Consider the following 288,358-nt stretch of genomic DNA (forward strand, 5'->3'; position numbering starts at 1 on the left):
ATTCATAAATTGAAGAAGAAAACAATTGTGGTCAGAATTTGGCTGCTCCTGTTCGATATAGTGGTGCTGAATGCTACTACTATTTGCACGTAAGAAATAGAAACCAATCTATCACCAAGCTAGAAGGTGGACATGGCATCAGTCACTTGGACTTTAGTCCCTTACAGTTACCCCTGGAGTCAACAGGAGTCAAGCATATATAAATTGTATGCTGGATTGAAGCCAACACATGGCAGTCAATCCCATAGATCTCAACGGAACGTATTTCCACATAGTGTGCTGGGAGTACTCTTTTTTAAACAGAAATATTTGGCTGACCCTTTTGCTACCCCTCTAGAAGAAATTCAGTTTGACCGATGACACAGAAGAACAAAATTCCCCAAAGAAGATGGGAACTTGTTCTTCCTAATCTCTGTGGGCTTCCACTACAATAACTGTAAAGAAACTAGATACCAACTAATCTGCAGCTGAAAACTCTTGACATCTGATATGGGAAAGCAAATGGACAACTCGAGCCTGTGAACACAGTTGTCTCTGAGGTCAGGCTTTTTTCATCTAATTCCATGGTGGGAGATATTTTAAAACCGTGAAAATTAAATTATTAAAGAGAGGGAGTTTGGGACTCTGACCACAACACTGTAAATGTACGACTTAATATACAGCTATTTTCACTGTATGGCGAGAGGAAATAGAGGACTCGGCTAGACGAGTAAAGAAAAAGCAATTTATGTGTGTTGTATGTGCGATTTAACATTGTGCAACCAGATGGCGACGTAGACTCCCGTTTTTCTCAACCTGTTTTCCCTGTCTAAATTTACAACGCTTTAAACTGAAACACTTCTTTGCTGTGTCTAGATCCAGCCCCAGTGTGTAACTGAGGGGTTGTAAAACGCAGAAGTATTTATTAACATCTTCATATTCTCCTCTTCCGACTCCAAAGAAGAACAGGCTATCAACAATAACATGTTCTGAAAGTCAGACAATGCGAGCAAACCAAACAACAAGGCAGATAATCAGCAGCACATTCATCTGCAGCCAATTTCTCAGTCAAACTGTTGAAATAATACCATTTTGGTCTGACATAAGACGCCATGAGGAAGAGGGCCATGAGTATCCTTTTCTTGGGCAAGGTGCTTTCAAGGGTGGTGTGAGGTCAACCATACTGTGAGAGGGTTAACTTTTTATATAATAAAAAAGGTAGCTGTATTTAAAAAGAGATCATTTGACTGTCTCCAGTCAATCTCGGTTTTTGAGAGTATGGGGGCTCAGTCATGTTTGCACAGGAGACCATAAATTGTCCCAGAAGTCCATTTGAGAAAATTCATACTGGTTTGCCCATATGTAAGCTCTGCATCTTGGAACAAACAGGACGTCGCATGTGACTCTGGGGCCACCAAAAGCAGAGAGATGAGTGGCATGGGCAGGGTTTGGCTCACCCAAGGCTGAAGTTAGGTCCCTGCTCTTCCCATTTCCCGTGTTTGTGTGTGTGTGTGTGAAAGTACCATATTTGCTGACAGTCAATCACAACTGCTCTAGGCCTGTTTTTTCAACAAATCATAGGGATTTCTCAATAGGAAAGCATTTGACTGGAATCCTATGATAGCTGAAAAGCCCTCTTGGTTTTTCATTCCGTCACTAGGGCTCATTCATCACACAATTACAGCTCATAGCTTGTTTGATATTTTGATAGCATGGTACAAAACTGACACGTATCCCTAAGAAAGGGAGCTTCTGGCTTCCCCACCTTTCCCTTTCTGCTTATGCTCATTTTACATTTTTGATTTTTTTAAAAAAAATGCTGAACTGCAAATCTCGCCTGCTACCCTGCACTCGCTGCTGATGCTCTGTGTATGTCAGAAATTGTTACTGACATTTCAATTTTGCTTTCTTTCTCCCCTCCTTTTACTTTGACAGTATTATAGAGAAAATTTACATTTGAATAAAAAGCAAATAGCGCATGTCAGAGAAAGCATCGGGGAATGTCAAATTGTTTTTTTCCAATTATGGCTCTATTTCAAATAGTGTAATGCAATTAAAGGATAATTACTTGAAGTGCAAAGCCAAGGTTATGATCAGAATTGGTTGCCCTTTCACTTTAAATTCTGTCGTTCTGTATAACATATTCCAGTGGGACAAGTTAAAGGGTTAGCAAATACAATGCACCCATTCAGAAGGGGGTTCAGATGTTTAGTTCTGGTTGGGGTGCCCTCCCCCCTCCTGCCGCACGAGTTTTATTTTTGAATCGACTGTAGGTAAGCTTACTTCTCTTCAGCTTTATCACTCTGATTAATAATGTGATAAATTAGCTGGAGGACATGATATTAATTAACAGTATATTAGTCACATTTTATTGCTAGTCACATAACAAGCCTTGAAATAGGAACCATACTAAGCCACTGACAGGTTATCTTCCGAATAATAAGCTGCACTTGATCTTTCATTTGATGAAATGAGGTATCGGCAAGAAAATACTGATAGGGATGGGGAATCAGAAACACCCCCCCCCAAAAAAAAACCTACTGAAGCTTCTGCAACACTCCATCCTACTACTGCCACATGTTTCATACAATGACGGCAGGATCAACCGTATGGCTGAATACACTGGAGATGAGAAAGACCAAAGCAAAGTACTCCTATCATACAGTTATTTAATAAAATCATAAAATTGTAGAGTTGGAAGGGACCACGGGGTCATTTAGTCCAGCCCTTGTAATGCAGGCATCTTTTGCCCAACGTGGGGCTTGGGCCCATGACCCTGAAAATAAGAGTCTCATGCTCAACTGTCTAAATGAGGGGTGCCCAAAGAGGGCCAGAATGGATTAAGAGAACATCATGCGTGAGGGCCGACATTAAATTGACCAGCAGAAGGAAAGAAGGAACATTTTATCATATGTGGTGGGAATGTAAAAAAGTAAAGAAATTCTAGAAAAAGATATATAATGAGATGAAAAATGAGATGTTGAAATATACATTTTTAAAAATACCAGAAGCATTTTTACTTGGTATTATAGGTCAGGACATTAATAGGCAAGATGTTAAATTGTTTTTATATGCAACAACTGCGGCAAGAGTATTGTTAGCCCAGAAATGGAAACAAGATGAAATTCCGACGAAAGAAGAATGGCAGACGAAATTAATGGACTATGCAGAATTGGACAAAATGACAGGAAGGATTCGAAACCTGTGGGACCAGAGATTTACAGAAGATTGGAAGAAGTATATGAATTATTTGAAGAGCAACTGTAATCAACAAATTACGCCAGTAGGACTACAAGAAGTTTTGTAAGGAGAAATATACGAAGTGTTACAAAGTAGAAAAAGATAGAGATATTGGTTATGAGTTTGAAATGTAATAGGGAAGATAAAAAATGCATAAAGAGAGATTAGATTGGAAAATTTTCAGACAGGATCGATGGAAGTCAAAAATTTGAATAAGATGTAAAAGTATGTTTAATTACTGTTGAAAATGATATGTTAAAAAAGTAATAAAAAATTATATAGAGAGAATCGACCAGCAGGGCCACATTAGGCCCCCGAAACAGACTTTAGACATGCCTGGTCTGAACTATCTATTCAGACACCATTGCTGTCAACAGTGTATCTATATTGCAACACTCAGAACATGGCCGTCATTCCTTAAGCACTTCTTAAAAAAACCTAGTAGCTACATTTTAAAAGCAGTAGTGTCACCATGTTTTCATTTTCAAGTGCCAATCCTAGCCATTCCCCCTCCCTTCCAACTTGTCTTTTTCACTCAAATGCTCCCCTTCCCCCAGATCTGTCTTGCAACAGCACTGACCTAGAAGAGCTGCGATCACAATGCTGTTTTTTTCGTTGGGGAAATTGACTTACCCAGGCTTATTCCAGGAATTTGTTCAGCCTCACACCCATCAAGCTCAGCATTGTTCAGCAACAGCCCAAGAGCTTTCTTCCACCACTAATGATACCTGGGGGGGGGGGTGTTTGGGGTTGTTCCAGGTCTATTCTTCTGTACCTTAACCCATCAGTGCTATGGTAGCTATTGACAGATCTGTGCTGCTATATAGCACAGATCTGCCAGGAGGATCCAGCACAAGCTTGCCTTCACAACTCTAAAAAAAGTTTAGTTTAGTTCCAGCTTATTGCCACAGTGCTAAAAAATGTACACCTCTCATAAACAACCCGAACACACACACAAATTGAAAATGTCTTGCCGCGTGGCTTTACCCCTGCAGCAAGGCTTTCCCCACCCATCATAGGAACAGCTGCTAATCAGGACTAGAGTAGTGCTTTTCTAAAATATATATTTCCTCCTCCTCATTGGAGCTGCTCTGACTTTGCATATTCTGGTTCAAGATACTGAAGGATTTCTTGAGACATGTTGATATGAACACACGTTCAGCCATTTGGAAGATGAGCTCAGCATGAGCAAACCCTCTGTAAAAAAATAGCTCATGTTCAGGAAAATAGTTATATTAATCAGCCTTCTAAGAGATTTTTAAGTATCATGTAAAAACAGCTGGGATTAGTAACATGTACAGTGACTCTACACATAGCAGCATGAAACAAAACATACCATAGTCTACAAGACAGATATTAGCTTGCCTGTAGCTAAAGTTACGGTTGCCAGCAAAAGCAGACAGAGCTGTACAAGCAACAGGGGCTGGCTTACTGGATCATGGCCCTAGAATGCACTCCTGCACACAGTAAGGCATATGGAAGTCCCATTGATTACACTGTAGGTATGTGCACAGGCATACAGCCAACATTTTCTCATGCAAAAAGATAAAGGCCAGCATGGTGTACCATATGGAAATAATGATCCATCAAGAGTCAAGGCATGAAATGAAGCTTCTGCATTAATTAGCTTATTCCATCAAGTAATGGCCCTTGTCCTATTAAATGGATTATTTTTTTTAAGAAGTGAAAAATATCTCTCACAATCTCATTGCTGGAATCTTTGACCACAGCTACCCCCTCCCCGCCCCCACAAAAAAAAACCCTTCAGGATTGATCAGGAGTAGACAAGCCCCAGGTTCTATTAAAGTGTATTAATGCCAGCCTCTGTGCAATTAGTGAAAAGTCAATTCCCATTACTAGTTAACACTATTGAATATCTGCTTTCTTTAATAAAAAGCCATGTCCAGTATAAAGAGTATAAATCAATAAGCAGCAGCACTTTAAATTTATTCTGCCTTCTAAAACACAGCAATGAACACTGTCCTCTTAAAACCTAAATGTCTTCCAAATGCCTGTGTTCTGCTATGCTCCTGAATAATGCCCTGGTTGCTTCAGCGGCCAAATATTCATTAGCAAATTTATATGATATTCCCATCTAAAACCTGAACATTTGTAATTTGTTTAGTTAAAACAAAGTGTTTGCTCATCAAAGTTGCCGGGCTTGCGTAAACCATTGATAGGATTAAGATAGAAGTAGTTTACTCTAGAAAAGCCCCGTTGCATTCAAAGAGAAATTCATTTAATTATTCAGAAAAGACTGGGGGAAATGCAAACTCCATCATGAAACAATTCAATCCAGATGCAGACTGATGTCATTTGATGACTACTCTGGAACAATGGTCCCAGAAATGCAGTTTTGAAATCCAGCCCACAAACCAGTTAAGCATTTTCCACTTCTTGTCTGGCCAGTTCAAAATTTTAAAATATTCTTTTATCCTTGCACTTCACCCTACTACTTCCCCTAATTCAGAATTCTGGCTTCCTGACATTTTCCAGTTCACATTCAAGCTCCTTATGTTTTATACCATAATGCTTTCTTTTCTATTTTTGACCTTTATCTTCCCTATTTTTCCTTCCTGTTGAAGCTCATCTGCTCTTCTACCCTCTTTCCTTCTCCTATTCTTGACTTGGTGCCTTCTTCTATGCCAGAAGTCACCTTCTGTTCACCTCCATCCATAGGCAGAACTCCAAATCCAATCCTATTGAGTTTTGACAAAATATGCCACCCACGTACCAGTAATTCACAATGGGTGACCTGAGTGGCTACCATCTAGTGGCAAAAGCAGATGTGCATATGTATCCATAGGTAAAGGGACCCCTGACCATTAGGTCCAGTCGTGACCGACTCTGGGGTTGCGACACTCATCTCGCTTTATTGGCCAAGGGAGCCAGTGTACAGCGTCCGGGTCATGTGGCCAGCATGACTAAGCCGCTTCTGGCGAACCAGAGCAGCTCACGGAAACGCCGTTTACCTTCCCCCCGGAGCGGTACCTATTTATCTACTTGCACTTTGATGTGCTTTCGAACTGCTAGGTTGGCAGGAGCTGGGACTGAGCAATGGGAGCTCACCCTGTTGCGGGGATTTGAACCGCCGACCATCTGATCGGCAAGTCCTAGGCTCTGTGGTTTAACCCACAGCGCCATCCGCTTCCCTTCCATAGTCATGTGCAAATAACAGTGGGGGATACCCCAAACTGCTTTGTTATACCAAAGATATCAAAAGTGAAAAGATGGATTCACCTGTCCATCTTCTTGATTATAACATCTGAAGCCAACTTCTATTAGAGTCCTGGTATAACGTCTTAGGAAATACAGAAAGACATGTCAACCTCTCTCCTAACAGCGTAGGAAACTTCAGTTGATCCTAGATGAATTTACAAAGTACACTGCTGTTATGTGGGTTTTTCTCTGGTGATGGTTGATAAGTTCACAAGAAGACTTGTAAGCTTTTAAGGTGGCATGGAGGCTATTAAAAATGGCATTCGAGCCCACAGCTTTAATTCAGCATGTATAGCTGGTAACAAAAAACGTCCCTCTTTTGTTGCCTACTGATGGTCGATGTGCAGCTGCTTTAACTGTGCCTTTTTCACCTGGTCATTCAGAAACAAAGTTTAATGAATTATGTAATCCAACTGCCCACAAATCATACCCAGAGTTTGATCATGTTCCGTGATGATGATTGTACTAGACAGCTCCTATAATGTAGTACTAGGAAAGGAAGCTTTCTCTCCATGCTTCAGAAGGCTTCTGTAATACCCTACCCTGGAGAAGCTTTTATCAATGTGCGAATGTTGCTCTTCTTATTTGAAGTTATGGATTTCCAGCTACAAAACACAGCAGTGTGCTCTGAAATCCCTGCATGGACAGCAGAGCTGCTAAAACAGACTCCAATCCTTCTGATGCAAAGCACTAGCTAGCTATGAGCGATTGTGGATAATCCCAGTAAAAAAACCATAACATACAAAAGTGCCAGAAATTCTGATTAGATGTTTTGGAATTTTTACTGTGGGAAGAAGGAATACTTTTTCACTGGAAATCTCCCCATTACTGAAGGTCAGTTTCAACTGTCAAGATTAAGTAGCTATTAGTGAATTTATCACTAGGGGGTCAAGAGACAATTTATTAGTGTGGTACCAATATACTATAGCAGGGGTGGGAGACACGTGGCCCTCCATATTTTGCTGAACTACAACTCCCATCAACCCTGGATGAAGTTGATGAGAGTTGGAGTTCCACAACATCTGGAGGTCCAAAAGCTAGCCACCCCTGGATCAGAATTTCTGTACTGTGGTACCTCTCATTACAAACTTCTTAACCCGTGATACTACTTCCAGGTTAGCGGAGTCTGTAACCCAAAGTGTTTGTAACCCAAGTTGTTTGTAACCCGAGGTACCACTGTATCTCTATAAGCACCAGGTTTGTTACCATGGGAACAGAAGGTTAGACTAAATGGGTCTTTGACCTGACCCAGCAGGGCTCTTCTTATGCTCTTATGTAAAACAAGCTTATGCCAAAGTCTGGCCTACAGTTTCTTCAATCAGATTTTTCTGATAGCTGACTGGCATTAGTTCAAGGCCACAAAGGAATAAAAGCAGAAGAAGCAAAAACAACCAGGAGTCTTTAGTCACCGTTAAAGACAACCTAGTTGTCTTTAAGGTGCCACAAGCCCAGGGCCGGCCCATACCTGAAGCGAGGATAGGCAGTCGCCTGAGGTGGCAAACCAGAAGAGGCAGCATCAGGTGCTGCCAGAAGAGGCCTCAACCGGCTGCCACCAGCACCACTGACAACCGCCATGGCACCCAAGGGGCAGCAGATGGAGGAGGAGAAGCCATTGCAGCCAGTTTACCAGCAGCACAAACAGCACCCCCCATAAAAGGATTAAAGTTTAAAGAATCAGTGTTTAGTCTGAAGTCAACAGCCAGTGTTTGTTTAAGCTGCTGCTGTTGCATTTCTGTTTCTCCCCCCACCCGTTTTTCTCTAGCTCCCCTGCAAATGCACTGAGGCAGTTGTCGGCCTCCTCCATCCTGACATATTTTAAGGGAGCTTCATTCTCCCCCACCCCCTTTTCATCTCCACATCCTTCTATCCCCTTCCGCCTTAACTTTCTCCCCTCTCCATTTCTCCTTTCCAGATCCTTCTTGTCACATTCTGCCTTTTCTCTTTCCCTCTTCTCTAGTGCCAACACCTACTCCATTCTTTTGCCAAAAGAGGCCCCTTCTATCACCCCCTCAGACCCTCCAAGTGCCCCTATTTTCCAGGGACAGTCCTGGATTTACAGAAGCCAACCCAGTTTCTGATTTGATCCTAGAATGTCCTGCTTTTCCTTAGGACATCCCTACTTTCATCAGATAAATATGGGAGGTATGGTGTTATCTGACCCCCAAGCCATCCAAAGGCAGCCTTGTATAGTGTTTTTTTTAATTTTTTTATGTTTTAATATACATTGGAATCCACCCAGAGTGGCTGGGGCAACCCAGGCAGATGAGTGGGGTATAAAACAACAGCAACAATATGAATATGAATATGAATAGGGTGGCCCTATTTTCATTGGGAAAATGTTGCAGGGTATGCCCCCTTTCTTCCCAGCCTTAATGTAAGAGGATTTCTGTGTGAGAGAAGAGGCAAAGGAAGCAAGTGACTCTTCCCTGTGTTAAGGGTTGTGTGTGTGCATGACTCTTAACAAATTACAGTTCTCAGGGTGCTGCCATTTTTTGTTCCGCCTCAGGTGTGTCTTGACCTGGCCCTGCCTTTCTGCTGAGCAATACATATCAACATGGCTACCCTCCTGGAAAGCAGCAGCAGAAGCTCTGTGCCATCTTCCAACAGCAACTTTGCTCTGACTATGCTTTTGCTTCTCTAAATGTAGCAGCAAGAGTAAAGAGTCCAGGGAGTGGACAAGCAACTATAGAGAAGAGAAAGCAATCAATCATTTTATTTGTATGCCGCCTTTCCAAAGTTATGAAACCACGCTCAAGGCAGCTTACAACATACAAAAAATTACACGATTGCAAACATAAAAAGTAGCCATAAATAATAAATAAAACTCTAAAAAGTACACAACCAAATTGAAAATTTCCACATACAGTGGTGCCCCGCAAAACGAATGCCTCACAAGACGGAAAACTCGCTAGACGAAAGGGTTTTCCGTTTTTGAGCTGCTTCACAAGACGAATTTCCCTATGGGCTTGCTTCGCAAGACGAAAACGTCTTGCAAGTTTGTTTCCTTTTTCTTAACACCGTTAATACAGTTGCAACTTGACTTCGAGGAGCAACTCATAGAACGCAGTGTACATAGTAGCCTTTTTTGAGGTTTTTAAAGACTTTGGTGATTTTTGAAGCTTTTCCAAAACTTCTTTTGCAGCCATTTAGTAAGTTAAGCTTTTAAAACTTTTTTGGGGGGTTTTGGATTTTGGGTTGGGGTGTTTGGAATTCAAGGACTTGGTGTTGGGAAGGGGTTTGCAAGAATCTGGAAGCTTGTGGTTTTTTTTCTGCATTTTTATGATTTTCTGTGACCATTGGGCCACTCTGCTGTTTTTTAAAAAAAATTCTGGATTTGAATTTCTGTGTGCTGGGTGGCTGGGGGAACAGTTGGGGAGGGGTTTGCAAGAATCTGGAAGCTTGTGGTTTTTTTCTGCATTTTTATGATTTTCTGTGACCATTGGGCCACTCTGATGTTTTTTTTAAAAAATTCTGGGTTTGAATTTTGAAATGCTCTTTACAGTATGTGTGACTTTAAAGAGCACTTAATAAACTCTTGTTGTACCAAATTTGGCTTTGTTTGGACTTTTTTTGACCATAGGAACGCATTAATTGATTTTCAATGCATTCCTATGGGAAACCGTGCTTCGCAAGACGAAAAATTCGCTAGACAAAAAAATTCGCGGAACGAATTAATTTCGTCTTGCGAGGCACCACTGTAAATCATAAGATCTGAAATAAAGATACAAAAAAATTAATATTAATAACAGGACCCCCCCCCAACAAAACCCCCTAAGCAATACCCCAGGTCACGAGTCAGTTCAGTAGCCTCAGCTTCTGCAGCCGAAGTCAGTCAGGGCCCCACCTTCCCAGGCCAGGTGGGAAAAGGCCTACAAGGTAGAGAGCAGGTCTTCCAGGACTCACAGCACCTGTAGGCAATGAAAAGCTAAACATTTCCCAGAATGAATTTGTCCACAGCTGAGTTATCTGAGCTCCCCTCCCCCGCCTCCTCCCACTTTTGCTTTAATTTAAAGCCAAGTCTCTTGATCTAAGTTTTGCCTCTGCCACAAGCTCACTAATTGGCTTCAGGTCAGTCTCTCTGTCTCAGCAAAACCACCCTCTCATCAGGATAAGGGCTTATGGATAAGGGCTACAGAACCTATGTATACGAGGTACTTTCAACACCCTAAAGAACTATATAGATCTAATGATACTATATGCTTTTCACATTCTCTGTTGATGCAGGTAAGCAGGGTGCCTGGGAATGAGCTGCAGTACACTAGCAAGCAGGGGAGGCTGAGAGGAGCCTTGTATTATTGCTGCACAGTATTTGTTTGGATCCCAGCAAACTGCTTGGAGCCATCCTGAAATTTGCACGCTAGTTTCATACTTGCAACTTTCCTCTAAGAAAGCACTGGAGGACTGCAATCTTAAGCAGAGCCCCTGTGGCAGGAACGGACTGCTAGATGGTGAGTGCTTTCCCCTTGAGCCAAATAAATGGTGGGTGGGGAGTGAGGGGCAGGGTGCTTAGGCTGGTTTTTTCAGTGATGGGGAAAGGGTTAAGCAGCCAATTCTTTCCACTGGTATTCGACTCAATAGTGCAGCCTCCCACAACTGCTTTTCACCACACATTGCCCCCAAAAGAACACAAAAGAGAGAGAGAAGAAAGGTATTGTGTATTGCAGACTTTGGGCCATAATACAGCAGACTCTAAAGTGACTTGAGCTTTGTGCAAATGTTTTATCCTTTGGGGGCTGCGGTGAACAGTGTTCCTTGCAAAAATTAAATAAAATTCATTTCCTTTAAAAAATATATTTAAAAAGCAAATAAAGGGTTTCCTCATTTATCTAAACAGCCAGGGAGACATCCCAGCCAGTGGTTTGATTGCTGGTTCAGAATGATTCAGCCTGCAGATGAAACACTGATAATCAGTGTCATTAGCAAATAACTACATTCTTGATAACAAAAACTCTCTTTTACAGGACACCAGGCCTGTAAAGAGCTTGTCTGAGGCCGGGGCTGGGGGGCTGGGGAGAGAGTCTTGTTAGAATAAAGTTAGAAACTCAAACAACAATGTAGGTCCAGCCAGCTTAGCCTTCGAAGGCCCAGGGCAAATGTACCTGGCTCCGCGATAGCGACGGCGAAGAAGAATTTCTTCACCGCCTCTATTGCATCTGCAGAAAACAGCAGCAGGAGACTTTTTCAGGTGGTTCACAATTTAGCGGAACCACCTGCAACATCGGGGCCCAGTATGGGCCACATGTTCTCCTGCAATGATTTTGCAAAGTTTTTTGCAGATAAAATCGCTCAGATTCGGGAAGAAGTAGACTCCACCGTGGGAGCAGGGCCGGGGCGGGAGAGTGCAAGAGTTCTGTCTGGTCAAGTTGAGTGGGATCAATTCCAATCTGTTACCTCCGAGGATGTGGACAGGCTGCTTGGACGAGTGAAACCAACCACCTGTCTCCTGGATCCTTGCCCATCCTGGCTAATAAAAGCAAGCCGGGAAGGGCTGGGCGATGGGCTTCGTGGGGTGGTGAATGCTTCCCTCCGTGAGGGAGCCTTCCCAGACCCGCTGAAAGAGGCGGTTATTAAACCGCTTCTTAAAAAACCATCTTTAGATGCGGCCACGATGGCCAACTATCGCCCAGTCTCAAATCTTCCATTCCTGGGCAAGGTGATTGAGCGAGCGGTTGCCGAACAACTCCAGGCACGCCTGGAAGAAGCGGACCATTTGGATCCCTTCCAGTCGGGATTCAGGCCTCATCATGGGACTGAAACTGCCTTGGTCGCACTGGTTGATGATCTCCGGCGGGCTAGGGACAAAGGTGAGAGCTGTTTCCTAGTTCTGCTGGATCTCTCAGCGGCGTTCGATACCATCGACCATAGCATCCTTCTGGACCGTCTTGAGGGGCTGGGAGCTGGGGGCACTGTTATACAGTGGTTCCGCTCCTTCCTCCTGGGCCGTGTTCAGAAAGTGGTGGTGGGGGATGAGTGTTCAAACCCCTGGGCTCTCACTTGTGGGGTGCCTCAGGGTTCTGTCCTCTCCCCCATGCTTTTCAACATCTACATGCGGCCGCTGGGAGAGATCATCAGGAGGTTTGGGCTGGGTGTTCATCAGTATGCGGATGATACCCAGCTCTACCTCTCTTTTAAATCAGAACCAGTGAAGGCGGTGAAGGTCCTGTGTGAGTGTCTGGAGGCGGTTGGAGGATGGATGGCGGCTAACAGATTGAGGTTGAATCCTGACAAGACAGAAGTACTGTTCTTGGGGGACAGAAGGCGGGCAGGTGTGGAGGATTCCCTGGTCCTGAATGGGGTAACTGTGCCCCTGAAGGACCAGGTGCGCAGCCTGGGAGTCATTTTGGACTCACAGCTGTCCATGGAGGCACAGGTCAAATCTGTGTCCAGGGCAGCTGTTTACCAGCTCCATCTGGTACGCCGGCTGAGACCCTATCTGCCTGCGGACTGTCTCGCCAGAGTGGTGCATGCTCTGGTTATCTCCCGCTTGGACTACTGCAATGCACTCTACGTGGGGCTACCTTTGAAGGTGACTCGGAAACTACAACTAATCCAGAATGCGGCAGCTAGACTGGTGACTGGGAGCGGCCGCCGAGACCATATAACACCGGTCTTGAAAGACCTGCATTGGCTCCCAGTACGTTTCCGAGCACAATTCAAAGTGTTGGTGCTGACCTTTAAAGCCCTAAACGGCCTCGGTCCAGTATACCTGAAGGAGCGTCTCCACCCCCATCATTCTGCCCGGACGCTGAGGTCCAGCGCCGAGGGCCTTCTGGCGGTTCCCTCATTGCGAGAAGCAAAGCTACAGGGAACCAGGCAGAGGGCCTTCTCGGTAGTGGCGCCCGCCCTGTGGAACACCCTTCCAGCAGATGTCAAGGCGATAAACAACTACCTGACATTCAGGAGACATCTTAAGGCAGCCCTGTTCAGGGAAGTTTTTAACGTGTGATATTTTATTGTATTTTTGGTTTTTATGGAAGCCGCCCAGAGTGGCTGGGGAGGCCCAGCCAGATGGGCGGGGTATAAATAATAAATTATTATTATTATTATTATTATTCGAAGGCCCAGGGCAAATGTACCTGGCTCCCACCGCCGACTGCACAGACACTTCTGATATTTGTAGGAATTAATTTGGCCTGTGTAAGAGGTGAATGGTATATGCAGTAGTTCATCAGTAGCTATGACAACTGTGGGATGTGTTTGCCACCCTAGCCCTCCACCATAACAGCTGTTCATAGTAATCATGCATTCCAACATCATTAGATTGGCATATAATCTATAAAACTCAGTGATACTATGACTGGACAATAAGAGTTCAATCAAGCATAACAGAGCCATGCCATCCTTTAGTTTGAGTTAGACTAATCATTTAGAGCCCTGTCCACAATCTAGTTAAATTGAAATCCTTGGATTGAAGACAGATTTCCAGTGCTCATTGAGTAAGGCAAAGGCCCCTTAGACCAAGTCCCATATTTACCTGCCCCAGACTTGATGCCATAAATGATATCAGGTGTAGGGCAGGTGGCCATGGCTTTCCTAAAATAGTCTTACAGGACAATTGGGGAGGCCTGGTGGGATGGGTTAGACCCACAGGCTGGAGTTTCCCAATTCTGGCCTACTCGGAGGTTTCCTGGAAAGTTAGTTTCATTGCATTCGGTGGGGCTTGCTCCCAATTAAGTGGGTATTGTGGTGGCCTTGGTCCCACTGATAGTAACTGTCTTAATATGAAGTACTTTGGATTCTTGGTGGTTAGGAACCTTGATGCCAAATGTATTTCACTTTAATGTAAATCACTTGGATAGTGTGTAAGTGGAGTGTATATTCTCTTCATTGTTTCATCTAACAAGTTTTGGCCTTTTATTCATAATAATGGTCATAACTTGGTAATTATCTTTTAAAGGATGTCTTGATGAGCAAAAACAAGTTGTAAAAGGCTGGAGTTGGAATTTTTTATTCCACAATCTGAATGCAAAGTCATGCAAGACATTTATTTTCTTTTTGGGTGGGGAACCACTGGTATTCTAAGTTTTCTACCTTTATTGATATGTCTGTGAGAGATTGCAACCTAAAGTTCAATGGAGGGCATTGCTCACTGAAGGGATGAAAGTGTGCTTCCATTTTTTAAATTCAGTGATATTAACTAAAGTGAGTTATGAAGATTTTATTAAGATCATTGGTGAGAAGTTTGAGATTCAAGCTGAAAATTTGATGAATGTAGTCTGTTACATCAGTCACCTACGAACCTAATTCTGTCTGCTTATGATACGTAAAGAGTTCTGGTAGATTTCATATTAAACTTCATCTCTACCATAAACCCACTGAGTGGCCTTACGGCAGGCAGCTCATTCTCTCCCAGCCTTCAGTGGCTGAAAACTCATGAAAGAGAGAAAAATATTCCATATTAAAAACACATCATAGACCTCTCACCTCTGCACTTTGATGACTTTAAAATGGGATTAACATTAAAAAAGATAAGAAACAAGCCTCTTATAAACAAAACCCCAAAGGCTAATTACAAATATCCAAAAGTAATATATCCGTGAAAAATTCATACAACACTTAATGCAAAATAATGTAGCATACAATATAAAAAAGCAAAATGATAATAGTCATAGAATAGATAAGAGTATGAACATTTTTTGTGTTTTATGTTAATGTTACATATCACACTATTTTGCATTAAGTATATTTATGCTTTTTCATTTATATATTACTTTTGCTTATTTTTAACTAGCATTCATTCATTCATTCATTCATTCATATTTTTAACTAGCCCTTTGGCTTTCTCTTTTGTTTAGGTTTAAAAAGAAATAGATAAATTTATGGAAGATGATAAATCATTAAGTGAGTATTGGTCATAATGACTGTTTGGAGCTTCTAAGGTCAGGGCCAATAGACCACTGAATACCAGGAACAACAAATTGGAGAGGACTGTTGCCTTTGTTTCCTGCTTCTGAGTTTCCCAGAAGCAGCTTACTGGTCATTGTGGGAAACAGAATGCTGAATTAGTTGGACTTTTGGTTTGATCTAGCAGGCCTTGTCTTATGTAGTACCTCAGTTCAGATCAGCAAGGGCAGGGAAGGCAGGGAGTCAGGAAGATTTATTCATGCTGCTAGAAGAAGCAAGTGGAAACAAGCACCATGCAACTGAGCTGAATTGAAGCAGTTATTTATCATTTCTGCTTTGTTCAGTATTTAGCATTTGTTCAATATATTTTTCTAACGTCTATAGACATGTAAAGAAATTGTGATAATCGTATTGACTCTAGGACCTATAGATCATGCCAGTGGTGCAGCGGTTTCTCAACAGAAAATGTTGGTGTGAATCTGTTTCTTAACCATTGACTTCACATATGTTTATATAGTGGGGCATCGCTTCTGTAAACTGTACCATTGCCAACTGACCAGAAGAAACTATCTGTCCTTTGCCTTTAAACTATTTCCTGTGCCTTTAGAGGCAGTTTATTTGCAGGAATCAGCAGGGGAAGCTCTTATTGGCACAAAAACAAATATTAGCACCAGCAGGTGTCTGCATGTCAACCTGCTGTTAAAGGCACAAAAATCAGGGGCTAGTTGTTTTTTTAAAGTTGGCAACCCTAGAAACCCTAACTGCCAGGATGAGTCCAGGGTGTTTTTTTTAACCAACCGTTTTCCCAAGGCCACTGTGGATTCATAGCAGAGAAAGAGGTTGTGGGGTGGATAAGCGAAGAGAAAGAAGATATAGATACCAACGGCTGCTCTTACTGTATATTCCCGGTGTGTCCCTCTGACAGTGTCATGTGGAAAGGAAATTGTTCTATCAGTGACTGTGTTAGATTCATGACCCCACCACAACCTTGAATTGGCCTTTAGTTGTCGCTGATGGGAACTGAAGAACAGCTCCTGTCGACATGATTGCTGCTCTCCAATGAATCAGAACACGCAGGGCACAGAGCAGCACATTAAACTAGCAACAGAAATATATCACTGTACTTTTATATAGATGTATTGCTTTTGCCCAGGCATATAAATGATTGGGCTATCCACTCTCTTTTTTTCCAAGGACTATAAATTAAAAATAAGCTAAGGATTTTGAAATTATGTTCTCTCTCTCTTGGCCTCTCTCTCTTAAAATCCAGATAGCTATTTCAAGTCTGCTGTAAAATATTCCTAGGCTTTCTCCGAGTACATGGATCTGTAGCTCCCCTCTTTTAAGTGAAAATCACCTCCTATAGTTCTTCACCTGCATTTTATGTTGTATTTATAGTATAGTAATATTAATATTAATCCTCAGCAGTGCTTCAGAGTTTTCAAAGCGCCTCACACACATTATCTTGCTTGTCCATGCAATAACTCTGAAAGGCAGGTCACTCTTATCAGCCCCTTATTACGCATAGGTATGGAGGCTCGTTTCCTAAGGCCACCTAGTTAGTGAATAGTGGAGACAATTCTGAAAACTACACACTACACTAAAGTCTTTTAAATATAATATATAGTTATGAGTTGGGGAGGAGCTAAATCTCCCTAAATGTGTTATTAGTTTGAGGGGGCAGGTCCCCCTGAATTACTAGATTTAGTAAAAGTTAGGAATAAATCAGTGCTTGGAGTATTAAAGGAAGTTGCCAGATGATGAATCTAGCAGGGTCAAAAAGACAGGCCAAACCAGTTTTCTGTGCTCAAGGTGTTGCCTGAGAGACGATGGGCCATTAACAAGAAGCAGAAAGAGCAGAGTACTGGGCCATTAACAATGACTGGCAATGAAAACATTGCTGGCCAGCGGAGAGGTGGATCCTTCTCCCTCTCTCCAGCTCTGTTGTTGTTGTTTAGTCGTGTCCGACTCTTCATGACCCCATGGACCAGAGCATGCCAGGCACTCCTGTCTTCCACTGCCTTCCGCAGTTTGGTCAGACTCATGTTTGTAGCTTCAAGAACAGTGTCCAACCATCTCATCCTCTGTCGTCCCCTTCTCCTTGTGCCCTCCATCTTTCCCAACATCAGGGTCTTTTCCAGGGAGTCTTCTCTTCTCATGAGGTGGCCAAAGTATTGGAGCCTCAGCTTCAGGATCTGTCCTTCCAGTGAGCACTCAGGGCTGATTTCCTTCAGAATGGATAGGTCTGATCTTCTTGCAGTCCATGGGACTCTCAAGAGTCTCCTCCAGCACCATAATTCAAAAGCATCAATTCTTCGGCTCTCCAGCTCTGAGTGTGTAGCAAAGGCCAATGGTAGCAGACAAAGGCCAGGTTTAGGGTTTCAACTTTGAATGACATGGGCTGGAGGGAGGTCTTTGGAGTCAGTTAGTAGGGAGAAGAAGGAGAGGCATAACTCCTTTTGAGCTGGGGAAGACAGGCTGGAAATAATAGACACAGAAGATGGCTTTTTGCTGTCCTTTGAATCCAAGGTACCATTCTAAAATGGAAAAAGTTACAGATCCCTCTATTGCACATGTTATCATGTGCTTGAGATATAACACGTCAGAAAATAAAACTTGTCAATGATGTTTCATTTTTTTATAATAGTGTAACAAAGCACTGTGTCATCAACTCAAAGGTTTATTTACAGCAGAATTCCCTATTATCCAAACCTTGGGTATTCAAATCTAGACCTCCTGATTATAGAAATCCATTGTCTCTCCACTGTTACATTAGCATAACATTCTGGAACTGAAATAGAACACAGAAACAGAGTATCCATTTTTATCTCAATTTCTCATTCAGATATACTATATGTCCCTCAAAGCTGCTCAACCGCAAGCGATGTTGATAACATTAGCATAGCTATAGGCTTCTATGTTTAAACATCAAATGTTAAATTGGCTACCATTTAATTTTATTCAATATTTGCAACTTTCTTTGATCCCAGATTACATCATTCATATATATGAAGGAATTTCTGGTGGAACACTGCATTTCATTATGGCTATGTGGCAATTCATCAGTTTCTAAAACAATACTGCATGAGCCTGCCTTTACATCTCTGTTGCTTTGCACGTGACACATCATACTACTTTAGTATTCATCTTTAACTTTTTTTATTTGTGGTATAGAAAATCTCTAGATTTTTCCAGTAGATAAATTGCTTTGGTGAACAGACATTAATTAGCTGTGATTATCGATACTAACAACCATGGGGGAATTAAACCTGATCTTCTAACCAATACAACACAGGCATTAATTTGGACATGCAGCAACCTGTGTTGTCTCTGGCTCTGATACAGAGAAGCATGTGAGCAACAGAAACTGTACATATGCTGTTATGCTTGTGTTTAGAGAGGGTCAACCGCAAAAACGGGTGGTTTTCAAAGTGCCAAGGAGCTATTAGGGAGAATGTGAGCTGGTGAAGGGTTGACAATATTGAATCCAGTCGCCCACTTCCGCACTGTGAGAGGCTTCAGAGCAAAGTCACTGACTTTTGGCTGAGTATGGGTGCCCATAATAGTTAATGAGGACTGGGAGAGTTTTCTTTCACAGTTGGTTTAATTTTGGTGGCCTCAGGGAGGACGAAAATGCATAAAGCGTTCATCTGTATTCAAAGACTTGTTTCAGTCTTCAGACAATGGTCTCTGAAATTTAAGTGTTAAGTGTATTTATTTTTTGTATTATAAAATTTTATATAGTTCTAGATTGTGAAAACAAAACAAAACCCCAGAATGGTCCAAAAGTAAAACTACTAAGAATAAATAAATAAATAAATAGAGAAGAAATAAAAATTGAAACACAAAAACTAAGGGCCAAAGCAGGCGTGATATAGGGGAACTGTAGTCCCATATCATGGCCTTAAAATTAAATAAAACTTTAAAGTAGCCATAGGAATCAGGAAGTCTGATTTTGATCTGAGCTGCAGGAAAGAAAGATTAACCTTCTCTCTCGCTCACTCACTCATACACAAACACACACAGAATGCTAGTACAACAGCTGTGTGGGGAATGAAGACATAAGTATTGTGTATTGCATTCCACCCCAGTCTCCCAAGTAGTGCAAGATTGCAGGGGTTTCAGGTGCTTACTCAGGGTTCATGTTTCCTTTTGGAATGAGGGGCAGCAGGGACTGTGGTGGTGTCTTCATGATATATAGTTTATTTACACTTGTATACAACCTGAACTTATGGTGGAGGGGCTCGCAGCATTAACACCCCAAGAGGGTCTTGCTTCCTCCATAGCCACAGCCTTGGATTCATACAGAAACCAAAAGTCACTCTGGCTCTTTGGCTTCACAATCTGCAGCTTCTGTCTCATACCGCACAACTCTTCACTTCGGCCTTTTGTCTTTATAACTATCAGCCAGTTGAGGAAGGGGGGGGACACCCATTTTCTCTCTGGTACTGAGCCATTTCTTTTGTTCCCTTCATGGCCCATTACCTAGGCCAGGGGTCTGCAACCCGCGGCTCCGGAGCCGCATGTGGCTCTTTTACATCTTTGCTGTGGCTCCGGGGCGGATACTAGCAAGGGGAGGAGGCGCATTGTGCGCCCCGACACTCCTCACTGTGGCGGGCGCTGTACTGGCTGTGACGTCGCATGGGGGCGGTGCGTGCGTTAGTCACGCACCATCCCGACGTCACCTTCCCGCCCGCTGCCAGATCGTGGCTCCGGAGATATATTTGTTTTAAATGTCGCGATGGTTTTGCGGCTCCCAGTTGTTGTTTTTTCTTCGGAAACGGGTCCAAGTGGCTCTTTTTGTCTTAAAGGTTGCAGACCCCTGACCTAGGCTATCACCTCACCAGGAAGCTAGCCTGGCTATTCCAAGAATTAGAAGGGGGCCCAGGCATTAGAAGGGTCTTGGCATACAGCCTATTCCCCCTCCCCCCCAAAAAACCTCAACACTCAGTATTTCTCCCAATGGAGCAAATGGCTTGGGAGAAAAGGCAGCACATGAAACTCTTGCAAGCACCGTAGAAGGAATCAAAACACAGAGCCTTCTATGGCTGTTTTAACGTAAGTGAGACTGATTATAGCTCTCCCATGGGAATTGTCAGGTCTGCTTTTAGTCAACAATTAAGGCCAAGACTGTGCACAGTGGCTCTCCAGAAAGGAGGAGCAGACTGCAGTTTGTTTGTGGTGAAGAGGTAATTTTTTAAAAAAGAAATATTAATTAAAGTTTCCAATTTTTAACAAACAAAAAGAAAAAACAAACATAAAAATATTTAAAACACATTAATTTCACAACTTATTTTCTTGTAACTTGTTCCCCGACCTCCTCATACCTCTCCTTCTTGTATACCCAGTTTGAGTTGTTTATACAGCAAATCCTTATCTCAACATCTTAAATTGTTGTAGCTTTAAATTCTTACTTACAAAAAAAAAGAAAGTCATTTTATCATAATTACAGCTTGTTCAATCCAACATCATTCAACATTCCTTAATTTTACAATATTTTTGTAAATAATCCTTAAATTTTTTCCAGTCTTCTTCTGCCGACTCTTCTCCCTGGTCACGGATTCTGCCAGTCATTTCTGCCAGTCCCATACAGTCAATCAGCTTCAAATGCCATTCTTCCAAAATAGGTAGGTCTTGTGTCTTCCAATACTTTGCAGTAAGTATTCTTGCTGCTGTTGTAATGAGGTAATGTTAAGTATTCTACTATAGGACTAGATTGTGGTTGGCTGTACTGCCATAAATCATCCAAAAGTGAGCAGAACAACAGCGTACTGAACTTGGTGGTGAACCTTCACATAGCTCCTCCATCATAAACTGCAATCCAGGCCAATAGTGTGTGTCATGAACTGGCAGGACAACAGGGAGGAGGAAGAGAAGAGGATCCCAGTGAGGGGTGAAGCTGGGACTGGGACAAGGTGGGGATGGGAAAGGGAAGGTTGGTGTAGGAAGTACTCATGGGGTGATTGAGGATAACAAGGGGATGAGGGTCAGTGTACAGGAACCAGAGCAGCAGGACCCAGAGCCAGAGGGGCCCTGTCTCCATGAACATGGCAGGTGTAGGGAGCAGTTGGTGGGGTGCCCCAGGAGGCTGAGGCGGAGGCAGGCAAGGGCCCACAGCCCAGCTCTCTAGCTGGCCTGGTGGGGCTCACTAGCTCTGGGAGGTGATGTGTGATTCCTAAGCTAGAGTAGGCTTATAACAGGTGAGGGTCACATGCCTCATCAAGCCCAGATGATGAAATCAGCATGCAGAGGAGAACAGAGATGAGGTGCTGTGTCTGCTCAGATGACCTTAGTTGAGGGACCTTGAGATGGATGCTCCTGGATCTTCACAGGTCTGTGCTTTGGGTTTGAATCTGGACTATATCCTGACTGCTAGACTTCAGACTTGGTTACTTGGACTAACCCTGAACCTCGTTTACTGATCTGTGCATTTTGCTTGTGTGGATTGACCCTCAGATTTTGAACTTTGGACGTGGCACACTGACTTGCCTCCAGGAGGCCAGGGGTTCAGGACAGTATGGTTGTCTATCTGTTCAGTGGTTGGCCCTTTTTAGGACAGAAATGCACTTCCTAGGACAGAAATGGTTGTTTGTGACAGTAAACCTCTGAACATGTGCTTAATCTCATGCAACTTCTCTGAAAACAATTACACATCCTGTGAGGAGTAAGAGGTCAGGTTTTTGAGGAAGATTCTTGAGGTATAGCTGCTCAGCTGGGGGAAGTAAGGGATTCTTGGGTAAAGCATCATATGTAAACAAATCCAAAGTCAGAACTTGTATAACTCAATGTACTGGCTACAATCCTTTAGAAATTCAGTGGGCTTCCAAAAACAAACACTTTGCTGTGTGGGCTATGAAGAAATCACAAAAATACAAATGGGAAATGCATTTACATTTGTCAAGCTTGAGCAATTCAAGGAGAGCCATTTAATTTGACCAGCTTTTTACGTAACATTGTTCAAAATGTTTTACACTGAGTCTATTATAATCAAAAAGTCTTGACTTCCAAACTACATGAAGTTCACAAAACTCAGGTGAAGTGAAAACACCAGAATTTGAAGGACACGTGGAAGGCCATTACTGAAAGGTACTAACTTTTCTAGTCGTAAATTAGTTTTCTGAAACCACAAGCAGTTTGTCAGATGAGACAGTAGATTGTTTTATAATGGGAGTCTGGCATGTTCCTGGCTTACTGATATCACAAATGTGTATGTTTTATGTAGGGTTTAGTTTATCAACAGATGTTGAGAGTGAGGGCAAGGGGAGGGCAAGGGCTGTATGTATGTGAAAACGTGGAACGGGTTCGTTGGAGTCACTCAACCATTCATCCAACAGCTCCCAGGAAGAAGGCTGACAAATTTCTGATATCAAAAACAGCTGTCACAACACAGGGTAATAACTGTCCTTGTCAAATCCACCAATTAAATCACCAGACTGTCAATGTGTTCATAATTGATAGATACAACAATCTGAGTTATAAACCACCAAGGGTTGCTAAGACCGGTTCACTTCCTAAACAATTTCAGAAGCTTAACCTTAGCTCTGCATTGCTACAAGAGAAACTGTAAAGGGGTGCAGAGGATGAATGTGTGTGTGTTAATTTCTCTCTGTTTTTCTATCTCATATGTAACACACAAGGACATAATTCAGTATTATCAACTCTTCCTTCTTCCAAAGGTCCGGGGGGCAGGGGCGGGAATCAGACTGGAAACAGGCTATTTCAGGAGGCCAGGTATAAACAGCACCTCCCCTGCACACTTCAAGTTTCAAACTACATGCAATTACTCATCAGCAGCACCTTTATTTTGTGTTCTATACAGTAACTTGGGGGCTGAGCATTTTTCAGCCCAAGGGCAACATTCCTTTCTGTACAATCTTCTAAGGGCCACATGTCAGCATGTGGATTTAGTCAGAGGTGTAAAGGGGCAGACCAACTAATGAAAATGTTAATTTTCTGTGGGATATATATATATATATATATATATATATATATATATTAATAATAATAATATTTATTGCTTTTACAACAATTTGAACACTTACAAAAGAAAAAACGAAAAAACAATACATTATAATACAAAAACTCTACACAAAAATTAACAAAACAAAACAAAAACAATTTAAAAACACATCAAAAGAAAAAAAAGGAAAAAGGAAAAAACTTCCACTATCTTATCTTTCTTTCCCATATTTCCACGGCCTCCTCACACCTCCCTTTTTGTATTCCACTTCTGTTAATTATTTCAGCAATTCCTTACCATCTTCCCCTGTTTTCTATCCTATAATTATCTTAACACCTTTTAACCTTATTTTCCTTTAATACTCTTATTAATCTATTTATACTTAATTCCTTATAACATTTCTACTGAAGCCGTATAATTTCATTCCAACATTCTTCGAACATTCATTAATTTTACAATATTTCTATAAATAATCTTTAAACTTTTTCCAGTCTTCTTCCACCGACTCTTCTCCCTGGTCTCGGATCTTGCCAGTCTTTTCCGCCAATTCCTTCTAGTCCATCAACTTCATCTGCCATTATCAAACACTTCAGTGCTTTGAAGAGACAGCCATTCTCTCAGCCAGCAAAAAGCAGATGATTCACAACAAAGTTTAGGTGTCTGGCAGGGCAGGTCCACTTCCTTCTTTAGCATCCGTCAATATCTTAAGTTTTACTCAAGGCTTCCTGCCCTGCCAAACCAATCCAGAAACATCCCTCTGCCACCTCCTGAAACAATCCCTCCCATCCAAAACTTGCACATTTTGACACAAAAGCGACATCCCCGGCAACACAGCAACCCTCATCCCCACCACAACAGCTCGGCCCAACCATAACAACTTCAGATTTGTCCATATTTCCCAATCCCCCTTCTCTTCAATCCAATGTCCTTCACAGTTACCCTTAAGTAAATTCGCATTTTTGGCGGTCCTCCTGACCCCCAACAATCTCTCTTTCTCAGCCGATGTTGATTCTGTCTCCTCCTGAAGCTCTGTCAAACTTTCCTTTCCCAGTTCTGGTGGGGTTCTGATCCTCAAATTCATCTGTTTTTCGTTAAGCTCCATCATAGCAAATGTCAGCTCATGTGCGTCAATTTGCTTTTGAATGTATGGGGCTCTCTCACACTCCAATTTTTTTGTTTTACATTCAGCAGCAAAGGTTTTCTCCCTGACTACATCTGCAGTTTGCCGTATTAAAGTAGATTCCTGTGTCAATTTCTGTGTGATTTCTGTGTTGGTGTTCACCTTTTGTCCCAGATTATTTAAACTTTCTACAATTAAATCAATTTTATTATTTGCAGCGTCCGCTTTCACATTCATCACTTCTGTTTTCACATTCATCACTTCTATTTTCTTGTGAAGTTGTTCCAGCGAGTCATTTATTTTCAATAATGCGACCACTAAGGCCTCTTCTGTTGACATTTCATCTGTTCTTTCCTTTCCATTTGCCATAACACTTAAGAGATTCAAGGTCAATCCCAGAGTCACACAGTTTTTATCTTGCAGCTGGAAACTCCCTTAGCCCAGCCCAGATCCAGAAATGGGGCAAGCACTCTCCAGTAAGAGAGCCCCAGCAGATATTTGAAATCACAAAACATGCATCAAAGTGTGGAAATATGTCTATTAGATCTTTAAATACCCCTTTCTAAGTCACCTTTCCCATTCTTCCTCTTCAGCATAGCTGATAACAAACAGTTTTGTAAGGTAAAAAAACGATTGTACTTACAAACTCTTCAAAGGTCAGATTCATGTGCTTTTCCATATAGCAGTTAGAAAAACTTAGTTACAAAATGTGATTAAAATGTTCTTAAAGTATTGGTCTAGAAACACAAAAATGGCTAGTATGTCATGCAACCAGGTGAGATCTGTATTACACATGGAGCTCACATGGTAGACTAAGTGTTTCCAAATTATTTGTACAGAAACACAAAGATGGTTTTACTAAAGCCATGTAGCCATCAGGGCATCAACCCCAACATCCTTCACGGTGGGAAAAAAGGGAGAGAAGACAAAAAGGAACTAGACTTCCTTCCTTCCAAGGTAAGGGGGCATGGAAAAGCATTTTTTCTATGGTCTTAACCCTTTCATGCATTTAGAGCAAAACATGCTGGTTATGAGGCTTAATTATCCCACACTTGTGACAGTAGGGTAATCAGACACATGCCTGACACTCCTTTCTGTTCTCCATCCAGATAAGTAAGAGACAATTTAAGGGTTCAAAATCTAGCCAGACAAAAACATTACTGAATGGACAAACAGGACCAGTGAGGGGTCTAGCCTGTGGAGTTGGGATGTGGCCTTGGGAGAGGACCACATACAGAGGCCTAGATGACCGCATTTAGCTCCTGGGCCTGAGATTTACCACCTCTAAACTTTAGTCAACCGAAATATAAATGGTTGACCTCAGGCTCTTGCACCACCCACCATTCTATTCATTCATTAGAACATATATGGAGAGTGCTGATGCATATCCATATGCATGGTGGGGGTGCTCTTTGTGGACAAGTAAATATAAATCATTCGTCCATCCCCCGCCCCCCGAAGATGATTAAGTTGGCTGACAACAGTGTTGTAGTTACTTGAAGGTATAGAAAACCACAAATGCTATTGAAATTCGCTGGTTGCGGTGGCGGGGACGGTGGCAAATTTATCTTGGTTTATCAAGATTTAATGAGCGTTTCATTAAATCTTGCTGTGGCTTGTGACCCTCCTTCTGAATTCTTTTCCTCTCCACCAAGAGAAATCCAAAATGATATATAAGGTTGATCATCCTAAAATTAGAGCTACGGTATGCATGAATTGCAATCATTTTTGCCTCCTCTAAATCGTGAATAGGCTGTGACAGGGCAAGAACAAGGTTAGGAGCTCCTAACCATAAATAAAATGCAGACAGCCTTTGAGGAGGCCACCGCTCACTGCAGATTTTAGTGCAAGTTGTCAGTTCTAAGTACAATGGGAAGGCTGAGAAAAGAATGAACACTCTTATAGGATGATGGAGAAAACAGAGGTCCCCCATGGAAGTGCACAATGTTTTCAGAGGAGGAATGTTTAGTGCTTTTAAGGATTTCATGTTCTCAAGCTTTGTCTTTTCATGCCATCTGGGTGGGCAGAGCAATTGTGCAGATAGATGGGTTAGTATAATATTCAAGGCAGTGCTAAGACGAACATCCTGTCAGTACCATGATTTCTCCTTGTATGAAGGAATTTTCTCTCCTCCTCCTCTCCATGCCCCCTCCCTCCAAATCTGTTCTGTGTTTCCCTCCATAGCACATTGGGAGATGGCATGGGTGGAAATCCCCTTACCCGTGTGCAGTAGTAATTAAACAACACATACCGTATTTTTCGCCCTATAGGACGCACTTTTCCCCCTCCAAAAATGAAGAGGAAATCTGGGTGCGTCCTATGCGGCGAATGCAGGCTTTCGCTGAAGCTTGGAGAGCTTCAGGAAGACACCCGCAGCCTAGGCAGCCCTGCGGAAGTTCCCGCAGAGCTGTCTAGGCTGCGGATAGCAGCCTGCTTCCCGGAGCGTCGAGCGCCCTGAAGCAGAGCGCCCCGCGCGCCAGACAGACATCCGCAGCGTGGGGAGCTCTGCAGGAGTTCCCCGCAGGTCTCCCCATGCTGCGGATAGCAGCCTGCCGCCCGGCGGGCAGGGCGCCCTGAAAGCAGAGCGCCCGGCGCTTCGGGAACACATCCACAGCCTAGGCAGCCCTGCGGGAGGTCCCCGCAGGGCTTCCCACGCTGCAGATAGCAGCCTGCCACCCGGCGGGCAGGGCGCCCTGAAGCAGAGCGCCCCACGCGCCGGACAGACATTCGCAGTGTGGGGAGCCCTGCAGGAGTTCCCCGCAGGTCTCCCCACGCTGTGGATAGCAGCCTGCCGCCCGGTGGGCAGGGCGCCCCTCGCGCCGGGCAGACATCGGCCAGCCCCACAAGCTCGGGGGACAGCAGGGAGGTGCAGCGCCGCCATCCCGCTGTTCCTCGACCTGTTTCGGTTTTCCCGACCTGCTTTTTTGGGGGGGGAAATAAAGGGGGGAAATTTTCCTTAATTTCCCCCCCAAAAAAACTAGGTGCGTCCTATGGGACGAAAAATACGGTATTTCCTTTTTTCCTTTCATTTCCACCCACTTTTCTGCTCTTCACAAGATTTAATGTTACAAGGCGGTTCACAACACATCAGAATACCAAAATATTCTAAAGCAACCAAGGGACCAACAAATTTATTATGCCATCGGTTTTCATGAACTAGAGTCTGCTTCAAAACAAATAATAGCAAAACTGTCATGGATTCTTTTCTTTTTTAAAAAACCTTCCTTTAAAAAAGCAAACAAACTTTGTTTTTAGCTGTGAGTTATTTCTGTGATGCCAGAGTAATAAAACAAGGTTATTTTTGCCTGCATACCCTTGTAGTACATTCCTAAACACAGGGAAAATGATATATGGTGCAAAACAAAGCGGGGTGATTAGCTAGTAAAGTATTGTTAGAATGTAATTCTATGTCATAAATGAATGAAAATGTAAGATGCCTTCACTGTTTGACTCGTGCTTTAAGCGTATTAACCTGTTAACCTGCCATTGTTAATCTAATCCAAAACACACACTTTTTTGCTCCTAGAAAGTAAGGGAAAATGCCTGTGCGTGTTACGGAGCGAATGCACGGATCGGAGCCATGGCTGCCGTCAGTCAAGCAAAGCGGGAGCCACTTACACGCTCTACGAGGCTCTCACTTTGCTTGCTTTAAAGTGACCTGGAGCAGGGGAGGAGGGAGGGAAGGAGAGCCATGGCAGCAAAGCCGGCAGCAGCCGCTTACACGGGAGGAGGGACAGACACTAAGCAAAAGTCCACGCGCTCTCTAAACAGAGCAATAAGGCTGCAGAGGGACTGCAGGAAAGATAAAATTTAAGCAACCAGCAGCAAAATAAAACCAACCTCGAGCTCTGAGCCAGCGCAGTGAAAACCAGGAAGTAAAAAAAAAGGCTGGGGAGGGCATGAGGGAGAGGGGGAAACTTCGCAAATCCCCGCGTCTCAGCTGATCGGGATTTGAGCATTGTCTGGGTCCTAGTGCCCCTACCGCTTTTTTGTGCTCCATTCTATTGCTGCTGGTGGCTGCTTATCGTTCAGGCTGCAAGGAGGAGCACTTTTACACAGCTAATGGCGAATCCCCTGCAATCCAAGTCCTCCTCACTTGCTCAAATCTATTCTGCCTCAAAACAAGGAGTGGAAGGAAAAGGCTGCAAACTGTTAAATGGAGAAAAAACCCAGGCACAGGGCAAATACCTTAAGTATACCTTTAAAGCAACAGTGCTCTTTCCCTCCCTCCTCCCCACTCAGCTCGCGGAAAAGCTCCTTCTCCACACCCCCCACGTGTGCTCCTTGTCCCTTGAGTTCTTTTCCTTCCCTCCCCACTTAAAATGTGGTTACAAAGCACGGATCCACATGGATCCTCAGGATTTTTGCACTGGGTCACCCCAAATTCACCATCAGATCACATAGCATGTCCATGGCTACAGCCTGCACCAAAAAATACACACGCACCCACTGTTTCATGGGGCCACAATGGCGCAAAAACGTGGTTACAAAGCATGGATCCACATGGATCCTCAGGATTTTTGCATTGGGCTACCCCAAACTCACTGTCAGATCACATGTCTGTGGCCACAGCATGAACCATAAAAATCATACATCCACTGTTTCGTTTAGAATATTTTTTCCTTGTTTTCCTCCTCTAAAAACTACGTGCGTGTTATGGTCAGATGCGTGTTATAGAGCGAAAAATACGGTAAATTGAACTTTTGTCCATCTAAATCAGGATAACAAAACATCTGGCTCAAATAAGAATGATACTGCACCTAGAAATTAAAGGAAGGGGCTTTAATTATGACTTAAAGTGAAAAGTCTTGTTTTGAAGTTGAATGCTGGAAATAAATTATTCCAGTATCAGGGAATCTTTTGACAAGACTAAAGACTCTGTTAACTGTCATATATGAGACCATCCGGAATGATATAAATATAAAACGATTTCATCCAGTAAGTTAGAATCTCTCACCAAAACCTCCCTGACTCTTGGGTCAGGAAAGCTCCTTGCTATTACACTATAGGTCAGGCATAGGCAAACTTGGTCCTCCAGATGTTTTGGGACTACAACTCCCATGTTCCCTAGCTAACAGGACCAGTGGTCAGGGATGAGGAGAATTGTAGTCCCAAAAATCTGGAGGGCTGAGTTTGCCTATGCCTGCTATAGATCCTTCTGTTCTCGCTGGGTCATTTTGGGTAAAACTTTTTAAAAGAAAGGCAAAAATCTTAGGAAAGCTTTTGAAATGTTGCTGTGTTTCTGAAAACACTATTGTCGCTTTTAGTCTATGTTCTGTCCTATCATACCATATATCTTTATTATGTGAATATTGTTTGTTATTTTGAGATAAATTTGGTTTTGTGAAGACCTTTTATGAAGTCTTTTTTCTTTATTTTTTTGTAAATGTGATACCTGTTAGGACTCCACAGGGAAGGTACATTTGCTTCAGAGGAGATACTATATTGCTGATAACTTTGGTACAGTACTATCTAAATACTGGGGATATGAGATTCGCCAAGGGAGGTGGAAACTTGACAAAAGATTAATTCAGCTGCAAACACATAAGACTCAGCAGTAAAATCATACTCACTCCCAAAACCTTCTGGGCTAATAATAATAAAAAGTTTTAACTGGGTGCCCCCACGGATTATTGTAGCTCTCAGCCTCAGTTCAGTGCAGTTGCGGATGGCATGGTGAGCTGGAGGCACTAACTTGATCTCCCAGCAGGTAAGTCACTGCTGCTTACTGAGGAGGAGAGGGTAGAGGTGGCAGGGAGGGCAGCACAGTGAAAATGTACTGGCAGGAGCATCAGACTTAGCTCAGCTGATATATTTGCACCATGCCAGCCTCACTACTGCCTCCCCCCCACCCCCGTGAGCAGCAACAAGTCGCCTGCCAGGAAGTTAGGTACACTCCTCCACCCCATCCAGTATATTAGTACAAACATATTGTACACAGTAGTACCTCTGGTTGCGAACGGGATCCGTTCCAGAGGCCTGTTTGCAACATGAAAAGAGGGCAACCCGCAGCGGCGCGTCTGCGCGCGTTGTGATTCGCCGCTTCTGCGCATGCGCATGATGTCATTTTGCGCTTCTGCGCATGCGCGAGTGGCGAAACCTGGAAGTAACCCTTTCCGGTACTTCCGGGTCGCCGTGGGACGTAACCTGAAAGAACGTAACATGAAGCAAACATAACATGAGTTATGACTGTAGTGAACTTTGCAATATGTACAGAGTGACACAGTACAGTGTAATGGTTTGAGGGTTGGACTGTGACCGGAGAGATTCGGGTTTGAATCCCTGCACAGCCATGAAGCTCGCTGGGTGATTGTGGGCCAGTCACTGTCTCTCAGCCTAAACTACCTCACAGGGTTGTTGTGAGATCTTTGGATAGAATGTTGGTATGTTTCTACTTTTTCTTAAGAGATCAGTCTGACAGGCTTCCTATCTCAGTTACTGAATAATTTCATCTGGGAAAATATAAATGTGAGATAGAGGCTAACCATACATGATGTGTGACTAGTCAATATCCTGGTTTGCCTCAGCTATATGGCCAATAATAGTTGAGTGAAAGCCCTTCAAAGGGGACTTGGTTTAAGATTACTCTGAGGAGAAGAGATCCATAAATCCAGGCACTGATGAGTGGTTGGCAGTTTTGCTCATCATGGAAATTAAATACTTTCCCCCAAGGTCACACATCGGTGACAAAAGTGGAAGAGGACACACACATTGCTAACAACACCTCTGTTTTATTTTATTTTATTTTAAGTTGATCTTTCATTAGTTGTTCTAACCTGGTCATTAAAGTTGGATGCTCCCAAGCCCGAGGAAGAAGTGGGAAGGTTACAATTGCAGCAGAAATGTGAGAATAATGCATTGTGCTCTGTTGGGCACAGTGGAAGCTGTTGTGGTCCCAGCTGCAGACTGACAGTAATTTAATAGTCCCAGATGGAGCCTTGGGGATGATTTGATACTCAAGGCTGGCAGCCAAGGCCTGCTTTGGTACATTCCTGCTTTTGCACGGTGCTCTTCTACAGAATGGGAAAGGAGTAGGTATAGTACAATAAAGCAACTGATCTATTAGAAGATAAGCTGGGAGGAAAACAACAAAAACACCCAGAATCCCCTTAATCTAACCCCATGTTGCCACAGGCAATCACTTTGGCAGTGACAACAGTTATCTGAAGTGCAGAATTGTTTCAGCTCATGGGACACCTGCTATATCTGTTCAGTGAAAAGACATGGCTTCAAAAATTGGGCCATTATAAAAAATTCAATCATATTTGTGCAGCATATGAGTAATGTGCTTATTGCTTTAGATTCATATGTGCCGATGTTGTGGCCAATGAGATCTGTGCAATGAGTGGGACAGGCTGGGAAAGAAAAATACAGTTGACTGTATAATCCCCATGTAAATAACCACACTTTAGTTACAAACTTTTCATTATGGAATAAACATTTGAAAAAAAAGGCTTCTGTGACCCTCTTGGCATGCTGTGTGAACATCACTCTTTCTAGTAATTAGGGCCAGGAGATCAATATTCTGAATAGTGTATTTTGCTAATGCTATTGTTCTCTGGCCATTACCAAAAACCTGCTATCACCACAGATAGAATTGTTCAATGGTTATCATGTGTTTTCCATTTTGTACAAGCAAAAACCTTACCCATTGATTTAAAAGTACTTTGTAATTTATTTGTAATGGATTTTGAGAAATGCGGAAGTTAAGTTGGCACCTCCAGCTTGTTATTTATTTGTGTTTAGCATGGTTCACCCTGTTCCTAGGAGCTGAAATAGATGGCATGATTTCATTATAAACACATGATCACTATAATCCATTGAGCAATATCAATAAATTTTCCTACTTGATTGATGGAAAACTTTGGCTGAGTGACTTTAGGTATGCTAAGCAAGGGTGTTCATGTGCCCAGTGCGATAATTTTAAAGCACTGTTAGGAGAGGGTGTACTGGTCTTTTTGCTGACAAACCAGTCCCATAGGATTGTATTTGTGTATTAGGAAGGAATGGGATGAATCCCATATAACTGATTGCTAGCATGGTTTAGAACAATGAAGGTGAATAAAGAAAGATGGATGGTAGGGAACTGTCAACTTTGTTAAGTGTGTTGATTCCTGTGAATGAGTAGAATTGGGGGGGGTGCTATTATTATTATCAGCTGCAGTAGCAGTATTGCAATGGGTTATGTTGTTGGTCTTTTAATCATATATTGAGTGGTGTGCCATTTGTTGTATCACTCTATGCAGTGGTGGCCGGTGTCCATTGGAACTTTTAGAGCATATGCCAGGAGACCAAAACAAGGTAGAGCTAGATGCACCCACAGCCAACAGTAGGCAGAGGCAACTAATTCTAATTCAGGCATAGGCAAACTCGGCCCTCCAGCTATTTTGGGACTACAACCCCCATCATCCCTAGCTAACAGGACTGGTGGTCAGGGATGATGGGAACTGTAGTCCCAAAACATCTGGAGGGTAGAGTTTGCCTATGCCTGTTCTCATTGGTCACCATCTTCCTCCATATTGAGTTCTACAAGGGCAACACTGAGACTGAGGCGGAGGAAGCTCCACCCTCTAGCCCCATTGTAAGTAAGCAGGCAGACAGACAGGCTGCAGCCGACTGAGGGTAGAGTGTGATTGGTGGGGCTGCTAGGCCCTTGGTAGACCAGGCACCACTGAAGATGGACTTTGGCTAAGAAATAAAGATTTGTGCTTGATTATACTTACTTCAAATAGCAAACTCCCTTGGTGTCATAAAGCTCACTCCACTGGATGCAAAAACTAGTCTTGAGTTGCAGTTTTGCACAAGACCACCCACTGAGGTAAAATTAGAACTCAGGCTTCCCAGGTTTAAGAGCCAATTTTCATTTTATGTTTTGGGTATGGATACCTCAAAAGGAATGAGAGACTTCAAATTCCTCTAAATTAAAAATGTCTGGAAGTCCCCTTAGTTGATCGGCTAAAGTTGATCTACGGTTCTGAGCGTGCTGTTGTAAAGATGATCAAATACCATTTTGTAAGGTTCTTGCAGTCTTAAATATGAACAGATGAAGCATCTGAGGTTCTATATCCAATGTTGCCACAGATTTGCCCTGAAGGAAAAGCCAGCATTCCCCCCCCCCCCCCGCAAAAAAAAATATAAAGCCTGACAACTTGTATGACTTCAAATGCTTTGGTACAAAAACAAACAGAGTGAGCAGGAGTAGTTAAATGCTTTTGGCATGTCTCGCTTGTAAGATATAAGGTAAGAATTAAGCCAGAGGGCAGCAATAGGCAAATGCCAAATTCTTGTGGAAAGACATTCTAGGAGCACAGAGAACAAAATAAATGGTATCAGAGATCACAGATGGGGGAAAGCTGACATCACACAAAACTACCCAGATAAGAATAATTAAGAAACAGGAGGAAACCTGAAACAGGAGCTCACTGCTATCACACTGGAACGTAAGAAGAAAGCCCCTTTAAAGTCTTATTAATTTTGGCCTGCTTTGCCTCTAGAGATTTGTCATCTGTTCCTACTCATTTCAGAGCTTCTGATTAACCGGTTTCAATTTAAGCTAGTCTTAGCAGCCGTCCCCCCTCCTTCCCGTACCAGTAAGAGAGCTGCTTGCTTAAGATGATCTCAATCTTTTGAGTAGACCAAAAATAAGTGCCCTTCCTTAGTTGTGGCAGATTGATTTCGTGTGTGTATTTTTCTGTTTCTCTAGGGAATTGGCTGCAGTAAATCAAATTAAGAACAAGCTAAGCTTTTAATAGGGCTTCTTCAATACAATGAACTTTGATTCTTTAAAGTTGAAGTTCATGATCATTATTTATCCTGACAGTGTCTTTGCAAGCAATAAAGGGAGGCAATTCTTTAATGGTACCAATTTTTAGTGGAGAATAAATTGCAGTCTGATGCCTTCTCATACATTCCTAGATGTGAAAGATGCAGGTTGCATGGTGTTACGTGACTAGTTTATTTTGGGCTCTTTTCAAGTACCTTCTTCCATAATTATTAAGATAATTACCAAAGCATCTAGAATAAAATATCTAAAATTATTATGTACAGACCTGCTCCAGGATGCTGTCACAGAGATCTGATTAAAGACTGTTGGTTGAAATAGTATAGGGGCAATTATGCATCAGTATCATCTGATTACACAATGTGATGGCTTATAGCTGAATGTGAGAACTGCCTCTATTGAAAAAGCACTGTGCCTGATGTGAGATGAATGTTCAAGCTGTGGTCTTTTATATGTGCAACATACAAGCCACTGCTTAAAGCTGCAGTTAGCAAATGATGAACATGCATGTATGACCCAGCCTTTAGCTGGTTTATGCAGTGCCATAGCAACCCATCCAAGAACTATGCAACTGTAGGGGGCTTCCACTCCTGCAGTTATTTTGATTGATGCACCCTAAATGTAAGGCAGTTATGGAACACTTGGCACTTGCCATTTATTGCATTCTTAAAGTGCTTCTGCAGATGTAAAGTAAGCAGAGGAGATGCTATACCATGATTCAATGTTATCCCCTTGATAAAAGAGACTGTCTTTTCTGCAGCTACAGGAATGTGGTGCATTCCCTAGTTAAGGCTTGGGGAATGCACTAGATTTTTTAGAAATTGATAGTACATGTCAGGAGCCACCAAAATTCACAAGGGTGGGTGTGAATTCACATCAGATGAATCAGGGCCAGCTCCTGATTTCTTGTGGGACTCATCCCTCCCTTTCCTCCTCAAGTTACACTCCTCCTTCCTCTTCGCCCCAGCCCTTTACAGTAAAATAGACATTGAATGTTACATCAACCTCTTATTGTCAAAGAAAACTAATCTAAACTTTAGAATTTCATTCAGTGATTGCCTTTTTCTTTATTTATTTTCTTGAACAATATGGAGGTATAACTTAATTTGCAGTAATATGCAATATTATACCTGGGATTAACTCTCATGGAAGTTAACTTCCATGTAATTTGTTGGAATTATTCACTTCCACAATGGCAGAAGTAATTTCTCTTATATCTAACCCTTTCACCTGGATTTTAAATTGATACACAACTACTCCCCCCGTTCCCCCCCCCCAGAGTTCTGCTCACATATAAACGAAGGCCAAAGAAAGTTTGAGGATGTCAACTGCACACTCATTTGAACAGTGAAATGTGTGTGTGACAGTGTCATTTATCTACAACGCACAAGGATGAAATCTCTTCAGAGCTATAAATTATTAAATTGATAATCAGGCAGACAGTATACATAAGAGATATACATAACATTTCATGCAGCAAGATTTTCCTTTAAATGATGGTTATTATCCTGGGATGCCAGCAGCAAAACAGAACTCTTCAGAGGGCAAAACAGCATAAGGAACTTCACCTTCCTCAATTCCCCTCCATAGAGGAGGAAATAAAATTTTGATAGTTCTCAAGCTAACCAAAACACACCACTTGGAAGGTAACGCTCCACTGTGCAGGTAGAGACATTCCTGGTCTTGGATCATCAAGAAGGGGTAACTTGGATAGGGAGTCTCTTTAAAGAAGCCTCCATCTTGCTGTATTCTGATTAATTTAACTGGAGAGTCCCACAACTTCTGGCAACATTCCTGAGATTGCTGAGGTGTTCTTTCCATCTCAGAATCAGAGGCTGGGGTGGTTTTGCTGCAGTTCTCAGACTTGTTACTGAGTAAATGACTCAGGTTGTCCAGCCACCACCTACCCCAGCCTGCCAGTTCTGCTCATCTCTTTTGTCTGGCCCACCTTGGCTCCTCAAACACTAACCAGCTTTGTTTTGGTGGTGGTGGGGATTTAGTTTGGGAAACTAGGGCAGGGTGAAAGTTGCTTTTGAGAAAATGTGGGACGATCTGATGACAAATCTTCCATATAATATTCCATAAGAGACAACCTTTGTATGGTAGAGCAGCCCAGGCTCGGCTAAAATTGAAGGAGCTTGTTCCAATGAAGCAGGAAGTTTGGAGTTTTAGTTCTGAGCACTTAAAAAAAAGAAATTAGCCACTGCCTGGAAACCATTAGTAATATCTTTTTATCTACATTTCAGTCTGATCCCACTCCCTTTGAAGTTAATAGAAAACTCTTCATTGTCCCACCATTGTCTCCAGTAAGATCAGGGTCATGCCCCTTAGCTCGTAGTTCCCTAACAGCAGTTCCAAAAGCTTTGGAGTCACTGATATATATATGAAACCTCCCCTCTACAATTTCTTAAATTTATCTTGTAAGTGTGCAACTATGTCACAGGAATTCTCATGTTACAATTCTCTTTGTCTTCATGCATATCCTACACAGGAAGGAAGAAACTTATTTGACACTGGTAAAGTTGCAGGAAAAAGAAACACACGTTCTAGGGTTTTTAAGGTGACACAACATCTTACGCTTTCTTGTTGCTACAGACTCCTGTAACTGCCATCTGCATAGAGAATTTATACAAGAGAAACCCTGGACTTCTGAGCACATTCCACATCAAAGCATGGATGGAGTATTTAGAGGGCAAAAGTATGGGCATGGTTTATGAAAATAAACGTGGGTTAAGGCCCAGATATCTCCAAGTAGGGTTGCTCTGTCTGAAACCCTGGAGAGCTGATGGGTGGATCAGTTATCTGAAGAGCAGGATGGAAGTACTAAATTGTTTCGTCCACCACCACTTTTTCCTTCGCAACATCTTCCTGACGGTCACTTTCCTAACAAATTCATCTTGAAACTCTGTCTGGAAGTAGAAGTTGTCAGTAGGTTATTATTTTATTATTAAATTTATATAGCCACCCAGCAATAAATATTTGCTTTGGTAGTGTGCAACTTAACAAAGTTACAATACCATTATATAATAAATGAAGCACCAGTATAGACTATAAAAAATGTCCCTACAGGAGAGACAACAGTACTTCATCTGGACTGAAACTCAGTTTATTTATCCGCATCCAGTCCTTTGCTACAACCAAGTCCCTATTCAGGACATCCTCAACTTCTGATGAGAAAGGGGGAAAGGGATGGATGTCATCTGAATACCAGGGCCATCTCAGCCAAAATCTCCAGATGACCTCTCCCAACTGTTTAAGTGTAGATATTGTTATGAGTTGGGTGCAGGCGTAGGGTGTATGCCTGGATCCAGCATGGATTCATTTCCTGGAAAAGCCAGGCTAGCTTCCAAGTATGAGCCATTAAGATAACAAAGGATGTAGCTCTGTGCCAGATAACAAATGCGTGAATCCCCCTCCCTCAACTCATTGGTGGTTAGAAAGAAAAAGGCCAGGATTGAATTATCTGAGCTAGATGACGATAATGATGATTATCAATCACCATCATCCACTTATATGCCTAAAGGAAATATGCACAATATAATACACACAATATAATAAAGCAACTTAAAAGCAGAAAATAACAGCAAATGAATTTTTAAAAAGACACAAAGTAGACACCCATGACAGAGACCTATTCATTCAGCTGGGAAAGGTTGTTGGAATCCTGAATCCAGCCAAGTGTTCATTTAGACCCTGTTTACAGACTTGACTGTTTTCCCATCCACTCGTCCACATTCAGTTGCATTCAGCTGCCCCTGAAGATATTTCATTGTTTGTGTTGGGCAGCTCTCTTCCTTTCAGCCGGCCAACCTTGTATTCATCAGAGGATCTGTTTTGTGTAACCCTCACTTCATACTCCATCTTCAAACACCTTAGAGGAGCAACTAATTTCTCACGCTGGGTTAAAGCCAAAATTAAGATGAACTTACTTCGCAATGCGTACTTTCCAAGAATCCTTGCAAGTTGGAAGGGTTGAATATGAAAAATAACGCCGATGGAGCAGCTCAGATCTTTTGTGGCACTCTTCGTATTTGGGACAAGTGTCTAGGGGGAAAATATGGGTGTTCTACATTCTCTCTCTCGTACTTCGGTTGATATTGGTTTGTATTGATTTGTTTTCCCCGTGTACTTTTCTTCTGTGCCTGCCATTGGTTTAAACGATAAATCTGAAAACTCTCAGCTCTCTGCAGCGGAATAATGTTTATGGGCTTAGAACATGGCTGGGCTGGCATGAAATAAATTTGAAGTAGCGGCTATCGCATTATTTATCATTTCTATAGCTCTTCTAACACTATAAAGTGCTCTTCTATTCTTACCTTGCTTGTGCTCTCAAGAAACCTGTAAACTAGGTTGGAGTGAAAGATAAGCCCTTTTTAGGTATTAGAATCTCCTGCACAAGTAACATTATGTGGGAGAGAGTGGAGATGAGCTCTGCTGTCCAATCCCCATCAACCTCTATGAGTTGGAAGCTCAGGGCCATGGTACCTCAAGGACCACCTCTCTCCATACGAACCAAAGGGGACCCTGCGATAATCAGGAGGCCCTTCTTTGTGTGCCTCCTCTACAAGAGGTCCAGAGATTGGAACATGAGAACATGGCTCCTCTTTGTGGAAGGGTGTCGTCAGGGAAGCTCGCCTGGTGCCTTCATGACATATCTTTAGGCGCCAGGAGAAAAAATGCTTCTCTTCAACCAGGTCTTTGGCTGATTAACATTCTGTGGCCTCTTAAACGTGTTTGTGCGAGTAGGCGATTGGTTTGCTTTTGTTTTATTGTGTATTTTGTGTTCTCACTTTGTGTTTTTATGCTGTGAACCACCTTGTGATCTTCAGATAAAAGGCAGTATGCAAATTTATTTTTTAAAAAATAAAAACTTCTCTAGAAGGGAGACTTTTACACTCAGGGAGGCTCCCCACATGATTTAATAGCAGAAGCAGCAACTGCAGGCAGGATGGAGCTAGCATGTTTGTCCTTGCTCTCTGGGGGTAGAAGGGGCTTCTTAAACCAACACAGATGTAGATTGTCCGAATAGGGCTATAGAAACTTGTTCATGGCCACAGTGGTGATTACTGGTTTGAACCTGGTAAACTTAAGTTTGAACAGGAAAACTAACTTTGCTTTTTATAGAGTCCTTTAATGACACACTTGTGCTTGTTTGGCATCGGTTAATTTATTTATGTTGGGATGAGCTGAAGAAACACCCAGCAGCAGGTCATTCTCCACAGATAGTTTGTTTCATTGCTTTGTTTTGATTGCAGCCATTGATGAGAATCCCAGCTCCTTAAGCATGCTGTTGCAATGGGATTAAAATGCCAAGGCTTTGGTTACAATTTGGGGTATTTGTGTCTTTGTGCTATAACATGCATGCATTGTCACGCAGGAATTAACACTGTAGAACCTCCTACCTACCTAGCATGTACAGAGACATTCTGCCCAGCAACTTCCGGCTTCCCAGATATGGGGCAGAGGCAATACTGAGAACATTAGAGCAGTGGTTCACTAGGTTGGCTAGGGTTCCCTGGATACATTTCTTCTGGATTCACTTCCAGAAGGACACTAGTGTCTCTGTTCCTCAGGGCATGCAAAACTGTGAACAGCCTGCTCAGTAGAAACCTGATAGTCAAGTCAGGCAATGTATAAGAAGCAGATTCTTCCAACATTCTTCAGCTTTGGTTCAAGCCCAGTTTCACTGTGTAAATAACCAGTCAATCAAGGACTGGTCCAAGTAGTCATGTTTGTCCCCGCCCCCCCCCCCGTCCCTCCCAGCTATCTCTTTCTACCTCCCTTCCTCCCATCTGAGGTAGAGGCTGGTCTTTTAGGGCAAATGGGGTGCTGCCCCCCCCCACTTCAGACTGCACCCACATGAATTACAACCAGTCGAGGTGGTGGTACTGCCTGTCAGCTTTGTCCTCCAGAGGGCCAATCCACCCTCACCAGCAAAACCCTGAATTGTGCTGTTTGGTGGGTTCATACTTGTGCCCTTTCTATATTTGCCCTGAGAACCTCTTCGGAAAACCCATGTTTCTTTATCCACTATTGGGTTATGCTTAGTCCAATTTTGTGCATCTGCCTTGCTTTGACCTTTGTGCGTGCTGGGGCTCAGAGCGGCTGTTCCTAAGATAAGTTGCTAATGATGCTTTAGCTTCCCAGGGTACAGACAGCTGCCCTGTGGGGCTCTATGGAGAGGCAGGGCCACTGCTGCATCCACAGCCCAGCTGAACGTGCCAACCTGAGCGAAAGGTGGAGGCACGCAGTTTGCTGTGTCAACCTGGAGCTGGCACAGTGATCTGCCCCCTCTGTCTTTGTGTCACTCTGCAGGTAGAGGCAACGACGGCTGGCAGGGCTGCACAGAGGGACATCTCCACCCAGTTCAGCACTCTCCATTCCAGTCTTGAGCAAAGGGGGTTTGGATTGCTCTGCTAGTCAACATTATAAAAAGATACATTTGCAAAATTTCATACCTATTGTTAAATGGAATACCACACCATTTGCATCTGACAGATCACGTTGCATAAAATTGTTAAATTCTCTTTTGGTGACAGCATCGTTCCTCTACAAAGCAATCTACCCCCAAACTATAATGTCATATCTATTGTCTTATTTTTGTTGCTCATAGAGTCTGTTCATGAGAATTTACTTGAAGTTATTCAGGCAAAAATAATCTTAGGTAACCTATCCTCAGATAAACATTAAGCTTAATTCAATAATCCAATGGGTTCAGGGGAGCTTTCCTTCATAATGCCCTTTTCAGCTCTTAATAGAACCACGGTTAGTATTGTGCAGTTCTTAAGAGCCTGCACTGGATATTTTAAAGTTGAACACAGCCTGAGTAGCCTTAGGCAAGCAACTACCTCTCAGCACCCATCTGTAATATGAGGAAACTTAATTTTGTTGATTAAGAGATTTCTAGGCCACCTTTTTGTAAAAATGATCAGGGCAGCTTGCTGCACAAATGACAAAACAGCAACACATAAAAGTGCAATTAAAACCAAACAAAGAACAAATTAAGGCAGTAGTAAAAATATATATCAGAAAAACAGATAAAGCCAATGTTAGAACTATTTCACTCTACATTATGGAAAGCCTGGGTGAACAGAAGTGGTTTCACTTGCTGTCAGAATGATATCACATGTAAGCTGTACTGTAGATGGGCTGCCAAGACTGAAAAAATCCTCACCTAAGGACCACCTCATTACAGGTAGTGGAGAGATCTAGAGGAAAGCCTAAGATGATGAATGCAGTGTCTAAGCAGATGCAAATGATAGAAGGTGGTCCTTAAAGTATCCAGATTTCAGGCTGTTTTAGAGTTCCAAAGGTTATGAGATGTTGGTTCACTGTACAGACCAGTTTTAAAGACTGTCGAGATCATTTATGTGAAGCACTTTGAGCGCATTGTCAAGGCCCAACTTAAAGTGGGTCATATTATGGGGTTCCAGCAACATTTCTCCCCATCCCCATTTCTTTGTAAGAGGAGGAGAACGACAGGGGGAGAAATAAGGAGACACAGGAAAAAAGGCAAGAAATGGACATATACAGTTAGAACATTTAAAGTGGGTTTTGCTTTGAACAAAATGAGCTCTCTTCCTGCACCTGCAAATAGCATAGATAGCAGCATTTAACATCGCTATATTTAAGATGAACATAACAATAAACCAGACTACCTCAGTGGGGTGATGAGATTATTGTAATCTAAGTTAATGAGGGAGACAGTGGGGAAGAGGAGCAAGAAGGCAGCTAAGACTGCAAAGCGGGTAAGAAATAGTAGCCATGTTTTTTTAGCAGCAATGGCTACGTGGAATTAAATTTATAACCAGGATTGAAACCCTCTCATGGAAAAAGCAGAGTTGTGTTGCATGTCCCTTTAAGAGTGACTGTTCTGGCTGCTCAGCAATTCATGCCATTAATACCAAGTACTGTAAGTTTCCAGTAATACTGAACTCTCGGTGACCTTCACAGACAATAATTGCTTTAGCATAGGATGGACAATAACAGCAACAAACTCCCCCAAAATAAGCACAGGCTTAAAATACATTTTAACCCTAGAGACCTAAGCATGTAAAGAATACATTGTCTCTCTGCTGTGTTGCTCCATGATTAATAATATAGGCTGGGACAGTTGGGGAGGGGAGAGAGAAAAGGTTATTTCCCCCCTGAAAAGGATTTTTAGATGTCTCGTGTTCCAGTCTGTCAGCTGGCAAGGAGCCAAGCAACTACTGTGAATAGACTGTCCTGCACAGAGATTCTGTTCTCCATTGTGCTGCTCTCCACTGTGGGTACATCTTAGCAGGAAGTTCTCCTGGGCATCAGAATGAATGGGAGCTGCTCAATTACTCTGTGCTTTTATAGCTCCAGCTCATTTCAGTAGGGTTTGTACAGAAAACACTGGAAAGAATAAACCCACTGAAGTGACATTTGGGGCTCTGAGACGCTTTTTGTGGGGACTATTCTGCCTTCCTCCAAAATGAATCCCCCTAAAGCTATAGGATCAGAACAGGCTCTGTGATGAAGCAGAGTGAGGCAGCTGCCTCAGGTGGCAGATACTGAGGTGCGGGGAGTAGACAGAGCTGTAAATGCCATGTGACCTACCTTGCACCCCCTAAGCTAACCTGCTGCCCTCAGATGCAAGGGAGGATAATGCCCTTTCGCCAGTATTGGAGGAAGATTCAACTACCAGTCCGATTAGCTTCTGTAGGTGCCTTGGGGGCGGCTGCCATCTTGTCCTTCACCTCAGGCAGCAAAATGTCTTGAGTTGGCCCTATATGGGATTTACCCGGAGTTCTCTGACCTGGGTTTTCCCCTACCTCGGGAGATACCATTGCTTTCCCTGTAGACGTGGTTTATGCTTCAGTAGTAGCCATGTTTGATTGCTGAGACAGCTGGTGGAGCCAGCTTTCCAGCCCAAGCACCAGGTCTCCTCATTATAGGATGTTCTTCCCCAGAGCCTTCCTGCATATTTTAAAGCTCACACTATCAACAGTGAAATACACAAAGCCCTTAAATGTTTCCACATCAATACAGCACTTCCATGATGACTCAGACACTCTTCCACAAATGCTAAAACACTTGCATAGGCACAACTAGGGGATCTAGCGCTTGCCTTCGAAAGCAAAGGGACAAAGATAAAATCCGATACAAAAATCTGACATATCAGACCCTGCAGAGATCTCCAAAATGCTTAATACACACACAGCCACAAAACATAACACCCCCTTTCTAAATCCCTGTGGGCATTGCAGTGCCTCAAGTTATTGGGCCTGTATAATTTGCATTTAAAATAACTTTGCTGGATTTGTTTATTAAAAGTGTTTCATAAAGAAGAAAAAGGAATGTAATTTTAAGTAGCCAAAACATTCCAGCTTTCTTAACGCTAGATAAGAAGAGATGCTCTCAAGTGGCTGAGAGGAAACTCACTTTTTCCAATCCAATGAAAGCTACAGTATTTAGAAACTGGGAATAAATGTCGTAGCTTGGCAGCTTTGTCAGACATAATGTGCTATTATAGAACAGCATTTCCTCCAGCTCCAATCGGAAACAGCTAAAGACGAAGAATTCTAAATATGGATAGTGAAGCCTGCAAGAGTGTATGGCTGTTTTTCATTAAAAAACATCTCTAATATCTCTATAAAAATGCAATCGTTATTAGTTTGAAACTTGTCCTCTTTAAATAAATAAGATTTTTTTAACCCTAGAGGACTGATCATTCACATTTCAAAACTTGTGGTTTTGAAAAATGGACACATTCTTGCCTCTTTAACAGCCACTTTGTTTACTCCTTATATCCACATATATGATCACTGCCAAATTAATTGAGTGAAGGTTTTGTAATGATTAATTGGGATTACAAAGCTATTGGCACTGTTAGCCCTGCGTATAGCAGTCTTGAGATTTTTTCCTAAACTAGCCACCTCCACAAGTAGGAAGAAGTAGTGGAATATTTCTACAAGGCCAGATGTAAGCCATATGGGATCTACTGTTATAGGCATTAGCAATATGTCTTGGCTGAATCATGTTGGATAAAGTGCCCCAGTGGAAAGGATATCATTGAGTCATTAGTGTATGACCAGAGGTTTCCAGAGTCTAATCCTTTAGAAGGGGATACTGTGCCTATAAATTTCACCCACTTCTGCCAAAAATGTTATAGCCCCTATTTGTTGATTTTCTGTTTCTAGTTAATGGAGAGACACTAGAAGCTTTGGAAAGCAAAGCAAGTCTCCACTTCATATGCAAAGCAAGGTATGTCTTGTCCGAAGTGAAGTGGCTCCCTACCCGGAATTCAAAGTAGGTGCCAAAGCTTCCCCGCCCTTTAGTTTTCTGTGCACATCTCTGTTGGAAACCTTTATGTTAATGATGTTTCCCATCAGAGAACTGAATATAGTTGTACCTTGGATCCCGAACGCCTTGGTATTCAGACATTTTGGCTCCCGAACGCCACAAACCCAGAAGTGAGTGTTCTGGTTTGCAAATGTTCTTTGGAACCTGTATGTCCGAAGGGGCTTCCGCAGCTTCTGATTGGCTGCAGGAGCTTCTTGCAACCAATCAGAAGCCGTGCTTTGGTTTCCGAATGTTTTGGAAGTCAAACAGACTTCCGGAACGGATTCCATTTGACTTTCACTGTACGACTGTACCTGTTTCCTTCTCTTTTTCTCCTCTTGGGGCACAATGCTTGGTCTGAGATTGAACAAATTAATTAAACACAGAAAAACTGAACATGGAAACAGATTACTAGACCTCATTTCCAATAGATATATCCAAATTATACACATTGTATGGAGTTTTTGTGTTCCTTATAGTTTACGGAACAGGCTTACACCTAACTTTTGGAAGTACACATCTTACTTTATTTATTGTTAATCCAGAAGTAGACAGCATGGTATACTTTGAGGAGGTACTAGGCTGAATACAGACTTTCAGATGAATGGAAGATCGATATTGGTTGTGACCTCCACAGGAAGGAATGCTTCTCTAGCTTCCCTTGCACATATGTAAATATTCATACCAGCAAAAATGTAATATTGCTGAATGCACACAGCTCCAGTTTTGGTTCTCTGCATATTGTTATGGCTGTTGAGATATATAACTCATTCTCCTGGAAAAGTCTGTTTTCATAGTAATCTAGTTACTAAGCAATCTCTCAGGTGCCACTGTGGTGGGAAAGCGAATCCCAGACAGATTGTAATGACTGCTGACATCAGGCCAGCTTTCCCCCTCGTTCCATATAAAAAGCTAGCAAATCCTAAATCATCAGTGAAGCCACGGTGCTTACTTGCCCTCATCATTCAAGCATGTCTTTACATTGGGGACTAAATCCATCATGACACAGTTTAAGCAAGAAATTTATTACATGGTGTCTAAAGGCCGTTCTGAGTGGGTCTGAAAAATTAAAAGTAGGATTAGGCTTTCAGCACAACACATGTGCATCCCAAGAAAATATTGCTGAATAAATAACACTGCTTGCTTTAAATTAAAAAAGATACCACTAGGATAGATATTTATATCCGTCCTACACTTTATGTTTCAAGAGCACATAGTCAAAATGACGCCTTTGTACCATTTGGATGTTAATATCAGAAAAGAGAAATGCATTTGAGTAATGAAAAGTTGACAGGGTATAATCCCAATTTATCAAAATCCATTTAAATATCCCCCATTGTCCTCTATGAGCTCTAGGCAGCATCCTTTGCTTGTAAAATAAATAAATAAATGCCAGGCTATGTTCTGGGAGTTGATATTGGTTTGGTAAAATTGACCTTATTAGCCGATTTGGCTGGACTGTGTTATTTATATGCAGACCAAATGATGAGCTTAACTTTCTCATAACTGTTTTGAAAATGCTCTGAGCATGCATCCTTTTATTTTCAGCAGACAAATCCTTGTGGATGGTTGCAACATTGTTGTGCCAGATGTAGTCCATACAGTGGTGCCTCGCAAGACAAAAAGAATCCGTTCTGTGATTCTCTTCGTCTAGCGGTTTTTTCGTCTTGCGAAGCAAGCCCATTGACGGATTAGCAGATTAGCGCTATTAGTGGCTTTTAGCGGCTTATCTGCTGATCGGATCAGCTGATAAACAGCTTAGCAGCTTAGAAAAGGGGGGGGAGGGGAAAAAACCAGCAGGAACTCGCAAGACATTGTCGTCTTGCGAAGCAAGCCCATAGGAAATTCGTTTTGCGAAGCACCTCCAAAATGGAAAACTCTTTCGTCTAGCGAGTTTTCCGTCTTGCGAGGCAATCGTCTTGCGGGGCACCACTGTATATCCAAGCATAAAAGGTGTGTAGTATATTTGTAACAATTCTACCAACTATGGACAATGGGGGGGGGGGAATCATAGGAGAACCCCAATCCAGCACCATCATATGGCTTCTGCAAAATTAAGTCCCATCTCACTAACCTTTTAGAGGTATGTTTTTAGTGTTCTTATTTTTAATCTTTCAGCTGCCTCGCGTCCTGTAAGGGAAAAGTGAGTTATAATAATAATAACAACAACAGTGAGCATATGGATGGGGTAGACATTATCTACTTAAAACTTAAGGTTTTTTATAAAGTCCCTCACCAAAGATTCCCAAGTATAGCAGACATACAGGTGTGAACACTTTAAGAACAGCTAAGGAAAGGACGAAGGATAAAGGCATAGGCATATCTCATAATCAAATAAAAGGGGAAAGGACATGTAGGTTGCAATGCACTACATCAGACAGCAGAGCAACCCAAAAAGAAATAGTCCATGACAGCAACCAGTAGTAACCTACCAGCTTTTTTTCTAAGATGTATTCCAGGTACCCATAATTCATGCATTGTCTGATTACAGCTGGCTTGCAAGGAATGTGAGAGAAAGCAATGTAGACAAAACATAACTGCAAGTGAATTCTGCTGTTGACAGAAGAAATGGCCAACCTATGGATTGGTCTAAGAGAACAGCTAATGACTCAAGAATTTGTCAAGGTTAAATCATAATGGAATCTTTAATAGGTTTCTAATTGTGTAACGGGTGGACTTAACTACAGAGCAGGGATTGCGCCCAGAAAAGTTGTTGTTATGGATGAAGAGTCCAAATGCTTATTAAGAGAGATTCAAAACAGAAAGGAGCGGATCTTTGTTATGCAGGAATTTTTTGAAACCTTTTCATAGTTAAAATGCCAGGCTGGCCCAAGTGTCTTGGTATTAATAGTTGAAAAATGGCTGTATTTTATGAGAGTGCCTGGAAGGATAAATACATGGGCTATAGTAGAACACACAGTTTGCATGAAAAAATACCCCATGTCCAGTTCCTTGCATCTCCAGATAATGTTGGGAAAGATTCCTGGCAGAAACTGTGGAGTCACTACCAGTCAGTGTAGAAGGTAAAGGACCCATGTATGGTTAAATCCAGTCAAATACTGCACTAGATGAACCAGTATAATATAGTTTCTAATGTTTTTAGGTACTTATTCCAAGTATCCATGTTGGCCATAATAGATACATAATTGTTCAAAGAGATATGGTACATAGAAATGGATTGGGAAGAGTAATGAATGGTGTTGCGCATCATCTAAACTGACGTCAAGGATGTTATTGTAGTTTCATTGTCCATTGCAATGAAACATTGTAAGACTAATAACGACTTGGTAATTAGGTTATACCCAGAAAGGATTTGATGTCCCCTATATAGAATGTCTTCAAGTTGTAACATAGCTGTTATTTACTCAGTGCTTACCTGCATAATATCTATTGTAATAAGGAATCTTCCTTTAGCCCTGGTAACTTAAAAGGTAATGAAATCAGCTACAAGCAGGAGTTAGTTATTTCATCAACTTGTCTTTTAGACACTGTTTTGGCATAATCCTGGTAGAATTTGCCTGGAGTAGAGCAGATTGATCTGAAAGTCTCTTACTCTAATAAATGCTTGACCTCGAGGTCTGCTGAATTCACTAGACACAGAAAACTGGGGAACCAATTGCCTTGGTGGAACATCCTATTCTGCAGCCCTCATTTGATAAAGGCCTTGACTGCTTTCAACCTTTTCAAGATGACTAGATGAAAGCTGCTGTCTCAGAGTGGAAAGGTTAATCGACTACTGTGTTGTTAATCAATCACTTGAAAAGACTGAGCACTGGTAACTCCTTCCAGCCACAGGTTCTTGCATAGTCATATGGGACCTTCTCATTCAGCTTAAAGGGGAAACAGGCAAAAACGTAGCCCATTTAAGACCCTGGATGCTGGTTCCTGACCATGGTGAGGCAGTGGTAACTTTAAGTTAACTTTATATAGGGCTGTAAAGGTTTGAGAGGTGAAGATAGTAACAAATACCTGTCAAAAGATGTACGTGCTTCCCCAAACTTTATTGGACTCAGATTCTTAATCTTTATATTCTTTTTTCATGCACTGTGCAGTTTTACTTATAATACACAGTTTTATTTCATTTTATTTAGTTGTTACAAAGTCTCATTTAACGTTACTGTATTTTTACATGAATCTTTAAGGTCCTTCTTCAGGTTTCCCGGCCTAAAAAATATTAGGTGCGTGGCCAATAAGAATAGGGTCCTTTCAGTGGTGGTTGCCTCCCCAGTGAGAGTCACTTGGAGCTTATGTTAAGGTATTTTCGGCAGCAAATGGTCTTATGCTTACACACCTTCTTGAAACATTTAGACCTTGAAACAAATTATATTTAGCTTGGTTTTATATGCTGTTTTGCAAATTATTTTTAGGCTGCTTGCACAAGTTTTTTTATCTGGATATTGTGCTGAACAAGAAACACAAGAAGCTCTTTATACGGAGTCAGACTATTGGTCCATCTTGTTCAGTGTTTCTCGTCTACACTGACTGGCAGTGGCTTGCCAAGGTTTCAGGCAGGGAACATTCCCAGCTGTACCAAGATGCCAGGGATTGAATCTGGGACCTTCTGCATGCTAAGCATGTGCCAAAGTTTGTTGAATTATTTCTTTACATTTTGTGTAAACCATCCAGAAGACATTGTTAATGGGCAGACAATATGCGCCACAATAAATAAAAAATAAGTGCACTATTCTTAGGTGGAACATGGCCAACTAAGGCTTAAATGTTGTTCATAAATTCAAATATATTTAGATGGGATACAATTTCATGACATTGGAAGGACAATACATTAAATATAAGGAATTAACAAAGTCCGTAAGCTATCCAGAAGAACAACAAAAAAGAGTATCTCAACAGGAAGTATTTAAAAATCTTGCAATTTTATTTGCATATAAAGGCCGCTAGATATATAATATCGCAATAAATTTAAAGAAACAACTGTTTTCCTAAATTCCATTAAGATAACATAAACAGAATAAAGCTCAATAGCATTTACAGTGGTAGAACAGAAATAACTATTTGCAACAATATTTTGTGCTAGCAAGATTGCATTTACACACAGTGCAAAATAAGGGAAAAAGAAATGGAAAGACAATTCAAGAATATTTTAAATATAAAGGACAACAAAGCCTTATTTTAGTTAGGCTTGATTGTATTCATTTGATTCTATACATGCCTGAAACTGCACAAAGATTTTAAACTCAAGCTCTTGAAGGCCTCGAGCGCTTGGAGAGAGAAAAATGTGTCACATCCTTCATAATTTAGATGTGCTGTACAGCATAAATTTGCAGATGCTACACTGGCAACATTAAATGCCTAGCTTAGTTATAATGCACAAAAAATATATATAAAAATCCATATTTAAAAGGAGTCCGCATTTACATGTTTTTACTGCATGGAACACCTGCTCATTGCAGTTTTCATCCCCGTATTTTTAAAGCTAAAATAATTTAAGAAACTCACCCAAACAGTGACAATTTAGATAATCACATACAAGATGCTGCTATCTTATTGTTCATTAAAGCAGGCAGAGACAAACTAATCCTAGAAGGCTATTTTCCTCTCACTGATTGATAGGCAAGAGTTTACAGTATGCATATATATCAGTGGACAAATAGACTATCATGTGATCTCTTGTGAGCTCGGATGGGCTGAGAATTTCCCAATGGATTCTCCATACTCTTCAATGGAGGAACCTGAAACCATACACTTAAAGTGTAGATCAGCAACCCGTTGAAATGAATGGGAACTCAGTCTCCTGTGCAACAGCTCCTTGACGACGATCTAGCACAGCATTAGGCACACTTAAGCCCATTTATCTCAACAGGCACAAGCACATCTTACTCTGTGTTGGATTGTGGTCTATAATTGCAAAGGAGCATTCACAAAACCCGGGTCACAAAACATAGTGTGATAATAAAAACAAAAGAAGAGGAGAGGGTGGCATTTTATCATTAGAAGTGTTTATTTTTTTAAAAAAAATCAAACAATAACAGTTGTGCAAATTTGGGTGTTTTGTTTTAAACACTGCCTTTTACATTTTTATTTAATATTATTAAAATAAGGTGTCTCACTCATTAAAAGAAAGCTTGGCTGTCCTTTTGAGAACACTAACAATTTACAATGGCAAGTTAATTAAGAAAACATAAAACTTCATTTTACAAATTCACAATGATGTATCAATTTCAAATGGATGCTGCATTTTGCTGCACAACTTCTATCTCTTTCTTTTTTCCTTTTGTACCAACAATTTACAAAAAAAAAGCCCCACATCATTTGTAAAGAAACATGTTAAGAGAATGGATGTTTAATTAGAAAAATGGCAGTTTATAGACTTTCCCCCACTCCAGTGGTGCTTCATGATCCTTGCGGGGTTGGAAGGTCAAATATAATTGGTGGGTTGGTTGGTTGAAAGCTGACTGTACATGTTGAGGCATTTATGTACGTTGTGTAACCGTCTGTCATAATGCCGTAACCTGTAGGGAAAATGTGTCACACTTACTGTAATGTAAACAAACAATGCTGACCTAGTACAGTGCCTCAGGCTGGAGAAAAGAAAAAAGCTTCTTGTAAGCAGGCCTTTTGAATTGAGTTCAGCTAAGCCTTTCAAACTGTTCTGAGCATGCCAAAGCCAGCACATCATTTCCATTTTTAAAAATGCAATAGGTTTTAATAAGAGCCACCTGTTTTTGTTTCTTCCAAATGGAGCAAAGAAAAAAGGGGGGAAAGCCTGTTTTACAACAGAACTGAACACAAAAGAGGGTGTTGGTTTATTTTCCATAGCTCCTTGGATCTTTTGTAACCTGGAATTTTTCAAGCGTAATAATGTGAAAAGTGTATTTTCCACTGAGCCCCGTCCCCCTGTTCCTTTCAGACACTCTTTACTGTGAATTCCATTTTGTTGAATGGACCTTATTCTCAAGTAACTGTGCATAAGATTAGATTCTTCCTATTCCGTGACAATAATCCTGCTAAACAATACATTATCCTAAATCTATCTATCATTATTGCTGGTCTTAGGCATTTTTTCTACCTCCAATTCAGCAGTAACACATCCCACTAAGGAGAGCGAAAGTGTACTTTAAAAAATAAAAACAGGAGGAGGTCTTACAGCAGGGGGTCTGCAACCCACGGCCCACGGGAGTCGTTTAAACGGCCCCCGAGCTGCCCCCGAACTGAGTCACCCAATCAGCAAGTCCCTGCGTGCTGTGCTAAATTGGCACAGAGCAGGGACTAGCTTCCGTTGCGCCAGAAATCACGTCTGCGCAGACATGATCCAGCACACGGAGTGAACTGGGCCAGGCAAGGTAAACCTTGCCGACCCCTGTCTTAACGGAAAGCCCCGTGTTGAAATCATGCACCAGGTTATGAGTCGTAAAAACTTTGTGCAGTGGTACCTCTATTTACAGATGTGATCCATTACGGGGTGCTCTTCGCACCCCGAAAAGTCCGTAAGTAGAGCACCGCTTCTATGCATGACGCAATAGAGTGCTTCTGCTCATGCGCAAAGCATGCAGGACGCTTCTGCGTGTGTGGCAAAACCTGGAAGTATATACTTCTGGGTTTGCCGCATTCACAACCCAAAATCCACAACATGAACCTAATGCAACTAGAGGTATGACTGTAATTGTAGTCATCGCCAAATCTGCACGAAGGAAAGACCAGGGACCCATCATTCTCTGAAGAGCTGAGTCATGCATAGGCTGTGGGACGGGATGTGCATTCAATGCACACACCATCTCCTCAAAACGTATGCATGAACCACCAGAGTTCATGTTCACAATAGATCTTGGAGGGAAACCATACATATAAGCCATTATGTCAGAAACTGAGTAGTTTGGATGGAATGCAATGAGTACTACGCTGGCTTAATCTGTGTTGTGCTAGCATCAGGAACTCATGCAAATTCGCACTGTGCAATAGGCTGAGTGAGGATGGAACAACTGCCTCCACTGGTACAGCTTTATATGGCACTGGAAAGAGAAGGGAAACCTGCTGGAATGGAACTGGGGGGCAAATATCTGCACTACACATGAGAACAACCATTTCATAATTGTTGTGTGGCCTCTTTTTGGTGTTTTCTTTCACCTGGGCCTGGCTAGAAACTGTCTATGGGCCCAAGTTAAGGGGGCAGAAGAGTCACATGTGCATTATCTGCTTCTAGCAAGGAACGTGTGTGCAGGAACCTCCTTCTGAATATATTGTGGGCGAGGGCAGAGTGGAATGAGACATTTAAAAATTAAAATACTGAAAAATATTAGGCTCAATTTTATTCCCTTCATTGCAATGAGTCATTTCTTGATGAAGCAACTCATATTAATTGAATTTGTATAATCTAAGTGCTCTTGAACACTCATTAAATTTGCTTAATACTTACAGCATGTATTACCAACCAAGTTGCAGACTTAAAATGGTACAATCCTATGTCTCACAGTGGTATTTCATGAGGCCCACATGAAGAGGGCTTTGCCCAATACCACTGGAAGTTTGATTACTTTCAATTTGCAGTGCAACTAAAAAAGCTGCAGGCACTTTGCATGTTGCAGTTAAGACTTTTTTTTTTTTTGCCTTCTAGTATTCACATAGCATTGATATGCTCGCATTAATATTTACTTTAAAATGGTCAATCATTTCCTAGATGTACAGGAGCACTGCATGGATACTTCTGTGGTTAAGGCTAATCCAGGCATAAAAGCTAATTTGCTTCAAACTCATGTGGACTGGGGTTGGGGTTGGGCGTATAGGCGAAAATAAAGAATATCAAGCAAGTGAGCCATCTTCTCTTCTACAAAGTTGAGAACTTTGTAAGCCTATAGTTAGAGAGAGCAGAGAATCCTAGGGAGTGAATTTAATACAAAGCATTTTAATGTGTAACTTTTAGCTCTATGGTCACAAAGCATTGCTCTCTTTCCCGCAGCACTTTTAGTATTTATCTCACTAGGATGCAACAGCTACTTAGGTTCGTTAAATATTTAAAAACAATGTGTTTTAAGCAATCTCTCAGTACCTTGTGCTCGGTTAAGGAAGCTTTCTGCACCTAGAAATTTGCCTGATTTGAAATTAGCATGGGAGCTCAATGTTTTGAAAAGCTCATCTGAAATATCAACAAGCTATTTATTAAAAATCCTATATGAAATTTAATCCAGAATATTCTTGTTAAAAACTCCTTTTTACTTGAGCTTTTATTTTTCCATCTGCTGTAGTATTTGGGTTATGCTGTTCACATCTTGAATGTTCTATAAGAAACATATGCAGAATGAAGCCACTTGCTGCATATAAAATAATTATAGATGGTCTCTTTTATTTGACTTGCTCTAAATCGTTTAAAGATGTCCTCCACATTGGCAGATCATACAGGATTCTTGGTGGGCAGACAAAAATGAAATAAAATGGATTTCACCCTTATCTGCTAAGCCTTAGGATGCATCAAAATGGTGTTTTGAGGGCCAGGGGTTGCAAAAATATGAAGACACTTTTATTTTGGGAGACAATTTACTCTCTACCAGGAAGATTATACTTTTAGCATTGTGTTTCATCTGCTGTATTTTCTTTGAAAACATTGTTTTATAATGATCTGTGATTTCAAGTGTTGTAAGCCACCCCGAGTAAATAAAGAATGCCTTGGCTGGATGGAAATGTTTATATTTAAAAATTACATAAAAATAAATGGAAGTCCAACAATCCCTTGTTCGTGTGACCTCCAAGTGGCTGAGCAAACAGAGGTGGCACCAGGGACAGTGGAGCCACCACTCTGTGCTCTGCATCACCTTAGTGGTGACACTGGTACACGCTCAGCTGTTCTAAAGTCAACTCCCCCTCTTCCAGTATTGCAGTAAGCAATGGTTCTGAAGTATCAGCGGTCAGGGTGTTAGGTTCAACCCAAAGTTGCCCCTTAAAAAAAGCACCCCAACAGGTTTGCTTTGGCAAAACTTGGTTGATACTGGAAAAGAATTTGTTCAGGTGCTGGCTGACAACAGTATTTAAGCTGAAAAAGAAATAACCCACCAGGTAAACACTCTTCACTGTTTTGGGATTAAACTTTTAAAACTTTTCAAAGACCCCTCCCTCCTTGTCACACTTAGTCCCATTTTAAGCAATACCCAATCCAGCGCTGGCCCAAGGCATTTTGCGACCTGAAGCAGAGCCCAATTGCACTCCTGCTAGGGCCAGCACTATAAGAAGGCTTGACACACCATTCTGTGCCAATTTCTGTCTTCATCTCCTTCCTGCCACCCAAAGGCTGCTCTGCTGTGTGGTGGGGGCCCGGACTCAATCCCTCCTTTGCAGGGCTCCTAGCACCAGCTATGCATGCTTACCCAGAACTAAATCCACTAGGATTTACCCCCAGATAAGCTTGTATAAGATCCCAGTGTAAATTAGCAAAGAAATATGAAGACTATTCATTCCCCTTTTGTGACTGCTGTTACTGACAGCAAACTTTATTCTGGACTATAAGGACCGATATGTGGAGGCTAGATAAATGCATGTCCTTTTACTAGAGAGCACAGCACTTTTGGGGTCTCTTTCCATTCCATTTCAATCCCTGCCCACCATTTTGCCCCAGGTTTACTACTTTTTCCTCTCAAAAATATCATTTGTTGATATGATTATAATGGTTTGTATGGCCACCTGGGAAAAAAAATCTCAAATATATAAAAGCCCTGACTGAGCACCAAACAATTTGCTTTATAATTGAGTCAATTTTATGTTTGTGGGTTGTCTGAAAATCTCCTTCTAATGTAGAATAGTGCACCATTTAACTCTGGTATTATCTTAGTAAACATCCTCATATCTAGCATAATTCTTACCTTCATGGATTCCACCAAAGACATGGAGTTTGGGCCTTACTCGCCTTTGTACTGTGTTTAACAGTTCCACACAGCCAACTCTTTGAAGCTCCTTTGGAACCCAGTCTCGAAAACCTAAAAGCAAAATGTAATCAATGTTCTTAATTTTCTCTATTCAGGTAAGGTTTCATGCAGACTTTCAGGAAGCCATAACTCACTGAAGGTTTATTGCATTATCTGTAACCCTAACATCTCCATTAAAGCATACAATGGCTTTTAAGAAACTTTTCATTGTCACTTTGTCTCTTTTAGGTTCCAAGGGATTCTTTTTTCTTATTTGATGTCTGCCCCCTCCTTCCCAGTTAACATTTTTCTCCACATAATTTGATTTATTAAACTACAGGTATAGATTCTTCTACATAGCGTAAGGCTCTATGACATTTATTCCCGGCAGTGGTGCATCTTCCTGCTCTCTTCCCTGCTCTTTCCATAATGGTCTTTGCCAAAATGGTCAGGTGATGACTGCTTGTCAGACACTGCAATCCTGTGCACAGTTATATAGAAGTAAGCCCCACTAAGTTCAGTGGGACTTGTTCACAGATGAATTTGTAGAAGATTGCAGCTGTAGCTACTTTCTGCACGGGCTGGTCGGTATCAGCTTTAGTACCTTATCTATGCCAACTATTCAAAATACAAGCAGCGCAGCATAAATCTCACAGTATCCCTATGAAAACGAACGTGATCCTGCTCTGTTCCACTCAAGAGTCAGCACATGAAAATGTAACTGTGTGCATAAAGCATTCCCCAAAACTGAAGAGAAAAGGGTAGTTCCTCCTTGTGCAGAGTCCCATGTATATCTTTATTTTGAATATATGGATTGGAAAATGCGCCCTTCAGTGATAATACTTTGCAAATGGGATTTTCTGCTGAAGAGAACTGGGCAGTCCCAAGACAATAACCTTCCATGACTTCGAGAAGAATGAGGTCTGCCAATACCCATTTATTCCCAAGACCTGGCCATGAAGAAGGCAATGCAGGGCAACACGGAAAAGACTCTCAGCAAGTTAGTATTAATTGACTGCTTTAAAAGAAAAAGCCACTAAGTTCTACAGATAATGCAGAAAATCCATAAAGTCTGACATCAATTATTACAAAAGTCTGCGGTCTGAAATAATGCATTCATAAAGATCAGAAGAGTGGAAAGATCCGAGAGGAGCAAGAGCTATATCAAATATGAATGGAGGTTGCACATTCCTCCTTGGTGTTGCTTAATCAACTTGAAAGGTGTTACACCAGGGACAAATTTGGCTAATGCTATTTCAGCACCACAGGACATTCGTTCAGCTGGTTCATTTCTTATGAACATAGGAAGCTGCCTTAATATCAAGACAACTGGAAAGTAGTTATTGAGTCCAGTTGAAGGCATAGTTCTACACCGCAGAACAGAAAGGTGACCAACTTCTCCCCCCTCTCCTTAATGCCCCTTAATGACTTGGCTAAACGGCTCACTGATGAAACTCTTAGCTCAAGATAGCTGTTTGTTGGCTTTTGTGTCACTTACCAAGAGGAGGTCCATGAGTCATTAATATATCAATACCTTCGGGAATAAGATTCCACTTGTCCAACAGTGATTGACCTCTGGGTAGGTTAAAGCCCCATCCATTAAACCATGGTGTCCTTTGAAGGAAAGAAGATACATTGTGTCAATATGGAAGAGTAATGGTTTTGGTTTTTTAATTGTGCATAGAGCAAATTATTTGTAGATAGCGCTTCTTCACGATTACGGGTACCTACAGGCAAAAGGGCTGAGAAGCAGACCTGTATCTCAATATAACAGTGTAAATCCATTGTCACAGTGAACCCACACAACTGGTCACAGTCTCCAAGACAGAAAAAAATGGAATGTTAAAACATCTTTTTCTCACCTAGGTTTGAGACAGAAAAGCTATAATTTGCTACATTAATTATACAAATGATGATTGCAGGATTGATTCTTCGGAATAATTACTTCCTTGTAGGGCACCAGTGGCTACCAAAGGTTATTTTTCAAAAACTGACGTTTCACTAAGCAAAAATAATGTTCTGAAATGCCAATAGAAGGTTTCACAGTTTAATTTACATTCAGGATTTGAGTTTTGCCATGGCGTAGCCATGACCTAACACTGGAACATGTGTGACAATCAATAAAACAAAACAGAATCCCCACATGCAACTATGGCTCAGAGAAACTCTAGTGCTAGAGGAGGCAACGTCATTGGTAAATTGTGTTAATCTCGCAAACACTCCTGAGTGACAGGAGAGAGGATTTTAAGTCACTGCGAGAACCCACTGAGAATAACTAAAAGAAGAAACTTTCCCCATTGTCCACCCCTTTTATAGTATGATTGTTAACTTTCCCCTACAATTGGCAGTTGTGCCCCTTGTACTTCTGTCAGTTAGCAACTACCATGGTATCAACACTGAGATTCTTTTTAGTTCTCCAGTCTATTTTGTTCCACATATGCAAGTTCTAACTTGCTAAACAGCATACATAGCCTCACTATTCACCTAATGATGACCACCCCACATGCTACCATAATTAGCTACAGTGGCTTCAAACAGTAGCACTCAACACTAAATCTAGACACTGAAGACTGTCATCTGGGTCATCAGTTACTAATCATAAGTTATTTACTCTTCTGCTAAACTCTCCTCTCTACCACTACCTTCTTAAGCACCTTGCCCAAAAAAGGGAGTGTTTGCCACAGGATGTTCATTGAAGACAATCTTACTCGGCTATGAGTGATCACCAAAGTAGTAGTAGTAGTTTAACTGGCAGTTTTACAGTTGTTTAACAGGTCCTTCCCTACTGATCCTGTCAGATGTTAACATCAACAGAAGGGGCTCTACTGGTTCAACTACTCTCATAAACTGGGGGGTGGACAGCCTGGAAGAGGGCATTTCTGTGGCAGCCCCTAAGTTATGGCATTCCATGCCCACAGGGGTGCATCTGGCTTTTGGCAAGTTTTAATTGTTGTAAGCTGCCCTGGATCCCTAGAACTAAGGGCAAGTACTTAATAATAATATAAAGGTAAAGGAACCCCTGACCATTAGGTCCAGTCGTGGCCGACTCTGGGGTTGCGACGCTCATCTCGCTTTACTGGCCGAGGGAGCCAGCGTACAGCTTCCAGGTCATGTGGCCAGCATGACTAAGCCTCTTCTGGCAAACCAGAGCAGTGCATGGAAATGCCGTTTACCTTCCCGCCAGAGCGGTACCTATTTATCTACTTGCACTTTGACGTGCTTTCGAACTGCTAGGTTGGCAGGAACTGGGACCGAGCAACAGGAGCTCACCCCGTCACGAGGATTCGAACCGCTGACCTTCCAATCGTCAAGTCCTAGGCTCTGTAGTTTAACCCACAGCGCCACCCGCGTCCCTAATAATAATATAGATGTTTGCTAAAAAGCAGTGTAAAACCAGCAGCAACAACATCACCAAGAATTAGCCCATCCTCAGGGACAAATTTCAGTTTTGAAACCCTATGCATATTCACCTATTTATATGGCTGTAGAAACCTGTTTTTATGTAATGCATATTCCTGTTTTTTAAAACAACAACAAAGCAAACCACAAATGTAGCATATACAGACCTCTGGGTGAAACAGTCTTTTTCCCTTAATACAATAAACAAATAGCTTGGGAACAAAATTTTCAAAAAATATTCTTTTCATAGCCTACATGTACCTCAAAACCATCTCAAAAGGAAACACTCTCAAGTAATAGCAGTAATGAAAGCCTTTTTTATTTCTGCCGGCACTCAAAGTAAAAAGCACAAACACCCATGATTACTAGGGAGGAAGATCATTCCATTTGCAGTACAAAAATTATAGGACAGGGCATTAAATATGCATTCACAGAATTGTTCAATTACAGGACTGCCCTGTAAATATGGCCTGAGAGTATCTATTTCAGTTTTACATTTGGGTTGTAATAATAGAGAATGTCCTGAACTGAATGAACTGAAAAGAGAACAGGTGACCTTTTTGCAAAATAAAGAAGAGCCTTTCAATAAAACATAAGAGTGCACAAATATTTGCATGCATCTGTGCCCTTTCTCCATTTAATGAAGTGAGTGGAAAGGAGCATGTTCGTAACACAGAAAACTATTGCAAAGGCTGAACCTGTAAACACAAAACCATAGAAAGCAAAACATGCATTAAACAGAAACCTTTATTTTATTTTATTTTATTTCAAATAACATTTCTTTCTGTAGATACCCAGGAGGCACTTACAATGTTTAAGTTAAGCAACAGCGGCCCATGCTCTTGTTGCTATTTGGTTCTTTAAGAATTTATAAGAACAGAGACGGGCACCTAATCAGCATTGTGGTATAGCAACCTATGAAGAGTAAAATAAAACTACCGTATTTTTTGCCCTATAGGACGCACTTTTTCCCCTCCAAAAATGAAGGGGAAACGTGTGTGCGTCTTATGGGGCGAATGCAGGCTTTCGCTGAAGCCTGGAGAGCAAGAGGCGTTGGTGCGCACCACCCCCTCTTGTTCTCCAGGCTTCAGGAAGCTATCCACAAGCCTCACGCGTCCGGCGTCCGGCCCCGCCGGGCGCGCAAGGCTTGCAGGCGGCAGCCTGCATCCCGAAGCAGGGGGTGAGCTGCGGAGCCCGCCCCGTGCTTGGGGGAGATGCCGGCAAGCCTCGCGCGCAAGGCTTGGGGCGGCAGCCTGCATCCCGAAGCAGGGGGTGAGCTGCGGAGCCCGCCCCGTGCTTGGGGGAGATGCCGGCAAGCCTCGCGCGCAAGGCTTGGGGCGGCAGCCTGCATCCCGAAGCAGGGGGTGAGCTGCGGAGCCCGCCCCGTGCTTGGGGGAGATGCCGGCAAGCCTCGCGCGCAAGGCTTGGGGCGGCAGCCTGCATCCCAAAGCAGGGGGTGAGCTGCGGAGCCCGCCCCCTGCTTGGGGGAGATGCCGGCAAGCCTCGCACGCAAGGCTTGGGGTGGCAGCCTGTTCTGGGAGCTGGGGTCGGGGGAAGCTTGGGCTTCCCCCGCGCCTGCCCCGCGCCTGGGGGGAAAATAATTTTTTTCTCTTTATTTCCCCCCAAAAAAACCTAGGTGCGTCCTATGGGGCGGTGCGTCCTATGGGGCGAAAAATACGGTACTTTTTCATTATATTTAGGGTAACAGTCATTAGGGTATTCAGGACTCATAGCTTAGTAACATACCTCTTTTATTGCATGTATGAAGTCCTTTGTATCCACAGTTTTTAAAATTTGGACCAAAGGCTTTCCACCTCTAGCTTTTTATCCAGATGAGCCAACAGATAACTGGCTAAGATCATCTACCTCGTTCCACAAAACCAATGGCAAACTTTTGCATTCATTCACCAATCACACTTGTTTCCCACCTGTCCTCCAGAGAGCTAAAAGCAGCACATTGGGATTCATACTTTACTCACACAACAATCCTGTACAGTAGTCTGGCTAAGATTTGAGGCCAAACTACTTTTTATGTCTACACTGAGTACCATGATGGAAGAAAGATGTTATCGATCTAAATGTAGGGATCAAAGAAACAAACAAAACATGTAACATGCAGCCACATCTCTTATTTTTCTTTAGTTGACAATAGCTACCACCACCCCAGTTGTTATAGGGATGTCATAGCCTAGAAAATCCACCCCCCATAGCTATGAAGTCCACTGGTGCCAATGATAAGGTTTTTTTTAAACTAAGCTTCATAGATGTGCAACCGGGCTGACATTTTTGTGAGGTCATGGCTCGGATTCTGTGATTCCAACAACAATTTCCCCACAACTGCAACTAAAGAAAAAAAAAATCAGTAGCTACACACTATTAAATTAAGTGTAATATGTAGTTTTACCCTTAGTTTTTGTTTTACTTTAAGTGGCGTCTGTACTGTTCATTGCCATACCTAAAAATGGTTATTAAATCAATAACATATTAATCAAATGGTAGTGCCTAGAATCACCTTCCATATTTGGTGGCAGCTTTAGTGGGATGAAAGTGGATATTTTATAAATGGTGGCAGCAAGTCAGGATAGTAAGAGATAGTAATAAGTATACACCTTCCCCACCAATAGATGGGATGAAAGACAAACTCTCCTTCACAGCATCTATGGCTTAAAAGGGAATAATAATAATAATAATAATAATAATACAGTCACATGCCCGCAATTGTGATAGGAGATGTATGAAGAGGCCAGGAAAGTCTGCTTTGTATTATAGATTCCTTCTAGGTCTTAAACAAAGAGAATGATCATTGTTTGTTTTCAAAGGAATATTTAGTTATTTTAATTATGGGGGGGGGGGGGAGGAAGGGAATGAAAACCAAAGGGAAGCATCCTGGTCTCCCCACCACAGGAGTGTAGAACAGGGAAAACCCATTCTTCAGTGCTGAATTGGAGCAAAGGTAAATGGGGTTTTCCACAGATTCACATTGGCTTCAATTTAGTGCTAAAGAATGGGTTTTCCCTGAGAAAGTGATGGGACAAGTGGAAAACTACTTGGATGTGTGCTTTCTAGGCATGGGAGAAGCCCAGATAATTTGGATCCATTAAGTTAAAAATATTATATAGCTACTAAATTCAATGGGAACTAAATCCTTTTAAATCCAAGACTTTCAACTTAAGCAGGTGATATATTGGGCTGCTTGTTAGTAGTGACTAGACTCTGTCACGCAAGGTTCATTCCCCCTCATATCCTCTCATAAGGTCATGTGTTGCAGATGTTTTGTTTGCTTGTTTGTTTCCTTTGGTGCAAAGGGATTTTCAGGCTGTTAAGAATTTATATTAGCAAAAGAAAGGTCAAAGAAGGGCACTTTGTACTTGGAACAGAAGGGAACAATGCTCAAGATGGTTTTTCATTTTCACAGAAGTGTGTATGAACTCTTGAACTGGCTACTGAAACAGCTCCTGCCTCTCTCTCTTTCATGCAGCCAATTTACCACTGGAAAGCATTTGTTCCATTGTATTCAAGAATCAACAGTATCCCAAGGTTTAAGGAGGGTTTTTAATTTATATATGGGGAGGAATTCAACATCGCACTAAGGCGATTGTTCTGTCAGGTCAAGCATTTCAGCATTAGAAGACAGCATCTTCAGTGTAAGAAGAATCCGCTGGATCAGGCCAATTCCTCATCTAGGCCAACATCCTGTTCTCATAGTGGCCAACCAGGTGCCTACAGGAAACCCACAAGCAAGAGCTGTGGGCAAGAGCACCCCCAAGGTTGTTTCCAGCAAGTAGTATTCAGAAGCACTTCCCCCTTCAACTGTGGAGGTAAAGCATTGCCATCTCTAACTTTGGTAACTTTTACCAACTTTAAGAGGACTGGACAAATTAATGGCGAATAATTTGTCCAATCCTTTTAAAGTTGGTGGCCATCAGTGTCTCCTGTGGACATGAGTTTCTTAGCTTTACTATGTGCTGCATGAAGTTCTTTCCTCGTACAGTGGTACCTCAGGTTACTTAATTTGTAGTACTTAATTTGTTCCGGAGGTCTGTACTTAACCTGAAACTGTTCTTAACCTGAAGCACCACTTTAGCTAATGAGACCTCCCACTGCTGCTGCGCCGCCAGAGCATAATTTCTGTTCTCATCCTGAAGCAAAGTTCTTAACCTGAAGCACTATTTCTGGGTTAGCAGAGTCTGTAACCTGAAGCGTATGTAACCTGAAGCATATGTAACCCGAGGTACCACTGTATCTGTCCTGAATCACCCAACATTCAGCTTCATTCCAAGAATTCTAGTGTTATGAGGGAGAAACACTTTTCTCTAGCCACTCTTCCCTTGCCACACAAAATTTTTATAAACTTGTTAGAATTCCTGCTCCATGATTGCAGCCATGGGATTGTTGTCTATCACACAACGGTATATGTTTGACTCTACAGAGGGGGAAGTGATGGAGACAGGATGTTTGTGTTGCTGTGTTCCGTGAAGTGGGACTATTGTCCTTTGTTCTTTTTCTCTTTGCTGTCTGATGCTAGAGAGAGAGGGAGCCATGTTGCAGTGCTCCGTGTGTGTTTATATGTAAATAAAGTAGATTAGCCAAAATGCTGAGTTGCTGAGGTCTGTCACGCATGATGCGCAAACTCTGCGGATCCCTAAGTGTGCCAGTGTCGGTTGGCATCGGTCGCTGTGATGTTCGGGCTGAAGATAGGTTATGAAGCTCCCAATCGACCAGGAGGGAGGGAACATGCCAGTCGGGCATGTGTCTCTGCCAGGGTCCTACTCAAGTGTAGGCTGAACTCCTGACACCTCTGTCATGTCGCTTCTTACCTCTCCTATTCTCTAAACTTAAAAAAGTCCAAACCCTGCAATGGTTCCTCATAGGTGAGTCGCTCCACACATTTGAATATTCTGATTGCCCTTTTCTGAACCTTTTATACCATTGCAATATTCTTTTTGAGATGATGCAACTTGAATGATTTTCCCCTCCCCCTGCATGCAGTTCTTGGGGGTGCTCTCAAACCCGTTCCCCAAGCAAATTCTAGGGGGCATGAGGGATGTGTGGTGAGAGGGGGAAAGCCCCATTGATTGAGTGGAAGTCATTATGTAGGGCTTCTGCTGACAGGGCTCATTAGTCCACCGGCACCTGAGTATCATATGAAACTGACTGATATACTGAGATAAGTTCAGATAAACAACAGACGGAACATGATTTAGTTTGTTCTCCAGAGGAAGTACCCTTGCAAGACTGTAGATTCCTCTAAAGCACTTACAAAACCACAGCAAAACTGAAACTAAGAAAAGCTTCTCATATGGCAAAGATGTAAGGGAAGCAGAAAGCACAAATGACTTGCGCTTCCCATTTACGCTATTATTTTCCAAAACAGAATTGCTGTCTCTGGTTGGAAGATGTGCAAGCTTGCATTTCTACGTTTTGTTCCTGTGCAAACATTTCAACAGCTGTCTTTTCACACTATAATTTCTTAACACACCTGATCACTACTTGAAATTCCCACAAAACACTGGAGAAAGGAGGTCTGTAATTCAGTATTGTAAAATATAGAGTATCTGCAATAAAAAATCCAAATTCTGCTATTTGGCTATAGTACACAATTAGGTAAGTGTATGCAAAATACCCAACTTTTCCACCTTCAGCCAACAAACAATATTTCTTAAGAGGTGTTGAAGAAAATGAAGCCCTTTCAAGTTTGGTCTTAAGGTAAACTCTATATAATGATTTTAACTTTCAGTTACTAGTCGGGAAAGAACAAACCCTTCAGCCCTTCTGAAGTATTCCAGACCCTAATTACACTGCAAACTAGTTAATGAGCTATGGGGTGTATTTGAATATTGCAAAATGACAAAAGTAATCTCTGTCTTGACTAGGGCAAATGTCAGCTCACTTAAGAGTAAACACAAAGATGCAGTGTGTTTACGTTTTATGTGCTGACAGATTTGAACTTCCGCAGATCTTTTTATAACCCTCTCATGTGACACAGTACAAACACACTCACATTATGTTATATCTTTCAAAACAATGGAAGGCTTCCACAAAATAACTTCCGATAAGCACTTCTTCCGTTTTGGGAATGGAGACCACCCAGTCAAAACGCAGCAGAGAAATGAAAGGGGGAAAAGGAATGGCGAGTTGCAGGCGACTGTGGCTTAATACAGTGGTGCCTCGCAAGACGAAATTAATTCGTTCCGCAATTCTCTTCGTCTTGCGGGTTTTTCGTCTTGCGATGCACGGTTTCCCATAGGAATGCATTGAAAATCAATTAATGCGTTCCTAGGGAAACCACCTTCAGGCCAGGTCCGGGGACAGTCTGTCCCCGGACCTCTTCTGAAGGCTGGGGGGGGGGACAAGGGCTTTTCTTCCCACCCCCAGCATTTTAAAAAACCCTGGGACAGCGGAGGACTTCTCCGCTGTGCGGGGCTATCTTAAAATGCTGGCGGGCGGCATTTTAAATCGCCCCGGACAGCGGAGGACTTCTCCGCTGTCCGGGGCGATTTAAAAGCCCCTGGGAAGGCAGGCAGGGGGGACAAAGACTTTCGCCCCCTGCCCGCCTTCAGAAGGTGTTCCCGCCCCCCTTCGGAACATCGTTCCGAAGTGGGGCGGCTGGGGCAGCTGTTCCCGCCCCCCGCCCCACTTTGGAACAGCTTTCCGAAGTGGGGTGGATGGGACAGGTGTCCCCGCCCCCCCGCCCCACTTCGGAAAGCTGTTCCGAAGTGGGGCGGATGGGACAGGTGTCCCCGCCCCCCCGCCCCACTTCGGAAAGCTGTTCCGAAGTGGGGCGGCGGCGGCAGGTGTCCCCGCCCCCCCGCCCCACTTCAGAAAGCTGTTCCGAAGTGGGGCGGCGGCGGCAGGTGTCCCCGCCCCCCCGCCCCACTTCGGAACAGCTTTCCGAAGTGGGGCGGCGGCGGCAGCTGTTCCCGCCCCACCTCCCCACTTCGGAACATCGTTCCGAAGTGGGGCGGCTGGGGCAGCTGTTCCCGACCCACCTCCCCCCTTCGGAACATCGTTCCGAAGTGGGGCGGCTGGGGCAGCTGTTCCCGACCCACCTCCCCCCTTCGGAACATCGTTCCGAAGTGGGGCGGCTGGGGCAGCTGTTCCCGACCCACCTCCCCCCTTCGGAACATCGTTCCGAAGTGGGGCGGCTGGGGCAGCTGTTCCCGACCCACCTCCCCCCTTCGGAACATCGTTCCGAAGTGGGGCGGATGGGGCAGCTGTTCCCGACCCACCTCCCCCCTTCGGAACATCGTTCCGAAGTGGGGCGGATGGGGCAGCTGTTCCCGACCCACCTCCCCCCTTCGGAACATCGTTCCGAAGTGGGGCGGATGGGGCAGGTGTCCCCGCCCCCCTCCCCCCTTCGGAACATCGTTCCGAAGTGGGGCGGATGGGGCAGCTGTTCCCGACCCACCTCCCCCCTTCGGAACATCGTTCCGAAGTGGGGCGGATGGGGCAGCTGTTCCCGACCCACCTCCCCCCTTCGGAACATCGTTCCGAAGTGGGGCGGATGGGGCAGCTGTTCCCGACCCACCTCCCCCCTTCGGAACATCGTTCCGAAGTGGGGCGGCTGGGGCAGCTGTTCCCGACCCACCTCCCCCCTTCGGAACATCGTTCCGAAGTGGGGCGGCTGGGGCAGCTGTTCCCGACCCACCTCCCCCCTTCGGAACATCGTTCCGAAGTGGGGCGGATGGGGCAGCTGTCCCCGCCCCCCTCCCCCCTTCGGAACATCGTTCCGAAGTGGGGCGGATGGGGCAGCTGTTCCCGACCCACCTCCCCCCTTCGGAACATCGTTCCGAAGTGGGGCGGATGGGGCAGCTGTTCCCGACCCACCTCCCCCCTTCGGAACATCGTTCCGAAGTGGGGCGGATGGGGCAGCTGTTCCCGACCCACCTCCCCCCTTCGGAACATCGTTCCGAAGTGGGGCGGCTGGGGCAGCTGTCCCCGCCCCCCTCCCCCCCTCGGAACATCGTTCCGAAGTGGGGCGGATGGGGCAGGTGTCCCCGCCCCCCTCCCCCCTTCGGAACATCGTTCCGAAGTGGGGCGGATGGGGCAGCTGTTCCCGACCCACCTCCCCCCTTCGGAACATCGTTCCGAATTGGGGCGGATGGGGCAGCTGTTCCCGACCCACCTCCCCCCTTCGGAACATCGTTCCGAAGTGGGGCGGATGGGGCAGCTGTTCCCGACCCACCTCCCCCCTTCGGAACATCGTTCCGAAGTGGGGCGGCTGGGGCAGCTGTTCCCGACCCACCTCCCCCCTTCGGAACATCGTTCCGAAGTGGGGCGGCTGGGGCAGCTGTTCCCGACCCACCTCCCCCCTTCGGAACATCGTTCCGAAGTGGGGCGGATGGGGCAGCTGTTCCCGACCCACCTCCCCCCTTCGGAACATCGTTCCGAAGTGGGGCGGATGGGGCAGCTGTTCCCGACCCACCTCCCCCCTTCGGAACATCGTTCCGAAGTGGGGCGGCTGGGGCAGCTGTTCCCGCCCCACCTCCCCACTTCGGAACATCGTTCCGAAGTGGGGCGGCTGGGGCAGCTGTTCCCGCCCCCCGCTTCGGAACATCGTTTTAAAATGCTGGGGGTCGGGAGCGAAGCGCTGCCGACCCCCAGCATTTTGAAATCTCCCCGGGACAGAGACTTCTCTGCTGTCCCTTGGAGATTTTAAAATGCTGGGGGTCGGCAGCGAACGCTTCGCTCCCGCCCGCCAGCATTTTAAGATCACCCGGGGCAGGCGGGGGGGAGGCAGGCGGGGGGGAGCAAAGACTTTTGCCCCCCGCCGTCCTTCAGAAGAGGTCCTCTTCTGAAGGCCGGCTGTGGGCGAAAGTCTTTGCTCCCGACCGCCAGCATTTCCCTATGGGCTTTCGTCTTGCGATGCAAGCCCATAGGGAAATTCGTCTTGCGAAGCGCCTCCAAAACAGAAAACCCTTTCGTCTTGCGGGTTTTCCGTCTTGCGAGGCATTCGTCTTGCGGGGTACCACTGTAGCAGGGTCCAAGGCAAAGGCACGCCTGTGATACTGCTGTGAGAGGCACACGAAGCCCTCTCCTTGCATAACTTTCAGTAATTTGTACATGATGCAGGAGTAAACCTGTGTAACAATAGGATGCATACTGACAATAAAATTAATATATATGCTGAGTAAATGTTGTTACGGGAAGGTAAATGTAGCTTTCCACAATCTATTTGAAGGAGTCAATTGGTGTTCCAGTCTAGATTATCCACATCTGTGGATTCCACATCTAGATTATCCAAAAGTGTTATGATGTTGTGTCTTATCAAATGTGCCGTGGGTTCTTTTTATTGTTGTTTTTTAAATTATTTATTCATACCCCGGCTTTTTCCCTGATGGGACTTAAGGCAGCATAGAGAGAAAAACTAATCACTAAAAACAAAGAAAAAACCATCATTTAAAAAGAATTGAGCATTGATAAAATTAAAACAATTAGAAGCAGGTATCTGTGTGTACCTGGATGATGAATCATGTGCGTATGGTACCTAGTTCCTGAGCCCTGCTGCACATACTAATCAGCCAATGAGTGTTTAGAAATGTTTTTCTACCCCTCTGACAGTGCACCCCTATGTTTGGGTGGGTACTGAAACCCAACAATAGCTGTTGTGCCCCCTGCCCCACTTCATCTGCTTCTTCTGCCCCTCTGCTGTTCACTGGCATTTTCAAAACTGTTGCAGCATTTTCAAAGAAGAGGGATCAGTGAGCTACAACAGTATGTGTGAGCCCAGCTAGAATATTAGACCTATCTGCACTGGTCTCGTGAATCAAATTGCATTGCCCATTTGAGGAGACCTGTGGTTGCTTGAGTTAAAGGTAGCATAAATTACATTAACTCACATTTGCTGCTGCTATTCTAATGATAACCAGAGAAAAGATCGAACGTGCCACTTCCTACTTGCTGTATTTACAGTTGTAAGTATTCAGTTATAATTATTCTCTTATCTGCAAAACTGTTCTACCAATTTTGGTAGCTAAAATTGTCAGCAAGATCTTTAATCTTCTGCTGTAAAAGTGGGTGGGAGGAAAAAGGCCTAGGGGGTGGAGGAGAGAAGCTTTTTAGAAAAATGACTTCAAAACAGTATGAAAAATAAGTGCCTTGGGGCAACTCTATTAATGATTAAAATAAATGTACAATTTAAAATTTAAATGTAACTGTCAAAGTATTTTGTTTTAATTATGTCTGTTAGGAATGTGCTTCCCTCTCACTCCAAACTCTAAAAATAGCTACAGCCTTTTGCAAAAGGCTCTAAAGATTCATCTCTGGAATAAGCTGATTGCAGTCAATAGAATGGCAGCAAAGATGCTATTGTCTCGGTGGTTGGATTTTGATAATTGGAAACTATGGTTTCCCACTATGAGAATCCGCTGCAAGCTTTGGGCTTGTGTGGTCCCCCTTCCTTCCCCTTTCACAATCCAGAAGAAGATAGCAAAAGCTTCCACTTTCTGTTTTAAACAAACCACAGTTCCTAGTGGCACCCAGACTTGGTAATGTTGGAAAGTTATAGTCCCAATTTGTACAAATCAATACTGACTTTTAAAACCATGATACGCACAAATGCCATGCACTCATACACATCTTCCACTTTGTTCTTCCTTTTATTTATTTGGGGAAACAGACCAGAAAATCACAGATAGCCACTATTGGGGGAAAACCCTGCTATGGTTAATGGCTTCCAAACAGTCCAAATCCACAAGCCGAAGTTCATTTCCAAATTCTGGCTTGATTGAAAGTTTATACACTTGAACACACTTTACAGCGCTATTAGAACCCAACATTTCTATCTTACAATTTCAAAGTTTATGGACAACTGAATCGGAATTTATATTTTACAGAACCTAACTTATTGGCCATTTTATTTGCATGTGGGTACAGTATGAAGTCCAGAGGCTCACATTATTGTGGATGTATCCTTTCTAAGATATAGTACAATACACACAACACAAACACAACATGTGCGCTAGAATTTACAGCTCACTCTCTATATGTATACAGTGTGTATGTGTGTGTGAAGCAATGCTCCTCCATCAGCATAGCAGCAAAGAAGTAATTAACAGAAGGGGCTGGGCAATGAAGATGTTTAAGATGAGAAACAAACAACTGGGAAGAACAGTTCTGGGCTGCAAAAACACTGAGTTAAGGGGAGGCTTTGTATGGTAATTAGAAAAAAACTCAGTGTAAATGTGGGTCATTCATTTCTTTTGGTTTCAATATTGTTAAATAAAGAGGTCAGCTCACATGAGAATAGGTTTATACAAAATCTAATTTTAAGCCCACCTCTCTTTGTTCTGTTGCCTGAAAGACGGCCCCTTTAACCTTAGTTTCTAGAGGAGAAAAGCACATACTTGACAGAAACGAGTATGAGACCGCTGAGCTTGAACTGAAACATAAACTTTACTGATTAAGAATCACTTATTAAGGGTTTTTGGGGGGGAGGGGGAGGGGGAAGATTCCATGACTTAAATATTCAACAGTTTAATATACACCTGCACTTTCATTGGTGGTTAAACACATACAGAGAGAGAAAATCGAATGACACATCAAATACAGAAAATTGAATTTCTGATTTTTATGTAATAGCATCCAGAGAGAAAAGCTGTGATTAAATAATACTGTTTGGTATTTATTTCTTGATTTTCTACAATATTTATAATCAAAGCAGCTCTCAAAAGAAATAATTATAGTAAGTAAGCAATTTAAGTACTTACTTAAATAAGTATAGAAATAAGCATGTTAAAACACAGTACAATTTTTTTGAAACTAGAACAAAGCAGCATAAAATGATCTGGAATGATTTTCCTTTCTCAGATTGTTAAAAGGCAGAAAAATCTGAAACCCTAGGACTGGGCTGGCAAGGCCAAAAGGTGAGAGAAGGCTTTTTACTCCCTCCACCTTTTTTTAAAAAAAACCACCACACATAGTTTGTTCCAATGAGAGAGAAAAATAACTATTTGAGGTCCAGGGTTGGCATAGTTCCCTCTCCCGTTGGTGTGTGCAGAGAATGAGGGGCATTTGTATTTATATACTACGTTCTTACAAAACATCAGGGCAATTTACAGCAGTAGCAACAACAATAAAAGAATACAAAATGCTCATTAAATACAAAACACTGCTTCTTCAAAAAAATCCCTGCCCTTAAGATCCAAAGCCTCTTGAGATCTACCCTAGAATCTGTTTGCATTTCTTACAACCCTACCAAGCATTGCTATGATACCAAAGCTTTCCAATGTTGGTCTAGTGAGGACCTCTGCAAGAGAGGACCTTTCCCTCTCCACAGTGGACCTCTGCCTCTGTCTGCAGAAGTGGAGATCTGCAGTACCCTATGGCACCCCCAGAGACCACAGAATGGCACCCACCTTCTTTTTTCCTTCTTCACCTCTAATTAACCATTTGCTAATCAAGTTCTATTTAAAAAATCCATTTGTAGTTTGTCAACATTAAAATGCTGAGTGTTTATAATTGCTGTAACTATACCTGCATGCTTTTAAATAATAAATACAGTCGTACCTCGGAAGTTGAACAGAAACCATTCTGGAAGTCCATTCGACTTCCAAAGCGCGGCTTCTGATTGGCTGCAGGAAGCTCCTGCAGCCAATTGGAAGCCATGGAAGCTGTGTCAGATGTTCAACTTCCGAAAGAACATTTGAAAACTGGAACACTCACTTCCGGTTTTTGATTGTTCGGGAGCCGAAACGCTGGACTCCCAAGGCGTTCAGGAGTCAAGGTACGACTGTAAATCAAATTCAAAAAATAGCATCAAAATCAGAAACAGCTATAATTACTTACGGTACAATACTGGTTCCCCACACCCCACTTTTATTCTGCCAAATATCACTAAATAGAACTAAGCATGTTCTGCTTAGTGCTAATAGGTAGTGTTGACTTACATGGCAAATGATTACCAAACTTAATCGATATACAAGCTGTCCACAGTACTGTAATTCACCGCACAATTGCCACATTTTTAATGCTGATTTTTCTTTCCCAAAAAGGGGTGTGTGAACATTATGCAGTATGCTATGGTAAGGTGGCTGGAAGCAAGCTTCACCAATTATCCTTATTTCAATCCTTGTATGGCATAAAATTTACACATTTGTGCCTTAAAATGGTTACATGGGCTAGAAAATGAAGGTCTGTGGACTTTCCATAACAAAATTGAGACTGTAATTTTTTACAGACATCATCTCTTGAGCTACCAACTCTACCTTTCTGTTACAGAGTGACATTTAACTACAGGGATATTTTAAAACAGTGCCTATAGACGACTGCATGCCCACAGAGTTGCATGCTATATTTTTTCCAATTTTTAAAAAATGGAAGCCAAAAGGCAATTTTATCTGGTAATGTAAAAAGGAAATACATTTGTATTGTGAGCTCATGACAGTACAAACAAAGAATATTTTTTATGAAAGAGCACAGCCATGCTGGATATTTGTTTTTCTTTAATAGCTATGTTTTGTTTTTAAGTTCTTGAACCATGTTGTAAAGCTTTGTAGTTCAAAACTCGACAGCTGTGGAGTATAGATTTTATACTCCAGGTTCCCAGCCCCAGACAGTCTGATCTGATAAAACTCTAGAAACTTACAGTAGCCCATTATATGGACAAACTATTCATTTTATATTCACCTCCTTGTCATGTCAGTGCAGAGGTCATCTAAAGAGAGGAGCTAATTAATCAAGCTGTCAGAGCCAATGAGGAGGAGCATGTTAATAGGACTTTTATTTCACCCAGGAAAGCAGCAGTGTGACAGGAACCAGGAAATATAGCCTTGGTGTTGCTGTTTATTAGCAATGCTGAAATCAGTAGTAATAGGAGCCAAGCAGCTTGTGCTTGACAAAGTGCTGGGTGTCAGGAGCCGGCAGCAACTTGAAATTAGACTGACAAGAAGCAAGATTCTTATAATATAGATAGCTGATAAATAGAAGTCAAGGTCTAAATATACATCCAGATCAAAAGCATATTGGAAGCCACAGCTGCTATAAAGGAAAGAAGAGAAAAACAACACAAGGCAACTAAATTTTCCTTCCCAAACACACCTCCAGTTTTTCATTTATTATTTTTTTTAAATCATCCTTTCCAGGGTTGGAGATCTGGAGCTCAGTTGTACGGATCCTGACTTCCTGGGTGTATGTGGGTCACCTTTGTGGAGCACAAAGTTTGGGAATAAAGCACAGGGCATTGCTGCACCTCATAGTACTGGCTGAAGGGGCTAAAGCAGGCTGTGTGGTAGAGAGATAGGAAGCAGCTAGAATACATATTCAAAGGTGGGGGAAAGCAAGACACACACACACACACACACACACAGAGAGAGAGAGAGAAATGGGGGGTGGCAGAGAGAGAGAGAGAGATCTGGGACTGAGTTATATCTACCTGCCTTGCCCCACGTCTCAGGTCCAGGAGCTTTCCATAGGAAGCTGCTTCTAGAAGGTGCTGCAGGAGAAAAGAGACATTCTGACTGCCATCAAACAGATGGCAAAAATGTCGCCCCATTTAGTCATGAATGCCCGTGTGTGGTGGTGGCAGGGTTGGCAACATCACCCCAAGTGACAGAATGGAGAAGGCAGATAACCTGTGTAGGAAAAAGGTTGCTAAAATTGATGGGCAAAGTGGGACAAAGCCCTCCCAAGATTCTGAGCCACAGACCAGTCTTTCTCCTGACACCCAGGGCCATTATTACTACATTGTCCACCGAAAGGCTTCCTATATGCTTCTGCCCATCCCCTTTGCTTTGCCAGCAGGTCCCATGCCTGTCTTCAGCATCTTTCTCCCGCAGAAATGGCTTCAGTAGGACGGTGAATTATTTTGCTTACACCCTTCTCCTTTTTTATCTGCAGGAGTCAAGAGTGGGGGAGAGAAGCTAGGGTTTATAACCAGATGGGGTAGGGGACAGGACACTGGTAAGGTTCGTCCCCCCCCTAGTCAATCAAACCACCCTAAGCCATTCAGAAAAAATCATTATTCCTGTGGTGTCATCCACAGAGTGTGCCAGTGACAGAGAAAAGGAAATTTAGACATGCTGGCCAAATGACCCGGAAGCTGCACACCGGCTTCCTCGGCCAATAAAGCGAGATGAGCGCCACAATCCCAGAGTCGTCCGCAACTGGACCTAACGGTCAGGGGTCCCTTTGCCTAATCTAGATAACAAAGTGTGATGGTGGGTTCTATTCACTTGACTTGCAAAAGTAAATCTGAGTACAGCCAGTGATTTCAAAAGTATACCTAGAACTTTTATAGCAATCCTGAACCAAAGCTTGTAATTTATCTGCAGTTATTTTGTAACTATTTTTGTCTCTGTACCTCAAATGTTCTGGACGCTAAACAGAACAAATTATTTTTGCTATTAAATGTACAGCTATGATTGCAATGAAGTTAGATGAACGGACGATATACCTAAAACAGCAAATTTATCATGCCCTTGTGACTGTGCATTTTATACTTCAAGCCACAGTAGTTTTTTTTAATTATCACTTTCTAGAGCCTTTTAAAGTTATTTTATTAAGCCATAATTTCCAAATGAGTACAGTGAGGTGCCCTCTATTAACTTCCCTCACAACACTGAATCATGCTGATGAATATTGGTGTAGAAAAGAGTCTTCCCTTTGGCATGGGTTAAGTTGGGCAGTGTTTCTTATACTGTTGCTATTATTTATATAGTTCCATCAATTATATGATGCTTTAAAATATTAAGTAAAACAGGACCCTGCTAAAAGCTTTACACCTAAAAGTAGGCAAAATAATGCCAGTGAGAAGTATGAGAGAAGCAGAAGAAAAAGAGGGGAAAAGTGATAAGAAATGTCTTATACACATAATTATTAGGCCCTGAGAATAAAGTGCAGGATGTGAGCAGGGCTTACAGTAGAAGCAGATGCATGTTTAATCAAGATTTTCAGTTGGGCTTACTTCTAAATATGTGTGCATGGGATTGCAGCACAAATGTATAATAATAACAAGTTCTGAGGAAGAAATCAAAATTCCGTGCTATGGAGTATCAAATTCTGCGCTCAGAATACATTATGTCCACTATGATTTCACAAACAGTTCTGCAGTTACAACACATTAAAGTGTTTCACATGCACTGCAACCACAGGCCACTTTAAATCTGACAAACTTTTGAACTTGGCTTACTCTGTCCTTTCAAGACCCAATAATTTCTCATAGAAATATGCCAATAGGTAACATTAGAAAGTCATTTTGTGGCTGGAAAATGATTGTCTGGCCCTTTCACATGCTTGAAAACTTCCAGAAACTGTTGTAACAGACAGAATATATTTAAAAGAAATGCCCTGAAAAAGAACATTTAAGGTTTGTAAGATTAAATCATAGACTAACATTGGCAGAAGGCCATAAGTAAGCGTCAGTGTATTTATGCTGAATTCAAAGACATTCAATGGAAAGCCTTTAAGAGCACACTTGTTTTGTCATCAAAATGATGGGCATGATAAATGCACTTAGCAGAAAGAAACAAAGGGGCTGAGATATAGCAAAGGCAAGCCAGAGAAGTTGATTAGAGTAATCATACTGAGACGGAACAAGATCATCAACCAGGATTTGGGCTGTAAAAGAAGAGAGGAAAGGGAATATTTTAGAAATGTTATGAGGGAGGGGGAATCAAATGGGAGGAAAAGAAAGAGGGATGATCTAAGATCGTTCCAATGGTGCATGCCACCTAGTCAAGCCAAAGTAAAAGGAAACAACACATCCCCATTGCAACATTTTAATTGGCATCATCAACAAGCTATCTATTCTTAACAGAAAAAGAAAATTGAACATGCATGCTGAAATATGAAGACAACTATGAAAAGAAGTAGCTAGGTAGCCGTGTTGGTCTGCCATAGTCAAAATAAAAAAATTCCTTCCAGTAGCACCTTAAAGACCAACTAAGTTAGTTCTTGGTAACTAACTTAGTTGGTCTTTAAGGTGCTACTGGAAGGAATTTTTTTATTTCAACTATGAAAAGAGATCAATATACAGAGGCATTTGTCACCATCGCAAGAATAAAAGGTTTTAGCAGGCAACCCAGAGAAAAGGTTAAAATAAGAAAAACAGGTCTTTGATCAGAAGACATCACAAAAGCTGAGAGAAAGCAGAGGAGGAGTTGAGCAGAAGATATGCATTAAACAATTCAACAAACAGGGGGGGAAACAGTAATGAAGAGACCTCAAATCTCCTAAAGACCTGAAAGAAGCAAGTGCTCAAGGAAGGCATAAAGATTCAGAAAGATAGGACTATGCAAGAGACCATTATTACAGAAAGGTATGTGAAGAGGGCAAACCTTAGCATATGAAAAGAGGCTTTCAAATGATTGAAATAGCTCTAGGTCAGTGAAGGAGGGTCTGTGGTTTATGGTTGTTACAATGCTTTTTAAAATATTCATTCTTCTGATGACCTGTGAATTGTGCTTACCTAGTCTTCCATTTAGTAAGTTATAAAGATTTGAATTCAAACACTCTAAAAATGAATTTCATAGCTATTTATCAGTTTGGTCTGGAGGTCTTTCAACCGAAGAGCCATTTTGTATCAAACACCGATAAACACAGATATCCCCCTCTTTGCACTGAGATGTGCAATAGGCATCAATACACTGAAGTTGTCAACTGGTTTAAAAACTGACATGATGCTGCTGGTCTGAGATAAAATTCTGTTTTGGATGTGTATTATTTTAATATTTAAAAGGACAGCCAAATCTACAACCCCATGCACACTCAAGATTGCACACAGAGCTCATATGTAAACACAATTCGCCATTCACACAAAAGGAATGTGTGCAATGGAGGCCTTATATCCACAAGGGATTTCTAGGCTGATAATTGCCTTATTTTTAAAATTACGGTAAACTGAAATTGTTAAAATTAAATTTTAAATTATTTTGCTCAAATTGCTCCTCCTTTTTTGATACCTGAGAAAATCTCTGGTGATTACCATGCAGTAAAGTTAGCCATTGCAGTGGTACCTTGGATCTCGAACGGCTTAGTTGTCAAGCAAATCGGCTTCCGAACACTGCTAACCTGGAAGTGTTCCAGTTTGCAAACATTTTTTTGAATCCAAACATACAACGTGGCTTATGCAGCTTCCAATTGCATGCAGGAAGCTCCTGCAGCCAATCGGAAGCCGCGCCTTGGTTTTCGGTTTAGCGAGTCGAACAGATGGGAGCAGATGGGCACTGTCCCTACTGAGTTTTTGATTCCATCCAGTTTCTGAGATTCCACAGAAGCAAGGTAACTTGCAGTGTAGACATAGCCCTAAATTCAAGAACCTCTTTCCATCAAGTACTTTTTTCTGAATGTTTTCTGAAATCCTCCCAAATGCAGGACGTAAATAGCTTACTACGTAGCTTCATTGGCAAGTGAAACATATAGCAGACCATATGTCTCATTCAACATTCATTTTGCAGTACTGTCTATGTCTGTGACAAAGCACCGCTCCCTACAAAAAGACTGCCAGAATTGTTTTTCGGAATTGTTTCATGACCTCTGCAAGAGGTGTTGCTATCTTAATTCAGAAGGGAGCCTACACCTTAACCTAATGACATTGCTATAGGAACCTTATTTACAGTATGATAAAAGAAACTCTTTCTTTCTTACAGCCCCATTAAATCTAAGCCTCATTTAACTAGCAGGACATTTTTACAATGGGTTTGCTGACATACTGTGATAAATGGCTGTGTAACATCTTTCAACAATAGCTGTGGCCATAGTCCTCACTATAATGTATATAAACACAGCATCTTTTTAAACAATGCACAGTCCTCAATAGCAGGAAGTGAAGTAACTCTGCACACAAATACTTTTACTAAGATTTTTTTTGAGTGTGTGGAAAAGAAGAAACCTCCACTGAAAACTATGAGAATTAAAAGTTTCTGAATAGCCCAGAGTAGTCTTTGAAATTGTGGTGCAGGCAGAATGATTTCCGGAAACCTGATGCTTTAAAGATAAAAGAGTTGGCAATAGGATGAAAGCTGCCCTCCCCCCCCCCTTTTTTTACATGTCAGAGAAATGAATGGAATGGCTTATGAATACATGCAGCTTGCTCATTCAGGAGCCACACTGGTGCCTATTTGTCCTGAAATATCGGTGTTAGGTTACTGTGGAAATCTAAATAATCATTAGCTAGCATGAACTTGATCTGCAAGAAAAATGTGGGCAGGAGATGGCTTTGCTGAAGAGGCTTAACAAACCTTCAGAACTCCACTGTGATCAAGGCTTCTTTTGAGTGCTTGAGCTTTTACAACGCTAGGCACCTTTTAAAATTTGTTATACATTACAAACGGCAGTGATATGGAGGGGATGCAGGTCTTGCTAAATGGTAGGATAAATGGAAGTTTATTCAACAAGCGCAATGGTCTTCCTGCTCATAGCTAGACTCTGATATAATTTTACATAAAATGATATCATAAAGCTGGACATGGTAAAGCTACAGTATTTACACTGGAGACTAGGGTCTGACATTCTGTCTAAATGAAATTTCCCAGTTGTCCCAAACACTTTTTATCTTGTTTCCATGCTAGCAGTTAGAAATGTCACTACATATTGCCACTGTGACAGATGAGGAAAAGCACAAGAAAGCAACCTCTCTTAACTCTGCAGAATGGCAAATGTGGAAAAGCATTTAGTATTATGTTCCACAGAGGTCCAGGATTTGGGGCTCTCTTATTCTCTGAACTCCAGTTCACTCAGTTAAACATGGATTCACACACACACACAAAAGCAAAACAAGAGTGCGCTAAAAAGGGGGGAAAGGCAGCCACACGGAGGTTAATCTGGGTCAACTCTGCATACAGAACCCAACTGTGCAGGGACATTGCCATTTGATAAACCCTATAAAGCCTGGAAAGTCTGAAACCTCCAAGCAGAATATAACCCACTAAGAGTGATAAACTTCCCGTTTTTATTTCCTGCTAATTTCAATACATGACATATGCCATGTGTTTCACCACTAACTTGTGATCCTCATATAATTACAGCAGATTATTTCTACCCACTAGGCAGACCTAGCATCAGCACATGACATGTTGAAGCAAGTGCCAGGGCCCACGGGGTGTATCAATGAAGGATCCTGCATAATTTTAAAAAGAAACAACAATTTTTAAGGGGCTAGCACTGAGAGGAAAAGCACAAAGGCGGGCAACCACAAAAGTGACCTTATTTCCCTTCCCTAGGAACGCAAACCTTTATACGAAAGCATTGGCTTATAACCAGTAATTTAACTGCAGGATATAGTGGATTCAGGTACATGCCCCCCGCCGCCACCGCCAATATCACATTATGGCTTTTGCAATTATCATACAAAAGCATCTATATAAGTCTATAAAAAATAATGTACTAATAGTGCAATCCTATATATCTACTCACATGTAAGACTCACTGAGTTCAGTGAGACTTACTCAGAGGTAAGTGTGTAAAACACCTGACTACCTAGCTACTTTGGCAAATACGCTCTATGAAGAAAGAACCAAGCTTTTACCTGATTTACGAAGTTTGTCTGCTTGATCACCTCAAGGATATTCTAACTTGCCACACACAACTCAACAAGTGGCTTTTTACAAGTCTGCATAGCAGGAATGTGGGGAAACTTGGCTCTCTGGTGGAATGTAGTGTGCAACTGACTTTGTACCTACTACCCCAGGCATGGCCAAACTTGGCCCTCCAGATGTTTTGGGACTACAACTCCCATCACAAGGAGAAGGGGACGACAGAGGACGAGATGGTTGGACAGTGTTCTTGAAGCTACTAACATGAGTTTGACCAAACTGTGGGAGGCAGTGGAACACAGGAGTGCCTGGCGTGCTCTGGTCCATGGGGTCACAAAGAGTTGGACACGACTAAACAACAACTATGTGAACTCCCACTCTCTGCTAAAGCCTTTGAATGGCTAGTGTTTACATAGGAGAGAGCTCTTAACCCACTTCCCATGGTTTGCACTAAAGAGCAAGAATCCCATACACTTGTGTTGGAAGTTCAGGGCATAATCAAAAGTTCGGTTACTAAAAAATAAAAATAAAAAGATTTGACTATTTACTTGCACCATCTATACTTACAGTGAAATTCTGAAGATAGTGGAGAACAATTAATTTAAGAGATATTACTATTATAATTATCATACAATTCTGAAGATAGTGGAGAACAATTAATTTAAAAGATATTACTATTATAATTATCATACAAAATATGATTACTGGTTTTTTTAATCTCCCTTAGAATACAAATTCTCCAGAATTTTAAGATTATGACTTCTTTGTTTATACTGAAAATGTGCCACGCTTATAAAAAGGAGCTCATGATATTGCTTTTAGGCCACGTTTTATGAAGATTTTTTGACAAGCTTCTCATACAATATTTAATATTGCTACTTTCGAGTTCACAAGGTTTAACTTAAAAAGCTCTCAGATGTCAGTGCAAGTCCATGCTATAGCCTGGGTTAACATAAAGGTTGAATGTGGGTCACATGCAATCTTTCTACTGTGCCATCAAAAAGTGCAAGGAGGTGAGATTTTATCATGTAGAGCTAAATCAAAGTTTTTGTGTTTTTAGGAGTCAACAGTAAAAGTCATTTGGACCACTTTTTAGTAAACACCCTCTTTAACTATTTCAAATGGATATGTTAGGTGCTTCTGAGCCACAGAATAAGAAGCTACCTTCTGTTGAGCTGTTGTCTATTAATAAAAGAGAATGCATGCATTTGAATTTTACAGACTTCTCCATTGTTCTCATTCTATCAATTCAAATTAGTCTAATCAAATAGTTATCACCTTGACCTTTTTATCACTTTCAAGTTGATGGGATTTTCCAGTTCACCTACATTCCTGTCATAGAAAAGCAACATTTAATCTTCAGCTAAAAAAGCTTAATACAAAAGTAAGGTATCAAACAGATGGCAGTTCACCATTACGTGCATATTATAATTTTTTAATTTCTGTGAGTCCTGGAAGACCTGCTCCTTGCCTTGCAGGCCTTTTCCCACCTGCCCTGGGAAGATGGGGCCCTGACTCCAGCTACAGAAGCTGAGGCTGCTAAACAGACTCTCGGCCAGGGGTATTGTTTAGTGGGGGTTGTTTGGAAGTGGGTATGTTGCAGCTATTGATGTTAATTTTTGTATCTTTATTTTAGATCTTATGATTTATGTGGAAATAGTTTAATATGTATGTGTACTTTTTGATGTTTTATTTATTGTTTATGACTACTTTTGATGTTTGCAACATATGTACTTTTTTCATGTGGTAAGCTGCCTTGAGAATGGTTTGAACGATGGAAAAAGTGGCATATGTATTTCATGTAATTTATATACTGCTTGGTTGTTTAAAAACAAACCTCAAAGTGACTTTTAACTACATTAAGTTCATAACTAGAGGTACTACTGTATTTCAAATGGATGTGTATGATACTTTCTCACAAGATTGTGCTCAAGGCTCCTCACAATGATTGTGTTAGGAGTACAGAACATAAGAAAAGATAAGAAAAAAGGAATGCAAAACAATCCAAACCAGTCTACTAATGATTTATAGATTTTTAAAAAGTTTGCAACAGGGAGCATCTACTTCCAGGTTAGCGGAGCTCGTAACCCAAAGCGTTCGCAAGGAGGACGGTACGTAATACGACGTTCCACTGTATACATTACCAGACTATCTCTTGATTTCTATCTTTACATATTCTATTCTGCCTGCTGCATTTTTCAGAGAAGGCAGAACCTGCAAGAGAACAGGAAATTCTCTTCTGCTCTGGTATAGCAATAATATGAATATATCTGGAAAGAATTAAAAAACTGTAATTTGTGGGCTTTCCCCCTTTGCTTTCCTCAAGAGAGTCTACTACACCGTAGGCTGCTGACTTCAAACCTGTATAACTAAGCTCAGCAAACTCACTGCAGTTTCACTGCTTGCTAAGATCCCAAGCTGGGGAATCACAGTCCTTGAAATATAATTTCCATGAAGTTATGCAAGTTTGAACAGCAGATCTTCTATACTGAATAGTTATTCTGAATATATCCTGAGGGAGTCATGGCATAGTAAAATTAGATTTAGTGCTTGAAGCTAAGGTTTTTCAGTTACCCTCAGGGTTATTGTTTTTAAGAATTGCCATGCTCACTGAAGAACATTGTCCTGGGAATGCAAAGCAGGAAATCAAAAATTGCCATAAATTACTAAACTCGCTCCAACAAAGCAAAAGTTATTCAGATGAAATACTGTCAACTGAAGAGGAACTTTTTTTGTAATTACACATTACACCCTGTAACAAGCAGGATAAATAGCATTTATGGCTTCAATCCTATTCCCACTTACCTGGGAGGAATCCCCACTGAATTTGACAGGTCTAAGTATAAGACCATAGCATAAGTTGTACAGAAATGTGTGTATTCATGTAATTAAAAATGAATTCATGTCACTAAAAACAAACAAATAAATGGCTGAAAGAGATGCGGTCAAACTGATCAGGCCAAATAAACAAATTGTTCAACTTGCTGCCTCAGGAATTCCACATATGTTGGATGAAGCTCAGCATTGTATTGAAACCAGGGCCATCTTACCCATAGGTGCTAGGGGTGCAGGGTACCCGGGCGCCAGGCTCTCAGGGGCGCTAGGCCAAGAGTCCACGGAAGAGCCTGTGGGCTCTTCTGCTGTGGGTGGCTTTGCGCCGCGAATTTGGGGGCAAGCGAGTCAGCAAGGTGCTGAGGTGGCCGGCCGGCTCCGCCCTCCTGCACGCCTGGGAGTGGTGTAGGGCTGTGGAGAGGCCCACCCCGCGCACGTTGCTTACACCACGAGGTGCCTGGCTTCGCTCAGTCGCTGACGCCTCAGGCTGGTTGGTTGCGCAGGGCTCCTCTGCTGCTTGTGTTGGTTGCTCCCCTCAACAACTCTGAGGAAGCTTTCCTTAAAAAAGGTCAACAACTTTGTGGTTCCTCTCCCTAAAAAAATGTCAACAACTCTGGGCAGCCCGGGAGGGGGGCCGCTAGGCTGATCTTTCCACCCCAGCACCGCATATGCTAAAGACAGCCCTGATTGAAACTATAGGGTACCCAGTTTTACAGAGCTCACAACTGAATAAAACTACAGTGGTGCCTCGCAAGACGAAAAGAATCCGTTCTGTGATTCTCTTCGTCTAGCGGTTTTTTCGTCTTGCGAAGCAAGCCCATTGACGGATTAGAGGATTAGCACTATTAGCGGCTTTTAGCGGCTTATCAGCTTATCGGATCAGCTGATAAGTGGCTTAGCGGCTTAGAAAAAGGGGGGGGAAGGAAAAAAACCCCGCAGGAACTCGCAAGACATTTTCATCTTGCGAAGCAAGCCCATAGGAGATTCGTTTTGCGAAGCACCTCCAAAACGGAAAACTCTTTCGTCTAGCGAGTTTTCCGTCTTGCGAGGCATTCGTCTTGCAGGGCACCACTGTAACTCCTTTTTCATATCTGCTTTTACTTATTTGTCCTAGATTGAAGTCAATGGGCCTGCCCATAAAATGAAAGTCTACCATGAAGGACTAGGGTGATGTCCTCTGCTTCCAGGAACTCTTCTCATTGTAGGCCTTTTGAGGGTGAGTTTTGAGTTTGTTTGGGCTCTGGCTGAGATCTCAGAGGCTAAGAGTGAGGGTGTGTGAGAAAGAAAATGAACTGATATTGATTTTTTTATATATTAGTAACTTAGTATTAATAACTTCCTATTTATGTAATGTTTTAAAATGTTAACTGTGTATTTTTTGTAATATTTTGTTTAAGCTGCCTGTTGCAGCTTCAGTTTTTTGAACAACGCTTAAGAGATATTTTTAATATATTAAGCAGCATAGAAATTAATAATAAATCAGTCAATAGTCGGTTGCACAGATTTTCCATTTACAGTGTAAAATGTGAAATAGATAAGACAATGTTTAGGGTAGCATTCAAAGGGGCATAAACCCAACACATTTTAGATTTCAGCTTCTTCAGCAGAAAGTACTCCTATTCCTAGCTGAGTGTAGCATGGCAATCCACTTGCAAAATGGAGTTTCCAAAGCAGCTGATGATGGGAGTAGGCTGTGCAAAAAAGGAGTCAGAAATTCTACACAAGCCCTTTGTATGAGACAATGAGTGAAATAAACCTCAACTGAAAGAAAGGTGAAATGCCAAGATACCTCCATCTTATTTTTCACACCATTTTCCGCCCTTCACACATACATACTCCAAACAATACACAGTAGATCTTGTGTGCACAGAGCCACCAGGGCACCCTTTAGGGGACATTCCTGGAGAACTGTGGGGATTAACATGTAGAAAAAAGGACAGCAAAGTTCTGTCTACCCTCCTCCACGGGGATCACCAGAATAGAATCCTAGAATTGTTGAGTTAGAAGGGACAGCAAAGGTCATCTAGTTCAACCCCCTGCAATGCAGGAATCTCAGCTAAAGTATCCATGACAGATGGCCATCCAACCTCTGCTTAAAAACCTCCAAGGAAGGAGAGTCCACCATCTTCCAAGGCAGCCAGTCCCACTGTCAAACAGTTCTTACTGTCAGAGAGTTCTTCCCAATGTTCAGTCGGAATCTCCTTTCTTTCAACTTGAAGCCATTGGTTTGAATCCTACCCTCCAGGGCAAGAGAAAACAAGCTCGCTCCATCTTTAGGTTGTCCTAAATAATGCGATTGCAAAATGCACAGCTGTACTGACCATAAGCAAATGCATTCAGTTTTAAACTACTAAATGAGAATGTTAACATTTATTATGAATTAGCAGTACATTATTTGCTGTCTTCTACGCAGTCTGGCCACTGTATCTATCACTGATATGTGCCACCTATGCCTTGCACTGCATGCCCTCTTTCTACACCTTGCCATTGCTTGTCTCCATTATCAGTTCAGGAAGAAATTTCAACAAAACTCTTCCTCTGGTCACTGATATCTCTGGGAACCGAATCCATCAAGATATTTCTGACCCCTGTTCATGCTACTTTAACTGTCTGGTGAACAGGAAGGAACTGATAAAAATAGAATTACAATGCCCTTACAGATGAACTAGCAAGAGACTTGATTGTGATTGATGCCTGAATAAACATACAATAGCAGGCCATACATCTCAACAAGGCTTTGATAGAAGTAGAAAAAGAGTGTAGGTTTTCATTGCTTAGACTACTGCGTTCTTTTCTCAATGAAACATTTGGGAAAGAAACAATTCACTACAAAACCCCCACAAGGGGATTCTGGCTTGTTTCTTTCATTAAAAGTAAACCAGAGAAACAAATTCTACAAGCTTGCTATTTATATGACTCCGTATGGTAACTGTGAATGCACAAAAATGAATGAGACTATTTTTCTCCAAATAGCTCTGAATTACAAGCCTGAATGGAGGCAAGTTTAGCAATACACTACTGTTGCTGTAGGAAACACTGTTGTTCCCCATAGGAAACATGTAAAATGGACGCACATCTTTAAACAACTGTACATGTGCATCTGGGAAACCTTTTAGCATGTCTAAAGACATGAAGCACCCACGTTTTTCATATTTATATCTTAAACTATTCCTACCAGGGCCAATTTTTGTAAATACTTAATTTTAAAAATTACTTTTCAGAATTTTGCGAATATAGGCCAGTTATCAAGGTATAAAATTTGGCATACTTTTTTTTAACACTGTGGTAGCCTTCTCTCTGTAAGATATTTACTTAACTTTCATCAGCAAAAAGAGCGCATGAAGATTATTAGTCAGAATATGTCAAAATGCTGGGTCAAACTGGGTGGATAATGGGCATGCTTAAATCCCCCTGAAATTGTTGCAGAAAATTTGGTAGCCCAAACTGCTAATGCAGCCTTCACCATCTGCTGCCCTCCAGATGTTTAGAACAACTTCCACCAGCTCCAGCCAATCCAAAGCATCTGGATGGCAGCAGAATAGTGAAGGCTCTGCTAAGGCCTCAAGAACAAGAAAGCAAATGAAAATTAGATCAAACTTTGGGGGGAAAAACCCTGTCTCAACATACATTCACATGTCAGAAGAAGAACCCTGCTGGATCAGGCCAAAGGTCCATCTAGCACAGTATTCTGGTCTCATAGAAGCCAACCAGATGTCTACAGTAAGCCTACAAGATGCCTACAGTAAGCCTACAAACAAGACAAAGTGCAGCAGCAGTCTCCCTAATTTTGTTTCACAGCAGTTGGAATTGAGAGGCATATTGGCGATAATATACAGTCGTCATGACGAGTAGCTGTTACCATTATTAGCCTTATCCTCAGTGAATTTGTCTCATCCCCTTTTAAAGCTGTCCAAGTTGGTAGTCTCATCATTGCATTCTGTGTCTGAGAATTCTACAGTTTAACTATGTGCAGGGTGAAGAAGAACTTCCTTTTAATTTATTCTCTCCTATTTATTTATTCTGCCTCTCTCCTAAATATTTTAAAGGTAGCTTTTTCTAGGGATGCTTGAAGAATGTAATCTTTGTGAATTCCAGTACTAACTGAGCTGTTCCACATTTCTCACAATAACATGTGGAGCAAAATGTAGCTATCTATCTGATTTCACACTTCTCTGAATGGTTTGGCATTTAAAAAAATGTATTTTAAGATGCATATTCTTAGAAAAACATGTTTAAAATATGCATCTAAATTCATATTTAATTACAGTTTTCCTTGTAAATCTTACAAAAAAATCTGTAATTAAAATGAAAACAGGACAGTGTTTCTCATTTGAAAGTTCTAATTTCAGTGAAATAATATTCTACAGTAGTAAGTTTAGTAAGTGTAGTTTGATGTCTACCATGTTCATGAAACCATATATCCAAATTATGTACATCACACACAACTAAAATTAGCCACAATCTCCACTTTGATGTATTTCAGCACTGCTCTTGGCACTCAGTCGGGTGGCCATCATAGATTATGCTATGTTACAGCCAAACTATAGGAAATAGTTCGTTTGGATGCAAAAAACAAAACATTTTTAAGCCAAAACATCCCAAGGCAGCTTTATCTAAGTAATCTTGACACAACTGGCTTGACAAAGCAATTTTTCTGTGAAAATGCTTTTAGTATAATATGCAAAGCCATCGACAAAAGGTATTTGTTAAGAGAATTCAAGATATAAACATATAGTTATTCAGTCCTAATCCAACACGCATAATTTAAGGATGACCTTTTTATGTTACAGTGATTATTCTGACAAACACTTGCTCACGTCTGAAAAAATGGCACATATGGTTAGAAGCAGTATGCATCTGAATACCAGCTGATGGAAATTACAGAGGTGAATGCCCTTACACTCAGGGCCTGCTTGTGGGCTTACTAAGGGCATCTGTTGGCAACTGTGAGAACAGGATGCTGGGCTAGATCGGCAACTGGCCTGATCCAGTGTGTGTGTGTGTGTGTGTGTGTGTGTGTGCACGCGCACGTTATTGTTTTGTTTGTTATTATGTGATATTTTTTGTGCTTTTACATTGTCAACTGCCCTGTGATCCTCAGATGAAGAGTGCTTTTTATTTTTATTTTTAAATATTCTTAAGCTCCTCTTTTCACATGGAGTTTAGTGTGTGAGCCTTTATATTTAGGCCTAGTTACATACCGTATTTTTCGCTCTATAACACGCACCCAACCATAACACGCACGTAGTTTTTAGAGGAGGAAAATCCGTAGGCATGCCACCCGTAGGCATTCCCTCCATAACACGCACAGACATTTCCCCTTACTTTCTAGGAGGAAAAAAGTGAGTGTTATGGTGCAAAAAATACGGTACTTGGCAGTCAGCTTGAATTGGTTTCAACAAAAGCTATTTATAATTTACACTAATATTGGGTCATCATAACAAAATCTTGCCCTCAGGAGTCAGCTTATCTGCATTTAAGTACGTGCTAAAAAGTGATGCAATCGAAGAAACAATTTAAATGGCACTTCCCCACTCGACACATGATTTTTAAAAACTTCAGTGTAGGTGTGCAAGTTTATTTGCAACTCGCTTTGGATAATACCAGTTGTAGTGGCTTGACTAGCCCTGGGTACACAAAATAGTCTCAGCCCTGTTTTCCCCATCTGTGAGAATACTCTAATAGTTGCTGGCTCAGACTGTAACCATTGGCCATGCTTGCTGAAAAAGTGGGACCATGGGTGTGGTGTGTACAACGTGCATGGCCCATGCTTCTGCACATGAGAGGGTTTCCTTTCTAGGCGTAACACTGAGGTCTGATGCAAATCTATTTGAGTCTTCTCCAGGGCAGGCAAATCATTATCAATTAATGTCATGACTCAACTATTGTTTGAAAGCCCTACATCTCCTCAGTCCATATATTAGCTGCTTCATTGGGTTGTGCTTTGTCCATGCTGACCTTTCATGTCTTTTGGAACACAGTTAAATAGCAATCTTATACCAACATCCCTCTGTTTGACACAGTCCAGACATAATTCCTGTGAAGAACGCTGTAATAGGATCTGCTGTTCAATAACTCCTATACAACACATAGTCTTGACTTTGTAGCAACTGGGGTGGCTTCTTCAAAGCTTATTTGGGGAGCCTGGCACACTGAGCCCCCAGTTTCGGGGGGGGGGGTAGCAGGATGGGGAGAACAAGGCATTACTGTTCAGATTCATAATTCATGATATTATTTCTTTCCATTGCACTACTTAAGGAAAAGTCATATATTTCCTCTGCAGCCCATGTTTTTGTTTAGCTTCTTCTGGTGCACTGTAAATCTAAAGTAACCGCAGTAATTGACATGCCAATGGATAGGAAACAGATGAGGGAGTTACATTCTGCAGTTTTTCAGAACTGTATATATGTATGTATATGAAGCAAAATATAAGCTGTACATCGTTAATATATTTCAGCCTACTTAGACTTCTTTTATCATTCTACAGCTTAATGAGCAACTGGAATACAGTTTTCCCACATAATGCTCTTATTTAGAATTTGAGCCCCCCCTCCCCCAGTCATTTCCTTTTGGGTTGCTTTCCTACAGATTCTTCTTTCTATTCTTTCCTTCAGTTATCAGAGAAATCATCCTTCATGTATTGATTCATTTCGACCTATGTCTGGAAGGCAAAGGGAATCAAATTAACTAATATTTTACTTTTGCATGAGATTAATGCTAATGCTTACAAAGAGGGAAATACATTCCCGTGATTTAATTTTCATTCTCTGGTTGATTCTCAGTGATTTAATTTTGCAGAGGGTTGTCTCTCTGCTTATTGTCTTTTGAGCTCATATTGGGGTATTAGAGATAGAAAACTCCTATTATGCTGTCTTCCAAGTGCCGAATTGTTCTCAGTACTATCATCTTGAGTGCTTGTCCATTCTAATTTTAAATAACTCAAGCAATGAGGCTCTGTAATTTCCTCCTGGAGACTGTTGCTCAGTGTAATCAATGTTACTGACAGAAATTTTACATGATGTACAGCCTAGAATTCCTGGCCTTTAATTGGAGCCAGCCTAGAGCCAGCCTTGACCAGGATATGGCCTCCAAACTGCAGTTTATGATGCTCTCTCTTGAAGAATGTGATGGCTATCCAAATCCAGCAGCAACATTTTCATGCCTCAGTCACGAGATCCTCAGAGTGATCTGCGGATGCTTATGGAACTTAGCACCATAAATCCAGAGATGCTCAGCCCCCAATTATCGAGTATTTCACAATGTAATGGTCGCCTCCTCCAGCTACTTCTGCTTGGGTGTGCAGTGGGGCTTCTTGGCCAGGTCCAAGCCAAGGCCAGGACATGCAGGAAGAGCCAATGGAGCCAGTTTAAAACAGGAACCCTGCAGGCCAACCTGTCTCCTTGCCTCTCGACTCTGTGCAGCCCAAGGTGGCGGCAACAGCAACAGCAGCAGCCCGGGCGTGGCTTTGCCTTGCTGCCTCCTCCAGCTACCATATATCCACTCAGGGCTGGCAAGCCAATGAGGGCCCCAACGCCCACCCTCACCATCACAGGAGCCCCCATGCCCGACCCCTAGCTCACCTCAGAATTATCCCTAAGACCGTTATGCAGGGAATGCTCTGGGACTGATTTTAGGGTCCAAAGAAGCAGAGGTGGTGACCAATATGTGGTGAAATTTAACGAAATTCTTTCATTGCTTGCAGTAATTTCTTTTCCTACATGATGCTCATACCCATTTGAGGCTCAACATACCCGTTAGTTGTGCCAGGAATGCTGGCATATTGGTAGTGATGCTTTTTCCTGATCTTTTCTCTGCATTGTATAGAGCCATATTAGATATGTAGAAATCCGGAACTGCTTGGATTGTGTCATCTGGAATATTTTCAGTTCCTTTGCAGGAAGGTTCACTATCCTACATGTCCATATGTTCCATATAGAATAATAGAATTGAAGAGTTAAAAGGGACCCCAAGAATCACCCCCTGCAATGCAGGAATCTCAACTAAAGCATATATGACAAATGGCCATCCAACCTCTGCTTTAAAAACCTCCAATGAGGTAGAGTCCAAACCTCCCAAGGGAGTCTGTTCTTGTTCAGTTCGACTGCTCTTGCTGTCAGAAAGTTCTTCCTGATGTTTAGTTGAAATCTTTTCTAATCTATATTAAAAAAAGGTAAAGGACCCCTGACAGTTAAGTCCAGTCACAGATGACTCTAGGGTTGCAGTGCTCATTTCGCTTTACAGGCTGAGGGAGCTTTGTCCGCAGACAGTTTTTCTGGGTCATGTGGCCAGCATGACTAAGCTGCTTCTGGAGAACCAGAGCAGTGCACAGAAATGCCTTTTACCTTCCCGCTGGAGCAGCACCTTTTTATCTACTTGCACTGGCGTGCTTTTGAACTGCTAGGTTGGCAGGAGCTGGGACCGAGCAATGGGAGCTCACCCCATTGTGGGGATTCGAACCACCGACCTTCTGATTGGCAAGCCCAAGAGGCTCAGTGGTTTAGACCACAGCACAACCCGCACCCCCTGTCTAATCTATAGTCTTGTCTAATCAGTATTGGTTGAAGAATACCTCCTGCCAGAGCCAGACTTCAGTGGGCCTTGGCATGATACCAACAAATGGGTCCCTGCCCATTGCTTCTGAAACAACTACTGAAGTTGGGACCCCTGCCCAATGCTGCTCTTGTCACCACCCCCTGCCATTATGGCTCCTGTCCAGTACTGGCAATGCTTGCTGTTGATGCCAGTCACTCACTCTCCACCTCACCCTGCATCCTGTTGAGCTGGTAATATATTTGAATGGGAGATAGCGAAACTACTACGTGGACCTGCTTTGTGGCAAGTGGCCATGTTTTGATTTCTTGAGATGCAATGCTTGGCAATGGAGGATCTAAGAAAATGCTTGCCCATTGTGGAACAGAGCTAAGTAGCATCTTAGTCACCTCCCATCCTTAACTGTGGCCTGTCAGCTAAAGAACCATGGCAAGAGGGGGTGATTAGTGGCAGCATCAGGTAGGGCCCCTGTTGGAAATAGGCCCTTCTGGTGCCCAGCTATACTTAGATGAACAAAGGTCTTGCCTCCTGAAACATTCCATTACAACTGCACTTCTTGCTCACTCTGCCAGCACATGTATTGATTTGTATATATCTGATTGTTTAACTTTAGATTATTCAATATTTTATTGCAATATATTTTATTTGGAAACCACACACAGGATGGGCAGTTAATAAATAAATAAAATGTGGCTGGGTTAAATGCTAAACATTAAGCCAAACTAATCTTCATTGCAGGCAGGGCAGGTCAGTCTGATAGCTCAGCCCTGTTATGGATTCTCTCTTCCTTACTTTCGCTAAACCAATGCCACTTAAAGGATAAGAAGAGCTTATAGAAGTACTGATAACTGAACAGTAGTATTTAGACAGGAGCTGCTCAAACAATACTATTTCCAAAATGAAATGTAGGCTCAAAATGGAGTACCAGTCCTTGGCCCTAAGCATCTCCTTCCTGATAGATGCATCAGGCTACAGATGCTTTTTTAGGTGATACTAGCTGAGTTTCAGTTAACTCTTTTTTACTATATTTCTCCCCATCTTTTGTTAAATATCTCAATCCTTATAATTCTTAAATATAATTTTAAAAACATTTTTCAATATATGAATATCAAGAACAATGCAGAATATGAATTACAATGACAAGAACAACACACACAAACAGACACCAAGTTTAGGGAAAAAATCCAAAGTACAAAGGAAAAAATGCACACGCACGGAAGTTGATAGGTATGACAGAGTTACATTGTTGCTTTATATGCTATCTTAATATTGTCTTGTTTCCTGGCTAGAGGGAGGGGGGGTGGGATTCTATAAAATCAAGAATTCACCACCGCAAAAGCCAAAAGTGAGAAATGGTCATGAACTGCACAGAAAATCAAACCAAGCAGATTCAATAGTTTAAATTTTTTTTTTTACCTTGGGCTGCTCTAATTTTGGGGCTTAATTTTTCTAATAAAGTAACTTACTATACTTTGAAATACCGTAGCTCTAAATCTACTTCTGTAAAGTCTTTCCGGCTGTAGGCAAGAATGACTCTGGCTGCTGACAACTTTTTCATACAGACTTATAAGTTTTTCACTTGATCAGGGGTGACTCTTTCCCCATATTTTTATGCATGCCCTCTCTGTCTCTCCCTCTCCCCCCCCCCCCCGCCCCACAGAGGATTGTTGACTAGATCCTTTGGCAGAATTGGTGTGTTTTGCTTTTATACCTCTCAGCTTATCCTGTAAAAGTAATGAAGGCTGTATGTAACTCTTTTTCCAGATCACTAAAATAAATCCGGAGGGAATTTAATGATTGTTTACTTAATGATGGCAGCCACAGCAAATGACATTTAGCCATGTATTATTTCATACAGGTCATATGTATGACATGAAACATGACACTGGGGCATGCAGAACCCTGCATCTTGTTAAATAAAGAAAACTTGATCCAATACCAGCTTTCCTGAGAGTACGATGCACACATCCATCCCATTATTTAACTGCATCTCCTGTCTATTCATGTGGCATTTCACCTATCAAGCCAATCTGAGGCAACTATTAGATGGATTTTATTCAAAGTACGACAAAAGAAGCTTCGTTAAAGCAAATACAAAATAAAATCTATTCCACATCCTTTATTCATTGATTTCATAATATGATCTTAAAACTAACTAGATTGTGTTGTCTATAATCATGCATATGTCAAATAAATCTAAATTCCTCTTTGTGTGTGTCTTCTTTATGGATAATTATGCACTAGTTTTGTTGGAGCATAATTACTTTATTCACTGGTGAATAATTCCTTATTTTTTAATTCCCTCCCATGAGAAACTAGACTGGCTCTCTCCTTGTTGTCCTTCCGCAGGCAGGTGAATATTTTCTTTTTCCAACAGGCTTGGAGCTGACTGCTTTTAATGAAAGGGCCAGTGCTGTGCAGCTTTCAGTGTAATTATTTGTATAATGTAAGTAGTTTAAGCAGCTTAGTCATGCTGGCCACATGACCCGGAAGCTGTATGCCGGCTCCCTGGGCCAGTAAAGTGAGATGAGCACCGTAACCCCAGAGTTGTCCGTGACTGGACCTAATGGTCAGGGTCCCTTTCTAGTTTTAATTTTATCTTTTTTTTTTTTTTTAATTTTTTTAAACTTTATTACAAGCACATAAAATTACACATACATAAAATCAGACATATACACCTGGAAAAGAAAGAAAAAAAAACGAACAAAGAAGAAAGAAAAAAGAAAACCAATCACACCCTTACACACATTTGACTTCCAATAACCTCAGCTTTGGATTAATATTCTACATATATCATCTGCAGTTATTTTCATTCATCTTTCCACGTCGTAGGAGTTAAACATCATCTACTGTTAAATTATTAATTCCTAAATTAATCTCAAGGTAACTTAAAAATTTGGACCAATCCTCTGTTTTTTTGGGGTTGTCCCGCCTAATATATTGTGTAAGTTTCGCCAATTCCACATATTGATACAATTTCACCCGCCACTCTCTCATTGTTGGTATTTCGGGGGATTTCCATTTCTTTGCTATTAAAATCCTTGCAGCAGTAGTAGCATACTGAAAGAAGGTCTGATCTGATTTTTTTATTTCCTCCCCAATCATCCCTAAAAGGAAAGCTTCGGGGTTCTTGGGGAAATTATACTTCAAAATTTTCTTTAACTCCTCGTAAATTTGTCCCCAGAAACCTTTCACTTCCCCGCAGGTCCACCAAATATGAATGAAGGTCCCCACCTTATCTTTGCACCTCCAACAAGTATTATCTGCTGTTCTATACATTCTCCCTAATCTGGCCGGAGTCAGGTACCAGCGGTACATCATCTTGTATAAATTCTCCCTTAAATCAGCACATGCCGTAAATCTCATGCCATTCTTCCACAAAGTTTGCCATTTGTCATAACCTAGCTCATATCCAAGGTCTTTATTCCATTTAGTCATTACCTCTTTGATCAGCACTTCCTTATTTTCATTTTCCAGCAGTTGCCTATACATTTTAGATAATAATTTATTGTTACTCTCAATAATCTCTACTTGAAATCTAGATTTATTTTCTCCCATGCCTATTCTCTTATGTTCCCTCCATAGTGCGTTAATTTGGTGTAAATGAAACCAGTCCTTGATTTTCTCTTTTAATTCATCCTGCTGTCTTAATTTCCACCCTTCTTCTGATTTAATTAGGAGATCTTCATACGTCCACCTTCTACCTGTCATGTTTACTTTCTTTATTTTGATGATGTCCACGGGTGAGAGCCACCAAGGGATACTTTGTTCTATCACGCTTTTCTTCCTATTCCAAACTTCTAAGAGTGGCCCTCTAACTGAATGGTTATAAAAACCTCTATGAGTTTTATCTTTCTCCTGCCAGAGGTAGGCATGCCACCCAAATCTTAAATCAAATCCTTCTAGGTCTAGTAGGTCAGTATCTTTCAGTGTAACCCATTCTTTAATCCAAAGTAAACATGCCGCCTCGTAATAGAGCCTTAAATTTGGTACACCAAAGCCCCCTCTTTCCCTAGAATCCATCAAATATTTAAGTTTCACCCTAGGTTTCTTCTCCTGCCAAATATATTTGGTCAAGGTCCTTTGCCAGTTTTTAAAGCAGGCGGTACCTTTTATGACTGGTAAGTTCTGGAACAGAAATAACAGCCTCGGGAGAATACACATCTTAATCGATGCCATCCTCCCCGTCCAGGACAGATTCAATCTACGCCAGGTGTCCATGTCTTTCTTCATTTCTTTCCATAGTTTATTATAATTATCCTCTACTAAGTTAATATTCTTTGGGGATAACCAGATTCCCAAATATTTCACTTTATTTACTACTTTAATGTCCACCTGTTGTTCCAACTGTGATCTCTCCTGTGCTGTTAAGTTCTTTATTAATATTTTGGTTTTCCCCCTATTTAACTTGAATCCGGATAGTTTACCGAACTCTTCCAAGAGTTCTACCGCTCTGCTAATACTTTCAATTGGGTTCTCTAAGAAGAGGACCAGGTCATCAGCGTAGGCCTTTAGTTTGTATTCTTTCTCTCCAATTTTTAATCCCCTAATATTCGGGGTCGCTCTTATTTTGTTCGCGGCTGTTTCTAACACCAAAATAAACAGTAAAGGTGACAGAGGGCAACCCTGCCTTGTCCCTTTCATAATTGGAAAATATTTAGTCAGGTTGTTATTAATAATCAGCCTAGCCTGCTGTTCTGTATAGATCGCCCTAATGGCCTTCAAATAGGGGCCCCCTATTCCCACCTTATCCATATTTTGCAACAGAAATTCCCAGGAGACGCGATCGAAAGCTTTTTCTGCGTCAATAAAGATAAGGGCCGCTGGTACATCTGGTCTTGCCTCCAGGAACTCCATTATATCTAGTACGTGCCGGACATTGTCCCTCAATTGCCTCCCTGGGAGAAATCCCACTTGATCTCTGTGTATATATCTGTTTAGTAGATTTTTGAGTCTACTTGCCATGATGTCAGCGAAAACCTTGTAATCACAATTTAAAAGTGAAATTGGCCTATAATTTTTTAAATCTGTCTTTTCGTTTTCTGTCTTGGGAATCAGCGTAATGTACGCCTCCTTCCAGGAACTAGGAATCCTCCCCTCCTGGAGAGTGTTATTTATTACCTCTGTTAATACCGGCGCTAACAGATCTACTAATTTCTTGTAATATTTTGCTGGCAGGCCGTCCGGACCTGGGGACTTCCCGTTCTTCATCTTATTAATAGCATCCCTGACCTCCTTTACAGACACCGCTTTGTTTAGTTGTATACAGTCCTCTTCTGTAAAAATTTTTTTTTCTTCTTGATCCAGGTAGTTTTTTACTTCTACACTACTCTCTTCTCCTTTTTCATACAACTTTTCAAAGAAAGCAACAAATCTGCGTTCAATTTCACTCGGGTCTTCTATCACCCTTTCATCTACAATAAGTTTATTAATCGTATTTTGTTTCTTTCTTTTCCTGAGCTGCCATGCAAGCAGCTTCCCCATTTTATTAGCCGACTCGAAATATTTCTGTCTTGTAAATTTGATTTTCTGTTCTATCTCCTGGTTCAAAATAGCTGAGTATTGGGACTGCAACACCTTCACCGCTTGGCTGATCGTTTCATCTGTTGGATTTAAGGCCAGTTTTCTTTCACAATCTTTTAATTGGGCCAAAATATTGTCCTTCTTTTTCTCCCTTAACTTCTTTCTATAACTATTTTGCTGTATCAAAAAACCCCTTAGGACTGCCTTACCGGCATCCCATACCAACTCTATTGGGGTATCTCTACTCAGATTTATCGCCAGGTACTCTCTCAGAGTTTTTTTGGCCATATCTAGCACTTCCTCGTTCTCAAATAGATATTCATTCATCCTCCACCTGGGTTGCCCTTTCAATTCATTTTTAATTTCCAAGACCAAAGGGCAGTGATCTGACAGGGTCCTGGGTAGTATCTCACATCTCTTAACTCTCCATACCATCGCCCTAGTCACCCATATCTGATCGATCCTGCCCCAGCTTTTGTGGGGCTCTGAATAGTGAGTGAACTGTTTAGTGGTGGGATTTCGGTGCCTCCAGATATCAATTAGATCTAAATTTTCCACTAACTCATTGAAAGCATTGGGGAGCTTCCCCCTGTTTACGTTCCTCTGGTTCTCACTTCTGTCCATGCTTGGTGTTGATACCCCGTTCCAATCTCCCAATAGAATTAACTTATAAGGATCCAATTCCAGCAGCAAACTTTCAAGTTTTTCAAAGAACTCTACTCTATTTGTGTTCGGTGCATATACCGACACTACATTGATTCTTTCCCCTCGAAAATTTAATTGAATACCTAATATTCTCCCTTCCTCATCTTTACAAATTTGTATTGGTTCCCACCTTTCTTTGGCGTATATTACCACTCCTCTTTTTTTGTTTACATCCGAATTTACAAATTCTACTCCCAACTTTTTGTTCACCAAAATATGTCTATGCCTCTTTGCAATATGAGTTTCCTGAAAACAGATTACGTCACATTTCTTATTTCTCAAAGCTTTTTGGATTTTATTTCTTTTAATTTTCTCATTCAACCCATTCACGTTCCACGTTAAAAATTTTAAAGTGTCCAGTGTTATCTTAGTTCTCCGACTACTCTATCTCAGGTCAAAACTCTAATTAGAATCTAGCGCCTTTGTTTCCTGAGAGCCCCTCCTCCTCAGCCGCCCCTTCTCCCACTGCGGCTTCCTCCTCTTCATCTCCTGAGATTGACCCCCTCTCTCCTTGGTCTTTCGCGCTCTCCTCCCCCTCCTCTTCCTTCTCCCGACCGTTCCCCTTCGTTTCTTCCCTATCTCGCAATCTATACTCTGTCCTTCCCAGCTCTCTTTCATATCTTCTCAGGAACTTCTCTGTTTCCTGTATGTCCGTCAGTTTAAATTTCTTGTCTTTGTAAAAGAAGGTGATCCCCTCGGGGAATTCCCACCTAAATTGTATTCCATTCCTCCTTAAAGCCGCGACCACTTGTCTATAGCCCTCTCTTTTTCGTAATAGTCTAATTGGGATTTCTTTGTAGATAATGATGGGCCTACCTTCAATTCTGAGTTTATTACGATAGCTCGTCCTTAGAATTAGATTTCTCATTTCTAAGGAGTTAAATATCACCAGACAGTCTCCCAAAAATTTATTAGGTTTTAAATGTTGTGGTCTAGACATTCTAAATACGTTATCTATTGTTAGTGCTATCTCTTCTTCTTCCAGACCCAACCATTTAGATAGCTCCTTAATCATTTTCTTCCTGACATCTTCATTTCTTTCTTCTGCCACACCTCTAAATTTTAAATGGAGCTGCTTTTGACGCATGTCCGCCATAGCAAGATTGTCCCAAATCCTGTCCTGTGCTTTATTTAACTCCCCCAACTCTTCCCTCATCCTCCCTGTTTCTTTTTTCTGTTCCCTCATTTCTTTCTGTAATTTCTTATTAGACTCCTCAATTATCTTAGATTTTACTGATTTTAGTTTTAATTTTTTACTGATTTTAGTTTTAATTTTATCAATGTTTAATTGTTTCTTAATTATTGCGTTTCTCATATTTATCTGTGAGCTGCTTTGAGTTCTGTCAGGGGAAAAGGTGGGGAATAATAATACTGAACTTAAATGTTCTGCCAAATGTTGCCAAATTAATAATAGTCAGGATCACCCAATCATCCTGTGTTTGGCTGGGGTGTTGTTTTTTTTGCATTGAATATCCACATAGCACAAGTATCTCACATCTTATGCAGGGGTTATGTTCCAGGGACGGGGTGTATCTGCAAAAACCCATTCCTTTGGAACTGCTGTCAAGGTGAGCAATCTTACCTGCTGGAGCCATCACACTGAATAGGTCTTACCCTGCCCCTCAAGCAAGTTAGAAAGCATTGAAGCTCTCTGCCTTGCTTGCCAGGCTTTGGCAGACTCTCACTCAGGCTCTAGTGAGATCTCGCGCAACTGAGTTCCCACGAGATCTTGTGTGAGCCTCCCAGAGTCTGGTAAGCAAGGAAGACAGCTTAAAAGCTATTCCCAAGCAGGAAAAACCCCACACCAAAAGTGCTTTTAAGCTCTTTGACTTCTGTGCATTTAATTTATGCGATTTCAATCAGCCAGCCTTCAAACGCATGAAGTTGAAAATCACACATGCTTAAAGCATGTCAGTTGTGAGTTACCTGTATTACATTTTTTGTAGCAAAGCCTTTTTCACTTTTATATCTCTAGATCACAGGAATTATTAAGGCCACTCCTGTCTAAAGAAACAAAGGCAAGACTATTGCATGCTCTCTCTTGATTCTTCTGCATACATAATTGTCACAATGAATAGGATATATGCATAAAATATTGCTATGTTATCAGTTCTGTTTCTGTGGAGTTAAATTCTTCGGAAGAAGGCTGATCTGCTGGTGTTAATCACTGTAAGCATACTAGCAATATTTTCTAAGAAATGATTTCTACTGCTATGGGTGGTATTCAGTGCTAGTCCTACCCACGGATAATGTATACAACTTAGTTTATTCATTTAAATGAGTCTGCCCTGTGGGCAGGATTCAGCTGCCCACACAAGGACTTCTGCTTGAGCTATGGGGCTTCTCTCCCTTCTCTGGCCCACCCTCCTTACACCTCCTGAATTTAGCTTGGGTGAGTCAGGAGAACCTGAAAAAAACAACAAATCAGAATGCAGAGGGAGAGGGTGGATCATTCCACCTGGGAAGCCAAAACGCTTGCACTGACAGAACAATCAGAAAAGCACAACATTGAATCCTCCCTATATTTTTCCATGGCAAATTTTATTTTTCTGAAAATGTGGTGTTTCATAAAATTGCTTTGTAGCAACATAAATGGGTACACTAACAGTTAAGTTGGGTTGTTTCAAAGTTGTAATTAACTTCTTTGGATGACCGTCCCAAAAAGGCTATATTTTATAATATCACTTATCACTGGTTAGTGGATGGAGAGAGGAGAATTCAAACCAAGTTAGACATAATTCATGTATGAAAAATATTAAATTTCACTAGACTCTGTTTTTGGAATTATTTTTTGTTTTGTTTTGCTAATTATGTAGTGCTCTAGTAAGGTACAAAGAAATTATTTCATATATGGTAACTGCTGCCAGGATGTTACTGGCAGGGAAATAGAGACTATCAATATAACCCATCTATTAAAGAACAGATAGAGGAAACATGGGACTTTGCCTATATAGCAGAACTGACTCATTAGCTTAGATTTAAAGAAAAAAGATAGCAAGATAAATGTGCAATAATACACTGAAGCCCTTTTATTGAATACGGAAAGAAAAATGTTTTTTTTTTAATCAGATCTAAATAATGGTTTTGCACTGTTTTGAATGCATTCAACTTCAGCATTTTCTTTATTATATATACTATTTTGTTTGACTCACTTCAAATGGCTGCCTCCGAGAGAAGAGCTACACCTTTTTCTGGCAAGGAGAGCATAAGAATTATGTATTCCTATTGTAGGCTTCGCAGTGAGGAACTCCCTTCTGTCTGCGACAGAACACCTCTCAACCACCACCTGACAGCAGGCCAGTTGTCAACACTGTCTGCAACCCGTTATTTATTTTGCATTTATATTTTCATCAGCAAACTTGCAAACCTTCCTACTCACCCCTGACTTTTTATCGTTTACAAACAAGAGAAAAACCACAGGGGCACCACCAGAGGCAAAAACTAGGGCTTGAAGTTACTCTATGCTAAATTAATTTTCATTCCAAAATGATGATCAGTTTATATGTTTTGGGATTGTCAGTCTGTGCTTTGCAGATTTAAAAGGAAGGGAAAACAGTGTGAAATGTCATGACTGTTTGCTTTTTGCTTCAGCCATATTTCTGTTCAACTGGCACCTGCTAAAAAAACCCAATGCATTTCCTGATTGCTGCAGGCATTTCTGAGCTCCACTACTCCTTAGTCATCAGTAATGAGCATATGTGATATAAGTGACCACACATGATTTGTGAAAGTGACAAGTGTGACACCAACTGTGTGGGAGTCTTAACAGAAGAATGAGATTAATGGCATAAGTTACTATAACACAGAAGCACAATTCTGAAACCAGATGCAGTCCTCCTAGGCCAGGGGTCAGCAAACTTTTTGAGCAGGGGGCCAGCCCACTCTCCCTCAGACCTTGTCAGGGGCCAGACTATATTTTGGAAAAAAAGAAGAACCAATTCCTATCCCCCACAAATAACCCCGAGATGCATTTTAAATAAAAGCACACATTCTACTCATGTAAAAACACGCTGATTCCCGGACAGTCTGTGGGCCAGATTTAGAAGGCGATTGGGCCGGATCCGGCCCCCGGGCCTTAGTTTCCCTACCCATGTCCCAGGCTCTTCATTTCAGTTATTAAAACTGCAATCCTATAAGCACTTACCTGCAGTAAGTGCCACTGAACTTAACAGTACTTACTTCTGAGTAGACACATGTACAGGCTTTCACTGTAAAACTGTTCTTCACCAAGATGAAAAGCCAAATGTTTTCGTTTTGCCAAATATGACTATGGTAGAAGACTGGGTGGGAGTCTTATGTTAGGCATCAATAAACTGGAAATGGCAATGAACAGGTAATAAGAAGAATAGCTGAAGGCAACTGGGGAGGGAGTATGATGGGAATGAAAGGCTACCGTCTCTGAACAACAAAGAAGGGAGACAGGAGCTTCCATGCCTTAACTGGTAGCTATTTTCCCGTTGGTGGCTTCTCAGAGAAGGCAGACAGTATCCACTTTCTCAATAGCTATTTTTGGTTGCAGGACATTTGGGTTAGATAAAAATTTGAGGACAATGGAATTCAGGGAAGCAAGATAATTAAAAGCTTGGTAATCGCAACAGAAACGTCAATACAGATTACCAGAAGGGTAGCAATTTAGTCCACTGCAGCAGGTGGGGGGGGGAGATTTGTGGCATTTTATGATTTGTGGCAAATTTATTATAGCAGAAGCTTTTGTGGGCTAAACTTCATCAAATGCATACTGGTATATTATACACATGGGTCGGGAGGTGGGGGAGTTCTAAACAGTGAAATCAGAGAGAAATGAAACGCAGAAAAGTACTAACAGTGATAATGAGGTAATGGATTGCTGCCAGTTTGTTGTATTTTACTGGGAGGAGGTACACACAAAGAAAATAAGAGAGATCCCTCAAAGCAGGTCTGACTCACACCTTGAGAAACAGAATGTTATTCTCATTAAGAGGGGATGCTTGAATTTGGCATGAAATATAATTAACTTCCTAATCACAGTTGGCTTTATTTTGCTCATTCCAAATGGAGAGCGTACAGTACATAAAATGAGCTAATGCGGTGATCTCTGAGGAATGCAGCAGGCCTTGCAACTCTGCAAGCACTGGCATTTCAAATGTATGTATTAGGATGCTAGCCTCAAAATCAGTATGAAAATCAGGGCTGGTTTCATTTGTCTTTTGTTTTAGGCAGTGGTGCAGCTACAGGTTTGTGCTTTTCTCTATAAAACTGACAAATCAAAATATACTTGCCAAGTGTCAAATCCTAAAACCCGAAAAAAGTTTGGGACTTTAAAGTAAAAAGTACAAAGCAAATATTTTTTGTATTTTCATGGTTTTTACAACCAGAAGCATTGCCAAAACCCAGAATACACCTGTACCAGTAGATCCCAAACTCCACCAGTCCCCAACCATGGAACACTTGAAAAATGTGAAGGATCCTGGTGAACGTGATTTTTTCCTGTCTGTTGTATAATGTGCTGACCTTGGTTCTGTATTATTTTTAAACGCATTTTCAAAATGTATCTTTATTTCTTATATATTGCTTTTATGGTATCACAATATAAATTCCATAGAATTCAAATCTGGCTACAGTAAAATACAATAAAAGTAATAAAAAGGCAATAAAAGGCAGAGTGAGTATTTAATGCAATGGATGTCTTCCATCTCCAACAACAAATCCACAGACACACCGTAAACTGCCTGAATGTAGCTCATAGGACCAGTGGTGTGTCTAAAAATATTTGCTCGTAATAAAACAATGCAGGATTCCGTCCTCCCCTGCCCAGTATATGTTGGTTATGCATAACACACACACAATTTCTTCCCCAATAATTGGTACTAGGAATGGATTTTGCTTGTGGATACATTCCCATGCATCATAGTAATAACTTTGCACGACAGAGCCAAAAGAAAGACACAGACACAACACTTTTGAAATCAAACTAGCCACAGTTTTAGTTTGGACTTTACAGGACTTTAAAAGATAGGTAAAGGTAAAGGGACCCCTGACCATTAGATCCAGTTGTGGACGACTCTGGGGTTGCGGCGCTCATCTCGTTTTATTGGCTGAGGGAGCCGCCGTACAACTTCCGGGTCATGTGGCCAGCATGACTAAGCCACTTCTGGCAAACCAGAGCAGCGCACGGAAACGCCATTTACCTTCCCACCGGAGCGATACCTATTTATCTACTTGCACTTCGTGCTTTCGAACTGCTAGGTTGGCAGGAGCAGGGATCGAGCAATGGGAGCTCACCCTGTCACGGGGATTCGAACCGCCGACCTTCTGATCGGCAAGCCCTAGGCTCTGTGGTTTAACCCACAGCGCCACCCACGTCCCTATAAAAGATAGGTAGCTGCAGTTTATAGGATAAAGAGCAGTAACAGTTAAATAGCCAACACATTCCACCCAAATAGCTTTCTAAATACAGTGGAACCTCGGTAGTCGAACGTTTTGGCTTTCGAACGCTGACAACCCAGAAGTGAATGCTTCCGTTTCTGAACGCTCCTTGGAAGTCAAATGGCTTCCGAGGTGCATTTCTCCATTTTTTCAATGGATTTTGCCGACCAGCAATTGCGCCTCGGTTGTTGAATGGTCTTCCGGAACGGATTATGTTCAACAACCGAGGTTCCACTGTATATTAAAACCACGACCAAAAATGTGTTTTTTAGAGAGAACATAGATCATACACCTACCAGCCTATCCTCAACCACCTGTTTTGCAGGGACATGCACACTGACACTAGTGCACAGCAATGCACAGCAGCCCACATCTATTCAGCAGGTACATGTGGAATAAAAGAAATAGGACCACACCCCACCAAAAAGGCATGAAGAGGGATAAACAATTCAAAACCAGAGAAAACCAGGTTTATAGGGGTTTCTGTTGTTGTAAGAATCCAACCTTTTCTTCAGATATATTTTTCTTATATAAGTCAGTATTTATGCTAGTACTGTTCGCAACAATTTTAAAAATACTGTCTCAAGTCATCTTCTGATGGCCATTTCAAGCAGGCATTCCAGTGCTTTTATTTTTTTCCACTCTCTCTGCTGGTAGAGTCCCAACCATACACATGGTTCTCTAACAAAAAAAGTCACCACACAGAGTACCGTACTTACTGACCATCATCTCAATGTGGTAGTTTGCACCAGGCATACAATGCTGCTATTTGCATGGGATTCAACACGCACACCATTATTGCCAATATAAGAAGAAAATGCAGACATGCATTTCTTTCCCCAATGGATCTCTCTTTGAACCTTCAACTGAAATGGAGCAATGCATGTGCTCAGGAAGTCCATGTGTACACTAGAGAGCACAAATAACTCTGGATCAAGGTGAATTACTTTTTTTTTTAAAAGACATCTTTATAATTTCTATTTTCTTTTCATTTTCGAATAAACAGAAGGACTGTTGAATTTCAAGTCAACTGATCTCAGCAAGATTTAAAAGGAGTCAGTGACATTGCCAGAGAGGGAAAAAACGTCAACAAACCCTAGTAATTTTAGACCTGAGGGAATAACATTCTTCAATTTTATAATGAGACGGCTGAAGGACAAATGCCAAGAAAAATGAAATAAGAGCCTGTGCCTTTAAAACATAACTATGTTATGTTATGTAGTGTATGTGTATTTGTTTAACACTGAGACACAAGACCTTATTCTTCCCAATATTTTTTCCCCTAAACTGCTGATTTCTACTAAAGAATGCCAGAGTTCCTGACAGAGTTGCACAGAACCAACATTATTTTCTTCCCCCAGTACTAACTGGCATGTAAAACTTTATTGCTGAACATGGTGGTTTCTGTTCCTTTTTTAAAAGGCCTCAGTTAATTACCAAATAAGACTATGAAAATAAAAGAAATGAGACCCATTCTCTCCATCACTATATCTGAAGCCTATCATGTGAGTTGCCAATTGGTTTTTCTAATTCTACCAACTCAATATCTGCTGTTAATTTGCTTGCTATTTCAAGAACATGAAGACTGTCAGCAAAATCCATGATGCATTACACAACTTATAATTGGAAAAAAATCTGATGGTTTACTGACAGTGTAAAGGGAAAGTATAAAAAGCAATGGAAAGCAGTAACAACTTCATGGCTATTTGTACTAAAATATAATTGTAAATGCAGTAGAAAAAAGCAGAACCTCCATCTCAGCTCCTAGGGCAAGAAACAGTATGCAGAATTATGACAAATGACTGAATGAAATCAACTATTTTAGACCACGTTACAAAGCAGGGATGGAGAACTTGTAGCCCTTCAGTTGTTCCCCATATTTGGGTAAGATTACACTATGTGCATTAGAGGGAGAGAGCACATGCACAAAGTGTGAGTGATTTAATGGATTGTTACAAGATCAGCATACTTCCACTAGATAGATATAGATGATAGATAGATAGATAGATAGATAGATAGATAGATAGATAGATAGATGATAGATAGATAAAAAGGTAACGGTAAAGGACTGCTGACAGTTAAGTCCAGTCGCGAACGACTCTGGGATTGCGAAGCTCATCTCGTTTTACTGGCCGAGGGAGCTGCCATTTGTCTGTAGACAGTTTTTCTGTCTACAGTGCACGGAAACACCATTTACCTTCCCGTGGTAAAAGGTAAAGGTACCCCTGCCCGTACGGGCCAGTCTTGACAGACTCTAGGGTTGTGTGCCCATCTCATTCAAGAGGCCGGGGGCCAGCGCTGTCCGGAGACACTTCTGGGTCACGTGGCCAGCGTGACAAAGTCGCATCTGGCGAGCCAGCACAGCACACGGAAATGCCATTTACCTTCCCGCCAGTAAGTGGTCCCTATTTATGTACTTGCACCCGGGGGTCCTTTCGGACTGCTAGGTTGGCAGGCGCTGGGACCGAGAAACGGGAGCGCACCCCGCCGCGGGGATTCGAACCGCCGACTTTTCGATCGGCAAGCCCAAGGTTCAGTCGTTTAGACCTCAGTGCCACCCGCATCCCTAGATAGATAGATAGATAGATAGATAGATAGATAGATAGATAGATAACCCTCATAGCAAAGAGTGCTTGCATTGTCAAGAGCCACAGAACAGTAAAATGTATACCAGAGGGATCCAACAAGGCCCCAAGGTACCATGTTTGGTCTGCCAAAGGAGCGCATTGCATGTACTTTATGTGAAGAGTCTTGAATCAGCCCCAAGCTGCACCTGAAGACAGCGCAAAAGCTTCTGCTGGTTCAAAATGTGCATTTTGTTCAGCGCCAAAAGGTAAGATTGTATTTCACTAATCACTACTGAGCTACAATGGATACTATTAACTCAGCTACGCTGGTTACCACTTTCTTTCCACGCTCAAGTCAACATGTCCTGGGACCAGACTATATCTCAAGAATTTCCCCTCCCCACACAAGAAGGCTGTTTTCCTTCTGGGGGCCCTCAGGTCATTCAGCTAGGGCCCTTAGCAGATGAGGTGCCTAGGATTTTGAATAATCTCCCGTGAGGTTTTGCTAAAACTAAGAATTTGATGACATCGCAGTTTCCTTCATGCATTACATGCTTTAGGGAAGACCACACATTGAATATGGACATTGGAAGAGGAGTCATGCACGTTAAATTTTGGTGTGCTAAATCTCTTGTTTCCTATTGCTGATATTTGTTTTATTCCTTGATTCTTTTCTGCTGGGTTTGGATTGAGTGTTGAATTGACTGTGATTTGTTGTGTTTATATGCCAAAGAAGTGGCATTTTACTTTGGGGAGATTAAATACTCTTATAGTTTCTTCTGCCCACTCTGCCTGTCTTTGAGACGCGTCCAGCACAGTTAGTGAGCCCTTCTGCCACATTAGGCAGCCCAATTAAACACTGTCAGAGGTTCTAGTATCACTTCTCACTGCAAAACCCCTTAGCACTTCACAGTACAGATAAGTAGCTTAAAATCACATGTAGTCTATCGTAAAGCTATGTTTATGTCTGGGCCAAGATTACACTAATAACGTATGTGCATTTATGGACATAATCACATCAAATTATCACCTCTTGATTCTATAACTGTATTCTTTCTGGTGCCAGGGGAAAAAATATTAATTTACCCAGTCATTTTAAATTATGGTACTTTCAACTAGTTTAATTTCCCCCTCCTCTTAATTTTATAGAATCATAGATGTAGAGTTGAAAGGGACCCTGAGGGTCATCTAGTCCAAACTACGTTGGCTTGTGTTGCAATATTTTGTAATTTAAAAAGTTTCTGTGTACCACTCTGAAATCCATTTTTGGATGAAGGGTGGTTTATAAATTTTAAAAATAAAAAAGTAAACATAATTTAAAGAGGGCAGGGAAAAATCAGGCCATGTATCAACTCTATAGAGATTCTTACTTTTTTTCAGGGGCTATATTTCCATTTGCAGAAATGAAACTCTGCATCTAATGGCTTTAAATACTACCAGGCCCATCAGACAAAGCTCAATTTTTCTACACACTAGAGACTATAAATATGCACCACTGCTCACTCCAATTGCAAACGCACATGAATGCTCCTGTGTTTTGTAAGTTATTTTCCACATACACATTCTATTAAATTGTAAGTTAGGAGGCACTACTTGAATTCTCTTAGGTCTGTAAAAAGCTTTCAGATGTACCGTGAGAAATCACCTGTAATGAATACAGACTGATATTTCTTTGCTATAGCTGCACTGAGTTGGCAATTTACATTTTCTAAATATATGGGTTATATTCAGTTTTCCCAATTTGATGGCAATTACTCTTTAGAAACCTCTTGACAGGCTAAAAACTCTAAGAGCTGCAGCTGTTATTCGTGGTTTGATCCCTCGCATGAAATGAAAACCACTAACTATACCAGTGAATGAGGACCCCTCCCCCAAATTCCAAATGAACTTGTCAGCATGTCTCATTTTAGGGCCCAATAATCTTTTCAGCCACTGCAGCTGCACCACCTCCTCCTCAATAAGATTCAAGATATCCGTAAATAGGTGCAACATAGGTGCACATAAAAAATAAAACTTTAGAAAAAAGATCTGTCATAAACTCTCACACTCAGCATCAGGTTTTGTCTGATCCAGTATGAAATCTGTGCATGTGTATAATATCGTAAGTCTGTTCAATAAGAACTTTTCCTGCAGAATGCCATACATATGCACATCCATCCACATACAATTTTATTTATTTTTAATACTTCTAAGCTTCCTTTCATCCTGGTGATTTCCACAATCAAGCAAGACGCTTAACCAGTATTTCTCAACATGTTAAACCCATGCCCCTTCTTAGCTAACATAAAAATGCCTCTTTCAAACCTAGCTCCCCTAATTATTTCATTTGAATTTCTAAATGTATTTTAATTGTGTGACTTAATTTTTTGTTTACATTGCACACGTTTTTGGACACGCACAAGATCTTCAGATGCTTGAGAAACACTGCTGTTAACAATAATACTGGCAAGTCACAACTTACAAAACTAAAAAGTTAGACAGGCAATATAGCCAGTTTAAAATGTTCGGGCAAATAAAAATATTTTGACCTGGCACCAAAAAGACTGGCCTGTCAGCACCAGTCAAACGTCCTGGGGAGGATATCACCAACTGATGGTACTCAAGAGAAGGGCCTCATCCGAAAATCCTAATACATGAGCACACTGTTATGGGAGGAGCCATTCTTCATTTTATTTGGTTCCAAGTCATTTAGGTCTTTAAAGGTAAACACTAGCACCCTGATTGTATAAGGGGTATAACTGAGCTGAGAGGATGCCCTAGAGAACAGGCTGGATTAAACTTCTTCAGGGTACACAAGTTGTTCATAAAAACAGGTGAATCATGGCCTTTAAGTTTGGTACAATTTCTTCTTTAAAAAAATAATAATAATAATTCATGGTCAAGAATTTAATTCTGACAAACAAAGTTGGGGATCAGTAGTTAGCAATAAGCAGTTGCCTCGTTTCTATTTTTTCTTTTCTTTTTTGCTGTTTTATTTTAATGGATTTTGTATTGTATAATATGTTGGTGTTCGGTGAAATACTTTTTAATATAAAATTAATACATAAAATGTTAAGCCATGTAACCATGTGGTGAGACTATTTTCAGTGGGGGGGTGTGTGCATCTGGGAAGAGATAAAGCTCTCCTTCCTTCCCCACCTTGTGATCCTGTTTCCATCTGAACAATACGTATACTCCCACCCAGCTGTTTCAGAGCTAAAAACTGACATCAAGATGTGTTACATGCCTCCAAACGGAAGGTGAATTGTTAGTTGGAGGGGAGTTCAAAGACATTACATTTTCAGTGTGTCAAGGCAGACAATGAATCCCAGGGTTTTCAACATCGTGGTGAATCGCCAAATCAGCCAAACATCGCAATTTGGTGATAAACCGTGATGTTTGGCTGACGATAAACCGTGATGTTGTAAAAAGCTGCATTGGCCTCAGCTAGTGAGGAGCCGGGTGAAACTGCCACAGCTCTCACCATGGGAGCTAAGGCTCTTTCACCTCGGTGCCTTGCGGGCTGTAACCAATACAGCTGGCCCCAGCCTGCTGCTCAGCTGGTGGGCAGAAAGGCTCCTGCCCCCAGCTGAGTGAGCCCCAAGTTCCCTGCCACTTGCACGCAACCAGCAAGGACCTTGTGGTTCCTTGGCCAGGCTGCCTCCACCTTCGCTGGCATGGGGAGCAGGCGAACTGCCTTGCCTGCTCGCCCCCCACTCTTCAAAGATAGACCAGGCGGCAGCAGCCAAGCACACTGAGCCTGTCAGGTTCCGTGCGATAGACTGCCTTAGCCTGTGCGGGTGTGCTGCCTCTTTCATCCGTGGGTCTTTCACCCCAGGAGAAGATGTGGCCCACCCTTCTGGGCGAAGTCCACAAGGCACGGGGTGCAAGCCACCCTATCCGCGCCTTGTGAAGAGGGGCTGCTGGCAAGTGGTGGGCCTGCCAGCAGCGTCAAAGAGCCCCAACACCACCTGGCTGCCTTCCATTGGGAGGGTGGGCTCCATCTTTCTATGAGGAAAGGCACAGCACACCCTCTTAGACAAAGGTAGCCAGGCAGTAGACAAGCAAGGCTGCAGCCCCGATCGTGCTCCTGCAAGCGGGGTCCGCGTTGGGCTCTCTCAGCAGGAGAGAGGGAGCACAATGGCAGGTCTAGGGCTCCGTAAAACTGCTTTGCTGAGGGAAGGGCAGCAGCACGCTCCTCAGCCAAGCCACTTAAAGCAGCAAGGAGGGAACAAGCTGTATCGGCTTGTTTCTCCTTCTGCCAGGGCAGAGTGCGATGGCAGTTTCACCAGAGAGCCAGTGTGGTGTAGTGGTTAAGAGCGGTGGACTCGTAATCTGGGGAACCGGGTTCGCGTCTCCGCTCCTCCACATGCAGCTGCTGGGTGACCTTGGGCCAGTCACACTTCTCTGAAGTCTCTCAGCCTCACTCACCTCACAGAGTGTTTGTTGTGGGGGAGGAAGGGAAAGGAGAATATTAGCCACTTTGAGACTCTTTCGGGTAGTGATAAAGCGAGATATCAAATCCAAACTCCTCCTCCTCCTCCTCTTCTTCTTCTTCTTCTTCAGTATATCGCTGGTGAAACTCCCTCTGCCTCCAGCTCCCAGCTGGTTTGTTTCTTCCTCAGTGCGCTGGGTGCTGGAGGCAGAGGGACTCAAGAGCAATGACAGTTTCAACAGCAATATACCACTGAGTGAAGCTGTCATCTTGGGCAATATATATTGATATATTGCCCAGTGCTATTCTGCATCTCATGTCATTGTTTCCCTTTTCGTCTTGAGTCATAGAGAGATGGTTTGGATGTTAAATCTGGATTTCATTTTTGCCCTAGAACTGACCTAAAAGAACTGAAAGCTGCCGTGAGAGTGTCAGCGCAAAGCATTTCCCAAACATGCTCACCTGTCTCCTTAACCTATAGGACAAGATGAATTAAAAATCACTTCTTAATTTCCTTACCACCAGTTGCTCTGAACATAAATTTACTGCAAATCATAACAGTTTTACACAAATTAGTTCAACCCAAATTAAGAGCATGGAAGGGAAATCTTCATCCTTTGGGAGAACATGGAGTCTATAAAGAAAATAGAAGACAAGGCTCAACTGGTGTTACTAAATATACATATCTGCTTCCTTTTACTGTTTGTGTACAGTGGTGCCCCGCAATACGAATGCCTCACAAGACGGAAAACTCGCTAGACGAAAGAGTTTTCCGTTTTGGAGGTGCTTCGCAAAACGAATTTCCTATGGGCTTGCTTCGCAAGACGACAATGTCTTGCGAGTTCCTGCTGGTTTTTTCCCCTTCCCCCCCTTTTTCTAAGCCGCTAAGCCGCTTATCAGCTGATCCGATCAGCAGATAAGCCGCTAAAAGCCGCTAATAGCGCTAATCCGCTAATCCTTCAATGGGCTTGCTTCACAAGACGAAAAAACCGCTAAACGAAGAGAATCACAGAACAGATTCTTTTCGTCTTGCGAGGCACCACTGTACACATGAAATTGTGTCGCCACTTCTGGTCTAGCTCCATCTGCTACCATAATGCAATGATGAGCAACTTTCCAGCAGGTCAATACAGCCCCAAAATCACAAAACAGTTGCTTTCTGCAGTGCAATCCCTGCCATTTAGAGGTTCTGCTCTAGGTAATCCAAATATGAATGGGTAGAATCCATTATGAGACAGAGTTAAGAGTTCAACTGCATCTGCTGAAAGAAGAAGGTCATTCTGAGGCCATTTCCAATGCTCACAGTCTCTGGTTAGGAAACATATTTCCCAATTTTCTGTCACTTAAGATTTTATAACTTTAAGATGTTACTTTCATGCATGCAGAATATAAAAGCTTCCGAATACAGGTTTTTAAAAAGTAGGAGCTAAGTCTCAGAAAGCAGAAAGCATTCTATTTACAAATGATTTTTTCTTAAAAAGGAGAAATGTAATATTCAAACAGGTTGCCATCAATTTTTTCACTTGGTTCACTGCCCCAAACAGGAATTATGCAAGAGAATGTGAAACTCCAGACTTGCATTTTAAAACAAATCCCACCTAAATTTAGGTAGGCAATACACACACACACACACACACACACAGTGGTACCTCAGTTTAAGAACAGCCCTGTTTACGAACTATTTGGTTTATGAACTCTGCAAAACTGGAAGTAGTGTCCCGGTTTGTGAACTATACCTTGGTCTAAGAATGGAATCTGAACGGTGCAAGGGCACTGGCGGTGAGAGGCCTCATTAGGGAAAGTGCGCCTCTGTTTAAGAATGGTTTTGGTTTAAGAACAGACTTCTGGAACGGATTAAGTTCATAAACCAAGGTACCACTTTACGTGAGTAGTTGGCAACTAGTACACCCATGGGTTGTATGGCCAGTGGATGACTTTTTCTGGTCCATCACTAGAAGATGGCCTCCTCATAGCCAGTTACAATGAAAGGTTCAGACAATCCATATGACTGATGGGAGGAAGAAATATAAGAACTGTAGAAAATGAGCAAAGGCAACTTGCTTCATTCAAATGCTACCTTCTAACAGGGAAAACTAAATTTAAGCATAGAATATGCTCCACACATAAGTACGTGAGAATACTAAGTTGATGAGTATACTTTCTGCAGGGAAGAGATGACATAGGGAATTGGGTCAGACACAGTACTTGGCCAAGGAAACAAGCTAATAGCAAGAAAAACAGTATATTGTGTTTAAGTCATATCTGAGCCGCTGACAAATGCTAGTCTGGGTTCCCTCTGTATATAATGGTGCCATTAGTCACAGACAGCCCCACTCTGTCCTCTGCAGAGATCTGGACTGCCTCTTATGGCACCCCAACTTCCTACTCTCTGCTCTGCCCAAGGAAGAAAGCATTTGATTTCAGTTCACATTCAGTTAAATGAGGAAGACCTCAGTTACAATCAGCAGAGACATAGATGGTGGAACAAAGAGCTCAAAAACACGCAGTATCTAATCAGCAAATTACCCACAAAAGTGTTGGGAGAACAAGCAGGCATACAATAGCCTTCAATATCAGTCTGTTTCAGAAAGTATCACACTAAACCAGGTGGCCTTGGGGTAGTTTTACAGAAACAATTTGCAGTGTTGGTATAAACAACAGTGCTCCTTTTCTAACTTCATTTACTCAGTGTCAAACAAATGCAGTCTTTACTATAGTCACTAAAATAAGACTGTCCCTGTTTTTATAGTTGCTCATGTTTTGTCTGATTTTACAGTATTTTAGTTTTATATCCCACCATAGCATGCTGGCCTTAAGCTGATTTACAATATTCAACCATTTCCTCCATAATACCAATTTATTACTCTCTCCTAAAAATCTTGGACTATCAATCTAAAGATATATAAAACAAGAATTTTAGGATCCAAAGTCTGAAAATTGTCCGCTAAAAATACTAAAACCAAAATGCAATCATTTTGGTAACTTTCACGTATCAAATACAAATTATTCTAGCATTTATCATGTAAATCTGAGGTTCTAATAATTTATAAAAAAAACAAGAAAGCAAGCCAACAAGCAAATATTGAGAAGATCATAGGAACAACTATTGAAAACCATTTTCAATACTTTTACAGCAGAATCAACAGAATTTGTCAATGTAGGAATTTTTGCATATTGCTGAACGAATCACACACACAAGCAAAGAAAGTTTAAACTGAGACTTACCAAGGAGCACCATATATTCGGAATCCTTTGACTGTTACTTCAGAGTCTTGCAAGTAAATACTGTTTGTCAGAAGTGACTGAACATTGTCAAAGTCCTCTGGTTTCAATTTGGACACAGAGGGAAAGCGGTAGTAATCCTGTTTAACAAGGTCTGCCATGAATTCTTTATCAAATGTCAGTTCATGATTCCCAGCAATCACTATTTTATATTCATATGGCAAATTTCCTGAAACAACAAAAAAGCATTTAATAAGCATACCTGTGCCCAGGTTTTGTATTTTTTTTATGCGCACTTAAGGACACAATGGATATATTTGCATTCCTGTGAGAAACAAAAGCTATTACTGCTATTCTGTGCAATCATATATTATCACTTATGTAAAATATACCAAGAAAACGCATATGTATGTGTGTATAGATGCATGTATTCAAAGTCAAAGAAAATGATCCTCTGGATAACTTGATGTGCCTAATTTACTTAGGCTGCAATGCTATGCATAATTCTCTGGGAGTAGCCACTATTCATAGGACTGACTTCTGAGAAGACATGCATAAAATTCTTCATAGGATTAAGGAGTGGTAAAAGAGAGAATATCTTCCACTCTGTTGCATGTTTTCCCACTAGAGACTGTGGCCATGGCCATACAGAATGGCAAACAGGATGATTAATTAACATGGCCAGTGGGTGGATTGGTGTGTGTGCTATTCTTTCCACTCACTAGGGATCTAGTTGTATGTTCATTTCCACAAGACTGAAAGAAATATAAACATATTTCAGTCACATCTCTCTTGTGAACTTTGTTAGAAACAATGAAACACATTTTACCTATATTATTATTTCTGTTTAAAGGGTCCTCCAACCCTCTTTGACCTGCTTTTCTGGAGAAGCCGTGGCCTCAGGGAGAAGAGGAATTGGCAGTGTTTGTCGCCTTGCCCCCTCCCTCCAGCACCAGCAGAGCTCTGGAACCAACCCACTGTATTTTCCTCCTAATTCTTGATGGATGAACTTCATTCTGCCTATAATAATTCATGGGACTTAGTATGTTCTAAATGCTTAAGTGCTTTCATAATACTGCATGGGCCTGGAAGGAAGAGCTGACTTGACACTCCTAGTTTCACAATTTCTTTTTCTGGTAAAGGAAACAGAAAATAAGTGTTTCTTCTTTATTAAAGAAGAAACAGTCAAACAACCAATATACTTCTTTCCAAAGCCAGCTCTTTTAAAAACTGGAGTGGGGGCTGGGTTTGAAGGAAGGCTTTGTTCATTGAGCCTCACTCCTTTTTCATGCCTCTAGCGCTAGTTACAAGAACAAAGTGCAGGCAATCAAATTACAGAATATATGGATCACATTCATATCAACACCTCCTGAAACTGAAAGAGGTCAGAATAGGGTAAGTTCATTCTCTGATTCATTTACAAAATAAGCTGGTATGCAACCTTGTTGGCACGAATGTGCTTTTACAAGGCTGACTTCGTATTGACAAGGGGTTGCATTCACCAGGTAAAAAACTACCGTATTTTACGTCCTATAGGGCGCACCGGCCCATAGGACGCACCTCGGGGTTTTTTGGGGGGGGGAATGAATTAAAAAGAATTATTCCCCCCCGCGCCACGGCTGCCGCCCCAAGCCTTGCGCACACCTGCCCGAAGCACGGGGCACCCTTCGGAGGGCTCCGCGTGCTTCGGGCTGCAGGCTGCCGCCCCAAGCCTTGCGCGCCCGGCGGGACCTCCTGCCGGGCGCGCAAGGCTTGCGGACACTCGCTGGGGCTGCAGGCTGCTGCCTGCGGGAACTCCCGCCGGGCTTGCAAGGCTTGCGGATAGCTTCCTGAAGCCTGGAGAGCGAGAGGGGTCGGTGCGCACCAACGCCGCTCGCTCTCCAGGCTTCAGCAAAAGCCTGCATTCGCCCCATGGGACGCAAACACATTTCCCCTTCATTTTTGGAGGGGGAAAAGTGCGTCCTATGGGGCGAAAAATACGGTATTTTAACTACCTCTGCGCACTGCATTTAAAACTGGTTTCTTAAGGTACAGTGTTGTTCTTGCACATTTTTAGTGACAATAAATTTAGAGATCAATTAAAGATAGAGCTAATGAAAAGTAAATCAGCTGTGGGAACAATACTAAGGAAGACAATTATCATATAAAATGTGAATATACATAGCTTTTGTTTTGATATATTTACAAGCAAATTGTACTGGAAAATGAATGACATATAGAATCTGATAAAGAAAAGACCCACTGGAAAGCAGGATGATACACCCATGAGTTCCAAGACTCAGTCACAAAGTATGGCACTACGGCAATGTTGCATCCTTTGGAATGATGAACCTTGCTCTGCAGTTTCACCTCTGAACTTATGCATCTGTCTAAATGCCTGCCTCTTCCAGGAGTTCCAATAAACTCATAGGCAAAGAGAAACAAACCTGAGTGCCCCTGAGCATAGGTAGAAGGTATTGGGGCCCTCTGCCACCTCCTAAGATGTTGTTAGAATCAAATAATTGTAGAGTTGGAAGGGACCCCAAGGGTCATCTAGTCCAACCCTCTGCAATGCAGGAATCTCAACACAGAATCAAGTTTTGAGTTGATTTGAAACTAGCTGCAGTGCTCCAACTTGTGCTTATACAGTGGTACCTCTGGATACGAACGGGATCTGTTCCAGAGCCCCGCTCGCATCCTGAAGCGAATGCAACCCACGTCTGCACATGCACGGGTTTATATTTTATTTTATTTTATTTTATTTTATTTTATTTTATTGGGAAAGATGATCTCTAAACCTTGAACTATTTCACCTTGCATGCCCCCCACGTGCCCCTGGCAATAAGATTTATCTTAATATATTTGGAAGAAATGTTTTTAAACCTGCTTCTATAACCACTATGGCAACATAGTGGACATGTTATGAGGATCATTTCCCAGGGCAGTGTTTCCCCAAATTCCTCCCACTCACATGGACCACTTGAGCATTGCTGAGTGACTTTATCTACCACTTGATGTGGTAGATGTTCTGTCTGCTGTAGCATAAGGTCCTGTGATAAATGCTGTATTCAAATTGTGTATTTGCACCATGGACCACATGAATGAAGCTCGTAGACCACTGGTGTTTAGGGACCTTTGCCCTAGAGTGATTTCCAATTAAGTCCTACTCACAGTAGACCCTTGAAACCAGCAGCCTCAAATTGCTTAATAACACTGATTTCAATGGGTTTACTATAAAAAAACACTGTATATTGCCTGTTATGTTTTGAAGATCTTGGTCCCTCTTAGTTATTGGAGGCATCCTTTATTATTGAAATCTTGTACATTATCTTACTATTTCCGGAAAGGTCACAGTGCTGTTACATTCCCTGAGAATGTGAGGCTTTTCAAAAGTTCACTCAAGCTTTTGAGCAAGTAGTTGACAACAGGTAAAAAAAAGATATAAACAGTCCAGGATCAAACCAAAACAGACAGCAATCATGGATAGAGTCCATACTTAAAAATGTATAACCCACACCCACCCCAATTATTTCTGTGAATATCTTTGAGACACCAAAAAAGGTGTTTTGTTATGTTTGTCAGGGACATGTTTTTGTTTTCAGTTATCGGGCACTCAATGTAATATTAAGCATTTTTTTAAAAATAACAAAAAATACATATATAATATTTTTGAGGATAGGGTTTCCTGAATAGCAAGTTCATCCCCCCCACCCCCAGTTCTTAGCTAAAGCATAATAAACTGCTCAGCCTGTCCAAACTATTGCTCAACAGAGTACCTCACTCAGATACCTAAGCTGATTCACACATATGACAATATTGTCAAATTTCCTACTGGTGAACATCCTTGGCTCATGCTTTTGCGTTTTCATAGAAGGAACCACTTCCTCCTTGGAAAAGCAGATAGTGAAAGGTATTAAAACGCAGGAAATTCAGCCACCATCATTGTCTGTAAACTAGGGCTAAGATTTCCAATACCCAAACAAAATTAATTATTCTTTGCAGGTAGAATAAAAAAGCAACAGAAGTGATTATGTTAATACAGGTAACTTAAAAAAAGAAGCAGCAGAAAAGCCTCTAGAAAAAAGATGAGCTCACAGGTTTCCAAGAACCAATTGCCACAGATTCATTTCCATGAAAGAGTCAACCCTCCCTTTGTGCACATTGATATTACTCTCAACAACAGCTCCATATGTGCATTAGAGCAACTGCTAGGAATGGAACATTTAATCTCTTTAACCAAAGTACTATGACTTGCTCCTGCTGCTGTCTTCTCAAGATCTGTAGCTCTTAATATATTTTACGATGAACGCAGTCAACGATTCTAAGATGTAACAAGATCCACCTCTCAAACAACTTTGCCAAATCAACAACTATATTAGCCAAACTGTCCAAATATAATTATCACCTTTCTTTCATAATCCGACAGAAGAATCTTTAGCAGAGCAACAGGGATGAGATGCTAACTTTGTACACACAGAGAGTGGTGCCAGACGACAAGCATTCCTCAAAACTAATGAGCAAATATTTGTGAAGGGGGGGGGATCTCATAAGCACTACATTTTAATCACAAATTTTACCTTTCACAAAATAAAAATCCTTCAAAAGTGGTATTTGAATTAGGCAGAGGCTGAAAGGACATTCAAGAAGCATATGGAAAATCCATCAAGGCAGACAGAAGAGCGAACAGCCAAACTGTTTTGGTTTTATGCAAGGAAAACACCAGGCTACAGCACAGGGAAAAGCAAAGGCCGAGACCTACCGAGTCCTGCGATAAATCTAAGGCTCACACATAAAAGCTCTCCTTTGTTGAAAATGTTGTTAGACACAACAAAACACAAATGTTACGTAAGAGCAAGCTCTGCCTCTGACCTTTCACTCTGTAACCGTCAGGCTTCATTAATTTTCACAAGGCCTGACAGCTCTAGCGTTAATACTCACGCTTGCTGATCGAGCCACACAGCAGGTTCAGACTGCTACCTTCTCCTTTGAAACTCATGCATTAGGGTTCCTTCCATGCTGGCAATGGAAAACCAAGTCTAAGAAACATTAAACACAAAAAACTACGTTACAATAATGCCAGGGTTGAGCCATAAACCCATCAAGCAGGGAGAGTAACGGGAGTCCCACCTAGTCTAAATCCCTGAGTGGGCGAGAGCGCATATGGATCTCGATTAGAGTCCACAGTACTGGGATACATTAAATAAGAGTATTCCCAAACCAACGAGAGTTGAAATCCACTGGTGATCCTCTGCTAGCAAAAGGCATCCTTTGGTGGAAAGGGGTGGAGTACACTTTTTCTGATCCCCTCTCGCTTGCACCCTCTTCCCCCTCATAACGTGTGCTCAGACACACTCCAGATCAATTGAGGGGGTGGGATATGGAGAGCTGCAGGATGCAAAGGAATAGCTAGAAATTATCTACCTTCCTAATGGATCCTTCTGTTACCGCAGGGATGCCACCCTTCGCTATTCCCCAATTAGTTGCTTAAAACAGTACACAGTGGTACCTCAGTTTTTGAACGTAATCCGTTCTGGAAGACCGTTCGACTTCCGAAACGTTCGAAAACCGAGGTGCAAAAAGCAGTCTGCAGAAAACTGAAAAAAATAACATGTACACGCAGCAGAAGCCGTTTGACTTCCAAGGCGAGTTTAAAAATGGAAGCATTTACTTCCGGGTTTTTGGTGTTCGAAAACCGAAACGTTAGGCTTCCGAGACGTTCGAAAACCGAAGTACCACTGTACATGCCTGTCTAATGGCAGGTTCCTTAGAAAACTTCGTATCACCAACTGGAATAGGTGACTTTAAAGGGGGCTATATATGTGGGGGCCAATTAAAAATTTCCACAGCAGTTAATGAAAATACTTGCTTCTACAAATTTATGTCTCAACCATAACATTATTCTAATGTAACTGTTTGTGATTGGTACCCTTTTTAAAATAAACTTCATTAAGCAAAAGGAGGGAGGGGGAAAGAAATGTTCCGTATAAGTTAAACATTATTTTGTTCCAACAATTATTTGGTTTCTGTTTATATCATAGTTCTTTAATAATATATAGCAGTTGCTAAGGCTGCAATCTTAAACACACTTGCTAAAGAGTAAGCCTTGATGAATACAGTAGGATTTACTTTTGAGTGGACATGGATATGATTGCACTGTAGAATGGTTAATATGACTCTTCAATATATTCCAGCAACAAGTTCCCACTAGAATTTACCAACTAGGGCTCATAATTTCTTTGTCTTAAAATTATGGTCCAATTAAGCATTTACATCCCATTTTGGGGCTGGGGCTTGAGCATATCAATGTACAGTACAAAGCACTGTAGCCTTAGATACTTTCTGGAAACAAAAATAGCACTCCAGCAAGTATTTAGGATTTTATTGTCAGTCATTTTGTTTTTATTTAGATTTTGAATTTTATAATGTAAAACAAACAGAAAATACCGAAACAAGCAATATCTCTTACATTACCACTGCAAAATTGCATAAATCTAAATAAATGTGAAGATACAAAAAGGTCTTATCAGTGTATGGATTATCAAAACCATATATTATGATAGACTAGAGGACAGGGTGGCTGTGTTCACGTAAAATAATAACACCAAAGCAGACAGCAAAACAAATTGTCTTAGTGTTTTTTCCTCTGGCTACCTTTAATTTGTGTGATCTTTTTCCCAATTAAGCCAACTGCCAGTTTACTATACCAATAGTCAAGTTTGCTTAAATAAAAAGTTTTGCTTCTTATGATGGCTTGAGCTGCCATCAGAAAGGAAGTGTTTAGTTCTTTATTTTTAATGTTTTGGTCTTTATTTTAAAAGAGATACAAAAACACTCCACACTGTGGAGAGAGTGAAGTAAGTTGGGTGGTAATAAGGGCAGTTTCAGAAAAACCTTAAAGGAATATCATATTGTAGACTCCAAAGTCACTTCTTTTTTGCTATCATTATCCATTATGATAAGAATTGTCTCTCAGCTGGCATGCATCATAATGTAAACAAAGGTTTGGAACCACCAGCCCCCAAGTTACAAGGGTTGGTATAGCAAATCCCTTCTTAAACATGGATGCTTAGATCAAAAGACAAATGCATTTGTTTTTTCTGCCGAAAACTTTACTGTACTGCCTGAATTTCCACTGGTTATGTCTGGAACACAAACCTAAGATATGGCAATGCCATCATTTTAATACCTGTTAATTTGTCCACTGTAGACAAATTAAGCTTGTTCTACATTCTCATGTAATTACTTATCATCTTACATACATTGCCATAGGTGGACTACATATAACCTACTTAAAATGCTCATTGCTTGAATGCCCAGGCATCTGAATTCGTGTGATTTCAAAATGAGTGATAATGTTGAAAATTCTGCTTGAATTTTAGGGGCAGCACTGAAGAAACAGTCATCAATGTTTTGTATTGTTTAGCACCTCATATCTGAAAACATCAAAACAATTATGACTGAGATATGTATATTTTTAAAATGTTTTCTACAGCAAGATAAATATATCACAGATACATTCCTAGCCCAGCCTTTACACAAGAGTGGATTTTGACCTATCTAGCACTGTACAAAAGTTTGTATCTGTTAGAAGTATGCAACATGAGTTAAACTGCTTGTTTTCACTTTTGTAACTGTGGAAAACATTAAAGATTCTCTGATAAAAATATAGCTGATTTTTAAAAAGAAGACACACAACTCAGGTGCTAACTACACTGTATCTCTATTGTACTTTTTGTAAACCATTTTACTGTAACTTTCATACATCTTCATTATTTGACAATAAAGTGAATTCTGAATCTACTGCAATGATAAATTTACATGAAATTGAACTATCCTGAAATAGCCCAATAGTCTGCAGGCAGATGGCAGAAAAAATGTAATATGGAGAATAAATCTAGGTCGAGTTTTGGCACTCATTCCTTATTTGCACAAGAATAATTTAGAATTAGCTGCACAGAACCTAGTCAGAAAGCTATAGGACTTCAGCACTGTTTGCTTCTTCTGTAACCAGTACATTCAAGATCATTTTCTATTTATGATCAGACACTATAAAGACTGATTTATTATGGCAAAAGCTTTCATGGATTATAGTTCACATCATCAGATACACAAAATGTTATTCTCATTGGAGACAGACAGGCAGGCAGACATAAAGGTGACAAACACATAGTGGGCACAAATGTCAATGAAATGCAAAAGGTACATTCTGTGACAATATATAATAAGCACAATCACCATTCACATTAGCAGTAGCCTGGTGATAAAAATCTCTCTAGCTTAACTATGCTACCTAGCAACTACAAATGGAAAATAAAACTGTACATATTTAGGCCTCAACAGGAACCAAGTGGTTGAAAAATTCTAGGTCAGCATTTTTACACTGGAATCTCCCTTTGAAGTACTTTTGATGAAGAATAGTGACTTTCAGGTCAACAGCAGTATGTCCTGGGAGACTCTCATTGGTTTCTGGTTGTTGCCTTTATTAATGTTAGCTTTGTGTTCATTTATACTTTGACAATGCATCTAATCTGATTGCCCTATGTAGACAGCAGAAGGACATTGCTGGCAGGTAGCGGCTTATATTAGTTGGAGAATGATCCAGGGAATGAACCCCAGATGGTTTGGCATCATTAAGTCCTGTAATAGTGCTGTCTGAGCGCCAAACTACATACATGCTGCTATTTGTATCAGGAAGAAGCTTCAATTGGGACCAACGCAAACTTCTCTTCCATTACAAGTAATTGCTCTGGAGGTGTGAAACCTACATGAACAGCAGCAGTGGTGAACGCTTCCTCCTTGTTCACAGCAGTTCCGATCATGATTCAGGACCCAAACATCTGCTTTTCGTGTCTTTAAAAGTTAAATATGATGTTGAACCACATATTTTATGCCTTGTGTAATTTGGTCGTACTGTATGTGTGTATTCTGGCAGAGTTGGCAGCTATATTTGTCGATAATTGAAACTCACTATATGGTGCAACTGTGTGTGTGTCCTCTAAGTTCCACTGCCCACAAAAGCTTCTGCATTAACTTCATTGGGGTGGGAGTGGGGGGCAGAAAAATATGAGTGTACCCAGACACAGCTTCCACATGGGTAAAAAGGAAAGACTAAATGTCCATAATCTTAATATGTACACCATAGCACTCATTACTTGAATTCAAGCTTTGTTTTGTTTTGAACAGAGCCTATCCGTTTTTCTTTTGGAATTTTGTAAATTATAACATACTACGGTTCACAAATTGTACTCCAAGTCTCTTACTGTGATTTTAAACGGTTTTACTATGACTGCACCGTATATACCATGAAAATAATTTTACCCTTCATACTGCCAGTGGGCCTAAACAGAAATGGGTGTCTTGAATTTGATTAAAGGCAAATTGAAAAAGAACATTTTTGGCTAATATTACATTAGGCTAAAATATAGAAATGAATCCTCATACTATCTAAATCTAATAAGAAAATGCCATCTCAATTTCAAAACTTTCAAAGCCTTTTCTAGAAGTGCATCACAGATCAATTTACATGGTACCTTTGCTGCTAAGCAAAACCAAATCACAGGTTTCAATTGGCTTAACTTATATTGGAAAGTGAGAGAGTAAATGCTTGAAAATGCAATTACTGCAAACAAACTCCATTTTCTCCTCTCAGAAGGGAATTTCGGTGGACATTTTATTGCCATCAAATAATATTTCTAAAGGCATCAATACACAAATCTATTTCTTTGTAGAATCTTCATTCACTAGATAACCTAATCTCCAGATTTTGAACAAATTCTTCAGAAGTGGATATTACCTTGTACAAAGACATAAGAGTCAATTTTAATCATTTGTACTGAACCAAAACAAAGAACCTAAAGCAAACATCCCTGGAAATGCTTCTAACATCATCTGCCTTTATTTCTGCAATTTACAATTGTAATTAAGGGGTTCCTTTTTCTTAATAAAAAGGAAGTAGAATACTTGTACAAAGAGGAAAGAAGGTCATCTTGTGAAATACTTTTCTGCCTGTAATTAAACTAATTATCAACTTCATGTTGGTGCTGGAGGATGATCCTGGGTTTTTCCATTTATAAATACTTTTTTCTTTTCAAAGACCACGAGAATGCTGCTATTTAGCATTTTAAAACAGTAAGGCTTAGAAAGAAACACATGAAAGGACTCAGACTGCATATCTTGCTGAAGCAAAATTTGAAAACAATTAGACTTTTGGAGTGGATCAATTGAAAAACAGATGGCATGATCCAGCCAACGGTAAGCACTTCTATGTCCTACTGCTGCTGGTGAGAGCCAAGAATGTGCTTAACTCTTCCACCGAAATCTATGAGAGTTTCAAGTGATTAGCTTGTGCTGGATAAAGGCCAGAAACAGCTCAAACACAATCCTGGCTGTTTTCATAAAAGAAAGACTGGACCAACACTTATAAAGATTTATTGAGCTATTTCAGGAAATTGGATAACAGACTTCCAACCTTTGCCAAAATATTTAAAATAAAAATGAATTGGAAGACACTACCAAATAAATCAACTGATATTTTTCTTCATTTCATTCCGTTTTGATGATTTATAAAACCGAAGAAATACATAATAATAAAACCGTGTTGAAATTGCCTTGTAAGGTAAAACACTTTTGATAAACAAAATCACAAGCTTTGATGGTGAAACAAACTAACAAACCCATCCCCTGAAAACTCAAAAGTTTACTGAACACAGGTGAAATAGTAATGTCTTCTCGCTTACATGTACACCGTTTGGTAAAACAAACTTCTAAAGAGCTTTAGTAAATTACTGCTTGTCTTTATTTGTGTATTGACGATATACATTTATTAAATGTCATTTACTAATTACATTTGGATTGTCTTTGAAACATTTCACCCTGTGCACAATTAAACTATGAAATTCACTGCCTCAAGAGCCATAGCCTCTGCTTAGTTAAAAAAGGGATTGAACAAACTTGTGGATGCCAAGAAGATCAATGGATACTGCTCATGACAGCTATATGCTACTCATTATTGTAAGAGACAGCAGGCCTATGAAGAACAGTTGCTGTGGAGCAACAGCAGCTATTGCCTTCATGTTCTGTTTGAGGGGTTCCCAGAGGCATCTAGCTGACCTCTGCATGCAACACGACACTGGACTAGATATGCCTTAAGTCTGGTCCAAGAGGGCTCTTTATTCTCATGCTTATTATGTTATAGTTATTTGTTCTTTTATGAAGCTTCTTACAAAAGTCTGAAAGCTCAGAGAACTACATCACTATCAGCACATGTTTCCCAAAAGGTAGTTAAATGAATAGCTCAGCTGCCACTTGAGCGAGGGTGAATTAAGAGCACAAGGGGCTTGAAACCTAATGATAACAATTCACCATTACTGATAATTATATATAGAAATATATTGATGTTTTTAAGAACAGCCTAAGCATCGTAATTTCAACATTCTAGTTAGCCTGCCATAACTCAAATCAATCTGCAATTTCTTAAATTGCTCACGTGTGACAGAAGAATTGCTTCAAAACTGTTTTATTACTCCAGTGTTGGATATAATGTTACCCAGAATTTTGGCTTATTGTTCCTAATCATTTAGGAATGTTCAACAAAATCACAAGGCGCTATTCTTCCTAGGTTGTTCTATGTCTGGTTGCAGTTTGGGAGTGTGTGCGGATTTCTAAAACTTGTCCTGTGTTTAAAAGCAACACTTTCAACATGTATAAAATTAACACAGGAGGCAGATGCACACACTAAAACCAATCAACTCAGTGATGATCAACTTCTTCTACAGCCTAATGTGGACATAGTGTTTCAAATTGTTCTTTGGCTTCCCTAGTTTCAAATGCAGTCTTAAATCTGCATCAGCACTGATCACAGTTAGACTGCGCTCCAAACCAGAGGTTGAAATCCGGGTTTGATGGCTAAGAAGAGTGCAATACAGATTCAGTGGGTTCTAGGAGTTGGTTCTACAGTGGTACCTCGGGTTAAGTACTTAATTTGTTCCGGAGGTCTGTTCTTAACCTGAAACTCTTCTTAACCTGAAGCACCACTTTAGCCTGAAGCACGTGCCGCCAGAGCACGATTTCTGTTCTTATCCTGAAGCAAAGTTCTTAACCCGAGGTACTATTTCTGGGTTAGCAGAGTCTGTAACCTGAAGCGTATGTAACCTGAGGTACCACTGTATCAGCTTCTGGCTCTTATGAACGATCCTCCCGGAATCCTCAGCATCCAGCAGTAGCAAGGGGAGTGAGGAAGACCCTCACCAGTGCTGCTGCTGCTGCCGCCGCCACTGCTCCAGCTTTTAATATATAGGTATGAAAGAAAGGGATGAGTGGTAGTGTGTATTGGCACTCACTGAGTCAAAGGTTGCTTGTGATGAATGCCAAGAGGGCATGAAAAATTCTAGGAATATTTTGGAAAGTAAGTTTAGGGCTAGAGGGCAGACAATAATTTGGAGCCAAGTTCTCCAGACTCCCTGAGTACAATTCTAAGCCAGGAAATTGAACCAAGAGGCATAGAAAAATAGTGCACAACTTTGTGGAAGCAGTTATAAAACAGTGGTGCATTAGAAAATACTTCCCCATATAGATAGACAGACAGACAGACAGACAGACAGATAGATAGATAGATAGATAGATATAGATATATATATCACTATCTATGCTAGTGATATAAAACTTGTTTTAACTCCTGTAAGGGACAGTATCCCTATCAGTACCCATGAAATAATATACTACCAAAGACCAGTGTTTTAGGAGAGATTGTAGCTCACCTAACATACTCCCCAGAAAGCATATATACAAGTAATGATGCGAAAATGCCACCACTGCTATTCTTTACCCCTGAAAACATTTGATCATCCACACGTGGCTCTGTGAAGAGTTGCTAAAGCACAAGATTAGGAAAGTAGATTCCATTCTTCTAATACTGGCCTTGCCAGGACTTTTATACTGAGTAATTATATAATTTTTAGTAAATTATAAGATGAAATTATAAGTTGCTTTTGTAAAGGCAAAAGTTGCTGTATCGTGTCAGAAGATTCTTGTATGAAGAGCCTTTGTGCATTCAAATCTTTTGTGAAATATATACTTTGGCAACTATAGCAAGTCAAGAGCAGACAGCCTTCTTCAGAGTTAGACAACAATGTATTCCTTGATTTTCTATCACCTCAAGTTCTAGGATTCTGTTCAAACAAACACACTCAAGTTACAGGGTGTTGTTTGAAAATCTCAAGCACCATGACATAAAAAGACAAGTACACTTCACCAGAACTAGTAATTAGCAGTGAAAGTTAACATAATTCTCACTTCAGTCACTTAAGAAGCTTTAACAATTTGCATCTTATTTACATTCCCCACCAGTAAGGTTTTGCCACCTTCATCTCAAAGTCTGGCATGACTGTTTTTACAGCTGCACTTACGGATGCACTTGTTTATTAATAGCCCTATGCTTCCAATACAGCTGTAATGGTTTGTCTTCACTAGTCAGTCAGATTCTGGAAATCATTTAAACATATCTAGGTGAAGAATACATTTGTCAAAGTAAGGACTCCCCAGATGTACGTTCCTTGTTTCTAGATGTTCTATACTTTTCACAGCTGTTCTCCACTCTTAATCAAAAAGCTTGGGAAGGAAACAATACTCTACTGCTGATAAATCCCCCTCCCAAAAAAACACAATACACAGTACTAATGCTTCCAAATAATTACTTTGCATTCATTTATACAAAGGGTGAAAAATTCCTTTATTCAAAATGTAATTCCAACAAACTTATCCACCAGCACCAGATAGTCTATATAGAGAATGAAAAGTATTTAACATATCCCCCAAGAGAAAAGAGCAACGGATCTTTCTTATACAAATCTGACTGTACAGTAAATATATATATATATATTCTGAAATGCTATCAATTTAGAAGTGTTAATCAGAGTAGGCCCACTGAGTTCATGGTTTCTAATGGGTCTAATCTCATCTGAAGCTGCTGTTTACATTGGAAAGAGATGCCCATTCACACCAGTGGGGATTTCCTCTCACTACAAAGAGCACCCTCAGATGAGAGATTGTTTTCAGGACCACAGCAGGGAAGAATCATAGAACTGTAGAGTTGGAAGGGACACTACGGTCATCTAGTCCAACCCCCTGCAGTGCAGGAATCCTGCCCACAGCCGTCCCTGGGTGACTTGAATCACAAACCTTCTGGTTATCAAGTTGAAACCATCCAAGTTGGTGGCCATCATTGCCTATTATTATTATTATTATTATTATTATTATTATTAATAATTATGCCCCACCCACATTCCATAGTTTAACTACATGCTGTGTGAATAAGTGCTTTTTTTGCCCACATTGTGGATACTGAACCTTTAGTTTGCAAATATAACATGAAACTCCAATTCTAATTCTCATTTTACACGCCCCCCCTTTCAACATGAACCATTCAACTTAAAATTTCCAACTTTTAAATTGAACAGTTGCTATATTTGGGTTTTGCAATTTCACTCAGTGGTCCAGTCAGGTATTTGTAAACCTCAAATTTGTCTGCAGCATGTACTAATGGGGCAGCTGGATTAGTTTCTTGCAGCAAACACAACAAAGAGGTTTGGGGTACTTTAATGGGTAGATCACTGCCAGTTCTTTTATACTGTGAGTAGATCGCAGTCTCTTGAGAATTGGACGTGCCTGATATATACTTTTGTGGACCAGAGTCAAGTGTGTATCTTGCAAGAAGGGTACATATACACAAGGGTACAAGAGGGGAAATGAGGTAAAATGGCAATGAAATGCAAATACTACTGTTGGTAAGAATTCAATTGGTAAGAATTCAATTAAAGCATAAATATACGCTAAATAAGCAGTCACTGCCAATAACATCAGTTAAATTAATGATCATCTATAGTGGGACAGCAAGTCATCGTCTCTATTCATCCCTAAACAAATTAGAATCAAGCCTCTTGATGAGAGGTTTGAATTTATCAGTTTACGGACTGTACTCTCTCTATTTCACTGCCATTTAGCAACACTCCCTTTTTTTGCTCTATGCTCATTTACATATATGCATACCCAATGCCTACTAAGGACACTTTATGCATCTGAAAAGTTTATGTCATTATAAAACCTCTTAAGTCCTTAAGATTCCAATTTGTTGTTTCAGTCTTCTCTGTGAAATGCAGCAGGTATTGTTTCACAGCATTTTACAGTACCTCGGGTTAAGTACTTAATTCGTTCCGGAGGTCCGTTCTTAACCTGAAACTGTTCTTAACCTGAAGCACCACTTTAGCTAATGGGGCCTCCTGCTGCTGTCGCGCCGCCAGAGCATGATTTCTGTTCTCATCCTGAAGCAAAGCTCTTAACCCGAGATAATATTTCTGGGTTAGCGGAGTCTGTAACCTGAAGCATATGTAACCTGAAGCGTATGTAACCTGAGGTACCACTGTACTTTGTTCTGTTATTGAACCAACCCCTCTCTCTCTGTACCTGACCCTACAGGTATTTTCTGTGCTTCACCAATGCAGCGTATGCTTAGCAAAATTTGCTTAAAGTCCATTCTTTCCACAATCTCCAACAATTTTCTAAAACAAGCCTCTAGTCAACACAAGATTTATCTGCATCACTTTTCTGTATCCTTTGGGGGAAAGCAAGCACACTTGATGTAATAAACCAAAGCAAAAAACGCCAGGGCTTAGATGCTGGCTACTGGCCCAGGGAAACAAGAGGATTAATTAGCAAATCAAACTGAACCCTAATACCCAGTAGGAAGCATGGCTCAGAAAACTACCTATTTTTCTTGTAAAGACAGTAATTCTACGAAACTTGATTAACCCCCTGGTATGGGTAATTACAATAAGGTGAGGGTTTGCCACCCTTGTATTAACATAAGTTGCTGCATGTTGGTTTTCAGTGACACAGTAATTCCTCTAATACTGTGAATAAATGCTAACGTGAGAGTTTTAAGACTCAAGCCCTGTTAGTAGCAAATAGTCTTAGAAAACCTTCACTCAGTGGTTGCTTGACCAGAGAAAATTCATTTCCTACCACACAGGGCAAGCCTGGGAGACATTCAGTTGAGCAAGCATTTTCTTAACTCATTCTAACATAATGCTCACATTCACCAACAATTATGGATAAGTCAAAGAAATAGCACGACGACAATGACAGAGCCCTAAATATTGTCTGCCATGCAGCCTGGGCCTTACAGTCGTATACGGCATAAAGCAAAAAGGCTCCGTAATAGAGGGGGCACCGCCGACCAATTTTAAATTGAATTACACAGCCTGCTAATCTTTATGATGAGATAAAATTTCTTTGAACACCAGACATTATGCTAAAATCTGCAGTGCTTTCTCCACACGCCCAAACATTTCTGTTTCAGGCCATAGCACCGAAGAGCTGTGCAGGAAAACAATGCCTGAACAAATGCAAAGGATTCTGTTTTGCCTTTATTATATACATGTATTAAGTGGAGAGAGAGAAGCATATATACAAACAAATGTTGTATTTCTCTGTCTAGAGATTAGAAAGTGTACATAAATAATTCAACAAAACATGGGAAATAAATGAAAATAAATGAAGACACCCCCCCCCCGCATTATTGACATTTATCTTTAACAGGTAAAAACCAAATAGAAATATTCAAGAAATTCTGAGTGAACTCATGACTGTTCACCACACTCATCTAATTTTGCTATTTTTTTATTTTTAAATTGCCTGCCTGTATCTCTCTCTGTGTGTTTACTTTTTTGATACATTGAAACCTGTTGATGTAACTTCAAGTTCCAAGAAATTCAGATGATGAGAAAGATCATGTTCATAATACAGTGGTACCTCTGGATGCGAACGGGATCCGTTCTGGAGCCCCATTCACATCCTGAAGCAAACGCAACCCGCGTCTGCGCATCGTGATTTGCTGTTTCCGTGTGTGATGTCATTTTGAGCATCTGTGCATGCGGCGAAACCCGGAAGTAACGTGTTCCGTTACTTCTAGGTCACCACGGAGTGTAACCTGAAAACGATCAACCTGAAGCATATTTAACCTGAGGTATGACTGTATGTGATGTTTTTACCCAATGGGCCCTCTTCCTTTTGCTTCACTAGTAGTTATCACTAACTATCTGCAGTAGTTATTTTATCCTTTGGGGAAGATCTGGACAGGAAATAATCTAAAGTTGTTACTTCAAAACAAATGCAAACACAGACCTGGGGCTGAGGGTGTGGGAAGAAGATTAGTTAACTGTCCTTAATTCAGCTAACATTTGCTCAAATAATTGCCCTACCAATGTTAATGGAATCACTGAAAAGCATGCTGGATATAGAAGCAACAAGAAACCTCCCATGCGTCTATAACAAAGTTACATTAATTCATGCTGTGATTATGTATTGGGCATATTTGGTAGCCAACAAATATTCACAATATAAAACACATTAAAATGTAATGTTTTAAAAATATGGGGGGAAATATATCTATTTATATATGCATCATAATACCTGCCTCAATTTATTTCACAGTAAGTATAATCAAAAGATACTGCCATTTTTTGTGTGTATAAAACAATTTTGATTTTTTAAAAAGTCAAAAATTGGGGTCATCTTATACAGTTGTACCTTGGTTTTAAAACGAAATCTGCTCTGGAAGTCTGTTCAGCTTCCGAAAATGATTGAAAACCAAGGCACAGCTTCGGATTAGCTGCAGGAGCTTCCTGCACTCAATCAGAAGCTGCGGAAGCCCCAACAGATGTTTGGCTTCCAAAGCACATTCACAAACTGGAACATTTACCTCCAGGTTTGTGGCATTCAGGAGCTAAAATGTTAAAAGTTACAAGGGGTTTGAGAAACAAGGTACGACTGTACGCAGATGGTGAATTCACAGGGGTTCAGGCTCTGGCAGCCTGGGCTTCGGTTTGGGTTCTGGCCTGGGCGGTCCAGGTTCAGCTTTGGACTCTGGCGTGGGTGGTCAGGCTCAGATTTGGGCTCTTGAAATATGGCAACCCTAACTATTTTAAGGGACGCGGGTGGCGCTGTGGGTTAAGCCACAGAGCCTAGGACTTGCCGATCAGAGGGTCAGCGGTTCGAATCCTCGCGACGGGGTGAGCTCCTGTTGCTCGGTCCCTGCTCCTGCCAACCTAGCAGTTCGAAAGCATGTCAAAGTGCAAGTAGATAAATAGGTATCGCTACGGCGGGAAGGTAAACGGTGTTTCTATGTGCTGCTCTGATTCGCCAAAAGTGGCTTAGTCATGTTGGCCACATGACCCGGAAGCTGTACGCTGGCTCCCTCGGCCAATAAAGCGAGATGAGCGCCGCAACCCCAGAGTTGGTCATGACTGGACCTAATGGTCAGGGGTCCCTTTACCTTTTTAACTATTTTAAAATATTAATTTCTTAATTTTGGGTTTAAAAAAAACAGGGGCGCCTTATATGCGGAAAAATATGGTATGTTCCAATTATTCATTCGTTTGTTTAAAGTGTTTCTTGACACCCACCCACACCTACTATCAGAAGATTCCAGGGTGGTGTACCTTTATTAAAGAAGTTTATGAGAGAAGTATCTACAGAAGGTTTTGAGATGCAGAAAGGTTGGTATCTGAGCACCAAGAATCAAGCCTTCAGATTAAGTACTTCAGAAGCTCTTGTTCAAAGTGATACGCCCCCTGTCCATTAATGAAATTAGAGTCCTAAAAAGAGATCGCTTTCTAAAGATATAGTTAAACTTACCAAGTCCCCCAGACTATTTAAATTAGCATTTTTATTAAATCACAGCTATTGGGGGCATGCAAAATTAGTAAGAAGAACTAAGGGTTGAGTGCCACAAAATGACGCTTTACAGTAAATCTTCATTCTGGACATAAGAAAATGAAGCAATACAGAGTAAAGCAAGTTCCAGATGGCAGGCATCAAAATGAGAGAGTAAATCAAACTAAGATTTGATTCATACTGTGAATATTTCACCCAAGAATTCTTCAAAGTTCCCTTTACTTCAAGAAAGCTTATAGCCTTAAAAAAAAAAAGAAAGTCAAAAAACAGAGGATAACTATATGCTGCTAATTTTGAGGGTTGTGCCTTATTTCAAAGGATTTTCATTCATTATATATTAGGAAACCCCAGAGAATTCCAGATACCCCATATTTCGGGGGGGGGGGCAGCTTTCTAATATCCTGCATTTTTTCAAGGCTAGACCTAAGCAAAACATACATGCCAGTACTTTTGAGTATAAGCAAACTTGTGGACTTTCTGCCCCTAAATAAATGCAAGTTTAAAATATTAAAATAAGTAAAGAATATACAATTCGGAATAAAAAATGAATTAAAATTAAATGCATGTGAAGGCTGATTTAAAACCATATTTTTAAAATGAAAGAAATTACTATCAGTTCAGTTTTTCTATACTTACTCAGGCAATATATACCATGAGAAAAGCAGAGCAGGGCCATAAACCCAAATTAATATGCTGTATTGAGGGAAGCAATAACGTGGGGGGGGGCGAAAATGTCGTAGAGGAATAGAAGTCGATTTCTAACTACTTAAAAACCCATGTGCCCCAAGGGCAATGTGTACAAGAAAGCAGAATAGTGTGTGAGAGTGGATCAGGAACTACGTGCACCAACAGGGAATAGGCACTACATATTTGGCCAGGGCCGAATTGCCAGATTGAATATCTGGAACCATATGCATGGTTCCCTTTCCTAGACTGGAAACAAAGTGTACAGTTGCAAACAGGGCCAGCAGCTGTGCTCTTGGATAGCACCAGTGCTTTTTTTCCTGGGGGGACGAAGGGGTACACATACCCCTAAATGTGAATCTAACGAGAGAAGAAACTATTTTTTTAAAAAAATAGTTTATTCTCTAGCACGGTGGATCATCAGTTCCATTGCTACCCCCAATGGCGGCCTTATTTTCTGTCAAGGTGTTTCCTGAGTCTCAAGACAGAAGTGAGCGTTTAATGTGTGAAGCAGTGTGGAATGTGTGGTGTTTTACTGATGAAAGTTTGGCCTCACCGAGAGGCAGTATTTCAATGTGAGTAGGAAAATTACTATTTTTCATCATCAATGCATGTTCTTTGTACTTTTGCCCATTTACTGTATTTGTTTTTCCTGATTTGAACTATAAAATGGTGGTTTTCTTGAGTCAAAATGAGAGCACCCCTAAACATTTTTAAGGGGAGAAAAAAGCACTGGATAGCACTGGTCCCTTATGGGGTGGGCGTAGAAGGCCAAATACACCTCCTTCTTCCCTGCTGAACAAGTGATCTGTGCTTTCAGCATTAATCATCTAGTTCAAGTCTTCATGCCTTTATTATGCATTGTTTTATTGCAAACATTGCTTTACTCTAATGTAGTAAATTATCTTGAGTAAATATTTTAAAGCAGGCAACTCTACTACAACATCAGACTCCCAAATCTGTTTGTCAGATTTCCATGTGAGCTAACAGACACAAATTGGGATTAAAACTGGCTGTCTGCTCATATCCCTGCCCACAGTGAACTGCCACCTTATCTCTGCCCTCCAAGTGTTATCATCTCCTCTACATTAGTCAAAAGGTTAAACCAAACACTTCTATTTTCTCTAATCCCAAGTCACATATCACCATGACTCACAAGCTTTAACACACAGAGGCGCTGCTCCGCCTGAGAGAAGCACTAGCTATATCAATGTCTAAAAATACAAACCAAAAAAGGCAGAAAAACAGTACAGTAGCTGACCAAAACTTCAGCAATATCTTCATTAGAGTCTTATTTCTGTCAATAACACATGAACTCTCTGATTAAAATATTTATTCAGACCAGATTACATCAGTACATTTGCACTGAAACCAATGAGGAAAACCAAAGTTTAGCTAAGAAGATAGAAGCTCAAAACAAAAATTAAATGTAATTATATCTCCTCTCCCAAACAGAAAAAACTGTAATGATATTATAGTGAAAATATACAAGTGAGGAAGAATATTATTCACAATTTACTCAAGAGATGCAAATCAGCATTAAACAACCAAATTGGATAAATACTGCAGCAAGACCATTGACATCTACAAGAATTCACCATGTTGGAAAATGCTGCAGAGATGTAAATTTCTTTGATGCTTCCACAGCAGCTATTTGCATCAGGTTTTTTGCATCAAGAGACAGGCTTAAAGTTTAAAATTTAAACTGACAATCAGCTTGACTCCTCATCAGTATTTGCAGCCCAACTTGAAACTTTCTTCAGACTTTCCTTGCTTTTTTTCTTTGTGCTCCGTTTTGCATGACAAAGGTGAGCGCCATATACGAGCATGCACCAATTTAGCTATTCACACACATTTCTAGCTGGGCTTCCACTTTCACTTTGCATGCTCATTCTGCACTGGAGTGGAGAAGAACATGAGTTTTATTTGAGATGCCTTTCAATAAACATCCCATGTGGCAGTCATAACTTAGAACTGTACAAGCAATGCAAACATTTGCCAGGAGCAGGCATATTTTTAGGGGTGGTAACAAGGCAGTGTGCAATCCAAGAGGTATAGTCCAGAACCCCTTATGATGTTGCAGACATTCCTGGTGCAACTTTTGCATCACACAGCTCAAATGTACTAAAGCTAAGTGCAGCTGCTCAGGGTGGCAAAATATTTTTGGACAGTCCTGAAGAAAATGTGTTAACAAGAGGAAACCACAGCAGCAATACATGATACGACAAAGCTAATAAAATTCTGCTTTATTCAATAGCAACATAAATGATCCTCTTTCTGTTGGGAGTTCTGTATGATAACATGATTTCAGAATTTGATAACAAAAAGATAACCACATAGGAAGCCAACCTAACTGAAAGTAGCAAAGGTACTCTATAACATTGGTAAAGGATTACAATGCTAGGACCATTTAGTCACAACATATTTATACACTTCACCCTACACAGTACAGGTAACTTGTACGGGTAAGTGAGAGAGGAAGGAAGGAAGGAAGGAAGGAAGGAAGGAAGGAAGGAAGGAAGGAATGGAGAGCAGTGGAAACCCATTCTCCATCTATTTATTTCCCCACACACACACTTCTGTACAAAGCTGCAATCATGGGCTAACCCAGCTTTGGAGTGGTAGCACAAGGGCTCTAGCAACATCCCAGAGCCCTCACACCGCCTTCCCAGCCAGGTAGGCTGACCTCCATCTTGCAGGGGTTCCTGGCTTTACTGCTTTGGTCTCCTGAAACCAAACCCTTGCATAAGATGTGAGTTAACCTGTATCATGAGACCGATTTTAATAACCATATTTATTGTAATAAATATTATATCCTGCTTCACAGCCCTACATTTTTTGGCTACTTCCAAGCACACAGCATGTGAAGAAATATTTTGTATTATGCCACAAGTGCTATAATTACATACTTTCCAATGCAAACTGATACAAGCCTAATCAGAAGCAAATCCCATACGTTCAATGGGGTTTACTCCAGGGAAAGGGACTCTTTAAGGTATGCTTGCTCTATATACAGCTACACAGTAAAGGTAGAAATGTGAATTATATTATACATCTGTAGAATGTATGTGGACAAAACATACACTAGCCATCACATAATAATTTTAATTCTTCCCTTAGCCCATAATGCTGTGTTTACTGCAAGGTCAGTTAAGTTACTATAAGGGATTTTTAATGAAAACAATTATAAATTTAAAGTAACTGTGTTTAAAGCATTTAACAGTCACTAGGGTCAAGTGATTACAGCAGTTACAAGACCCCTGGGATATGTTCACACCAAAACAAAGTGAATAAATTACCTCAGCAGGCGTGTGTAATCACTAAGTGACCACAAAGGTCATGCAGTGTACAAGCTAAGACGACTTTCATGCAAAACCAATAATGAAAATTTATCAGTCAAGGAGAAGGAGAAGAAACTTAAGGGCTGCAATGCTAACACACTCACCTGGGTGTATGCCCCCCCCCCTTGAATCCAAAGGGACTTACTTCTGAGTAGACATGTATAGGAAGGATTGTGTGAAGGAAGAATCAAAGTTAGCTGATGGGCTAATGAAAAGCAGAGATGAGAGGTAGAATGACAGGCTTGAATAACAGTATATAGGGATAGTAAAGGAATACATGAGGAGGAAGAGGAAGGGGAAGGAACAAACTTTGATTAGTTACATTGAAGATCAGATTCTAAACTGTTCACTCAGCTAGACTCTTAAGTAGGCTTTTCTACTTAATTGACTATAAATTGGTTTCCAGACTCAATTTAATATGCTGGTTATGACCTTTAGATTTCATGCTCCTTTCCATACAGAGGATGGTTTGTTACCCAGGATAGAGCATTTTTGGCAGTTCTTGGGAAGGTTTGTTCAGCTCATCTCCTGCTCATTCTTTTTGTATCAAGCCAAGTTTATTCTTCTTCTGAAAGTCCTTGCGACCCTCTGATTCTTGCTTATTGTCTGAAGCGGCTGGTTTTTGCTGTTGTTCTCAGTAGTTATCCTTTCTGAGCCTTCTACTGCTAAATATTATTCATGCTTTTATTTATTTTTTGGATGCCTTCTGATTGTTGGGTTTACTTTTAGTGTTATTTTGTAGATTTTAACCGCTTCATAGACCTTTTAAATCAGGGCTCAGCCAACTTTTTGATTCAGAAGACCAAATGCAACTGACTAGGCGGTTGGGGACCATATACCAGTGGACATGGCTGGAGCTGGCATTGCCATATAAATATTACTAATACACTACTAGTTGTTGTTGTAGTAGTAGTAATAGTAGTCATCTGTTCCAAAGCATTTAGATGACGGACAATTTAAAATGAATAAAAACCTTCGATATAGCAAATAACACCATATTTTTCAGAAGTGAACAACAACAAAGCAAAGCAGAGTACAATACAAGCAGAAGACCCCCATCAGATTAAATATTCCCAATAAATTATGTTAAATGCTGTCTGATAAAATATGTTAATACTGTCAAAAAGGCAAACATCTCTTGGGAGAAGTGAAAGGTCTTTACCAGCTGTTGAAAAGATTGTAACGTGGGTGCCAGGTGAATCTCTTTGGGGAGAGTATCCCCAGGTATAGGGCCACTAACAAAAAGGCCACCTCTCTTTATGGCCACCCTCCAAATTTCAGTAGGAGGAGGCACAGAGGAGGGCCTGCAGGGATGATTACCTTATGGCACAGGCAAGTGCATATGGGAAGAGGTGTCCATCAAGTATTGGGTTCCCAAGTTGTGTAAGGCTTTATATAAAAAAAAAAACCAGCACCTTGAATTGGACCCAGAAACACACTGGAAGCAAGTGTGAGTGAGCAAGAACTAGAATAAAATATTCTGATCACTTAATCCCCAATGGCAACCTTGCTGCTAAATTCTGTATCAGTTGAACCTTCTAGACAATTTTCAAGGACAGCACCATGTTTAACACATTGCTGAAATCCAAACATGTGATAACCTAGCACTAAAAATCTAAACTCTGGTAATCAGCATTCAGATAGAGGACCTAGCTGGGCTACCAGACTAAAATGGCATCCACATGTACCCTTCAGTGACAGCAACTGATTGAATACTACCCCTATTCTGCGAACCTGATCCTCCAGAAAGAGCGCTACAGACTTCAACTTTTTGGCTCTCACCCACCCATTCCTGCAGTCAGGCTCTTGTAAAGCACACTGGCTACCACACCTGACTGAAATGAAAAGAAGAGGTAGAGTTAGATGTCATCTGTATACTGAGGCAACACTCTTCAAAACTCCACTCAGTGCTTTCCTGTAGAAGTTAAATGGTATAGGCCTGCAGTGGTGTCAAAACTTTTTTCAAAGAGGGCCAGATTTGATGATGTGAAGGGCTGTGGGGGCCAACCAAAGTTGTTGACCTTTGCTTAGGATTGAAGTTGTTGAGCTTCTTTTAGGATTGAAATTGTTGAGGGTTTTTTTTTATGATTTTACCCCAGGAAATAAACTGCCACAGGGGCCGGATTAAACCGGCCGGCGGGCCGAATTAGGCCCCCAAAACAGACTTTGGACATAGGGGTTAATACTGAGTCCTGAAGACCCCTATTCTGTAGGTTCTACAAGGCCAAGCAAAAAACCTCCAGCACAACTTTCTAGGATTGACCATCCAGGTTAGGAGCAAAATGACGATTGCAAAACAGGAAGATCTCCCTCTTGCCTGGACAAACATCCCAAACATATACCATGACCGATGGTATTGAAAGCCTCTGGGAGATCAAGAAAAGCAAGCAGAGTCACAATCCCAACACAAATTATCCCTCACAGGGCAAACAAGTTACTCATAGTACCAAAATTAGGCCCAATGCCTGATTTAAATGGATAAAAGTTAAGTCAACAAGAGAACTTGGATCTGATCAGTGGCCAAGTATTCTAGAACTTCATCTGGGAAGGAAACATTTGCCATTGGTCTGCAGTTATTGAAATCTTCTGGCCCAAGGAAAAGTTTTTTCAGGTGCATCAAACTACCATCACATTCAGGCAAGTTCAATACCACTTCCTCTTGTACTGGTGAATTTATAACCTGCTTGGCCCAAAAAGGTTTAATTCCCAGATGGATTTTATAAGCACAAAGAGCAAGGATCAAACATGCATGTGGTCAAATAAGCCTAAACAACAACAGCCTGAAACAGCACCAGCTGAAAATCATCCATCAATACTGGACTGGACAGTGTTCTGGACATCTCCATAAACTGACCTGCCAACAATGTGAATGCTAACTCCAGACTACTGCAAACAGTTTATTTAAATAATTAAATAGGAAGGCAATCCTGATACATAACATATAGCTGTCATGTGAATTAATTAGGCAAAGTATATTCCATGATACACTGAGCATGCTTTGGCTTTTCAGATATACTGAGATAGAACAGGACTAGAGAATCTGTGACCCTTCAGTTGTTGTTGTTGTACTCTAACTCCCTGCAGTCCCAGAAAACATGTCCAATGTCAGGGATTATAGGAGTTGCATCTGGAAAGCAAGAGGTTCCCTAGAGTGGCAGAGAAGCTGACCACAGCTCTGCTCTGTGGGTCCTGGAGATTATGGGAAGATTAGTCAACTTTTGAGTCTGCAACCTTCAAGAGAAGCAATTATGAAGACACTCTGTTTTGTGACTATTTTATTTGATTTTTGTAAACTACTCTACAAGCAAATTTTGATGAAGCAGAGTATAAAAACGATATAAACAAATATTTCAAAGTAATTTCCCAAACCAAATTCAATTTAGACCGTTCTCTACACTATATCAGAAGGGAGCTTTATCCTTATGAAGCAATGCTGCAACTCAAAACAGCATGCATAATATTAAGGAAGAGAGGGTTGTCCTTAAATTATTATAGCCATGAACCATTTCAAATATAAGACCAACAGTATTCAGTCCTGGTACCAATAACTGTAGAATGGGAAGGGACACCAAGGGTCATTTAGTCCAACCCCGTCCAATGCCTTCAAAGGCAAAAGAAATGGAGAAACAATGTCCAAAATAAGACAAAGGGTTTAAAAATCAAATTGGAATAGGGAATAAACTGGAAGATGGTCAATATAGACAGAGGAAGGGATAAAGGGTAAAGAAAAGCCAAAATGTGGAAGAACTATTTCTTTTCTTTTCTTGTTAATCCCCACCCCAACAGGAAAAAAATCCTTTTATGAACAAAAATTTCACTTTTCTCATCTCCCCAGGGGCTTTCCAAGGGAATCCAGTGGGATTTAATGATGCCATTAGGGGCCTTTAGCGACACGGTCACTAGACACAAGCCGTAAGAGGGCAGTGTCAAAGCCATGTTTTAAAAGGCTTTTTCTATAATGATGCAGTTTCATTTAGACAAGTAAAACTTTTTAAAAAGGCTAGTTCATTCTTAAGGGTCAACTTGCCATTTTAGTCTTCTTACTACCCTCCTCTCCCTTTTCTAGCTAATCTTCCCAAGTTACCTAGGCACATGCAATTGGCCTCAGGATTTCTCACATGACAAAGATACCCAATACCTCGATTTAGAGCTATCATTGCTGTCTTTCATTTTACTTGTTAAACCATTATGTCAACTTATTAGAGGCTCACTAAGATCAGTGGGCTGTTAGGATATACTTAGCAAAATTCAGCTAGGCAACAGGTGCCTTGCTCCCTGGAGACTTTAATGCATATGAGAAGCCATCAGTCATAAGGAGGTTAATATGCTTGCACCCCTTTATCTGAAACATATGTCCATCTCACAGCATTATGCTGCTATAGAGACCCTTTCGAGGCACATTTTCTACCGCATAACGTAGGAACAGTAGTTATATTTTTGCTAATCATTCATCTTTTGCACAGGGACAGAAACTCAGTTAACCACCAGAACAGGAACAGCAGGGTGGTTACAGCTGCCCCTCCAACTATTCAGCTTTTGTCATCGTGTGATACCAAATAACTGAGCATCAAGTACTGAAAATATAAGAACAAACATATAAATCCATGCTCAATTAACAGAAACATGTTTTGACTAGAAAGAGAACATAGCACAATGACAAGGCTAGGGGTAAATGTTCTTCAAAGCTTTAACACAATTAGGAGGCTGTAAGTGACACTTGGATCGCAAAGGTTAATTGGGGTCACCAAAATGCAGTAATTCCTTACCTAACCAGTCATTAAACTTCTTAACCTCAGAAGGCAGCCCCAACTCTGTGAAATCGCCCGTATGAAGCAAGATGTCCCCATAAGGCATCTGGATTCCATCTGTTCTGGAGTGTGTGTCTGAGATGCAGACAAACCGCGTGTGGCCTGCTGGTTTCGGGGTGTCATATGGAATAGGGTCGACCCTAAAGCAAACATAAAGAGATTCCATCAGAATTAATATTTGCTACACATGTTGAACACATTGGGCACAATTCATTCAAAATATAGGTGCAGCTTATATGCGTTCAGAATTTCCACAGGTTACAGAACCCTGCTTTTAAACTAGTAAGCGCATGCACAAGCCATTGTTGTAGATGGCACAATGGAATGTTATACGGAATGGGATATCCACATATTCTTCACATATGCCCATCCAACTCTCTCAACCCAATCCATGATCCTAGAAGATATAACTGGATGGCAATATAGGGAAGCATGTTCATATTATCAGTTTCGCTACTGTCCCATCATGCTGTCTATGTGCATGACTGGCACACAGATAGATAAGAAGGGAGGAAACAGGCCTATGGAAATCTTCTGCATGAATTTTCTGCACCAACTGTTTGGGGAGATCGTTCCAATTATTTCATAATATAAATGTTAGTCTACAGCATAGATACTGTACCGTACCCAGCATCGTACAACTTTTCTCTTGTTAAACAGTAATATATTAGAGTGAAATCCTATGCAAGTAGAAGTCCCATTAATTCAATAGAACTTACTCCCAGGAAGGCATTTAAAGGATTGTAGCCTTATCCATTTAGTTATGAAGTGCTTTACAGTGTTTACCAGGTAGCAAGCAAATTGTTTATCATATACAGCATTTTGAGTTCAAAAGATATACACAAACTTACCAGCCTTGAAAGTATTAAAAAAAATAATCCAGAATGAAATGTGGACCTTCATAATTTAATTCAGAGGGCCATATTTATGAAAACAACTGACAATACATTATCAAGCAATTAGAAGCATGAGCCATTCACTCATACATGCAATGGGAAAACCTATTTCATCATATAAGGCTTATTAATCCAGCAAAACTTTTATTCACCAGGAAGAGCAATCCTAATGAGGGGTTGGGGAGGGGCAGAGCAGTGAGCGATCCTGCTGGCTAAGATAGAATTCAGGGGCCCTCCCCCATGGTCACCTCAAGACTAGCACGGCTGAAGGACCCAAGGATTGTAGGATTTTGGATCCAGCAGATCTAAAACCTCTCTTGCCCCACTGTGAAATGTTAAGTTTTGGGGGCTTTCCACTGGCTATTGCCCAACAGGATTGGTCCTCTCTTAATGGAAAGGACACTTTGTTGCATCCCAGTTCTCCCATCACCCAGCTATTGATACCAAGGGATAGGGTTGCAGGCTTAATCCAACACAAATAGTTTACAAATAGGTAAGTTATTGCCCTGTTGCCAGAATGCAAGGCATAACCATTAATTCTTAAATAACATCTATATTTTGTGTTGGTTTTGTGCCTCTTTCTCCTTTTAGATGGTAAAGGTATTATCTATAATCACAGATTTTGCTTACTCTTGCATATATTGTTAAGCAGAAAGCCAAAATAATGGGTTGACTGAATAATTATATGGCCTATATAAACGTTTAGCAAATCTGAACAGTAACATACAATTAAATGGATTTCCCCCCACAACGTTCATAAATTAATAAGGCATTTATCACAGACAAAATTCACTTACTGAGACTATTCTGGCAACCTAGGTGTAACTGTGATTATGAACGTAGCATATGTTTATCTAGTGCCTTCTTTCCTGTGTAATAACAGTGGGTAATTTTTTCCCTTTTAATTTTCTAGAAAAAACACCAGAAAGTAAACATCTGGTGCTTTATGGCTACAATCTTATCGACCTCATGTCACTTCAGTAGAAAATGAACTTCTGCTTTCAGTGCTATAGAGTACCTTGTTCAGGTCTGTGTCTCTGTGTTAGATTTGAATAAATACATCAGACCTGTGACACTCCCTTTTGCTTATATTTTTGGTTCCCTATATTTCCCTAGCTTCCTCCAGCTCATTCCCAAACACATTTGCTATTTTCAAATTTCTTTTTCCCTATAAGAATGGCTGAATAATGGGACAGATGGGGAGAGAGACAGAATACGTTAGAGGCAGAAGCTGAGTGCATAATGAACGGACACAGACCCTGCAATCATAATCCGAGGCCCTTTTTGTGTGCCTCCTCCATGAGGATGGCAACAGGAGAACAGGTGTATCCATTTGTGGAGGTTGTCCCGAGGGAGGCTTGCCTGGCCCCTTCAATACGTATTTTTAGGTGCTAGGCGAAAATGTTTCTCCACAACCAGCCCACAATAATGGCTTTTTAAATGTGTTTGTGAGTGGGGGTTACTGGTTTATGTTTCTTTTACTGTGCATTTTGGGTTCTCATTTGGTAATCTCGCCTTGTGATTCCCTATACATTTAAGGGTCTGTAGCTTTTTCCTGCTAAAAATGTATGTGTAAAATATGTGATAGGTTTGCACATTTTTGGCCCCGGCCCCGATTCAGACTGACAACACACAGAGAAGCTTTTCCGGGTATACAAATAAAAGGAAAGGAAAATATCCACCTGGTTAATGTCCCCTGCCATTACACTGAAAAGAGAGGGGGCACCTTAATGAAGAGTTTATATTAAAGATGCATTCCAACCTAAACTAAGAATTCCAGTGATGTTGATATTAACTAGAACCTGCCAAAATTTTGATCAGGGAATAGGTTACAGGAATTGACAGGTTACAGGAATTGACTTCCCCAGTGTATCAGCAGCATAGCTTGAAAGAAAATCCAATAGCAATGACTCTGCTATATAACTAGTAATCCCTTAATGCAGATCAAAGATGTGTTCTGAAATATCCAACCCGTTTACAGGATTCTTCAAGCTACTAAACCTGAAGTCAAAGCCAAGTTCTTCAAACTCTATAAAACAGAAGAACAAGCCCACCCATGGTGTAATTCTATCAATTTGAATTAAGTATCTGAACGTTACAGCAAGAAGATCTTCTTCCAAGAGGAGTAATGCTGACAAGCTCTTAACCCTAACCTTTTTGGCAAGGACCACAGTAATAACAGTGTCTTAATGAGAGAAATAAAATGGCATTGGTTCAGACCTCAGGATAATGAATTGAACTTCATATAGTATGTTATAAGATGGCACTTGTGGATGGCACAGTTCTCAAGAGTTCCAAATGAGCTGATGATACGAAAGAGGGAAAGCAGAAAGGATTCATAATCTTGATGAGGTACTAAGGTCTTGCTCAGGTCATTATTTAAACTGAGGCAGCTAAGAATTAACTCAGAATAGCATCTGCACACTTCATGCAAGAGGACCTGAAGCTGGTACAGATATAATCTCCATTGTGCAGACACTGCTGAAAACACTATCCCTGTGGTAAACAGAAATTGTATATCAGTTCTAACATTTCCTTGTCTTTGGTTATTCAATCATTCCTGTGTAGCTTCCAGTATATGTGAAAAATTCAGGAGATATTCATAAATGACATAAATATGTTCCAACATGAGCCAGAAGAAATGGACTTGAATCAAAGTGGAATGTCTTCTTGATGGTCCTGGGTGGTATTTTTTCTTCTTCTGACAGAAGTTCTATGTATAGGACTAGCATATAGCATAAGAGTCAGAAATTTGATCAGTGCAACTTTCCCCTACCTAAAAGAGTCTGTGATAGGAACAGCTGCACCTGATGAATATCTACCTGACATGCAATTGATGACACAGTGTCTGTCAGGAAAATGCTGGCAATCCCAGGCTTATTGCCAGACTTGTGAAGCTATAACAAGGGCACAATATACAAGGACTGTGTAGTAATGTGTATCTTAAATAGTTATGTATAAATTATTAATAATATCTCTTCACAGTGACAAGGCAACAATATGTGAAGATGATGATTGTTATTTATCATTAACAGGTAACCTTTAATCACAGATACTTGTATCCTGTGATTTTACTGTAGAAATGTGTAATTTGATGTTAGGTCACATGTTTGGTTTCACCATTCCTTTAAAATAAAACAAAGTTTGTATTCCTTAGGAATGCAAAAGATAGGTTTGGAAATGTATGTTAAATCAAAGAATGTAATCCAGTTTATATAAAATAGCAATGCTAATTCAACACTGGACATAATTTAAAACATAAGCTACTAACTCCTAATGGTCAGAGCGTTAAATAGTTTTTCCCCCTACACAGAAAAGCAAAGTTACACAATATAGGTAAATAATGTGCAAGTATTTTCTTAGTGAGACAGTGATTTACATGAGCCTATGGGACACCTATGGGCTACCTAGGGACGCGGGTGGTGCTGTGGGTTAAACCACAGAGCCTAGGACTTGCCGATCAGAAGGTTGGCGGTTCAAATCCCCGTGACGGGGTGAGCTCCCGTTGCTCGGTCCCTGCTCCTGTCCACCTAGCAGTTCGAAAGCACGTCAAAGTGCAAGTAGATAAATAGGTATCACTCTGGCGGGAAGGTAAACGACATTTCCATGTGCTGCTCTGGTTCGCCAGAAGCGGCTTAGTCATGCTGGCCACATGACCTGGAAGCTGTACACCAGCTCCCTTGGCCAATAAAGCGAGATGAGCGCCGCAACCCCAGAGTCGGTCACGACTGGACCTAATGGTCGGGGTCCCTTTACCTTTACCTTATGGGCTACCTACTGTCTATTATTGGACTGGATCTCAAGCTCAAGTCACTGATTCCATTCCAACACTATGTTCAGTTACTAGATCACAAGGGCTCCCGTGACATCATCTTGCAAGCACTGAATCAAAGTTCAAATTTTGGAAATCATACATTCAGGGCTAAGAATCAAGTACATGTAAGTCATTTCATTTCAAATTTGCATTGTATCAAAGAGTTTCTCCAGTCATGAAGTCTATGCATCAAGGTTGGCCAAACAGATGCCTATGGGAAGTCCACAAGTGACAGCTCTACTTGTGGCTCCCAGCAACTGGCATTCAAAAGCATGGATACAGAATGCAGCCATCATGGCTAGTAGCCTTATAAAGCCTTTTCCTCCAAGCATTTGTGTAATCCTCTTGTAAAGGCATTGGTAGCCATGCTATACCTACCTTATGGAAATGATTTCCATAGTTTAACAATGCTGTGGGAAAAACGCACTGCTAAAATGAGCTCCTGCTCTCCACAGAATAACTCTGAAATTGAAGCTAATTTTTACTTCCCCAAATATTTGGTCAGAAGGATGATAACTTTACCACATACTTGTAGTATAAAAAAGCTGCTGTGCTCCCTTTTCATCTAGAAGCAAAATATACAGTGCAATAGAGAGCTTCTGTAGTGTCTTTGCAGAGGTTTCATTTTCTAACCTAAAGGCGTCCCCCTCTCCAGGGATAAGATGCAATTCAATATTCATTCCATCACAGAACGACTTCTCTGCTTCACAGAAGGTACCAGTCATGCCTGCTGCTCTGCTATATGATTAAGCTTTCTTTCCACAAAAGATAGAACCGCAGCCTAAACACCAGTTGAAACTGGAGTGGGTTTTTGCCGGGCAAATTACAATTGCCTCCATCTTTACTTGGCAAACAGTTCAAAGAGATGTGCAAACAGTTTTGGATATTGGATAAATTTCCCCAATAGCCACATGGTATAAGCAACTTTTGGGGAAATGTTTGTGATACAGTTGGGTCAAATAGTTGAAAGAGAAGTCAAAAACCCCACTGAGCACGCATAAGTCTTTGGGCATGCCTAAATAGCTTTTTTTGGATCCTGACTACAGCTCTTCATCAAACTATATTTTGATTGGTTTTAGGCAAAAACATTTAATATACTGTATTCACTTTGAAGCAACAGGCTTAAGGGATAAGGAATCCTAATGAATAGCAGAGCAGCACCTATTATGTAAACTAGTAAACATGTAACTATGATGTAACATTATGCAAGAGCTGGTACTTGAATGTGATTGGTTTCTGCTATTCTTTCCGTTTACTGCTTTGCATGATATATTCTATTCTTTCCCATTACTCCTTTGCATTGCATCTATTATTTTGACCTTCTAGAATGCCTTGGCAGAAATGTATATAAATGTAAAAAGAAGATATAAAACATCTGCGGCGAGGAGAAAATGTTTTTTGTTGATTGGATCAATGACCAAATTTTAAGTCAGGAAAAGAAAAATGATAAGGATAATGAGATATTCTTTCCTTGTGAGCTTCAGGATCACATACTCCTCCCAAAGAACTTTAGGGGGGCAGAAACATTTCTGTTAATCTAAACAAATTTCTTAACTAGTTCCACATTAGTTTGAATTACGTATTCATTTGCATAATAAGAAAGATCTGATGATGGAGTCAGTGAACCCACAATCCAACAGTGGGTTCTGGGTACAAAGTGTTAGCATAGTTAATTTTCCAAAGAGTCCACATCTGAACTAATACCAATACAGTATCTGCATAGCAAGAGCAGCTAAATCTGTTTATCTGCAAAAATGTGACTGTAAGCAATTTTGTGCATGATATTTTTTAAACAACTAACAGTCTTCTTTTATTAAAAAAATAGTAATCAACTTTTGCCCCAACAACAAAAATATTAATTCAAAATAATTTAATAGACAACATTGTCAACAGAGCAACAGCCTGGCATTCTGTTTGAGAAAGCCCTTTATTGCAAACTTCAGAAATAAGGTTCTGAAATACCCTTACTCTGCTTTTAGGATATGTTTATAACCCTTTCTTCATTTGCAGTTCTCAAATAGCTTGGCCTTGAGCACTGATTATTGTTGCTAACCATTCCTTTCAGAACTACCGTGATAATTCCACAGAAATTGTTTCCCCTTAGCATAAAACAAAAATATAGTTGCCCATGAACATTGCTATGCCTTTGTTATGACTCATTCAAAGTGTTTAGTTTAAACAAAACAAATAAAAAGTCAACAGCATTGTAAGAAGGGACTTTGAAGAAAATGGGCCTTCTTTATATAATATATAATGCTTCTATAATGTAATAAGCAGAGGTTTTGTGGCCAACCACACAGAAAGTTATCTATGTACACTGTGTCTATCCTTCCATCTTCAAAAATTAATGAATTAAGACTTTCTCAGAGGGAATACCTGAGACATTCCCATTTATCATCAGTTTTACTGACTTATGTGGTCAACAATTATTCTTCCTGTGTTAAATCATTTATTTTTCAATGAGTTCCAAAAATGAATTATAGTCAAGATAAAAAATTGCCTCAAGGTTAGTTTTAGAAACTCAATTTAAAAATTGTTTTACCTTCAATTTTATACCAGTAAAAGACACACAGAGCGAAACATGGCCATAAAGTTAGCAATTATAACACAAGTCAGTTGGGAGTGAAACATACTGAAATGCTTCATTGTACACATCCACAAATCAAAGTTAAAGCCTTACTACTTATTGAGCAGAAGCTGCCACTAATGAGAAAATAAGATTAGCAAACATTTCATATGCAACAGCACATGAGATTTTTGAATATATGAAAACTGCTTTCTAAATTTGTCTCCACTTTCGGTAGTTGGGTTGCAAGACTGATGGTGCCACGCACTAGAGAATGCCAGTTTCTACGCCTAATAAAGTGAGTATGTATCTGCTTATTCTCAAGTGTAAAAGAAAATTGTCAACATATAAGAAGCTCAAGGCCTGAGAAAGAAACAAGCTGCACAACATAACATTTTATGATGCAGAATTAGATTCAGGAAATGTAATTTCACTTATGTGATTTACTTATGAGCAATGCAAATGCAATCTTGCTGATTGCACTTTAAGACAAAAGACTCCATCTACTTATTTAGAAATGATTATGGAGCAATGGTAAAAACATGACTTGCTGTGGCTATTGGAGAACTTGTGGAACAATGTTGGATCCAATGGAGAAGTCCATTAGTATAGGAGAAGGGAAAGTTACTTTTGCCTATTCTCCCTTCCCACTAAAGCTTCCCCTCAAATCTGTTCCAGAGGGCTGAGGGACACTCCAGAGTAGAGCAGAAGGTGTTGTGTGGGCTGCAGCAGGAAAGGCAGATTGTTAACGTAAGCGAAAGCAAAGCTATTTTTGCCAAAGGAAGGAGAATTCAATCCTGAGTGGAAATGAAGAAGGGAGAGGTAGTATGCATCCCCGATAATGGCTCTCAGCTTGTGAACCCTGGCTTGTAAGAGGCTGTTTTGACCAGGGCTGGATTTAAAAATCAACCAGCTAACAAGGTCCTGGCTTAGGGCCCATGATTTTCATAATAAAGCAATGGCTTTGATGACCATCCATGTAAAGGTTTCTGTGGTCTGCGGGGAAGCACAGTAGTTTCCAAGCGATCCACACACAAAAGTATGACAACCACTGGTCAAGGTGGTAACAGTTAATTATGAGGATGGTTAAGACCACCCTGTTACAACAGGTGTAGAGTACTGGATGATTTGTTCTGCTTGTTAAGTTGGTGTTTGATCTCATATATGTGTGTGTGTTTACACTGGCAAATTCTGTATTTTGATCATTGCTCAATGGTAGTCTACAGTGGTGCCTCGCAAGACGAAAAGAATCCGTTCTGTGATTCTCTTCGTCTAGTGGGTTTTTTTGTCTTGCGAAGCAAGCCCATTGAAGGATTAGCAGATTAGCGCTATTAGCGGCTTTTAGAGGTTTTTAGCGGCTTATCTGCTGATCGGATCAGCTGATAAGCGTCTTAGCGCTATTAGCGGCTTAGAAAAAGGGGGGGAAGGGGGGGGAAACCAGCAGGAACTCGCAAGACATTGTCGTCTTGCGAAGCAAGCCCCTAGGAGATTCGTTTTGCGAAGCACCTCCAAAATGGAAAACTCTTTCGTCTAGCGAGTTTTCCGTCTTGCGAGGCATTCGTCTTGCGGGGCACCACTGTATTCCAAATTATGAAAGTGTATCTTACTTTGATTGGAAAACATGCCATACAGGCCCGCAACTATGCCAAGAAACAGACACCTCTCTCCAATCAAAAAGATTGTGCCCATACGAATGCCGATGGAAACTATATACCGCATTTTTCCGTCTATAAGACGCCCCCATGTATAAGACGGCCCCTATTTTTGGGGACTCCCATTTAAGAAAATGGGGGGAGATCTATCCATGTATAATATGCCCCCAAATTTTGGACATTATTTTTAGTGGGAAAACCTAGTCTTATACATGGGAACATACGGTATGTATGAGCTCTTCCACTCATTTCTGTGGAGTAAACCAGGTCATAAAACCCTTCAAAAGAGATGTGCTGTCTTCATTGAAATGAATAGGGCAAATCTTGTTGGCAACAGACCTTCACTTGAGTTCCTATACAAAATTATTTGAGTTCTATGAGCTTGTTTCCAACCACTAGCAAAAACAATTATTTTACATGTATTTCCCCTTCAATTTATTGTTTTCCTTCTATTTTGCTATATATCATACTTATCAAAATAAATAAAGTGGAACATTGGGGATGAGGGGAACACCTCAAGGCTGTGTCTTATACCCAGATTCAAGAACTTACGTTGTGCAGATTTCTACATGATTTCTAAGCATATAAGCTTAAGAATTTATTGCTGCCTTTTTGTTCATTCTTATTTTATCTATTTTAGTGGCATAATTATTGATTATTCGCCAGGCTCTTTATAAAATCACTAGCCATCCAGCCACAGAGTAGAAACAATATGAGGTGATTTTATAAACTATCACACACTTGGAATGGTCAGAATGAGGATTTTTCTGAATAACCATCGACCAGAATATTTCACACTACTTGGTCAGCAAATATGAATAACAAATGCAACTGGAGAAATCAGAGTTGGTTCAAATGCTCCATTTACAGAACAAAGAGCTAAATTGGCAATGAATAATTCAGCCAACTCCAGAAATCTTTTGAAATTCCTTTCACGCTGAAATATTCAAGAATGTAGTAGCTACAGACATGGGTATGCTAGAAAATTGGGAGCAATATTAAATTTTGGGGGTCTTTAATGGCATGTACACATTTAAAATTTCCTTTAAATGTCCACTAAAGTTGTGGTAAAGTGAACTGTATGTAACAATACTGCAGTAAGAATTACACTTGAAGTTTCTATTACTGCTGCTACCATCTAATATAAAGCTAAGACATTATAGCTGACTGCAAACTCTCCAGTTATTGGAAGGCCCTAATCGCCAAGGTAGATTTCTAAAGTAAGGTGATGAATCTTTGTGATTATTTGTACTGCAAAAAATAATGTGAAGTTCCTAGATCTGTGCATCATGGGCTCATTGAAGCACATAAAACTTCAATTGACGCTAGCACTAAACATAAAATGCCCTTTCCAACTGGCTAACTAAAGGATACCGCCGACTACTGCAAACTATTCTGCCCAACAATCACTCATGCATAGTGTGGTGACAGGAGACATATAAACATGATCCAGTGCATTACTTTCCCCTTGACCTTTGATAAATAAACTATGACCAAGTCATAGCAAGGGTTGCAGACTTTCTGTCTTGTTATTCCTCTGTCTGCTGAGCATGACCATTTGAAGTAACAAGCCAAAGAAATTAAAAGAAGGTAAAGCCTGGATATGCTCACACCAGGGCAACTGTTTGGTAAAAATCTAACACCATAGTAATTTAACATGATAGCGCTGGACATTTTATCTCCCACTCTACCTACCTATCTATCTATCTATCTATCTATCTATCTATCTATCTATCATCTAAAAGACAGTTGTACACAGAGCAAACACTACACAGTGGTACCTCGGGATGCGAACGGGATCCGTTCCGGAGCCCTGTTTGCATCCAGAAGCAAACGTAACTAGTGACGGCACGTCTGCACATGTGCGCATCGCTTTTTGCCACTTCTGCGCATGTGTGTGATGTCATTTTGAGCGCATGCTCATGCGCGAGCGGCGAAACCCGGAAATAACGCGCTCCGTTACTTCCGGGTTGCTGCGGAGCGCAACTAAAACACGCTCAACATGAAGCATATTCAACCAGAGATATGACTGTAATTGCTACAGGAATATTAGCTGTGACAGTGTTTTTGTTGCTGTGTACTGGAGTACAAAGATTAAGGTGATATAAATCATAAGCATGTGTATACTCTAAACAGCTAAACCACGGACTTTTGGTAAAACGTGTAGTTCTTTTTGCTTCTGATACAGGAAATTAAAACTTTTGAAATAAAAAGAGCTGGTGTTAACCTTCTCTCATACTTTACTTCTCACTACGTTATCGGTGTGTTGGAGGGCGAAATGTAATTGAATGTAAAGGGTGCTGTACTTTGCAAACTTCCCTTTCTTATTCTACCGCTCCATGTTGCAGCTCCATGTCGTGCTTTTTGTTCTCCCAGCAAACCACCTAGCCGTTTTTCATTCTTGAGTTTAAAAACAGCTTGAAAAGCACACACTCACATCAAGAATGAAAGGTGGAGCTGTAGAGTGTTAGCTTTGCAGCCTCCGTTCAGCAGAATCACTTCACAATTGCTTGATTTGTTTCCCCAGGGACAGTGTGACATGAATGCCACATGAACTGCCAAACCTGGGAAAGGAACATTTCAATCAGCTGCTACAGTGGAGAATCAGACCTCCAGTGTCCATTGGCCAGATGTTATTTCATGCCCTGTTAGCAACCCTACAGCATGACTATCACTGCTACTTTTTATCTCTTGGCCATTTCAAACATCATCAGCCATGGTCAAATAAAATGAAGGGCTTCAAAAATAAAGTGAATCTTTCTTCCTATGTCAGTCTTTTGCTAAATGAGGTTTGGCTAATGTAATGACACAAAGGATGCCAATGAATTAGAAAGGTAGCAACGATCAAGGAGAAAATATTTATCTGCATACAATCCAAAAGACATTTCAAGATTTAAAAAATCAGCATTTCAAACTATTCTGTCAGTCATCTATCAATCCACTGCTCCATCAAAGAATACTACATACTTGCAACATCCATAATAAATGGTTCCACTTTTGGAAACACATCCTTTTATAAAACTAATTAGGTTGCAATCCTATACAGACGTACTGAGTAGGTCTTACTTCTGAGTAGACATCTGACTGTGCAGTTAATAACATAATGAACAGAATATAAGTCAAACTGAATAACTGGAATAGATTCAGCACTAGTCAAATCTATAATAAGTTGTACTCAACACCTTTTTCATATATATTTATGTTTCATATATATCTGCAAGCACATTAAAATTATTATTTTAACACTTTTTTATCCAGGAAGATTTCTACCTAATCATGTAACAATTATTAACAATAATCAATAAAACTGCTCCAGAAAAGAATACTACAAATCATAATATTCGGCAAGAAAATATGACCAAATAAATTCACCAGGAATTTATACCAGTCCAAAATAGATTGCAATAAATGTGTACACAAGACATAAATTTGGAAGAGGGAGAATCACATAAGTCGTGGACTCTAAATATATGCTTGAAATTATGTTGTGCAAAACAAAGTAAAGACAAATAGCAACTTTGCTCAGTAGACTATGGGTAGGTGTAAAATATGCACATAGAATTACCATAGAAAGGACAGAAATGCAAAAAACCCGAAAGGACAGAGGCTGTCTACTGTGTGTACTAGTACACGCATTAACAAACAAAAGAACTGGAGAAGCACTGTGAAAAAGAATATTAAGGAAAGGCTTTCTGAACAATAAAGCAAAAATAATAGTAGTTTTCTGTCACGAATGTCATGAAACGTCACCACAAATGTGAATCTGTTTGGCTTGAAACTGTAAAAAAAGGGGGGAAGATGCACAAGAAGAACTGCGTACCAACTGAAAAATATCATTAGGATTTAAAAGAAGGGGGAAATAAGTATATTTGGCTAAAATAGCTAAAATATTGTTTTTATAACAAGTTACATAAAACAAAGAGAATAAAAAATATAGAACCAGCTCATATGTTGTACATTGTATATACCCTCCCCTCAATTTAAACAGTAATTTGATGCTTTCTACAGTGGCAGAAAGGTGGAATTTTCTCACTTCAGAAACTTCCATCTTTTAATTAATTAATTTGCTTGGGGTTTCTTCTGGCTATTGTTTGATATGTTGCTTTAAATAGTAAGGCGTTTCCCATATTTTTCTTACCCATTATGATATAGGAAGAGGATTTTTGTTTTTCCAGTTGCACCTGAGGCATGACCATGCACATATCAAGAGGAATGTGACTGGTTGTATATCCAGCTTTTCATAATAATAATAATAATAATAATAATAATAATAATAATAATAAATCTTTAATATTGTTATTTCAACATATATTTGACCAAAAATTATTTACAAAGTCTGTTTTGGCTGCTCTCCAACTTCTTGCATTGGTTTTATAAATTTTGTTTTCCCATAGGGTGTTAGGAAGCCACCACTATATGAATTTTAATTTTCACCTTAAGGTTGACTCTTATTAATAATAGTATTGTACTGAACAACCAAGTTGTTCCATTTCTTTAATGAAGTTAATCTGTTAACAGATCTTTCTCACACTTATTTTCGAATGTTGGGGATAGCTGGTCGAAGCATATGCTATATCCTTTTTTTCATCTGAGTTTTTCAGAAGTTTGCCAAAGGGACTTACTTAATTGAAAATATGGAAATAATGGTGGCCAGATAGAGTCCAACTTTAATATTACTTGTTGAAATGTGATTATGTGCCCATTAATTAACCAATTTGAAAAGTACCACTTTTTTCAGGGACCATACTAAACAAGCAATCCTGCAGATTCGTTTGTTAACAAATGCAGTAGGAGAGACGCCCGTGGCTCATTTTTTATTATATTTACACCAACACCAAACTTTCCAAACAGACCTAGCCATTGACAAGTAAAGGGAGGCAAGGCTGAATGTTCTTGGTGCGTACCATAGCAGATCCCGTAAGTATTCATTACATTTCTTATTTATTATGCAGTTCTTGCTCTGCTGTAATTGTCCTGCCTTGTTAACACGATTTTTGGTAGGATCGCCATTTTAATTGCAAATATTTTTCCTAGTCATGATAACGGGCATGATTTCCATTTTGCTAAATCTCTTTCTACTTTCATTATCATTTTAAAAAAACAAACAAACAAACACCAAAAGAAATAAATATATTTCAAATTTTTAAAATGCTAGGGGGAAATCTTATTGAAAAATACTGAGGCTGCAATCCTATGCCTCCTACAAGAGAGAAAGGCACGCTGAACTCAACAGGACTTGTGTCTGGGAAGATATGTATAGGATTGTGTATATATTGGTTTTACTATGTTTTCGTACATACGAAACAGAAAGGATGAAATAGAAGTACTCCTTTTGCACAGAAGGCTTTTGGTCTAGCAGAAGATGCAATGAGTACCAAGAGTGAGAGGTGCTGTCTTCATATTCTCTCCTCCCCTTGAAGACCTCTTACCTTATTACATAGGATTCCCCAATCTTCTGGGGCAGATTTTGGGTGCAAGGGGCAAATTGAGAAAGCCACTGCCCCACTTTTGGTGGCAGGAATATCCCCTGATCTCACAACCAGTGGCAGAGTTGGCAGTAGCAAAGCTGGGCTCCAAGGCAACAAACTTACTCTCTCATGCATATGTATAGCAAAAAGAACTTTAAATATATTTTAAGTTTTGCAACAGGAAAAAAAGATCATTCCAGACTGATCCGTGTTAATTCAAAGCACTTTTAATTCTAACATATCCTGAGCGTTATTACAGTTCCATGAATAGTGGAAGGAGAACTGTCTGAAGATTAGCTGTGCATTGATAAGTTTCTAGCCTGCTATTTTATTAATTTCATAAATAAACAGTAAGAAATTCAATGAGGTGTCAAGGGAAGCATTTCTAGATTCAGTCTGAATGCAGTCCTGGCAAAGTAGCAATCTTCAAAATGGAATGTGAAAGCAGGTCAAACTGTCAATAAAGCCGAGTGGCCTGTATGAGTTATTGCTTTTTAATAATGTAGCTACTGAAGAGCCGTCCTACTCTTATATAAGCCTGGCTTCAATGTTAACAGCAAGAGCAATAGGAAATAAATAATAAGTCAAATAATATATTATACCAAAATAACACCAATAAAATGCTAAGCTGCAAGGCTTAGCATAAAAATGAAAAACACTAATGGAACATAGTGCAGTTTGCTCATACTATGAGCAGTCTAGAATCATGCATAATGTAACAGTGCAACTGCTAACAGCCGCCTCACACAAGATAATTTACACTTGTTTTTATGGACATGCGGAACTGATCTTTGAAGTTGTCCCTAATGAGATTCTGCTTGGCCCTAACAGCATCCTGAGAGAGCATGCCGGGGTTTCTCCCCTGCATCCGGTGCATATTTAAAGTGGAATATAGGCTCATTTAAACTGCCCATGTGGATTCATTCCTTTCCCCTCCCCATAATGAAGGGGTAAGTTTCACACTAGGGGAAACACCAGCATCTCCTACCTCCCAAGTGTTTAAATAGCCTCTGCCATTTTTGCAAATGACCAATAGAACCTGGAAATGGAACAACTCCTCTGTCTACATTTAACCCACCTGAACTCTTAGCTGGGTCCCGTAAGGTCTTGCAGTGTTGTGGTGCAGTAATTTCAGACCAGAAAGCTCACACTGTGTCTTAAACATTTGATGCTGGCATCTTCTCAGGACTGGAAAATACCTTGGTATGGAAAATACCTTGTACAGTGGTACCTCGGGTTACATACACTTCAGGTTACATACGCTTCAGATTACAGACTCCACTAACCTAGAAATAGTGCCTCAGGTTAAGAACTTTGCTTCAGGATGAGAACAGAAATCGTGCTCCGGCGGCGTGGCGGCAGCAGGAGGCCCCATTAGCTAAAGTGGTGCTTCAGGTTAAGAACAGTCTCAGGTTAAGAACGGACCTCTGGAACAAATTAAGTACTTAACCCGAGGTACCACTGTACATCTCAGGGTGGTAAGAAATGTGGGGAACAGAAAGCACGAGTCACTTGTACTTTCTAATGCCTGGGCATTGCATATTGCACAAGTTGTGCAAACGTAATAAATTTGCGCAGGCACACATGTGTCAGTACGTAGGATAGTCTCTACATATTTGGTTTCCCTGTATAGAAAGGTATTATATTGTAAAATCATAGATATTCCCCCAAATAAGTAAAAATACAAGTATATTTAATTTACTGTTTATCCCCAAACTATAGAGAGGATATGCCATACCATACAGTGGTACCTCGGTTTATGAACAGTCCTGTTTAAGAACGATTCAGTTTACAAACTCCACACAACTGGAAGTAGTGTCCCAGTTTGTGAACTTTACCTCAGTCTAAGAACGGAATCCGAATGGTGGAAGGCCTCATTAGGGAAAGCGCGCCTCAGTTTAAGAACAGTTTCAGTTTAAGAACGGACTTCTGGAATGAAGTTTGTAAATATGTTAATAATCCAAACTATTGCAAGAGATAATTTGATCTTAGGGAGGAGGGAACCTGAGAAACCTGCAGAACATCTCTGTTAGGCAACCCTTATTCTACAAATGATCTTAATGATCTCTATATATCCTCGTGCCAACATAAACCTATGCAAAAACACTCCTAGTTATTTGGCTATCCAGTGACACTCATGGAACATTTAAATATACTCAATTATTGATGTACAGGAAATGACTCTTAGTTCAGCAGTTTAGATAATATTTCCATTCTCTTTTGCTCTCCTTAGTAGGAAAGCCTGGATCATGGGACTACTTTGTAGTTATGAGACCTCTTATTAATTTTGGTCTCATAGTTAGCAATCCATACCAAAATGACTATATTACAGTTGCTTGTTGCCCTGCATAGACTATAGGTCTGTATGAATAGGATAAACCTGAAGTTTTTTAGTTCACCTTGCTGCACTTTTGTGTTCAAAAACAAAAGACAACCTGATTATTTTGATTAGACTGAACATGTAACAGGCAGAGAGGTAAGAACAACTTGATCAGGGACTAAGATATCTTCCTTATTATAGACACAGATATCAGATATCCAGCGTTTGAAATTATCCAGGCGCATTTTGCACCTAGCTATTGGCAACTTGTGACCCAGTGAAGATGCCCGAGCACCTGGCGTCTCCACCATCTGGCAGTGCATGCCTAAGGATCCTTGGATCTTGCCTGTTTTCACACACTAACAACACATCCTTTAGAATTCTATCCATGATATTTTATCTGCACACTCAGAATGCATTTGAGGAACCAAAAAGTTGCATTGAAAAACATGACTTTTGTGCCATCTGGTCCTCAAATGGCAACTGGGCATTCCGTTTTGGCAGTTTAAGGAGCCATTTGGCACAGAGTTTATATATCTGAGTTTCTAATATTTCATATAACCTATTTGAATCAATAACACATACTTAAATAGCCCCCCCCCCATGAGCATGCAAACAAGGTTCATCTCTCAAGTGCCTCCAATGAAAGTTTTGTTAACATTTTAATAAATATATTCCCATGAATATACTCCTAAATACTCCATTTGTAATTTTGGCACTTTATGCTACATTGGCAGACAGGGAAATATTCCAAGAGAAAATTTATTTCCAACCCCAAAGGATTGATAGAATAGTGGTCTGATGTGATATAAGGTAGCTGCTTATGTTCCGTGATGGAACTCAACCTGCTTAGCTTCACAAGAACGTAAGAGTTACTGGATCAGGCCAGTGGTCCATCTGGTCCAGTATCCTGTTCTCAAAGTGGCCAACCAGATGAGCTTCTATAGCAGGCTTCCTCAACCTTAGCCCGCCAGATGTTTTGAGACTACAATTCCCACCATCCCTGACCACTGGTCCTGCTAGCTAGGGATCATGGGAGTTGTAGGCCAAAAACATCTGGAGGGCCAAGGTTGGAAGAAGCCTGTTTTACAGTGTTGCAGATTCACGTGCCTTCTGCACACATTCTGCCTTCAACACAACAGTACCATAACTTACACGTGTAATCAACATTCTGAGACTGCCTTGTGTGTACCTTTATGGCCTATTACTTGAGAGCTGGGGGGGGGGGATTAACAGCTAAAAAGGACTTTTGTTTGTGACATAATAAACATGCATAATCTTGGTCCGTCTCTGATACCAGAACTCGGATAATAGCAAGCAATATTCATTTTCTCAACTGTATTGCAAGATTGCTTTCCAATGCATACACAGACAGACAAGTGCAACTGTAGATGCACGATATGTGCAGAGAGTTATATTCTCTGCCTGTTTTCTTGCAAGTTGCTTTCTGGTTCTTTCAAATCAATTGTTCATCTTTCATCTTCTATTCATTTTGTTTCCAGCCTAATGCTCCCGTTGGCACTGTTCACCTGCAATTTTATTACATTTCTTTAGTGTTTTATTAGACAGGAGGTGTGGCTGCCTCTGCTGCCCTCCACATAGCACCAAATGAAACAGCGTTATTTCTTTCTAATGTGACACAGGGTAAAACCATCTTCCAAGGTGAGGTTAGTTACATTTGCAGGAAAACATGATTTTTTTGTCTCTGCCTACACTGCATACTGAATGGTGAAATTTTATTGACTTCAAAGGCTTTGAGATCAAACTCTTAAATTCTGTCCTTGACAAAATAAACATCTCATAAAATACAGGGAGCTAAAGTCATTTAAAACTGGGGGGGAATTGTCTAACCTCCTTAAAGAAATAAATTGGCTCAAGGCAATAGCTTGGGCAAATACAATGTATATTTATCATTAAAGAAGGCCAGTGTGCTTGTATCTCGTTACAAGTGAATTCTGCATACAAATTGAGGTGCATTTCTCTAATCTTCAACATGCCTAAATTGTAAAGGATCTTTTTAACAAAATCCTCTTGCCATTAATGGGATCTAGCAAACTAAAAGGCGGCAAATGTTCAGAAGAGTTAATTTTCTTAAAACCAACGAAAGCAGAAGTTGTTTTTCCCTTTTGCCTAGAGAAAAAAACGAATGCTCTACTTATGAACACGCATCAAAACAGTCCCCTTTTCCCAAGGCACAGAATTTATAGTAACAGATAATTAACAACAAATTGTGAAAACTCTATGAGTTAAAGGTCTTAGTTTTGTTGCCAAGCTGATGTATCAAATTCAGAGATAAACAAAGCGTATGCTTTTTCGCCATTAACACAGTGGCAGTGTCAAGATGGAGCAATGCAAAGTAGTCTGGCAAAACACAATCAAAGGTCACAGTGCAAAAAAATAATGCCCCTAGAGGATTATTATCCCCCTTTTAATTCTCATAGGATGTCTAAAAACTTGTATTGCTGTATTTGATCCACACTGCCTCATTATAATGATAGCATCCCTAGTAGACAAAATAGTCTAGAAACTTTGCACAAACAAGTAAAACAATCTCCGAAGGATCCGAAAGCTTGGGTTGGCAATCTGATCTCTCATTAATTCCCTGGAAGTGCTTGTTCTAAGAAGTGTTCTGGGATCCCCCCCCACCTCAGTCAATCACAGCAATGTATTTGAAATACAAATTGCTACGTAGTGTTTACAAAACGAGACACAGCTCTTTCTCGAGACGAAAACTCAAGACAAAATGAATGAGTATTTACAGAGAGATGGCCTTTCAAAAGTTTGTTTAGTTTCAAGAGATTTAGCAGTACCACGCGTGGTGGGGCAGAGCCCCCTTTCCTATGCTGCTGCTTACCTAGACAGGGCTGGTGGCAGGGCAGTGCCAAGGCTGGGGCTGCACAATCGTACTGGCAGGACTGCTGCTACCAATGCAGTGTTCCTGCTAGGGTATCTTTGTGGCTTCAACCTCACTTCACCACTGCCCACCCATAGCCCCATCCAAGCAACCAGCAGTGGGGTTTGGAAGGTGGCTTCCGCCACACACGACCAGAGTCGTAGCTAGGTGATCTTGTGCCCCTGGCAGAACCATCCAGATTGCACCCCCTAGCCATTGACTAATAATAATAATAATAATAATAATAATAATAATAATAATAATAATAATAAATTTATAATTTATACCCCGCCCATCTGGCTGGGTTTCCCCAGTCACTCTGGGCGGCTTCCAAAAGAATATTAAAATACTGTGATACATCAAACATTAAAAGCTTCCCTAAACAGGGCTGCCTTCAGATGTCTTCTAAAAGTCTGGTAGTTGTTGTAGTTTCCGGGTCACCTTCAAAGGTAGCCCCACGTAGAGCGCATTGCAGTAGTCCAAGCGGGAGATAACCAGAGCATGCACCACTCTGGCAAGGCAGTCCGCGGGCAGATGGGGTCTCAGCCTACGTACCAGATGGAGCTGGTACACAGCTGCCCTGGACACGGATTTAACCTGTGCCTCCATGGACAGCTGTGAGTCCAAAATGACTCCCAGGCTGCGCACCTGGTCCTTCAGGGGCACAGTTACCCCATTCAGGACCAGGGAATCCTCCACACCTGCCCGCCTCCTGTCCCCCAGAAACAGTACAGTGGTACCCCGCAAGACGAACGCCTCGCAAGACGGAAAACCCGCTAGACGAAAGGGTTTTCCGTTTTGGAGGCGCTTCGCAAAACGAATTTCCCTATGGGCTTGCTTCGCAAGACGACAGCCCATAGGGAAATCTCCGGGACAGCGGGGAAGCGCGTCTTCCCCACTGTCCTCGGACCTCCTCCCGCCGCCAGGCTTCGGAAGGCTGCTCCGAAGCCTGGCAGGGGGGCGGAGAGGTTTTTAAAAAAACCCCGGACAGCGGGGGACTTCTCCGCTGTCCGGGGCGATTTTAAAACGCTGCCGTCCCGGGGGAGCAAAGTCTTTCGCCCCTCGCCCGCCTTCAGAAGAGGTCCTGGACCTCTTCTGAAGGCGGGCGGGGGGCGAAAGACTTTGCTCCCGCCTGCCTGCCTTCCCGGGAGAGCGGAGAACGCTCCGCTCTCCCCGACGGCTTTTGAAGGCAGGCGGGGGGGGGGGAGCAAAGACTTTCGCCCCCCGCCCACCTTCAGAAGAGGTCCTGGACCTCTTCTGAAGGCGGGCGGGGGGCGAAAGACTTTGCTCCCGCCTGCCTGCCTTCCCGGGAGAGCGGAGAACGCTCCGCTCTCCCCGACGGCTTTTGAAGGCAGGGGGGGAGCAAAGACGTTCGCCCCCCGCCCGCCTTCAGAAGAGGTCCTGGACCTCTTCTGAAGGCGGGCGGGGGGCGAAAGACTTTGCTCCCGCCTGCCTGCCTTCCCGGGAGAGCGGACAACGCTCCGCTCTCCCCACGGCTTTTGAAGGCAGGCGGGGGGGGGAGCAAAGACTTTCGCCCCCCGCCCGCCTTCAGAAGAGGTCCAGGACCTCTTCTGAAGGCTGGCGGGGGGCAAAAGTCTTTGTCCCCCCTGCCTGCCTGCCTGCCTTTAAAAGCCCTCCCGGGAGAGCGGCTTTTAAAGGCTTTTAAGTGAGAAAAAAGCCCTGGAGAGGGCTTTTAAAGGCAGGCAGGGGGGGACAAAGATTTTCGCCCCCCGCCAGCCTTCAGAAGAGGTCCAGGACCTCTTCTGAAGGCGGGCGGGGGGCAAAAGTCTTTGTCCCCCCTGCCTGCCTTCCCAGGGGCTTTTAAATCGCCCCGGACAGCGGAGAAGTCCTCCGCTGTCCGGGGCGATTTTAAAATGCTGCCGTGGGGGGGGGGAGCAAAGACTTTCGCCCCCTCCCAGCCTTCAGAAGAGGTCGGGGGACAGATTGTCCCCGGACCTGGTCTGAAGTCGGTTTCCATAGGAACGCATTAATTGATTTTCAATGCATTCCTATGGGAAACCGTGCATCGCAAGACGAAAAACTCGCAAGAAGAAAAAACTTGCGGAACGAATTAATTTCGTCTTGCGAGGCACCACTGTACTTCTGTCTTGTCAGGATTCAATTTTTGCTGCCATCCATCCTCCAACCGCCTCCAGACACTCACCCAGGACCGTCACCGCCTTCACTGGTTCTGATTTGAAAGAGAGGTAGAGCTGGGTATCATCCGCATACTGATGAACACCCAGCCCAAACCCCCTGATGATCTCTCCCAGCAGCTGCATGTAGATGTTGAAAAGCATGGGGGAGAGGACAAAACCCTGAGGCACCCCACAAGTGAGAGCCCAGGGGTCTGAACACTCATCCCCCACCACCACTTTCTGAACACGGCCCAGGAGGAAGGAGCAGAACCACTGTATGACAGTACCCCCAGCTCCCAGCCCCTCAAGACGGTCCAGAAGGATATTATGGTCGATGGTATCAAACGCCACTGAGAGATCCAGCAGAACTAGGAAACAGCTCTCACCTTTGTCCCTAGCCCGCCGGAGATCATCAACCAGTGCGACCAAGGCAGTTTCAGTCCCGTGATGAGGCCTGAATCCCGACTGGAAGGGATCCAAATGGTCCGCTTCTTCCAGGCGTGCCTGGAGTTGTTCAGCAACCACTCGCTCAATCACCTTGCCCAAGAATGGAAGATTTGAGACTGGGCGATAATTGGCCATCGTGGCCGCATCTAAAGATGGTTTTTTAAGAAGCGGTTTAATAACCACCTCTTTCAGTGGGTCTGGGAAGGCTCCCTCACAGAGGGAAGTATTCACCACCCCATGAAGCCCAGGGTGGCCAGGATGGGCAAGGATCAAGGAGACAGGTGGTTGGTTTCACTCGTCCAAGCAGCCTGTCCACATCCTCGGAGGTAACAGATTGGAATTGATCCCACGCAATTTGACTAGATAGGACTCTAGCACTCTCCCGCCCCGGCCCTGCTCCCACGGTGGCGTCTACCTCTTCCCGAATCTGAGCGACTTTATCTGCAAAAATTAGCTCTTCTTTCCACCTCTTATCCACCAATTCAATTCACCCTCTATTAAAAACCATTTCTTATGAGGCAATATTCAATATTTTTTATTTATTGGCCTATTATGGACATATTTTTAGCCAATTTTGTGGGGGTGCCCTTGCCTGCGCTCCTGGCGGGGGCCCACCTCACCACCCCCTAGCCACAGCCCTGCACATAACTACAGAAAGGCTGGTGCCAGTATGAAGGCTCAGTCACAATGTCAGTGCCAAGGCTGTTCCCATAAGAAAACAGAGGGTTAACAAAAACCTCTCTCCTTTCCAGGGGTCTAGAATTGTAGAAACAAGGGAGAGAATGCCAAGGCACAATACATGACTTGGAGTCAGTTTTCAGCTGAAGAGCAGCTTAAACACAGTAAGCTTGGCCTTGTATTCTCTGTATTATAGACTGAAAGCTGATATACAGTAATAATGCTATTACTTCTCCACAAACTTGATATAGTGGTTAACATTTCAGAGTGATGTGCTGACCCTGCTGCTCCCAGTCACTGCGTTCAATTCTTTGCATCACACACACAGCAAATGTGGTAAATACTTTAGCAAGGCCTTCTGTTACAAATACTGCACATAATGTGCTTCCAACACCTTATGCACAAACACTCTCCTCAGCCTTCCCCACACTACTGCCCAACAGGAGGGAAAGCTGTCTACAGTGTGCTGAATGAATATACGTTATTAGTTCTATGTGCTTGCTGATAGAATAGCGATGCTCTGCTTTGAGGGAACTGTCTATTTGTTTCAAAATACACAAACAATACTCTAAATCAGTCAAAATCTTTGAGAACCTTTGTAGCTCTAGTTTCAAGGAATGCCTGGGGAAAGAATGATAAATGCAAAACAGGGACAAAAGTAAGTCTTACGAGATAGGATTGTATGGGCAGATTAAAATGGAACAATAATGTTTTTGCTGGGAAATGATATGGCAATACATCCAAAATTGTAGGTCATTCCCATCAACTGTGAAGGCCGCTCCTGACCTCCTGGGAGGCAGAAGGATTTTTTTCAGCTGTGTTCAGGGTTAACACCTAAAAAAATCGATGCTCGCTAGAAACTTAAAATATAAACCAGTTCCTGAATCCTAATAACTCCAACTGGTTTTCACTTGCATACTTGCTAAACTCCATTTTCCACCCTATTTATATCCATTTTATCCTGCTAAATACCCACCATGCTCTAACCAATGGAGCTATCCAGGCTTGCCCATTTCTCTTAATGTACCTATAGCTCTATCAAATAATCAAACAATTGTAGAACGTAGGATCATCTAATCCAACCCCCTGCAATGCAGGAATATGCAGGCATCCCATAAGGGAATTGAACCTGACACCTTGGGGTTATACAGCGGTACCTTGGGCTAAGTACTTAATTCATTCTGGAGGTCCATTCTTAACCTGAAACTGTTCTTAACCTGAAGCACCACTTTAGCTAATGGGGCCTCCTGCTGCCGCCGCGCCGCCGGAGCATGATTTCTGTTCTTATCCTGAAGCAAAGTTCTTAACCTGAAGCACTATTTCTGAGTTAGCGGAGTCTGTAACCTGAAGCGTCTGTAACCCGAGGTACCACTGTAGTATCATGCTCTAACCAACTGAGTTGTCTCAGCCAGGTGATTCTATTTGTGTATTGTCCATATCAATTCCTATTTTTCTGTCTCTATCTCACATGTTTCAAATACTTATGTACATAGGCCCTCAATCCAGAAACAGCAATTAATGAGCCTACCAGCAGGCCAACGCATCAAACTGTTTTCTTGAGCCCCTGTCCCTAGGATGCCCAGTTTTATATTTGGAGATTTTCCTTTCACCCCTTGCCATACCAAGCGGACAGTACATCATAATAAAATATAAATAATAATATTAATTTACATCCCATTCTATCTTACTATAATAGAAAGCACAAATGCAACAACCAATTTATAACATCAGTTCCAATCACACTGTGACCAGCTTAGACGAGTGACACAGCCACTTTCACCTCCACTGACTTGCTGCTTATTCTGACCAGAGAAGATGGAGAAGGAGGAAAAATCGCTATGCTGCCTCTAGGCTGGTACAGAGAAGAGGCCCTCTTGCAAACATGTGATGAAAGCAGGGACAGCTGAGAATCTGTTTCTGACCTTTCCCAGCATCCAAAACACTGTTTTCCAGTAGCTTCTGCCCATTTGGGCAGGTGTCTTAGAGTACTCTTTGCCAGCAGAGCTCCCTCACTGGTGGCAGAGCAGATCCAGGAAGGGCTGGCTAGCAGGACACCTCTGCAGCACAGGGGGACAGGGGGCTGAATTGCCCTGCGTATAGTAATTGAGAAGATCCTTGAGGAACCTCAAAGTAGAGGAGTCTTCTTTTCAGATGCAGCAACATAATGTGTTTGTTTCAGAAATTAATGTCCTAATAACAGACGACAGCAGTCCAGAAAAAATAATAATGGAACAGTTACCAGAAATGGTTCCTCTATCTATTGAAGTGCACGTAAACAAGAACTATTTCCAAAATTCCAGGTGTCTTGGTCCTTAACCCTTCTACACCATGCCCTGAAAAGAAATGACAGAACTATTATGGCCATTTTACAAGCCCCTTGGAAATGTCATACAAAAGGAGCTTGTCCCACACTCTTCAAAATAACTGTTTTGATGGTCACATTTGATGGTCACCGAGAGGTTGCATTATGAAGAAACTGGAGCTGGGAACTTTGAGTCTCTGTGCTCTGTTTTAAACAATCAGCACTTATCAGTTTTATTCAGTTCTTGCTATTCCTTTTCCAAAGGAGGTTAAAAAATACACATGCTAGCTCTTTTTTATTCCATAAGGGCTTTTCTTGTCATACTTATGCATCTTTGTATTATTAGTTTCTTTATCTCTCTATCCCTTTCTCCCTTGAGAACTATTATATATTTCAAAAGGGATTGAAAAACTAATAAGGTCATTGTATTGGTTTATGATTATGTTTAGTTGCTTCAGATGACACCTTGTAAATGAGGCCTTGTCTACCTCACAGGAAAATGAAAGGTTACTAGGTCAGGCCAAGTGTCCTACTTTGCAGAGGATGGTTCTTTATTTAAAGGGAACCTCTTTCTCTAGAAGTCCTCTATCTGATTCAAGTCTAGTTTAAAGATAAAGGACCTTAAGAACATAGAGCAGGAACTTTGAAGTTGGCTGTCCACAGCACCTGGACAGCAGAATAAGCATACAGGCCATCTGGTCACAGGTCCCCACATTGTGGGATGGGTTGACATGTGGCTTTCCCAGTCCCACTCCTGATCTCATGTTCAGGATTTCTGAGTCAGGGAAGCCTTCACATAAACACCTGCTGAATAATAGCTTCTTCTTACAAGGGAGAGATTGTTACTACTCACAGACGACCTCACAACCTAAAGCAAGTCTGCTATAGAAGCTCATCTGGTTGGCCACTTTGAGAACAGAATACTGGACCAGATGGACCACTGGCCTGAGGTTAAGGAAGCCTGCTATAGACAAATTAACCTCTGCAACAAACCCCAGTCCTAGCTCTATCCTCGTATTTACTCAAGTAACACTATTTATTTATTTATTTATTTATTTATTTATTTATTTATTTAATTTCTATGCCACTTTATATTTTTAATAAAAAACCTCAAAGCAGTGTAGAGCATATTAAATCAATAAAACAATAGCCGTCAATGTTCCTCCGGCCTCATGAGGAGCCTCTTTAGTAGGTCTGGGTGAGTGTGGGCCCTGCCCCCTAGGCCAGCTGGAAAGGGCCTTGCGGGGAGCGGCCTCCACTCCTCACAGACGGGCGATGGTCCTCCAGCCTCATGACTATCACAGGACATTGCAACAACAGCCATACTATCAAAGACTCGTCTACCTGCACATCTTCTAGTGTGAAACATTCCATCATGCACCTGCACAGCCCCAACCTCACTGCTGCTGCACCCCGTCCCAGTAAGCAATAGTGCTGCCAGTGTTGGAAGGGTGACTGTGGCACAGCCCACCATGCCAGCTACTCCTGGATAGTTCACTACAGAAGGCAATGGTCCTTCTTTTCTAGTAAGGTATGATTTACAAGTCAATGAAATCCAAGAGACACTCTATTCCACTGGCGCTATTTCAATTTAATACTTGAAAGCTGCAATCCTGTACTCATTCATTTGGAAGTAGACACCATTGAACTCAGCAAGACTTACTTTTGAGCAGATATGGCATAGATTCATAGAAAGAGTTGGAAGGGACCACAAGGTCCCTTCTAGTCCAACCACCTGCAATGAAGGAATATTTCACCCAAAGTGGGGCTCAAACCCCACTGACCCTGAGATTAAGATGTGGTCTCTCACCACATTCAATTCTATCGATTGAGCTATTCTTCAAAGCATGTGTAGGACTGCACTGTAAATCTACTGCCTTCAAAAACAGGGAGAGAAATTTATTCAAACTAATCCCCCCCACAAAAAAATCTTCCAAGAGAAACTTAATTTCTGCAATCAAGTTGTTTCAAAAAGGATTTGGAAAAGAGGTATCAAATGTAACTATATTTTCACAAGTTGCTGAATGGCTGCTTCACAGCTGGCTCAGCCACGCTCTGTTTATTTTAATCTCCATAAATGCTGGTAGACTGAGAATCTGAACCGCAAATATGATTGTCATTGTCAAAATTATAGACTAAACTGACCTATTCATCAAAAATGTTGACAGTTCTCATACAGACCCGCTCTCCATTGTTATATTAAATAAAACCACAGGTTCAATAACTTTTTCCAGGTCTTCCTTAAAACATCAGAGTTTCGTTTCTTTTGGCACAAGGCTGGAAACTGGACAGAAAAGCTAGATTTGTGAGGATGAAGTAATTTACTGCTATAAAATAAAAAGCGCAAAAGTAGAAAGTGGATAGAAATGTATATGCGTATTCACAAACGTACACAAAGTAGAACACATACAACTATCTGAAGACTTCTTGTTAACTCCATGAACTTTATGTAAACATGGATTATTCTTATTCACTGAACAAAATAAGGAAGGAATTGTGCTGAATATATCATTCTCACTTTACCAATCTTTCTCTTGCACTTCACAGAAATTAACACAAAGATTTGAATCCTTCCACAGAAAGATATCACTCACAAAAGGAGGTCTTCTGTGGGTTCAATTCTTCTTCTGTGAATAGAAATGCTTTCTATGAATGGAGCAAAGAGTTAGGATTCAAGTCATATTTCTCAGAAATCTAATTTCTCTCAGTAAATAATCTTAATTGGGACTGAAATATAAAAATCATTAGCTCCAACAAGTATTAAACTGAAGTGAAGCTTATGTGATCATCCTAACAGCTTCTTTGCCTTTAAGCCACGGAAAATAAACTGGCCTTGTTCCTGTATACTGTTCAAGATGCACTCACAAATTGTGAATAACCTTAATGAAGTTTCAGACAGGCTGTCCATATGGAACAGATTCCAGAAACAGACTGGAACATTAACATTATAATATTGAATCCCTCCATAATGTCATCAACATTTTAATGAAACCCGTTCTCTTCTCAGCAGCCTCTGTGCAAAGATCTATGAGAAAGATTCCCAAGAATGATAAGGGTGTCTGTGCACAGTTTTTTTTTCTGAAACACATTAGTTTTGCTCTTCAACTGAAGGAAGGATGGACCATTTGAGAAGACATGAGTTTTCACAGCTCATGGTTTATAAGCCAGACTTCTTGATATTTCACTAAAATTAAAACTCTAAAAAGTAGTTCCTTTAGATGAAAAAGAAGATGATTTTAAAATAAAATTACCAAAAAAAATCCTGCACAAATGAATATTAGATGAATAAAAAAAGAAAACCAGATATAATCAGAAATGCTGTTTTGGCTAGCTTTATCTGCTGGATTAGGATTTTTTTAAAAAGAAAAAAAGTTATCCAAAATATTTTTCCAAAGCCACGTAACTGCTAGCATTACAGCCAATATTAGAAAGTGCAATTCTTTGCTATAAACAATTAATGATGGAATGTTGAGACATAGGATGCAGAAAGCCATTCAGATAATCATTTAGAACTATGATTTCCCTAGAATGAGATACGATCCACCTGTGGGCTGAGGACTTCGTGAATGAGGTGACAGGCTTCTAGCAGTGTTCGAGTGTCAGGCTGATGCAGTATAGGAGGTTAATGTGAATTCACCAGATCAGGAATTAGACTTGTGGGCCTTGAACAGAGACCAAGTTCCATTAGTTCTTCAGCAAAATACAGCAGTGACTCTCAATTTGAACACACTTACATGCTGGCTGCAACAGCTAATGTGAGACAGGATGGAATAAGGTGACCTCAGAGAAGTAAAAACCCAGCGTTAGATGAAACATATATTTTTCTTTCTAAAGGCACACCTATGCATCTTTTTCCAGTGTTGTAGAACTACTCTACCTCATGGGACAATCTTCTTTCAGCAGAAAATATAGAATGAATTGAAAACTGAACTGGCTGCAAAGCCAAGTAATCAAATCGGACATTTGACCATGAAGCAAGAGGCATCACGTTTTTAAGTTATTTTGGATAAGGGGAACTGGGGACAAACTAAATACAATGCTAAACACAATAATATGTGCTTGACATTCATTTACTAAACAGGAATTGCATAGTAATAATAATAAATAAACTTTTATTTCTATCCCACCCTCCCCGGCTGAAGTCGGGCTCAGGGCGGCTAACATCAGTGTATGTATATATATATATAGAGAGAGAGAGCGCGCGCGCATGGGGGGACCGATTCAGATTGGGGCTGCAGTATGGGGAATTACCCCCCCGCACACGGTCCCAATCAAGTACATGTATGAAGGCACCCCACTGCTGCTATTTCCCCCAGGAGAAAACTATCATTAGCATCAATTGTAGCTTCCTTCCTTGAGAAAATACCAGCCATAGGTGGCTATCCACATTGGGACCATGGCACAGACAAAAGGTTAAATCCCTCCCCTGCTCCCATTTCGGCCCTGCTATGGATGCTGTTCTGTCAACAAAAACAAGCACACAAGAGCCAATCACATAGTACAGTGGTGCCCCACAAGACGAATACCTCGCAAGATGAAAAACTCACTAGACGAAAGGGTTTTTCGGTTTTGCGTTGCTTCGCTAGACGAATTTCCCTATGGGGTTGCTTCGCAAGACGAAAACGTCTTGCGCTTTTTTTTTAAAGCCGCTTGAAGAGGCGCAGTTGCGACGGACCGTGCTTCGCAAGATGAAAAACATCGCAAGACGAAAAGACTCGCGGAACGAATTCTTTTCGTCTTGCGAGGCACCACTGTACAGTTTGGTCCTGTGTCTCACAGATTTCAAAATCCAATTATGATTGGGCTGCAGCCGATTTCCTGACTTTCAGTTTGTATTTCAATATACAAGTAGGAGGTTTGTCCAAGGGAAAACAATGTATAATAAGGTGCAGGCTTTCACTGCACTGAGTGCAGATCACGGCACCAAGCTCAGTCCAGAACTTTTTGTGTCTGCCATGAGATTAGAGCCGTCTGCAGCAAGGCAACTTAAAACTTACAGTTCTTATGAGCTCACTCACTGTAGACTGTGTACTTACAGAAATAAGCATTGTTAATGAAAGCCTGAGCTCTTTACCCCCCCCCAAAAAAACCACAAATTCTGCAAAAACGAGAGAATAATTTGTGCAAAATAAGCATTTCAATTTGCAAAATAAGAATTTTATTCAGTTGATACAGGAGCAGTCATTTTTAGGCTATCAAGGAATGCCTTGATACTGAAGAACCAAACCTAAAATGTATGTAATGTGGACGAATCTTTATCAACTCTGAACTGTGCTATCTCCCAACTTCAGTATAGTCAGGGAACTAAGAAAACATTTTGCAATGTGGTGCTGGACGTAGACATAAAAGCTACACATTACTTGCAAACTCATCTAATAAAGCTCTGACAGTCTTACAAAAAAACAACAACCAGAAACAGCTTTAGAGTGGAATTATTTTGCACAGAAAGCAGGGGGAAATGGATGCTTAACTCTTTCACCACCATCTTTTTTTAACTGAATTCCTCACTCAACTCAACACAGTATCTCCCTCATGGCGTTCCAGTTACACATTTACCTTGCAAAATATGTAATTTATCTTTGTGTGCTTAGCTTTGCAAAGCATTTAACCAGAACTCCACGGAGGAAGGGAGTGCTGTTTAGAAGGGTTAGGAGAGCTGCAGCAGAAAAATATCTAACATGCTTTGAGTTCCAGAAAAACTCAGCCAACACCAACTGACATGGCTATAGTACTGTACATACATCTTCATGAAAGTAAAAAGCATCACTGTACCAAATAGTCAGTGAACACCTCAGGATTGAAGTAGCTGGAAGTTGAAATACGTAAATTGGCAAGGAAAGACACTGGATCAGAACGCAAGGCTAGTGATCCTTCCCAACCACAAGAACCAAAGCATCTGGTTTTGAACCTTTAATGGAAATTGCCTGTATGTTGTGCATTCATTAGCCACTTTTCCTAGAACAGACCCACAGAAATCATAGGACAAACCTGGTGTACTATGTGTCAACTTCATAATACTGTATATGGATTACTTACACTAACTTGAAGCAATGTTCTGTAGTCTAAAATAAATTGCTCAAAATGCTGCATCAAGATAATTTCCAAAACCAGGTGATATATATATTTGGTCAGAGGAAAGGTGATCTCATTCCATTTTATTATTATTATTATTTTGTAGTGAAACAGTAGAATCCTAGACACTCAAACTAGATTGAGCTTCAGCCTTTCAGGATTATAAATTTTCTTTAGAAAATTTCCCAATCCACAGCATTGATCAGGACGTCTTAACTATATATAGAACAGGTGGTGTAGCTGGGTCTTAGAAAGGAATGCAATAATCAATCAACGATGTGAATCTGCATTTCACATAACACCCTGTATCAGAAGGAATTATTAATAATCTCTTAAAGTAAATTATCTTTGTTACAACAGCTAAAGCTTTCCAGTTTCAGAAATGATGGCCTAAAACAGCTGCATGTTCCCAAAATCACAAATACAAAGTCATGGTAAAATATGTTGAATAGCTGTATTGTCCATTTCTGCACAGCAAATGCACCTACGGTCAGATACAACAATCAGCTAAAAGCAGTTTTCAAAACAATGCTCTGGAATTTTTTCCTGGTTATTTCATCATTGCACAAGCCTATTCAATCATGCAGAAGGGAAATGATGAAGAGGGGGTTTGGTTTCTTTTTAAAAACTGTATTCTCTAACCCTCCCATCAAACACATATACCCCACATCAAACGGCTTTTTAAAATTTACACAGCTTTTAGAGTTTATTGCAATACAAAATGAGAAGATTGTCTTCTTTTGGGTGGTGAAAGGGGGAACAAAAGCCCTGCCAGGTTACAATTCTAACTACATGTTTATCTGGTGCATAATCAAGGCTGCTTTTTAAAAGTGATTAATATATTTGCATTGGCATTTAACTTTTGTCCTTTTCTCTATGGTTGAAAAAAAAAGCTCACTTTCCATTCTCATTAACAAAGAGTTCTGCATAACTCAAAGGCTGGCACACCTCACTCAGGGCAACAGGAATTGATGGAATTTAAAAAAACAAAAAACCTTTGCCCCCTTATCAGTTATTGAAGAAACATCTCATCTCTTAGAAGTATCTCTCTTCCAACGCTTTGAATTCTCACTATGCAATGAATAAAAGACCTGACTCACCTTTGGTCAACATGAGGTCAAGAGGTGCCTCTTTTGTTTTATAATTTAACTTGTCCTTCAAACCATTAGGGAAAAAGGAGCTTATGTAAAAATTGCCCCTTTTAAAGATCGGACATCACTAGACAATAGGAAGGAAATCTGGAGTTTTAAGTCTTCACTTAGGTCTTAAAACATGTGAGTGTACACATGTACACACACAAACTGTGCCTACACAAGTCCTTCTGTTGTCAGTGTGATCTCACACGCCACAATACCAAAACATAGCAGGCTGAGCAGGGAACCTTTTGCACTGCCTTTGTTGGTTTAAGCTCAGGCTATAAACATTATTTTAATGCAGTATTTGTATTTCTTGGGACTAATAGTTCAGCAGTCTTGAAATCCTTTGTCTTCCTGGTTGTAAGAGGAATGCAGCATGCGGCACACGTTCCCCTTACAACAAGGAGGACAAAGGATTCAGTGATCAGGAGACAATTAGTCCCAATTAGGCCTATTTCGCAGCTGAGTGCAAAGGGTGGGGGAAGGGTGTTCACATTTTCAAGAAATATGTCCCTCTGGCAAGTTCCAGTGAAATCAATAAAGCTACAAGTCTGTTACTAGGCCTGCAGCTCACATACAAAACTGTGCTGAGTTTTACCAAGCCTCTGACATCTGGAGCTCTTTGAACACTATTCTGTCCAATAAACCATGCAACAAATTTTGGATATTTTTTTTTTGTTCTCACCTAGTTCATAACAGGGATTACCATAACTCTAATAATCCCACACCCGCCATCAGTCCAGGGGTAGGTAACATGAACTTTCAGATCACAATTTATACATCCTACAGGCTAACATTTCAACTCTCCCCTTTTTTGTTTTTTGAAAATGTTATCACAATAAATGTTAGAAGACTAGCAACAAGTAAAAAGAAGCCCAAATTCTTATTTTTCTACTCTCGTGATTACAAAGTCATCACAACTCTGATATGTTGACCTAATTTTCACTACCAGGAATTAGAAAACTGTAAAATGGGTGCAAAATATACGCCAACTTTGATTTGGATTCCAGAAAGTATGCATAATTGCAAGCAAATTACGCAACTCAATTACAGCAAAATATATGGTTGTTTCACACCTTGTTACAGATGGAAAACTTGTTCAGAATTAAGTGCCACCTTGCTGTTATAGCAACAGCAAGGTGGCACTTAATTCTGAACAAGTTTTCCATCTGTAACGTCCACTACATGAAGTTCAAAAATCAATAATAGTACTTACATGTGTACATGGGGAGGCTGGAACCTGCTCTGGTTAATGTTGTAGTGTGTGAACGCCTGGGTTGGATTTGAGCTGTATTCATCCACAGAAATGGTAACTTTCCCTTGTGAAGGAATTCCATGAGCCATCCTTTCTCTTTATAGACATGAGCAACTTACAACTTTCCAGAACAAAAGATGGGAGTGGGCATTGTGTTTCAGCCAACGACAGAAGCCAAATATCTCCTCATGAGCTCTGCAGACTTCTGGAAAAACAGAACAGTACAGAGATATTGATCAATTTGTAATGAGGGTTTTGATTTCAGCCTAGCCTGTGATGGTTTCCTATGGAAATATGTATTGATCCATTCCTAATAACACTAGCGTGTACAACTAAGAGTAAACTCATTCTCTGAGCCTAGCTCTTAATGTACCTGAAATGACACAATCCACATACAAAAGGGAGGTATCAGCCCATCTGGGGAAACTCTTTGGTTAGCCAAAGTAAAGAAAAATCTTAAAGACAAAATCCTAAAGGTGGGAGACCTCCAAAAACAACACCCCCTTAAGGAATGCTGGCTGACTGCTGGGAAGCGGGTATGGAAAGCCGCTGGTGAAGGACAATATAATGGAGTACAGTGGTGCCTCGCAAGACAAAAAACTCGCTAGATGAAAGGGTTTTGCGGTTTTTGAGCTGCTTCGCAAGACGAATTTCCCGATGGGCTTGCTTCGCAAGATGAAAACGTCTTGCGTTTTTTGCAAGTTTGTTTCCTTTTTCTTAACACCGTTAATACAGTTGCGACTTGACTTTGAGGAGCAACTCATATGTGGTAGCCTTTTTTGAGGTTTTTGGTGATTTTTGAAGCTTTTCCAAAACTTTTCCGACACCGTGCTTCACAAGACGAAAAAACCGCAAGACGAAAAACTCGCGGAACGAATTAATTTCCTCTTGCAAGGCACCACTGTATCTTGGGAAAGGGTATGGCTGGCTGCTGGAACCCTGAACAGTAGCAGTCCACAGGGCTACATATTGTTTCAGGTTCAACTTGTTATACCCACATGGTATGCTGTCGTCATGCTTAAAGTACTTTACGACAGTATTTCTATGATGTTTGGAGGACAACACTGGCACCAAGTCTCCCTCTCCAACAAAGAAGACAGAGTTCTGACACCAGATATGGAGATTCAATGCCAATGCCACTGCAGAAGCATCTACAGCCCTGGCCCAATCAATGTTGGCGCTCCAGCTTCAGTAGGAACATGGTAAGCGGTGAGCTGGGGAGGTTCAAGGATGTGCCAGGGAAGGTCTGGGAAATGGCTTAGATCCAAAGTGATTCCACTTCCCTGACATGCAGCCAGGGATTTGGAGACTAACTCAAGAACCTGCAAAACAGACAGATGTGCAAGAGTTCTTCTCCAACCACACATCTGCTCTGCACAGTTAAACCACCCTCAGATTACACTTGCACACAGTAATCTTAGGAATTTTAGAAGGCTCAGAGGACTTTTACTTTAAATTAAAAATATCAACCTTTTCATAAATGCAAAGAAATGTAATTGCAACTGTAAACGTTTTTTATATTTTTCTAAACTCACAAACTTGAACGTCTTTGGTCCAACATTCTCTCATTCCTCCCCCTCCTCCCCTCCCACCCTTCCTCCAAACATGCATACAGTTGTTTTGTTGGTTCTCCTAACCCACCATAAAAGACAGCTCATCTAACATTTCCATGAAACAAAACAAAAAGATTCACCAATTCATTTATAAGTACTGTTTTTCTTAAATTTAAAAATGATATTTTAGCAGCATTGCAACATATCCACGTCCCAAATTTTACAAGGTCAATGCTCAAGCAGCAGGGGATATTTTACTCTCAGTAGGACATGATGGAGCTGGTACAGGCAGTGCTTTTTTTCCTGGGGGGACACAGGGGGACGCATATCCCTAAACATTTTGTGAATTTAAGTTTGGCCTCATTGAGGGGCAGTATTTCAATATGAGTAGGAAAATGAGAGTACCCCTAAACGTTTTTTAGAGAAAAAAAAACTGGATAAAGGTATAGAAAAGGACAACAAAAATGATCAAGTTGTTCAAGCAGTTTCTTGACAAGAAAAGGTTAAAGAGAATAAGAGTTTTCTTGTTTAGGAAAAAGAAACACTATTGATGTTCACAGGAAAGGAGTTTATAATACATAGTTTATAATGTTATGAACAACATAAAAGTAGTTAAGAGGTGTATTACAATACTAGAATCAGGCTCATTCAAAAATATTCACTGGTCCTGGGGTTAAGGCTTGCCAAAATTATGCATTCTAAATGCAGTGAATAACTAATGCATGATAGCTGAGGGTGTATTGTTATTGTTTGTTATTATAGTGTACGTTTTTGGGGTTTTATATTGTAAGCTGCCCTGTGATCGTCAGATGAAGGGCTGTAAAGAAATAAGCAGCACATGTATATTCAGAGGCAGTATAGCTCTAAACGCAGAGACAAACAAACAAGGTATAACGATGGTTATGAGTATCCGTAAGCATCTAGCAACCCATTCATGGTTACAAAATACTGGAAAAGATGGGCCTAGAGATGGTTCATCCATCAGGCCAATCCATATGGTCTAAACTAAAGAATGGGAGCTACAGGAGAAAGATTGCTTTCTACTATTGGGTATACACCCTATCATTCCTAAATTTCCTTTCATTATTTAAGCCAAATAAATGGATAAAAAAGCAGAAATGGACAGTTCTTTATACTCAAAATCAATTATAATTTATTACTGTGAGTTATACACTTCCATTATTTAACATAACCCACATGTTCTAGCCATTTGCTTCATTCCTTCACTAAATATTATTCTGGTCAAAAAATTAGTAAATGTCTGCTAGCCCTTTTGAATGTTTCAGCCATGAAGGGGCAACTCAAGTAGGAAAGAGCTGTGGGTATGCCCCTTGAATGTCGTCGTCCTCACACAGATCCTTTGAGCTTTCCCATGTTCTAGTGTAACTTTTGCATTGGGGGCCTTTTCTACTTGTGAAGGCTAACTAAGAGCTCTGGAAGATCAGGATTCTTTTTTACACTGGAAGTTCCACCAACAGAAAAGTCTCCCCCCCCCCCCACACACACACTTGAAGAATTTATACTAGAACACAGGGAAGCAGACAGGATGCATACAATGATAAAGGGCTAAAGGAATAACCCTACAACGCTTTTCTGCTTGTGTTGCCTCTTCACTGTTGTGGCACCAGAAGAGTTGTGAAGCACTTCTAATCCTTCCATTATGTCAAACTGCTTTCTGCGTTTGAAATCTCTCAAAATAATTCTGATTGGTAAGTCTTAATCCAAAAAACCCCTGCTATTCTAATGCACTCTATGAACACCTTCATTAAGTCACCAATTTCCCTGTTATTCCCTGGTGAGGTTGATGGACTTCCTTCCATTCCCTAACATTGACACAAATGTTTAAATCCAGACTTGCCATTAGAAAAAAGCAGTTACGCAGTCTTCAAGTATGTGCTCATAATAAACTGCAGGCGAACAGACTGAGCACAAACTTGGAAAGCAAAACTTGTAATTCCCACTCTTAACATTTTAATACCAAAAAGATCTGAAATGGTTCAAGATAGGTTCTCCCCCCCCCCCCAGATTTTGGTCATGATCCACCTTCTAGGGTATGTTTAAATCCAAACAGATAAATTGTTCTGCATTCTCAGGAATACCAAAAAAGGTAACACTTACATTCATATACCGGTACTTGCTGTTCCTATAAATTAGGTGCTTCCTAAAATTGATACAGAAGTATAGAAAACCAGTCTTTGTATTTACAATCAGCTATGCTACATAGCTGATTGCTACATAGCGGTGCTGCATTGTTTCTAAATAAAAATAGGACTTGCTAGATGTAAAATCAAATATCTGGAGCCTCTACATTGCACCAGTATTAAGATATGAACTGTAAAACCTGGTTCAGCACAAAATTCCACATAATGCCTTCCAAATAGCAGATGGCCTGCCATAGGCGATTTATTTTATTATTTTACAACCTCAGGCCTACATAGGCTTCCATATGTTAAGCAGGTTACGGAACCACACAACTTCCTTTTTCAAGAATCAGGGTATTTCTTCATTTTGCATATCGGAAAAAGCAAGCAGGGAGAGAGCTAAGACCCCATCAAGTGGATCTTGACCAAAATCTTTAGTATATTTCGCAGAGGGTATTCTTGGTCTTTGTCTCAAATTATGCGCTGGTTATATATATGTATATATAGGCATGGAGGACAAAATCGCTACAATTTGCTACATCAAATCTATGCCCAGTTTGCAGTGTAAGATAACTGCCTACAAATTGTAATGAAGGAGCTTCCATACCAACTTTGCAGCTGTTTCCTTAATTTCCCCCACAATTATATTTTACTGTTATTTTGCATAACAGTAAAACACAACACCTGCTTCCAATTGCAATTCTGTTGTGAAGACTGTAATTCTCTTTTGAGATACTAACTATGAAGACAGTGTGCAGTGTGGAACTGCATAATTGCACTGCACTGAAAAGTAAATACAAATGAAAACATCTTCCTGTTAGAGAAATGACTGTCATTAAAAAGAATGTTAACCCTGAGAGCTTAGGGATTGGGGGGAAAGAACACATTTTGTATTGTTAGAGTTTTAGTCATTAGTTTTAGGTAGCAGTATTGAAATGGCATGGCCCACCACTCCCTCCCCGCAAAAGCAGATTCTATTGAGTATAACTAATAAACACAATATCATTATTTTTCTGTTTTTTTCAAAAAGACAAGCAACTATATTTTAATTAATTTAGTGCAGCCAAAAGGCAGTATTTTATATTCTGTAGCCCACAAAACTCAAGGGGAAAGAAATCAAACTTGCTGAGGAGAATAGTGTATACAGCCCAACCCATGTGTTGTACAATATTCAAAACTTTAGCTATGAGAAAAACATTGAGCTAACTCAAAGTCAAAGCAGAATATTGGTAGGCAAACAGAAATCCTCATTCAGTTTCTCTAAGATTTTTTAAATTAAATATTTCTTTATTTAAATTTTCAAGTATGTATACAAAGAAAACACACACAAGCCAATATAAAAGTGAGCAAAATATTACATTTCTAATTCTGGGGGTCTTCTTGTATTAAAACATGGCAAATTTACACCAATGGCTTTTAAAATGTCAATCAGTGACTATCAAACTAGTAAATAAAGGTCACATATTATGTCTGAGCAGGCTGATCTTAGTTTCATTTCCCTTTCATTCTTTTCCAGTGCAAAACAGCTTTCATATTAGAAGTGTCTGATTGTGATCTGCTTTAATGAGGAGCTCTTTGAAGAAAATGTAAGGCAGGACCCAAGTACTTCAAAACTTTCACTAACAAATTTATTAGCCCCCCTGTGAGGACTATAGTTCTTCCCTCCCATTGACACCAGTCATTAAGAAGATGGTGCATCCACGGTGGAATAATAAGGGGGGGGGTCTACACTGTTAAGCAACTTACAGCTAATTTTAATGCTAGAATTATGCCAACAGAAGAACTAGCAAAGTGCCATCTTATATTATGTAATCCTGAAAAACTCAGGGGGCAGCCTGTGAATAATGTAAGCACTGGTTGTGCAGTTGGTATGCTTCCACAATGGATAAATGTCACAAAGGCATTGAATCTGCTGATTTGATTTGAAGTCCATAAAAGACACAAAAGCAGGGCATTTATATGCACTGTATATAATCATTTTTGTCTCAGAATAATAATAAAAAATGGCAAGTATTTCTGGCATTACCAGGTCACCAGTTTTTATAACATTGCTATAAACATGCACATTAAATGAAAGAAAATTAATAATCACACTCACAATTTGCACAGATGTAAAGAGAACAAATACTATTTGATGAAGAGAGAACCCACTATTTTACTCCATCATTTGGAATATTAATTCCCATTGACTTTAGACTGGCTTTAGTTGAAGCAAGTATGGAAATTCCTTAAGAATTAGAAATAAGGGGGAAGAGTTAAATAAGATACTGATGCTAACACTTCCTTCAAGATTCATTTTCAATCTTTGCTATTCTCGCTTTGATTAAACTACACTCAATGTGCAATCATTTACTCAGAAGTAAGTTCCACTGTTTTCAGTGGAGCTTACTCTCTGGTAAGTAAATTCAAGAATTTAAATCCATAAAGTCTTCAAGAAGTTACTCATGTAGGTGTCTGTTTAATACTTTCCTATAGCTTCTTCTAGCATAAGTTTATCCAATCACTGCAAACTATACACAAGGCATAACAAGATCCCCGTTTATACTCAACATTCCAGCAAACAGTGCATATATTTTTAATTTAACTATAACTCATTATCCATTCTGCTCCTATCTCCAGGTAGGCTTTTTCATTTTCTTTTCCTTTCTGAAGAGGGGTGCATAAAAGTTGTATATCAAATGAATGTTGGAAAGATAAAATCTTATCCCCAACACATGCCTGATAAATGAAACCAAACCTGTTTTCCATTCATAAAAAAACCTGATGCCACACATACAGAAAGATGGAGAAAGAGAGAAAAGAATCCGTGTGGACCCTTTCTTCTTACAGATGAAATCCTTAGAACAAACTCCATCCCTCGGTTGAAATGATCCATTTCCCATGGCACCTTCAGTTCAAAGGTGCACAGCAGCAAACAGGAACAATAAAAAACAACAACAACCAGGTACCAGTTTGCACACACTACCTCCTCGTGGCAGTCAGTCCGTGCCCATCTAAGCGGTGCTGGGCACACTTTCTCCCCCCTTCTCTCTGGGCAACTCTCCCGGAGAGGTGGCAGCACTCCTCTGAATCCACGCTGCGTGTTGGGTCTGCTTCCTCTCTGCCTCTCTCATTCCCTCTTTCCCCAGTGCTCGGAATGATTGATCACAATCAGCGGCCAATAGCTCTGACACCGCACCATCCTGACTCCCCCCCTCCTTTTCCCAACGTCACTCATCCCAACCGATCTCCCCCCTTGCCACTCAAGCTGGCATTATAACCTAGCTCAAATGCATTCAAACTCTCCCTCGGAAAGCTCCACATTTTTACAACTGCTTCATTGTTGTCGTCCGTCCCCCCCCTTCCAGATCCCCCCCCCCTTTTTATGGTCATGGTTAAAGTTTTCATCCTCTTTTCTCTACAATAGCTGTAACACCCCCCCCCCAATACAACATACACCGCTTCTTCTCATTCACATTTCGCACTCAAACTACAATACCTAGCAGGAGGTGGGTTGCTTTTGGCGGGGGGGGGGGGAGAGGGGAAAGTACAAAATCATGCAGCAAGCCGGGTGGGGCGGTAAATTTACAACTCGTGGGTGATTTCATATTTTTCTTCTTTCCAGCCTCCCCCCCTCCTTTTTCACCCCACCCCAATAAAATGTCGAAAGGTTTCCAAGTGCCCTTAGGCCTCGGGGGTCATTGATTTCCAAGCCTGTTGTGAAGCGAGAAGGGGGCGAGAAAGAGAGAAACGGAGCCGCCTTGCATGTGAAAGAGACATGGGGAAACTCCAGCTCTTGAATAGTAAAGAAACCCATTTGCAATCGTTACTTCCCCCCCCCTCCTTTTCTTTTGCCTTGGGAAAGGGGTGGGTAGGTGAGAAAATGCAGAGAATGAGGCAAAGGGGGGTGACAAACACGTTTCTGTCCCCCCCCGTCCTCACTCCTTCCTTCTCCCCGCCAGCCCCACGTTTCAGTTTTTCCACGCTAACTGTACTTTGCATTTCACTCCCTCGATCTGCCGCCTCGCCTCGCTCTCTCTCTCGCGCAGCACAATGCTCCCTTTGGCCTACCCTCCCCCGGTCGTGCTCTTACATTATAACCCCGATCACCCGAGACTCTCTAGTAAACAGCCAGCGAATTAATCTCCGCTGCCAAATCTATTCCCCAGCCACCGCCGCGCTCCCCCCCCCCCACTCCGCAAGACAAGAAATTAACGCAAAAGCGGGGAGGGGGGCAGAAGAAGGAGGAGGAGAAAGGTGGGGAGCACTAGAAGCACCGGGGTTGAGGGGGGGGGGTGGAGAGAGAAAGAGAGGAGGAAGAGAAACAGACAGCCGCGCAGAAATTAGCCTTCCTTCTGAAACAACAATTTATAATAAAATCACAATCATAACAATCCAGCTCTCTGCCCGCGATCGCTTTGGCGAGTGGCAAATCAGCAGCCCGTTTGAATCTGATTATTGTTTGCCCTCTCTGATCCCCTTGTACTTGTACATGACAAGGCACCTCTAACCCATGGCTTTGTGTTTTGTTATTAGGAATTTTCTCCCTCTCGCTCCCCCTTTCTCTCTCTCTTGGTCCTTCTTCTTCTTCCATCTGATCCCTCTCTCCCCTTCTCTCTGCTCGGGGCGGATGATTTACCTTCTCTCCCTCTTTTTTATTTTTCCTGGATGTTGATGTGTGTTCCTAGGGATGCCTTCAGTGCTGGGGAAGGAGCCGATCCATGAGGAGGAGGGGAGGAGGAGGCGGATGGTGCCGCGGAGCTGTGTTGCGAGAGGGCGAAAGAGCGAGGAAAGGCTTTGCTAAAGGTTGACGGCTGGTGCAAGGCAGGGCAGACACCTTCGACCCCCGAGGGTCCCCGGAGTGGAAAGGAGAGAGGCGGACGCAGGCAAAAGGAAGTAAGGAAGGAAAGAAGGAAGGAAGGAGGGAAGGGGAAGGGAGGAAGGAAGGAAGAAAAGGGAGAAGGAGAGCAGCCGCGATCTGGGCTGGAGAGCGAGAAAGAGAAAGAGGGAGAAATGAAGGGGGAGAGAAGGAGGAAGAGAGCGGAGGAGTGCAGTGAGTAAGGACTGCCACTGGGGTCAGGGAGCAGAGCACCAGGAAACAGGGCGGCCAAGGCGCTCGCCTCTCTCTCTCTCTCTCTCTCTCTCTCTCTCTCTCACTCACTCACACACACACACACACAGCCACACACGCATAGGCTGCCAGCTCCTCCTTGCTGCTGCTGCTTACTTCACTCTCTTCTCTCTCCCCCCCCCACCCCGCAACCTCAAGCCAAAAAGGAAGGCTAAGGAGGGAGAGCATCCCCTGCCAAATCGCAGCAAATCTCTTGCCCTCCCCTGAAAGATTAAATTGAAGAGGAATGCTGGGTCACGGGAGACCTAAGGCACTGCATGCTGGAGTGCCCTGCAAATCCTGAGTACTGTATTCCTCAATTTCTTCAAGCCTTGTGTCATCATCATGGTCATTAGTATAGGGGGTTGTTTTCCTCTTTTTTAAGAAAGAAACGAGGCACCCCCCCCAAAAAAGGTTTCACGATAAAGGGGTAAAAAATTAAATTAGGTGATGGGGAAATTAACATACATCAAGCCTAAATAAGTGTATGTAAGAGATTATGGGAGTTCCATCTCACTGACACCATCAATGCATCTATATGAAGATAAGTCCCTTTGACTCTGTATGTCTAGGGTGTACAAATTCAAGGAGGTGTGCACCCCATTTGTTTTATAATAATAATAAAACAAACGAGAGCCGTAGCACTTCCACAAAACCCAAGCAGTTGAATAAAATGGAACAGAAAGGTTATTACTAGGATTAACTACAAAACATCAGGAACCTTTTGAGTGTGCGGAAGGGGGGCGGAACCACCTGTAATAACTATTGTATCTCCCTCTTTTTAAAAAATTGTCTCATTGCTGAAGCAGGAGAAAATTTCCAATGTTTTTTTCTGCAGAACAATATGCAGTACAGTACGATCCTGCTGAGCGTATCAGTCAGAAGTAAGTCCTATGTTCAAAGGGGCTTACATCCAGTTAGGATTGCAACCTAAATCTAATTTGTTGGGGAGCGGGGGACAGAATCAGTCAAATCTGGAAAAGAATGAGGAATATCGAATCATAGAATTGTACAGTTGGAAGAGACTTCTATGGTCACCTAGTCCAACCCCCTGCAACGCAGTGCAGGTCACAATAAGTGAGCAGGGCGAACCAACCCAAAACAATTTAAAAGCAATGAAGGGAAAATAAACATTAGGAAGAACTTCTTGACAGTAAGAGCTGTTCGACAGTGGAATATGCTGCCAAGGAGTGTGGTGGAGTCTCCTGCTTTGGAGGTCTTTAAGCAGAGGCTTGACAACCATATGTCAGGAGTGCTCTGATGGTGTTTCCTGCTTGGCAGGGGGTTGGACTCGATGGCCCTTGTGGTCTCTTCCAACTCTATGATTCTATGATTCTATGAAAATAACATTTAAACTTATTGAACTATGTTAATTGGGTGAGGCATAGTATCACGCCCCCCACCCCAATACAACCAGAAACACTTCGTGCTAACTTTGTATTTCATAAAAATTTCCAGGGGGTGCATATATTTCTGATTGTGAGGATATAATGGGAGAAAGCCTCTGAGAAGGAATGGGGAGGGGAACACTCTCACGTGTGCAAAACTAAATCATATTGTAATATAACGTTCAAACTAGGCCAGCTAATTATTTTTTCCGAAAGAGTCAAACACGGTTTGAACACATTCATTTTTTCCTGTTGCTAACCTAATTTTTCAGTTTTTTGTTGTTTTCAAAACCTATTTGCACAGATGTGATAGTGGTACTAAAAAAGGTGAGTGTGTACTCAGTGATCTAAATGTCTCTAGAGCTACTTTCGATACTCTAAAATCTATTACCTTTCTCTAACTATAATGTGACATCAAAAAGCATTACTCTTTCTCAAACCCCCCCCCCCCACTGATAGTTATTTTAAATTTTCATACATTTGTTCCTCATATATTTTGCAATGATTTAAAAAGGAGGAAACATTGCCCTGCTAAGAACTATGCACAATACTTATGACAAGTAAAGGGAGATTTAAGTTAAGAAAATTTAACTTAACAAATGTAACTTAACAAAATTTATGGATGGTTAAGGTAAAGTGCCAGGTAGTCCACTAAATTAATAAGATATCCGCAAACAATTTCATCTGTAAGCAAAACCAAGCTTTGTTGAAATAATTAGCAGAAATGTCCTGCAGAAAAAGCACTGTAAAATATAAATAAAAAATCTCCTCATTGTGGTTGTTTTAATATAAAAAGCTTTGCATCCAGCTCTTCTTGTAGAAGTGGGATGAACCTCTGCTCTCCTTTAGAGTCCCATGTGCCCTCAAAATTGGCTCTAGGGGTTTGGGGGACTGCCCTATAGTTTTAGTTGTAATTGTGAGCCTTCTTGACCCCATTAGACCCCATTAGGCCGGAAGTGTGGAAGCAATCATCTAGATTTCTTAATCCAGCAGGATGTATGTACACACTCTAACACCACCACCAGTACACACACACACACACACACACGAAATAAATTGTAACAATGCAATCATATTGTTACGGAAAAATCTAGGTGCAAGACTGCTCAGTCACCCAGCTTGTTGGGCAGATCCCTGCGGAATAAAGGAAGGAGTCCAGCCACCAACCAGAGCAAATAGCTGTAGACCAAAGCTTGTTGCGCAACAGGTTCAAAGAGGAATTTTGAACCCCAAGGATGGTGTGACAAGGACTTTTAAAAGTTTCTATCTTATCCCAGCATACAGTTCATTAAGCATCATCACTACATCTTTGCTACATCAGAAAAGGGGAGGGTTATACATGATTAACATAGGAGGAATGTGTTGGGCCAACAGGCCTATACAGGATATGTATTGGGAAGTACATTCTAAGCACCTACTACAAAGGGACAATAGAACTTTGGTTTGCATAGTCTGCCACCTGGGCAAGTCTGGAGGAGTGCCTTTGCCCAGCGATTGACACCTATCAGTACCTTCCTGTGAGTATGTGACCTCCCGCTTGAGGGATTATGGTGGGGACCAAGCGGTTTACAAGTCCTTGGCCAATGAAGCAAATTGGCAGTGGAATGAAGGAAAGTGGCAAAGGAGTTGATTTTATATTATTTTTAAAGCTAGGTAACTTCCCTGAGCTGTCAAGTCGAAAGAATACATTTATGCATATTTGTAACATTTAACAATTTAAAGATGTGCCCCCCCCATAACTTCCGTAACAATATAGTAATTGCCAGGTAAGTGGTATAAGAAACATACTCTGGATCTATCCCATAGAACAGAACATGCACAGTACAATCCTATGTAATCTAACACTCCCAAGTACACATGCAAAGAATGGCACTGTAAGACTCTTAATTTAAAAGTCACCTGTCAGATTGAAAAGGTAAGTATAATATATTCATGGATCTGTTGACATTCAAATAACAACCAGAAGCTCAAATCAGGTTCAAGCTAGACACTGCAGATAAGGGACTATTCTTGTATAAAAGGCTCCCCCTCTCTGTAAGGAAGATAGCCAAAGGAACAGCAGTGAGGAGGCTGGTGAGACACGAGATAATGAGTCAGGATATTTTACTGAATTATATCTTGCTTAAGAAATGTATTGTTTGAAATTTTGTAGCTATATTATGTATGGTTTTATTATATATGTATTTTATTCCCATCTTCTCCCCTTCATTATGTTCTCCCTTTCATTGTAAAAAATAATAATGGGCCAGATCACAATATGCATAGTAGCACAATATTTATAACAGCATAATTTCAACAGCGTAATATTGTCATTCAATGAAAGAATGACAAAAATATGCACATTAGCATCTAAATCCAGTTCAACCAACCCTTCATCACACATTACTTCATTATATATTAATAATTACTATTATTGATTAATATATGAATTACAGTGGTGCCCCACAAGACGAATGCCTCGCAAGACGGAAAACCCGCTAGACGAAAGGGTTTTCCGTTTTTGAGCTGCTTCGCAAGACGATTTTCCCTATGGGCTTGCTTTGCAAGACAAAAACGACTTGCGAGTGTTCCGGTTTTTTTCCGATTCCCCCCCCCCTTTTCTAAGCCGCTAATCCGCTAAGCCTTTAATAGCCACTAAGCCTTTAATAGCTGCTAAACCGCTAATAGCGCTAATCCGCTAATAGGGTTGCTTCGCAAGACGAAAAAACCGCTAGACGAAGAGACTCGCGGAACGGATTAATTTCGTCTTGCGAGGCACCACTGTATTATTAGATTTGTTAGATGTGCTAGTGTTGAATTCGTTGCAGATTCGTATTTTATTATTTTACCTAGCAGCTTACTATTGCTACTACTACTACTACTATTAATAATAATAAATATTACATTTCTACTTCACCATTCTTCCAAGGAACTCAAGATGGCATACAGGATTCAAAACCAGCCTAAACTGAGAGACAGTGATTGGACCAATGCCACCCAGTAAGCTTTATAGCTGAGCAGAGATTTGAACCTTGGTTTCCCAGGTCCAGTTCCAACCCTCTAACCCATGGGTAGGCAAACTAAGACCCAGGAACCGGATCCGGCCCAATCACCTTCTCAATCTGGCCTGCAGACGGTCCGGGAATCAGTGTGTGTTTACATGAGTAGAATGTGTCCTTTTATTTAAAATGCATCGCTGGGTTATGTGTGGGGCCTGCCGGTGTTTTTACATGAGTAGAATGTGTGCTTTTATTTAAAATGCATCGCTGGGTTATGTGTGGGGCCTGCCGGTGTTTTTACATGAGGAGAATGTGTGTTTTTATTTAAAATGCATCTCTGGGTTATTTGTGGGGCCTGCCTGGTGTTTTTACATGAGGAGAATGTGTGCTTTTATTTAAAATGCATCTCTGAGTTATTCCTGGGCATAGGAATTTGTTCATCCCCCCCAAAAAAAATATAGTCTGGCCCCCGCACAGGGTCTGAGGGACAGTGGACTGGCCCCCTGCTGAAAAAGTTTGCTGAGGCCTGCTCTAACCATTATACCACATTTAAAATCATAAAAAATCAACATAACGAACAATATTCTTAAAAACTGATTTTACTCAACAGTTTGGATTATGTAAACTGGGGGGAAATTATTTTCTCTTGGCAGTGACAAGAATTTCTATGTTCTGAGATGCAAACCTGCTGCACCTATCGAAGAAGCAGGAGACCTTATTGGAATTGGAATGTTCTGAACTCTCTCCATCTAGGCTCAGGTTGCCTATACGTGTGTAAATAAACCATATATCATAAAGACACCACATTCTCCACTATGCCTCATTTCCAAAGGAAACGCAAACTCTGGGTAAATGCCTGGATCCCTGGAATCTTGCACTGCGCATGGAGATTGGGTGGGGTGTAACAATATTTTCTTAGGAAGCAGAAGGCAACAGCAGTCAATCTAATAGCCAAAATTGATTATCTGTTCCCTCCTGAGCTGACTAGAAGTTTCAGGTGTAGCAACACTATATCCAGGTCCTGGTTTTTGCCCATTTTATACTTTCCCCAGATATAGTCTGTATCTGAGGGAAGGGGGGGGGGACTTGGTCAACTCTATAAATGAACTGGACACACAAAAGATAAGGTCAAGAAGGAAAAGGGCTCAGAGAAGCCTTGAGAGCGAGAGAGCACTACTTGTGCACCTAGAAGTGCTTTCAATTAAGAAAATAATCAAGGACAGAAATGGTAGCTATTAGAACCCGGGGGGGGGGGAGAGAAACCGCATTTATTGCAGTCTCACATTCTGAAATACCACCCTTTATATCTTCTTTTGAAATATCAGCTGCTGCATCAAGATGGGCATGAGTCCATGAAAGCATATGCCGCAATAAATGTGTTTGATTTAAGGTGCTACAAGACTTTTCTTTCCTTTTTTTGATAAATGTAGGGTGCGGTTTTCTAATGTGTGCAACCCTACTGCCCTCAGATGTGGGGGAAATGGTGTATAAACTACTTCATACTCAAGGAACTTCCGGATTTAAGGAAAGAATCCAAAACCCATTGCTCTTCCTCATATAAGAGTTAAACTCCTTTTAGGATGTGGCTTTTGCTCCCTATCCAGAGAGAGATGCTGATGCTGATGGAACAGTAAGAAGGAACAGTAAACAGCAGCCAGAAGAAAGTCTCCCCAGATATCCTTTGGGCCTTTTCTATTCACTGGGTCAGAGCTCTTTCACAGGATATTGGTCAGCTGCCGCTTTGCTCCTATTAAATTAAATTAGGAACATCCCCATTTGGCCTCCCATAAAGCAACACAAAAGTTGCTTTATAAAGCAGTGAGGAGACAACATTTGGGATTTTCAAACATTTACCTCAGTACTCAGCACATTTAATTAAGCAGCCATCTCTATTAGTTCTACCACTTCAAGATAATTTTCTGCGGTATAATGTGAAAAAACTGCCAGTCAAATCAAACTAATCGATAGATTTTCATTAAATAGTCTAAATAAATATTTAAGCCATAAAACTGAAAAGCTTGACATCTGAATTCCATGCATGAATATACTCCCTATTCAACTGCAATCATGTATTTACACACACACACAAAATATTCATATACCTCGGTGTTGGCGCTCAGTGTCCAGCATCGCTACAATACACATCCTACAAAGTAGGACCAATTCTTCATTTTATCCATATTTAGATGGAAACAATGACATATGGTTTTTAGGTAGAAACTCCAAAATACAGAGTTGGACAATACCTTGATTAGGACCAACCAAAATGTCACAGAGTAATGGCAAGATCTGAGTCCTTCAGAATCAGGCAAGATGTTGCACAAAGCACGGCTGAGCTTTTCATGCAAGTACTGTATTCAGGATTTATTATTATCTTTTAACCAAAGGGTCCCTTTCATTTTTAAGTTATGTCGATAGAAAAGCATTTTCTGCTTCCACATGTGGTTACAACTATTCTAAATTTGTATCCATCAGCAAAATCCTTTTTGTGACAGTTAAATGCTGTTAGACCCAATACACCTTACCAGCATTTAATTATTTGTAACAGGATAACACTGTTGGTGTTACCATTTCTACAGTGTTCCCTGATGAATTTGAAGGGACGCATTTTCTATTATTCCTGCTGCTTTTCCCTTCCCTTGGAAACATCTAAACATACCCCCTTCCCACAAGAATCCAATTTCCCTATACAAAAGGGAGCGGCACAGGTTAATTTCAGTCTTTCCCACCTGCCCACATTGCTCTTTAAATCACTCCACCCCACTGTTTTATAGGAATTTGACTTCTGACCCAGTTTTCACATGGTTTTGACACCATCACATCTAGTTTGGGCCAAAAAGAAACAGGCTGTACCGATATTTTGTACCTTTAATGCTTTTACAACCGGTCACAGACAATGCAAATTGCCTTTGTTTATGGAAGTAAACTTTAATCACTGCTACCACTGGTAACGTCAGCTGATCTTGTAAAACTTTAATGTTTGAACAGTGCAGTAACTCCTGCCAAATCGAGGTAATATAGGAATATTAGGCAACATGATGTAACGACCGGCAAGGGAAGACTTGCCTTGATCAAGGGCTGAGTGAAGTCTAGCTGCTCAGCCCTACACGGTTCCCTCAGAGATCCTCAGTGGAAGCTGTTGCCTGGCAACTGCCATCTGCCAGCAAGGGAAGACTTGCCTCCATCATGGGCTGTGAGACTTCTAGCTGCTTGGCTCCACTTCTTTGCCTCAGGAGGTCCTGAATGGGAGCTGTTGCCTGCCAACTGCCAGCAAAGGAAGACTTAGGCTGTGTGCGCACTATACCTTTAAAGCATATTCAAAGCATATCCCCTCCCCCTCACACTAGTTAAAAGTTGCTGGGAAGAGTAACTTGGGGGAGGGAACTATAATGCCCAGAATTCTTTGAGGGAAAGAATGTGCTTTGAATGTGCTTTAAAGATACTGTGTGTATATAATACAGCCTTAGCTCCACCTGGGCTGACTGAGGTCCTCACCTCAGAGATCCCCAGTGGGCTTGCTGCCCAAAGGTACAAAGGAAAACCAAAAACAAGGTCAAATATACGTCTGAACAAATCTGGCCCAACGTTGTTTCTGATCATATGTGCAAATCTTTTTGAATGCAGTTGTATCCTGCAGATTCTTTACAAGCCTTTTTGAAAACGTCCTAAGGCTATAAAGAGGAATATAATTGTTTCATACCCTCCGACATGTTGAGTCCCCAAACCAGGACACCTGTCTTCCCGACGGTGCTCCTGTGCAAGTCATGTGACCCACACAAGATCACAGAGCCCAAAATACATGGGGGGTTTTTCAGGGCTGTGTTCTCATGGTAGCAAAACACACATGTTTTGGGGTGCTGCACAAGATCACAGCCCCCCAAATGCTTTTTGCGGGGGAGTGAGATCTCAGCACAAAATTGCACCAGATCACAACAACTCGAATGGCTGCCATGCTTTCGTGGGGGGAAAATGGGATGTCCCTGTTTTTCTGAGACACTTGCAGGGTCTGTTGTATTTTCAACTTTTCAATACTCATCTCAGCAGCATGAAGGTATTTCTCAGGTGAGTACTTGTAGGGCTTGCCTGATACAGAGCAGCAAATGGCAGGCCCCCCCCCCAATCCCTCTAGTCAAGGTACATAGTACCAAAGAGTAGTCAATTTATTTTGGTACTTTGCTTCAAGTCCCAATGAAAATACAACAGTAATAAATCTGAACATGCACTGCTTTTTCATGACTCCGAATCAGTTGACTAACGCAGCCACCTCGCTTGGCCTTTGGTAGGGTAGCCCCGAATGCAAAGAATGCTACAATGTTAGTGACCTTCCATTTCTGTGTATGTGCAAAGAGAAATCTTCATTGAAACAACGAGGCAAATTTGTTCAGTCTGAATCTCCGTATTGCATTTCTTCCGTGTGTAAAGTCCCTGGCCTTGTCAGTGAGACTTTCACATGGAAAACATGTCCAGGTTTACATCTGGCAGAAAAGTAATGTCGTAGTAGCCCAGAAGATTATTTTAAGGCATATTCTCGTGGTGAAGGGAGGGAATTTACCCTTGCAGTCAACAATTGTCAACTTAAATCGGTCCCTCTGGACTAGACTTGGAACTGATGTGACTGGGATTTGCAAAAGGCAGGCAGATCACAGTTCAGCTATAATTCATCCGACTCTCTACAATCTTAATTGAAAATGTCAGCCTGAGGCTCATATCCAAAACAGTTACATGGAAATGAGGTCCAATTCTAATATTAATTTCTAATAGGAAGAAGTTATCAAGAGGTGACTTTCTGCTCCTTTGAGCAGTGAGCATTGCTTGTGCTATTTGTATATTTCAGTTCATGTCTGTGGTTACCAGTGCACCCTCAGACACCCCTGTGGCACTCACCAAGGGCCCCTTGTTCCTCCCTATTTTATTTTATTGTTTTTTCCCTTTTTGTTGTTTACAGAAAAGTTGCCTTTTGGTGGTGGTGGAGTGCCTGTTTTCTATGTTTTACATGCTTTGGAGGCCTGTAGGCATGTTACCTGCTGTTTGGATAGAGAGATCTGAACATCACCAGCTTTTATGTGAATTGGGTATTTTGTGGTACCCACAACAGTTAGATTTCCAGATGTACCCCCACACAGGCCGAAGAAAAGTTGGGGAGCTCTGGTTTATTTAGTGACGTCTGATGTTTGACATGTCTTGAAAAAGCAAATTTCAATTTCCTCTAGCCCCCAGCAGTAATAGGAAATGTCACATCAAAAATAAACTTCAGGATGGGGTATGCATTCTGTGTTACCAAAGCCTATGAAATGAAGAGCCTAACATGTTGAGTAGAAGTAAGTTGCACTGAAATCAGTGGGAAGTTGAACCCTGTGGCCAAATCATCTTTTTCTGCACTTGTTAAAGCAGTTCTTTAAACACCCATTTTAAAACTTGGAGGGGGAGGTAGAAACTAATTCAGTAGGGAAAAATGAGTGTGACAAAAAAACACACAACAGCAATAAAGCACACATCACAATGTGCTAGTTCTTGGGCAGGCATTAGTCTCTCTTAAAGCATAGTCAAAATCTTTAGATTTTCATTCCATGTTAGTATGTCTTGAATTGTTTCTATAACTACTGTATGCTGAAAATTTTGTTTCTGAAGCATATGGTTAGACCCACTGAACACAAAAGAAATTTCATGTGATTAAGAATTTACATTAAGTTTAGGAAAATACCTGAATTTGACAGGTTAATATAAACTGAGTAATGATAAAGTGCAAACTAAGAGGACAATGTAACATTTATGCGCACTGAAGTTCCATTTCAGTTTCAATAAAAGAGTTAAGCACACACATAATACTCTCTCTCTGGAATTAGAGGGACATTGGTCACATATGGATGAATAATACTCTACATAAGGGTCTCTGATATTTTACTTTTGCTGGCTAATGATTTGATTCTCTTTTGTCCTTTGGATGATGTTTTGTGAACAATAAAGTATGTTTAGAAAGTATAAATTAGTTTTCCAAAACTAATCTGTATGTCAATATTTAAATCAAGCTGTTTACATCAGAGCAATACTTACATTGATTTATTAAAAGGGTATTCTTATAATTACCTTTTTCATATTGGATTACTTTGCACTTTCTTTTGGTTCTGTACTTAAGCATGTGTTTAGCCTGAATTCTGTTCTAGGCACAGACCTCACAAAAAATGAAATAGTTTGGTAGAACTGAAATGCTCTTTTGATGGTTTCCCACACTGAGCTGAGGATTAAATTTTAAGCAAGGATATACCACTGGCAAAGGATTGCATGTGGCACTTGGCATAAGGAAGTAGACCTGCATACTTCTAGGCTGATTTCAGATGTTAGGTACTGTGGGACAGTGAGAGAGCTATGCTGGTACCCAGGTACTAAGCCATGGGTAGGCAAACTATGGTCCAGGGGCCGGATCCGGTCCAATTGCCCTTTAAATCCAGCCCGCAGACGGTCTGGGAATCAGTGTGTTTTTACATGAGTAGAATGTGTCTTTTTATTTAAAATGTATCGCTGGCTTATTCGTGCGGCCTGCCTGGTGTTTTTACATGGGTAGAATGTGTGCTTTTATTTAAAATACATCTCTGGTTTATTTGTGGGGCATAGGAATTTGTTCATTATTCCCCCCCCCCAAATATAGTCCGCCCCCCCACCCCAGGGACTGAGGGACAGTGGATCGGCCCCTGCTGAAAAAGTTTGCTGACCCCTTTTAACCAAGCTCTCCCTCAGAGACACTTATTGTGTGCCTGCCTGTGAAGTCAATCAAGCTGACAGACACAAGAGATAGGTCCTTTTTTGTGGTAGCTCCTGGAACCTCACACTCTCTTCTCTCAGAGATGTGCATGGCCTCAGAATTTTAGATGAGTTTTAAAAATAAATCTTTTGGAAACTGCCTTTTCCTAATGGCTTTTGCTACAGAGTTTAGATACAAAATAAGCTTCTGTTTACTTGTTGTATTATTCATTGTAAAGGATACTCTGAGGGGAGTGGGTGGCGCTGTGGTCTAAACCACTGAGCCTCTTGGGCTTGCTGCTCTGAAAGTCGGCGGTTCAAAGCCCCACAACAGGGTGAGCTCCCGTTTCTCTGTCCAGCTCCTGCCAGCCTAGCAGTTCGAAAGCACGCCAGTTCAAGTAGATAAATAGGTACCGCTGTGAAGAGAAGATAAACGGCATTTCCATGTGCTCTGGTTTCTGTCACAGTGTTACATTGCGCCAGAAGTGGTTTAGTCATGCTGGCCACATGACCCGGAAAGCTGTCTGTGGACAAACTCCGGCTCCCTTGGCCCGAAAAGCGAGATGAGTGCCGCACCCCATAGTTTCCTCTGACTGGACTTAAACGTCCAAGGGTCCTTTACCTTTTACCTTAGTATTCTTTGTAACCGTTTCAATTGGTCTTTCCAAAAATTGTTAATGCTGCTGCCTTTATTGCTTTTGGTTAGTTTGGAACATTGTATTTATTGCGTTTTTAAGCAATCAAGAAAGGGAAGGTTTCAAGGCCTTTCCACATGTTCCCTCTGAGCACCAAACCAGACTTGATAAATGTGTGTGTGTTTAACATGCTGTTTTCTTTTTTTAAAAAAATGCAAACTGCATCAGCTGGAGGGGGTTATAATTAGCAGGATCAGAGCAGGCAGGTACCAGGTGGATTTAACCTTTTTCTCCCATACAGCAGTCCTGAGAAAAATCCCTTTTCTGAAGCTGGCATTTATTTAGTGAAGAAATTCCCCAATTGTGCCCACAAGTCCCTTTTCAATTACAAAAATATCCCACCTGAATTTATTCAATGGGTGGTGTGAAGGTAAGGCAGAATAGCTGTTTGTCATGTATATTAACCTTTAAGGTACTGTTGTACCTGTCTATCAGCCTACTTGTGGACAAATCTTACAAAAACGGGGAAATATCTTTATCCTTTTATATCGTTTAAGCTCTGGATAGTGTCCCTTTCTATCCTTTGACTTGACACAAAAATGAATGTTTTGTAGCAGCTACCATACCTTGGAAGTCCTCAGCTAAAAGCAATTCTGAGGTTTTAAGTGTGTTGTTTCAGACAGCTCCGTTCTACTTGAAAACCGTTCTCCTCTAGTTATTGTCTAGCCTTTGAATTCAGAGTTGGCAAACTGGTCGCTTTATGTCTTTGAGGCATATGGAAATTGATGATGAAAGTGTCTAGTGTAACTCGAAATATAATTTGATGAAAACTGAAGCAGTGAACTGTGAGAAACTGCTAAATCAGTGTCATCAAACAGTGCTTGAAAAAATAATGAAACAGAAATACTACCAGTACATTTGAAGAATGCCGGGCAAAGACTGTGAAATAACATGGCAAATGCAAAAATTAGGGGAATGTATAACATCTATTTTTAAACAAATTCCAGTCACTCTTCTGCAAAGAAAGCACAACATAAAATTCCATTCCATGTGACATCACAACTTGAGTAAATTATTGAGACCCAAAGCCTGACACCAGTTATTTACAAGGAACTCCATATTTGGCCCTGGCACTGCCTAATGAGAACACATTGTAACTACCGTACTTGTTCACATTCTGGCAATGCATCTAGTCTTTCAGGGAAAATAAAGAAATCAAAACAAACCATGCACTACAGCTTAAGAAAAACAATGCATGCAACAGTGAAACTCCAGCAATTAAAAGATGCCACCTTTCTAGGAGTTAGCAGATCATGAAGCAATTGTGGTAACTTTTTATGCTGAGAAAGAGACCGCAGTAAGTAGCCTGGGAGACTACATTGTTTTTGTTTCTGGATGGTGTCAAGAATGACTGTAACTATCCACAAAACTAAAAGCAAGGAATTATGGCCATTTTGTTGTTGTTCTATACTTGTTTACATTAGTAAAAATCACAAAAGTTACTTGATTTTAAAGATCCTGCTCTGCTGTATCAAGGATCAGTCGGCAACATGCCTCAAGAAAGAATTATAAACCTGTGTTTTCTAAGATATACCACAAAATCTTTTCCAGTAGAGAGACACAGACAGCTGGAAGAATTTGAGCTCTGGTTTTTATGTCAGTGCTACACCTAATGCAAAGAGAATGCTCGGTACAGTGGTATCTCTGGTTCCGAACTTAATTCGTTCCGGAGGTCCGTTCTTAACCTGAAACTGTTCTTAACCTGAGGTTCCACTTTAGCTAATGGGGCCTCCCACTGCTGCCACACGATTTCTGTTCTCATCCTGAGGTAAAGTTCTTAACCTGAGGTACTACTTCCAGGTTAGCGGAGTCTGTAACCCAAAGTGTTTGTAACCCAAGGTGTTTGTAACCTGAGGTACAACTGTATGTTATTTCATTGTTGTTTGTTTCATAATGCATAAATAAAATAAAAAAAACTCTTTCGCACTTAAGAAAGTAGCCCTATTATATAAACAACAGGAAAAACCTTTAGCACTGGTTGAATTACTAAATTACCACCTTTTGTATAAAGTAAAAACCACACAATTATAAGTAACATATAAGTAACAATCCCCTTTTTTCCATTTTCTTTGCTTTCCTTCTCTATTCTTTTCTTTTTTGGTCAAGGAGGGCAGGATGAGATCCAGCCACACCTAAAGCTCTGAGATGGAAATGGCAGGAAAGAGCCCATCTTTGCAGGCTACAGGAGAAGGTAGTGCTGAGAGGCAGCAGCGAGAGGCAAGGAAGGGAAGATAAGCAGGAAGGGAAGCTACTAAATGGCAAGATAAGTGGGGAAAGAAACTAGTGGGTGGCAGGCCAGCAGTAAATTACCGTATTTTTTGCTCTATAAGACACACTTTTCCCCTCCTAAAAAGTAAGGGGAAATGTGTGGGCGTCTTATGGAGCGAATGCAGGCTGCGCAGATATCCCAGAAGACAGAACAGCAAGAGGGATCGCTGCTTTCACTGCGCAGCGATCCCTCTTGCTGTTCTGGCTTCTGAGATTCAGAATATTTCCTCCCCTTGTTTTCCTCCTCCAAAAACTAGGCGCGTCTTGTGGTCTGGTGCGTCTTATAGAGCGAAAAATACGGTAGCTGCAGGATGGTAGCAGCAAATTCAGCAGGGGGCAGTCAGTGGGCTGCAGAGGATATGGGGACGGGCTCCCTGTGGCCTGCAAGCCACAGGTTGGCCGCTTGCTAAGTAAACCATTAAACAACCCTGGTAAGCAAGTTTTTACTGTGTTTTGAAGAAAGCAATTTTAGAGAACATGTTTTGCATCCAACAGCACAGTTGTTTCCGTAGCAGCATTTTGGCAAATCCAATGGCATAAAAAGAAATTAGGTGAAAAAGCAAAGGGAATCCCTGCACCAGACTTAAGCAGATTCATGAATTAGTTCTTCTTCCCTTGGGAATCATGAGAATAGTACTTTATGGCCTGCTGGTTCAGGCCAAAGGCCCATCTAGTCCAACATCCTGTTCTCACAGTGGCCAACCAAGCTCACAAGCAGAACATGAGCACAACAGCACTCTTGCCATTCATGCTCCTTAGCAACTGATATTCAGAGGCATTGCAACCCCTTACACTGGAGGTAGTGCACCGTGCCTAGTAGCCACTGGTAGCCTTGTCCTCCATAAATTTGTCTAACCCCCTTTTAAAGCCATCCAAGTTGGTGACAATTACTTCTTCCCATGGTAGCAAATTTCACAGTTTTAACGTTAATTTATTTAAGGCATTTATATACTGTTTAATTAATATTTCTAACCCCCCCCCCGAGCAATTAGGTGTCATCAGCAAACTTGGCCATCTCACAGCTCACCCTTAATCCTTACCCCCTAGTCATTTATGACCAGGTTTAAAAGCACTAATCCTTGGGGGACCCCACCTTACATCTCTGTCTTGTTGTCCCATGACTTTATCAAAAGCTTTTTTTGAAAGTTCAAGAGCAATCTCTCCTGGAACACCCCTTCCCATATGCTTTTTGAAACTCTAAAAATCAGGATTTACCTTTGAGGAAACTGCGCTGGTTTTCCTTTAGCAAAACTTGTTCTTCTTCTGTTAATTATGTCTTTAATAATGCTTTCAACCAGTTTTCCTGGACCAGATATTGTGCTAACCAGCTTCTAATTTCCCAGTTTTTTCTGATTATCAGCACCCTCACCAAACAAAGACTCATCATGCAAAGTATGGTTGTTACAAAATTAATATATGTAGCATATAGATACTTCCAGAGACTGTGAACAAAGGTTCAGATTGAAAACTGAGCCACATATAAATTAAGAAATGTTTGGATTCACACTGCCAATATGCAAGCTATATAATGTTCAGGTGTGTCACTGGTGGAAAATTTTATCTAAATGTTTCAGGTGGTGTCTCCAAGTATATCCATGTGAGTAAGGTTGTTTAACAAATTTCAGAGCTATGGATCACTTTAAAGCCACAGTATCTATTCTTAAGAGTGCTATAGCATTGCTGCAGTGCTTTCAACAATCTGAACAACCTGTATTCTACAATATTTCTCTTACGTTCTATATACAAAATCTGTGGATGACTTCCATAGTTATGGGCAGTACTGACTTCTACAGATTTTAATTAGTTTTTGGTTTTTAATTAGTGTTATTATTTTTTTAAATACAGCAGCAGCACCTTGTTGCCCCTCTGAGGAGAGGATGGAACTGTATAAAAAGTTATGACAGTTGGTGTTCATGCTCAGCATGGATCAGATAGACTATTCAGAGGTATATTTTTTGTGCTGTGTAAGTGCCAGCTAGATTTCTTCAGTGCCTTGTGGCCCCTTTTGACACTAAGCAAGGTTAAGTAGACACAACTAGAACAAAGAAAGAAAGGAGAAAAATGAACCCAATGTGAATAAGGATTCTAATAAATACTTTTCCTTGATAGCCTAAGCAATACCAAATTCTTTATTTCAAAATAACATATTGAATAATATAATAAATCCATAAAGACGATGAATTATTTTTGTATTCATAAAGCAGCACAGAAACTAGGAAATGCACAAGGAAAGGTTCTAATAAAAATACAGATAACAGACAGGAGAACTTGTGGACCCTAACTCCCATCAGCCCCAGCCAGCATGGTCAGTGGTCAGGGATATTGGGAGTCATAGTCCAACAACATCTAGAGGGCCACCACTTTCCCATCCCCTTTTATTCCAGAATCCTATCTGCGGCAAGATGGGAGGGGGAAGGGGGAGATCCAGCTGAATAAAAATTCAAAGATTTGAAATTCCTGAAGGTCATAAATGTGCTATGGCAGGCAAGTGCCAAAGGGAGCCTTATCCAGTAGCCTGTTTTGGTTGTCACTTATTCATGGATGTATGGGAATAATTTCCATTGAAACATTAAGCAATAGAAAGTTCTATTCTGTATTATTATCTTCCTGCCACTCCTTCCAAAGTCATGAAGAGACTGCTGCTATTATAAATTGGGACCTGGGGGAATGTTTGGGCATCCCTTTATTTAACATTCCTAGATACCTACAACGTCCTGAGTCTTGGTAACACACTTTAAACAAATATGTATAACTTGTAAGACCACAGAGTTGGAAGATATCTAATGGATCAGCTAACCCAATATTCTTCTTTTTTTTTTTTTTTTTTTTGCATTTTAAAATTTTATTGGTTTCCAACCAGTTATACATTTTTATCCATATCATAACATTCTTATCCATTTTGGACTTCCTTCAGCGTTACTGACAATCATTCGTAGTTTTCCCTTTCATACGCATTCCGTTCTTACATATTGCCGTTTTCCCTCCCTTCCTTCATTATTTCTATTCGACAATACTTATTGATTCTTTACAGTGCCTCTTAACCCCACTAGCGTTGTATTTACATCACAGTTGTTTTCCAGATACCCCACAATAATATTATTCATTCATTCATTCGTGCCCCACCCATCTAGCTGGGTCTCCCCAGCCACTCTGGGTGGCTCCCAACAGAACATTAAAACACGACAAAACATTAAACATTAAAAACTTTCCTAAGCAGGGCTGCCTTCAGATATCTTCAGATAAAAGTCAGGTAGTTGTTTATTTCCTTGACATCTGATGGGATATGGTTGTGTCTGTGTGTAGATATATAGCTATATCTGCAGATAGCACTGCAGGGGATCACAAAATATGGCATTTTGCCTACTTTATCAGAATAATCATGTGAGACTAAAACACTTATTTGTAGAATAAAGATTGGGGGGGGGAGCTGCTATAGCCAGTATAGCCCAAACAGATGTGTCTTAAATCATTAGAACCTAAATGAGATATAATGATGGGTTGCTAGATCTTTTGTGTTAAGGTTGGGAAGATATCAACCATAGGTTTTCTAAGCACACAAGGCTCTTTTGCAGCTGTAGCTTGAATATCACTGATTGCACTGGAAAGGGCATACAGTACTATTATGCAGGGGGAGGATTTGATCTACTATCTGCATCTCACAAGAATTTCATAAATACTACCATTAAAGGAGATTTTGCTAAGATAACTGTAGAACAAAAAAAGCGGGCACATTTTGGCATTTTTTTGCAATGAGTTCAGTAGACCAATGGCACGACATACAATAGAATTTTTATCTTTTTGTCTTTGTTTTACCAGGTTTTAGAAAGTGATGCACAACTCAATTGCAATGAAAGTTACCCATGCTGAAATCTTTATTTATCCTATGACTTCAGTTGTTGCAATTTGATTGTTTCATTTCAATAAAAACACATTCGTTTTAGAATTAAAAGAGTGCTATTGATATCATTAAAACTGATGCATTTACCCAGCCGCAATCCAGCTCCACTTACCTGGGAGTAAGCCCTATTGAATTCAGTGGGACTTCCTTTTGAGTTGACATGGTTAGGATTGAACAAAATAGGGATGTGAACAAAGAAACATAGGAAGCTGTCTTATATTGAGTCAGCAGCTCTCCAGCTTTCCAGACAGGGGTTTCTCCAAAACATACCTGAACATGGGACCTTCAGCATGCAAAAATATGCTCTGTCTAAAAACTATATGAAGAAACAGCTCAACAGTATTCTTGCAGTGGCCTGGATTCATTGACCTGGGCAAGTGTTGTTTATTTTTATATTTAAAAAATCTCAAATGCTGGGGAAAAAATCATTTCCAAAGCTTCTGCTAAGTATAATCAGTCAGTATTGGGCCAGAATGATGTTGTTGTTTAGTCGTTTAGTCATGTCCGACTCTTTATGACCCCATGGACCAGAGCACGCCAGGTACTTCTGTCTTCCACTGACTCCCGCAGTTTGGTCAAACTCATGCCAGAATGATAGTCGGGCTCATATTATTAACTCCTCTGCCCATTCCTTCTAAAACCAAAGAAATTTCAGTTTTTGGAAGTATCTGCAGTTCAATGCCAAAAGCCAACTGGAGTCCAGCTATGCAATCAGCAATCGTACAATTCGTTAAACCAAGAAGAGCATGCGGCTGCTGAAAAAGCAAAGCGGCCTTGGGTTCAAAAGAACCTGGGATAACTCAGTCAGTGGAGCATGAGCCTCTTAATCTCACGTTCATGAGTTCGAGCCCCACATTGGACAAAAGATTTCTGCATTGCAGGGGTGGGACTAAATTATTCTCACGGTCCCTTCCAACTCTACAGTTCTATGATTCTAAGAGAGTTTTGTACAGGCTCTGTAGAACAGAAGCCAGGGCTGTAATCTTTAGATGGCTTTATTATCCTCTCCCAATTCATGTATTTGTGTACAGAGGACAATCATGTCACCTAGACACAATCATGTTTTATTAATTAGGCGAGCCTTCATTTTTAATAACCCATTTCTCCATATTCATTATGCTATTATCATGTGGTATTTATTTAACGCAATGGTGTGACAAGTGCTACCTTCTAAATATTCCCTGGTGGTTGTTTTTAATGAATATTAGACCATTTTACATTTGGTTCTACCTGGCAGAGGTCATTACAAAGTTTTTTTCCCTTTTCTTTTTTGAAGTAAAACCCTGAAAGCAATAGATGTAGTTTGCCCAGTAGATTAATACTGAGCTGTGAACTTTTATCCTCTGCAGCAAGATTTCCATCCAACTGACACAGAAGTGACATGCAGCAACACTTACAACCAGGGGGATCCAATTTAGACAGAGTTCAAATGGTTTCAAGCCACTCGTAGGTCACAGAGGTAAAGTATGCATAAGAGAGCTGGCTTTAATCAGTAGGCTTTCAGTAATGTCATACCAGAAATGATGGACCACATTGAAAATGAGCGGGATGTCAGATGGGAGAATTAAACCCCTGACTATAGTTAAATACCCCGAGTCCTAACAGCATTTACATAGAGATTTCCACATGTGCACAGATAAGATTTTATTCTGCAGGACAAAGGAGCTGGGAACAGAATCAAAACCAAAGCAGGTAGATTCCTTATTGAAACTGCCTGAATTTATTTCTGTTAATACTAGTTGTGCTGTACCTATGTGAATAAATCTTGCAAATGGAGAGATTGCACAGCTACATATTCCCGTGCTCTTTTAACCATCTATGGCAGGTTTTGTTTCCGTTTTGGTCAGCCCATGACAAATTTTGAGGAAGTATTCAGGTACTCCACCTGCTCATGTGACCTCCAGTTACTTAAGTTGCTGATGCTTACCCGAATGGGAAAGGGGAGGGCAACACAGTGAGGAGGCTGGTGCCATACAAACAAGCCAGCAGGAGCACCAGATTGACTCTGCTGGTGTGTTTGCACTGCACTGGCCTTGCACCACCTCCTCACCACCGAAAATGGCAGCAGTGCAACCAACCTGAGGTCAGGTGAGCAGCAGCCGCCTATCACTATTGGTTCCATTATGGGCCCAGCTTACAAGTGAGCATGCTACTGAAAATGTTTCAGAAATTAGGAATTGCATCCTTGATATCTATCTGTACATTACTCTTGATACACGGATACCATTAAAAAGGGGGATCCCTGTTGCAAATTACTCACCCAGTTATAACGCAAATCAACTCTGTTACCAATTAGCGCAGCCATTTTAAGTTGGCCTCAGAACGTTGACTCTCGAAAGCCCCATTTTATCTAGGAAAGAGAACTGAGCTGAGGCCTAGGGAGCGAGTACAAGATCATCCTTTAACATGTACAATAGGAGTGGTTCTCATATTAAGCAGAGAAGCGTGAAAACTCTGGAATATGCAGGCATTTTCCTCGGGACCTAGATCCTGATGTAATAAAGCCATTTAAGGCATGCCAATCAACTGATCATCCTAGAGACCTGGTGGAGGAAAGCCTGAGGCACTACAACAACTGGTAAATATTAGCATGCATTAGCATCTATTAAGGTTTGGAACTTCCATCTAAAATATGCATGTGGAACTCCTCTCACACTCCAAACACTTTGCACTCGTCACCCATAGTGAGAAAATTTAGATCCTATGACTGCTCTGGCTGCTCTTCTTCCCCTTTGATCTAGGAAAACTTGTCTCTGACATACGGGAACCTATATTTTTCTATATTTTGTTTTATTATGGTTTTAAAGTATGGTATTTATTTATTTTTGTAAGTCACTTTGGCTTGCATTGGCAAAAAAAGTGAATAATAAGTTTTATATTCATTTTATTTTACTGGGTCAAATTCAATGTAGTGCTAAGTCAGGGTCTTGACAGCACAAGGTTTATTGCTAATGCAATAGAATTCCCCTCCCCTCCCCCACACCTCTTAAATCTGTTTTACGTGTTTCCCAAAACCTCTGGAGTAAATCTGGGGAGCACACATAGGGTGTGTAGGTCCTGTGGTGCTAGCAGTAATCCTTACACTGATGGGACAAGTTAGTCAAATACCTCTCATTATGTTTAATTTTATCATTACAGTGGTACCTCGGGTTAAGTACTTAATTCGTTCTGGAGGTCTGTTCTTAACCTACAACTGTTCTTAACCTGAAGCACCACTTTAGCTAATGGGGGCCTCCTGCTGCCGCTGCACCGCCAGTGTGCGATTTCTGTTCTCATCCTGAAGCAAAGTTCTTAACCCGAGGTACTATTTCTGGGTTAGCAGAGTCTGTAACCTAAAGTGTATGTAACCTGAGGTACCACTGTACTTATGTTGGTGGGAGTAGCAGAGCATAACTCTGAAATCAGTCTATAATCCAGCACAGTTCTTCTGGAGCAAAACTTGCTGAACCCAGTGAATATACATGCATAGGAGTGAACACATACAGAAGCAGGCTGGCAGGCTGCTGCAAGCTCATTTACTTGGAATAATAATAATAATAATAATAATAATAATAATAATAATAATAATAAATTTTATTTATATCCCGCCCTCCCCAGCCGAAGCCGGGCTCAGGGCGGCTAACAACAATCAAATAATCAAACAATCAAATAGTCACATAATCTAAAAATATTTCATTATAAAAATTAATTAAAATCAAATTGATGGCAACCAATTAAGCAAAATTCTGTGCAGGTTGCCAGAGGAGGGAGTCAGGCTGCGCCCTGACCAAAGGCCTGGCGGAACAACTCTGTCTTGCAGGCCCTGCGGAAAGATGTCAGGTCCCGCAGGGCCCTAGTCTCTTGCGACAGAGCATTCCACCAGATTGGAGCCGCAGTTGAGAAGGCCCTGGCTCTAGTTGAGGCCAGCCTAACCTCTCTGAGGCCTGGGACCTTGAGGATGTTATTATTTGCAGAAGCAAATCTTATTGAAACAATTGGAACTTATTTGCAAAAAATATACCTTAGGATGGGGGTGCCAGATACGCTTGCCCAAGCAGTACTTAAAAACCCCATCTGAAGAAGTGTGAATGCACACGAAAGCTTATACCCAGAATTAACTTAGTTGGTCTCTAAGGTGCTACTGGACAATTTTTAAATTTTTAAAAATTTTATTAAAACCCCCAGTTACTTTACTTCCTCTCCTGGTTTGGCCATCACTTTCAATTTGCCTGATCAGTCCCCAACACATAACAGTTTAAAGGTATATTGTGATATGTCACCTAAACCTTGCTTCACTCCAAATAAACCTACATTGTTTTGCTCAACCTCGGTGGCCATGGAAACAATTGATCTCTTTGAATTGAAGGTGGACTTTATCACAAGTGGGGGGAAATTGTGTCCGCTTTCTATTCTCGAGAGCAGAATGCCCCAAAAGCTTGCTGTTCTCTCCAAGTCACCATCTCTGTTCCCTGCATTAGCTACGTTAAACATATCAGGTGTCAATTGTTAATAAACATTCTATAAAGAGATCATCAGCTTTCCATCTGCTTCTTATGACTTCCAGAAAATTAGAAATAACCTGAACTTTAAGAGAGGTGGAGAATATTTCATAGGTCTCAAAAGGGACAGAATATAAAATCTAACCCATAAATGCTAAAGTTGGCATTAGCAAATGCTAAAGTAGATGAAGGTGATGGAATACATGGAATTGGCAGAAATGACTGGCAGAATCCGAGATGAGGGAGAAGAGGCGGTGGAAGAAGACTGGAAGAAATTTAAAGACTACTTGCAGAAATACTGTAAAATTAATGAATGTTAAAGGGATGTTGGATTGAAAATAAGCGGTATTGGCAAAGAGATTAACAAGAATATGTGAATACGGATTGATAATGGTTTAAAATATATAGTTATAATAGGTTAAGATATTGAGTAAAGATAAATGATAGAGGGTAAGGATTTGCTGAATTAACTACGTGAACTGGAATACAAAAAAGGGGGTGTGAGGAGGTCAGGAAACAAGTAAATGAAATATAAGATATGAAAATATTGATTTCTTTTTAAATTTTTTCTTACTTTTTATGTGTTTTGTCTTAGTATTTTTGTATCTCTTCTTTTTTATTATTGTTATTCTTTTTTATTTTTTATTTTTAATCTTGTAACTTTTTATTGTCTGTAAAATTGCAATAAATAGCTTTTTAAAAAAATAAAGTTGGATCCCACACCTAACAGCATATTGTAGCTAGTTCAGAAGTGCACCACAAAGTAGAGGACCCAACAAGGTGGGCTAGACCAGATGACCTGATGTGATTTGCCAGGAAGTGAATGAGGCAGTGTGCAAAAGGGGAAGATGAGAAACACACATGGCCGGTAGTCAATCCTGCACAAGGAAAATTCTTCTGTGATCCTAAATGTGATGATTCAAGAGATTATCTATTAGGGCAAGGCAATGGTCATCCGCTGAATTTTCTCAAATGGAAGTTTTATTGAAGCAGATGTCTTCCTCAACATGTTGGCTCAAGATGAGGTATCCTGTAAGCCTCAATTAAAAATTAACATTAAAAAACACCATATTTAAGAAGTGGAGGAGCACTTCCATCATATTATTCAGAAACTATTCAACAACTTTCCCACAAGGATACTCATTACTCACCTGATAACTGCTGCATGGCTTGCTATTGGAAGGTATTGGAAGACTCAAACACAGTCCTCTTTGAAATCTGGATCTCACAACTCTGGGACTTAATGCTACTGGCCACAATGACAACCATAGCCAAGAGAACAAACAAGAAAATCCCTACCTTTCAAACAACAAAGTAATAAGCTGCACTGCTTCTTTCATGGAACTCTTCTTCAAGCTAAAAGTTAAGAGGTGGAGGGATTGAAGGAAGAAAATAATATTATGTTGAATTAGACCATAGATGAGGCCCTGTCTGCAATATGTGGCAGTTTTAAGATGCTATACTTTAATTTGTGGCCTAGGAAAAACATATCTCAGGTTGTATGAAAGTGTACTGCAAGAAGGAAGCAATGAGCACTCTTCTTTGGAGAGTTGTACAAGTGGTACCCAGTTTTGATTCTACTCAGGCAAAACCTGTGGCTTTATGCCAGACTAGGAAAATACCCCAGATTAATGTCAGAAAAACTGGGTCATTTTTGTCCCTGAAATTTTCTTGAGCGCTATAGTTCAGAGAGGGAAACAGGCAGAGCCGTACATGATTCCTAATGAAAGAATTTAAGAACCTTTTGCTCCTATTGGAAAAACGGAAATACCTGAGTATCATTCACAGTAGATGTTTTGAATATAACAGATCTAACTTTGGCATACGGTATTGGTTTACTGTAGTGGGCCTACTCTCAGTAAAACTTAGCTGACTACCTCCCAGTAACTAGTAAACAAAAGGGACAGTCTCCGTCATTTGATCATGTATGTGGGAGAGGTTTTGTTCCGCCTTGCTCCAGCAAGGTACAATAAGAAAATCATAGACTTGTAGAGTCAGAAGTGACCCTCGGTGTCATCTAGTCCAACCCTGGCAACGCAGGACTCTCAGCTAAAGCATCCATGACAGATGGCCATCCAATAGCTGCTCCCGTAGGGGGCAGACCCATTAGCCTGGAGTTATAATCCAGTGTGGCAATACTTTTGCAGCAGCAAGGGTAGGATAGGATCAGTCTGCAGAATTCTTTCTAATCCAGTTATGCCTAGAGGCTTTTCCTTCATTTCCCCCCACTGTGCTTGATATGCAGATGGTTAATTTTGTGTGTGCATTTTTATTGCTCTCCCTGGCATTCAGTGGTATTAGCTTCCCAGTCCCTGTCCAACTTATTTCAGTAATTAATCTGCTGCACAAAATCTGCGGCTTACAAATCAAATACCTTGCAGTTGTGGTTCCAACTTTTCTTCCAATTGAGTCAAACTGGACTAACTCGTGATTGCTTTATGCAGGGTTACGTCCAACAACCAAATTATCAGTTAGTTACCATCCAGCATCAAATTGAACACAGCAGTATCCCTTTTAGGCTGAATGACACCGTGGTAAAATTTTTTAGTTTCTGGCACACCTATTCATATCTCAATCATACTATTGTTAGGCAGCATTATACAGATAAATGTTTGATATTGAAACCTGACCTTTAGCAAATTCCCAGCAGCATCACATTATTGATCCATATTCAATGTATGAAATTTCAAATTTTGATATCCTTCTTGGCCATGCTATCTATTTCCCAAAACGATGATTCTGTCTTCCTAAATAATTCCTGCTTTTCACTAGTAAATGTAATATGTGGAAGTCATGAATAAAACCATTGTACCAGAACCAAGACAGTTTTTGCTGAAAGGGGTTTGAAGAAAGGAAATGGAATGGAACCATTTGTTAACAAAATGTGTACATCACTTGCTGTTGCAATTGTTGAGACTTTTAAATATAAAATGCACATTAAAATCATCAGTAAAAGACAAAAGTTAAAACCAGCATGCATGCTGCAAGCAGGTTGGCAGTTCTAAATGGCTCTGTATCTACTAAAAAAAGAAGTCGCAGATTTTATCATAGTTTGGCTCTTAAATAACTGATTTCCCCAAAAGAATCCTAAGAATAGTAGTTTGGCAGAGGTGTTGAGATTTCTCTATTATGCTTTCCTGTTGTCACCCTGCCTTGCAGGGACTGCTGCGCTCTGCTGCCCAGGAGGACTCTCCTGTGTGAGTGTCTGAGGGCCCTGCTCCTTCCTGCTCCTTCCTGCCACTCACCACCTGGCCCAGGGCGGGGCCTGATAGGCCTCACAGGGACGGTTGCTGTCACTGCTGCTGCGGCCCAGGGGGATCCGGAGGGGCGCAGAGTTCTTTTTAAAATGTTTTAAAATTTTCCTTTTTTTTTTTTTGTATATGCGGGGACGGGGATGGGGGTGGGATGGATGTTTAGTTGGGAATTTGTTTGATTTTAATGGATTTGTAATTTTTATAGTTTTTCATTTGTATTGTTTTTTGTTTTCTGGGTTTTTTTGGTTTTTTGTTTTTGTTTTTATTCTTTTAAGGTCTTATTTTGTTCTTAAGGGGAAGGGTCAGGGCTGTCGGGGAGTGGGTCCCAGCCAGCAAAATGGCTGGGGTATGTTCCACAGAGGGGGATGCGCTGGGACAACTGATCTCAGTGATCACGGGTAGGAGGAGGAGTTACGCTAAGACCAGACCATGTCATTACAGAGGAGGCAGGTTTAGTCGTTGTCTGAGGACTATCCCTGCCTCCGGGTCTGGTCCTGACCGGATGGATACTAGAATCAGCAAGGGATACCCACATAACCTGAAGGTGCTGCTGTGCAATGCCAGGTCAATGATTTATAAGACCACTGCCATCCATGACTTGATCATGGATGGAGGATTTGACCTGGCATGTGTAACAGAGACTTGGTTGGATGAAGCAGATGGGCCTGTTCTTGCCGCTGCTTGTCCACCAGGTTTCTCTTACACACAGCAACCCAGGCCTTGTGGGCGGGGAGGGGGGTTGCAGTGATTTTTAGGAAGTCATCAGTTTGCACCAGGCGTCCTATTGGGAAGACCCAGTTCTCTGATTGCATGTTCTGGAAGTTGGGCAATAGGGGCAGTACAGGATTCCTTTTGGTGTACCGACCTCCCCGCTGCACCAAGGATTCCCTGCCTGAGCTGCTTCAGGTCATGGCAGATGTTCTCCTGGAGACACCCAGTTTGGTTGTCCTAGGGGATTTAAATATCCATGCCGACACGACCTTACAAGGGGCCGCTCGGGACTTCGTGGAAAGCATGGCCTCCATGGGGCTGTCCCTGAATAAGTTTGGCCCAACCCATAGCCGTGGACATGCCTTGGACCTGGTGTTTACCTCCATGGATGTTGGTGTTCTGACACTAAGTAAAAGCAAAACAAAAGAAGTGCCATGGTCAGACCACTTCCTGGTGCAACTTGACTTCTCCGCGACCCTTCCCCTCTGCAGGGAGGTGGGACCGATTCGGATGGTCCACCCCCCCCCACTTAATGGATCCAATTGTTTTCCAGAGAGCGGTAGGGGATGCTTTATCCCATGTTGATGGCCTTTCAGCTGATTCCCTGGTGGCCCGCTGGAATGTGGAGTTAACCAGGGCTATTGACTGTTTGGCTCCGAAGCGCCCTCTCCGATTGCATGGAGCCCGGACAGCCCCGTGGTTTTCCACGGATCTGAGGGCAATGAAACAATCGTTAAGACGGCTAGAGCGCCGGTGGCGGATGACCCATTCTGAAGCTGACCGGACACAGGTTAGAGCTCAATGTCGAGCCTACCAAGTGGCGGTAGCGACGGCAAAGAAGGCTTTCTTCACCGCCTCTATTGCATCTGCAGAAAACAGCAGCAGGAGACTTTTTCAGGTGGTCCGCAATTTAGCGGAACCACCTGCTACATCGGGGCCCAGTACGGGCCACATGATCTCCTGCAATGATTTTGCAAAGTTTTTTGCAGATAAAGTCGCTCAGATTCGGGAAGAGGTAGACGCCACCGTGGGAGCAGGGCCTGGGCGGGAGAGTGCTAGAGTCCTGTCTAGTCAAATTGCGTGGGATCAATTCCAATCTGTTACCTCCGAGGATGTGGACAGGCTGCTTGGACGAGTGAAACCAACCACCTGTCTCCTTGATCCTTGCCCATCCTGGCTTATAAAAGCTAGCCGGGAAGGGCTGGGCGATGGGCTTCGTGGGGTGGTGAATGCTTCCCTCCGTGAGGGAGCCTTCCCAGACCCGCTGAAAGAGGCGGTTATTAAACCGCTTCTTAAAAAACCATCTTTAGATGCGGCCACGATGGCCAACTATCGCCCAGTCTCAAATCTTCCATTCTTGAGCAAGGTGATTGAGCGAGTGGTTGTTGAACAACTCCAAGCACGCCTGGAAGAAGCGGACCATTTGGATCTCTTCCAGTCGGGATTCAGGCCTCATCACGGGACTGAAACTGCCTTGGTCGCACTGGTTGATGATCTCCGGTGGGCTAGGGACAAAGGTGAGAGCTGTTTCCTAGTTCTGATGGATCTCTCAGCGGCGTTTGATACCATCAACCATAACATCCTTCTGGACCGTCTTGAGGGGCTGGGAGCTGGGGGCACTGTCATACAGTGGTTCCGCTCCTTCCTCCTGGGCCGTGTTCAGAAAGTGGTGGTGGGGGATGAGTGTTCAGACTTGTGGGGTGCCTCAGGGTTCTGTCCTCTCCCCCATGCTTTTCAACATCTACATGCAGCTGCTGGGAGAGATCATCAGGGGGTTTGGGCTGGGTGTTCATCAGTATGCGGATGATACCCAGCTCTACCTCTCTTTCAAATCAGAACCAGTGAAGGCGGTGACGGTCCTGTGTGAGTGTCTGGAGGCGGTTGGGGGATGGATGGCGGCAAACAGATTGAGATTGAATCCTGACAAGAAGGAAGTACTGTTTCTGGGGGACAGGAGGCGGGCAGGTGTGGAGGATTCCCTGGTCCTGAATGGGGTAACTGTGCCCCTGAAGGACCAGGTGCGCAGCCTGGGAGTCATTTTGGACTCACAGCTGTCCATGGAGGCACAGGTTAAATCCGTGTCCAGGGCAGCTGTGTACCAGCTCCATCTGGTACGTAGGCTGAGACCCTATCTGCCCGCGGACTGCCTTGCCAGAGTGGTGCATGCTCTGGTTAGCTCCCACTTGGACTACTGCAATGCGCTCTACGTGGGGCTACCTTTGAAGGTGACCCGAAAACTACAACTAATCCAGAATGCAGCAGCCAGACTGGTGACTGGGAGCGGCCGCCGAGACCAGTACGTTTGGCTGAGTCTTGGCTCCCAGTACGTTTCCGAGCACAATTCAAAGTGTTGGTGCTGACCTTCAAAGCCCTAAACGGCCTCGGTCCAGTATACCTGAAGGAGCATCTCCACCTCCATCGTTCTACCCGGACACTGAGGTCCAGCACCAAGGGCCTTCTGGTGGTTCCCTCACTGCGAGAAGCCAAGTTACAGGGAACCAGGCAGAGGGCCTTCTCGGTAGTGGCGCCCTCCCTGTGGAACACCCTCCCACCAGATGTCAAAGAGAACAACAACTACCAGACTTTTAGAAGACATCTGAAGGCAGCTTAGGGAAGCTTTTAATGTTTGATGTATCACAGTATTTTAATATTCTTTTGGAAGCCGCCCAGAGTGGCTGGGGAAACCCAGCCAGATGGGTGGGGTATAAATAATAAATTATTATTATTATTATTATTATTATTATTATTATTACAGATCTACAATTCCCAGGAGCCCATAGGACACAGGGAGAAAACCTTTTTCAATCTGATGGACACATTCTTTTATGGGGGACCTTCCAGGAACTGCATCTAGTGCTGAGCAGAGCAAAAGGCAAAACAATGGATGTGTGACTCTTCGCTTTCTGCAGTAGGCTGCATTCTAGCCAGGCAAAAACCGGAGGTTTGTGCATGCACATCTTTTCCTCCAGCCAAGCAAAACACATCATCACAGTTTTATCTACTTACCACTTAACTGCATGCATCTCTTAAGTGGTGTTTTAAATTGTTTTTACCTGATGGCCCTAGATGCTGCTTGTTTCATTCTTTTCAAGGATTCCAGCCAGGCAAAAGCATTGGAAGAGGAGCTGGATCAGGACTGGGTAGGGATGGGGCCTGGGGAGCAGGGCGTGGCCTGGAGCCAGGGCCGTCTTTCCCATAGGCACTAGGGGTGCCGGGCTCTCAGGGGCGCCAGGCTGAGAGTCCGGGGCCTGAGAGTTGAGTCCGGGGAAGAGCCCGCCCGTCAGTCGGAGCACTGCGGCAGGCTCTTCTGCTGCGGGCAACTCTGCACAGCAAGTTCAGGGGTGACTGAGCCAGCGAGACGTTGAGGTAGCTGGCCGGCTCTGCCCTCCTTAGCGCCAGGTACTGGGCAACCTGAGGGGGGGCACCGGGCGGATCTTTGCACCCCAGTGCCACATATGCTTAAGACAGCCCTGCCTGGAGGAAGGAGATGCCACAATGACAGGGGCAATTATGTGCACTGGCCAGTGGTGCAACAACAACAACAACAACAACAACCCTATAACATCCATTTGCTTCTATACTAAATGATTGCTTAGACTGTCACTTGCCTCATGTATAAATACAATCAAACCTGAAATAAAAGCTTAAACATAAAGGTTGCATTCCTTTGTATATTGTGTGCATGTGTGCATGTGCATAAATTCTTTTAAAACTGGATTTCCTTACTCTTGCATCCTTTTTTTAAAAAAAAATACTGAGTTCTTCCCATTTCTTCAAATGCTGTGTTTTCTCTGGTAAGCCAGGCAATTAATATTAGGAGCAAAGATGTGATGGGAAGAGGAGGGAAGAGGTGCATTTTTTCTCTCAGTGCAATCAAATGTTATTAATTACTATACTGGGTGAAAAAAATGCAGTGATTTATACATTACAGAAGATGAATGTTTTAAATTTTAGAATTCTTGGTTATTTCTGCCTATAAATGCTGACAATGTGAAGATGAACCAGAAACTGTTTGGAGTTCAGCTTTGGTGAATTTCCTTCAACTGAACCAGTTCATTCCCATAATTAGGTTCCGTGGATTTCAATGGAAGATATTCAAGCATCTGCTTATCCCTTTTGCTGAAATCACTAGCTCTAAAAAATGTTTAATGTTGGTCCCTTCCAATTTAAGTGCTGCATTTAATTACTCAAGCAGCCAATTGTATGTACCCATGCATAACTGGCCCTAGATTTGCACTTGCAGTCTAAGTCATCCATATCTGGTGGCTTGTGGTCTGGTGTAACAGTTTTTTGTTAAATGTATGGCCAGATTAATCTCTTAAACAGTGCAATGTACCTTGTATATTTCATACTGATGGCCTACTATAAAGAGTGCTTCTATTTATGCCATCCATAGTTTTGCTTATTACAGTTATGTCCTGCCGAAGAGTTCATGGTGGCTTACATATAATGAAACTTATTTAGTGCCTACAGGATGTTAAGGTAAAGTCAGTGCATTCTAACAAATGGTAAAAATAGTTTTGAGCACGTATTTTCTGCATTCCAATACATTTTATTTATTTTGGGGATAGGCGCTATGTATTAAAACCACTTCCATCGCCCTTATTTAAACTATTTATTTTGAGCACAGTCATCTCCAAGCCTTAGCCAGGGGTCAGCAAAGTTTTTCAGCAGGGGGCTGGTCCACTGTCCCTCAGACCTTGTGGGGGGCAGGACTAAATTTTTTTGGGGGGGGATGAACGAATTTATATGCCCCACAAATAACCCAGAGATGCATTTTAAATAAAAGCACACATTCTACTCATGTAAAAACACGCTGATTCCCAGACTGTCCACAGGCCGGATTTAGAAAGCGATTGGGCCAGATCCTGCCCCGGGGCCTTAGTTTGCCTATCCATGCCTTAGTCACTGTATAGAACATAAAAGTTACACGACTCATGCTTAAAAGACATAATATATACAAAAGAATGATAAGTGGGGATGGGAATGACTTTTGAAAGGCCAAACATGAGTCAAAGGTTTGTTGTTATTACCTAGTAAGGCCACAGAAAAGATGAAATTCTGCACTATTGCAAGAAAACAAAAACAAAAAGTCAGCACTGAGATCTTTTGTGTTACAGTGCAGGACTTATTGGCATTGTATAATGGTTATGTGAAGTGAAGTCTGGAAAATCCAGAGGAATTCAATTGCTTTCACTGATGAGATCAGTATTTATTTGGTATTTCTGGTGGTATCGCAATTCTTAAATAATTAACCTACAGCCAATATGTATGGAATTGCCTTAGTAAGCTCACTGTCCATGACTGCTCACAGTTTAATTAGTAGAATAAATAATTTACACCCCAAAAGTGTGCACAAGATGGCACCAATAAACCTGATAGCACTTGTTCATTATTTGAAGAAAATTGGATGAAGCACACAATTCCCAGAGTACAAGCCACCCTGTGGAGTAAGAGGTGTGTTAGTGCTATTGTATCCTGTAGAGAACTGATGAGAATCCCAGAGTTGTGGTGTTTATGTATCTCCATCCTGTTTCATCCTTTGAGCTGGAGTTGTGTTTTTGATCTTAGACAGGAATCACACATTTGAAAAGAAGGGATGCTCCTTTAATATAGGGCTGGGGGAACTCCAGCCTCCTTTTCTCATTTTGGACAGCCCTATTAAAGTTTTATATAACTGTCCTAAATCAGAAAATAAGCTAGACAATACAGAACAAAACTCTGCAATAGTATGAAACGTCATGCCCAGACCCCTGTTCTGCACCCTGGCCAAGATTACAGAAGTAACAAAATACATTAGTACTTATTTATTTCATAAAATTTATATACCATTTGATTCTTTTTTTAAAAAACAAACAAACTACAAGTTGTTTACAAAAAGAGCCCAACAGTAAAATTATCAGTAAAAATGGTTAAAACAGTTTTTTAAAAGATTGAAATAATATTTAAAAATCAGTGATAAGCTAAACACAGATTAAAACACATGGAAACATTCTCAATATATTAACCCATCTGAGGAATTTACAAATTGGGATCTGTTTAGTAATACAGAATTACTTCTTCAAAGTATTACTGTATCAATTCTTTGGCTGAAAAGATTGTGCAGTTGAAAGAGATTTATGAGGTGTTTGGGGCAGACCTAATTTGGAAATACATGGCCATGTGGCATACCCTATGTAAAATACTATTATAAACATGTTAAAATTCACCAAGTTATTGGTCTGTGCATTCGTTGTCACCTAGCCTTTGAGTGAAAATGTATTTACCTCGGATTGAATTGTTAACTTGGTTTGTTGAGAAGTATGTCACTTATACAGATGTGTACCCACATGTACACACACACCCCTCAAGGGCAGGAGGAATTAAAGACTGAATTATATAAAACTTAGGAGTTTCCTGTACCATGTCTTCTATGAAATTGTTGTTAAAACCTGCCAAATAACTGAATGCTACCACCACCCTATCATTCAGCCACAATATTCCAAATGCAAATTTCACAAGAGAACAAACAAACAACAACAACAAAACACCCTTAAACTTTTAGAGTCATAAGCACACTGGTGTCATTTGAACATGTAGGCATCAGATGAGCAACTGGTTGTTCTCTCTCAGAAGAAAGCTTTATCTAAATAAAGCATGGGGACATTTTATCATTCCATAATGGAAAAGACCTGTCATTCCTTGAATATCATCATATGGTCGGTGGCCAGCAGATAATGGACTGCTAAGAGTCAAGGTGACTGGCTTTGAATGCACACAAAACTAAAAATTATAGACCTGTCATTCTGTGGGCAGGCCGCAATTAGCGGTCTATGCAACTTAGAATTTCCATTTTGCCAGCTGAATAATCAATTGGCTGCAGTTTTCTCCATTTAGTGACATTTTAAACTCTCTCTCTTACAAAAAAAAACCCCTGCTCAGAAGGATTTTCAAATAAATATGCAGTGCACTCAAGCAGCTGGAATAATTTCCCAAACAACCCACTCCCTAGAATGTATACAAACAAAGACATCCCCCGAAATTTTGTAAGCATTTCCCTTATATTAGTCCATCCTGGCTGCTCCCACATTTGCAATGCTTAGTAAGGATTGTGTGTGAAAAGAAAAATAAGCTATACAGTGGAACCTCAGTTGCCGTACGTTTCGGCACCCGAATGCCGAAAACCCAGAAGTAACTGGTCTGGTTTCCGAACGATTTTTGGAAGCTGAACGTGCTACGCAGCTTCCGTTTTTAGTTTCCCTGTTGAATTGAGACTTCCGTTTTCAGTTTTCGAACATTTCGGAAGTTGAACGGTCTAACGGAATGGATTACATCCGAAAACTGAGGTTCCGCTGTACAGTGGTACCTCTGGTTACGTACTTAATTTGTTCCGGAGGTCCATTCTTAACTTGAAACTGTTCTTAACCTGAAGCACCACTTTAGCTAATGGGGCCTCCTCCTGCTGCTGCTGCGCTGCCGCCGCATGATTTCTGTTCTCATCCTGAAGCAAAGTTCTTAACCCGAGGTACTATTTCTGGGTTAGCGGAGTTTGTAACCTGAAGCGTATGTAACCTGAAACGTATGTAACCCAAGGTACCATTGTACCTAATTCTGAGGCAGAAAGTCAGTTTAGTTCTATTCATGAGGCATTCCCAAATTTACTTGGGTGAATTTTCATACGGGTATACAGTACTGAAAAATCACTGGTGGAGCAATCTGGGGTGGCACAGAGGTGAGAGAAGTTAAAATCAAAAGTAAAGGAACCACTAAATCCAAAACCTTGCTGGGTTTATGCTGGCAGCGTGAAATGTGGAAGGGCAGTGTGTTGTTGCTGTTTTAGTATTTTGAGCAAACCTACAGATTTTCTACCCTGCAGTGGGTAGGGGACCATAGCACATGCATATATGCAAAGTGCTTGAAGCTGAAACCATGGCCTGGGTATATGCTTAATTGCATGAAGGAGTGGTACTCAGCCCCTAAGGAAGGCTGTGGTGTGGTGGCCAGTGTGAAAAACCTAGGCCTGAACTCAACTAGTTATAAAACCTGAGTGTTTCTCAAACCTTTTCCCTCTGGGCCATACTTTCACAATAAAAATTTGCTCACATCACACCGTTTTTTAATTAATAAGAAATACATTAGAAAACACAACTAGGATTGTCCAGGAGTATCACCTGATGCTCATGCTCTCATTTTGAAAATATATCTATAATAATAATAATAATAATATAATTTATTTATATAAAATATAAAATTATTATTTATCGGGCTGGGTTTCCCCAGCCCTAGCCACTCTGGGCAGCTATCCATATTATGCAAATTTTTATTTTTTATTTTGATACTATACTTTACTAAGCTGAAATGTTTAAAAGTTTCTTTGATGGCCCTTGAATTGTCCCACCACACTTGCCATCCTCTCCTGTCACTCCTGCCACACCCTTTGCGAACCACGTCTCCACCTTAATCACTGACGTCTTCTGATGGGCACTTTTGGTGGTTAACCCATGGCCCTAAGGTTGGGTTGGCCTTTAGTATGAACTGAGCCTGAACTGAGGCTTTAATGTGGCAGGTCCTGTCCTGCCCAGTCCTGTGGAACTTCTTGGCAACAGTAGACTGGTAGGAGTTATCCCTGCTTTCTCTTAGACATCTTTTAAAAATTGTACTGCAGACCAGCCTGTGGAATTAGATTTTTTTTTTACCAACCAGTGGTCAGGAATGCATCATAATGAAACTGGCTATGTACATTGTCCATAATAAATATTTTTGGAAGGTTCTCTGCCCCTCCGCCCCTCGCCCCACTCCAAATATGGTTCATATCAGCTCCGAGCTTTTCTTATTGCCCTGAATCTCATTGCCAGAACTGGCGGTTTTTCTGTGATTCCTACCTAAAACAATAAATCTCGCTTAAACTTTGGCTCTACTATAGCTTAAGGTTTGAAAACCTTACTGAACCTGAGCCAAGGCTCAGAGCACAACATGAAACTCAGTCAATTTCACATAATTTGGGGTTGCAGTGAAGAAGAAGAAGAAAGTCTCCCATAGTTCAGCAAAAAGCAATTTTGTTCTGTCTTTAAGAGTACTTGAATCCTACAGCTACTACACACTAGCAATTTTTTATCCGAACAGAATTTCTATTTGGTGAGAAAGGGTGGTGTTGTTCCAAAAGCCATGGCAGTGAAAGAAAGGTGTTCATGCGCACTGTGGAGCCTGAGGCATTTTGGTAGTTATGGAAAGGGATACAGCTGAAGATCAGGACCATGGAATGAGGAAACTCTGAAGGAGTATTTTGGCAATCTGGAAATAAAAAATCTCTCTCTCTCTCTCTCTCTCTCAATCTCTCTCTCTCTCTCTCTCTCTTCCTTTCCCTGCTCTCCTTTTAATAGTCACTCCAGAGATTGCAAAACACTTCAACCCATTAAAAAAGGAAGTTGCAAGGTGGAGCCAACACTCTGAGTATAAGGATTTTTTTATTAAAGACGTTGTGTCAGACAGAGTGGGCCAACTCCATTTTAGGATCATTTTCACCCAGCCCTATGACAGAAATGGATTTATCCCACTATGCGATTGTGAAATGTAATTTCATGATCTGCAATATGCTTTCATATTCTGCTGTACAACTTTCAATCTTTCCCTCTAATAATAGTTGCACTGTTTGATATAATTTTAAAGGGACTGCAGTTTTTCTCTGTTTAGAAAACTTATCTACTTCTTATACTGCTCAGCTATTTTAGGTAAAAACAACAACCAGACCTTCTTTCTTTTTCTTTACACATCTTGGTGGAGTATTTGGCCGACAATGTAATTCTTAAAATAGTTATGCAAGATAAGATACCATTGATGGCATCTAAGCCCCTGAATTCTACAGATCACAGCCTGTCCACACATTAATGAATGAAATTGCTACCACTGCACAAAAAGGTCATATTTATTTTCCTGGCTTGTTTATATGTACAAAGAGATTTGTGCACACAACTGTAGGTTGCAGCCCTCATTCTGCACACATTACACTTTCCATCCCACTTACCGCACTGTAGAGCGAAGGGAGTCCAAAAGTACTGGAATCTATTTCCTCCTTCCTCTGTAACTGTCTGCACTCAGATACCACTTGCTGTTTGAAGACTCTGTTATTAATCCTTAATTCAAAAGGCAATCAGGCCTTTGCTGTGGGGAGCTCCTTGGTGTGGAACACAGATGTCTATTAGTTCCACATATAGGCCAACCTACATAATTCAGACCATAATCTTCCAAACCACATGTAGAGAGCAGGTGCAATCCAGACTAGTAATTACATCAGCAAACCAAGTCACACCCTATAGCAGAAGGGACAGAGGACATATATAGCCAATCGAACCTGAGCAAAGCTTTCCTCCTAACTTCAAGTGTGGTAATCACTCAGTGTGCAAGTACTGCAATCCTCCTGTGCGTGCTTACTTGGGAGTAGATTCTACTGAGTTCAACATAGGAATAAGATGCACAACCTATTCACCAATATCCCAAGAGAAATTTCATTGTGTGCACATTCTCATCACTCCTAAACATCCTTTTCCTGGTCATGGCAGTAGTATTATAGATTACAAGGGGAAAGCATGCTGGTACCATTCTATTCTGCCTTGGTCAGACCACACCTACAGTACTGTGCCCAATTCTGGGCACCACAGTTTAAGAAGGATACAGTGGTACCTCGGGTTACATACGCCTCAGGTTACATATGCTTCAGGTTACAGACTCCGCTAACCCAGAAATAGTGCTTCAGGTTAAGAACTTTGCTTCAGGATGAGAACAGAAATCGTGCTCCAGCGACACGGCAGCAGCAGGAGCCCCCATTAGCTAAAGTGGTGCTTCAGGTTAAGAACAGTTTCAGGTTAAGTACGGACCTCCGGAACGAATTAAATACTTAACCCGAGGTACCATTGTATTGACAGGCTGGAACGTGTACAGAGGAGGGAAACCAAGATGATCAAGGGTCTGGAAACCAAGCCTTATGAGGAACAGTTGAGGGAACTTGGTATGTTTAGCCTGGTAAAGAGGAGAGACTGAGAGGAGGTATGACAGCCATCTTCAAATATCGAAAGGCCTGTCACATGGAAGATGGAGCAAGCTTGTTTTCTCCTGTTCTGAAGGGTAGAACACAAACCAATGGATTCAAATTACAAGAAAGGAGATTCTGACGATGGTAAGAGCCGTTCAACAGTGGATCAGACTTCCTTGGAAGGTGGTGGACTCTCCATTCTTGGCCATCTGTCATGGATGCTTTTCTTCCCTCAGGATCAAGATTTTGCTAGTTTACATAAGGATAAATTGTTAGTGGTGGCGGTGTGTCGCCACTATGCTTGAAACAAATAGATATGGTTAATTTTAGGATGCTCACACACAAAAATGGGAATTCTGGAAGACTGTGTAACCCAGCAGCAGCACTTCATATCCACATGCATCCCATCCTTGAACTTGGTTCATCCCATGTTGTGAACACAGGCTAAGGAATATGTTCGGAATTCAGTGCTTCTGAACACAGGCAGCTCGTAAATGCCATTGGCAAACCTAGAACACATGCAGGTATGTGTCAGTGTAAAAAAGCTGACTCATAAGAAGAAGAAACAGCATGTGAATGGATTTTCAGGAAACCGCCTTCGAGTTTTAATTTATTGATTGTTTTGGCACAGAATACAGTCCGGCTGGTTTGTTTGGTGTAGAATTGGTGGCTATGGAATTCTGAATTAAAATCTATGCACAGGTGAATCACATGAAATAAATGAAAGCCTATAATTCAAGCATATTTAAGAAGAAAATTCTTGATCAAGTAGGCCAATTGCTTGAAATACTGAAAATTTGTTTTAAAAATTTTGAGAGAATAGTTTTTTCTAGGCATGTAGAGTTTGGATTTATAGTTACAATAACAAAGCATTTAAATTACCAATTCTGAATGATAGCGGTATACTAATAAGTACTAAAAGGCATTTATAAAAAAAATTTGGACAGCTGCTGGCAATTTAGAGAATCACCTCACAAGACAATAAGTGGTGCAGCTACCATGGGTTCACACCCATCTTCAAAGCAGAGAAGTATATTAAATGTGACATTTGGCTAAAGCAGCAGTGGGGAACCTCAGGACCAGGGGCTAAATCAGTGGGGAACCTTGGGACCCAGTGTTGGGATACTGCCAGGGAGACATAAGCCATCAAGTCCCCACGCCGTCTCCGGACGATCCATCGATCTCTGGTAGAAACGCAGTATCAGTCAATTAGCGACACAAAGCCTCAGAAATAGCTTTCCACATTCCAAGCCTTGTGCACGCTCTATCAGCAGGGTTCGTACAACGAAAGGTGCACTCAGGAGAGCATGATTTATAACTTTATTCAGCGTTGGTCAGAACAAAGAAAAAACATGACTTCCTGTCTCGATGTCTCAGGCACGAAAGCATATACAGTGGTGCCTCACCACTGTATCACATCCGTTCTGTGATTCTCTTCGTCTAGCGGTTTTTTCGTCTTGCGAAGCAAGCCCATTGACAGATTAGCGGATTAGCGCTATTAGCAACTTATCTGCTGATCGGATCAGCTGATAAGCGGCTTAGCGGCTTAGAAAAAGGGGGGAGGGGGAAAAAACAGCAGGAACTCGCAAGACATTCTCGTCTTGCGAAGCAAGCCCATAGGAAATTCATTTTGCGAAGCACCTCCAAAACGGAAAACTCTTTCGTCTAGCGAGTTTTCCATCTTGCGAGGCATTCGTCTTGCGGGGCACCACTGTACAAAACATAAACTTCCTGTGAACAGGAAATACGCAGACTCTGTGACTCACAAAGCCTGCTCCCTTTTAAGGTGGAACGGAAATATCCTAACACTCAGTGCCTCTCTACCTGGCGCACAGGGCTCTCATCAGCTCTGCCTCATACCCTCCTCGATCGTTTTGGGCTGGCAAAAATGTGTCCTTGACTCTAATCACACTTCTCGCTTACTTGGATGTAGTGGGGTGTGTGAGTGTGTTAATTGGATGCCAGTTTCTGGTCCCAATTCAAGGTGCTCACAGTAGTATTTATAGCCCCAAATGTTTTAGGCCCCAAATATCAGAGAGAATGTCTCCTTCCCTACAGACCCTCTTGGGGGTTAATGACAGCAGAAGGGGCCTTCTTGGCAGTTCTGCCGCCCTCTGGTGTTTGGGTGGTGGTGGCCCAGGTGAGGGCATTCTTTGTGGAGACCCCCAAGTTGTGGAATTCCTTCTTCATGCAGGTGTGCCTGGCATCTTCACTATATAGCTTTTGGTGAATGCTCCTTACCCTAGCCTTTGGCACCTGAGATTTGTGTTTCCAGGACCCACCCTATTCCAGCAACAGTAATCTGTTTTAACTGTTCTTAATTCTGAATCTCCATTTGTTGTAACCTGCCCTGATCAAGCTTTTGGTCCATAATTTTATGTACAGATTTAGTGATGTGATGACTGAAGTTTACCAGTACTCCCAACACCAGTAAAACCACAATCTCTACACGGGACCACACTTTCCTCTTGACACATTCTTCAGGCAAAGGAAGAGAGGATTCACTTTCCGTAGCCACTCACTTTCACTAAATATGGACACATCATAGATTTAACACACTTTAAAAGCACATGACTTCGCCAAATAACCCTTGGAACTGTAATTTACTCCTCAGAGAGCTACAATTCCCGGCACCTTTAACAGACTACAGTTCCTAGGATTCTTGGAGGTCCCCAGGTAGGTAAAAGGAGCTCTAGTCCATAGAGTGCCCAGTGGAGGTAATGACATGCAATGCATTAACACACAGGATATGTCACCAGAACAGTAACTCAACACGAGCAAGGATTTTGCCCACCACTAAAATAAAACAGATGTTCCTGCAAGCACAACACCGGCTAAGCTGAGTTTAGAGCAAGTGTCATAGAACACAAATAAGACTCAGCAGGTATAAACCATCAGCCTTTGCTATATCGCTCCTGTAGCTGCACCCTCAGCTATATTTAAACCAGTGTTCAGGGCACTTTTGGGCAAATGTTCCGCGAGTAGTATTAGGAAAGCATTCATATTTAATTATTTCCTCAATAAATGAACAAAACACTTCTAAAAGAATGTAGAATTCTTGGCTTAAAAGCCTCCGCAACTGTAGACCTTGCATTAAAATAACCATAGTTAATACACTCTTGGCACATGTCACGTTAGTATTAAAAATGCAGGCCCTTGGAAGTGCCCATCTAGTATGATTCTGTTTTTTTTCATAGTTCCCTCATAAAACGGTGATGGTTTAAAACGCAGAAATTCACTCAAGGCATTTTACAGGAAGAGATGCTGGGAATATGATTCTCTTCTATCAGGCACATGGATCTTTTTATTTTAGCTATGCTCCAGGTACATTAATTCTCTGATATGTTTCCATTGTGTGTGTGTGTGTGTGATCATTCCAGGTTTGCATGAGATTTGCCATCATTTTTGTTCCCGTGCATCGCCACACTTGAAATGCAACCTCGAGCCACGCATGCTGACAGACTCCATTAGCATTAATGCTGTTCTCTTATCTCGTGTGCGCTCTCTCTCTCTTTCTCTCCTGCCTCCCCTCGCCCCCTTTCTTGTCTGATGGTTCACTGACACAGTTGACAAGGCTGACACCGCCAATCAGCTTCTACTCAGCAAGGTCACTGTTCAGACTTGACTCGTGATTGGCTGCTGTGCTTCAGTGTGTTATTACTGTCTGATTTGATCGGAGGCAGGGGGTGGTCTCCAATCAAACAGAGAAAAGGTCCTGGAGAAGGTAATTAAATCCTGTCAGAGGCAATTATCGGTTCCAGGGCCGTGACTCTGGCACTGAATGCAGATGATCTGAAGCTCTATTCTTGTAGAAATTCAAGAGGGCTTCTGGCACAGATCAGTTAGACATAAAGGAAACAGCAGGCTTTTTGCAAACAATGCAGGTCTGCATTTTAACCTTTTTACACAGCCTTTCTCCCTCTCTTCTCCTTCCTTCTTATTCTTAGGGTCTGGCTACCTCTGAATACATTTTTTTCTCTCTCTCCCCTCACATTCTAATTAAATTATTGACAGGGTTTCCTTTCCAAAATACACATAAGGACAAATTACAGGGGACAATGGCTTTCTCAAAACAGCGGCCAAGGAAAAGGCTCTCCACCAAGTGAAAATGAGTTGTGATTTTGGATCCTGTGCCTGAAGAAGCAACATGTGGAAGCTTGAGAGGAGTCAAATGAGGAGGCTCACTCTGACTATACACAAGCTGCAATTCTCTACGCAGTTACCTGGGAGTAAGCTCCACTGAAATCACAGGGGGGAAGGGGACTTGTCTCCATGTTAATATGAGTAGGAACAGGCTGTAAATTTACTTACACATTCTATTAGTGTGCCATAAAGAGCAGTGATTTTATCTTCAGACTGCCCAGACATCTTTTTGAAAGCTGGTGAATACAGCAAAGGCCACCTTATTTAAATCACCAAGGATCTGTGTGAAACACAAGTTGCCTTATTTGTTTTAGAAAAAGTATAAATACTGAAGCTCAAAAACATCCTACGTTTGGGATAAAAAGGGGTGTGTGTGTTAAGATTTCTTCATAAAGTTTTTTTTCCTTTAATAAATGTGCATCTATTTTTATTTTTCCTGGAAATAGCACAGCTATTGCAGTGATTTTAACTTTCTTCTCTAACTGGCTTGGCATTGTAGTCACAGTCCAGAGAGTTGTTTGTAGAAGTGAATAGGTTGGATTTATATTTGGCTGTGCTTTAGAGTAGAGCCATTGAAATCAATGGGACTTAAGCCAGTCATCTAATTTAAGTCCCATTTATTTCAATGTGCCTACTCTAAGCCTGACTAAATCTGATTCCAGCCCAGCAGGTATAAGTACAGTGGTACTCTAGTACAGTACTGAACGTAAGAGCCCAGCTGAATCAAACGAAATATTCATATCTTGTTTGCTTCTTGTTTGCCACAGCAGCAGTTGGATGCCTTTGGGAAGCTCACAAGCAGGGCATCAAGGCAATAGCTCTCTCTGCAACCCAGCAAATGGTATTCATTGTCGTGCTGCCTCTGAGTGCGGAGGTTTTATATAACCCTCATGACTAGTTGCTGCTGATAGACCTGTCCTCCATGAATTTCTCTAATTCCCTAGCTAGTGATCAACCCTCTATCTCATGGAACCAAATGCAATAGATTTATTATGTCTTGTGTGAAAAAGTACTTCTTTTTGCTTGTCTTGAAGTCCTAAGGCAGCTCATATAGCAAAAATGCAATGGCTGGGAGCAATTGGTTCTGTCAAGCACCTCCTCTAAGTCCTGGCACTGTGCCTTGGTTTGGCCCGGCCTGAGCTCCAGCCTCGCAACCTGACACTTCCGCTTTTATATAACTAAACTGCATGCATATAACACTCCTTGCAAGAATTATAACACTGGTTGTGCTAACTTTTATTCATGCACATGACCTCCATGGAGAAGGGAAATCAAAGCATTTCTTCTCTGTGCATTAATTTATTATCTGTGTATAATTCTGTGAACATTTCCGCCAGTGAAATATGACGAAGCTTAAAATCAAAGTTAACGAAAATGTCAAATGCTATTGAGTACTATTTGCATGGTTTTAATCGATATCCACAAACCTCCTTTGCCTTTCATGTAAGAACGAAGGATGCAAACAAATGAAATAGTTGTTTCTATCAAACGTCAAGGGCTATCTTTGATTCCCCCACTCTCTTTTCACATAAATTTCAGGAACCCACTATCCAATCTTGCGTTGTTTTCCCCTCTTCCCATACATGTCACACATCAAATTCATTTTGACAGCTAAACAATGTTTCCTTTATTTCATTATAGTTTTCTTATCTAGAGTCAAAGCTTCATGACAATTTCAAAGAAAGGAAAATAAAGAACGATCTTCTGGCAGATAGGTACCTTATTTTTAAGAGATCTCGTGCAGATATGTTGGTAAACACTCCAGCTGTGTTTGATTTGCTTTGAAGGCAATATCCAATTCTGATTGTTTTGCTAGCAAGTTCTGCTGCAAGTTTTGTGTTTATATTTTCCAGTCACCCATTTTGCATAACAACCACCACCACCACCCTTGAAGTAGAAAACCATATCAGTTATTTGCATCTTTCTCTTCATTCTTAGGTAGTTTTGGGTTACAATAAACAGCTTAACTAATTATCACACAACAATAGGTATAAACATGAGACTGTGCTGCAACCCAATATTGAGTCCCACACAACCTGTTGAATATTATTGCTCTACACCAACTGGCAGCACCTCTCTCCAACAGGTGACTCCACCACTACATTGCAGCAGTAATATGGTACAAACACATTAAGGTACAAAGCCAGGAGTAACGGAATGGGTTGTTTGGTGCTGAGGCTTGAGATCACCCTCTTCCGTGCCTCTCCAGGAATACTCACTAGTCTCTTTGGCAAGCATGCTCAGATTTCCTTTAAGAAAGTTATCACTTTATTCTTCCACAGGATTTCCATGGACTGAGCAGTTTAGTGTATCAGAGAACCACTTGGAGGAAGTGGCATATGCACATGTGAATGAGGATCGTGTTTACAATGGGACTCCTCTCCTCTCCTCTCCATGTTCTGGGGGGTTCTCTCAACCCTTCAGAGCAGATTTAGAGGGCACAACAGGTGCTGAGTGAGGAGGGGGGAGGAAGTCCCATTGTACAACTGGACCCTGTTCCACACACACAACTTAGCTGAATCCTGCCCATAGTTTCTCCTCTCACTACAGTGGTACCTTGGGTTACATACGCTTCAGGTTACAGACTCCGCTAACCCAGAAATAGTACCTCGGGTTAAGAACTTTGCTTCAGGATGAGAACAGAAATCGCATGGTGGCGGCGCGGCGGCAGCGGGAGGTCCCATTAGCTTAAGTGGTACCTCAGGTTAAGAACAGTTTCAGGTTAAGAACGGACCGCCAGAACGAATTAAGTTCTTAACCCGAGGTACCACTGTACATGAATGAGCTGCGGTGTGACTCAACTTGTGCACTCATATCCTCTTTTGTTGTTTTTTCTTGATTTTAAATAAACTGCAGATCCCTGTGGTGTCCAGATTTGGGAAGCTGTGGTTTGCCTAAACAACAATTCATGTGAACAAGCCACGATCAAAATGCCATTTCAGATCCTGACATGTAAACTATTGATCCCCACATCTGAATATTTCAAGGAACAGTGGCTTCCCCCCCTCCCCCAGAATTGGAAGCAGATGCTTAAAAACTCTGCACACTCCTGCAAAAGGAGGAAGGAACAGCCTGTGTGGCCAAGGCTCACTGGGGGTCATTCAAATAGTGGGAAACCATGGTTTTCTGCTACATCTGAACCAACTAGCTGCTAGCTAGCCAGTACTTTCAATACATGGAGCATGCAAAGCTATTACTTTTCCCCACCTCCAGCCTAGTACAGACTCTCAGCCATAAATATTTGGTGGTGGAAACTACGGGTAGTGGAGGGAGACATCGTAAATCAACATGAAACAGCATAAGCCTACTTCAACCTAAATTCTAGAAGTCCAGCATGTTTAAATTAATAACTTTAATAAAATAAAAGATTACATTTTTTAAAAATATATGTGCTAGGAGTCCAAGTGCTTGTTAATCATCCTAGAGAGCCTTGGCTTCCATTGGCCAGAATGCTGCCAGGTGGGAACTGGTTTACTTTTTAATGAGCAATCTGGCAGAATATTCCCTGCATGTTTTTCTTCTTTTTAATTTTGAGAAAGGGACTAGAAACTTACTTTAATAAAAATAAAAGCTAAACATCCAGAAAAAGAGGTTTGATGTGCTGCTGAAGTTGGCAGGTCCCTGAAGCCCTGCACCTTCCACCTGGTTACAGACCTGCCATAATATGATTGTTGCTATAAAAGCACTGATACCTTGTCTGCTCAGGGAGCATATGGTTATTATTTTTCTACCAGATACAGTCAAGATTCTGCTGGTGCTGCTGCAGCAGCAGCAGCAGACATTCCTGAAATACACTGTGTTGTACTGGACCAAGGTTGCTTGCATTGCTATGCAGGAGCCTCGCTGTTAAGTTCCTTTTATCTCTCCTTCAAAAAAGTGTTGCTTTGGTGTGGCTGTCAGGGCTACCGCAGGCATTTTTCAGCATAGTGACAGGTTTTCTGAGGTTACTAGCTGACCCCACTATTCTTCAGCAGCGCTATCTTGCTGTTGGTAGTGGTTCTGCTAACCTGAGTTTGATTGAGGAAGAGGTAACAACACCTGCAGAGCCTGTGAGAAAGGGTCACAGATGGAAACTGTTTCTATTGACTTTCTTCTCTGCAAAAACTTCTCTTTATCGACTGTGAGTTGCAGTTTTTGAGAATGAGCTGAAATTCACATGAGCAGCCAGTGTTAGCTTCAAGGCTATCACACACTATCATCTTCCAAGAGCTGCTTTACTTTGCTGAAGGAAGGAAGGAAGGAAGAAAGAAAGACAAACTTGTTCCACTGGGTTAGGAAATTATTTTCATTTCTTGTATGGCAGTTATTCTACTTGGCAATATCAACATCACTGCAGTTGTTTCACTAATACAGTGGTGCCTTGCAAGACGAAATTAATTCGTTCCGCGAATTTTTTCGTCTAGTGAATTTTTCGTCTTGCGAAGCACGGTTTCCCATAGGAATGCATTGAAAATCAATTAATGCGTTCCTATGGTCAAAAAAAGTCCAAACAAAGCCAAATTTGGTACAACAAGAGTTTATTAAGTGCTCTTTAAAGTCACACATACTGTAAAGAGCATTTCAAAATTCAAACCCAGAATTTTTTTAAAAAAACAGCAGAGTGGCCCTATGGTCACAGAAAATCATAAAAATGCAGGGGAAAAAACCACAAGCTTCCAGATTCTTGCAAACCCCTCCCCAACTGTTCCCCTGGCCACCCAGCACACAGAAATTCAAATCCAGATTTTTTTTTAAAAAAACAGCAGAGTGGCCCAATGGTCACAGAAAATCATAAAAATGCAGAAAAAAACGCACAAGCTTCCAGATTCTTGCAAACCCCTTCCCAACACCTTGTCCTTGAATTCCAAACACCCCAACCCAAAATCCAAAACCCCCCAAAAAAGTTTTAAAAGCTTAACTTACCAAATGGCTGCAAAAGAAGTTTTGGAAAAGCTTCAAAAATCACCAAAGTCTTTAAAAACCTCAAAAAAGGCTACTATGTACACTGCGTTCTATGAGTTGCTCCTCGAAGTCAAGTCGCAACTGTATTAACGGTGTTAAGAAAAAGGAAACAAACTTGCAAGACGTTTTCGTCTTGCGAAGCAAGCCCATAGGGAAATTCGTCTTGCGAAGCAGCTCAAAAATGGAAAACCCTTTCGTCTAGCGAGTTTTCCGTCTTGCGAGGCATTCGTCTTGCGGGGCACCACTGTATTTCATGTATTAATAAATACATGTTAAAGTTAGTCCCATTATGTTCCTTTCACGAGGGCCATTGGTAGTGGTTATTGTTGTGATGAGATGGTGATGATGATTTCAATTTATATCCTGCCCTTCCTCTCAAAGGAGCCCAGGGCACAAAGGCCACAGTGCCTTGTTGCAACCCTTTGGGTGTGGGGAGAGTTCATCATAAAAGTGGATGGGGCCAAAGTGAAGAAGCAGGCAAATCCAGAGCCTAATGAACCGATTTTCATTTTTATTTTTACAGTATTGAAAATGACTTGATGAACCTGCACTAATTTAAAACAGTGCTAATAATGAAATTATTCTTTATTAGTGTAGATACTATTTTTAATTCACTGAACTAATTGACACAGGCTGCATTCACAATAACCTGGCTGTGCAACAGAAATGTAGTTCTTCTCCATCTAGAATTGTTCATGCTCATTGTCAGCATACTGCTTTCAGTCCAGATTGATTATTGATTCCACAAAAGTGGATGTGGTTACTTGATATGTGTTTCAAAGCCCCTTCCTTGATTCGGTTATCCATGCTTTTTCCTCCATGCACATGGCCCAGCTGAATGAATAAAGGAGTATAATAGAATCATAGAGTTGTAAGAGACCATGAGGGTGATCTAGTCCATCGCCCTGCAATGCAGTTTTTTTTTTTGTTTTTTTTGCCCAATGTGGGGCTTAAACCCATGACCCTGAAATCCAGAGTCCCATGCTCTACTGACTGAGCTATCCGTGACTGCCATTTTCATATACACCTACCTACAATGTCATTGGGCAGGTGTGGATACACATACACAAAATTGCTGGGGCCCTGCCTACATCTATTTTCAAATGGACACACTGCAGAATCCCTCTTCATTCAAAGAGCTTTTCTTTTCAGAATGAAACCAGTTTATCAATTAATGATTTTCAGGGGCAAAAAATAAATAAAAATGCAATAGATCCAGATGGTGTGTGTGCACTGAAAAAACAAGTACTCTTCTCCATTGATTCTAAAATAAAATGTCATGTGTATATGAAGCCTTATTTGAAGAAGCACTAATAATGACTTATTTGATTGGCATGCACTCATTTTAAAAAGCTTTGCATTGGGGTCTTTTGCTGCATTTGTAGTTACATACTATTATGAATTGGGGTAGGTGCAGGCTCTCCATAATTCCTGGGTTTAGTAAAAATTAAAATGAATCAAGGTTTGATTAAACTTTGCCAAACACCAAAGCCCCCTGGATTTAGCTATGCTAAGGAGCCAAGCCACCTTGCAGGTGCGGTGATGGCCCATCACAAAAACCATCAGAGGGCAAGACTGCTAGGCAAGGGGCTGTGGTGTCCTTTCTTTGCTGGGTGTGAGTGGGGAGATTCAGATGCCAGGTTTAGGGTTGCAGCTTTGAATGACATAGGCTGAAGGAAGGTCCTTGGAGTCAGTTAACAATGAAAAGATGGAAGAACAGAACTCCATGTGAGCTAGAGATGATAGGCTGGAACAAAGAGACACAGAGGGTGGCTTTTTGTTGTCCTTTGAATCCAATGCTGCTCTTATAGGGGAAGCCAGATCCTCATGGGATGTGAACGCTCTGCAATCCCTCCATCTAGGTGCAGGTTGTATATACAGTCGTACCTCGGAAGTCGAATGGGATCCATTCTGGAAGTCCATTTGACTTCTGAAAACATTCGAAAACCAAGGCACAGCTTCTGATTGGCTGCAGGAGCTTCCTGCACTCACGCGGAAGCTGCGTCAGAAGTTCAGCTTCCGAAAAACATTCGCAAACTGGAACCCTTACTTCCAGGTTTGCAGTGTTCGGGAGCCAAAACTTTTGAGTCACAAGGCATTCGAGAACCAAGGTACATGTAAATAAAACCCTACACAGTGGTACCTCCAGTTACGGATGGGATCCATTCCGGAGGCCCGACCATATCCCAAAAAGTCTGCGCACACACATGGCAAAATTGAGCACTTCCGCACATGCGTGCGCGGTGAAACCTAGAAGTATACACTTCTGAGTTTGCCGCATTCACAACCTGAAGTTTACACATCCAGAGGGATACGTAAGCAGAGGTATGACTGTATCATAAAGACACAACAGTCTCTGCTGTACCTCAACCCCTGGAATCTTACACCACTTATGGAGATTGGAGTGTTGTGTAACAATACACTAATTCCAAAAAGCACTGCACTGGGTTCTTTGCTGCATTGAGATAACTAGAGATACCACCCCCCATCACACATACACATATCACATATGATATGCCAGTGCTGTCACTCTCTCAGACACAGACAATCCTACACAGGCAGACAGAAAGACAATCACACACATATACAAGAAAATCAGTCCTCACCCCCCTTCTTACGCTTCATTTCATCTACCCCACTTTGCCTTTGTGCCACAGCACTCCAGCCAGGAGGGGATGATGTGAACTGGATTCCCAGCATTGTGCTGGGATGGGCAGAAAGGTTCTTCCAGCCTCACAATGGGGGTGATCATTGCTCCCCCTACCTGCTCATCAGATGACCCATTTAATGAGCAGAGAGTGAGGGTTATTTGTACTTCCATGTGGAACTGGTCTGGGTGGGAATGTATCAATCGCTCCACCGAGCTCAATGCCCTGGAGAGGATGACAAATCCAGTTCCCTTGAGAAATCCAATTTTCACTTAAAGAAAAACCTACTAGTTCTTGTGCTTCTAGGATTTAATAATTTTGAGTATGTAGTGGAAAATGTTTCTAGTAGAATCTTGTGCTGCTGAGCAAACTTCATCAACTCCCATCTGCCTTCAAGCTTCAATGTAATTAGAACCAAAATGTTTGCAGAACCAAAGTTTGCATTCAAATTTATGTATGCCAATGGCTTGAGCCAACCTCTAAATCAGAATCAGAAGTTCAGACCCAGGATTTCTTTGACAACTGGGAAGAGTGGGTGGGGGAGCAAAGCGAGCTCTGGGTTTACATTTACTGTAACAGGGAAAAAGAGAGCCAGATGTGACTGTCATCAAAGCCCTGAAAGATTATTATTAGTTCTATTTTATGGAGCATCCTTCCTCCAAAGAGATCATAGCCCCAGACTCATAACAACCCTATCATGCAGACCAGGCTTCAAGTTAGTGAATTGCCCAGCATCACCTAGTTAAATTTGTGGCTGAGAGCCAAATTGCACATTAAACAGAAAATCCTTGATCAGATCTCCTGCCATCTTTGCATTCTCCTAAAAGCAGCTGTGAGGGGGAGCAATTTGGATGAGGGCCATGGTACTGGGGGAAGGGGGCTTAACTCTACTGCATGCTCATTTCCCTGGGCAAAACATGCATGCAGTCACAAAGCTGGTGTTAACTGTTAAAGTGATAACTGCACTGGTTGCTGTTTTGCTATCAGCCCAAGTTCAAGGAACTTTGTGTTAATCAAACTTAGGCCTGAGGTACCTTAGTGACCATCTGATTCCTTATGCTCCAAGGATGCAGGTGGCGCTGCAGTCTAAACCACTGAGCTTCTTGGGCTTGCCGATCAGAAGGTTGGCGGTTCGAATGCCCATGAGAGGGTGAGCTCTCATTGCTCTGTCCCAGCTCCTGCCAATCTAGCAGTTTGAAAGCACACCAGTGCAAGTAGATAAACGGGAAGGTCAACGGTGTTTCAATGTGCTCTGGTTTTCGTCATGGTGTTCCGTTGCACCAGAAGTGGTTTAGTCATGCTGGCCACATGACCCGGAAAGCTGTCTGTGGACAAACACCATCTCCCTCAGCCTGAAAGTGAGATGAGCGTCACAACCCCATAGTCGCCTTTGATTGGACTTAACCACCCAGGTTTCCTTTACCTTACCTTTTGCTCCACTTCAATGGCTGAGATCCTCTGATGAGACACTTCTAGCAGTTCTAGCCTCTGAGATTTGGTTTTCGCCAGGGACCAAGTTTTTAATGCGGCAGACACCATCCTGTCAAACTCCCTACCAGTAAAGAGTTGGCAGGACCCATTCTTTTCGCCCTTCCAATGCCTTTTGAAAAACTTTTTGTTTAGACAGGTTTCCCCGCCTTTCAACCTGTCAGTATTTGTTTGTATTTACAGAGGTTTTTAATTATGCTTTAAGGATATTTTTGTGGCTCTTTTGTTGATTTTTAGCCTTATATGCCTTGCTATAGTTTTATGAAAATGTTGAGTATACATTCGTAAAAATAAAGAAAAGAAACTACAGGTACAAAATGTGTACCTGTATATGGCTCTATGTGCCTAATTCATAGGGCCATTTGCACGTGGCACAAGAGAAAGGGCTAAACCCTTCATTCACAAGAGCCATGGCCCCAATCCAATTTGTGGCCTGTGTGCTGGTTTTAGGAAAACAAAACCACATATCTCCTACATTTTGTTTTGGCCTAAGCAGAAATGTTTACTTACATAAGTTTCCCACATCCAAACCTAAAACTCTAGCCGCAGCACCACAGTGACTCTCCAAACATGAGACTGGTCTGTGAGGGCATGGCATAAAACCTATTAACTACCCTAAAACCCATTTTTTTCTCACTATGCTTCCCTCTCTTTTATTTGTCTGTCAAGAGTTCAGAGAAATTGGAATAGGAGTGGAGATTGAGATACCCAGTTCTTTCAGATTATTGCATGTTTGCCCCCTGAAAGCTTGTGTAACCTGGAATGTGCCAGCTAGGTTTCTTGATAGTCTAAATGCCACAGTTACCCACATAGTGACTTCCCTTCTTCCTCTCTTTTATAAAGAACCTTAGGCTTATCCAAGTATCCAGCAGCCCGAGCATGTAATCGGAGTGTGAAAACAACATACGATTATAGTCCTGCTTAAAAAGAATTATACAAGTTTATGGATACCAGGCATGGATATTTTATGACACTGTGGCATTATATGCAGGGTAGCCAATGCATAGAGTACATGTCTCAGCATTCCTGACCAAAGCCCATGCTGACTGGAGCTGATGGAAGTTGTAATCCACAACACCTGAAGGGTGCCTTGTTGGCTAGCCCTGCTCAAATATCATAATCGGTTTGAACAAACTCACAGGGAAATGGAAGCTAAGCACCAAACTACAGCACAACATGAGTATTCAAACAAGCAGGCTTAACCTGTACCTTAACTTGTGCCTCACCCCAAATGCAGAGGAAATCCACCACGAAACAGTGGATAGTGTTTTGAATAAAGTTTGCATATGCAAATTTATATGCATAGATGCAAATTTAGAACAATTCGCTATACTATTTACATGTCCTAGTCCAACTTTGTTCATTTTTTCTGAAAACAACTTCGTCTTTATCTTCATCTTCTTATTTGGTGATCACTCATAGCCGATCACTCACGTTCTTAACGGTGAGTCCATAAGTGCCTGTGGAGGCCAGTTCTGGATCCACATGTCCTTCCTCAGTGGGGACATTGGTTTCCAGGTGGGAGTTGATCATGGTGAGGGTTTGCCAAACATGCCTTCCTCTTAGCACATTTCTCCCTTTCGTCCTGAGTTCAAGCGTCTTCAAAGTCCATGAAAAACAACAACAACAACAACAGCAACAGCAGCAGCAGCAGCTTTTGGGAACAGGAAATACCAGTTTCCCCCTGAATTTTACCAATTTTATTCTGGGCTTTCACATTTTTTCACTATGCATAGCATTTCATTCATACTGATCCCTAACTATAAAGCTATGTAGTGTGTGTGTGTGTGTGTGTGTGTGTGTGTGTGTGTGTGTGTGAAGTAATAAATTAACACAGCTTGCTGCATTGTTGGACTATCCTTGGGGATGTGGCTATATGCCAAAATGAGAGCCTACACATCAAAATTCAAATAGTATCAACTGATAATGAAGACAGACACTTTATACACCTTCTGCTGTTTATTTCATAGATTTAATGCTTGGACACTGAGGGCCAGTTTATACAATTGTGACCCCATAAGTAATCTGTGGGATTGCTCATACTTGTGGACAGAGTACATGCAAGGAGAGTGACATTTAAAGTAATCTTATCATGTGGGCAGCCCATGCTCTATGCATCATCCGCTCACCCGTACAGCTATTATGTGCCCAGAGGGCTTTGTGTCCAGTAAGGTTCTCTTAACTACTGGTCTCTCCCTCTATCTACTACCACAGACAGCCAGGAAGACATTTCTTTTTGTACATTTCTGGATTTTCTTCACTTGAGAGACATGCATCTGCATGCGTAGTTCAGGGATCGTAAGCAAATGTTTTGAATGCAGAATGTTCCAGGTTCAATCCCAGGGGTCTCCAGGTAGGGCTGGGGAAACCTTCTGTAAGACACCCCGGGAATTTGCTGCCAGTCAGAAGAGAAAACGTTGAGGCAGAGGGGCCAGTGGTCTGGCCAAGGGCAGATTCCTCTACTCCTATGATTTGGAGTTACAATACAGTGGTATAGGAACCACATACACTTTGTTTGCAGTGCATTGGTAACCCCATCTAGCCTTTTTACAAACTATATCTTGATATGGTATTCAGCTAAGTTTTACTTAGGTAAGTGCACAGAAAATAATGAAAATGACTGAGGTTCATTAATTTCAATGGGTTACTCTGAACAAAACTTAAAGATAAAGATACTCCTGACCGTTAGGTCCAGTTGCGGACGACTCTGGGGTTGTGCGCTTATTTCGCTTTACTGGCCAAGGGAGCCGGCGTACAGCTTCCGGGTCATGTGGGCAGCATGACTAAGCCACTTCTGGCGAACCAGAGCAGCACACGGAAACGCCATTTACCTTCCCACCGGAGCGGTACCTATTTATCTACCTGCACTCTGACGTGCTTTCAAACTGCTAGGTGGGCAGGAGCCAGGACCGAGCAACAGGCGCTCACCCCGACGCGGGGATTCGAACCGCCAACTTTCCAATTGGCAAGCCCTAGGCTCTGTGGTTTAGACCACAGTGCTACCCACGTCTACTCTGAACAAAACTTAGCTGAATACTCTTCACAATGTCTTAGCATTTGCTAATGCTGCCTGTGACAGGCATTTTCAAGGTAGCATAGACTGATGTAGGTGCATGTTTTTTGGGGGGTGTTGTTGTTGTTGTTTGTTTGTTTTTTGAAGTTGCTGGTTTGCAGCTGTACATGGGGAATAGTGCCCCCACCAAATGACTGATCTTCCAGCCTGGCTGATGACCAGGAAATGAAGGACGTCCACCTATTTCCTGCATGCAGAGCCACTCCCACCACCACCACCCACGGTGAAGGTGGGGCAGAAAGGTTGCCAAAGGTTACAACTGCATCAGAGGGCCAAACACCACAAAAATTGAGTGTGGCATGACCATAAAGTGACTGCCCAGCCCTGCACACACAGATCAGTAGATGAGAAAACTCCCCTCCACGCACAACTTCTATCTGCCTTTCTGAAGCGACAATTTGCTGTGCACTATTTTTAAAGGGTGCTGAATTAAATGGGCTGAATTAAACGTCTTACCTTTCCCCCCAAAGACTTCCCCCCCACATTTTCCAAAGGTCAGCTACAGCAGTCACCTCCCCTTCTGTATTCACTGCTTGCCTCTATCATTCCATCTCTCCCGTACCTCATTATCTGCCTCTCTCTTATCTTTCTGTCTGGGTCTCTCCCTTCCTTCCTGTTAGAGAATAGAAAAATAAAAGGGTACTCGATTAGCAATGCAGTTTGTGCCAGAACTCCCTTGTCTCGCCCTCCAGGGACTTCCTATCTAGCCATTAACAACAACAAAAGTGGTGAATACCAGCAAGTGTATGTAAACAACAGAGAAGCACTCACTTTGCCCCTTTGAAATGGGGCAGCACTTTTTCCCTCTCCACTGTGGTGCTGAGGTCGCCCTAGTTGCAGTCTGATGAAGCCCAGGGCAGCTGAGCAGAACAGGGTGCTCACTGTAAGGAAAGATCCTGGGACAATGAAGGTAAGATGGCAGGATGCCTGGCTACTAGCACTCGTCCTCTGGCTTCCCTCCTCTAGTCATCATCAACGGTGCTCAGGGATTATCAGAAGTGAAGTTCTGCTTCCAATAGTGCCTGCAAACCAGTGACGACTGCTGAATGTCCTAGTAGCAGAAGCTGGAGGAAGAATGTTGATTATGGACAATGCACAATGTGTTTTTTCCCGCCACGGCTGCAGAGGCCACTAACAAAATATGTGGGTTGTGGAGAGGGTCAAATGAAAATGCTTGGGAGGATAGACCTGGCCCACAAGCCAGGAGTTTGCTATTCTATTTCTAAGATATGCCAGCATTATTATCCTCCATATCACAAATGTGGGAGAGCAGGGACTGAGGCTGAAAGAGAGTGGCTTGCCTAAGGCTACCTACCGAGTTGACCACAATGGGGAGATTCAAACTGGGACTTCTTTGATTTTCAACTCAGTCTCTTGGCTCCTATGCTACAGCAACTCCTGCAAAAACCAGGAGTCATGTAGTGGGGCCAGATTAAGACCTTTAGAGGCTCTAAGCCAGGGGTGTCCAAACTTTTTCCAGATTTGATGAAGTGAACATGCATGGGGGCTGACCAAAGTTGTTGAGCTGACTATTGAGTTGACTATTTCCTAAGTTGATATATTAGTTCATTCCCCAATTTGATTAGAGTTCAACGCTTCCATTTGCTGAGAACTCTTAAGCTGCATCCAGCCATCCATTTAATAGGGGATGGGGGAGTAGAGAGTAGCTAGGAGCTGAACACATTTGATAGGGTGGCACATTAAAATCCACAATGCTCCATAGCTAGTGGACAATGGAAGCTTGCAACCTTATTCTGTTGAGGTCTCTCAGCATGTTTGAAGTAAGACATTTGTTTAAGTTCCTTGCTGGATCATGGTTTTACTTCTCATTCTCTGAAATATCGAATGATTTCAAGTGGCTTTCACTTCTGGTTTTTTCCTGAGCTATCATATGATATTGCCCAGGGCTGTTAAGTAGTTTATGCATGTCACTCCTGAAGAGGCTGAAGACTACTGATGGGGAAGCAATTTTATGTATAGTTTATCTTCCCAGTTAATCCAAGTAGACACTGCACACTTTGGGCCCTACATGAATAAAATACAATAAGCCACGGTGGAAAAGTGCAATGGCACTACAGTGAACATTGGTATAAAAACACCCCACAGTTGGCTTTTTAATGGAGAGACTACTGGAATGAATGGAGAGAGGGGGAGGGAGGGAGCTTATAAAATATGTTGACAGACTTTGGGTGCTTTTAGAAGGGAGTTTATTTGGAATTGGGGCTGTATGTTTTTTTTACAGCACCCACAAGATATCCCCCATTTATTTCCTTATTTCATTTATTTAGACCATTTCTATACAACTTAATATATGAAACTATCTATAAGCGATGTACAGAAAACTAAAACAACAAATGTTACAAAAATACACAGTGTTACATATTCAAACATTACATCACCACTGGTGACCTCATGTTGGAGGTGGTAGATTATTTTGTCTACCTGGGCTCCACCATAACCAGCAAATTCTACATTGATGCTCAGCTGCACAACCGTATTGGCAAGATAACTACAGCAATGGCTTGCCTCTCCAAAAGGGTTTGGGAGAATGTGATGCTAATGAGCAATACCAAGTTGAAGATCTACCAGGCTTGCTGTGGGTCATGGGCAACTTACACCTGCCATGAGCAATGCCTCAATGTCTTCCACATGCGCTGCGTCAGGAAGATTTTGGCCATTACATGGCAGGATAGAGTCTCAAAAAAAAAAAAAAAAGAAAAAGAAAAAGAAAAAGAAAAGAAAAGATGTGCTCTCCCAAGCCCACATTATCAGGATGTTCTCACTTATGTTTATTTCCACCAACTGGCACATGCTGAAGGCAGGTCCAATTTTCAGTAACCAAGTTCAGTGAAGCTGTGGGCAGTATTCTACTAAATAAAGAATTGAGCAGAATGACTTCCTATAATGCAACAAGACTTTCTCCCCTCTCCTCCCCGCACCTTCTCCCTACCACCCCCAAAACTGCTCTGGAGGGTTGGGGAAAACCCCATAACAAATTTAGGGGGTGGGTTGGGAAGTCAGATTTCGACAAGCAGAAGCCATTCCATTCACACAAAGTCCCACTTAGCACTATGTTGAATGCAACCTTGTGATCGCAAGATCTCCATACAATGCATAGAGGGGATCACCTCAGACAAAGTAATATCAGCACATTGGGAGTATAAAAAATAATAATAGGATGGAAGACTTGTATAAGAACTCTGCTACTCAAGACCTGTGTAGTAAACATTCTTAAAAAGGAGCAGCACCAAATGAAAATGGATGGTCATCGCTGGTAGCATTTGTTATACGCATATATCCTAGTTGTTTCTAGTCATTTTATGTGCTAGAACCTTAATTTATATATTTATATTTAAGGACAGTTGGCTCTCTGCTTTCATTTTAGATACTGAAAATAAGAAGGTATTGGTTCTTGTACAGCTACCAATGCTAGAAAATTCAATGTACTAGGAGAAAGCCATGCTATTGAAAAATATGGACATATTCATGCGGCATATTTTGCAGTGAACCTACTCTCAAATAGAAGCATATAAAATTTGACTCATTTGTGAAAATGATAGGTATACATACGAACCTATTTATTATAAATAGTATAGTAACACTATAGTAATACAGACAATATAAAGGTTGCAGAGAGAAAAGGATGTGGCTTTCTGATCTGAAAATAAAATTGAAGTTGACATCTGCAAAGGAATTACAAATTAACCAAAGGGTAGCTAAGCTATGCTTTGGAAAGGGGGGGGGGAGTTATCTGAAAAGCAAAGTAAAATTTGTTATGTATTGTTGAACTTTTTCCCCAACTCCAACACAAATAGGTAAAAAGATTTAGTTTCTCTTCAAGGATTTCCAGCTGAACTGACCTCTGTATACATCCAAGCACCTAAACCAATTGTAGAGGTAGCCCTGTAAATGCAAACAAGTTCAGTATTGATCTACTGTAGAAGAGTTGAGCCTGAACACTACTGTGGCACAAAAAGAGGAAGTAAGCTCCATTAGAAGCTTGCTTTTCTATTATATAGTTCTTCTAGGGGTAGTGAGTTCAACGACAAAGCTCCTTGAATAGAGGCTGTACACACAGTAAAGCTTTGGATTACATAGGAAAAAAAGAGGATTGCATAGAAAGAAAAGGATAACTCTGGGAGTGCAGTCCCATGGTCCCTTGTGTACATGGAAGGGCTTTTGATTGAGTGGATGCCCCCACTAATGGAAGAGTAGGCCAAGGGATTTGTGCCCATTCGCCTTCCTTCCTGTGGTCCCCTTGGCTCCAGAGTGTTGACAGACCCTCCAGAATGAGGTAGGAGGGGACAGGAGGGAGAATTCACAAACACCACTTCCACCCTTCTCTTCCACTAAAAGAAGTGTCCACTAGAAGGCCTTCTGTGAACACAAGGGCACTAATTGGATTCAATTCTAGACCATCCCGCTTCCAAGTGAAGCAGAGTATTCACTCACTGGTCAAAGCACTCAGCTTTACTTAGAAAGATTCAATATAAGCCTGTCATCCTGCTCAAGTTGGAGGGACCTTAGCAAGTTGCTATCACTTAGCAGCAGCTCTCCAACAGCAAAAGAGGAATAATTGTACCCTCCTCTACAAAGAGATTGTGAGAGAACAATGAAAAAGCATCTGATTGAGCATGGCCACACAGTGCACCAGTCTTAGTCTACCCATCAGACCCTCTCTCTGCTCTGCTTCAAAAAGCGATTGAAAGGTTTGGGATGGCAGGGGGAGAGCAGGATCGTAAAAAAATTCTTTCAGAATTCTGCATGGGGGAAATTAGGATACAAGCTATTACGTGCAAAAAAGAAAGAAAGAAAGAAAGAAAGAAAGAAAGAAAGAAAGAAAGAAAGAAAGAAAGGGGTAATTAATAACAAATGGATTTTAAATATGTCAGACTTTGTTTTCCCGCCCCCTCAAATCTTTTTGCAAATCAAATTTGCAGTGCAATCCTATACACAGCTGCTCAAAAATAAGCCCCATTGAGTTCAATAGGAGTCACTCCCAAGTAAAATAAATACAGAATTGCCATCTCAGCATCTCTGGAGCAGGGAAAACTAAAAATACAAGCCCTGCTACAGTTATCAAAGAAGGAAGTGCTTATGTTTGGGAAATGCATGAAGATTAGTCCTGGGACACCATGGGAGGAAAGTAAATGTTGTGGGGACGAGACTTTGGTGCAGGCATTCTCTGCAGCTTCATTTGTTGAATTTGTTTTCACTGGCAACAGCCTGTTTCATCCGTGGAAGATGCAGCTGTTGAAGGAGGCTGTTGCCTATGAAAGCCCACACAAGTCTTGGTCATGCCACAGAGCATTTTCTGTTTCCTTGTTAACCCTGTATTTCATATGTCCTAGCTTAAGATCTACATCAGATGAAGCATCTAAGGAGTTCCCACTTTCAGATACTTGTGAGATAAGATTAAAAGTAAAACACTTTGAATCTAAAGTTCAGGAAGTCCAGTATAATTGCACCTTTTACATCCTGCATTGCACTCCAGCAGCTGAATTCCATAGCTCCCAAGAGCCAACTTATAGAGATTCTGCGCTGTTTGATTTGGCACTGCTCAAGGACCTTGGCAGATGATCAAATAAGGGGCACAGAAGAGCAAGAACAGCCTTAAGAAACTGTCTGGGCTGCTGCCGTTGCTACGACTTTTGTGGAGTGAAAAAATATCACAAAATAGCTGTGCCTATTAACCAGTCACGCATTTCTCTGGCTTAACTTTTTTATCTCTCTGCAAAATAAATGTGCAGCCTGCTCCTCTGCCTATTTACTTAGAAATAAGGCCCTCTGGGTCCAATGGGGTTTACTCCCAAATAAGTGTGCGCAGGATTAAAGCCTAAACAGGTTTGTTCTGTGGACCTCCTTATTCATTTTACTTGCGTCAAACTCTGGAATGCCAGGAGATTTGGTTCATGGTCCTGCTAAACACCAAAAACAGTTGCAGTTTACAACCCTACTTCTGTATTTAAGTAAAGGTTTACCTTAAGATAAAATGTACCTTTCTTCATTTCTTTTCTGTATGAACCGTTTGCCTTAAATCTCAGATCTTGAAAGCATTCCACACAATCTGGCCTAGATATCATTTTACCTAATTGAGAACCAGTGGGAAGAATGCAACATGAATTAGATGGAATCTTTTTATTTTAGTTTAGTTTTATGTGCTCATAAATATTCAGAAACAAAATACTATGTATGGTCCAGAGGGTCTCATTGCTTGACAAACTTTTTAGTATTAACAGGACCTCATAGGGCACTTAATTGTACATGATACATAAAGCTATGTCGGAAAAACTCCAAGCATGTTCTCTTTGTCAGCAGTGGATTAGATACTCCAAGAATGAGGAGAAGATAGATCCCAGAAGCACACAGGTCTCAGTTCTCAGGGACAATTCAAATGTTAGCCAGACAACTTTCTTGACCTTGTTTCAGCCAAGTTAGGCGGTGCAGGAATGCAAGGCCACAGTTCATTGATGGGGCTTATGATTTGCTTATAGAAGGCCTCTAGTACGAGGCATAAATCATACAATTAGCAATTGTATAACTGGCTTTTCAGAAAAATATTGCAGGTGCAGTTGGGCTGACCCAGGCTGGGATCCTGGTGTGGATGCTAGGTGAGGTTTAATCCTGAGTACCCTGCTGCAGTCCCAGTCCAGATTGCACCCCACCCCCCTCACTATGCCTATTTGTGTGTGGTCGGGGGGGGGGGGAGGAACACTCCCATTTGCTCCCATGGGTGCCTTTTCCTTATGAAAATTGCACCTACATAGGGGATGGGTAGACCAGGAGCACAATGGGGGCCAAAAGGTGAATGCCCCCTGTCAGGTTCCTGCTCAGGGATGCTGAACTAGCAATTTATATTTAGGAAGCCAAAACGGCCAATCACATGTTTTGCTTCATACATTGTTTCAGAAAGTATGAATTAGGTTTGCATTAAAATGTGAACCATGATGGACCAATGGCACTATTTCATAACTGCATGTGCTCATTTGAGTGTGGACATATAAACAAAGAGAACTTGCCAGCTGTCATCGCCATTCAAGTAAAAGCTGTGGACTGCCTCTTGGTATTACCCAGGCAAGCTGGAGGAACAACTATTGCAATCATATTGCCTCCAGATAACTCAGAAATGATCTTAGAACCCATTCACCTGAATCACAGTAGTCAGCTGTGCATACATGCATTTGTGGGCATCTACACACACACACACATTTACTTAACCTGGATTGGCTAGAACCTTTCGTGGGCACTTGTATTGTAACAACCACCACTGGTCAGTGATTCCGATCATTGCAAAATTGCTGAAATTTGGAAAATTGTCCCAAGATTCAAATACTGAACAATCAAAGCCAACTGGTGGGCCACATGCAAAGCAGGGATTTGAACGTGTGGATCAATCCCACTTCTGACCCAGACTAGTCCAGGATAAACCTAAACACTTTTAAGTATTTTTATTTTTATACTGCTTAACTGCGGTGAGAAGCAAGAATGGACTTTCCCCATTCTTTCTTTTGCTTTCATTGTGGGGAGAAGGGATATTATAAAATTGCCCAAAATACCAGGAATGTAATTAGCTTCTTTTAATCCTTTAATGCTTCTTGGGAGAAAAGCAATGACAAAACTAGACAGCATCTTAAAAAGCAGAGACATCACCTTGCTGGCAAAGGTCTGTATAGTTAAAGCTATGGTTTTCCCAGTAGTGATGTATGGAAGTGAGAGCTGGACCATAAAGAAGGCTGATTGCCAAAGAATTGATGCTTTGGAATTATGGTGCTGGAGGAGACTCTTGAAAGTCCCATGGACTGCAAGAAGATCAAACCTATCCATTCTGAAGGAAATCAGCCTGGAGTGCTCACTGGAAGGACAGATCGTGAAGCTGAGGCTCTAATACTTTGGGCACCTCATGAGAAGAGAAGACTCCCTGGAAAAGACCCTGATGTTGGGAAAGATGGAGGGCACAAGGAGAAGGGGACGACAGAGGACAAGGTGGTTGGACAGTGTTATTGAAGCTACCAACATGAGTTTGACCAAGCTGCAGGAAGCAGTGGAAGACAGGAGTGCCTGGCGTGCACTGGTCCACGAGGTCATGAAGAGTCGGATACGACTAAAAGACTAAACAACAACAACAATCCTAGCCTTCTTGGGTGCATGTAATAGAAAAAATATCCCCGCCACCTTCTGCCTACAGTATCTGCCAACTCCACTGTTGTTCCAGCTCCCCAGACCCTTTAGATACAACTATAATCTGCCAAATATAGGAATTGGTCTGACTTTGAAACCATCCCACCCTAGCAGGAGTTTATTCTCAATGGGGCAATAGAAATGAGATGGAGAAATAAAGGTTCAAATCTCGCCAGAGTCCATGGGGACTTTATTGTTCCGGCGATGCAGGTACCAGAAAAGACCTAGCCTATCAAGCTGTCTGAGAATACCCTTATAACAGTAGGACATTCCTAAAGTTTGAATAGTTTATCAGCATTCTTGATAGGAAAGGGACTTGGGTGGAATCTACGCACATATAAAAAATGCTGTGCAAATGTTTTTTTAAAAAAGTTTTGAAAAATATATTGAATTTGCCATAGCTCACCATCGCTATCTTGTGTCACATTTGTATATTGCACTTTACAACACACTCAAAATGTTTTATTTGCAACTGTGTAGCTGAGTCCTTAGAAAGTGGCAATCCACAAGGAGCTACAAATGCCAGCCCTCGTTGGAAATGAGCTGGCATAATTGTGGCTTTGTTTGCAAGCATCCGTGCTGCTGTCACATATCTTTTGAACTGCTCCTCCAAGGCAGCTATAGCCACAGTAATATTTTTGGTTTAAAGACAAATTTCTGGCTAAAATCTTCTCCACATGTTAGGCTGTTTGGACGGTAAGCTACCTACCCCTTGTATTATACGCATACTTCACAGTTTTGTTAGGTTCTTTGTCCACTGTGCTTAGGGAACATAAATCCAAAGCTGCTTAGTTCATTTCTCCCCCTCGAACTGGGCTGAAGAGAGGAATCCTGGGTAACAGAGCTCAGAAACTCCCAGAGCAACTAAGGAATGGCTACTGGTAGCAACCAATTGCAATTCTCCTTTTTTGGGGGGACGGGGGGGGGACTCATACAAAAAGGGGGCATGCCAATAATTAAAATCCCATGCTCCTGGATCAATATGTTTAGTTCTCACATATATGCAGTAAGGATAAATGAATACAAAATGTAAAGCATTTTGCTTGCAGAAGAGTTACACTGAGAGTGAATCTCCTCAAACATTATTCTAATTGTGGAGGATAAGAACTCTAAGCACCTGAATATCTATAAGCTATAAGGGGTGGTATGAATCCACAAGGATTTCTGACCTGCCTGGAGGCTTTTCCCAAAGATTTGGCTCCATCCTCTCCTACACTCCTGGGTTTTTGGAAATTTGAAATGACCTATTTGTTTTGACTGTCCTTCCCTGAATAACCTGGTGGTGTTTCTTGAATTGAGGTTGGAATACTATGTTATGGAAGATTGACCATTTTGAAGATTGATTTTGTGGCGGTGAGGGGTGTTGTTTGTTATTTGGTAATGCTGATTTCTTATACTTGCATTTTTATTATCTTAAGCTGCTTTGTACAGGATGTGCCTGGAGAAGAGGCACAGACTTAGTTAAAGTTAAGGTGTAAACTGAAGCTCACTCTTCCCAGGTTTGTTGTGCAACAGAGGCAAATGAGTTTTTCAGAGACGAGACTGCAGACACCTGGTTTACATTAGTACCGTGCAGATGTAGTTCTCCTTTGGGTCAGTTCACATGCAGCTTTTGGCAGCTTTCTTAATCGATTATTCTGACTTATAATTCACTTGCTTAAGGATTTCTGCAAGCAATGAAACTCCAGAATGTACCTTTCCATTTGTAGGTACAGTTCTAGTACTCAAGCTCCTGGGATATGCTCTGCATTAATCAGATGAATAAATCATGCCTATGTATTAAGAAAACATCCCAAAGTTGCCCAAAGCTCCCTATTGAAAGTGTGATAGTGATCATCCAGGCATGTAAGTGTAAAGCAGTGAGAGTTTTCTTAGGGGGGGGGATGGATGAGGACATGCATACCCTCCAACATTTCTCCAATAAAAATAGGGACGTCCCATTCCATAATGATAATTTTTCTATTTAGACTCCACACATCTTACTGGGTTGCCCCAGCCACTCTGGGCAGCTTCCAACTTATATAAAAACATAATAAAACATTAAACTTTTTTTTTTAAAAAAACCTTCCCTATACAGGATTGCCTTCAGATGGCTCGGGGGTCAGATAGCTCCATACCCTCCAACATTTCTCTAATGAAAATAGGAACATCCTAAGGAAAAGTGGGACTGTGCTGTAGAAAACCTTTTACCACCCTATGATCTGAGAGGCATGCCCCATGATATATTGTAGTGTTGCAGAAGATGATGCGCCCCACCCCTCAGCTCAAATACACCTTCATTGGCACCCCTAAAAGTATTTTCACCTCCTATCAACAGCTTCTGTTGCTTTTGTAGTCATCCTGGCCTGATACTACTGTATATTAGCATTAGAATGCATGCTGATTTAGAAGGGTTGAGTGTATCCAATTAAAACAAATCAAATTCCCATAGCATTTTTAAAAAAAATACTGCAGATTTCATTGTTCAGAGGTAAGCTCTATGACATTTAAGACTCTGGCATCTCCCACATACTTCTTTCTGAGGCAGGAGGATCACAGGCAGAATGTAGGCTCTGTCCTGATCTTTTAAAGAAATTGCTTCTTAATGGAATTGACTTTCTTATGCATTAATGACTGCTGTTCCTCCTGAAATATAACACGGGTGACAGAGTATTCCTTGTCATTTTTTGCTGCAATATGCAATATCGATTCTAATCTAATGCTGGATCTTTGATCTAGCTAAGTGCAGTGTGAATCCACAGATCTTGACCTGTAGCTCAAACATTTGCTCTTCCTTTTTAAAAAGTATATTATACGCACAAGCTCATTGGCAGGATTCAAGGGGCTTCCCTAAATAGCAACAATTATTACAGATAGTTCACCCAGGTTTTGTACTGGGTTCAAGAAGAGCACTCCAGAGAGAAGGACTAGGGACTGGTTCATCTGTTCTGGTTCTGCAATTTCAGACACTAAACTTCTTCTGAGATCTTAGCAACACAAATGCAAGAGTAACATGGTACAATATCGAGCCATGACGCTTCCCATTGCAGATGGGGGAACCCATGTATGAATGCTCCTGCATTCATATATTTTGCTCACAAAAGTCAATGAGAAGGTTATAGGGTTGCCATATTTCAAGAAGAAAAAATGCAGACACCCCCAAAGTTGTTGAGCTTTATTAACGAAAACATCCGTGATTTCTTGGTTTACTTGCCGAAGATCCAGGACAAATGGCCACCTTGCAGAAATCCATCCCACCCACCCTCAGAAGTATGGCAGCCCAAGAAGAACATATATCCTTGGCCATAACAGATTCTATGTGCTGGATGTGGTTTTCAAACAAACAAATGAAGGAGAATCAGAATCAGAAGAATCTTTATTTGCATCAACCACCAGCCATAGCAATAAAATACAATGTACTGAAGATAGAGGTAAAAACTTAACTGTGCAAAATACATTCTGGAGGTTTACATCAATAATCAAATAATAGATCTTATTCTAATTGCCCCTGCTAATTTATTTATTTTTTGCTGTTTTTGCTGTCACCTGGTTATCTTGATCTGGTAGAAGAAAGGACACAGTAACAATCGTTGAGCAACCTGTCATATAACTTCACTACTCAAATCTTTATAGTGAGTGCAAGCTAGAAACACATGAGCTACTGATTCAATACTGCCATCTCAATTTCTGCTGTTTTTCCAGCAGAAATTCTGAAATTGACCCTCGACTACAGCTGAATACAGTATATTTAAAACTGCGTAAGTGAAAGTGCTTCTGTATTTTGGAATTCTATATTTTGTTAAATTTTGCAAATAGGGTACTAACGTATCAAAATGACTAGGTAGATACCATCATACCATGGACAAAATGTCCTTCTTGTGGTCAAATTATTCTGCCGCTCAAAATCATATAGGCGCTGTCTAATTAAATGGTTTGCTTTTCTGAAGCCCAATGTTAATAACTGCCGTGGTGATAAACCAGAAAAGTAAAGTTTTTGGTTGACAATTTTAGTCCAAGCGCTCTCATGACAGTCTTGCGATACTAAGGGTAGTAGAGCGGTGGGATTAAAATTTAGCTGAAGCCAATCATTAAATGTCCTAAACCAAATCAGTAATTCAACAGAGGGGCAATTAGCCTCCAAAAACAATGAATACAGGATTTGGAATACAGGATGGAACAGGAAAAAATTGTCTTAGGAACTTAGACTGAACCGTTTCTGTAGATTCAAGGTGAGTACCTGTCCAAATCTGAGCCCCATATAATAACTGTGTTAGGGGTTTGGCTTTTAACATTTCAAGTGCTTATGGTGTGTGATTGGAAAGAAAGGAGAACATTTGAATGATTGATTCCAGCAGTCTAAAGTTGCACCATTCAAAGTGAAACTGTACAGCAAATGCCACACAATGTTAATCTGCTGTGTTTTTAGCATGGCTCCTCTTCGGGACACAGCCTCACTGCCATCCACGCTCACAGCAATCTTTTCTAGTCTCTAGGTTTGGGGACAGAATTACTTCAGCCAAGTGCTTCAGCCAAACTTGTGTTCTAAGAGCTCTTCCAGAAGCAGCTCCCCATCATGACTGTTGTGCCTTCAGCTGGAAGCGAAATGGCAATGGAAACTCTGCTTCCAGACTTCTAACAGTTGGTCTTCAAGTGGACAGTTTCCCTTTCCCCAACCCCAAAAGTTGAAGAGGGTGATTTTCAGTGGGAACATCGTGTGTAGAGAAATGGTTAATATTCTCTTTCCCCTCATTGCACTCCAGATTGTGCTTGTACTTCCCACACACACATTTAAGGGAGGGGAGAAAAAAAGTGATATAAAGGCAACTGTTCGGAAATGGAAACCGAAAGGTGAAAGTGATAGAGATGATTCCTAGAGAGGAGAGACAAACCATAGTGAAAGAAATTGCTAGTAGCTAGAGCAAACTAATTGGTCAGGACAACTGTGTAATAGACCATCTACACCTGGGGAAATTGCAGAGCCATTCCATTGAGTTAAGGGGGCGGGGATAAAATTTTCTGAGTTCTAGGTAGGGGAGGAAGGAAACAGATCAGGGAAAACATGATCTCCATGGTATTCATGAGTATTTGTTGTATTTTGGAGATACTCCGAATAAGTGTGGGAATTACACATTTAATACCCAGTCTGGAAGCAAGTTAGGAATTAGAATATTCTGTTCTATATCACACATTACATATTTAGTCTTCAAAAACTGTCTGTATCAAGCAGCTACAGAATCGCACCTCATTTTGATCAGGTGTGCAATCGTCCCAGCAAGAGTTCAGGAGACAACTTCTGCAAATTTGCAGAAGCTAGCTGTGAACAAGACAGATTGCCCAGCATTTGTGATATCATAAAGCCACCTCCCTCTCCTGAACAAAAATTTAATCAGATAAAAGATCAAGGTGTTTAAACTAGGCAGATAGCTTGCCTGAAGCATAAGTGGGGAGACAGGAAGAGGAAACCAGCATTAGATTTGAAAGGAAATAAAGACATATGCGTTGTTTGAGGAGTGGGGGATTGGGGGCGGTGAAGGGAAAGTCAAGTTTGCTCTGCATAGGGTGGGGGGTGGGGGGTGGGGAGCACCATCTCGTTTGTATGCACCATTAATTTGTTTATGGCTGTATATAAATGTAGTTCACACGCCTAGCAAAATGACTGCACGAGAGGCTGTACACTCAGCGTTTTAGACCTAATGCAGTGTGCAAACATATATGTGCCTTTGTTAAGAAAATGTGGTCACCCTGCAGCCCTTGTGGATACAGGAGATATTAATTTAAATGTATTTCACCATCTTCATGACAGTGACTAGGATAAAATGCACAGGAGAGCAAAACCAAACGGTTGTAGCTACTCATAAATATTTATTCATTATAGTTTTAATATAGTTAGTTGAATAGATACATGCACTCACCATTTGGGGTGTCTAGCAAACTCATGTGAATGTTTGCTTTTACTAAAAATGTTCAGCCTATTGTCCTAATAGCACAGAAGCATGTTCAAAACTCTCACTCTCTCTCTTTGAAACAAGAGCATTTTAATGTTTTTTCCCAGATCTTATCACACCTTTCAGGCCTGTATTAAAGTTGGGGTTTTACTTCAACTCACTTTCACATTGCCCAAAGGAATACCCAGTCACATACCGTACTTCTGGTGCTGGAGGTGGGTGGGTTAAGTGAGTCCTGCTTCCTCAGTGACCCCAACCCCCCATCCCTAGTTACTGTCCCTTGCTAAGCTACCCTCCGAAGCAGCATTCACAGGAGTCTTCATTTATGGTTTATTATGGTAGCCAGCCATTATGTGATTGTCTCAAATCAGTTCTCCTCGCCCTCACAGAGATGATAAGACTTCCTTCCCTGAGTCCTCTGGTGAGAGTTGGAGACTTTGAGGGTTCCTTCTTCTTTTAATCACTTCACACCATTTGTTGGAGAAGGCAGAAGCAACAAGAGGGTCCCCACTGCTTCTTTCTTGCTGCTTCCGCGAAAGTATTGTAGTAAATGAAATATCCCTCCCCACTCCAAAGTTCCCTGCAATTTACTGAGACCTTGGGAGGAGGGGTCTTTTTGCTGATCATCAGGGGGAAGGGGCTGTCACCAGAGGGGAGGAAGGGTGATTGCCATGGCAACAACAATTGTGGAGCCCTGCATCACAGCCAATGTAAAAACTTAGAATCAGGATGCCAAGGCTGTGTTTTTAAGTAGCTCTGTAGATTGCAGTGCAAAAACAGACAAGTTTTGTTTGCTCAGCTTCTCTCCGCAATGGAGATGAATAACTGTATGGATGCTTGCTGTCTAATGAGCAGAAAGAGGAAAAATTACACCCTCTCCTTGGTTCTTTGCATTAGGCCTAAGCAGAATATCTCCTTTATCCCACTCAAGGGTGTTATGTTTCTTTTCTTAGGATGCCATCTGTGTCAGAAAAGATGGCTACTTCTGCATGCCTTCAGTTGTGCAGAATACAAATATGGGTGAAGACTGATAGTGGAAGCGGTTTCAACTCACATTGGCTGTGTTCAGAAGCATTTGTTTTTCAGGACACAGAACATGTGTTCAAACCACCACAATTGGAATGTATTGTCTGGTTACCTTCAGCATAAGTGGTAGACTGCCTCAGTCATATTGTGCTTAAAGTGAAACTCAGGTTGACTGCACAAGGATTCAGAGGGTATCAAACATATCTTCAAAATGAAGTACTTTAGTACAAACTACATACAAAGCCAGCAGTAGCCCTGATCCAGCCACAGTTATTCCATACATGGCGGACCTGGTGATGTGGGGGATTTAACAGGTTTTTGCATGGCGAAATCCCTGCATGCAGCAATTGGTTGTGTACCAATCCTGTCTTTGAAACGCTACCACTGCCATCAAAGTTGTTGAGCGGTTCAGTGCGCGTTTGTGTCTGAGTGGATGTGGCAGCAGCAACGATAATTTATCAGATGTGATAAGAGCTGGGGAAAGTGGACACTCAGACCCACCCATTGCCCTTTGTTCCTCAACAGGGGCTCAGCCCAGTGAAAGGATTCACTCAGAAGCCCTGGCAACACCCTAGGACCACAGTAATGGAATGCAATCCCTCTCGATATTAGGTCAGTCCCACCTCACATGTTATTTACAACCTTTAGATGGGGGAATGTAAATGAGAGTAGCTAATTGGGGGGGCGCTAAATTATTATAGATTATCCTGGTGGTTATGAATATTATAATTGTTTATTGTTGCTGACTAAATGTGTTGTTTTTTTAAAAAAAAATCTAAAATGGAATTGTATTTTTAAAAACCTTCTAAACTGGTGCAATCCAGTCTGTCACCTGACCAGTGTTGTAAGTTGCTTCTGTTCCTCCATCCGTCAACATTTGTAATCAATACAAGTGTCTTGTTTATATTTCAGCCATTATCCTTCAGGAGGGGCAGGCTGGGCAGGATGATGCACCATTTCGTACTTGACTTAGGAAACATTCCCCTGACTTTATCTTGATGCTGATGGGAAATAAAAGTAAGTAAGGACACAAGATGAGAGCCTTGGTTTATGTCTTGCTACACCGAGTGTTTGAAATCCGCACACCCTGCCCACTTAAAGGGCATGGCATGACGAACTGACCGGCTTATTAATAAGCAACTCACAGAGAGGCAAGTGCATAGCCAATCTTTTTAAGCTGCTGATACAAAATGTGCATCTAGTAGCAGTGTCATTCACTTGGGAAACCCTTCCTCCATCTATTATTAAGAGGATGGAAGCAATCTTGCTGATGTCTGTGTGTATGTTCACAGCTGTCTGGAAATTGGAGGGCATGCAAACCGCAGAAGAAACATCATCTCAACTAGCTGTGGGTTGAATAGCAGCGAGTCACTATTTATCCCTGTCAGCTACAGGCCCTATTAACTATTTTTAATGAATTACCACTGCTTTTACTTTTGCCATCAGCCGTGACCTTCACCATTTAGAAACACACGGTCTCTCGTAAACGATAGTCCACAACAGAGAAACCTGAGAAGGATTCTATCACGGCTCAAACTACAATATCTATCACTAAAACAAACTGCTCATTCTAGCTGAAGAGACACTCTTATATATCATGGAACCAGCCTTCCATATTTTGAAATTTACTACCCTGCGTTGGCTGGCTTCTCCCCCGCCCCTTCTCTCTCTCTCTCTCTCTCTCTCTCTCTCTCTCTCTCTCTTAAGGAGGCCAAGCAACCTTGTTCACTTAATACTTTTGATAAACTTCTACTGACAAGGAGCTTGATTAATGATGGTTAAAAGAATTGAATCAAGAGTCGGAAAGACAGGGCCAAAAAAATCAGACTGCTGGGCTGATGGAAACGAGCGTCTCTACAGAAATATATGATGGACCCTCCTTTTTGCCATGCCAAGTAATTACTCGCACAGGCCTGTTGTAATAATTCCTATTACAGCCAAAACGGAAAAGTCAGTAACTCACAGCCCTGGGACAAGGTGAAGGCAAGGCCAGAGTAGCACAGATCAATATTTCATTTACTCACTGAGGTTAGCTTCTATCCCTGTATCAAATTCTCTTACAGAAAGCCATGAAAGAAATGAGGTTTGCTGGAAAACACCCAATACCGGACCCTCATTTCCTTGGGGGTGCTCATAGACTAAGCAGAGCAACAAAACCTTTCAGCAGAACAATATGCACTCAAGGTCACTCATTACTCGCTCCTGTTGGAAAATAAAGTGCCATTAGCCTGATATGAGTAATGTACATCAATCAGCTTCAGACCAGCAAAAGTATGTTTTCAGCTTGCTATTGCTGCTGAAAATGAATGAGCCGTGTTAACACTTTCTGAGCAGTTTGACAACTGTGAAATATTTTTACCCCTGGCATTATCATTCCTTTCAAAGTGGTTTCATTATCATCTCATCATTTTACAATCAAAACAGAACATTTGCAGCTTTTTGATTTGCTTCCCCCTATTCCCTCTGCCTTCAATATATGTTAAAAGCAATCCACTATTATTGTTTCTGTGCCCCCATTATTGGTCTAAAATAGCTAGGTAGATACTTTAGCATTGAATCTACATTGTGATGCTCCCTTGCACAGCTTCTGATGAGCGAAGCAAGGCGAAAACTTGTACGTAGAAGCCAAATATATTATTATTTATTGAAATATTGATCAATACCTTTTAATTTTACTGATTTACAGTAGAGACAGTTTTGGTCAATGACAAAAAACTTTACCCACACAATAGCTATGTTTTTAAAAGGCAAACCATAGGTCTTGCTATTGTATAAACAGCACCTGGTAACCTCATTAATGGTCATAAAATTCATTAGAGAACAGCAGAAAACTGCACAAGTTAAGAGTTTTTATAGCAACTCTATTAGTCCCTGTCATAGCTGTCAACTTTTTCCTTTTCTTGCAAGGAATCCTATTTGGAATGAGGGAATTTCCCTTAAAAAAAGGGAAACGTTGACAGCTATGGTCCCTGTTCATACAATACAATATTTTTGTGTATGTTGAAGCAGTGTGCAGAAACAATGCAAAATTTAGAACGAACCTTTTTTTTTAATGAGAAGCAGATAATGAGCCACAATTCCTGCTGAATTTCTGTTTTTCTAGCAACAAACCTGTTTTTCTAGCAACAAAGGTAGAAGGGGCTGCAGCAGTCTAGGGTCTCTCTGTACATAAGGTCATAAAATGAGCCCTGCTGGATCAGGCCCTAGGCCCATCTAATTCAACACCCTGTTCTCACAGGGAAGCCCAGAAGCAGCACTCTTATCTTCCTGTGATTCCCTGGAACTGGAATTCAGAGGCACACCCTTACACTATATTGAGGAAATGCAGGGTTCGGCGTGATACAGCAATCCAGTCTAATCAATGGCTGCCACTTTCCAATTCAAAAAGGGCTCAGTTGCCTTTATCTAGCGAAGCTGTGGTGTGGCTTCTTACAACACCTGCGCAGAGAAACCATACCTGAATAATGGTTCCCTGCCACACCTTTATCTAACCCTGATCTGATAAAGCACACACCCCTCCCTCCTGCAGCCCTCATCAGAAGGAAGGGAGGGTGTTTGTATATGAATGTCTCTTCAGTCTCATCAAAAGAGGACATTTGGGTTTGATGACAAAGCTTTTGATAAGCTAGCAAGTTTTCACAATGGGTTTTAGGTGAGCCTCTCTAATGGTGTGTAGTCTATGCCAGTGTTTCCCAACCTTTTTTGGGCAAAGGCACACTTGTTTCATGAAAAAAATCTCGAGGCACACCACCATTACAGCCCCGTGACGTCAGCGCGCAGCGTCACGCCGGGAGGGACATGAATTGCTAGCAAATTACATAATCACCTCCTTGAGGGCTGGCTCATCTTCTCCGAAGGCAGAACCCCATTAATTAACAGCACAGACTCACACCATAGCCAAGACGAGGGGGGAAAACCTCAGTCATGCACAGTCATGCACATGTGGGGACGAAGACCGGGCAGAGAGCAGGGTTCAAATCACCCCACCTGGCCAGGACAATCCCTGGGTGCTCCCTTGGGCCACTCGCCTGACCCACCTCGCAGGGCTGTTGTTGCGAGGATAACACGGGGAGAACCACGCGCGCCCCCGGGAGCTCCTTGGAGGAGAAAGCGGGCGATGAATGCAATGCACGAAATATATGAGAGGCGACCAGGTTTGGCAGGTGAGGGGCCCCCGCCAGCCTCTGCTTCCCACACCCGGCGCAACGACGCCGAAGTTTCCCCCCGGGCTCAGCTCGGGGAGCAGCGCTGCTCCCCCCCGGCTCCCCTTCGCCCTCCCGGCTCTCTCTGCCGCCCACTGGGGACCCCCCTCACCTGCCAAGTCCAGAGCGCCGGTGGAAGTTGCATGCATGCATGCAGGGTGCCGCGTTGCCATTGCATTGCACTGCACTCCATGCAACGCCTGCACGCATGCATTGCCTTGCACGCACGCCAAGGGGTCTCCCCGCGGTCTGATGCGTCCCCTCCGGCGCGGATGCAGCATTGCAAAAATAAAAAACCCCTGACGCAGCCCTACCTGGGGGGCAGCCTCCGCCACTCCGCCTCCGCGGGGATCCCCGGGCTCCATCCTGCCGCCCGATCTCCGCGGGGGTGCAGGCAGGCTGCGCGGGGTCTGCGCGGAAGAGCCCCTGCCCGCCCGGCCGCCGCCGCTGCGCTCATTCCATGGCTGGGAGAAGAGCGCTTCAAACAAAACGCCCGGCCCGCCAGGCCACGCTGGGATACGTAGTTCGTGCACCCCACGCGGGCGCGGAGCCCAAGGGCGAGGGGACTACGGATCCCGGCAGCCCCCGCGCCGGGGACGGAGGGGGAGACGCCAGGTGCAGGGATGGAGGGACGGGTGGGCGAGCGAGTGAGTGAGTGAGTGGCAGCCGCCAAGCCTTGGCCGAGAGCCAGGAAGGGCCTCCCCGGAGGAGGAGGAGGGAGGCGCAGAGCAGGAGGGAGGGAGGGAACCCCAGGGATCATCTAGTGATGGCGCCCCAATCGAAAATTTGACTTAAAAAAAAAAAATCTTTCGAAATTTTTAATTTTTCCCGCGGCACACCAGGCAACATCTCACGGCACACTAGTGTGCCGCGGAACAGTGGTTGGGAAACACTGGTCTATGCTGCTCACTGCTTCACTTTCAGTGGAATGCATATCTAGACATTTCACCCAACAGCCTTTTCTGGTCAAAGCAATGTGGTGCAGATAGACCAGAGATCACTTGAATATGCACTCATTGATACTTATCTGATATACTCTACAGACCTCAAAAGTGCAAGGGAGCCTTTTCATGTGCAGTTACTTTACAGGATCTTTGCAGGACGTTGCCCTCAAATATATGTTATCTGTGCACCCTCTGAATACTATTCTTCTCTGTTTCAGCTCCAGGTTGAAGAGAAACAAGCTGGTCAGGGCTCCCCACCATATATCTTTTTTCTTAAGTAGAAATTTCCTGCATATCTTAAATAATATTATGTGAACACTTTAATTACTGATACAGAAATTTAATTAAGTGTGTGGCCCCCGGGTTCTGTGTTGCAGTACTCTTGTGGCCCACTTGGCCTGAGAGGTTGGGCCACCGTGCCATACAGGATCCTGGAAGGGAGTGGTTCTGACTCAGTGGTTACATAGATGCTAAGTTACGTCTTGGTATATTGTTACCTCTGTTTACCTCTAGTGTCTAGTCTCTAGTGTCCACCAGACCAAACACTGTCCATTGGCCATGTATTGTGGCTCATATAGTGATTGAGACAAAAACTGTTTGAGAATACAGTGGTACCTCGGTTTTTGAGCGTCTCAGAAGCCGAACATTCGGAACCCAAATGCCCAAACCCCGGAAGTAATTGCTTCTGTTTTCGAATGCGCCTCAGAAGTTGAACAGTCTCTGAGGCACGTTTTTCATTTTTTCCCATTGACTTTGCAGCCAGCCCATTGATCCTTGGTTTTTGAACGTTTCGGAAGTTGAACTTTCTTCCCAAATGGATTATGCTCAAAAACCGAGGTTCCGCTGTACTGAGATTTTTTCTACTAAGAATATCAACTATTTTCTATATAAGTCAAATGCTATCTCAGATTAATGCTTTTATAAACATGATGGAAACATCTAAGTTTAATATTAATAAACACAACTCAATTCCTTTGCTTTTATGACTTTGATAACTCTATTGTGAGGACAGTGTGAAGCCACACATAACTACTCTGACAAACATCCCATTGAATTTAGCAGACTTTAGTAAGTGGGCACAGGATTGCACAGCCAATGCTTGTATCTCAGTCCTACTATAAAAAGATCAGTTAGCCATATGCAGTCATCCACAGAAAGACATTCTGCAGTGGTTACAAATTGACTTTTTATGGAGAAAATAAGACTATTCCTAACCTATGGCACTGATATTATATTTTGTTAATATTTTATGAAATAAAAGTCCTCCCATTAGAGGTGGCAAATGGCTTTATAATTATAGCACTTTGCAGAGCAGAATGACTTTCCCATTTCATGGAAAAAGGACAAAATGTAATTTCATTATCAGCCAGCCAGTGTCGTTCCATATTTCTAAAGGCCCCAGAGATTGCTATTCACAGTCCCTGCCCCACTCCTTTTACCAAATATTAGTACAATTATTTTAAAAGTAAATTATTACGCCTCTTTTAGCTGTACACATAGAATTAAATAGTTTTATTTACAAATTTCATTTTGAAAAGAAAATTTAGCATTTCCGAGGAGCATGTAACAGAGCCCCAACGCATGCATTAAACACGCATGCACGCACTGGCGGAGGAACGGGGGGAGCACACTGCTCCCGGCACCATCGGGGAGGGGGGTACCATCATAGTTGCCCCCCCAGACTCACGCCGTGGACCCCACCACTGCGCCAGACCCCACGCCCCCAGTGCACACGCCCCCATGGCGGTGTGCCAGGCCCCTGCGGGTGATGTGCCATGCCCCCGGAACACACGTCACGCACCCGGGAGACGTGCCAGCCCCACCCCCGCCTGCTCTCCGCCCCTGGTGCTGGAGCATGCAGCTTCACCACAACACACACACAGGGGGCAAAAATGTAGAAGTGACAGTGGGGCAAGGGGGTAGTTAACCATTTCCATACAATTATTCCATTTCAAAATCTCACCCCACTGCCACTGCATCCTTCCATGGTGTTCCAAATATGTGTGTGCAAGGCCAAATACGTTTCAGAGCTTCTGGGGCTGGAGAGAAGTGGCATGGGGTGGAGATGGGCCACTGGCTTGATCCAGCAGGCTTTTCTTATGTTTCCTGCTGAACCTAGGGGGAGCGATGGGGCAGCTGTGACCCTCCAGATTCTGTTGGATTCCCAACTCCCATCAGTCCCAGCCAGCATGGTCAATAGTCAGGGATGATGGGAGTTGCATCAATTTTGTTGGACTGGTCATGTTGTACGGATGCCTGATTATTGTCTTCCAAAGCAACTACTCTATTCCGAACTTAAAAATGGAAAGCGTAATGCTGGTGGTCAACAAAAGAGGTTTAAAGACCCCCTCAAGGCAAATCTAAAAAAAAAAATGTAGTATAAACACTGACAACTGGGAAACACTGACCTGCAAGTGCTCCAATTGGAGAACAGCCTTTACCAAAGCTATCATGGGTTTTGAAGATGCTCAAACTCAGGACGAAAGGGAGAAACGTGCTAAGAGAAGGCACGTTTGGCAAACCCTCACCATGATCAACTCCTGCCCGGAAACCTATGTCCCCACTGGGAAGGACGTGTGGATCCAGAATTGGCCTCCACAGTCACTTACAGACTCACTGTTCAAACCATGTTTAGGGAAGACAATCTTACTTGGCTATGAGTGATCGCCAAAGAAGAAGACCCCAACAGCTTCCGTATGACCACAACTTCCCCGTCCCTGTTCTAGGACCTCCTGCCAGTGGTGGGTGGAAGGCAAGGCAACATTTGTGGGCAGAGCAACCACTTTCAATATTTTCTTTCTTCAGTAGCCTGCACTACAGCAATGCAGTGTCGTTTCCACCCACCCATATCTCCCCATCCTCTATCCAGACAATCAAGAGGTATTAACACAGATCAAGGATGCATTCCAAATATGTAAAAGCATTTGTGGAGCATGTAGAGCAGCCTGATGCGGGAGGGAGGGATGTCCTGGGGAGATTCCTGAGAACCAGATAAAGAGCCCACCCAAGTATTACGACAATAAAACAACAAAAGGAGATGATAAAAGAGAATAGGAGATAGAGCATGGATTTCTTTTCTTTTCTTAGTCTTTTGATGAAACATCAACTCCTTTCAGAACAAATAAAGTCTTTACCAACTAGCTGAATGCAACAAGAGAGAAGGTAGCTTGGCACCATTGTGTTTCACAGTTTGGGTATGGCAACTGAGAAGGCAGCCTACACTTTCACCCCAGTGAGAAAGAGCATCTCCCATACACTGGGCACAGAAAAAGGCCTTTCCCCAAGATCTGAGGCAGGCTGGTATGGGAGAACGCAGCCCTTTAGGTACCCTGCCCCCAAGCCATTTAGTGCTTTAAAGATCATAACCAAATCATAACTGAAGCAAGATCACATCCACACCAAACATTTAAAGCACATTTGTTGTTGTTTAGTTGTTTAGTCGTGTCCGACTCTTCATGGCCCCATGGACCAGAGCATGCCAGGCACTCCTGTCTTCCACTGCCTCCCACAGTTTGGTCAAACTCATGCTGGTAACTTCGAGAACACTGTTCAGCCATCTCGTCTTCTGCCATCCCCTTCTCCTTGTGCCTGCCATCTTTCCCAACATCAGGGTCTTTTCCAGGGAGTCTTCTCTTCTCATGAGGTGGCCAACGTATTGGAGCCTCAGCACATAGTTTTCCCCAAAGAATTCTGAGGGCTGTGGTTTACCCTCCAGAGAGCTACAATACTTGGCACCGCGACTAAACTACAGTTCCCAGGATTCTCCAGAGGAAGCTCTATGCTTTCAATATATGGTGTGAATGTGACCCATGTGGTGCACTGACACTGGGATCCTGTTACTTGTGGCACACTTACTTTGGCATGTGCTGCTATTTGGTCTGCTGTTTGTATGATGAACAGATTGGCTTGAAGTGGGGACATTAGCAAGCAGTCCTTTCACTCAACCTCCTGCAACTTTTTGTTGGCTCTAATTTGTAGGATGAGACAGTGTCATGCTTTGGACAAATCTGAATCACTCAGAAAGAGCAGTTTACACCTTTGATAAAAGTATATGCGGCGGGAAAGAAGACTATTTTGGAAGCAAAGCAAACGCCTTTAGAGAGCTGGAAATCAGTTAAAGTTGAGAGAGGTCCTACATGTTAAAGGGTTACATCCTTTATAACTCTAGTTCACACTGTCATGGGGTCTGTATTGATTAAACCAAACAATGCCTACTGGTGACTTTGCCAAAATATGGCAGAAATATACCAGCCTTTCGTGTTGCCTCCTCCTGCCTGAATCAAAATCTCACTTTCTGAAACTTCACCCATGCATAAAAATTGCAATTGCATGGCAGAGATGAGAAGCCACACTGGCAAAACAGCTGCAAGGATAAGAAAGTATCAGATAACAGTGAGCTTAAGGCAGAACAGAATCCTTTATTTTAGCATCCTACTTTACTACCTCCCTTGAAGCTACAGGCTGCAAGTCTTGAGCCGCTTATCTTGCTCCGAGTTACCGGTAAGTTGTCTGAGGGTTGTGTCCCAGGAAGGCTAATTTATTTATTCATTTGACAATAAATGAATTGCCCTTTCCCATAATCCACCTTCCTCTGCCACACCCAGCTGCATTTTGTATAGGCACAGGGGCATTGTGTTTGTTTGTTTTTCAATTTTTTTTATTGGTTTTCACATTTATCACAGAAAAAAGAAACAAGAAAAAAGAAAAACATTACAATACATAAAAACAAAGAAAAAGACATAAAAAAGAATTATTACTTCCAAACCCTAATTTCATTACGTTGATAACTGACTTCCTCAAATCCCCTCTAACTGAATTTCATTATATCACCTGTTTAGCAGTTCTCCAAATTCATATTTCTAATAGTATTAACTTCTTTCATTTACTAACCTTTTCTCCTTTATTAATATTCTAATCCTTAATAATTATTAACAACATATTCTTGTTCTACCCCTAAGCCTATTTATTACTTCCAAGAAATTTCTCTTTATCTTATATTACAATATTTAGCTAAATATTTTTTTAATTTCTTCCAGTCCTCTTGTGTCTTCTCTTCTTTCTGGTTGCAGATTCTTCCAGTCAGGTCGGCCGGCTCCAAAAAGTCCATCATCTTCACCTGTCATTCTTCTATTGTTGGTATCTCTTGCGATTTCCAGTTTTTGGCTAATAAAAGTCTTGCCGCTGTAGTGGCATACAAAAACAGTCTAACATCTTTTTTGGGCAATTCCAGTCCTATTATTCCAAGTAGAAAAGCTTCTGGTTTTTTAATAAATGTATTTTTCAACATTTTTTTCAGCTCATTATATATCTTTTCCCATAAGTCTTTCACCTTAGGACACGTCCACCACCTATGATAGAAAGTACCTTCTTTTTCTTTGCATTTCCAACATAGATTATCATTTCTATGATAAATCTTTGCTTATTTCACCGGGCTTAAGTACCATCTATACATCATTTTCATAATATTTTCTTTTAATACAGTACATGCAGAAAACCCTTTCTTCCACAGCCTTTCCCAATCTTCCAACATTATACTGTGTCCAACATCTCTTGCCCAATCACTCATCACAGATTTAACTTGTTCATCCTTTGTATGCCATTCTAACAACAAATTATACATTTTAGAGAGATTTTTAACATTAGTGTCTAACAATTCTGTTTCCAATTTGGATTTTTCTGTTGCAAAACCATTTTTCTTATCAAGTTTATACAATTCATGAATCTGATAGTATTGTAACCATCCATCCAGTTTATCTTTGAGGCCCCGGGGCATTGTTAAGGGAGTGGTCCAGGGGGGCTCAGCCCTGGGTATTTGCATCCGATCCCAGATCTCCTGGCCCTTTCCCTCCCCCACTTTTAAACTTTACTTACCACGTAGCTGCCTGTGCTGCAAAGCTCAATGCTGGTGAGATTCCCCAGCTACCTACCATCTTCATTTGCCCAGAGGCATTCATACATATATATATTAGGATGTGTAAATTTTGTGCAAATTTGTGTCCAAGGGCCCTGGGCCCTGAAACCTTTCATTACCTAGAGTTGCCCCCACTTTGCATTCTGCATATTTATGTGTTAGCTGATATGCACATGTCTGCTGGTTCAGTTGCAGACCTATGCAACACTCTTCTAATATTATTATTATTCATCTTTAATTTACTAATCACTTTCTCCACACAATCATCTCAAGGTGATGTACAATAAAAGCAGCAAAGATCTTTTTAAAAAGCCGATAGATGCATTGTGTGGGTTGTTCTGCAGGGGGATGGAAATGGCAAGGCTATATTAGTTTATTTCCCTTCTATCATGCCCTTCTTGGAACTAAGGCTGGTGGTGAACATGCAGTTCCCATGCAGTTTCCCATCTGGGTACTGACCAGACTCCAGCCTGCTTAACTTCAGCCATGATATAGAAGTGGGCTTTGTAGCATTATGATCCAGAGACATGTTTTCCCCTGAGCACATTACAATCTCCTCACATCAACAGCCTCCCCTGCCACAGTCCTCTTATCTACTTCAGTGAGTTTTTCAATGAGAAACTCCTGTCTCCAACCAACAGCATGCTTTTTTACCTCACTAGCCTTAGTCCAGAGTTTCTTGAGTCAAGTAGTACAGCTGCTCCTGAATTTGCCAACTCCCTCCCACACCAGTATGTAATGTCACCCATGAGAGCAGATGCTGTTGATCATCTTTAGGTGGGTAGGAGGAAGAGGAGGAGAGGCAATGGACATTGCTTTGGAAGCATGGACTGAGTTTCTTCACATGACCATCGTTCACTGAAGCAAATGGATCCGCTCCTGTGGTCAGAGGCACAGACTTCTCCGGTTAATGAGCAATTACTTACATATTGTTCAAGTCCTTATGCTGAAGTTTACAGCAAAAGTTAGACCTCAGACAAGTTAGTCCACACTCATAAAATCTATTTTTTAGGAGATAAGAAACTTCAAATCTCTGCAGCCTATATTACTTTCAGGCTAAAGTCCTCCCTTAATTAAATGTCCTGAAATTGCTACCACAAGTTGATGATACCTACTCACTTTTCAATTTCCCAACCAGTGAAATCTTTGTTCATCTGTGCTGCAAGGATACAGAGATACGGGTTACAACGGGGTGGGGGAGCCTCTAGAAGGTAAATTAGAATTAACAGTGGAAAACAGCTTATTTATGTGACAAGAAGTAGGATCATTGCAAGAACAGAAAGGCAAAATATCAATTATCTTGGCCTGCTGCTCCCAGTCTGGCCGCTTAATTAATTCCATTTAAATTATCATTACTCATAAGTGACTCTTCCTTTTGACTATTAATCTTCAGTTACATTTTTAAACATAGATATAACTGCATTGCTTTCCCTTTTTCCCCATTTCATAATGTGATGCAGGGGATTGTTTGCCTTTCTTGTGTTGTTGGGATAATAAATATAATAAATAAAAAAAAATAAAAAAAATTGTCCAGTAGCACCTTAGAGACCAACTACGTTTGTTCTGGGTATAAGCTTTCGTGAGCGTGCACAAACTATTCCTTGCCTGGTGCAAGCACATTGAACACACAGTAGCTTGTTTGTTCCCGTTTTCTACTTATGACACCCCCCACAATGCAGGTGAAGCTGTTTACTAAAAGGATTTATGGCACCTCGTGTGAGATAACAACTGCTGCTGGATAAACAGACAAGTGGCAAAGTGCCTAATCCTACTGCTACCATCTGACCCACGAGTCTCGCCCTGGTGACACTACCACCACCACTCTGTATCTGCTGAATGTAATCCAAAGTAGTAATTTATGGGTAAAAGCTCTTTGACTCAGCCAGAGGCTCCTTTGAAAATTTCACTGCAGGATCCCTTACACAAGCTGCTTTTCGTCTAGCAAAGAGCTTGCCTCTTCAGCAGTGGGAGCTGCCACAGAAAAATAAGATAAAATCCAAGAAAACCCTGGTTGCAGCCGGAACTCAGTTTTGGCACCTCTCAGATGGGTGCCATTGCCATTTTAAGAGAACGAGGGAGGTGAGTTCTGACACCTCTTTTTCTTGGAAAATAGCAATGTGTGGTACCATTATTTGTGTAAAAATTGTATACAGAAATATATGTTGTAACCACAGGCGGTGCCAGAGGGGATGGCAAGTGCCCACCCCCAAAACAAGGACCCCTCATCCCCATTTCTGAACTCCTATCATTAACACCTGCTGTTATTTTTTTTCTTGCCCACTTAGAAATTTGCTTTTTCCCTTCTGTCCCCCCCCCCCAATTCTTCTGGTGCTACCACTGATTGCAGCCATTTAAAATTTCTCCAGGTAGTCCTTACTCAAATAATTTTTTTAAATGGAAAGTTCCTAGGTTGGAGTCACAATAAGGTATGTGAAAAAGCTTGTAGCTTCTTCAGCCTGTTTCGGAACATCAATTTTAAATGTTGAATTAAGTCTCTTCAGTGTTGGAGGGGATTGTGTGTGTGTGTGTGTGTTTGTGAGGGTGTTTTATGCCATTGTATCCTACATCTTAAAAGGCTGCTTGTGCATTCATTCCGCACAAGGCTAATATGTTTTCAGGAAGTAAAGTACATGGCCAAGGTCACAAACTTGCTCTTTATAAGCACTTACCAATAGCTTGTCTTGAACAATACATTTGTCAGGAAAACAAGCAAAGCTCTCATGCCTAGCCAGCAATGCCACCTGCATGTGGCTGGGGTTTTTTAACCCTTGCAAGTCAGGGACTTCTGTCTCCTCACTCATGTTTAAGCTGTGAATATAGGCTGCGTTTTAAACACACCTATTTGACAGTACATGTTGCTAGAATAAAACGGAACTTACTAAACCCAGATGTTTAGGATGGGGTGCTGGTGGTAACTCTCTGTTCTTGCTATATCAGGAGTGTTTCTGCACCCAAATGGTCACTTTACGAGTCATCTACATGCAAACTGCACACAAAGGATATAATTCTACAATCAAGCTAAGGACAATTGTGCTCCAGCTGTGCCTGTCAAAGTTGTTTGCTGTGTATTAATCAAGCAACAATTCAAAGGAAGAATTTTGTTTGTTTGTTTAAAGGAAGCCCATTTTTTAAATGTTCAGCACTGGTGTACAAATGGGTTGCTTATGTCTCCAGATAGCAAGGAATATTTGCATTTTAACCTGCTAAACACGAAGTAGTTTTGTATTCTTTTGCAACATGAATGTTGTTGTTTTGTCTTCCTTTGTCTTATCAAATGCTGCTCATATGATGGTGTCAGCCAGTTAGAACTTGCCTGTTGTACAGTGGTTAGGATATTTGGACCCTGCCAGATTAAAAGCCTCTCCGAGTTTTATCTCAAACTCAGATCCAGCATCACTAAGGCAAACAACCATTCTCAGACAATGGACTGGGGTGTGTGCCACCTTGACTGGAAGCTGGACAACTCTTCACTGCCAGTTAGGCAGAAATGAATTAAGATGTTCACTCTGTCACTGGAGAGAAAAGGGAGGAAAGCCTCCAGATAACTTTTAACTGCCAAAGTAGGAAACAAAAGCCACAACAAAATGGTTCGTGTTATTCAACAATCGTAGCATGAATGCTGCCCTGCTGGAGTGGCATAGTAAGAGAGTACTTGGCCTCTAAACATGTGTGGTTAACCTTCAGATGTTGCTAAACTACATGTCCCATCATCCCTGTTCATTGGCCATGGTTGCTAGGGCTAATGGGAGTTGTAGTTTAGCAACATCTGGAGGACCAAAGGGTTCCTACTCCTGCTTCGATGGTCTGTGTGTGTGTGTTTTGTGTGTGATGGATTTTAACAACTGGGGTGGCAGTCAGCATTTCTAGGGATGTTACACTGTCCTCACATAATCTCACAGCACTTGCTGTTATTTACTCAACTTGTTTGTATTTTATTTTTAAAAATCACATATACAACACCTTTCTGCAAATGACAGTCATAATAAAAATGCAAAACCTTGTAAAATACAAACCTCACAAAATGCAAACAATACAAGTTCAAAGGAGCAGCAGGGTAACAGAGCACACTAATGGACAAAAAACAGTATAAGTAAGTCAGACAACAGAAAGCCAACTCCACAAAGCAAATGCAATTGTCTCCCAACCAAAAAAATGCAGCAAATTTAAACTGGCTGACAGGTTAATCGCTAACAGTCAGGAGATACAGGACAGTGGTTTTCAAACCGTGTGCTGTGGCGCCCTGGGGCACCCGGAATGATGGTCAAGTTTTCAATGGGAGCTGCAGAAAGAATATAGTTGCGTCAAGGGAGCCGTGGACTCAGAAAGGCTGAAAACCTCTGACCTAGACAAGGAAAGGCACGGCATCAATCTCATTTGGAAGGGAGATCCACAACTGGGGATCCACAGAAAAAGCCCCATCTCATGTCCTGACCTTCCTAAGAAGATAATGGAGTAAGACAATGACCAGGACTTGACTAAAGCCCTTTATGCCTCCAGGCTGAGACGGTGCCTCCCAGGTGCCACCCCTTCCTAGGTAAGTGGCAGCCCTTAAATTAGCAGCAGACCCTCTGAAATTGGCACCTAACACTCCTCTCCTCTCACTTCAGTCGTGTTATAGAGAGGTCACATGGGTATGTACATCCATGCTGTGGAGAGGGTTGGCTCCCTAGTGGGTACAAGCTCTGAGGGAAGCTCTAGTTGGTCTTTAAGGTGCTACTAGAAGGATTTTTTTATTTTATTTATTTTATTTTATTTGGTTTGACCTGACTTAGTATAAGGTAGCTTCCTATGTTTTGCTTCCACTCCTGCACATATCCCTCATCAGGCATTACACACTAACATGCTTGCCTTCCCTTGTAGCCATGGAGGTGTGATATCTGGAGACATTTGATTCAGAATTGTAATGCACCACAGGGAAGTTGCACTGTACTGTACTCTTAATTACTTGAATTACTAGTGGGAAAAGGAGAGGGAGAGAAAGAAATGGAAGAGATGAGAAGCTAAGAGGTAAAAAAAGGTAAAGGTAAAGGACTCCTGGACGGTTAAATCCAGTCAAAGGTGACTATGGGGTTGCGATGCTAATCTCGCTTTCAGGCTGAGGGAGCCGGCGTTTGTCCGCAGACAGTTTTCTGGGTCATTTGGCCAACATGACCAAACTGCTTCTGGCACAATGGAGCACCATGATGGAAGCGAGAGTGCATGGAAGCGCTTGGAACAGATGATACTGAGTTTCACCGCAACCTGAGGCTTGTGGGGGGCAGGATTGTAGACGAATGTCTCAGAGCAATTGAGTGCAAATTTTTGGATGGTTGGTACACATTGGAACCCTAGATAGCAAGATGAACATTCCAGAAAATCTATACGTTGCAGGGATTCGGAGGCAGGCAAGCCTTTGTAGGTTACCTGGGATTTCTGCACAGGACAATTTCCAAGTTCCATTCCTTAGACCCCCTCCTGGAGAAAACAACAAACACAGAAAGGAGGCACAAAAACAGTATAGAAGGCACATGGAAATGAGCTATCTGGGGCTGAAGCTAATGTGCCCTTGTTGAGCTCCCATGAAGCTTAAACTGCCTGAATCAATTTGAGGCATCCTAGGTGAGCAGAGGACTCATGGACAGGTAACTAGCTTGGAACAGCCGGGTGGAAGAGACAAATGTGTCATGCTGGGAACAAACACTCAAAGGCTTTGTTCTCCAAGGGGAGAGGTTGCATGAGCCAAAATGGGTCGTCAGTATTACTTGATTCTCTTGCTCTCATTTTGAAAAGATACCATATTCTGCAATAAAATAAAATAAAATACTATACTGTTCTGTACTGAAATGTTTAAACGTATATTTGATTGTCCTGGGAACTTCCCACCACACTTGGCACCCTCTCCTGCCGCACCCGTGTGGCATGCCACCCTTTTTGAGAACCACTGCCTTAAGGAATATGGTAAAGGCCTAGAGAGGCATGGTTTGCCACCACAGGATAGTGAGGGCAGTCTTAGGAAGAAAAATATCAGGGGGCTGGTGAAGTTCCATATGCAAATGGAGGTAAAGGGTCCTACCCTGAAGGAATTGTAGTGACTATTAATTAGGTTTCTGGTAGACATGGTGCTTAGTGATGAGACTTGGGCATTCCCATCCCTTTGGAGCTCTTGTTCCTACTGGGCACACAGATCAAGGAAAGCTAGTTCACGCCTCTGTTGTGCTTGCGAAAACATACACACATGCCCGTTGCACAGTCACCTGTAGGGCAAAGATGAAGGAGCCAAGGAATTAGGAGCCTGCTCAAGGTACCAGCTAGACTGGACACTTGGGTAGCCATTCCTAATGGGCCTCTTCACTTTAAAAAAGGGACAACAGTAACAATTTCCCAGCAACAACAGGTATGGCTCAGGTTTCTAATATGTTAGTGAGGGAGGTAGGAACAGTTTGACCCATCATAGCAACTGCGGGGGGGGGGGGGCAGGATTGTGTGAATTAAAGCAATGACCTGCAAAGTCCTGCAGTGGTCTGCCTTTTAGGGTTGCCATGTCTCCTCTTTTTCCAGGACACGTTCTCTTTTTCAGGGGTAAGATTTCTTTCTGGGTGGATTTTAAAAAATTGTCAAAATGCCTCTGGCTATGCTTTCTGGATGAGACATAGACATAACTGGTGGTTGAAGACTTGCTTTCCTCTTCTCTTCTCTTGCCCCCCTCAGTAATATATCATAGCTTCTATAGCCTACATATAGTAGGATTATTTAGCGCTCTCTTTTTTGCTCTTCAAAATATGGCAACGCTGCCTTTTATAGATGGCCCTTTTGGCAACAATGGGTGGGACACAGTTCATTGGGAGGGATAGACGCCCAGTGTCATTGAGCAGCTCCATTTTGTATCAATGATACTTGCACAGGGGAACTCCCTGATCAATTGTGCCTGTTGTATGGAAACTTTTGTAAAGCTGATAACAAAAAAACAAAACAAAAACAAAACAAAGGATTTGAGCTGTGTCCAAATATGATGGGAATAAACTGCACCACTAACGTTCACTTCAGCTCTACCGAAAAATGAAGATATGCAGTGGCAGACAATATAATTAGAAATCCTCTAGACCAAAGTAATATTTTCCTTGGAAGTAAATATTATCAAAGGAAGAAAAATAGGACTTGCATATATTTGGTGGTGGCTGCCAGCAAAAAGGTTTTGAGCGTTGCTGGTGAAAGCAATAATTGTGCATAACTAAACGTGCTATGGCCACATAAAAGGAATAAGAAAGCATTTTTAAAAGCATATGAATCCTAAATTTCCCTATGAAGTGAATTCAAAATACAAATAGAATATATAGTGTTTTGCTTGCACTGTAATTTGTCAACTGTTGAGAAAATTGGCATGTCTTTTCTGCTGATTTATTGGTTAATCCCAGCAATTCATTGTGGAAAAGGCCAACAATGAATTACAATGTAGCAGGGGGAGAAATTAAGCTCTGCATTTTAAAAGTGCTTAAGTACATGGCCCTTTGGAACAACTTCTAAAGTAATTGCAATGCACACCTAGTTGCTGCACCTTTGGTGCATGCAAAACATTACCTACAAAACAACTTGTCACCGGATTCCACAAGCCTCAAGTGCAGGAGCTCAGAAACACCCAGCTCTGTAGGAGTAAGATGTGCACACATAACAAGCTTCTGGGTGTTGCTCTCTCCTCAACATCCTTTGCCATGCACTGGATGCAAGCAAAATTCAGAAGTGTGATCTACAAATGGAAGCACATTCCCCCAGGTAGAGTGACAGCCCTCAAAATTGCCACAAAGCCATATGCTGGTTAATCACACCTCATCTGGGATCATACTAAATGCTGCTTAAAAGTAAAGGTAAAGGGACCCCTGACCATTAGGTCCAGTCGTGGCCGACTCTGGGGTTGCGGTGCTCATCTCGTTTTATTGGCCGAGGGAGCCGGCGTACAGCTTCTGGGTCATGTGGCCAGCATGACTAAGCCGCTTTTGGTGAACCAGAGCAGCGCACAGAAACGCCGTTTACCTTCCCGCCAGAGTGGTACCTATTTATCTACTTGCACTTTGACGTGCTTTCGAACTGCTAGGTTGGCAGGATATGCTGCTTAGCAATGCCAAAAGCTGAATCGCACGTGTGGGCTGGGCATGCCCAAAAGAGACTTGTGAGGGACTGTCGGAACTTAGCGCATACGCTGCATGAAGTTCCTAGGCTGAATCCCAGAAGGAACTCGGGGGGCAGAGCTGGAAAGAACTCTTCCTAAGATCGACGGAGGAAATCCATGTTGCACTCTTCTGAGCATTCTGTTAGCGCAAGCATTGCAGCCTGCCAAATGGAACAATCTGACCTCTCCTCCTGCTGAATGCCGTTCCAGGGGTTCTTCTGAACCCTCCTGCCCCCAAAGCCAATTTTGGGGGCAGGGGGGAAATTCTTGCACAGGGCTTCCACTGATGGGACTCATCAGTTTAATCCTGCCCATAGAAAGGTCTGTAGGTTGGCTGCAAAGTACAGGTGGAGGCAGTCTTTAAAATAGGCCTTGAAAGTTAGTGGTTACAAAAATAAATAAACAAAACTCAATGGGAAGCAGCACTGTGATGGTAACTTAATTTAAAAAAAACATTGTATTGCAGTGATGCAACATTCAGAGTACAATCCTATCAACACTTATTTGGGAATATGAACTCAGTGGGCGTTGCTTCTGATTAGGTAGGGGTAGGATTGTACGGTTAGTGTATTGTCAAGCTTGCCTAAAATAACTGGGGATTGGAGTTCAGTTTTATTTCAGAAAGTCATAAGCCCATTTTTGGCAACCAAAGTCTACAGTCCAGTAGAAAACACAAGCCTCAAGTTGCTAATAGGTGAGTTTTGCTCAGACACCTTTAATGGTATGACTGATTAATTAATTGGTTGTGAAATGTTCTGCCTTTTTGCTCTGCAATGGTCAAAGGGGCAAGTCAGGCAAGTCGTTGAGCAACCACACAGTGATTCTCAGCCTTGGCTTGGTACAAAGTGGTTTCAGGACTGATTAATAACAAATAGGAAACAATAATCTCTAAATTAGCTGCCACTACATGTGCTTCACAGTGTATGATTTTGATCTGTACACTCTATATCCAGCTACCTTTTCAAGCTTAATTGCTTAAAGAATGGATCAGATTAATAATTACTGTTCTGTAGCTGAGGGCCACTTTAATGCTAAGTGCAGTTCATTTGTTCGGTTTCTCGGGAGTTGTGGGAAAAAAATACCAAATGTATGGGGATTTTAAAATCATAATTAGCTTCAAGTTTGGGGTCCTAGGTTATGTTTGCTTAGCACTGGCTGGTGTTCAAAAAAGTTTTCTTCCACCTTCTTGTGAAATATGTTTCATTTTAACTCGACTGCCCGTTGTGTTCTACATTGGTTACAACAGTTGGGTTGCAAACATTTTTTTTAAAAAGCTGCATAGTTCAGTAAGTCTATAAAAAGCATGCCAGAGTCACATGCTGCGGTGGCTGTTTTGTGATGTCCTAAAGGCTATTCAGATGCTTTCGCTGTTCCATCATAAGGCCCAATGTGCTTTGATCAGGCCTGCAAAACATTCCATGCGAGGATTTGCAGACCAGCCCTTTTGGTATCATAACTTCATGAAGGGAAAACAGCCAGTTGTGATATATCTGTTCCGCAAAGCAAAAGGAGCCCCACATATCAATGTAGAAAACAAAATCCTGAATAATAGGCTTTTCACATTTATCGGTACCTGTTTCCGTCTGGTATTAGAGCCTTGGTAGGGGCTACAAAGAGAGCCGCTTTTATCTTTGATCTATATTTAAATGTATATCTATAGCTTTGATCTATATTTAAATGTATATCTGTATCTCCCTTATCCTATTTCGTCCATATCTGTCTCTGTGTTTGTCTGTGTGTATGTGGGCATGGTGACCCAAACAAAGAGAGTGCAAAGAGAGAGACAATGTCTAATGATACAGGTCACCTTCATACAGAGAAAAGGTCAGGGCTCTCAGGCGTTTCAAGGCCAGACATTTTAGCTAGGGTTACACTAGAAAGTTTTGAATCTGTCTGAGGGAGGGAGGGCTGTCCCCCATCCTTCTGCCATGCTCCTCATATTTCTTTTTTCCTTCGCATTCAGCTTTCAGGTCAGTCAATGGGAAGTTTTATACTGCATTGATTTAAATTTACAATTGTTTTCAAAGGAGCAATAAATGAGTAGTAATAATGGTTCCATTTTTTTAAATAGGTACAGATTTAATTATCTGGAAGCATTTCTCATTTAATACATTATCGCCATATGACTTCTTCTCCAGGTTTCAATTCCCTTTGAAATAACTTACTTTTGTTCCCAAAAAGTGACATTTTCTCATCCTTCTTTCTGTCAAAGTAACATCCCAACACTAATCTTATGGGAACCAAAGTTACGGCCCAGTGGTCTCGCACAAGATGCAAAATATTCACCACAGTTACTCGCCTGAAGGCCTACAAGCGTGATCCCTACCTGGGGGTCTCAACCAACCCAGGACACTTCAATAGTGGTTCCATTTGAGAAATCACTGGCTCGGTTTAGATGTCACCCTAAACCATGGTTTAGTGTCAGGGTAGCCAATTTGGTGCTGTTCAGATGTTGTTGGGCCACAACTTCCATCAGCCCAAGTCCTGGAATGATGAGGGCTGTAGCCCTGGAGGACTCCACATTGGCTGCACCTACTTTTGTGTCACAGGCATGGACCTGTGGAAGATGCTTCCTCACTGCAGCCCTCCATGTCTGTGAGAAGATCTAAAGCTTTCAATTTTTCCCTTTAGGCCTAACCATAGTTCCCCATGACGTCTAAACTCAGGAGAGTGAATAGTTCTAATCCGAAATCCTCTTTGGGTGTTCTGATCCCACACACAATTACCACAGTGTGGGGGAGAATGGCAATGTGCATGCTAAACGCTGCCCTCCCTGTCACCGTCCCCTTTGCCCTCCATGAGTCAGAGGGTGAACCTCTGAAGTAGAGAAACCTTATGTACCTGCGGAGAACGTGTGTGATTTAAAACCTTGCTAGATCAGGTTTCTAAATAGCACAGGGAGCTTCTGTGAAAACAGGAGGCTCCCTGCTTCAGAGGTTGACTCTCTGACACATGGAGGGGGATGGGGACGGGTGGCAATGTGAGGAGGAAATCCTAATGCTTGAAGGAAGCTAAAGTTACTTAACAAACCAGGATAGCATGCTATGGTTTGATCCCCGTTTATGTTTAGACCAAGCCACATCATCAGGATCTACGGCTAATTCTGAAGTGGAAGCGGAATCTCATCCTTGTAGTCATAATGCTAAACCAGATGATGTTGGATTCCAACTCCCATTAGCTCCACTCAGCATGGACAATGCTCCAGAATCATAGAAGTTATGGTTTAGAGCAGGGGCAGACAGGCTTCAAGCCTGTCAGATCTACTGTCTTTTTTTGTCTATAAGACAAGGGTTTTTTTACCCAGTTTTTAAGGTCTAAAAATGTAGGTCGTGATATCCATGGAATATAGCAATTAAATATATAAATAAACATGGAACTTGCTCTAGCAGTCGCAGCTCCTGGCAGTGGTGAGCCACAGGGCCTCCGTAGTCTGCTTGCCTCTTCCCACTCTGCCCGCCCTAAAGCGGGGAGGGAGGCCGTAGGCAGTCCGTTTTTGCCGTGCAGTGTCTTCGCACGGCTCCATTTGTGTGCAGGTGGTGCAATGTTACACAGGAGGAGCCCGTGATTGAAGGAATATCCCCCCTCTGCACCTTTAACATCACTAAAACATTGCGCCTTGTGCTCCTCCCGTGTAACGTTGCGCCGCCCGCATACAAATGGAGCCGCGCAAAGATGCTGTGCAGAAAAAACAAATCACACATGCAGCCTCCCCCACGCAACCTCTGCCTGTAGGGTGGGCAGAGTGGGAGGAGGCAAGCAGACTGAGAATGCCCCGCGGGAAAGGCGCTGCCTCTCCAGTTGGTTGCGGAGGGTCACCTGAACACATTCAGAACCGGGGGGTGGGGCGGGAATCATCACCAGAACTGACCTGAGTTCACAGCTCTTTCACACAAAAGTCCACTGCTGGTTAGCTTTCCGTATAATTGTGGTGACAAAAGTCATTTTGCTGTTGCTGTTGCTAAATAATTGGCAAGTTGATCTGCTGAAAATCAACCAGAGATCTACCAGTGAATCCCAAACTACCATCTGTCCACTCCTTTTGTGAATGATCTTTCAGCTTGTGTGCTCTCCTCTCCTTTTCCAGCATGGTTGCAAGGAGATAAGCAGCTTTATAATCAATTGACTATTGTTTATGCTTTTCTATAGATTAAGGCAAGGGAAGCCAACATGGTGCTTTCCAGATGTTTTGCAGCTCCCATTATTTCTGACCATTGGCTAGGGCTGATGGGAGTTGTAGTCCACAACATTTTGGAAGGCAAAGGGCCATGTTGGACCCAGGAAATAAGCCAGCATTGTAAACCACAATTTGAAGTTGGCTTCTTTCTCCAGATTATAGTTAAGATGAATCTGTTTGTCCTATTTCAGACGTAACAAGCTGATTCAGATGATCACATCTCAGCTTAGTGAACTGACAAGTCTTTTGCCTGTGAATTCAGCTGCTTCATGCAAACTGTGATGAAAACAAGAAGTCTCTAACTATTTCATCTGAACTTAAAAACCTGGTGGTTACCAGCTTCAGAACAACCAGGAATATTAAACCAACCATGGTGTAAGATCCTGACATCCTGGTTTAATCACAGCGCCCACTGGAGCTGGAACAAAGCAGCTGCAAAGAAGGGCAGAACGCTCCTACCCTGGCTTGTTAAGCAAAGGTATGATCATCCAAAGCAGGCAAATGGATCAAATGGAAGCAAAACTTCCAGATCTTATGGATGCACCAGAGGAGCAGAGAGCTTGAACATTCAGTGGTTGTTCATGTAATGCTAAACCATAATTTAGTATTATGTCTGAAGCAGGCCAGTGTTAATGTGTTCCAATCCAGTGCTGGACTGAGTCATTCTAGCCTGAGTCATTCCTGAGAAGGGTTGCTTTATACATTATGGTCCAAATGTAACGAAAGTTAGTAATAACTATGACTTATTGAAAGCAACCAGAACTGATTTCATCACGACTAAGAAGTTCCAATGTTTACAATGGTCATGACTAATTTTAGCAGGATGGTGGTAATCATTTCTGGAGTACCACTAACATTATGACTGATGCTTCATGTCTTAAACCTCCAGTTGAATCATTCCCTGCCAATTTTTCAACAAGCAGTATCAATATTGCAAGAGAGGCAAAAAAGGATAAAACTGCAAAAATGCACTAGAGTACACCAAAAGGATAGTACTACAAAGGACAAACAAACAAAAATCCAGCTGTTGCAGGAGATTGTTTTTATTCAAGAAGTATAGATCTCAATCCCAACATGTTTTCAGCCATAAGCTCTGCATTAAGGGATAGTAAAAACTATGACAAATTCTATAAAATACTAGCTGCAAAAGGTGCTATCAGCTTCTACAGTGATTCCAGACAAACCACTGTAGAAGTCATTATCTCCTTTTGGAGCTAAGTAATGTCAGGATTTTTGTTTTGTTTTTAAATATGTGTCTCTGTTCAGTTTACTGCTCAAGACCCATTGAGATTATGATCCATGCTAATCAGATCAATCAGTTAGGCTGCACTCCCTTACCAGGAAGAAAGCCCCAATGAACTCCATTGTAATTACTTTGAAGTGATAGGTGAATCTATCAATTTTTGTTTCAATCCGTTTTTTATTTTTAAAATCTTAAGTTTGGTTTTTCACATTTCCACATCAGTGTGCTGTTTTTAAAAAAAAGGCTCCATGAAAATTTATCAGCGTTTTAGTGCAGATCGCCTCCAACTTGCAATATACATATTTTTACAAAACAAATTCCTATAATACAATGCATTTTTGTATGCTTTTTAAAATAACACCTGTATTTTTATGCACACTTACCCCAGCACATACATTTTTGTTACTTGGCTGGAGAACCACATCACAAAATTGTGCATTTCAAAATGACTGTCTTTTAGTTTGTGTACTGTTTTTGAAAGTGCAAATTAGGTAGGTTCACTTTTAAATGCAAATGAAACTTACTTTCTCCCCCCCCCCCCACTTCTGTGTAGATATGCATAGGATTGCATTGTTAGTCTTTTCCATCTGATAGATTTCTGCCTGGTGAGTCTCCCCAAAGCAGATGGTAAAAGAGAGACAAGATAAAACATTGATCCCATCACTTCTGTGCTGTACTAGCAGATACTTTTTCAGTTGCAGCAGTTTATTTAAGATCCTGTATTCTATGTGGGGCATTAGGCTACATCACTGCCACCTAGTGGAAAAATCACAGGCAACAAATTCAAGACAAACTCTGCTATGACATTGGAATCTACAAAGGAGAAAGTGGAATTCTCTGTGAAATGTGATCCACGCTGGACTGACCAAATGGCATGCTTAACGATTTATGGGTGCACACACAAGCACCACATGAATCAAGACTTGTATGTGATGCATGCAATAAATATGACACGACTGAATGCAAATGTCAGATGAGAAATGTGATGTAGGACAGCAATGTCTGTGCTTGTTTTGTGTTTCCAGGACAAATGTTTTTAGGAAGGATACACACTTCTGAATTTTCACTAACAAATAACATAGCACTGAAGTGGCTGCTTGAACAGGAGTTATTACTGCAGAGCTCCAGCCTCACCCTTCATGGCCTCTCCCACTTTGTCTAGGGCAACTGCCACCCCTTATCAACCCAGTAACACAAATATAACCTATTTTAGGGAAGCAAAACATGTATTTTCTTTGACTGTCAGATTTGCATATATTTTTCACCTCCCGCCCACCCTTTCCTTTTTTAAAAAACCAAGAAGACTAAGAAGAGCAAGACTAAGAGGAGGGCATTTTTATCCTTTCACACTCACCCCTCGTTCCAGCCATGTTTTCTAGCACAACAAAGGAGATTGATTGAAAGAAGCTTTCTGTTGTCCACGTATCACTTGCTGCCAGCTAGAACTGGACATGCATTCAAGTGGATGGGCAAGCACACTCATGTGTGTATCATTTATTATTACATCTCTATCCCGCCTTTCCTCCAGGGAGCTCAAGGTCGGCTCCTGTACGAGTATCCCTAGCTGTGTACGTACGCAAACAGGGGCTACATGTCAACCATAGGCAGCAGCCAGTGCTATACATGCAAAGCCCTGTGAAAGAAGCTGAAATCATACCATGAGAAGTCTGGACTGGACTTGTAAGACTATAAGGAGAGAATTCTGCTGGAACAGGTCATAGGTCCACCCAGTGCAGCAGCCTCTTCTTACAGCTGCCCACGGGAAGGACCTGACTGCAACAGCATTCTCCCGACTCGTGATTTCCAGCAACCGGCATTCAGAGGCATGCTTCCTCCAACAATGAAGGGACTCCATGGAGTCAGTGCCATCCGCAAATAGTTGATCCGCTTGATTCCAGGTTCCTACACTGACTGCTCTGTACATGCACTTGTTGGATCAGGACCAGAGTGTGCCTGCTCTTGTTTCCATAGAAATGAATCAATCTCTTGTTGGGATTCATTTCTCAACTGCTCGTATGGGTTTATTGCCCACATTTTCATTCATTTCCAGTAATCACATTTCTCCCCTCAAAGTATTTGTTTTGTTATTTTGAATACCGTAAATTCAAAAGTTATTCTTTTTCCTACCCATTAATAGTTCCTTTCAGAAAGAGGTCATAAAATAGACCCAATAAAAAAAATCACTGGGCACAGGATAATTTGTGTATGTGTGTGTTCTGACAGCAGATTCTGGACATTCAGTAACTGTAATTGATTTTAAAGCTATTTCAGAATTACAAACTCCGGATATTAATCTAGGCTCAAGAAGAGCTACAAGAGTGAGTGGGGGTGAGGGGGAAGAAAGGGGGTTGTCTTATTTTGTTACTGGATCAGGTGAGTGGGCTGAACAATTGGCTAACTTGCCCCAAAGAAGTCCATTGTTTGCTGGACGATTTCAAGGTTTTGGAATTTACTTCCTTGGGAGTCACATTATATAGCAACCCCGCATACTTGGAAGGCAGCGGTTCTCTGAATCTGAGCGACACAAATGTGGAGAAAAAGGCTGGTGGTGAAATGGCAAATTATCAGGGAACATTGCCAGTCAGAATGGCATCCCATGTCAAATTCCTTCTTTCGCAATCCATAGCAGGGTTAGCTGTTGTGGACTGCACACCCAACTGCTCCAGTCAGGATGCCAATGGCCATGGATGATGAAAATTGCAGTCCATAAAATCTGGAGGGCACTACACCTGCCACCTACTGTTCTATAACATGTTGTAGTTCAGTTACCTTGTGTCCTGATGATTACCATTTCCACAATCCCATTCCATTTCACTGGCCACTGACACAGGAAAGAAATTCCTACCATTTCAGAACATAAGACAAATGATGTGTTTTTTGGGTGGTGGGGGAATATGGCATAGGGTGGCCCTGTGATTTGACAGCAGCCCTGTGTTTCTGACAGAGTGTATTTTCAGCCCATACAACATTTCTAAAGAACCCTACTTGACACTCTGCTTTTCCCTTGTTTTGTGTCAGGGTCTCATTTGTGCCTGTTCAAATGCAGATGTTATCAATGACTAGTCTGCATTAGACTCCGGTGCCCCTTCCTGCCCCAAGCTGCTTTGGTTAAAACTGACGTTTCAAGATTACATCCAGATTTTTAAGCTCTCAAGTCTGTCAAATGCATTATGATTCCTTGTAAATAAACATGCTCTTGGTGTTTTTCATAGGCTTGTTCCAAAAAACCGCTTTGAATTTCTTTGATCTTGGCCTCATATTCCATTATTCATTTCTCTATTAAATATCCAAACAGTGCCACTTCCCTGGACAGAAGATCAGGGCCATTTTTCATGTACACCCAGCCAGTCTCCTTTCTTTTTAGTGCTGCTGCTGCATCAGCATTAACGAAGGTTTGTGCTAGCAAAGAGTTAAAAGCTTTTCTTGTGTTCTTACTGGGTTGTAAAAGGAACTGCTGGAGCTGATCAATGACCACTGTTAAGACCTGGAAACCAATTATAAACTTGAAATTTGTGATGAACAAAGCTCCGAAACGCTGGGATGAAAACTACTGAATTAGTTCAGTTCATTAAAATCATTAATAGTCATGAAATGAAAACCACCAGAGTCCAAAAAGGCTTAATGCCCTATCCATATTAATTAGATGGGAGCAAATCTGAAGTGAAAAGCAGCACATGCTTTGTAGAATTAGCAGTTGCTCTCTACAGACTACACAGATCTCTATTAAAATTCAGTTTAATTAAAATTGATCACGTTAAGAAACTGATGTGGTTAATTAACTGAATTTCTAGACTTCTTTTCATACATTTCACAGATGCATTGTATGGCGCTTTCCTGGGTGACAGCTTGCATTGCACAGTGAAAATCCTGATTTCACAGGTTAACTCTACATGTTCCACAGGGTCTGAATCCACTGGGAGTGACTCTGGAAGCAAAAAGGCCTCTGGACTTGCAAGAATCCATTGCTAAAAAACTCAGTCAGAAATCACAATTGAGAGCTTACCTTTTAGAGAAATGCAGGGGTAAGTGGACGCAGCTATTTAAGATTCCTTTCTGATAGCAATCTGAGCTAACAAAATATGCTAAAGATGTTGGTGGGTTTATGCCCATGTACACTTGCTCAGAATCCTACCCCTAACAAGTAAAGAACAGATGTGGGAATACAGAAATGCAGATTGCTGGAAGAATCCACTGCTCCAAGACAGTTATTCTGGTGATCAGAATGCATGGATATTTTAAGACTTATATAAGACCCCATTTTTTTATTTATTTTGCTCACTACGGACCGTGGAGCAGATTTAGTTTCTACAAAGTTGTGCATGTGTTGTGTCATAGCCTATGGACCACCAAAAACTAATAAAAACTAGTTAAGACAATATTCCACATGGATGCAGTGACCACATTCTGGAGCAGCCATATCCATGCAAAGTGGCCAGATTCACACAGAATATTCTACACACATTCAGTTCTGCTGCTTCACTAAGAACCTCCTGGCACACATTAAGACCATCACATAGTGGCTGCTTTCAGTAAAGGTCTAGATTTAATCCAGCTATGCTGGATCAGACCAAAGGCACATCTAACATACCCCTCAACTGTCCTCGGAAAACCGGGACATTCCATTTTGGATGCTGCGATCTCACACCACAATCTCTCTCCCGGCCCCCAGCATTTTTAAGGGGCTACAATCTCACACGGGTCACACAACTCACCCAGGAGGGCAGCCCAGAAGACGCATGTCCTGATATTTGGCCTGAACATGCTCGATGGTATGATCTAGTTCAGCATCCTGTTTCCACAGTGGCTAATCTGATACCTATGTGAAGCCAACATGCATCTAAAGACTTGAGACCATGACCACTGGTTCTGTATCAGGGATGCGGGGATCATTAGGAAAGTGTGCTGTGGTCTGCAAGCCTTCACCTAGCTCTGAGAAAAGGAGGGAACTGCAGCCAGATCAATAAGGAAGTTGGCCCAGACAAAGTACCATTGGATAAGTCCCTCTTGTGTCAGTGGGGTTCCCCTAGGTTACCTGACATCAGTACCAAACACCAAAGTCAGGGAGCCATCATTTTAATTTCCCACAGTGCCCCATATGAAATGTCACTCTTGGGCTTTGTGGTAAATTAAAATGGCAGCTTTTAGACCAAGACACTTTTACAAAGCAGTAGGCCTCAGTGGGGCCCTGGTAACTGTCTGGGGATGCCAGGCACTAAAGATAGAGAGATTCTTATAAAACTTGCCAGGACAGGGTTACTCATTAGTCATTATTTATTACATACAGTATATAGCATTATCCACTTTTTATTATTGCTGGTACTGTACCGAAGCATGACAAAAGTTATATATTGCTTCTCATAAGAATTGTTGAAATAAAAAAAACCATCACATGAAAGTAATTTAAGAAGATTAAGATCTCTTCTCCCCAAGGTTTATTAGCACATTTCAGGAGCACACATAGCCAGAGCAATAGTGATTTCATTGGGCATCATTTTAGATCCTTGTTCTCTCGAACACTCGCTGCCACCCCCTGCTCAACATTTTGCAAAGTGACATCTGACTAGAATACAAGACACACACCTGACTCCTAATTCCCCAGCGGCCAAACCTGTTAAACTTTTGGCCTGTGTCAGTAAGATGACTGCAGTTCAAGTAATGCAAAATACACACGTTCAATCACTTCCCTGCTCCCTAAAGGCACATGGCTTCTTATCATGGAGAAGCAGGAGTTCCACACTGATGCACTGGAGAGCTAAGTGTCTTTAGAGCCTCATCAGGAAATTGAATATTCAAAGCAACTTACTGCACGGAAGCAGAGCGTGAGTGACAATCCCAGAAGCTCCCATGATAGTGTTTATTAGTACCTGCTGCTTTGTTTTCTTAACTAAGGCCAGTATGGGGGGACATTGCATTAAGCTGGGGGCTTTATTCTCATGTCCTCTCCACTCTGGGCTTAATTGCCTTACAAGGTCTCTCTGCCTTAGATGGTAAGGTGTATGACTTCGCTAACTTCAAAACACATCACGCGAGTTGCCCTGCTGTGCTTGGAGACCTCCTCCTGGCCACTGAAGGTCTGAATGTCCTGGCCTGAGGGCACCACGGGCTGTGATGTTCAACAGCAGCTATAGCTTCTGAGTTGCCTTCAAGGGCAACATCACACAAAGTGAATGGACATAAGGTCCCTAGCACTGACAAGGAAGACACTTCTCAGTGTTCAATTCCTTTTAGTGAAGGGAAGTGACACTAGGAGAAAAAGAAATATGGTCACTGAAAGATTTTTATCCCCTCCCCTTCCATGTTAAAACAGATGGAGGAAGCTCACCAGAAGTCAGGAACTAACAGTCAAACGGAGGCCAAAAACACTCTCATTAAAACCGTAAGACAATAAATTATATCCTTTCGTATTTATCCTTTAAAATTCTTAATCAAATCCATTTCCAGTTCTAATTTTACTATTTTTCTTTTCCCTGCTTTTGACCTTCAGTAAAATGTTTCCACTGATCAGGGGTAATAAAATGATGAATTATTATATGAAATTAGGCAAAAGATAGAAGAGATTTGTTGAGTAAATGGTGCCTGAGCAATGGGAGAAAATGTCTGTAATTAAATACAGACAATGGCCCTGATCCGGTGAGATGTGGAAATATGTTTTCACCTGCTGGTTGTCTCCTCTATGATTCAAGAGACAGCACACAGAGGAGGAATGCTACACACTTTGTTTATTGACCAGCCTTCTCTATGCAGCGCTGAATGGCTTATCTCCTAGAATCCGTCCCCTCTTTTCATTTGGGGATGGGTAGGGAAGTCTTCCACTCATCATCTCTTCTGGTGCACGAGAGAGAAGGGGCAGAGAAGAGCTTTCAAAACTATAGAGCACATTGCATATATACCTGGCATAGTACTATATATTCCTTGTGTTATAAGAATGCTGACAGAAAATACATACTGAGCATTTATTCACAGATAATCTCCCTGCCTATATATTAAGATCACTGGTGTTGTGATCATTACCTGAATATTCAACAGGGTGCCTACCAGTAGAGGCTAGGGCAACCATATTGGCATCTGTCTGTCTTGAGAGACAATGGAGTACACCTCCCGGGGTGAAGTCAAACCGCAGCATTAGTTGCACCAATGTGACCTCCCCTGGGGCACAAGTCTGGGCAGTGTGTATGGAGGTCCTGGGCTGCCCAGATGGCAAGACCCCTCTCTTGGCCTCACAGATATGGTCCAAAAGAAAGCAGAGCAATATGTTTGGCACCAGCTTGGCTGCAGGAGTTGCTGGAAGGAGGAGTACAAGGCGCCACCCAACCGTCTTGGGGACTCCATTATGGATTTGTGTGGGGTTTACTCCTTAGCCTTCTCTTCTCCTGAATATATCCCTCAGAGCAGCAGAGGTTTAGGATCAGAGAATTCCTTCTCCTACATGGGCTACTTTCCCAACCTGATGAGCCCTATCTGCCCCTCACTTCCCTCTATGGGAATTTAACCCCCCTACATGACTTAGTTTAAAGCTATCACCATCAGGGTTGCAAACATTCTTCCCAGTCCTCATGAATCCATCTCTTGCCAAAAGTCCTTCATCACTGAAGCACAGACTATAATCATGAATCAAACCCTTTCCCTATGATACCATTTGTATAATCAGCCACTCACTTCCAGTATTTATCTCTTTTTGGCCCATGATTTTCAGCAGAAAGAAATGTCAAAACCACCAGCTGACCCCAAGGTTCTTCCCAGTCTATCCAGAGCCTCACTTGCAATACAATCAAAACTGTGTCAAGAAGAAGTGCAATGGATCAGCAGTAGCGGAGCATATACTTTGCACATGGAAGCTCCCAGCTGTTTCCAAGTAGGTTTGGAAAAGACTCCTGCCCGAAACACCATCTTTCCCAATTTTCTGGAGACCAAGTTCAAATGCCAGCTTTAAGCTTTAATTTGGGCCTGAGCTATTTGAAGGAACCCCCTGCCAGTGGGCCTATGGCAAATTCCAAGGCTTCAAGTCTTTCAGAAGGATATACATTTTCTGACTGGCTTAGTCATGATGGATGTTTCACAGCTTGGATTTGTAATTAGTTGACTATTTTAGCTGTTGGGGTTTGTTTTTTATGCTTGGTGGTGGTTATATTATTGATTTTATTGATACTATGCAGTTTTGTATTGTTGTAGGCTGTGTGGGAGGGGCATCACCCAATCTTTAAAAGAAACATAGACTGAGGGATAGCTCAGCTGGTAGAGCATGAGACTCTTAATCTCAGGGTTGAGGGTTTGAGCCCCATGTTGTGCAAAAGATTCCTTCATTGCAGGTGGCTGGACTACATAACCACTGTGGTCCCTTCCAACTCTACATTTCTATGATTCTATGAGTTTAAATAAATGAATAAGCTATTCTAGAAGATGTTGTGACAGGCTGGCTAGACGCACTCAGAGAAACAGTTTCACATTGCATCATTTTATTGGTGATCCCCCTTATACAAAAATAATATTTAAGTGCCTTCAAATATTTCTTAACACTACTCCTATCTATTGTCACGAACCACAACCATCTATAAAGCCTGCAGAACTGCAATTATTTGTTTCATTATCTTTTTTTTCTTTTCTTGAAGAGAAGCTATTGATTTTTCTACATCAGACTCTTACCCAGAGACCATTAAGAGATAAAATTTTATTTCTTAATTTTTTTCTTCCATCCTATTAAGGGCTGTGCTTGCATACTCTAACGATGGAGTCACTGAAGGTGACATCACATATTTTCAAGTTTGGAATACAATTGATTGATCATTGCCACCCATGATCATTCCAAGAGTTAAATTTCCTATGGTCACTGCCTCAACACGATGTCCCTGTGGGAATTTCACTGAGCAGGATTTTGCCTTGGAGATGGATGATCAGCAAAAAGATATTGATCTAGAGTCACTTCAATCACTTATTTTTTTTCTTTTATTTCTCTGAAGTATCTCTAGTAATTTGATCAAGTGTCAACCAAAACCAACCATGAAATTACTTAGAAAATTGTAATTCTGTCTCTCACTTTCTTTAAAACAAAGGAGGAGAGAAGATTCAGAACAAGCGCCCCATGGCAACAGACACTATGAAATATATCTATTATTACCACACTTCTGTTTCTTCTTTCATGGTTGCGCAAGTGTATAGAGCTGGGTTAGCAGTTAGGCTGAACAGTCTCCAGCCAAATTAGGGATCCAATATGGTTGAATCATTTGTAATCTCTCTTGCGTAGAAAATGTTACTAGCTTAAATGAGAGTTAAACAGCCATGCCCCCACTTCTTTCTTCTTCTTTTTTAAAAAGTGTGCCTATATGTGTACTAGTAGTTGAAGTATATCTAGTGATTCAGGATAGTTTGTGAACCCAGAACTTTAGCATATGATCTGGCACTATGGTGCAAAAACATTGGGCTGGATTCAACTAAATAGTTGAGCTAACAGGAGTCAGTGCAACGAGTCCCACTAGTTCAATGGAGCCTCCTTCTGATGTCCCCAGCTCCCTCAACAGGGGGGGTTGGGGGGAAACTCTAGAATGGTGCATGGTGGGAGGACAAGGGCGACTGTTCCATCAGGAAGCTGAAATGCATGTGCTGATGGAGCAGTCTCCTTAACACTACTTTGAATTCCACCCATTGGGCTGCATCTGCACATAATGAGAAATCAGACATTCTGGCTTCCTGAGGTTTATCACAAACAAGCAGCATGTTTGTGTATGCTGCCCAGTTGCTCCTGCTTTACTCCTCCCCTGGCGCATGTGGAATAAACAAACCAGGAAACCGTAGCATCTTGCTGTATTTGAACAAGATCAAGCCATAATCAGCAAGCCAAGAAACCATTCCTTCAGAATGGCTAATGATTATGGCTTGCGAAGGAGCAACAAACCATAATTTGTGGCTGGGATATAAGGGGAAGACAAGCCTTCCTGGATTGCTTTTCCCAAACTCGTGCCAGGGGATGAGCAAAGAGGGAGTGATCAGGCACCAGGCTCCAGCAGGCTGGTGCTTCCTGTTAAGCCACAAGAAGACAGAAAGTCGTGCTTTGTTATGTGTGAATGTTGTTTAATGTAGACACCTTCTAATAATTGTAATTTCATTTGGGATGCAATCCTAATTACAGTCAGAGCCACATGCCTAGGATTACACTGTTAGAGATGCAACAAAACAATCATTTCAGTTCCCAAGAACTGAACACACACAAGTCACAAAATATGCCAAGATTAAAAAGGTAAAGGGACCCCTGACCATTAGGTCCAGTCGTGACCGACTCTGGGGTTGCGGCGCTCATCTTGCTTTATTGGCCGAGGGAGCCGGCGTACAGCTTCCAGGTCATGTGGCCAGCATAATAATTTAATAATAATAATTTATTATTTGTACTTAACATGACTAAGCTGCTTCTGGCGAACCAGAGAAGTGCACGGAAACGCCGTTTACCTTCCCGCCGGAGCGGTACCTGTTTATCTACTTGCACTTTGACGTGCTTTCGAACTGCTAGGTTGGCAGGAGCAGGGACCGAGCAACGGGAGCTCACCCGGTCGTGGGGATTTGAACCACCAACCTTCTGAGTGGCAAGTCCTAGGCTCTATGGTTTAACCCACAGTGCCACCCGCGTCCCAGATGCCAAGATTAGTTCTGCTTAAAACCCAAATCTCTATACCCGCTGCTACAAAAATACAGTATTTAATGAACATGCATTTCTCCCCTCTCTCATGACACTGGAACTTGGGGTCTACCAATGACATGGATTGGCAGTATATCCTGATAGACAATAACGAAGCCCATTATGGAATTTGTTGCTCCAAAATAAAGTGTTGACTTCTAAAAGAACAATCCTGGCTTGCTCCTAGGGAAGTGGATATAGAATTGCAGCCTAAATGGAATTAGAAAATGCACTGCAATAAGATATGACAGCCACAGGCTTATATGTCTTTAGAAAGGATCAAACAAATTCATGGAGGTTAACTTTGATAACTAAATAGGACCTCTAGATTCAAAGGCAGTATACCACACTAGGGGGCAGACAATGAGGGAAGGCTGTGTAGCCTTTATACTCTGCCTGTGGGCTTCTGCAAATCATTTTACTAACCACAAGATGCTGTATTAGGTTGACCTTTGGTCTGACCTCGCAGGATCTTCTTATGTCTCTCTATAGACTCATAATAATAATAATAATAATAATAATAATAATAATAATAATAATAATAATTTATTATTTGTACCCCGCCCATCTGGCTGGGTTTCCCCAGCCACTCTGGGAGGCTTCCACAGAAACCAAAAAACACTAAAAAACATTAAAAGCTTCCCTGAATAGGGCCGCCTTAAGATGTCTTCTGAATGTCAGGTAGTTGTCCATCACCTTGACATCCGATGGGAGGGCATTCCACAGGGCGGGCGCCACCACCGAAAAGGCCCTCTGCCTGGTTCCCTGTAGCTTCGCTTCTCGCAATGAGGGAACCGCCAGAAGGCCCTCGGCGCTGGACCTCAGTGTCCGGGCAGAACGATGGGGGTGGAGACGCTCCTTCAGGTATACTGGGCCGAAGCCGTTTAGGGCTTTAAAGGTCAACACCAACACTTT

The 288,358-nt window shown here is 41.6% G+C and overlaps 1 protein-coding gene and 2 long non-coding RNA genes across 5 annotated transcripts; 2 read left to right on the forward strand and 1 right to left on the reverse strand.

Moving 5' to 3' along the window:
• Positions 1–49,306: 49,306 nt before the first annotated feature.
• Positions 49,307–183,435, reverse strand: MPPED2 (metallophosphoesterase domain containing 2). 3 transcript variants are annotated; one of them, XM_083465581.1, is made up of 7 exons: positions 182,868–183,435; positions 174,517–174,760; positions 140,877–141,058; positions 113,384–113,609; positions 56,794–56,909; positions 55,254–55,367; positions 49,307–50,921 (listed from the first exon to the last, which is right to left on the reverse strand). In XM_083465581.1, the coding sequence occupies exons 2-7, from the start codon at positions 174,642–174,644 to the stop codon at positions 50,803–50,805; spliced, it is 885 nt and encodes a 294-aa protein (XP_083321707.1). In that variant the 5' UTR covers positions 174,645–174,760; positions 182,868–183,435; the 3' UTR covers positions 49,307–50,802. The 3 variants fall into 3 exon arrangements, with proteins under 3 accessions (XP_083321707.1, XP_083321708.1, XP_083321706.1); XM_083465582.1 differs by lacking the exon at positions 182,868–183,435 and adding an exon at positions 182,322–182,501; XM_083465580.1 differs by lacking the exon at positions 182,868–183,435 and adding an exon at positions 181,215–181,402.
• Positions 82,222–86,985, forward strand: LOC310689191. The gene is made up of 3 exons (XR_014517390.1): positions 82,222–82,562; positions 83,109–83,210; positions 86,785–86,985. It is a non-coding gene; the product is annotated as an uncharacterized lncRNA (long non-coding RNA).
• Positions 183,436–224,416: 40,981 nt separating the features above from the next.
• Positions 224,417–228,593, forward strand: LOC310709629. Its single transcript, XR_014527609.1, has 4 exons — positions 224,417–224,472; positions 226,533–226,606; positions 226,978–227,121; positions 227,748–228,593. It is a non-coding gene; the product is annotated as an uncharacterized lncRNA (long non-coding RNA).
• The last annotated feature ends 59,765 nt before the right edge of the window (positions 228,594–288,358 follow it).

This window comes from Podarcis liolepis, assembly GCF_965112155.1.
Source record: "Podarcis liolepis genome assembly, chromosome: 1".
Lineage (NCBI taxonomy): Eukaryota > Metazoa > Chordata > Lepidosauria > Squamata > Lacertidae > Podarcis > Podarcis liolepis.

Bases quoted from the DNA above. Each gene is read 5' to 3' on its own strand.
- MPPED2 (XM_083465581.1), bottom strand. From the start codon at position 174,644: ATGGCTCATGGAATTCCTTCACAAGGGAAAGTTACCATTTCTGTGGAT. The intron at 56,910-113,383 runs GTAAGTCTCAGT...TTTCCTTCAAAG, and splicing joins CGAATATATGGTGCTCCTTG to GACACCATGGTTTAATGGAT. The intron at 50,922-55,253 runs GTAAGAATTATG...TTTTCCCTACAG, and splicing joins CTTTGGTGGAATCCATGAAG to GTTACGGCATTATGACAGAC.